At 41.8% G+C, this 285,321-nt stretch overlaps 16 protein-coding genes across 28 annotated transcripts in view; 11 read left to right on the top strand and 5 right to left on the bottom strand.

Moving 5' to 3' along the window:
• The first annotated feature begins 1,935 nt into the window (after positions 1-1,935).
• Positions 1,936-52,870, top strand: lingo3b (leucine rich repeat and Ig domain containing 3b). Of its 4 annotated transcripts, XM_082513948.1 has the most exons (5): positions 41,857-42,055; positions 42,576-42,735; positions 47,196-47,805; positions 48,562-49,305; positions 49,449-52,870. In XM_082513948.1, exons 3-5 carry the CDS (start codon positions 47,251-47,253, stop codon positions 50,016-50,018), a joined length of 1,869 nt encoding a protein of 622 aa, XP_082370074.1. In that variant the 5' UTR covers positions 41,857-42,055; positions 42,576-42,735; positions 47,196-47,250; the 3' UTR covers positions 50,019-52,870. The 4 variants fall into 4 exon arrangements, with proteins under 4 accessions (XP_082370073.1, XP_082370074.1, XP_082370072.1 ...); XM_082513947.1 differs by lacking the exons at positions 41,857-42,055; positions 42,576-42,735 and adding an exon at positions 1,936-2,393; XM_082513946.1 differs by lacking the exon at positions 42,576-42,735.
• Positions 52,871-63,190: 10,320 nt separating this feature from the next.
• LOC309694753 (uncharacterized protein) lies at positions 63,191-67,179 on the top strand (the record flags this gene model as incomplete). The annotated part of the gene is made up of 4 exons (XM_082514961.1): positions 63,191-63,403; positions 63,592-63,654; positions 64,006-65,037; positions 67,072-67,179. The coding sequence occupies exons 1-4, from the start codon at positions 63,302-63,304 to the stop codon at positions 67,177-67,179; spliced, it is 1,305 nt and encodes a 434-aa protein (XP_082371087.1). The 5' UTR covers positions 63,191-63,301.
• A 3,539-nt stretch (positions 67,180-70,718) lies between these two features.
• onecut3b (one cut homeobox 3b) lies at positions 70,719-82,863 on the bottom strand (the record flags this gene model as incomplete). The annotated part of the gene is made up of 2 exons (XM_082512459.1): positions 70,719-71,782; positions 81,792-82,863. 2 exons carry the CDS (start codon positions 82,861-82,863, stop codon positions 71,406-71,408), a joined length of 1,449 nt encoding a protein of 482 aa, XP_082368585.1. The 3' UTR covers positions 70,719-71,405.
• Positions 82,864-94,498: 11,635 nt separating this feature from the next.
• Positions 94,499-102,851, top strand: LOC309694261 (organic cation/carnitine transporter 2-like). 4 transcript variants are annotated; one of them, XM_082514187.1, is made up of 10 exons: positions 94,500-95,122; positions 95,317-95,420; positions 96,385-96,539; positions 97,311-97,482; positions 99,567-99,708; positions 99,891-99,985; positions 100,112-100,326; positions 100,426-100,608; positions 101,628-101,763; positions 102,074-102,851. In XM_082514187.1, the coding sequence occupies exons 1-10, from the start codon at positions 94,751-94,753 to the stop codon at positions 102,144-102,146; spliced, it is 1,647 nt and encodes a 548-aa protein (XP_082370313.1). In that variant the 5' UTR covers positions 94,500-94,750; the 3' UTR covers positions 102,147-102,851. The 4 variants fall into 4 exon arrangements, with proteins under 4 accessions (XP_082370312.1, XP_082370315.1, XP_082370313.1 ...); XM_082514188.1 differs by having other exon boundaries at positions 94,508-94,596; positions 94,918-95,122; positions 101,628-102,851; XM_082514186.1 differs by having other exon boundaries at positions 94,499-95,122; positions 101,628-102,851.
• Positions 102,852-103,977: 1,126 nt separating this feature from the next.
• On the top strand, positions 103,978-112,551 carry map2k2b (mitogen-activated protein kinase kinase 2b). The gene is made up of 11 exons (XM_082514850.1): positions 103,978-104,875; positions 104,953-105,163; positions 105,285-105,431; positions 106,101-106,178; positions 107,217-107,268; positions 110,000-110,124; positions 110,391-110,604; positions 110,861-110,913; positions 111,022-111,083; positions 111,230-111,275; positions 111,473-112,551. Exons 1-11 carry the CDS (start codon positions 104,787-104,789, stop codon positions 111,581-111,583), a joined length of 1,188 nt encoding a protein of 395 aa, XP_082370976.1. The 5' UTR covers positions 103,978-104,786; the 3' UTR covers positions 111,584-112,551.
• Positions 112,552-116,159: 3,608 nt separating this feature from the next.
• On the top strand, positions 116,160-141,290 carry tcf3a (transcription factor 3a). Of its 5 annotated transcripts, none has more exons than XM_082512877.1 (20): positions 116,161-116,728; positions 120,097-120,196; positions 120,602-120,674; positions 127,179-127,252; positions 127,773-127,848; positions 128,499-128,539; positions 128,660-128,795; positions 129,174-129,223; positions 130,560-130,659; positions 131,052-131,188; positions 131,311-131,461; positions 131,593-131,651; positions 131,778-131,856; positions 134,550-134,626; positions 134,732-134,902; positions 135,038-135,149; positions 135,293-135,422; positions 137,202-137,443; positions 137,873-138,019; positions 138,830-141,290. In XM_082512877.1, the coding sequence occupies exons 2-19, from the start codon at positions 120,143-120,145 to the stop codon at positions 138,010-138,012; spliced, it is 1,902 nt and encodes a 633-aa protein (XP_082369003.1). In that variant the 5' UTR covers positions 116,161-116,728; positions 120,097-120,142; the 3' UTR covers positions 138,013-138,019; positions 138,830-141,290. The 5 variants fall into 5 exon arrangements, with proteins under 5 accessions (XP_082369006.1, XP_082369003.1, XP_082369007.1 ...); XM_082512879.1 differs by lacking the exon at positions 137,202-137,443 and adding an exon at positions 135,638-135,876 and having other exon boundaries at positions 116,163-116,728; XM_082512878.1 differs by lacking the exon at positions 116,161-116,728 and adding an exon at positions 117,469-117,826.
• A 9,974-nt stretch (positions 141,291-151,264) lies between these two features.
• Positions 151,265-159,606, top strand: mbd3a (methyl-CpG binding domain protein 3a). Its single transcript, XM_082512903.1, has 7 exons — positions 151,265-151,462; positions 153,230-153,386; positions 155,183-155,320; positions 155,592-155,682; positions 155,777-155,954; positions 158,663-158,809; positions 158,925-159,606. The coding sequence occupies exons 1-6, from the start codon at positions 151,449-151,451 to the stop codon at positions 158,802-158,804; spliced, it is 720 nt and encodes a 239-aa protein (XP_082369029.1). The 5' UTR covers positions 151,265-151,448; the 3' UTR covers positions 158,805-158,809; positions 158,925-159,606.
• A 705-nt stretch (positions 159,607-160,311) lies between these two features.
• Positions 160,312-168,999, top strand: LOC309693551 (RNA-binding protein MEX3B). Its single transcript, XM_082512894.1, has 4 exons — positions 160,312-160,965; positions 161,495-162,062; positions 163,737-163,978; positions 164,080-168,999. Exons 2-4 carry the CDS (start codon positions 161,561-161,563, stop codon positions 165,295-165,297), a joined length of 1,962 nt encoding a protein of 653 aa, XP_082369020.1. The 5' UTR covers positions 160,312-160,965; positions 161,495-161,560; the 3' UTR covers positions 165,298-168,999.
• Positions 169,000-176,935: 7,936 nt separating this feature from the next.
• On the bottom strand, positions 176,936-210,081 carry LOC309694754 (protein unc-13 homolog A). Its single transcript, XM_082514962.1, has 42 exons — positions 207,149-210,081; positions 202,985-203,014; positions 202,683-202,782; positions 200,321-200,438; positions 200,107-200,230; positions 199,371-199,441; positions 199,146-199,200; positions 198,721-198,750; positions 197,229-197,442; positions 194,801-195,889; positions 194,544-194,646; positions 193,236-193,279; positions 192,178-192,256; positions 191,730-191,735; positions 191,558-191,632; positions 191,230-191,449; positions 190,337-190,564; positions 190,006-190,147; positions 189,626-189,795; positions 189,341-189,456; positions 188,653-188,816; positions 188,296-188,449; positions 187,080-187,148; positions 186,758-186,847; positions 186,275-186,409; positions 186,063-186,190; positions 185,343-185,428; positions 185,117-185,243; positions 184,924-185,020; positions 183,769-183,912; positions 183,611-183,688; positions 183,110-183,187; positions 182,938-183,026; positions 182,431-182,574; positions 181,845-181,968; positions 181,188-181,244; positions 181,009-181,089; positions 180,493-180,640; positions 179,980-180,036; positions 179,200-179,286; positions 177,720-177,876; positions 176,936-177,631 (listed from the first exon to the last, which is right to left on the bottom strand). Exons 1-42 carry the CDS (start codon positions 207,168-207,170, stop codon positions 177,343-177,345), a joined length of 5,619 nt encoding a protein of 1,872 aa, XP_082371088.1. The 5' UTR covers positions 207,171-210,081; the 3' UTR covers positions 176,936-177,342.
• A 717-nt stretch (positions 210,082-210,798) lies between these two features.
• On the top strand, positions 210,799-216,944 carry btbd2b (BTB (POZ) domain containing 2b). The gene is made up of 9 exons (XM_082512895.1): positions 210,799-211,404; positions 211,492-211,611; positions 212,829-212,985; positions 213,203-213,308; positions 213,404-213,601; positions 213,715-213,907; positions 214,382-214,469; positions 215,082-215,228; positions 215,871-216,944. The coding sequence occupies exons 1-9, from the start codon at positions 210,884-210,886 to the stop codon at positions 216,030-216,032; spliced, it is 1,692 nt and encodes a 563-aa protein (XP_082369021.1). The 5' UTR covers positions 210,799-210,883; the 3' UTR covers positions 216,033-216,944.
• A 2,960-nt stretch (positions 216,945-219,904) lies between these two features.
• LOC309693548 (elongation factor 2b) lies at positions 219,905-229,728 on the bottom strand. The gene is made up of 14 exons (XM_082512884.1): positions 229,547-229,728; positions 228,131-228,345; positions 225,868-226,049; positions 225,573-225,784; positions 225,308-225,486; positions 224,974-225,079; positions 224,493-224,745; positions 224,168-224,363; positions 223,919-224,042; positions 223,501-223,743; positions 222,012-222,365; positions 221,712-221,894; positions 221,438-221,570; positions 219,905-220,580 (listed from the first exon to the last, which is right to left on the bottom strand). Exons 1-14 carry the CDS (start codon positions 229,547-229,549, stop codon positions 220,387-220,389), a joined length of 2,577 nt encoding a protein of 858 aa, XP_082369010.1. The 5' UTR covers positions 229,550-229,728; the 3' UTR covers positions 219,905-220,386.
• A 6,483-nt stretch (positions 229,729-236,211) lies between these two features.
• Positions 236,212-250,887, top strand: LOC309693555 (cyclic AMP-responsive element-binding protein 3-like protein 3-B). The gene is made up of 10 exons (XM_082512899.1): positions 236,212-236,318; positions 236,561-236,659; positions 238,205-238,478; positions 244,803-244,933; positions 245,093-245,203; positions 245,549-245,655; positions 248,780-248,848; positions 250,062-250,146; positions 250,423-250,516; positions 250,628-250,887. Exons 1-10 carry the CDS (start codon positions 236,298-236,300, stop codon positions 250,834-250,836), a joined length of 1,200 nt encoding a protein of 399 aa, XP_082369025.1. The 5' UTR covers positions 236,212-236,297; the 3' UTR covers positions 250,837-250,887.
• Positions 250,888-255,560: 4,673 nt separating this feature from the next.
• On the top strand, positions 255,561-259,676 carry LOC309693553 (relaxin-3 receptor 1-like). Its single transcript, XM_082512896.1, has 3 exons — positions 255,561-256,074; positions 256,741-257,184; positions 257,279-259,676. Exons 1-3 carry the CDS (start codon positions 255,880-255,882, stop codon positions 257,888-257,890), a joined length of 1,251 nt encoding a protein of 416 aa, XP_082369022.1. The 5' UTR covers positions 255,561-255,879; the 3' UTR covers positions 257,891-259,676.
• A 5,873-nt stretch (positions 259,677-265,549) lies between these two features.
• sirt6 (sirtuin 6) lies at positions 265,550-274,512 on the bottom strand. Its single transcript, XM_082512900.1, has 8 exons — positions 274,301-274,512; positions 273,727-273,854; positions 271,149-271,331; positions 269,799-269,858; positions 268,936-269,031; positions 268,764-268,844; positions 266,731-266,854; positions 265,550-266,579 (listed from the first exon to the last, which is right to left on the bottom strand). The coding sequence occupies exons 1-8, from the start codon at positions 274,364-274,366 to the stop codon at positions 266,262-266,264; spliced, it is 1,056 nt and encodes a 351-aa protein (XP_082369026.1). The 5' UTR covers positions 274,367-274,512; the 3' UTR covers positions 265,550-266,261.
• A 1,494-nt stretch (positions 274,513-276,006) lies between these two features.
• LOC309693559 (ubiquitin-conjugating enzyme E2 R1-like) lies at positions 276,007-282,257 on the bottom strand. 3 transcript variants are annotated; one of them, XR_014272672.1, is made up of 6 exons: positions 281,440-282,257; positions 281,237-281,323; positions 280,660-280,757; positions 278,525-278,659; positions 277,563-277,975; positions 276,007-277,007 (listed from the first exon to the last, which is right to left on the bottom strand). XR_014272672.1 is itself a non-coding variant. In XM_082512905.1 (6 exons), the coding sequence occupies exons 2-6, from the start codon at positions 281,623-281,625 to the stop codon at positions 277,765-277,767; spliced, it is 717 nt and encodes a 238-aa protein (XP_082369031.1). In that variant the 5' UTR covers positions 281,626-281,744; positions 281,855-282,257; the 3' UTR covers positions 276,007-277,764. The 3 variants fall into 3 exon arrangements, 2 of the variants coding, with proteins under 2 accessions (XP_082369031.1, XP_082369030.1); XM_082512905.1 differs by having other exon boundaries at positions 276,007-277,975; positions 281,440-281,744; positions 281,855-282,257; XM_082512904.1 differs by having other exon boundaries at positions 276,007-277,975.
• A 401-nt stretch (positions 282,258-282,658) lies between these two features.
• cactin overlaps positions 282,659-285,321 on the top strand; it is an 11,248-nt gene continuing 8,585 nt past the window's right edge. The window contains exons 1-4 of the mRNA XM_082512885.1: positions 282,659-283,196; positions 284,345-284,945; positions 285,039-285,134; positions 285,309-285,321. The exon at positions 285,309-285,321 is cut by the window's right edge and continues 133 nt beyond it. Coding sequence (XP_082369011.1) covers positions 282,898-283,196; positions 284,345-284,945; positions 285,039-285,134; positions 285,309-285,321 — 1,009 coding nt within the window. The 5' untranslated portion in view covers positions 282,659-282,897. The remainder of the gene's footprint in view (positions 283,197-284,344; positions 284,946-285,038; positions 285,135-285,308) is intronic.

The raw sequence follows: 285,321 nt of genomic DNA on the forward strand, positions 1-285,321 counted from the left end.
ATTGCTTTGAACTCACAGTTTCTCCACCACTTGCCTAGTAGTTTATGAGTGTTTGCAGACAAGCTGGCCTCTTACATGCAGAGACCTATAATAATGAGGAACATTAAATAATTCAAGCTTTCAAGTCAGTGAAGACTCTTTCACAATTTTAGGACATCTTGTTAATTCAGAGAAAAGACTCATTTCTTGTCAAGTAAATGCAATACACTTGCATAGATATCATAATAGTATCAATTGACACTACAGCAAGTATTAGAATTACTGGAGAGTCTTTACATTACAGCTCCTTGAGGAAAGTGTTGCTAAGGAAGGAAGAAAAGAATCCATCCATCTATGCAGTCTAGACAGAAATGCCCAAAACTCCCTGTCCCCAGCTACCTCCTCCAGCTCACCTGGGGGACACTGAGGTGATCTCAAGCCCGCCAGCAGGGAAAATCTCTCCAGTGTGTCCTGGGTCCACCCCGGGGAGTCCTCCCAGTAAGACATATCCAAAACACCTCACCCAGAAGGCATTCTGGTTAAAGAAGAATTTTTTTTTTAGTTATCTATAATATCATCTATAATGTTTTTGGGGGTTCAGCAAAGGAAGAACACGTGATCTGATGTTTTAATGTATGTGTGTGGGCAGGCAGGTCAGATTGGCTGAGAGGTGGGAGTGGTAGGTGTTTGCTGGACTTGGCCTCCACCAGGCATCATGACTTGCCCAACCCCTGGCCTCGGGGTCGCAGGCCAGACTTCTCCTTTCCTGTGATGAGCTGTTAACTGACCTCAGGGGCAGTCAGGCTCGAAGAATGGGTTTCTGTGTGTGTGTGTGTGTGTGTGTGTGTTTCAACCTCAGTTCCCTGTGATCTGATCTACCCTGACAAGGCAACAGGACCGAACAATAAAAATGTCTATTTTCCTCCTCTCTCATTCGCTCCCTCTCTCTGCATGCTCCAGGCAAAATGGGGGAGGTGATTAAAAAGAACAAACTCACTGGAAGAATGACATTTCATCATAAATCCTCTTTTTGTATATTATACTCACCATTTGTCTTTAATCAGGAGCAGCTCGGTGCTATTTGGTATAGAGCTGCTGCAGCAGGATGCAACACCTTCATGCCTTTATTTTAAGATTTAAAGGTCACCTTTCACATTCCCACTGTTTAGCATGATGAATTGCAGTTGTTCCTAGGTCAATGCTAATAAGAAGAGGAGATTGGACCTCTGCACCGAGGGTACTTGAGGCTAGGTCTCAAAGAATTTGGAGTTGGACTTTTCACAAATGCAACTCTAGCCCAAAATGACATATACCTCACCATCTGATTCAGATGTAGCCACAGCAGTGAATGGCCCTTATCATTTGTTATCAAGCCCATGCACATTGTCAGTCGGCACTTTCCTCTACCTGCTGGCACCCTCGCAAGGCTGTTATCATTCAGTGCAATCAGTGATAAAAAGAGAGCAACCTAGATGATGTAGGAAACGACTACGAATCGTGTAAAGGAGTAAATTAAAATACTGGCAAATTGAGCTCGGTTAACTGTGATTTACATGTACAACCCATGTTTGCTGGATTATTAGAAAAGTCTTAGAATTACCTTTAATATTACTGTTTTCTAAATGACTGCAGTACTAGCAGTAGTAGTAGGAGCACTACTAATCCTCTTATCTATTCTTACAAATACATCTGCTGTTTTTCTGTCTTCTAATCTTTGCTGTCATTCTTTTTATTCTTTATCCAGCCCTGTTGTTTAGAGGCTCCCTCAGCCATACGCTCGGCAGCACACTGAATTGTGAATCCTAACAGCCTGAGCAGTAGCAGATAGAGAGTGACTGAGAAAAGTGAGGGAGGGAGGGGGTTGGGGAGAGATAAAGAGCGAGAGAGCAGCGAGAGAGAGGTGAGAGAGAGAGAGAGAGAGATGAAAAGCATGCTAAACGAGAGAGAGGCGCTCATACTGAAGGAGGCAGAGGCAACAGCAACAGCACGCTCCTTTCCCCATTCCTCCCTCTCTTTTCCTCATAATCCCACAGCCATACCGGAGGGAGATGAAGGCTACCCTGACCAGCTGATGAGGACCGGCTGAAAGAGAGAAAAGTCTCAGCGTGAGCCCCCCTTCTTATTTTGGGACGCTAATCAACAAGGAGTGAACGGAGGCGCGTACACACGAGCGTGCCTGCGGGAGGGAGGGAGGGAGAAGGAGAGAGAGAAGAGGGGGATGAGTGGTACGTTTGGTACAGCTGCTGATGCCAAGGTCTGAGAGTGAGACAGACTGAGGGAGACCTGAGGCTCGGAGGGCTCGCACGTGCGGAGCGGCGTCAGAAACTTGCGGCCAACGAGAACAGGAAAACAGATTCACATACGCACACAGCTGGACAGATGAGGAGGGATCAGGGACCACGCTTCAGCCCTGGGTATGTTAACTTGTGCAGAACACACGCGCACACACACATGGGCATTTACATCTTGTCCTCAACAGCCACTGTGATTTTTTCAAATAGAGCGCAGACACACTTGAAATGCAACAGTACACGTTTGCTGGGCTTAAGGGTTGACGACTACCCATCCTGACAAGGCTCCCTACTTGCCCTTAGATACTTGCAGGAAAGAAAAGAGAGTGAACAAGAGAGGTTATGTGTGTGTGTGTGTGTGTGTGTGTGTGTGTGTGTGTGTGTGTGTGATCATGCTTTCTTACTATCGCCTATCTGAATTGTGCACTCAGCTAGAGGTATTTAAAAAGGCTTCACAAGCTGACCAAGTGATGAATGTTAATAAACCTTCACTGATGGAATGCTGTCATGTTTCACATCGCCCGACTCTTCTAGTTATAACATCGCTCATTACATTACCTACATGAGTTATGCGCTCTGCTCACAGTCTGCAGTCTGTTTTTTTATCTGAAATGATAACCTGGCTGAAAAACAGCTGAAGTGAGGACTTGTTTGTTCACTCTGGTCTGAGACATGAATAGCTCTACTTTACCCATGCTGCAGGATGCCATGTGTGGTAACGTGTCATGCGTGGTCATGTGTTATGTCATGTTGTGGCAGGGGGCATATGGCAATGTGTGTGTGTGTGTGTGTGTGTGTTGTGGCAGGGGGCATATGGCAAGTATGTCTTAGGTGCTTTAGCTATCAGCCCCCCCCCCCCCCCCCTTTTTCTTTGAATCTAACACCCCCCGCCTCGTTCTCAGTCTCATTCCTTTTCCACCATCTTCCTCCTTTCTCCATTTCCAATTATAGACTGTCACCTCTCTCCCTTTCCTCCTGATCCTATCTCCTGTTTCATTCTCTTGCTAAGCAATTACCTTTACCTGAATCTTCCCCTCTGGACATCATGGCTGGCTGGTTTTTCTGTCTGTCTCCTCAACAATGAAAGTGAAGGATAGGTGGTCATTTCATGGCCATTTTTTAATGGTTGCCTGAACCATGAGCAAAGGAGCAGCAGTGAAGCATGAGCACACAAGCCACTTCATGTTAATACCACTCAGATAGATCTGGAACAGATACATAAATATGAAGCTCAATCTGGGAGGAGTGGGGTGTTCAGTGTACAGATGAATTATGCCTCTAATCATGGAATCAGCTCATTACTTCCTGCTCCTCATTAACTTGTTTGGGTTTCTAACTTTATCGCTGCTCGGTCTTGTCTTCCTGAAAACTAAACAGGAAAAAGAACTCACTCAGACACTGCTGGCAGGCAGATAGCTCCCAGCATACAGGCAAACTTGCTGTTTGTGTCTGAGAGTTTTTTCTGCACTCACGGACTCTTCAGCTACCTCTATTCCTGTTGCTTTACCCTCTTTCTATAATCGCCACTGGTAATGAGCCAGCCTTCACACACGTATACAAAGACATGCACTTATTCCCACCTTCCCACCATCAGTATGACCCTTTAAGTGCAGACGCTTGCCAACTACCTGAAGCATAATATCGCTGTCCTCTCTGCTGCCAAGTCTGCGTAGTGTGTGAAAAGACCAAGACTGGAAATGAGACACTGTTGAATCAATGAGAAGTTAGATAAGAGAAAGAGAATGTCACGAATAGAAGGATGAAGAAGGCAAGCGCGACATAAAATTAAACAGGAGGAGATTAAAGTGATGTAGTGAAAGGCTCGTCAGAGGGATATTTAGGACAGAAAGGGCCGAGAGTGTGACAGGAAAGTGGGAGAATGTGGGTGGAACTGTTTGGCCTCTGTGTTGACAGGTGCTTATTGCAGATGTGTTTTTCCAGTGAGTGGACATGCTGGCAACGTGATAGTTTTCAGCCACCCGTGGGGAAGAAGGTGATGAAAAAGAATGAAGAGGATGAGATCATTGCTGGAAACAAAATCTTTACAAAAGAAAATCGTTTTTTGTACAAGTTGTATTTTATTTTAACTTTTTTCCCCATTATTCCATGTTATAGTAGGTGGGCACAGAGCTTGTAAAGAAGACAACTGACTTTCCAAACACCTTTATTTAGTGGTAGAAGCGAGCTTATCTGAAATGTCTGTGATAAATCCACATTAAAGAAAAAGACTTATTCGCCCACATCTATGCCAATTACCATACTTTTCCGAGCAGACGTGCTTTTGCGAGTTTGACTGTTGTGTGGACATATGTCTGTCTGGAAGGGGAAACACTGAGCACTTGAGAACATTGTAAGGTTTACATGTAAAAACTAATATTGTATTTAAAAATTTACCACAAGCTTCTATGCTCATTACTTTTAAATATATTGCCTTTTTAAATTGGTTGCTTCTTTTTGAAACACCCTGTACTCTCAGAAAATAGAAGTTACTCCTCCACACATGTGAGACTTTTTAACTAAACCTAACATAGACCTGATAGAGCTGAGATCACAATGTTTAATGAACATGAATGCCTATTTTAAGCCTTACAACTCAGCATTATTATGTGTGGGCTGGGTACCTTTGACATTTAAACCAATACCGGAACCTGGACTTAAGTACCGCCATCCAAAAGTACCTTTTGTCGATTCGGTTAGCTGTTGTCTGCGCCTCCTTTATTACAATTTTGAAATGTTGTCAAACAAAATAAGTCAACATTCCACTATTGAAAGATTTGCTTATCTTTAACATTTTACACTCTACACCAGCTGCCTTGGTCGACAGTGTCTGTGTGTTAACATCACTGTCACATGCTTTGCAAACTACTATAGGAGTAGATGATTATTGGTTACGGTTACATGTTAGGTTACGTACTATCTCAGGAAGTAGAGTATGTTGTCTGCCAGCCAGTTGGAATGTCAGTGGTTCCATCCCTGTATCTGCATCTTCAAGTGTCCTTGTCTCATGTTCAACTATCTTATCGAACTCCAAGCTACCCCGGATGCATTTGTGGGAGTGTGTGTGCTTAGATGCAGTCCGTTGAATAGCAAATAGCATTTTGCGTTACAAACATTGCAAAGTAAAAGTGTAACCACATCTGAGTCGATTTTCAACTCGCCACGGCCTCATATGTTTTTTGTTCTTCAACACATCGTCTCACTTGCTTTCTTCTTCTTTGACTCCCTCTGTTATCGCAATTTGACACTGGCTGATTTTGTATGAATTTTTATTTTTTATTTTTTGTATTTATTTATTTATTTTTTTCAAATGACATCAGAAACAGCAGTATGCGACATTACGTGATGGCAGAGCTTCAGTTCATCCTTTGTCATTTTTTTTTTTTTTTTTTTTTAATAAATAGGACAGGGGGAATGAATGAGAGAAAGAGGGGGAGAGAAAGAAAGAAAACCAAAGGGGAGAAGAGACGGTGAGAAGGGGGGGAAAGAGAGAGAAAAAAAAAATGTATGTATGAATTTTTAGTCGTAGTACTGATGCAATTTGATTTATACCCTAAAAAGTACCAGGTTCCTCTACCCGGCCCCAATTTCTCATTCAGCTCATTTACATCAGCAGCACACTTTCCTTTCAATGAACAAGCTCTTTTTTTTTCTTTTTTTTTTTCTTTTTGCCTGTCAATGAACAAGCTCTAACGTGACCTTTAGCACTGGGCTAAAGATTTCCTGGAGATGGTAGAGACCAAAACTGGAGCTAAAAAGATGAATTTGTCAGATGGCTAGAAAGTGTGACTGTAAGTGAATGACTGTGTTTCTCTGACACTGAAGAATCTGTACAGTTGTTTTCCCTCCAGGGTGGTCAAGGTACTAGACTTTCAAACTCAATACCAATATCCAGGAAAATACTCAATGCTTGATACAGTTTTTGAAAATTTTGACCCCATCCTGCAAGAACAGAAGTAATTGCAAGCAAGTCTTATTTTGAAAAATTGAACCAGACGCTGCCTGTATTTTAAAACTGACCTCACAACTGGCTTTAAAAAAATACGAAACACATTTTGAAAAATTATTGCAAAAGTAGAAAAGTTTATCATCTTGTTCACATCTTCCCTGCAGTGTCTATCTCACCCACTGTTCTCACTGCTCCACCTCAGTCTACAGCTTTTCTCCTCAGCTCTTCAAGACTGAAGTTGTCTGATTCGGCTGCTGTGCTCCAGATTTCTCTCTTTATTTGCTTGGATTAGTTCTCCACACATTCATCTATGGTTTTCTTGCTGGTCTGCACAGTGAGAAACTTCTGACTGTGCCCATTCTCCACATGTCCGTAATCTGCTCTGTCACGGCTCAATATTCCACCCGTGATCTGTTCAGCCTACAGTAATTATTTATCTTTTATTTAACTAAAGTCAACTAGCTACCACGTTAAGGATAACAGGTGGCTAGTGTGGCTATTGGTTAACTGCTAATAGTTAGATGGCTAATATTGACATGTGCACTTCCATGCTGTTGAAACGGGACCTTTACAGACCTCTGATAGTGTTTCAGTGTTATGAATGTCCAGTATTTCACCTGTTATTGAGGGGAAGAGCTTTGTGTCTACTTGTTTGTGTGAAGTTGTTTACACTGTTTGTTGTAAATGAGTGACTCCGGTATTAATTTTAGCATTGATTAATATCTGAGTATCAATTTTTATTTGTCATGGTGAATTGGATTAAAGGACTCAGGTGCGAGACTCCTTGCAGAATGACAGTGGATTTATTTACAGTGAAAAGGTGAGTTAACAGTTCGAGTCTATAATCCAAAAAGGGCAGTGCAGTGATACGGCGACCTCTCCTCACGGTGACAGTGCAGTAATAATCCACAACAACTCCTGGTGCCGGCTCCTCCAATCCTTGAACCCTGGAGGCAGATGAGAAAAAACACACGCTCAATAACGAAAACGTCCTCTCCTTCACAAACCGGGTATGCTAATCATGACTACGCTACCCGGTTTAGTTCAACGTTCCAGCGTTGGTTGTGACTCAACCGCCCCGTTAAATAGGTCTGCGCTGGCAAGGTAATTCTGCACAGGTGCGATGATTCTAGCTTAGGACACTCCCCTCCGGTCAACTGCCGTTCCGTGCCACAGCTTCCGGAAGTACATGTTCCAGCAGAAAAACACATGCCCAGGATGGAGAGGAGAACACGACACAGTACACACAAACACCACAACAAATTGGCAAGACGATCAGTGAGGACCGTCTAGCCATGACAGTACCCCCCCATTAACGGGAGCCCCCCGGCGACCGACCAAATTTGTCAGGGTGCCGGCGGCGGAATTCCTTCACCATAGCATCATCCAGAATCGCAGACCGCGGCACCCAAGCACGCTCTTCCGGACCATACCCCTCCCAATCCACCAAAAACTGGAAGCCCCTACCACGACGCCTGGCATCCATAATCCGCGTGATGGCATAAGCAGGAGCGCCGGCAACAACCCGGGCGGGCGGCGGGGACCTGGAAGGCGGGCACAAAGGGCTGGTCCGGACCGGTTTCACCTGGGAAACATGAAACACATTATGAATCCTCATGTTGCGAGGAAGGGCCAAACGAACAGACACCGGATTCAACACAGCTTGGATCGAAAAGGGCCCAATTGTCACGGCGAGTGAGAAGAGCCGTGTAGAAAAGGAAAAGGAGGATCCACACGCAGGCAGTCGTGAAGGTGTAAAAGGTGATTTATTGGACACAAAAGGAGAGGCAAACGGCAACACGGAGAACTAAACTATACTGGGAAACAACTAAAACTACAAAGCACAAACCTGAATGAGAATGAGCAGAGGAGAATGATGATGGACAGCAGGGAGAACACACGGGTGAGACATGGTAGATACACAGACGGACCAGCAACTACAATAACGGAGGACATGACTTAAATACACCCAGAGAAACACAGGGGAATTACACACAGGTGGTGGACACAGCTGGGAATGATCAACAAGACGAGACAGAGGTAAAACTGAACACACTCACATGAGACCCAGACCTTCACAATAAAACAGGAAATGAGAACACCACACCAAGACGCAGACCTGACACTGAGAGACAGACAGAATGACACATGGAACCTGAACTAAACTAAACGTGAGATACAACAGAGAACAAATCCTTAAACATGAAACTCAAATAATAATCATAATCATCATCATAAACACCACAAGAGAACAAGAAAACAATCCCTGATGCAAACTAAAACCAAAACATAATAAACTCAAAATACTGGGTCCAACGGACCCAGAACCGTGACAGTACCCCCCCTCCAAGGGCTGGCTCCCGACAGCCCCAAACAGAAAACAGAACAAAACCGAGCACCAGACCAGGGCGGGCGGAGGGGGCCCAGGAAGGAGGGACAGAGACCAAACAAAAAAAAAAAACAAGGAGCACATGAGTCCAGAACCAAAACACGACTGTGCACTAGTCCATAACACAGTCAGGGGGCCGACCATGCACACAGCAACGGCGGCGACGGGCAAACAGTTCAGGAGGCCGACCGTGCACACGGCAACGGCGGCGACGGGCAAACAGTTCAGGAGGCCGACCGTGCACACGGCAACGGCGGCGACGGGCAAACAGTTCTGGAGGCCGACCGTGCACACGGCAACGGCGGAGCAGGTCCGGGGGCCGACCGTGCGGACGGCAACGGCGGCGCGAATGCAGTTCTGGAGGCCGGCAATGCGGAAGGCAGTGGCGGCGCGTAGGAGGTCGTCCACGCAGAAGGCGGGGGTGGCAACAGAAGTCCGGAGGGCGGCCACGATGCCAGCGGCGGCGACAAACCTTTTCCGGAGGCCGTCCCCGAAGGTCATGATGCCACCTAATAGGCCTGGAAAACGGCCGGCAGAGGCTAGGCGGAACAGGTCGAGCTGGCTCTGACGGCGGCGTGGCAACCACAGGACCAGGCGAGGCTGGACCAGGCGAGGCTGGACCAGGCGAGGCCGGACCAGGCGAGGCCGGACCAGGCGAGGCCGGACCAGGCGAGGCTGAAGTGAAGGCCGGACCAGACGAGGCTGAAGTGAAGGCCGGACCAGACGAGGCTGAAGCTGAAGCCGAAGCCGGAGCGGAGGCTGGACCAGACGACGGCGTGGGCGGAGCTGATGGAGCAGCAGGCAGCTGAATGGGCCCCTCGGACCCTCCAGCGGAGACGCGAGGCTGGACGGGCCCCTCGGACCCTCCAGCTGACGTGGCATGAGGCTGGTGCGGTTCTCCTGAACCCCCAGCTGACGTGGCATGAGGCTGGACGGGCTCCTCGGGCCCTCCAGCAGACGTGGCTTGAGGCTGGACGGGCTCCTCGGGCCCTCCAGCAGACGAGACTTGAGGCTGGCTGGGTTCTTCAGAACCCCCAGCAGACGAGACTTGAGGCTGGCTGGGTTCTCCAGAACCCCCAGCAGACGAGACTTGAGGCTGGCTGGGTCCTCCAGAACCCCCAGCAGACGAGACTTGAGGCTGGACGGGCTCCTCTGGCCCTTCAGTGGAAACAGACACTGAAGCAGCAGGTACGGAGATCTCCGCCAGTGTGGACACTGGCTGGGACTGAGCAGCACAGTGGCTAGACTCAGGCAGCAACAGTGGGATGCAGTCCTCAGAGGGCTGAAAGTGTTCCCTAATACACTCAGCAGAGGACGGAGGCGGACGGGTGAACTCACTTGAACTCTCAAGGGGTGCTGAGAGCTGAGACTGTTCTGGTGAGTTCTCCGGTGAGGCTGCTGGCGCTGGCGTCTTGACCTCTAGGGGTCCAGAGTTGGCTGGTGACTGACACCCAGCCTCTGGGGAGGCCCTAGAGGGAGCAACTGTCTCTGACATGGCCAGCTTAAGAGAACCAGCAGATATTGTGGTGAAGTGTGTTCCCTGCTTAGAACGAGACAGTGAGGATGGAGGCTGAATGAACGAGTGGGTAGGCTGCTGAACTGGTGGCAACTGAGCTACAGGTGGCGAAGTTGTAATAGGTGGTGGAGTGGCTGGCTGAACTGAGGGCAGCTGGGCTGCTGGCTGAACTGAGGGCAGCTGGGCTGCTGGCTGAACTGAGGGCAGCTGGGCTGCTGGCTGAACTGAGGGCAGCTGGGCTGCTGGCTGAACTGAGGGCAGCTGGGCTGCTGGCTGAACTGATAACTGTACTGCAGACCCAACGTTAAACTGTGGTGAAAGTGTGGATGGGAGAACATTATCAGGAAAAACACAGAGCGTGGGCATAGGAGAAACAGTCTTTGAAGCAGTGGCCATGGGTGAGACAGAAAAATCATTGTTATCCTCAGTAGATACGCAAAAAATAGTCCCAGAAACAACAGTCACAGAAGCAACAGAGTCAACAAAAGTGTCCCTTTCACTCACCACAGCCGGCTGCTCTGACATTCTGAACTCCGGCTGTGGGGTGCCGCGCCGGCGGCGCAAACGTCGCTTCCTCCGTGGAGACGGCTCCGATGGGCCGGGTAACTCCTCATCCGGCGGTACGGACGGCACGTCCTCCGTTGAAGCGAGCGGGCAAGCAATAGCGGCGGGGGGTTGGAGGTGTAGTTCGTGGAGGATGAAGTTTTGCACGAGCGGGTGCAGTGAGTCCAATAGCCAGGGATAATCAGAAATAAGCTGTTGCAGCCTGACTTCCAGAACGTAGAGAAACGCTTCTCCCTCATGCTCGAGCCACAGGTTGATTAGTTTTGACACTGAGTCCGTTATGAGCTTTCGAAGCTCTGTGGGTGGGGTGAATGCCGCTGGATCCATATCTGGCTGGTCCGTACTGTCACGGCGAGTGAGAAGAGCCGTGTAGAAAAGGAAAAGGAGGATCCACACGCAGGCAGTCGTGAAGGTGTAAAAGGTGATTTATTGGACACAAAAGGAGAGGCAAACGGCAACACGGAGAACTAAACTATACTGGGAAACAACTAAAACTACAAAGCACAAACCTGAATGAGAATGAGCAGAGGAGAATGATGATGGACAGCAGGGAGAACACACGGGTGAGACATGGTAGATACACAGACGGACCAGCAACTACAATAACGGAGGACATGACTTAAATACACCCAGAGAAACACAGGGGAATTACACACAGGTGGTGGACACAGCTGGGAATGATCAACAAGACGAGACAGAGGTAAAACTGAACACACTCACATGAGACCCAGACCTTCACAATAAAACAGGAAATGAGAACACCACACCAAGACGCAGACCTGACACTGAGAGACAGAAAGAATGACACATGGAACCTGAACTAAACTAAACGTGAGATACAACAGAGAACAAATCCTTAAACATGAAACTCAAATAATAATCATAATCATCATCATAAACACCACAAGAGAACAAGAAAACAATCCCTGATGCAAACTAAAACCAAAACATAATAAACTCAAAATACTGGGTCCAACGGACCCAGAACCGTGACACCAATAAAACGCGGGGCCAACTTCTTGGATTCAGTTCGTAAGGGAATATACCTGGAAGAGAGCCACACCTGCTGTCCAACACGATAGGCAGGGGCCGGAGTGCGGCGACGATCGGCCAACCTCTTATTCTGCGCCGTCGTCCTCAACAGAGCCGCCTTGGTGGCGCGCCACGCCCACCTGCAGCGTCTCATATGATGCTGAACAGAGGGAACGGCCAGCTCACCTTCAGTGATGGCAAGTAATGGTGGCTGGTACCCCAGCGACGCTTCAAACGGAGACACGCCAGTGGCTGCCGACGTGCTGGAATTGTGGGCGTACTCAATCCAAGCCAACTGGTCACTCCAGGTGGATTGGTTCGAGGAAACCACACAGCGTAACATGGTTTCCAACTCCTGATTCGCCCTCTCCGCCTGACCGTTCGTCTGAGGATGAAAACCTGAAGACAAACTCACACGGGCCCCTAGTCCTGAACAAAACGCCCTCCAGACCCGGGAAGTAAACTGGGGGCCCCGATCAGAAACAATGTCTTGTGGAATCCCATGTAACCGAAAAACATGCTCGGTAAGGAGCCGAGCCGTCTCTAAGGCAGTCGGGAGTTTGGGCAACGCCACAAAGTGCGCCGCCTTGGAAAAACGATCTACAACAGTTAGTATGGTCGTGTTACCTGATGACGACGGTAGACCAGTGACAAAATCCAAAGCAACATGCGACCAGGGGCGCTTGGGGACTGGCAGAGGGTGCAAGAGACCGGCCTGGGGGGCACTGGGGGTCTTATTGCGAGCGCAGGTAGGGCAGGCCGCAACGTAGCTCCCACGATGCAAGTGGCGGGCAGAATGGGTCTCTGCTTCTCTCCGTCATCCGTGTGTGGTGCAAATTGGCGTGAGAGAGCATCGGGTTTTGTGTTGCGTGATCCTGGTCTGTAGGTTATAGTGATATTGAAACGTGTAAAGAACAGGGCCCACCTGGCTTGACGTGCGTTAAGACGCTTAGCTGCCTGGATATACGCCAAGTTCTTATGGTCCGTCCAAACCACAACGGGGTGTTCACTTCCCTCCAACCAGTGCCTCCATTCCTCCAGGGCCAGCTTGATGGCGAGGAGCTCCCGATCGTCCATGTTGTAATTCTGTTCCGCTTGGGTCAGCCGTCGAGAGAAGTAGGCACATGGATGCAGCTTGCCACCCACCCGCTGGGAGAGAACGGCCCCCACCCCCGAATCCGATGCGTCCACTTCCACCACAAATGGTCGGGTGAGGTCAGCCTGGATCAAAATGGGAGCAGAGGAAAACAGTTGTTTCAAACGAGCAAATGCCTGCTGCGCGGAACTAGACCATAGAAAGGGCAGTTTGGGAGAAGTGAGTTGTGTGAGGGGAGAAACCACCTGGCTAAAGTTCCTGATGAACCTCCTGTAAAAGTTGGCGAACCCAATAAACCTTTGCAGTTCTCGACGCGTCTTGGGTTCGGGCCACTCCACCACTGCCTTCACCTTAGCAGGATCGGCTCGTAGCCGCCCCTCCTCCACAATAAACCCCAAAAACGGCACAGACTGAACATGAAACTGGCATTTCTCACCCTTGACGAAAAGTCGATTTTCCAGCAGACGCTGCAGCACCAGTCGCACCTGTTTCACATGTTCGGCTCGAGTCTTAGAGAAGATGAGAATGTCGTCTAAATAGACAAACACAAAATGATTAATAAAGTCACGCAGCACATCATTAACCATTGCTTGGAAGACAGCAGGGGCGTTGGTGAGTCCGAATGGCATGACCAGATATTCGAAGTGCCCCAAATGGGTGTTAAACGCCGTCTTCCATTCATCCTCCTCACGAACACGAACCAGGTGGTATGCATTACGGAGATCGAGTTTGGAGAAGATAGTCGCCCCTTGGAGTAGTTCAAACGCTGAGACAAGAAGAGGGAGGGGATATCTGTTCTTGACGGTGATCTTGTTCAGGCCCCGAAAATCAATACAGGGGCGGAGAGACCTGTCCTTCTTCTGTACAAAGAAGAATCCAGCCCCCAGAGGGGATGTAGATGGGCGAATCAAGCCGGCAGCGAGAGAGTCTGTAATGTAGCGCTCCATCGTCTCACGTTCAGGCTTTGAGATGCTGTAAAGCCGGCTGGTGGGTAATGGGGCGCCAGGGTGCAGATCTATCCCGCAATCATAAGGGCGATGAGGCGGGAGAGACACTGCTAGGTCTTTGCTGAATACTTGAGCCAGGTCGTGGTACTCTGGAGGGACGGCTGAGAGATCGGGTGCCTTCACCTGAGCCGCCGGATTTAGGGGCACTAAACTGGGCACCGCTGCACGTAAACAATGTTCATGGCACCACTCGCTCCAGCCTGTCACGCGTCCCTGAGCCCAGTCGATCTGCGGATTGTGCTGTTTGAGCCATGGGAACCCCAAGACCAATTGGGTGCCGGGGGCTTTAAACAGAAACAGGGAAACTCTCTCAACATGGTTACCAGAAAGAACTAAAGTCAGATCAACAGTGCGATGGGTTATTGCCGCTAACGGGCTGCCGTTAAGAGCTGAAACCTGAAGAGGCTCCCGGAGAGGAACCGCGGGGAAGCCCAACTGCCTAGCGAGCGATTCATCCAAAAAATTCTGTTCAGCTCCAGAGTCCACTAATGCACGGCACTGGTGAGTGTGAGATTGGAAAACCAACTTAGCAGAACAACTCAGATGGGGAGCAATGTTCATGGTCGCACCCGTCAGTACTCCCACAGCTACTGACGGGCCTGGTCATTTCCCCGAGAGGGGCATGCGTCAGCAAAATGTCCCTTCTTTCCACATGCAAAACACTCACCCGTCTGGCGTCTCTTCCTCCAATCTGTGGAGCTCAACCGTGCTCCGCCTAACTGCATCGGTTGCTCCTCCTCTTCCGCTGACCGCGGGTCCGTCCCCTTCCACTCCAGGGCCGGTAATCCAGTCCGCCACCCAGCGCCTCCCGGTGTCCGCTTGCTGAACTCCCGAAGGTGATCGTCCAACTTAATACATAAATTAATCAATGCACTCAAGGTTTTAGGCAATTCTTTGGAAGCCAACTCACGCTTCAGTCCCTCGTTCAGACTGTTCAAGAAAGCTCCCCGGAGCGCCGTCTCCTCCCAACCAGTCTCCTCAGCAAGAATCCAGAAATCCACCGAAAAGTCAGCGACACTCCTCCGGCCCTGTTTCAAAACAAACATCCTATGTGCCGCACTGTCAGGGTTAGTTCCTTTATCAAAAACACTTCGAAATTTGCTCAAAAAATCAGTGTAGGAAATCTGAGGCTGGGAGTTTAGGACCGCTTGTGCCCACTGCAAGGCTCGACCTGTCAACAGCTCCACCATCAGGGTGATTTTAGAACAATCAGTGGCGTAAGCCTGAGGCTGCTGCCTAAACGTGAGGGCACACTGCATTAAAAATCCCCTACTCTTGTCCAAATCTCCGGAAAATTTTTCTGGGACTGGCAACAAATGTTCACGCCGTGGCAGAGGAGGGGAGGGGGGCAGTGGGCAAGCAGCAGCGACGTTGATCGGAGGTGGCACTGGTAAAGGCCCCCCAGCAGCTCCAGGTGGAGATAGCAACATACCTTTTAGCTCTGTCACAACCTGGATTAGCGCTGATTGCTCCTTGGAGAAATGTTGTAACATGTTCTCATGGCGTTCTAGTAGCGCCGCCTGGAGCGACAGCTCGCGCCGCCAAGGTGCCGAGTCCGCTGAGTCCACTTGGCTGGAACGTTCTGTCATGGTGAATTGGATTAAAGGACTCAGGTGCGAGACTCCTTGCAGAATGACAGTGGATTTATTTACAGTGAAAAGGTGAGTTAACAGTTCGAGTCTATAATCCAAAAAGGGCAGTGCAGTGATACGGCGACCTCTCCTCACGGTGACAGTGCAGTAATAATCCACAACAACTCCTGGTGCCGGCTCCTCCTCCAATCCTTGAACCCTGGAGGCAGATGAGAAAAAACACACGCTCAATAACGAAAACGTCCTCTCCTTCACAAACCGGGTATGCTAATCATGACTACGCTACCCGGTTTAGTTCAACGTTCCAGCGTTGGTTGTGACTCAACCGCCCCGTTAAATAGGTCTGCGCTGGCAAGGTAATTCTGCACAGGTGCGATGATTCTAGCTTAGGACACTCCCTTCCGGTCAACTGCCGTTCCGTGCCACAGCTTCCGGAAGTACATGTTCCAGCAGAAAAACACATGCCCAGGATGGAGAGGAGAACATGACACAGTACACACAAACACCACAACAAATTGGCAAGACGATCAGTGAGGACCGGCTAGCCATGACATTATTTATTTATGTATTATTGACAACTCTACCCCTTAGTACCAAATATTTACCAAAAGAATGTGTTATCATCTGTAGGATAGTGCACTTATTGTGTTAACTATATGAGGCGCTCATACCCCAAAGTTGTTTTTACATCTTGATGTGCAGGTTGGTAAAAATCAACAGTTTTCTTTGTTTCAGAATTTTTTTCAGCTTCTTGCAGATCAGCCCTCAATTTTGTGAGCACTGTTGTATTCTCACCAATACCAATCATGGAGGAATAAGATATATGTGAAAGGATCAAGCTTCAGGGAGCAAAATTTGAGCATTATGTGTCCACCGGAGGAGACGCGTGAAAAGAGGAAAGATTCTTGTGCAATGAAAGGATTTGATTGAGACGATGACCGGGGGTATGTGGGCGTGCTGAAAGAGCTTTTGATGTCAGTGTGTGCACAAGTGTCTGCACGCGCTTTTGTGTGTATACGTGTGTGTGTGTGTGTGTGTGTGTGTGTGTGTGTGTGTGTGTGTGTGTGTGTGTGTGTGTGAGAGAGAGAGAGAGAGAGAGAGAGAGGACAATAGTCAACCTTGAGGTTAAGAATGAGGTCCAGCATGGCGGATTGTTTTTATTAGATTGCTCGATCGCGAATGAGGTGATTGCACGGACAAGGGCAGAGAGTCACATCCACACCGCCCACGTCTGCCCACACACACGCACATCCATGCTCAGCTACACACACAAACACACACACACAATAAAACACCAGTCCTTATTAAAGTCTTGAATTGCAGTACGGAGGCTCATGTTGCATTAGAGGTCGCTCAGAAACTGAAGTTAATGGTCTTACTTCCAGTATCATTCAGCGTGTGTTCTGTGAGGTTATTAGGCCTTTAAGGTGCTGGCCGCTGGTGAAGCCTCCCATGTACAGCATAAAGTAAAGGGCATGATTCCAGTCAATAATGAACAAGCAGGCGGCTGCTGCAGGCCAAATAACATGCAGGTGAAAAGTACAACACTTCTGCGGCCTCAGCCTCCTCCTTCTTTCACTTGCTGTTTCTCTTTCCTTCACTTTTTCCTTCGTGATGAATTATTCTTCCTCACACTTTTGCCCTGTTTTCTTCACGCTGCCCTTTCACTTTCCATTTCTCCTTCTTTAATTTACTTTCTCGGCTGCGTTTTCTCAGACGTGACCCCTGAGCGCTCCAGGTTCTGCTGTTCATTCACTATGCGCATGGTTTCTGTCTCTTTTGTCTCCCTGCTGCTTGGGTCCGATAGGAAAAGTTTTAAGGTCACCTGCTATCTCTTGCCTAGCTCTCATAATGAATTAGCATTTGGCTTTGCTTCATTATTCAGTCTGACACAACCATCCCTTGAGTTATTCTCAATGTCTTTACAATTAAACGCTCAAATTCAATTTAGCCATGATTAAGTAACTAAATCTCTCCTTTCTAATTACAAAACTCTCCCCTGCTGAGAGATACAAAGCCCTTAAAGGTGTGTCCATCCCATTTTCATGTTAAAGAGTTTAACACCAGCTTGATAGAGCCACGAAAGAGTCTCATTTTGCCGACATTAAGTGCTTGTCTTGTCTTTTAAAAGAAACCTTTCATTGTTGCATGTGTGTGGCGCTTTTGTCTTCCTTGACACCTCACTCTGAACACTCCTAATAAGGTTTCTTGCTCATCCACACAGAGCAGAAAAATAACTGTTGAAGACAAACAGCCTTTTGTGGCAGCATCGCATAACTGCATTTAATGTCACACTCTGCCAACAGCTATTACTATCACAGTTCTCATTCAAAACAGAGAAAAAGGAAGTCATGGAAATACAGAGACTTTGTGTTGACTATGAAAAATACACAGTTTGGCTCTTAGAGTTGTCACATTAAAGCTAGCAGTTAATGACCTTGAACAGGCAGCGCTGTGTTGACGCTTACTGTGATTCTCTATAATATCTGCAAATTTCATTTTATTTGTATTCAACCGGCATTTGAAATACATAAAAATGAACATAAAAATGAGAAGAGACTGTTTTGCACCAGCACATCCAGACTTATGTCATCAAACCAGTAGTTCACGGCAATCTCCACACCTCCACCTGTTTACACCATTGCATGACTTTTGATTCTAAATTTTCTCCAGAGTTTTATCATCTCTCAAAAACCAGACGTCTGGGTACTCATCACTAAGCAACAATGTCTTTGTTATTCAAATCAGCCTGCTGTTGTGCTCAATCAACGGCTGTTTCCACTGTCCAATTGGCCAATTAGAGCTGTACAGACGGGGTTAGTAGCAGCACAGAGCTAGCAGTTTAAGAACATCCATGAAAGGAGTTGCCACATTAAAAGAAAACAAGTGGTAAGACCTGCACCTTTGTAAATAATGAGCCAGCATCCCACATTAACTCATCAATACTACTCAGACCTCAAGAGAAAACCAGATAGCTTCTGGTATCCAAAAGAGAAATCTTTTCCCCCGCCTGCAGATATCTGTTTACACAGATTTGTGTACCAAATGTACCAAATCTAAAATTAAAGTGTTTATTTGATGAAGTGAAAAACATTAATCTCTCATGAGAAATCAGCACTGTGGCTTATGTTTCACATGAATTTTACACTGGCAATCATTACTGAGTGGTTTGGAGAAAAGCAACCAAACAAAAAACAGCTTGGATTCAGGAGAAAGACGGATGGCTGCCCCTCTCTGTGGCTGCCCCTCTCTGATCCTGATCTGGCAGAGGTTTCTTCCTGTTAAAAGGGAGTTTTTCCTCCCCACTGTCGCCAAGTTCTTGCTCATAGCAGGTCATCTTATCGATGGGGTTTTTTCTGCATTATTGTAGTGTCTTTACCTTACAACATAGAGTACCTTGAGGCGACTGTTGCTGTTAATTGGCGCTATATAAAAACATTTGAACAAAACTAAGACAAACTTAAAAGAAAAAACATACATATACTTTTTTGAGCAATGTAGAGAAGCCAACACATAAAGAGACCATGAAGACCATTGGTTCTCAAATAAATTAGTATGTCAGTAAAAAGCTCTGAAAGCTCTGTGTGGCCTTTAAGTTAGGAGTAATTTGTGATACAACATCTGTGTGGTTACCTTTTAAATGAGACTCCAACTACCTTCAACTACCTCACGGGTGTTCAGCTGAATCAGAAAGGCTGACACAAAAGCTGAGCTTGTTTTAAGTCTCACCACCTGTTGCTGTAAAAGGAACTGGTTCCAACAACTCAGTGTGTGTGTGTGTGTGTGTGTGTGTGTGCGTGTGTGTGTGTGTGTGTGCGTGTGTGCGTGTGTGCGTGTGTGTGTGTGTGTGTGTGTGTTTGTAGCAGTCCTCCCATTACTTCACCTGCATGAATAAAGGAATCGTGTTTCTCAGACTTCATTAAAAGTTGATGCAGGTCATGAAGTGTGCGGCTTTGCTAATGCAGGTCAAGGAGATAACGTTCATGCGTGCATATGTGTGTGTTTGTGAGAGCGTAGCCATCCCTGCCTTTTGTTAATTGAATGTTGAATGCAGGTTAAATTGTATAATCTTATCTTTTAATAATGCAGCTGAACTAAGGATAACACACAGGATATTGTGGCTCCACGTTCTACTCTCTGCTTCTCTGCTTCTCTGTACTCCGTCTATGTGTGCGAGATAAAGGAGGTGAAAGTGTTATTACGCAGTTGTGTGATAATAAATTTTTGAATTCATGTGACGCCCTGAAGTGACCTAGTTTGACATTTAAACATACTGATGTACAATATTCTCAAAACTGCTGATGCAAGTGATTGGCTTCCACTTCCACAGTGTGTGTGTGTGTGTGTGTGTGTGTGTGTGTGTGTGTGTGTGTGTGTGTGTGTGTGCATTGCCATGTAATGCCATCTGTAGGCCCAACCTTTTGGCAGGGGGGACGTTATTCATTAATTCTAACAGCATGATTTCGAGCCATGAACACTCTTCAAATGTTTCTGTGTGTATGTGTGTGTGTGTGTGTGTTCCTGTCTAGCTATCTTTGTGAGGACCAAAATCTGCATTCTACTATACTTGTGAGAACCAACAGTCACTTGTGAGGACACACTCACTGGTCCTCACAATTTTGAAGGCCTTTTTGAGGCTCAAAATGTGGTTTTAGTGTCAGGGTTACAATTAGGTTATGGTTGGGTTTAGGGGAAGGGTTAGGCATTCATTTTTAATGGTTAGGGTTAGGGGTTAGGGGCTAGGGAAACCATTATGTCAATGAAGGTCCTCACTAAGATAGCTGAACGGGCTTGCGTGTGTAGGTGTGTGTGTGTCTGCAGTGCACGCTCTTTACACACATAAGGCCAGTGAGTCTCACTCGTACGCTTCATTTTCCTCTTTCTCTCTCTGTCACTCTCTTTCTCTCTTTCATCTGTGATTCTCAGTAGATGAACGTCTCTCTGATCCATAAGAACTCTGTTAAGGAATGCCGTATTGCTATTGATTCCCTCTCTGATCCCTCAGTTTGTGCAGGCACAACACAAACGGTGCGGCGTTGAGAGGACGGCTCGGCTGATAGCTGTGATGGAGTGCTGTGCCCCAGTCCTGCAAATTGGATTTTAATGATTCAAGTATCATTTTGTGAACACTGCTCACTGCTCCCCACAGACATTAAAATGTGATTTCCTCCACAAAAGGCAGAGAGAGAAACGGCTGGAGAGGAAAATAAAATGTTTTGGAGAAGTTGAAACGCCTTTAAGGGCAATTTACATTTGTGTGACTGTGTTTTAGATTAAAGTCAAGCTAACTTACTAAGCAATCAATAAGCAGAACTAAAACTGACAAACTGAAACTTGCAATTACCAGAACACAATATTTTTTCTTTCACTGGGAGAACTAGCTTTCACTTGATGATTGAAATAATGGGACTTATGAAATCTAAACATTGTACAGATGAAACAGACAAAGTACGACACTATACATCATAGCTCAAGCATCTGCCTTGTTTTTCTTTTCACCCCTGCAGTCGATCACACCACATCCACCCACCAGGTGTTGTGTGGTTTTATACCTGCCATCTAGCCTTTGTTTTTCTGTCACATCATGGAAGGCTGCTTGCTCTTGTTGTTTCACTCTTGTTGTCTGCTTCCTTGTTGTCCCAGTTTTCCACCTGTAAGCTTCAATTTGCACTTTAATAACCCACTAAAACTGTTTCTGCCTGCCTGCTCATGTCTGCACTTGGGTCCTCCTTCTTCATCTTCATGTACAAACTGGGGCAGAGTGGGCTTGTTGAAAAGGGTAAGAACTTTATATAATCATGATTTATAAACTACAAAACTATGACAACGATTTGAACCATACATTTCCAGTTTGGGTTCATTACTCGATAAGACCTGGAGTTGCCACTTATTTTCAGTTTCTTGTGCAGCTTCTAATATTTCACTGTGGTTCTTCTTCTGATGAGATTTCAGTGAACAGTAGATGAATCAGCTAAAGGATACGATGTCTCTCTCAGGTCCTGTGCCAATTTCTGAAGAACATAACTTTCAGATGCTGTTCATCTGGTGTAGATAGTTTTTTAGTCTATCTACCCATTTATTCTTTTGTCTTCAACTTGTCAACTTAAGGACACAATGCACACCAAGACGCGATATGCCAAGGTTTTGTGCAACAGCTCTTTGGGAATCAGTTTGTTGTCTGATCTGTTAATAGATTCAGCTAAATACATGGGAACAAATGATGTGTTTTGTGACAAGCTGCTAGTAACAAACTGCTAAAGATAAAATGTTGAAATGGTAGTTACCTAAATTTTGTGTAAACACAAAACTAGCTCATCACTTGAGTTAGTCTGTATAATAAAGTCTATGTATAAAGAAATGAGAGGTGGCTCAAGACTTTTGCACAGTGTTGTACAACTTTTCTAGCTTGGGCCATGCTTGAGTACTGATGAGAAACACCAGAATCAGAAGAAATGTTTTCACAACAAATCCTCTTTTTTTTTGTTTTGTTTTTTTAATCGCTTCATGAAAAAAGTACTTCATAGCTGTGGTATCATGAGTGTTTCCTCAGGCACAGAGTGAAGAAAAATCCAGTTTTCTGTAAACTGTATCTGGCTTGAATTATTTTTTCTCACTCCTTTGGGAGTAATTAGTCTTGTTCAGTGTAGATGGACGGATTTTCTCTGCTGTCCTTCAGCGCTGACCCCCTATTCTGCACACACACATACGCACATACATTTCGCTCTGAGGGAACACAGATTCAGACATTACTTCTGCCTCACTGCTACACAAACAGGCTTGCAAAATGCCTCAGGACAGTTCACCATTGGCGTACACACATATATACACAGAGACCCACACATTCGTCCAGGGTCGCATGTTCGTCGTCACCCTTCCTGCAGAACTGGAGGCATGTGAAAGTCACTTGGGCATGCCAGCACATGCGTGTCGTTGTTGTCTTTTATGCATGTCACGTATAATGAAAGGGCCAACAGTTGAGTCACTGTGCAAATGTATTCAATATCTGTTAAAGTTCGTGTAGACCTGAAGGTTAGCTGCCTCTTCAAAGTGATTTGGTTGGCATCTCCTCTCGTTTATACAGCAAAACTGCCTCAAATCATTCACTCCATTGCGTGTTGCCTTTTAGCAAGGCAGTTGGGGCATTTTTGTTTTATTATTTGAAAGCAAAGTACAGACAATAGAGGCTGCAACCACAGAGATCGCTCTGTCTCCCTGAAAAGGTAAAACAAAGACAGCCTGAATTATTAATGTGCACATTTACATTCCCATTTATAAAGAGCAGCTCCTCATCAGCTCTTGCGTGACAGATTCTGTAGCGCCACGTGTCCCCTGACTCACTTTGTAACAACCGCTTGTTAAATTGAGGTTTGTTTAAAAAGGACACAAGCCTGTGGCAATTTGGCTCTTCTTCTGTAGATCATCTTTTTTTCGTAAATTACCAAATTGACAAAAGTTTTTCTAGGTGCTCTCTTCAGAAAAAAAAGTTAAAAGTTACACTATGCAGTGTTTTCAGTTCAGGATAGCAAAATCATCCAAAATCCTCTTTATCATGTACTCAGTTTTCTCTTATTGTTACTATTTGTCCTCATCAAGACTTCATCATGACTAAAGATGCCAGGACATAACTTTAACACTGACCTACACTTACAGTGCTGTGAGATATCTATCCCCTTCCCACCCCCATCGCCCCACCCCATATTTCTGACACTTAAATGTTTCACATGATTAAACAAATTTAATATTAGTCAAAGAATGAATACAAACACTGTTTTAAAATGATAACTTAATTTATTTTGGGGGGAAAAGCTAACAAAACCTACCTCTCATTATGTAAAAAAGAAATATCCATTGGTCTTGAAAAAAAGCCTCCAGGAATTCCAGGGAACCACAGTCAGAGCCTTTATACACAAAAGGAAGAAACTTGGAACAGTGGTGAACTTTCCAGGAGTGAAAATGACTCCAAGAGCGCACTGTCAACTCATCCAGGAGGTCACAAAAGAACTCAAAACAACATCCAAAGAACTGCAGGCCTCATTTGCCTCAGTTAAGGTCAAAGTTCATGATTCAACAATAAGAAAGAGACTGGGCAAAAATGGCATCCACGGGAGAGTTTTTGGCGATACCCACTGCTGAGCAAAAAGACCACAAAGGCTTATATCACATTTGCCAAAAAATATCTTGATGATCCCCAAGACTTTGGGAAAATTTTCTGTGGACTGACGAAACAAAAACTGAACATTTTTTTAAAGTTTGAGTCTGATTACATCTGGTGTAAAACACAGCATTTCATAAAAAGAACATCACACCAACAGTCAAACATGGTGGTGGTAATGTGATGCTCTGGGGCTGCTTTGCTGCTTTAGAGCGACTTGCTGTAACTGATGAAAACATGAATTCTGCTCTCTACCTGAAAATCCTGGAGCATGTCCAGGTTTGTGTCCTGAAGCTTAAGCACACTTGGTTTATGCAGCAAGACAATAAAAACACCACCAAGTTCACTTCTGAATAGCTGAAAAAAAATGAAAGTTTTGGAGTTATGTTCAGGTCTCTGAACATGACAGCCGCCCACCCCATATGTACAGATTCATGTCCGCATCCACTTTTAAAAGGCAAAAGATTTCACATCTGGATGTTGGAGGGGTCGGTGGTGGAGTGGATCATTTCACACCAGAGAGCCAAGTTCGAGTCACCTCACAGATTTTCAACTCATTTTGAAGTAAATAATTCTCTTGGTTATTTTTAGCCATTAAAAACTGCTTGGTTTAGAAAAAGATATTGGTTTGCGGTAAAATGCGACAGTTACCACATCTTTTAAGGTTTTGTTGCCATGGTGATGCCTCCTTGCTTTTCTCAGGACAAAATACATGTTTCTGAAATTAATATCATTCATATTAAATTCAAAACTTTGTACTCACTGATACAAAAAAGATGAAAAAAAACTTGAATTCATGAACATTAAAAAATGATTCTTTTGTTCGTCTGGGCTAAGAGGCTGAATGTTTTTCCTGCTTTTCTCCAGTTTCTCGCAGCATCAAAACAACATCCTAGGCTTTTGTTTCTTTCTGGGACACTGACAAAAATATCAACAGTTTTTCTTCATGGTAAAAAAAACAAAACAAATCCAATCTTTAATCTTTGTAACACATTGTGGCTATAAACAACCTGTAATGCAACACTCTTACACTGTGTTATCCTCAGAAAATACAGGCTGTCTTATTCAGCTAACATCCAGTCCTTTAATATTGATAAGCATTATGATCTGACTCAGCCATGACTAATAATAATGGGAGAGACACAACTTGAACCAAATTTTTAACAGTTTATTAACCAAACAAAGCAAAAAAAAAACCCAAACAAACAAAAAAAACGTAACAATATTTAATGTGTTAGTCAGTGTTAAAAGTGTGTCAGCAGCTGGATGAGTGATCAAACATGAAGCGTGTGTTGTTGTGTAGGGTAAACAGGCTAAAGCCAAACAAACAAATACAGTGGTGCTGGGTGAATGAAGAGAAAGATGAAAGCTGAGACACCCGGGTCTTATATGCTCCAGGGAAGCTGGCCGGGCGCTCTCAGTTCTACTAATTAACCCCACCTACCAGGAACCTGCCAGATAACACAGAGAGACTACAGGGAAAAACAGCTGGACCATCACAAACATGAGTTCACTTGGGGATGTTGTTCATGTAATCACACTCATTTAATATAGTTCTTTGGAACCATTCACCAACTACAAGTAGTTAGCATAAACAATATTAAGCTGCTCCACAACCGAAGTAATTAGCAGCAGTATGTTGACCAGAGACCACAGAGCGTGAATGACGTTTGGCGAGTTCAAGCAAGCAAGTGCGAACGAAATAGCTGCTGGTGACGCAAAGTGCACAGGACCCCAGATCAACTTTTTTCCAGGCAAGCGATTGCAGCAACTACCAATGAGAGCAAAGGATACTGTTGATTTACATGCAACCTGCTAGTAACTAGGGTTACCTAGGCAACCAGAGGATGGAATGTCAAACAGAGCCTGGTTCTTCCTGTGTGGACTTACATGTGGCCTTAGGTAGTCAGCTAAATATCAGTCATGTGACCAAGGTGTGGGTCTCTTGTTCAGTCATGACCAAGCAGTAGCCTGTCTGAGTTTCTCCTTCATCCACTCACTCACGATTCTCGGTCAGTCCTTCGGCGGTGGTGAGTCTCTAATTTGAGAGGACAAGAATCTGTGCAGTGAATAGTTTGGTGTGATGGCTAAGTTTACCTACAACACCCTTTGAATGTACCATGACTGGGCTTTTTAATCCCCATAGTGTGGTGTTCAGTTAGCATTTGATTCTCTCTCCTTTCAGTTTTCCTCGCCAGGTGTCAGCCTCCCTCTCAGCTGATTCTTGGTTGATGTGGCGTGTGCTATGGCTTCATGTTTTCGTGTGGGTTTTTACACAAAAGCTCCTTTTGAAATATTTATCTCCCAAACCTGTGCACCCTTTCCCCATTTGAGAGCCTTGTTCTCCCCCTGTCTCTGCCCCTTCCCGTTTCATCTTTGTTTCACACTTTTTCGCGCTCACCGCATATCCCGAGCCGCCGCCCCCAGCCCCCCCCCACCACCACCACCACTGTCTCCACTCCTCCTTCCACCCTCGCCTTTTTCTTTTTTCTTTTAAACATCTAGTCATGAATTTATTATGTGAATCAAAATAGAGCAATGAGTCTTTGTCCCCTTCGCTGCATGTCATTGGTCTAGAATGAATAATTCAGCCACTGTGGTTGAAATTAGGATCAGGGAGAAAAAGGGAATTATTTTGAAGCGGTGCTATTCAGGCTATTTTCGAACGGCGAGCTGTCAGCGCCTTTCCTGCAGCGCTCACTCTTTTTTCTCCTTCCCCACTTGCTCTCTCTTATTCCTCCCACCAGTTCACTCGCTCTACATGAAGATAGAGACAATTCTTCTATGTCTTCTGCGTCCTTGGGAAGGACTGCATGGTAAGCAGAGAGGATAGGATTGTCTCTGGATATAGTCAGCTGTGTTGTTTGGATGTGTTTTTTTGTCTGTTTTTACATGATGTTTGTGTATTGATAGGTTTGAACATTACCCTGTATGAATCTTTAAGTAAGTGTGAAAACATTATTATGAATGCTGTTTGCTTCTTCTTCTTTTCTTTTTTTTTTTGCAGATTTCTGTTGAACAGCTTTGATGGCAAAACATGTAGCTGACAGCTTATGTCAACAGCTTCCTCCCTTTCAGAGGCATCCATTGATCTCATTACAGAGCGCATGCCGTCTCACTGCTTGACACCAATTTAATGTTTGCTGTTTAAGATGACAGTTATCGAATGGCCTAAAATGAGTCCCACAAGCTCTCGGTTTCACTTTCATGATACTTCATGAAAAGGAAATAACAGGAGAGAGGATGAAATGCTCCTCACTTTGATTCAGATGGCCTTTTCGAGGTCCAAATGCTACACTGACTGCTGCCGGCAATGGATTTGATAACCCTGTGACAGAGGCCATCAAGCAATCTGCCTCCTACACATCCATACATGACGCCATCACTGCCATAAATGCAGACCCTTGGCGTTGTGCGCACATAAGGTCGATCATGCAGCTGAGTACACACACATAGACGCAGATGCACACTTGGATGATTATTCTCTGCCTCCTGGGGCATCATTGAAACTTTTCAGCCATGACCTCGCTAAGAGGGAGAGAGCGAGCGAGATGAGCATTAGAGGGAAAAAAATGAGGGATAAAGAGAGAGTCCTTGAATTTTAACTGGATGCTCCCTAGGGAGAACTCCAATCATCTCTGTGTGTCTTCGGTGCCAGAGTCCCACAGCTTCTTTTAGGAGCTCAAGGACCCTGACAGCTCTACTGTTCTCTCAGGGAGGCGGGTCTGTCATCATTGACTTGATAGCTGCTTTTTGGGAGAGAAATCATCTGACTAATCAGCTGTTAAGGGTTTCTCTTATCAGTTTTTAGTGCGGGGTACTGACATTCCTCCTGCGGTGGCCAAGTCTTCTAGAGAAAAGGATGTACCAGAGGATAAATGTCAAGATCGGTTATCACCCGTGTTTTAAAGGAATTTTCCTGCAATGTGGGGATTTTGCGTACATTTCTCTCACTTATGAGAGACAAATTAGCCAGATTATTTAAAAGGAAGAAAAGAAGTTAGATATAGAGACAAGAGGCAGGGTTTTTTAACAACCAGGTTGTAAAAATATTTAAGTCTTAAGATGGGAGATCTTAACCTTAATGCAAATACAGACTTACAAAGTCACCTTGTGGTTTAATATCAGTGGAAGCATCCCCGGCATACAAACTTCACATGTTACCAATTTGAATATTAATGTTAAAATCATGGTATGCGAAACAAACAATGTCATTATGAGAAGCTGGCCAAATGATTTTGATTCCGATTACATGAAAATATAGTTTTTTGCTGTTGAGGTGTGTGTGAGCAGACACGGACTGGCAAATAGAAACTGTCACAGTGCTGTCAAGATAGTCGGGTGTCAATCAGCAAACCAACCCTGACCTATCTGCAAACCTGACATCCTATTTAGTGGCCAGAGCTCGCTCCCCCCCCCCCCCCCCCCCTGTCTGGCTCGTCTTCCTTTATCCTCCGTTTCTTATCGCGCGTGTGCACGTGTGTGTGTTTTCATCATTTCACCTTTTCCTCACTTCTCCCGCAGCTCTTATTTGTTCAACAGCGGTTATGACCTTTCCAGGAAATTCCTCCCTTGTGGTCTTTCTCGTCTTCCTTCTCTTCTTCCTCACAATAATCTGTTTCCGTCTCTGAAGCGTTTGCAAAGCCTTCAAAGACATATGTGTGTATACAGACATGTGTGTCTGTGTTTGGAGTAAATATCCTCCTCTGGGATCTCTGGTGAGAAGAGGATCCGGAAAGTGTGATGATCACCTAATGTTCTGTGAAGCACCATCATTTTACACATACACAAAGCTGTTCAACACACAGACACACACACAGATACACATATGCTCTGTTGGTGTTGTACAACCGCAAGCCGAGCGGCTTTATCACTGCTTAGGGATTGTCGCCTTTGTTTCCTCAGTACAGAGGATTCGGCTCTCTCCTCCACATTTCCTGCTTTCTTTTATCCCTCATCTCCAACCTTGTCACTCTCCATTTCTCTCCCCTCCCCACACCATCCATACCCGTGGTTTTTTCCCCTAACCTTCACCTCTATTTCACCGTCCTTCTCTCTCCCCCCCTTCTTTCTCTTCCTTCATCCCCACATCTGAAACGGTGGCGGCGGCTCTTATTGGTTGTTCCGGCAGAATCAGAGAAATAGACAGCCAATAAGCTTTCAGGCTAACAGGGTCACCATTATCCATGAAGCAGTGCAATTACGCTGCTGTCTACATTCCTGCCATGTACACATATGCCGTGCTTATCCTCATACCTACTCTGCACGTTTCAGCTGTGCATGAGCATCCTTCTTGATGTGGAACAACACATTTATATGATGTCACGGTCTTCCTCTTTGCCTGTATTTTGCAATATGACCATTTTCCTTAAAAAAGAATAAGAAATTTAGAGAGCTTGAATGAAACTGAAGGTGCATTTGGGATCAGTTTATGCATTCAGGTCAAAGCTATGTACATATTCATCATAAATTCTCCCCATGCGAATCCAGCACCGTGCTGCTCTTCAAAGACTGCTGGAGGAAAAGCTGTTACACTGCTCCCCTCCCCCTTCTTTCTGCTTCCAACTTGTTCCTTTTCTTTGCTGTTTACTTGCCACACAGACAGTTATATATTTGTACCAGGCTCAGTCAGTCAGGCTCTGTTTTGTTCTTTGGGATGATGTGGCCTTTTAAATTGCCACTGCTGCCTTGTGATTAAAATAAATAAATAAATTAGGATGTTTAAAATGCTAAATTTCAACCCTCAGACAGTTTCACTGTGTGTTATTCAGCAACATCATGATTTCTGGGCCCCTCTTGTGGCATTTGACTGAGCGTCAGGCCTAATTTGCATCATTAGAATCTCTCAACTGTGGAATAGCTTTGACCTTCCTCCATCATTAGTGACAGAGTGAGACAGAGTGTCCCTCTTACCTCCCTCCCGTCTGCCTTTTTCCCCCTCTTCCATCCATCACACTCACTTCTTTACGGTCCTCCATGTCCATTATCTCTTCCCCTGATGCCCAAATCTATTCTTCACTCATATTGTGGTTATATTATGCAGCTTTACACTTATCTATTTCAATCCCCCGCGCCTCATCAGTTGGTTTTCATCACACTTCGTCCTGCACCCTACGTATTTGCGGTGGAATATCAAGGAAGTGTCGGCTATCTTGCTTTTTTATTCCCTGTCCAGCTTTCACCTATCTTAACGAGCCGGAGAATTGAATTAATTTCCTTGCTTCTGATACCACAGGGACGTAACAGCACACTCACACACTGAAAAACACACGCCCATACACACTGAGTTGTACAGGGTGAAAAAATGGGCTGTTGCCTCTCAGGTGAGATGTCTCCAGGGAAATGTTTTCCTTCACACGAGTCGCCTAGTTATCATCACAATCTGCAGCCGCACGGTTGGCGCTGACAAGAAGACGTGATTTCACTTCCCAATGACCAGCACTGGGGATTGCCGCACCATCTTGCTATCTGGAAAGTCATTAGCCTTTAGAAGGGAAATTACACCAGAAATGAACTCCCTTCATATCCCGTCTAGGGCCTGGTAATGAGAAATGCGATGACAGAGTCTCCTGTTTGCGCCAAGGAGAAGTTTGTCTATCGGTGTGAGATCTTGTTTTATCCCAGTGACCTACTAAATACTGCCCCATAAGTACCCTGAATGGGAAAAGAAAAACACAAATGGGAAAATACCATACTGCCACTACATAAAGCTGATGGCAGTGGCCAGTTTGTGTTTTTTTGTATTTGGGAAGCATGTGTGAGATAATTAATGAGTCATTTCAATCCACACCAGTAATAAGGCCACAGATCCCTAAAGGCTGAGACTAATTCAGGGCTGTTCAGTCACTTGTCATTGTGTCACTCAAAATGATTTCGCGTGTGCTTTCTTTTCAATAAAACAGGTCAACTTTGATTAAAAAAATTTCATCTCCCAGTTTTTTTCTTCCAAACTTGCAACATTGCTGTTAGTGTAATAATCTCTGCCCTTCATGGTTAATTACACCCGAGGTTAAACAATTGCCAAGCTAAATGCTTCTCGTCAGTACGCTCATAACATGTAAACACAGGCTTATTCCTGTGTGCACAGACACAATCTGTGCAGCTCTGTGTACCTTCAGCAGTGCAGGTACCAGACTTAATGACTTGTAAGTCAACACTCTGAATATGGCAGAGCGAGCTCTTCATTATTCCTGAAGAACCATGGTTCATATAAGGAGTGCAGTCCAATATCACAGCAGTGTCTCTCAGATCTGATATGAAAATTAAAGGTTGATTCCACACATCCTTCAGCATGGAGAGTGTGTCAGTATTGGCTCCAACCTGCTGAGTAATCAGGGCAACACTGAATGACAAGACCACTCATAGTGTCGTAACTGTTAAATGATGATGAATAAAAGGCAAATATGTGTGCAGGGAAAACCTCACACTTGACTCACAATCTTGTGATAGGCAGTAAAGTGAGTAGAGAGTTTAAGTTGCCTGCACGTAAGTTTGTACAGGTGACTTTTGTTAGGGTGTAAGCCAGTCTGCTCACTTTTTAGCCCTGGCATCCTACAACTGCTGCCGACTTAGTGGAAAAGGCCAGTGCACACACGATTTATGACCCCTGAACCCACAGATGAAATCGCATCATTAGGAGCTGATGTCACGCAGTGGACTGGGAGTCAACTAAAAAAATCTAAACAGGTTGAGCAGATGCACACTTGAGCACACCTTAGCAGAGACCATATGGTGGCAGGACAATCTAATAAGACACCCAGATTGCCCTCTGTTGCGCTGTTGTTACCACACATACTATACCTATATGTCTGCCTGTGTGTGTGTGTGTGTGTGTGTGTGTGTGTGTGAGAGAGAGAGAGAGAGAGAGAGAGAGAGAGAGAGAGAGCATGCTGTGTATGTTTTTCATGTGTCTGCGTTCTCAGTATGTGTAGCCATGTGCTCAGGTTTGAGCCAGAAAAAAGCAGGTCGAAACACCGCGGGGTGTGAGGATCATCAGAATAGCTACAGCTAATTAAATGTGCCATGCCTTTGAGCAAAACAAAAAGATCCATGTTCACTAAAAGTGAGCACTGCCTGAAATGCTTTTTGTTTTCAAAGCATTTCATTTTTGATGAGACAGAAGACCAGAAGAACATTTAACCTCTTCTGTCCCAGTAACCAGTTGATGGCTAATAATCATTCACTTACATTTTAAATTAGCTTCACTATTCCAGTGTTCTAATAATGTGAAATTAGAACTGAGTGTTCTAATCTCCAGATTTCCTATGACTACATATTTTAAACAAATTTTAAAAGTTTATATACATTATTACAATGGTCCAGCAGTAGACTGGGATGTGGGATTTGCTTATCTTTGCATGACATTATCACATGAATGAAAATGTCACACTGGATAATTTTTCTAGTTTTTAAATAACAATGAAGGTCAGATCCACTGAGGAATATCGTGTTTTAAGTTTTGCCTGTACCAAAAATATGTGATACTAGAATTTGTTTGCTTACAATTCTTCGGTGGATTTGTTGACAGCGAGCGTATAGATGTTAAATGCGGCTCATTCTGGGCAAAACAGGGAGATCCACAGCAAAATAAAAACTTTAACTCAAAGCTGAGCCAAAAACAAACAAATCTGTGGGTGTTTCCATAGGACATGTGGCACAAACAAAGGATAAGTGCAACGCAATTAAATGAAAACAAAGATGGATGCGTGAAAGACACCAGCTGTTCAGGTTGGCGGAGAGAGAGAAAGCAAGATAGAAAGAGAGACACCTTGGGAGGAAAACATTTTTAGACCCTTAAACAGATGAAGACATTCCTCTGTGATGACGAGGCATAGATAATTACCTGAAAGGAGGAAACAGAAGGCAGGCCAAACAAGGACCCCAGGCCATCACATAAAATATAACTGTATTATTACAAAAGTTATTAAAACTTATGAATGAATGTTTTTCACGTAGAGCACAAAGGGTTTCATCCCCAACCTGTTTTTCTTTTCTTTCTCTTGTTTTGACTTTAGACACATTGACTTCAGATGAACAACAACGCACGACATATTACGCAGTGTATGTATGGCTTCATCAGTTTTTCACATCATTCTGGAGGAATTTTGACCCACATTTATTAACAAGAATTCATTGAGGTTTGCAGCATTTATTTGTTCACAGGTCTCTTAAGGTCCCGCCACAGCATTTCAGTCTGTTAGGGTTCCTTGCCCCATCGCCTCTCGCTTTCTCACTCTTTCTCTCACCTCTCACTCTCTCACTCTGTCTCTCGCGCCTCGCTACTGTTCCTCGCTCTGTCTCACTCTGTTCACTGGGTTTTGTCAGTCTGTGTCTCAGTGTGTGTGTCCCCGTACTTCCTGCTTTACTTTGATAGTCTCCTGCGGGTGCGTGTCATGTTCAGTTTTGGGTCTTCCGGTCTCGTCTGTTAGATTGTTTCCAGCTGTGTTCCCCAGGTGTTTCCTCTCTGCCCTGATTCCCTCTCATGTATTTATTGTCCGTGCTTCCCTCCATCCAGTGCTGCGATCTCCCTCATTCGCCAACTGTGTGTTCTGTCCTTTTGCTTAGTTTACAGTTTATTCCAGTTGGATGTTATATTTCTTACAAAACAAGTCCAAATCATAACCCTGACACCACCGTGCTTAAAAGTTAGTTTAAGAGGTTTGTGCTGACACGATATGTGCGGCTATGTTTTTCTCCAAAATCTGGGTCCGTGTATTTTGGCCAGATATCTCCACTTTGATCAGATCTGTCTGAAGGACATTGTTCCAGAAGTTTTGTGGTTAGTTTTGTTGCAAATTTATAAAGCTAAGCACTTTCTCTGAACATTGTATGGTCTGACCGTTGGGTGAATTTGCTGGTACAGTGGGGCAAAAAAGTATTTAGTCAGCCACCGATTGTGCAAGTTCCCCCACCTAAAATGATGAGGTCAGTAATTTGCACCAGAGGTACACTTCCACTGTGAGAGACAGAATGTGAAAAAAAAATCCATGACTCCACATGGTAGGATTTGTAAAGAATTTATTCGTAAATCAGGGTGGAAAATAAGTATTTGGTCAATAACAAAAATACAACTCAATACTTTGTAACATAACCTTTGTTGGCAATAACAGAGGTCAAACGTTTACTATAGGTCTTTACCAGGTTTGCACACACAGTAGCTGGTATTTTGGCCCATTCCTCCATGCAGATCTTCTCGAGAGCAGCGATGTTTTGGGGCTGTCGCCGAGCAACACGGACTTTCAACTCCCGCCACAGATTTTCTATGGGGTTGAGGTCTGGAGACTGGCTAGGCCACTCCAGGACTTTCAAATGCTTCTTACGGAGCCACTCCTTTGTTGCCCGGGCGGTGTGTTTTGGATCATTGTCATGTTGGAAGACCCAGCCTCGTTTCATCTTCAAAGTTCTCACTGATGGAAGGAGGTTTTGGCTCAAAATCTCACGATACATGGCCCCATTCATTCTGTCCTTAACACGGATCAGTCGTCCTGTCCCCTTGGCAGAAAAACAGCCCCATAGCATGATGTTTCCACCCCCATGCTTCACAGTAGGTATGGTGTTCTTGGGATGCAACTCAGTATTCTTCTTCCTCCAAACACGACGAGTTGAGTTTATACCAAAAAGTTCTACTTTGGTTTCATCTGACCACATGACATTCTCCCAATCCTCTGCTGTATCATCCATGTGCTCTCTGGCAAACTTCAGACGGGCCTGGACATGCACTGGCTTCAGCAGCGGAACACGTCTGGCACTGCGGGATTTGATTCCCTGCCGTTGTAGTGTGTTACTGATGGTGACCTTTGTTACTTTGGTCCCAGCTCTCTGCAGGTCATTCACCAGGTCCCCCCGTGTGGTTCTGGGATCTTTGCTCACCGTTCTCATGATCATTTTGACCCCACGGGATGAGATCTTGCGTGGAGCCCCAGATCGAGGGAGATTATCAGTGGTCTTGTATGTCTTCCATTTTCTGATGATTGCTCCCACAGTTGATTTTTTCACACCAAGCTGCTTGCCTATTGTAGATTCACTCTTCCCAGTCTGGTGCAGGTCTACAATACTTTTCCTGGTGTCCTTCGAAAGCTCTTTGGTCTTGGCCATGGCGGAGTTTGGAGTCTGACTGTTTGAGGCTGTGGACAGGTGTCTTTTATACAGATGATGAGTTCAAACAGGTGCCATTCATACAGGTAACGAGTGGGGGACAGAAAAGCTTCTTACAGAAGATGTTACAGGTCTGTGAGAGCCAGAGATCTTCCTTGTTTGAGGTGACCAAATACTTATTTTCCACCCTGATTTACAAATAAATTCTTTACAAATCCTACCATGTGGATTCATGGATTTTCTTTTCACATTCTGTCTCTCACAGTTGAAGTGTACCTCTGGTGCAAATTACTGACCTCTGTCATCATTTTAAGTGGGGGAACTTGCACAATCGGTGGCTGACTAAATACTTTTTTGCCCCACTGTACATCCTCTCCTGGGAATATCTGAAACTATCTTGATGGTTAGCCACATCTGAATAAGCTTTCTCACTGTAGAATGATGAACTTCAAATTGTCTGGAAATGGCCTTATAAACCCTGCCAGATTGATGTATTTCCTCAGTGGGATCCTAGTAAGACAACTGAATCATCCAGACCTACAAATGTCTAAACCGTTTGCTTTTATTGACATTCTCACACTTGAAGTGGATTTTTACTTAGTTAGGTACTAGGTGGGTGCTTTTTCTTATTGCACATACTATACATACAGCTCTTAAGGGAACACACAAGCTATCAAAATGTTGATTTGTGACACCAGGACTCTTAAATTATTATTTTTCCCCTCAACAAATTACACAATGTATGTCAGTTAAGATTTTTAACTGGAATATTTCATTCATCAAGATTTAATGAAAGGCAACAGATGGGACACAACAGGTCTGCAGATGAATTCATAGACGTTTGTTCTACTTTAGCAGAGAACAAACAGCATCTGAAGTGATTCACAGGATGCTGCGGTGTTTTGTTTTTCCCTTTAATCCCAGCCTCCCTGTGTGTATATTTATCACAGTTGTCAAACAGGACTGTCTTCAGCTTTCAGATTACAGACAGAAAGCGAGAGAGGAAACAAAGGCAGAGGAAGAAAATGAGATGGAAACACTGTGTATGTGTGTGTGTGTGTTTGCAAGAAGGATTCCAGTTTAATCTATTTTAGGTGCATGAGGGATTTCACAGAATGGCTGCTGCGAAAGCCGAGATGCTGAGAAATATTTAGCGCTTGCTTTCGGCTATGAATACTTTCAACCAATTTTCATTCTTTACGATTTTCAGTTATTACTGTAATCTGACCGACTAGACTCGATCAGCTGCAACACAAGGAGTGTCATCTGTTTCAGAGGGTTGATTTATCATGAAGTACCTACAGAGTTTCAGGTCTCGTCTGCAGCCAGTGCACAGTAAATAATTACAGCAGAAAGAACTGATGCTCACATATAATCACTTCAGGGGATTGAAACCTGCCCAGACTCTCTCTTTGTCGCACACACTCACACACACGCACACTCACACACACACTTCATTGATGTTTATCATAGTCTGGTTGATCTGTACTGAGCAGTTCGCTTACTACAGCAAAAAGAAAAATAACAAAGCCAGCAATGAGTGGGAGCAAAGGGAACAAAGTATCATGAGACATCAAAGAGGTGGGTTTTCACAATATGCATGTTCACAGGGACACTTTACATACAGTAATTACTTGTTAAGTTGCAACAAGAACTGCAAAACAACTGCACTTCAGAAACTGACTTGACTGGAAAAAAATAAGCGAGATGTGCAGAGACCTGTGAAACCAATAAGAAAATTACCTCCTGATTCTCGTCCTTTACTCAGATCAGAAGGTGTCCTCTCTGAAATAGACGTATCCACTTAACATTTGAAGATTTCTTGATCGCTTATAGTCAAAAATACAGTAAAACACATTCGTTTGATCTGTATGTGAAGTGTTGTTTCTCTGGGATCAGATCAATAGAAGTTAATATTGAGAAATATTAATTTTCTCTTAATACTGAGTAATGTACACATACAACATATGCATATATTAAGGAGTGATTCAGATTAATTTCAGCTGTTTTCAGTGTATGATTTCTCCTGTCTGCTGATATCAACAGAATAGAAATAGACTTACAAAATCACTCAGTGTATTAATAAATCACATACATACTGTTTGCATACAGATCTAAGAGAACTGGAGCTCATGTTAATATTCAGGTCATGGTTATTTACTATTAAATCAATAAAACATGTGAATAGTAGGCTGGGTGTTTTGTTTTTCTACTGCTCAGTAGGTTGGTTGGTTGTTGAGTCGATCAGTCAGTCATTTGGTTGGTAGTCTGCTAGCCTTGGGTCTACTGTCAGCAATTACTAATAACTAGTCCATACCAGTACTACAGTAAAATTTTGTCTGTGACATTAGTGTTAGGTGGTTAGGCATTACAGTGTATCATGCATAATTACATTTTTGTGGATATAAATTACATGCTCTTGTTGTTTAATGAAAACTATACAATGCTTTTCTAACATGTTATATGTGCAGAAACTCTACAAATGAGTCATTTTAGCCTGTTGGTTTGTGGTTGCTAGGAAATGTAGAAATTGTAATGAAAATTGTATGCAAAAGTTTGAAAAAGAAGAGCTTTATCCATACATCTGTCTGCTTCCCAGGTGTTTGGTGGCTGATCCAAGCTTGCATGACTTCCACTTTTCAATACTAACAAGCTCATTGTGACATCACTAGTCTAGTCCAATCATCTTTCTGCCCACCTTCTTCATGCCAATCAACCTCCACTCTCTAAGCTTTAAATCTCACTGCGCATGTGTCAATCTCCCTGGCAGACACTTTTGTGCATCCCACCTACTCCCCATTTCCACCTCTCTCATGTTACTGAGGTTCCATCGAAGCTTACATCTTCATCTCCACCACCAGCGTCTAGACATACGGGTCCTGCACTAATCCCTGTCACAGCTGGGATTCCCTTCGGCTGTGATGGGCAATCGGAGTCTAATCAGCAAATACCTTAACTGAATTCTGTATATCAATAAATCATGTTCAGTTCCTTCTAATTCTCTCTCCTCATTGAAATGTCTGACATAGATTAAAACCTTCAGGGGCCTAAAGCTGTGTCAGCACTGGAAGCGATTGGCAGCAACATGATGACCAAAGACTGAAAGTCAGTGAGATTTGACGGCCAACCACAATAAACATGATGAGTGAATTGCTTCTGATGTACCTGTCTGCCAGTTGCAGAGCATAAATCTGGCAGAAATTAAAACTTTAAGATATCTTTATATAATACCTGGATGTGTAGCTGAAACCAGATCTGTACCAAAAGCTCACATTAAATAACTTCAAATCTGACATCTCCTAAAACCCGAAAACACCCCACCTCCAGTCGTGATGACTTTTTCTTTTTAAACCATTTTACTTAGTATTCAGGTGAAAGAAAGCCAAGCTACCATACCAAGGTACTTCTGTGGCTATTTGCTGACTAATTGACATTATGTCAGCATATTTTATGGATTAGCTGCATGTGACTAATCACTTTAAGCACCTCCTGTTGCAGCGAGTGAAACTGATACACACTAAAGCTATCACTGTCACAGCATTTGCCAGTCTGACTCCCTGCTGTGTGCGTCACCCCTCACTAAGGTCTCAGTGCTGCTCAAGTTCAAAGTGAAAGCATACACAGACACACACTCGTACTCACACAGATGAAACGACCTTTTGGGCTCATTCCCTTCTAATCCATTTAGCGTTACCTTCTGCCCACACACCAACACAGACAGCTCCTGTCTAAAATCAGGGACATTTATGGTGTTGGCATTTGGTGTGTGTGTGCACATATATGTGTGTGTGCACATATATGTGTGTGTAGTCTTTTTTTTAACAAACAGTTGTTGCAACATTTAGATTATTTCTGGCGTGATGAAAGTAATTTTTTTTTTGAAGACGCTGTTTGAGAGCTGGAAGAGATTCTCCTCTTAATAAACAAACAGCACATATATTTTTATTTGTTTATTTCTTGTCTTGTGGGGTTTTAGCTCAGCTTGTTTTAGCTTTGTTTGTTCTGTTGTTGTTGTTCCTCTGTGGCTGTCAGGCATTGTTCTCGATGCAGTGCGCTGGCTTTCTGTTTCTCTGTGATCGAGGCAGACTTTGATGCAGTTAAACAACTGAGGCAAAGGTTCAGCTTTCTTAGTTCATGACACTTTTTTTGCTAACTAACTAACTCTCAGCATCAGTTGCTGTCTCGCTTTGTAGTGCTTGTCAAGAAAGAAACAGAGGTGGAATCTGAGAGAAGTCACAGAGATCTGTGAAGTATTTTGGGGATCGCCTGGTTAGAGGGGAAACAATACAGTAGAATACTGTGAGTCAGAAAGCATCTTTCATTTCATGAAACATCATCCACAGTATGAGGAGACAGTCATCAGCACAGGGTGATGATACGCGGGGTGTGCTGTACACGTCTCACCGTGCTGCATTGTCAGGAGTATATGATAGGATTTAGACTGACAGTGCAGATATGTTACTTTGCATCCACAGCTCAACAGCATGAGCATGATGGTTAGTGCAACCACTGAGACTCAGGGCGAACAAGGGTTTTCAGAGGGGTTTTCAAAACAGGGCATTTCGATGCAGTGTAAAATAGAAATGTAAACAGAATGTAATCATTTGCAAATCATGTAAACCCCTAAATTCATTTAAAAAGAACCGTAGAAAATTGCATGCTAATTTTAAATGTGATCAAAGTAAAATGTTTTTAAAAAATGAGACAGGGCCATGTTTACCACCGTGTTGCGTCACTTTTTTTTCAGACCACCTCTCTGTAACGGCCTCAAAATTGAGGAGAATAATTCCTGGTAGTTAAAAACTGGAAAAAAAATATCTCTGAGCTGCATTTGGTGTCATGTGTTTCTAGTGGGTGGCAGGTCTGGACCGCACGCTGGTTTAAAGTGAAGCAATGATGTTGTAATGTGTGCAGAATGTGGTTTGATAGTGTCTTGGTGAAATAGGCAAGGCCCTCTCTGATAACTGCCTACATAGAAGAATATCCAAATTCATATTGCACTGGGACCTCAGGTCTAGCTAGCCTTACACTGGCCACCTTCATTAGCTGGAAGAGCGATGAGCTTATGCAATGGCGTCTCAACAATTCACAAGAATTGCTGCTCATCCCACAGTGTCAGTCTGATTTTTGTGAAACCTGCACAGAATGATCACCTAATGGGTCTCAATGGGTCTCTTTTCTCAAGGTCAAGCTTATATTTGCTGGTCAGATTTATCATAATTATGACTGTTTGTGAACCTCCTTGACTTTAATTCGAATTAGTTTGTAAAGTTCAGTCAACTTTTCACCTGCTTGCTGCACATCACACATTACAATAACCTGTAAATTGTGAAGGATCATGAAGCAGATGAGCTCCTACGTCATTGAGAATCTGGTTTTAGAGATTCATGGAAAGACTTTTTACCTTGAGCCATTTCAGTGTGTGATATTTGGTTGAGGACTACAACCTGTGATGGTATGATTGAGGGAAGTTGTTTAGCCCCTTTCTTGTTTTCATTGTGTCTTCCATATCTTGTACAGTCTTGATTCAAGATGCAGATGTAGCAACATTATTTCTGCCCGTAATTCAAACTTGTGCCTAGTAGATTCCTGAAAGTGAGCAAGTGAGTGCATCTCAGGCTGAATATGAGCTAGATCTTATATATAGCAATGTGTAGTCCATTTAAACATTACAGCTGCAGTCGAGTCAAAGGTTTTTGTCTTTGGCTCTAATCAGCTGAAGGTCAAAGCAGACTGCATGTCAGTCTCGATCAGTCCAAACTCGCAGACTCTGTGACTCAGAGTACTTCAAGAACGGCGATGATATGGTAGTGTGGCACAGAGCACCATCATGAGTATCATCTCTTTATGCAAACTCAAACAACTGCAGTGTCCTTCACGTTGCATTCTGCAGCTCAGTGAAGTGCAGCTTGGAAAATGTTCTGTTTTTACAGACGCTTTGGGAGCTTTGGTTTATGGTCACAGTGTTGCCGTCACTGGATGTTGCAGACAAATGACTGAAAACTTTGAAGATGTTGATCTAGTTACTACATTGTGTGTGTTCCTGTGTACTTCCTCTGTTTTACTTTTCTTCCGCTTCATATTTTATATGTGTGCATTCCCACTGCAGCTTTGTTCCTCTCATCACTGTGGGGATCCTGTACTGTGAGCCTCTTCCTCTGGCTTTTCCTCTTTGTTTTTTTCTTTACCCGCCCTAATTATATTTTGATTTCAGTTTTCCTTTGTGGTCATTTAGGATTTAAGTTTGGGTGTTGTTTTTGTTTTTTCTCTTTCTGCAATGCAGTCAGGGAGTTGTTGATCCTTCAGGAGCTCTAACTTTGATGACGAGCAGCACAAAAACACTTAATTTGACGTTTTAGGCTTACTTATATTGACTTGCATTAGTTAATATTCACTGTAGATCACAATAATGTGGCAAAACAGAGATTTGTCTGACTCTCATCTTCATTAAAATGCCCCCTTACTTTCCTTTCTTCTTTGGCACTGGGTGCAACCCCACAAGACCTGCTAAACTCTATTCCACACTTGACTTGGGCTTAAAATGGAGTGACTAAGCACAGATTTAATATTGGACTTATAGCTACTTAGCAATGGAAAGTACAAACTGTCAGCTTTCCTCTGATATATAAAAACTTGTCAAGTTAGCGACTCTGTTTGTTTGCAGGAATAAAATGTAAAAGCTTTCTCTAATAACATGCTGACTGCTTGACTGCACCTCCATCACGAAAGCTAAAGTGTGATTTTATTTTTGAGAGGTCTTTATTATGTGTGTGTGTGTGTGTGTGTGTGTGTGTGTGTGTGTGTGTGTGTGTGTGTGTGTGTGTGTGTGTGTGTGTGTGTGTGTGAGAGAGAGAGCGAGAGAGAGAGAGAGTGAAGGAGAGCGAGAAAGCTGAGGAAGAAGGGACACTAAAGAAGGGATATTGGGGAGAGGAGCTCTACGCTCTGCCGGCCAAATATAAAGGCTTGTAAAGGCTACCCGTCAACATGCATGACCTATTTACGGTCAGGCACACTGCCACACAAATACAAATGCACACCAAACCACAATGATGTTATTTTCCCTGCAGTTATTTGGGAAGAGTCATAGCTGGACTGGCCATTGGGCATACGGGCATTTGACCGGTGGGCCGATGGTGATTGTTCGTTTTTATGGGCCAATGATTTTTTTTTTTTTTTTTTTGGTAACGGTATAAACAATGAAAGGTGGTGGATTGGCCAGATGCTGGGAGACGTGTAAAAATAACTCAGTTGTTTGGTGGTGGCATCGCGGAGCTTCCACAGATTCAGTAACATTAGCAAGTGGTGGAGGCCAGCAGGTGGATGAGAGAAAGGGGAGGCAGGAAGAGGAGAGACCCGAGGCGGCCGCCGGTCCGAGTGCCAGGTGAACTGCTCTTCAGGTAAGAAGTTATGACCTGCAGTCTATCTGGGTCAGATATAAACCAAGTTTAGGTGCAGTTTATTTTCGTTGTGCTGACTTTTTACAGTCAGTTACAATAACTCCTACTGCTACTAGCTAGCATGACGGAGTTTCTATACAGCTGGGTGGGTGCTGTGATGTTACTGATAGTGAACTTTATTTTATTCATAAGGTTAGTTAGTAGAGTTTCCAATGGCTCCTTAAAAATGGCTTTTCCTATAATACCTGGGGGGCCTGTCTCTAGGCCGATTTTTTTGTCCCAGTCCAGCCCTGGGAAGAGTGTGTGGTGTTTATAATCAGACTAACCTGACTGTATAAAGCAGGTGAAACAACCGGTGTCTGAAACATCTGGCTGTGGTCATCAGTGTCTTGCCTGTGCAGTGGCTGAGAAAGAATGTTGCTCCAAAACATCTGCTCATTAGGTCAGCCATCAAATTTTAGTTATTTTTAGCTTCTGGGCTGTTTCTCCTTCCATTCTTCTTTTTTTTCTCCTTGGACAGCTGGCCTGTGACTCTATCTTCCTCGCTGGCTACAACTGTGGGATTTGCCCCTGTTGTTACCATAACATCTGGAAGATGATCATTTGCAGGTTGTATGGCAGCTTTAGGGACTCCTGTTGTGACTTCCGTGCAGGTCCACTGTCCAGGTGCAGGATAAGATGTAAGACTGAGCTTTTAAACTTTGAGGGACAGGCTGCTAATCTAAAAGAAAGCAACTAAAGCAACAACATATAAAAATGTTCTTTCAGTATGTGGCCTGGGAGTCAGAGTCAAGGTGTGTATTTATCACCTGCTCATGAGATGATGCGTAGAGCACTGGGCCCATGTGTCTGATAGAGAGTGTGTGTGTTAAGGAATCCAAGTCTGTCCTTGAGTCAAGCAGTAAGGACCTTGTCTGCCTTGACGATGTAAGCTCAGTGATTCATACTGTGACTCTGCCACTGACCCGTAGGATGACTCTCATGGGGGTGCGGAGACAGGCTGCATCCATCACAATGCCAAAGAGCTGGGCAAGATGTACACTAACACACACATGGAGACACTGGATACACTGAGTGAAGAGTTTATAGTCGTGCAGCGGGCTATGTATGGGAACAGCTGTGTGTAGAGCTGAATGTCTGCCCAGCAACCATGCCCATGCAGGCCCACAGTGGGTAGCTGTGAGGCTGTGTGGGCAACCTGCATCTATTCCACATGGGATCAAAATGGGCTCACGGCAGTTTTGCCCTATGGGGTGCTCTGTGTTTTTTTGTGTGCAAACCCTGTCCAAACCCAAACTCTATGTTCGTATTTTTGCCCTTTCTGCTCTCAAGAGGGAATTCTGTGGGTAGCCCACTATAGGCTGTCTATAGAAAACACATATAGGGCCTATATAGGATATCCCATGTGGGGTCTGTATGTTAGGAAACACAAGACAGGGAAATGTGACAACTGTGGAGAAATAGTGTCAGAATTATGAGGCTGAGATAAGACAGCTGATTCAAAACATCAGTAAATTCTGGTATCAGAGAATATTCAAATTTCTTAAACATACTAACATGTTATGCAGAGGATTTGAGTGGAGGGCTGGTTGGTTGGTTGGTTTTTAGTGAGATGATCTATAGTGTAGTAGTTTACATACTTGCCTAATAAGCAATAAATCCCATGGGAGAAAGCACAAATCTGCAGGGGGCTGCATCTAAAGGGCATCGGGTGTAAAACTCTGCTAAATGAACCATGCAGATATACCTGTTGTGGTGACCCCGTTTTTTTTAAATGAGCAGCTGATAGTTGTTTTCTTTTCTGTTTTAAAATACATTCTGGTCCACACTCCACACCAGTTGGTATCGCTAATATACCATGGCATTAGCTCTCCACTGTGGGGTCTAGGTGGGGCCCCAGTAGGGCAGTTGTGGGTACGCTCCCTATAATATGCCCCATTGTGGGCCTCTCTTTGCTTAGTGTGGGCAACCCACACTGTTGGATATCCCACTGGGACCTGTCTGGGCCCCATAGTGCAGAGCCCAGATGTGACCTATATTTCACGTTGGTACTGGGGCTCGTGTGTCTGCCCACAGTAGCCCCAAACACGCTCTCAGGGCACATCTTCGCTAGATGTGTCAGAATTTTAACTCAAAAGGTTTTTTTTACAGGCAAATGTTCAACATCTTAACAATAACGTGCCAAAATCTTAACATTTTTTAAATGAGCATTAAATCACAAGTACTGAACTATGTTCTGTGTAACCTTTTATAAACCTTCTCCCCTTTGGTTTTCTTTCTCTCCCTCTCTTTCTTTCATTCTTTCTCCCTGTCCTATCCCCCAGTCATGTCTGTCCCGTTTGTAGCAACTGAAAATAAAATAAATTCATAATTATAATAAAGGTCAATCAAATGGACCAATATGGCAAGGCCATGATGATCCACTTGGTAAAATAAATCCGCTTGGCATCTTTCTTGGCCTTAAGACAACAATTCTGATGGCTAAAGATCCAAACGGGACACACAAAAAAAAAAAAAAAAACTTTTATAGAACATCCTCGGGGGACCATGAATGCCAATTTACGTTTTCAAGATATTTTGATTTTAAAAAAGGAAACAAAGAATGTTGTCTTTCATCCTGACAGCAGTCAGACTGTATAATCCACACATACAATAGATACCTGCAAAAATGTACTTGTGTGTATTATCACTCCCACTACACCTTTTCCAAATATGAAAAATTCTCTGTGGGTGTATTTACTCTATATAGAGACAATTTGTGAATGGTAGAAATAACTCTTGTATAGTTTTTTGCCTTTTTTTTTATTTGTGCACTTTGTCCGTCTGTGTTGAGCTAACATGTGCTTCCTGTGTTTGTGTGGGTTCTCTCTGAGTCCACAGAGTCCAAAGACATGCAGTTAGTGAGGTCACATTGACTGGTAATTCTAAATTGCTCATAGGTGTGAATCTCAGTGTGAATGGTTGTCAGTCTCGCTGTGTTAGCCCTGTAACACACTGGCAACCTGTCCCGGGTGTACCCCACCTCTCGCCCTATGCTAGCTAGAATAGGCTCCAACATCCCAGCTGAAAAAATGGATGGATTTTTATTTTTTTATTTCTTGCTGACACTTGTGCTGTTGTAACAGTGTGGGATTAATAAAGTCTGTGTCCCTGCCCACCAGTCTCTAGGCCTGTGTGATTAAGGGTTAAAGATGTAAATTCTTTGACTTGCAGCAAAATAGTGACCAAAAGCACTACTTTTTAACTTCGTGGTTCCTTTAAAATTTCATGTTTCATTTCATGTTATTTGGATGATAGTTGATGGGATGCAATCTAAATCTTTAGCAGGGTAAAAGGTGCAAGAAGGAGAAAAATCATCAGTGTTTCCACAACAGTCACCATGAAGACACGAGGACACAGAACCTGATGTGCGATTTAATCTCATTATTTCAGGACTTTGATAGAATTTTGCTAGTTTTTCTGATCTCTCTGTTTTTCTCCTGGGCACTATTCCACCGAGTTTGCCGCTCTGTTGTTGTGGTCATGGTGAGTTGCTGATGGTTGACAGTGCGAGGCCGAGTTGCTGCTGAGAAGTGGGTCAGTCTGTTTCTGCACAGCAGCTTCTCTGTGTTTTGAGTTTTGTCTCCCAGCGAAAGGAGAGATTGTGCCAGATTTCTACCAGATTGTTCAGATATGGGATCTGTAAACACAGTGTTTTCCAGGCCTGTCAAAAATTGAAGGACTTATCCACCTTGAGGCTTAGTAGATGAGACAGAATCTCTGGAGGATTTTTTTTCCTACAGCTTGAGTTTGTGTGATTGTGTGTGAAAATACGAGTATGTGCATATGTGTGCATAGAATTTGTCAGCTGTCATTTATATTTAGCTTAAATCCCATTTCATCCCGTTTGATCCCATTGATGCCAATGCATCGAAACAGTCGGATATGATTAGGCGTTTTAGAGGCTGTTTTCCTGTAAGAAATTTGAAGCAACGGCCTCATCGACAAAAAGAGAGAGCCTACCAACTTTTGGCTCTTTTAACTGTTTGGCTGGCCCTCTGAAAACTGCCCATTACGCACAAACCAACCCATATATTATTAATCTGTTCAGCTCTGCCTTCCTCCTCTGCCAGCATCCGAGTGCATTTTAACATGAAACAGCATCAGAGTGCATTTTAACATGATACTCCCTGGTGGTGATGATATATTCTCTCTCATATCCATTGAATCTGAAAAATAAACAAACAGTTTAACATTTGGGGGTTTCTGGTCAGTAGTTGTTGTTTGAGAGAAGGAAAAAAAACTTTCTTCTAGCCAAACTTTCTTTTTAAATGGCATCTTCCTCAAGTATGAAACTTCTGCTAGCTGGATGGACACAGAGCCGTGTTCCAGATCCAATGCCAGGTGCTCTTTGACTGTCTTCATGTTGAAAACAGTGTGTGGGAGAGATGACCGGCTGCCTGAAGGAATGCTAAAGCACAAATGATTCATCTCTTTTTCCCTCAAAGCATTTTTAATTCATACCCAGCAAAATGTCAAACTTGCATCCAAGCGTACCTGTTCGAATGCATGCAATGGCTCAAACACCTATTCCTCGTCACAGCGTGCATGGTTTCCACACACACTGTGATTATTAAGGAGCTCCATCTTTGTTTATGCACGGTGATTATAATAAATTCATTGTGTTTGTCAAACTGGAGCAGACAGCCTCGTTGCTGGAAGGAGAACGGAGGAGATGCAAGATGCATGAATTCAGCTGAAGCAAGAAGCTCCCTCTCATGGCTCCAGGCGTCCCGGTTCTCCAGCTGAAACCACAGATGAATTAGTGAAAAGACAAATCTTCTAAACTATCTTAAAGCGCTCCTTGTTCCTGTGACGGGATCTCATCTGCGATGTTTAAGTGCTGTGTCACGAAATGCCCCAAATCTCCGCAGTAAATTCTCAACTCCTTTACTTAAACTGCTGGAGACATTGATAATTTACAACATTGTGGATTTAGGCCTGTCTTAATGAGGTTGGGAGCTGATAGGGTATATTATAGGCTCCATCTTCTTACATCCTCTTTCCCTTCTTCATCACATATTTATTCCGTCCTTGTTTTCTATTTCTCCCTTCACTTCTTTTCTGTAACTCCTGTTTTTCCCTTTGTCTCGTCTTGCAGGTGTCTGGCGCACTCACCCTGCCTGTAACAGGCGAGGAGTCAGAGGACCAGGGCCATGACTGGCTTTCCTGGCCATGGTGGGCGTGCCTTAGTGCCATGGCCGAAGCTGTGGCGATGGGTCCTGGCGACTTCACTGGTTACCATGATAACCTTGACACTGCCAGGAAACAGCCACGCCTGTCCGCCACGGTGCGAGTGTTCAGCCCAGCTAAGGTCAGTGTCGTGCCAGCGACGGCGGCTCACCAACATCCCGGAGGGCATTCCTACAGAGACGCGGCTCCTAGACCTCAGCAAGAACCGGCTCCGCTGGGTGCAGGCGGGAGACCTGGCACCGTACCCACGACTGGAGGAAGTGGACTTCAGTGAGAACCTCATCTCCACGTTAGAACCGAATGCCTTCTCCACCCTCCAGAGTCTTAAAGTGCTGAAGTTAAGGGGGAACCAGTTGAAGTTGGTGCCCATGGGAGCCTTTGCCAAGCTTGGCAATCTTACCAGCCTAGACCTTAGTGAGAACAAGATGGTGATTTTATTGGACTACACCTTCCAGGACCTGAAAAGTCTAAAACACTTGGAGGTCGGAGACAACGACCTGGTTTATATATCCCACAAGGTAAGCTCTTAAGCATCTGGCCAGTAGTGAATTGAGCTTATTGATGAAATGGGAAATGGATACAATAATTTGCACTTTATTTTTAAAAAATCCTGGTGTGACATTTTGGCAAAGTCTATTCGTTTTCCTGCATAGATAAAAACACTGATACCAGTTACACAGCATCCATGTAACACATTTCCAGCTTCCCCATGAATAAGTAAAAAAGCACTCAGCTCAGTGTTTGGTTTGTTACTTAGACTACACTTAGAAGAAACCAAACACATCTGAATATTGTTTTTCTGTGTCAAAAAATAAAATGATAAATTGAAATATTGTTTTACTGTTATACTGCAATACTTACAATAACAGCAGCACACATTCAAATGGAGTGTGTAAAAAATGATTCTGTTACTTTTATTTGAATTTATTGTTTCTAATTACGTATTAAGAGATTAAGGCACTATTAAAACACAAAGACCTCAGAGAAAACCAGAAAAATGTCTCAGCACTTTTAAAACTCGTCATAATCGGAGCTGGTTGCTATGGCCACAAATCTGATATTTTCCTTTGAGAATGATTATGAAATATTAAAAATTAAACGAGTCCTTTTCTTGGCATGTACCTCACATACAGTAGCAACAACAAAAATGTGTTCTGGTGAAATACTGAACCAAGTTTTGTCTGTTTGTCTTACTTAAACATAAATAAATATATATGTATATGTATAAGCAAACAGTGATTCCCAGATTCCCATTATGTTTTTCTTATTTCCAGGCATTCTCAGGTCTGCTGGGGTTGGAGGACCTCACAATAGAGCGCTGCAACCTGACATCCATCTCTGGTCAGACGCTGTCCTACCTCCGCAGCCTGGTCACTCTTCGCCTTCGCCACCTCAGCATCACTGCCCTGGAGGACCAGAACTTTCGCAAGCTGTCAAACTTGCGGGGTTTGGATATCGACCACTGGCCGTACCTGGAGTACATTTCCCCTCTCAGTTTTCAGGGCCTGGACCTCCACTGGCTCTCCATCACCAACACCAACATCACTTCTGTCCCCTCGTCCTCCTTTAAGAACCTTGCCCACCTCACCCACCTTAACCTGTCCTACAACCCCATCACCACATTAGAGCCTTGGGCCTTCAAAGACTTGCTGAGGCTGAAGGAGCTCATCATGGTAAGCACAGGTTTGATGACGGTGGAGCCCCATGCCCTCGGAGGCCTCCGACAGATCCGCGTGCTCAACTTCTCCTCAAACGACCTGCAGACACTGGAAGAGGGCTCCTTCCATTCTGTCAACAGTCTGGAGACCCTCAGAGTGGACGGGAACCCCCTGATGTGTGACTGCCGTCTGTTGTGGATCCTGCAAAGACGCAAGACCCTCAACTTTGACGGCAGAGTGCCGGTGTGTGCGGGGCCGGTGGAGGTGCAAGGCGTCAGCCTCAGCTCCTTCACCGATTCTGCACTCTTCGATCACTTCACATGCCAGAAGCCTAAGATACGCAACCGAAAACTGCAGCAGGTAATGAATGGTGATGAGTTTGTTAAACTTTCTACAACCATAAACAAGGTTGTTTTAAGCTTTTAAAATATTCCTACATATAGATATCTGCTGTGCTTTTTTAAACTTGTGCATTTATTCATCCACTCACTCTTTTTCTCCAGATGATCGCTCGTGAAGGCCAACCGGTGAGTTTTCTGTGTCGAGCCGAAGGAGACCCTCCCCCTTCTATTGTCTGGATTTCCCCACAGCGCAGGCGGATCACAACTAAGAGTTCAGGGCGCATTATAGTTCACCCAAGTGGCACCCTGGAGATCCGCTACGCCCAGCTCACTGACAGTGGGACATACATCTGCATAGCCAGTAACGCCGGAGGCAATGACACCTACTTTGCCACACTCACGGTGCGTGGCCAACCGCTGGATGCCGCCTCAGCCTTCTTTCTCAACCGCTCACTGTACAGCAGCGAGTTCTTCAACGACACAAATCTAAACAGCACACGCGTTTTCCTCAAGTTCACCTTTGACCTGACCACCATCTTGGTCTCCACGGCAATGGGCTGCATCACGTTCCTCGGGGTTGTCCTCTTCTGTTTCCTGCTGTTGTTCGTGTGGAGCCGGGGACGCGGACAACGCAGGAACAACTTCACAGTGGAGTACTCCTTCCGGAAATCTGAACCCGTCACTGGAAGCTCTTCAGGAGGGACCAGGAAGTTTAACATGAAAATGATATGAAACAACGCAGCCAGGGGTCCCTCAGGGGAGGCATGAGCACGTCCCATAAACGTGTTTGACGCACGCAAACGCACACAGCCTCTGACTCGCAAAGAAGCTTGACAGCACAAGCCCCTGTCCGTGGCTCCACTCATTCGAGCGCCCACATCAAAACCGGAGCCACTTCTCAATTTGGTCTGATTTGTGACCCTGATCTCTCAGCAGTTTTATTCAGCTTGTGGTCAAAATTTGCTTAAATTATACCTTAAGGAGTGCTAGCTACTTGTCATTTATGCTTAATAGGCACAGAAGAAAGAAAATATAGGTGATAAGATGTAAATTGGCACGATCACTGGCCTGTGGAACAGTGATAGTCCTGTTTCTCATTTATTTTAATGAGAAATGATAAGGTTTCCTTTTTAATTTCAATTTCTCTCTTTTTTGTAGAGTCAGGGATTTGAAAAGAAATTCAGTACAGAGAGCTTCTGTCCATTAATCACTCTCTCTAAAGCCTGCCGTGCTGCTAATCATGCATGTAGCTTTAAGCTGTAAGTTTGTACCACTCACAAAAACACAGCTTTGAAAGACAGTTAAATATGTTTTTCTATTTATTCAGACCACCGCTGAGGAGTAAGGATAACAAAGAGCAAAATGTTTTATGAATATTATCATATGGCCTTTGCTTTTATGCACAAAAGCTGAAAAATAATAAGATTTGCGTAAAGCAAGAAAAAAAATCTGGCTTTTTCTTCTTTGTGAGCTTTGTGAGGTTTTACAACATTAGCTGTGTGAGTTTGGGACGAGCGCACCGGCTGAGAGTTGCTGTAGCTGCCTGTGGCCCGGTGGGTTTGGTTTGAAAGTCGTGCCCACCGGTCACAGGCCACCACTGTAACCATGCCAACCAACACAGGAGGGACCGGGATGGTGGCCACAAGAGGGTTGCTGGGTAGAAGAGGCAGGTGACTTCTGCTCCCTCTGCCCTGCATCCCGTTCGTGCTCTTCTTCAACACGAGAGGGTCAACCTGCCCCTCGTCCCTGCTGTGTTGGTGGACACCCAACCCTACCAGCGCTGCCAGGGGGGAGCAGCCTGGCGAGTTGGTTCATACCTAGAGGCAGACAGAGGACACACGGGCCCACTAGGAGGTGTTCACATTAACACACATTAACACCCTCATCCTACGAGTGGAAGGCGGCACACGTACAGCCCCTTTTCTCAGGAAAAGTGAAATAACTAGCCTACAGAGTGAGAATGGTTATGCATATTTACTCTGATAAACTGTAAAACATTCCAGCAATACTTTATGTGGAGCCATAAAGCTAAAAGTCCATTCTCTGAGAGAGAAGTGATGTGAATTCGTGAGTGTATAAGCTAAGCCATAGTTGTGTAGGTTGTATTTTTATACAGTAGTGTGTGCATGATTCAGTTATATAATTATTGCCACTGCCATCCTACAAGCTGTCGCAATGATCACAAGACCATCTGCTGTCACCGGGCTTGCATAAAGTTTCACCTCATAACACGCACACACGCACGCACGTGCTCAGAGGAGATAGAACCACATTGAGGTGATTTTTTCTGATAGGAACAACACTCAGCGACACACGGACCAATAAAAATCCACAAATCACAAAGTGCAGCACTCGCTGCTCTCTGTCTGTCTCTCAGAGGGCCGGTGTGCGAATGTCTCTGCCCCCCTAGCCCAGTGCTTCCCCCCCTCCTCACCCAAATCCCCCACACACCCCCACTGGGTCCTCCTTTGGGAGGGGTCCCTGGCTGGAGACCGAGGATTTAAAATGTAAATGAAGTCGTGTAACCCTACCCACGCCATGTGCATCGTATAGTGGAGAGTAGTACTGTGGTTTTAAAAATGGAAAAAAAGACTAAAAAGACAAAAAAAAAAATTGTTTTTAAGTGTTCTGTTTGTCCTTCAATTCATTTTCTTTTTCTTTTTTTCAGTTGTTCTCTGTGACCTTTTGGCTGTTTAATGTTCTTCGTCCTCCATGTGGGATTGTCCTCTTCTCAACACCTCATGCAGTAGCACCCTTTCAGATCTCAAGGTGCACGTAAGCCTAAAGCAGGCAGAGCGTTAAGTTCATTCACAGCTGAGATTTGATCTAAAGCTGTTCTGTGGAGAAGAAAAAAATGTTTGCAAGTTAACAGATGAAACTGATAGTTGCTAGTTACTAAAAGCTGTGAAATTAAAACTTTACACACTAATTATGGATTTACCATAGACTGTAAAACACAGCCTGATTCACTCATCCTGATGACAGCTTTGGCTTATTGAATACTCGAATTTGACATTTTAGCTGCTGCCATTTTTTTTTAATGGACATGTCCATACATCACACTGTAATAATAAATGTGATGTTAACTTTAGTTACATGAAAACTGAGCAGCTCACACACTGCAGTGTCTTTTAATACAACCAAATCCTGAATGAGAACAAATTAGAGGTGTGCCGATCGATCAGCTGGGGACAGGAATCGACGGATTTTCAGCAGTGACCGGCCAATGAGCCTCATGTGTGTGCGTTTCAGTATGCACAACATGTGCACAGCAGCATAGGCAAATAAGCAAAGCTCACCAAAGTTAAACGCAGGGGAGGAACACCCCAAAAACTTTTGTAATGACAGACCTAATCAGATACTTAAATCACCAAGCTGAACATTAATATTTTAAAGAAACTAACAATGGAAAAGTGGATATAGCTAAAGCTATCCAGAGCCCAGAGAGCCTCGGTATGAGCAATGGATCGAAGCCACAAAAAAAGGAGGAAGAGAAATGGGCTGGTGTCCTGTTGTGTGGTGAAATCCTGTTAATATTTATATATATATATATATATATATATATATATATATATATATATATATATATAAAACACCCAGCACGCCCCTGCGGGCGGTTTATCCTCCAAGCTCGGGTCCTCTACCAGAGGCCTGGGAGCTTGAGGGTCCTGCGCAGTATCTTAGCTGTTCCCAGGACTGCGCTCTTCTGGACAGAGATCTCCGATGTTATTCCCGGGATCTGCTGGAGCCACTCGCCTAGCTTGGGAGTCACCGCACCTAGTGCTCCGATTACCACGGGGACCACCGTTACCTTCACCCTCCACATCCTCTCGAGCTCTTCTCTGAGCCCTTGGTATTTCTCCAGCTTCTCGTGTTCCTTCTTCCTGATATTGCTGTCATTCGGAACCGCTACATCGATCACTACGGCCGTCTTCTTCTGTTTGTCTACCACCACTATGTCCGGTTGGTTAGCCACCACCATTTTGTCCGTCTGTATCTGGAAGTCCCACAGGATCTTAGCTCGGTCATTCTCCACCACCCTTGGGGGCATCTCCCATTTTGACCTCGGGACTTCCAGGTTATACTCGGCACAGATGTTCCTGTACACTATGCCGGCCACTTGGTTATGGCGTTCCATGTATGCCTTGCCTGCTAGCATCTTGCACCCTGCTGTTATGTGCTGGATTGTCTCTGGGGCATCTTTACACAGCCTGCACCTGGGGTCTTGCCTGGTGTGATAGACCCCAGCCTCTATGGATCTTGTGCTTAGAGCTTGTTCTTGTGCTGCCATGATTAGTGCCTCTGTGCTGTCTTTCAGTCCAGCTTTGTCCAGCCACTGGTAGGATTTCTGGATATCAGCCACCTCCTCTATCTGCCGGTGGTACATACCGTGCAGGGGCCTGTCCTTCCATGATGGTTCCTCGTCTCCATCCTCTTTCTTGGGTTTCTGCTGCCTGAGGTATTCACTGAGCACTCGGTCAGTTGGGGCCATCTTCCCAATGTATTCTTGTTCCTTGTCTCATCCTGGACTGTGGTGCTGACACTCACCAGTCCCCGGCCCCCTTCCTTCCGCTTAGCGTACAGCCTCAGGGTGCTGGACTTGGGGTGAAACCCTCCATGCATGGTAGGGAGCTTATATATATATATATATATATATATATATATATATATATATATATATATATATATATATATATATATATATATATATATATATATAATGATGATTAAAAATAATAATAATAAAATAACTAAAAAGAACAAAACATTTTTTTTCCTGTGGTGAGGTAAATATGTCTATTTACATATAGCTATCACTGCTAATGTCCCTGCCTCTGAAGAGAACCTTAAAGTAATGGAAAATATGTTAAAGCTAAATGTTGTTTCATAGAATTTAAAAAGAAAACAAAGAAATAAAACCATGGTAGACTATAGATAAGCGGAAGAGGATGGAAGAATGGATATAGCAATAACAAAAGGCCAAAAGATTAGTTAGATTAGAAAAATAGCTGCTATTTACACATGTCAGGGGTAGCAGAGGGTCTAACGGTGCTTTATATAGCAACTTAATGGTTTGAAAATCATTTCCCCCAGGTAAGAGACACCCTCAGACTCCTTTGCGAGTTAAATCTTGCAAACTCCATTTTTGTCGCTTGTAACGAATGATGAAACCACAGCCTCTCTGTCAGAATGAATAACTGAACAGCTCTTAAAGATTCATGAGGCCGAACAAGAATAGATGAACAAATTAGCCTGTTTTTTTTTTAACAGTGTCTTTGACAGGGTCTGCAGCCATTTTGGCTCTGGTGGTGTTGAGAACAGGATGTTGCCTTCGTGGATATCTCTTCTCCCTCAGCCCTTCCTTCTGTGTTTCCATCCCCCGGTACTTCTCAGTGCAAACTTAGGTTTAGATGACAGTGAGAATGTGCGTAGCGATTGTGGATGGTGTTATTGTGTAAACATCGATTTCAAATTGTAAGCGTAGATGAAGCTGTGTTTTCATTTTTTGACCTTCTTCTCCTTCTTCCCTCTTTACCGTCCTCGTGGCCCCCTCTCCCGTCCCCCGCCCCCGTCTTCTTTCTTCATCTCCTCGTTGTCCCTGTTCACAGTATTAGGCTGGAATATGGTTGTGCGGTAGTAGACACGTGTTCACTGTGACTGGTGAGTAAGTGTTGTTGTCTTATGATGTGTTGCTCCTCGTGATACCATCAAACACGGAGCAGTGATTAGATCATTGGAGACAAAAGATGAAAGGAAGGGGTGACCCAGGTTCCCTGAAAATCAAAACAAACAAACAAAATAACAAAAAAAAAACACTGGTTCTCATTTTTCACACACCCATTCCTTAAAATAAAAATGTCTGGAACTTTTCCCTCTCTGCACAGTGCCACTCTGGGATCTTTCTCTGCGTGTGAAACTCTGTGAACTGTACTGTACGTACTTTCTCTTGATGATATCTTGACACAATTTAACTTGCAAATGCAGAAAAGAGGTTGGGTTGTTGCAGAGCCGTGACTAAACGCCTATACGCTCGCTTTCTGCCTACTGAGGTACACTGAGTCATCTTGACAAGGAGGTAGTCCATTCATTAAAAACCTGACACCTCCAGCTGATCGGGGTTGGAACGAAGCACTTGTGTCTATTCAAGTTCCAAAAGCTTGCTTCAAGCTAGATGCTGTTAAAAAAAATGTCCTGCATCTTAAATTTCCTAGCAGAGGTTTGCTTTCAAAGGTTTTATTGGTATGCTAAACTGATTAAAAAAAAGACACTTCTCCAAAAAAAAAAATCCTCAGCAGCTCTCCTCAAAAAGGCTGCAGCACACAACACAGCTTTGCAGCTGAGCCGCTGCCTGCCTGACTCTGACTGACAGACTCTCTGTGTTTGTAGATACCAGTGGAGGCGAGCTTGATTCATCTCCTCTGCCACGATTCTTGAGAAAGTAGGCTGAGATATCCCCCGCTCCCTCCGCTGGTTTGTCCTTGCCTGCGGTTGGTACACCGTAGTCTAGACGTCCCATTTACAGCAGGAGCAGAACCAACCTCACCGTTAGCGTACCTTGGAAACTGAGGAAACTCTTCAAAGACCCACAACAAAACAAGACGAAAAAAACCCTTTGGACACACACCACAGTCGTGGCGTCAAGCCTGAATTATTCATATTTGGGTTTTTTGGTGTGTGTCCCATTGTTTCCATTCCATTAGCACACTGAGGGAAGCTTTCCTTTAAACGCTTTAAGCGGTTTTCTTACAATTTTGGCCACAACAACATCAAAAGAACCATATTAGTCGTATCTTCAGGACTACATTTCTACATTTTTGTCTCCTGTCATTTCTGATTCCATGTTAGCTCTAAATAAATCCATCTCTTGCTCCGCGTCCTACAGCTGCTGGTTTTGATTGGATTAGACTTGAGATTTATCAGAGCTGAGACGAGCAGTAATAGGATGACAGAGGAGCGAGCCTGGCTTGATTGGGTGATTACTTGGCTTATTAGTCCCATTTCCATAACGGGCCTCTCAGACAGAGTGTCATGCAAATAGACTTTTAGCTGTTTAACAGCATCAGTGTCAGACAGAGATATGACCTGTGATGAGTTTCTCAGGCAAAGAGGCGGTGATGCAAACAATCGCTGTCGCCTGATATAAGTGAGCATGCTGCAGAGCTTTGCTGAAACACTTTAGAGCACCTCAGACAGACAAATGCTTCATCTTAACCTTGACCAGACCCCCACCCACCCCCCAACAGACACACACACACACAAACAAAATCACCTCCATTTCCTTCTGTGTGACAATACTGACCCCCAGTGGTCACTGTGAGTATAGGAAACAAATCCTGATGACTGTTGTACCAAAGCAACAGCTCGGGGTCTCAAGCAGGTAAGCGAGAAAATTGACTGTTAGCTTCATAAGTCAGTGCTTCACTGATTTCCTTATAGCCATAGCGTGACCCCTGTCTTGGCACTGGGTGTGTTTCTGCCTGCAGTGGGAGCAGGAGAGGCCTCCATCTCATCAAAAAGCAAACTGCTCTAAGTCTGGAGATTACACACTTAAACCCCCACCACCAGTCTCACCAAACCCTCCCCCCAGAAAACTTCACAGCATTATTCTTTCTCTGTATATGATTAAGTGCTGCTCAGCAAATGATCGGCTACTCTCTAGAGAAGAAAAAAAAAACAAGTTTCTTTCTTGTGGTCTTAGCAGATTAAATCTATGCATGCCTTTTATATACAGTGATTGGTCTTGCCAAACTCTCACCTACACTTGTACAGATAGCCATGGGTGCCATCGTTGCTGGCCATGGGACTGGCTGAAACGACTAACGTGTGTTTTAATCTGGTACAAGTTAAAGCCAGGGGGCAAAGAGTCACCGGCATTCACGAATATATATATAAAGAAGCATTTGTTTACTTGGGATGATTGTACTTTTACACATATCTATCTTCAAACAGATGATCTGCTCTGATGTGTAAGCTGTTGATAAAGCTATTGATATTCCAAGCAGGGTGGTGGGACTGATCAATCATGCTGTGTGGGGACAGGATTGTTAATGGCATACTTTCATTGATCTATCTTGAATCTTGTCACTCTCTCAAAGTCTCTCTGGAGTAGGAGGAGGCATACAGAGCTCTCATAGACCTGGTTGGCACTCATTCCTAGGTTTCTACACCTCTTTTTTGTTGTTGTAATGATTTCCTCTTAAAACGAGATGGTGCCAGCTTTTATGCTTTTTTTTTTTCCAGGTCTGGGGTAATAAAACGCTCTGTTGCCTCTCCCACTCTTTAGAGGAAGCTTTCATTTGGTATAGCTCTGCATTTCTTGGTGCGCTCTGATTCAATACAAACAGGTAAAATAATACTGATACTTAAGGTATCTATCTATCTATCTATCTATCTATCTATCTATCTATCTATCTATCAGCCTGGCACTGACCTCGTTGAGTATCTCAGAACATTTTCCATCCATCACTCTTTGATATTTGTTCCTCTTTCGCGTGATTGTCGCTGACCGCTGAAACCTAGGAATGGGTGCCGAGAGCTCCAACTAAATGCAGAGCCAACGTAAAAACAGCAGCTTATCAGGTCGAATGGCGTTAAAACGATCAATCATTAATGTCAAAGAGACTGTTATACAATCAATACCAAACCTGGACTCTGATCCTCTCCGGCTTCTTGAGCGTCTGAGTGTACGTGAATATTTCTAGCATGTAAATTTTGTGCCATAGCAAGTGGATCCTTGGAGAAGAAGAACAGGAACTGTACATATTAGATCTATTAGCCATATCATGTCATCCAATCTGTAGACCTCCTTGCCATGTCTGACAGAGGAAAATGACTGTTGAACTGTAAATAGTGTAGGTATAGTAAAATAGGATTTATCGGCTGTTTCTTCTCTCCGGGGATCGCCCATGTTTTGCTCAGTCCCATGGCTGCTTGGTCTCAAAGGGAAGGATAAGACAATAATGTATTTGTCTATAGAACACATATGACTTCTTTTTTAATTTAAATGTATGTTTTATATACCGTCTGTCTTGTAAATGAGCTCCTTTTTCGTCATAAAAGCATGATGTGACTCGACTGAATCCTGTGTGCCTCCCTGTTTTGTGTGTGTCACATTAGAGTCTGAGGCTGGTCAGAGTGATTCTATAGCGAGGGTTAGAATTCATATCAGCCAAAAATGTGAAGAAAACAGTGTTATTTTTACTAAGCAAGCAAGTTATCTCCAAAACACACCCGAGTAGTGTTCAAAATCCTTTAACTGTCAAGCTGAAGCTCTGACAATTTTTGAAATATTTAAATAAAATGAACATTTAATATCTGGTTACAGAGAATCTTAGTCGTAGAAGACGTGAATGACGCATTCATTTTGGAGGTTTTGAAAATATGAAGTTTGGGCTTGATGATGGATTTCTGAGAGCTGATATCAACTGAATTTAGAGGGTTTTATAACATTATATACTATTCCCCCCTCTAGAAATCTACCTTATCAATTTTATTGCCGTTTAGCCAACAGTTATAAGATTGATCACACAAAAATCACAGGTTGTTTTAGGAGAAAAATTAAAGAATAAAGACGTTTTCATTTTCTGTGTTTCTATAAACACGGAGCATGAATGTAATGATTTAAAGGAGCACTTTGCAGTTGTGGATCAGATTGTGCAAATGTCAGCAGGAAGCCACCTCATTAAACCACTGAATCATATCAAAATGAGCCATGTTTCATGAAATAATTGCTTTGTTGATATATTGCTGAAGATAATACAGATGGAACACAAATGCTCCTTTAATCAGGTAGTGAAGTTTACTGTAATTATTCACTCAGTGTAATATAAATGCTGTACCTAGACTATGAACTACAGTTTAGATCAGCTACATTAATCCTTTCTAAAAGTATCCAGTGAATTACTATGAAATTATAATTTTTAAAGGTTTTATAATAGGTGATGTATTATTTTTAATGAAAAACACTAAATGTAGGAATAAAGTATGACAACAGTCATACTATTCCCTGATAACCTGTCAGCTGTGTTCCAGGTAACATGGTTGGCATTTCTTTCATTTTGATCCCTTGTGCTAATTCCTATGTGCTAATGGTCTTAATCAACTCACATTTAAATAAAAAGTCTCTACATTTCTGTCAAACTAACATCTAAAGCAAGTACACAACATGTTGGTGTCACAGTTGATGAGCAGTGAACCCTCTCTCTCTGTGGATGCAGTCACACTGAAGAAATGTCAAAGAAGAGAAGAAGAAACTCAACACACTGTATTTTAAATTTGCTCCACATAAGGGGCTGAAATCATTTGATGCTTATGTGACTTTGAGGCAAACTATTGCTGAGTAATAGACATTACAGAAATTTCTTGGTCACGAAGAAAGTGAATAATCCACATTTTCATTGTTCATATACAATGACAGTAAAAGGCTATTCTATTCTATTCTATTCTATTCTAAAACAATGTTTTCATGTTTTAATGGTTATTTTTGAACAAATAATAATGAAAATAATACACAAAAAACATGCATCTGAATAATAATTATGAGTAGTAAAACATGACATTTAGCAAATTGAACCACGCAAAAAAGCTAATACTAATTCGAGTGTAGTGTATTGTAATGATGGAACCCTTTTTTATTTTTATTTATTTAATTTTTTTATTAAAAGTTGATCATAGCTTGAAATTGATATTTCAAAAAGATATATTGTGGACTCTAATTATAGAATGGCCCAGTAATACACAAGCTTATGTCACCACGTTGAACCAAACATTACACACGTTTGTAGATCTTCAGAACTACAATTAAGTCCATATGTTTTTGAACAGTCATTGTTATTTTTACTCTGTACACCACCAGAGAGGATTTCAATTGAAACCAAGATGTGATTGAAGTGCAGACTTTTAGCTTTAATTTAAGAGCTTTACCTAAAGTACCGTAGTAAATGAGTTACAGCCATTTCTATTTTCAGTTCCCAATTTTCAGAAGTTCAAAATTATCTTGACAATTGATGATAGTTAGGCCTGTTATCCTATTATTTCATGATTAATTAAGGCTTTCAAACATCTGGTTTAAAGGGCTCAAAGAGACGTCTGTACAAGTGAAGAAGGCCATCATCAGACTATCAAACCAAAAACCTTTTGGAGAGAAAGCAAAACCTTTAGAAGCAGCCAAATCAACAATGTGATTCATTCTTTAAAAGAAAGAACGCACTGACCAGCTTGGCTCAGAGGATAACTAACATGTATGACGGCATGGTTAAAATCAACTTCACAATATCTAACCAAGTAAAGAGCTCTCTGGAGAAGGTAGTAGTATCTATAGTTAGTCTACAATTAAGAGACACCTTCACAAAAATTTAGAGCGAGGTCCAAACCACTGGTTACACACAAGAACGAGAAGGAGGAAACACAACATCTGGTAATGTCCATAGTTTCAGGACTTCAGTCATTGTAAAAATGTTCATTGGTTTGTCCGGCTACTTTTGAGCAGCTGAAAATAGGAGACTAAACATGAATAGAAATTCCTATAGTTTAATAATAACAATTATAAGTCGTGAAAGCAAAGTTTTGTTAAAGCCTTCGAGTTAAAGCTGAAACTGTGCACTTCAGTCACATCTCGACTGTTTAATTTAAAAACCACTGTATGACACATGGAGGTAAAATTACAAAGCATGTCTGATTGTGCAGTTGTACGTTAGGTTTGTGAGCATTCATGTGACACTCTGACAGCCATCCCGCTTCTCCAAAGGCTTCTCTCAAGATTTAGCACCACAGCTCCAGGAACACTCAAACATAAGGTGTTATTAATTCTGGAGACCTAATGTGTTTTAGATTGAACAAATAAATTACACACACTTAAAAAAGCAATTATGTAAATACCCACAACCAATGAGTAAAATAATAACTTTCCAAAATTAACCAGGTTCATTCTCAGAAATTAAACAATTATCCAGGAGACCTTTTTTTTTTTTTAGAAAAAAAGTGTTTATGTTGTACTTTTTTTTAAAGTCTTTGTTGATAAAAGACCGCAGAGCTACTTATTATAATTAGTCTGTACTTACCCTTGTTAACAAAGATCAGTGTTGGGCAAGTTACTTTGAAAAAGTAATTAATTATAGTTACTAGTTACTTCTTCAAAAAAGTAACTGAGTTAGTAACTGAGTTACAAGATTCTAAAAGTAATTAATAACTTGAAAAGTAACTATTGCTTTACTTTAAAAAAAAAAGAAAAGAAAGAAAGAAAGGTTCAACCCTCTGGGGTCCAGGGTATAATTGGCCATTTTTGACTACTTTTGATGTTTCCTCTACATTTCACCTTTAAAAACTATTTACTTTGTTTGGTATCATTCTTTTCAGCACAACCTCACGTGTCAGCTGTTCTGCATTCAATAAGATGCCACACAAATTATTTGTGCCACTCCAAAAAAATTATTTCTATCCACTATAAAGGAGAACATCACAGCCTGATACCTGCAGGTCTGACAGCAGCAGGTGTATCACTCCTGTTTCTACCTGGAGACAGCAGTCGCCTCATTGTTCTGACACAGAACACAAAACTATCCACAACACTACACACTACACTAACTACATAAGACAACACATTCACTACACACCCCAAACACGCTAAACGTCACAAATATCTCACATCTCAAAACTCGCTCTCTCTCTTTCTGCTGTCTTTATCTCTCTCTCTCTCTCTCTCTCTCTCTCTCTCTCTCTCTCTCTCTCTTTCTCTCGCTGTCACTCCTAAAACTTCCTCCACTTCCTAAACAACCAAATATCATGTTGCCATATCATTTTTTGATTGGTCAACATGGTGCATTTTTCTACCAAAACGAACAGGCTGTTTTTTGTTTTGTTTCGTTTGTTTTTAATTTTTTGGTCATAAGCAGAGAGCGTTTGCTAGCGCTGTCCTTAGACAGCAAACATGAGGAAACTATTGAGGAAAAACACAATTTAAAAACTGGTATATCTCACCCTTTTGCTTTGTCATCTTAAAGTGGTCGTGTGATTGGCTAACGACGACTACTTTATTCTTCCTCAGTCAAACAGCAGCACTCATGCGATTGCTTTGCCCCCTAGTTCCAGGTGTTGTGCTAAAAAGTGATCTTCAGGCAGAAAGTGATTGCCGTCCGCAGGCGTGAGCAGCTGCTTAAAGCTGTAGCGCCCAGATTACGGTAAACTGAAGACAGCTTCAACCGTCTGTTTGTTAAAAAATAGTAACGCGACCACTATGGGCGCCGTTTGTAAACTGAAACATGCCGAAATTAACAGCAACATTTTTCCACATTTAGCTCTAAATCTTACAAAAACATGTTTTTTCGAGTCATTTTTTACAACATTTAGTATAATATTTGTAACTTTTCATATTTAAAACAGGATTTTAAATGTTAAATCTAAATGCTAAATGTTAAATGTAAATATTATATTTAAATGTAAATGTTAAATGTTAAATGTAAATATTATATTTAAATGTAAATGTTAAATGTTAAATGTAAATATTATATATAAATCTAAATGTTAAATGTTAAATCTAAATGTTATATATAAATCTAAATGTTAAATGTTAAATCTAAATGCTATATATAAATCTAAATGTTAAATGTTAAATCTAAATATTATATATAAATCTAAATGTTAAATGTTAAATCTAAATATTATATATAAATCTAAATGTTAAATGTTAAATCTAAATGTTATATATAAATCTAAATATTATATATAAATCTAAATGTTAAATGTTAAATCTAAATATTATATATAAATCTAAATGTTAAATGTTAAATCTAAATGTTATATATAAATCTAAATGTTAAATGTTAAATCTAAATGTTACGGGAAACTAAATATTTAGCTAATATGCAAATTTATTGTACGGGTCAACGGAAATGCCAAAATAAAAGCTTCAAGAAAACCTCCCGCGCTAAAGTGTGCCGGTCGCGGTCAGGTTCTGTGTTTGCGCTCCTCTTACGGTCACTTTTGACTGCCATGAGCTGCTTCGACTATTCCCTACCAGCATGTCCAGCGATTTAGCTGAAAACATTGGAAGAGCCGTTTTGTCGGCCATCCAACGATTCAGCGGTAATGCACCCTCGACCTCACAAACGCCGCAGCACTTGGTAAGTTTATTGTATAGCATTTTGGACGGGTTGATAGCAGTGTTAGCAAAACTAGCAAAGCTAAATTACTTAGCTAGTCCTCAATTATTTCATTTGGTAGGCAGCAGACAGAGATCGAACATCATACAACTCTATTTATTTATTTGGTAGGTAGGTAACAGTCGTTCTTGATGTAAATGTTTCCTTAGGAATCCAGCAATGCACCTGGACCAAGTAGACCTGCCGTCTCCACTGGGATACCATACTGCTCGGTAGGCCTTCTTACACATATCATTTAGCTGACTAATTTTTGTTTTTTCTTTGGTGTAATATGTCACCTTAAATTAAATCCTGTCAAAGTAATGATTCTGATTCTACATACATTTCATCTTCTTAGGGGTCCATCACTAGCAGTGTCACATCACCACCAACAACATTCACAAGTTTTACGTCATATTTTATTACTGTTTTTGCTGTGAAGTGTCTTTTGATTGCTCACTTTCATATTTTAAAACTATTGATAAAATATTACTCTAGCTAATCTGTCACAGTACAATTGCCTCAAATTACCCATCTTTTGTTATAGAATTGTGCTCATTGAGATTTTCTGTGCCGTGTTCTAGGATGATTACCAAGGAAGGCTTCAGATTTCCAAAGAGGAATTGGAAAATGTTCTTTCCCTGAAAACATCTTTTACTGAAGCTGCATCTATCCTTTCCATCTCCAGGCCCACTCTGTATAAGTTACTGCAAGACTATAATATCTCAGAGTCAAAATTCAATGTAATCAGTGACCATGAGTTAGATCAGATAGTGTCCCAAATAAAAACTGAACATCCAAATGTTGGAGAAGTGATGCTGATGGGTCATCTGCGTTCCAAAAACATAGTGGTTCAAAGATGGCGCGTAAGAAAGTCACTGCGGAGGGTGGACTCGGCTGGTGTTCTATCCAGGAGAAGAACTGCAGTTGCTCGGCGAGTATATTCTGTGCCTCATCCAAATTTCATATGGCACATAGATGGAAATCACAAACTGATTCGTTGGAAGTTTGTTGTTCATGGTGCAATAGATGGATACAGCAGGATGTTGATGTTTCTTCAGTGCTCCAGCAATAATCGAGCTGAGACTGTGAAAGCCCTCTTTACTGCAGCTGTTGGACAATTTGGCAGACCCCTGCATATCAGGACTGATCACGGAGAGAATGCTCAGATTTGGGAGGACATGCGAGCAAGCAGGGGTGAAAGCTCTGTCTTAATGGGAAGTTCTGTGCACAACCAGAGGATTGAGCGTTTCAACCGAGACTTAAACAACAACTGTAGCCGCATTTATGCACCTATATTTTATGAATTGGAATCACTTGGTATCCTAGACTTAGAAAATGCAACAGACCTATTTTGCCTTCATTATGTGTTTCTACCACGAATCAACCGCACTTTGAAGGAATTCAAAGCTGGATATAACAATCACTCTGTTTCCACTGAAGGTAATAGAACTCCCATCCAGCTTTTTGCCTGCGGAACTCATGTGTCTCATCGTCACAACCCAGAACTTTCTACAGCAGAGGTCTCCATACCCTCCTTGTCAAACTCTGAAAGTAGGTTTGTCCCATTAAATGACAGCGATTTACAAGAGCTATATACAAGCATGGACATGCTGGTAGGGAATAGTCGAAGCAGCTCATGGCAGTCAAAAGTGACCGTAAGAGGAGCGCAAACACAGAACCTGACCGCGACCGGCACACTTTAGCGCGGGAGGTTTTCTTGAAGCTTTTATTTTGGTATTTCCGTTGACCCGTACAATAAATTTGCATATTAGCTAAATATTTAGTTTCCCGTAACATTTAGATTTAACATTTAACATTTAGATTTATATATAACATTTAGATTTAACATTTAACATTTAGATTTATATATAACATTTAGATTTAACATTAACATTTAGATTTAACATTTAACATTTAGATTTATATATAATATTTAGATTTAACATTTAGATTTATATATAATATTTAGATTTAACATTTACATTTATATATAACATTTAGATTTAACATTTAGATTTATATATAATATTTACATTTAACATTTAACATTTACATTTAAATATAATATTTACATTTAACATTTAACATTTACATTTAAATATAATATTTACATTTAACATTTAGCATTTAGATTTAACATTTAACATTTAGATTTAACATTTAGCATTTAGATTTAACATTTAAAATCCTGTTTTAAATATGAAAAGTTACAAATATTTTACTAAATGTTGTAAAAAATGACTCGAAAAAACATGTTTTTGTAAGATTTAGAGCTAAATGTGGAAAAATGTTGCTGTTAATTTCGGCATGTTTCAGTTTACAAACGGCGCCCCATAGACCACACCGCATTTTCTTGTTAGTAACGCCGTTGTAACGATAGGAATAGTAATTAGTTAGATTACTCGTTACTGAAAAAAGTAACGCCATTAGTAACTTGTAACTCAGTTACTTGTAAGGCCGTTATTCCCATCATTGACAAAGATTCAGAAAAACATCACCTTCTGTTTTTTGTTTTTTTTTTATTTATGTACATTTACTTATTTGGATGGGCTCAGTCTAGATTTTCCACAAGAAAAACTCAATTTTGAATCATGTGCAGTGAAGCAAATCTTAGCTTTGATGTGATATCATCATCGGGTAGTTTATTTTAAGGATGGATAACTCAACTTCTGGAGACCTGAAACTGAGCACGGATGGAAACAAACCCTTATTCTATATATGCACTGTTAGCTTTAATTTTTTTTAAATATTTATCTTATAATATTTATCTTGGACTTTATACAAGTTTAAATATTTTAGATGTCAGCATGTTTAAATTAATTTAGAAAATCAATACAACAAAGTCAGGGAGTTCTTCCTCTTCTTCCTCCAGCTGCTGCCTTTAGGGGTCGCCAGAGACAATCATCTTCCTCTAATGTCCTTTTTCACTACATCCATGGACTTCCTCTGAGGTCTTCCTCTTGTCCTCCTGCCTAGCAGCTCCACACTGAACATCCTTTGTCCAGTATATCCACTATCCTTCTTCTGCACATGTTCAAACCATCTCAGCCTTGCCTCTAATTTTGTCCCCAAACCTTCTGATATACTCATTTCTAATCTTCTCCATCGCTCCCAACGGCTTTAACTCTGCCATCTCCAGCTCCATCTCCAGTTTTTGTGGGCACTTTTTAAACTTACCTGTTTACATTTAAATCCTTATTTACTATAAGTGTAAAAAATAAATAAACAAAGGGGGTGATGGTTGAACTCTGGAGAATAAGAATTTAGAGATATTTGACCTGAGTAGAGAGAAGCTGTAAATTGAGGACCCTCCTGGTTTCTGATCAAACATTTTCTAACAAACACGACCATTCTTGAGCCACCAGGTGGCAGCAGAGTACCACAGTAGATAGTAAAAAGCATCACACAAAAGTAGAAAATCAGTCATCCAATTGCTTCGTTCTTTATTTGTTTTCGTCAAAACACACAATTTACCAACACTGGTTTTCACCTTGTGTATTATTTGCTCGAGTTATTACTTGATTCTTCCTCCAAAAACTGAAGGCAGACCCACATGACTGACACCACCCTTACTGTATCACTGAGATCAGGATCAGAGGAAAGGCTCTCTGCTTGATGGTCGCATGCATCTGTGCACATGTGTGCAGGCATTTGATCAACATCTTCGATTAGATGTCCACTTAACAAGTCAGATCCCCACCACTAGCTCCCTCATTGCCGGGGGAGGGTCCAAGGTGCCTCGACCCCCACCGTAAAGGTCACTCTGCAGAGGTTAAAGGTGATCATGCACACACACACACACACACAAGGAATGAAAGTATCACTCCCCCTCTGCTCCCATCTCTCTTGTGCAGTCAGTTTCTCTGCCCTCCTCCATCGCTCTCTTTCTCTCTCCCTTCATCTTTCCTCTTTTTTTTGTCTCCGTTCTATTTGAAATTGATTGTCTCTACCATCACAAAGACACTTGGCTCTGATTGATTGATTGGTAAGGGAAGAGGGAGAGAACATCGACACTGGGGCTTCAAGATCTCTAAGGTCTGACTGAAGGAAAAAGCAAATGACGCCATTTTAAAACACTGGAAGGAAGCGTATTTCAGCTGCCTGGCTGTCCGTTTGTTTCAGCTTCGACTGTTTCCTAAAGCAGACAAACAGCCAGGGTGATCAAATTTAGATTAAATGCAGAAAAATAAAGCAGAGAAACTCCACACTCACACTCGCGGCTGTGGTATGAAACGAAGATATATAGAGATGGAAGTGCAGGGACTACTGGACACAAAGGGAAAGGTTACAACAACAGGGGGAAACACACAGTAATGAATCTCAAAGACATACAAATATACATATTTTATACAAATACACAAACAGCACATAAAACACACAAGGGTAAAAGAATGTACTTGAAAACCAAAACCCAGCTTTTTTTGTTTGTTTGTCTTTCGTTTGTTTCCCCCCCCAGTTTCTCCCCCTTACCTCCACCTGTGGAGGAACAGATCATCCCGCAGGTTATATACACTAATATAGGATCCATGCATAAAAAGAATCGCTCGTCCCACTCCTAAATGACAGAGGTGCTTTGGTTCGTTCTTTTTGTTTTAATATGTGAATCACTTCAACACACATAGGAAACAATTTTCAAACACAAACGAACAAAAAGAAAATGATGCAAAACAGAAATCATTCTGTCTTTGATGTGTTGTTATTTGTTGATTTCTTCTTTTCTTTTGCTGCATGTGTATTGTGTCATTGCCTCTTTATTTATCCCTTATGCACTTTTCTACACCCATGTCATGCCCCTTCTTTCAGTCTAAAAAAAGGACTCGGTTCAAATCTGCACACAATTTAAAAGAAACAAATAAAAAACTGGAAAGCTGTCAAACCAAAAACCAGTTTAAGCTCCACACTTTGTTTCATAGAAATTATAAATAAAACCCCCCAAACAATCATTTTGTTGTGACTTTAATGTCACGCTCATTGCTAAACATTGTCCTTATTGTTTCACTACATTAAATTTTACAGTCAAGATTTGAGGTATATCAAGATGAACTGTCTACACATGCCTGCCTTGTTGTAATGCTACCCTGGAAAGAGGGACCAGCGAAGAGGGGGGAGCGGGGGAGGATCACCAATGTGCATCATGTGTCGACAGCAGATGGAAGGTTTCTTTTATATATATTTTTTTGGTTTCTGTTTTTTTTTTTTCTGTTTTCAGACCAGTTAAATTGAAATGGTGGCCATCGAGAGACAGGAAAGAGCAGGAGTGAAGGGCTTTGTAAACAGCTAAATACACACACACACACACACACACACGCCGACTCTCGGATTACAAATGACACAAAAATATCTCTGGGAGGAGTGTGTGTGCGTGTGTGTATCGTGAAAAGAGGACTTGGTGAGATGATACGATCTCGTCGGTGTGTAAAAAAAAAACGGAATGGCAAGCGATGGTTTCCCCTCACCGTGTGAAAAGAAGTGCCGAGAGTCCGAAAAAGTGGCCCTTTAAGATCACAAGGACCCCTCCAGTGCTGCACCCCCTTCACCCAGTGTGTCCCCCCTACTCCCCCTCATTTAAACATGTGTGTGCATATTTGTGTGTGATCAGAGCAGTCCATCCCCTGGTTGAAGGAAAAAGGCACTCAACTCTTCCCACATAACAAACAGGCTGTGTTTGCTATGCAGCACGACTGCTCCGTGGAAGTGCGTGCATCCAAATCTGCATCTGTCTGCAACTCTGCATGTGTGTGTGTGTGTGTGTGTGTGTGTGTGTGTGTGTGTGTGTGTGTGTGTGTGTGTGTACATCCCAGGTCCAGTGTGAACACAGCAGGTGTGGATTATCTTTGGTATTTACGGCTGGGTCACTGTCTGGTTATTTTCTGTGAGGTAGCCACACACACACACATATTTCCCTCACTAACACTCTGCTTTGGGTTTTAACTTTTTTTTAAAAAAAATGCAGTTTTCCTCCGTCTAGACTCTAAAGTCATTCCCAAATAACAACAACCTGTTTCCGTGCACTACACCTCCCAGTTTATGGGTTTATGGAGGAATGTCCCTTGCTACCGTCCAGTCTCATGACGGGCCTCTGATGCTCCCGCCTCCCCTGCTTCACCCTTCCTCCTCCTGTCTGTGTCTCCTCCCTTATATGATTATCTCCCGCTAGAAGATGCTACACAACAAGTGGCTTTGCCCACACACACACACATACACACACAGAAAAAAATGTTATAAAAAGACACAAAAAAATCTGGCAATTCATATGGTGACAAAAGAAAACAATCAGCAGAGGAATGCCGTGACTGTCCATTTCAAAGAGGTCAAAGTTTAAAGATCAAGGAAGAGGTCCTTCACATCCACGCAGTCCGTTTGTTCCATCAAACAGGTATTCACAAATATGCACAGTTTGTCTCTGTTTGGTATCCCTTCCTCGTCTGTGCATAGGATCAGTCCATGACATGATGATTTGTCTGTTTTGATTCTGTTTCTTTTTTTTTTTTTAAGTTCTTACATTTTGTCAACAAGGTGCTTCTTTATATATTGTTTCAGCACGACATAGCACAATAGTCACGAGAAAGAAACCATGTGTCTATGGTACTATTATTACCCGCATCAATTAGTTGGGGAGGGGGAAAAGAAAATGAAAGAAAGACACATATCAAGAGAGTAGATCAATTGAGAATAGATAAGACAGAGAGAACGAGAGATGAAATTAAAGATTATTTACAGACATTTCCATTGTGTTTCATGTGGATCACATCAATGTTTTTCTTTTCTTGTCTTTTTTTAATTTTTTTTCTGAGGTATGAAATAGGCAAACATGCCGTATAGTGCTCACAATTTGTAGGTGTGTAATGACACAGACCAGACACTGCAGGGCACACTGGGGGTGGGGGAGGGGGGACTAAGTGGGCTGCGTCTGTTCTCTGATTATCATAAAGAGGCAAACATCATTGGCACTCAGGATCCTATATTGTGACATTTGACCTCTGTGTTTGGCCGCTAGAACAGAATGCACCCACCTTCCCTCACTCCCTTCACTCGAGAACAACAGCTTTTTTTTTATGTGTGGCATGTCATCCCTGTTTGATTGTTCTTCTTTTTGTAACCTGAAAATAACCTTTCAAGTGACTATGCAGTCTGTGGCCGTGCAGCCACTCAGTGTATATAAAGAAGCAAACATTCAGCATGTGTGTCATTGGATGTTTGGATGAGTGTGTTTGAACCATTTCTCCTCCTGTTTGGTTCTCTGGGTGTTCAATCTGCAGCTGTGTGAGGAGCAACGCCAGCGCGCTGAGAACAGGTTGGCGTGTGGTTAGACTGGGCAGCAGATGGCGCTGTTACTCCGACGTGCAGCGGGCTGAGTGGCTGCAGAGGAATAGTCATAATAATAATCATAATAATAATAATACACCCCCACTGTGGGCGATGTGAACGTTACGCACAGGTAGCGGACGACCTGCGGAGATCGTTTCACATATACGTCACACATAAACGCATCTCTCAATCAGTCTCAGCGTGGCACTGAAACGCGGGTGTAGCTGATCGCAGGCCTACAGATACACCTGCTGCATGATTATTTGTGAAGACCTCTCCAGGCCGGCTGTCTTTAAAGCTACTTGTTTCCTGACGCAAAACCCTCTCTCTCTTTCTCTCTTTTCCATGTTTCCACGCACACCCACAGCGCGGTTAGTATAAATGGATGCTCTTTGGTTTTTCAGGATGATTTTTTTTTCCTGACGGCTACATGTGGTTGTTGGATCTTTGGTTTCAAGAGTCACATTTTGAAAATGCATGTTAGCCCCTAAGAGTGGCATTCGGGTCAAAAGATAACACCGAGAAGGTCTGATCCATCTGCACAGAGTCCTCGGTACTCTGAACAAATGGATCAGTTGAGTGGTCTGAAGCCACAGCGCTCGGTAGCTCTGCAGTGACGGAGAGTCTTAGCGGAAAGGAACCCTCCATTCTCTCTACATCCGTCCTGCAGACGTCAGGCCTTGGAGAAGGAAACAGCAGAGGAGGTACCGGGTTGGATTGGTGAGGCGCCGTTATTGTTGTTGTTGTTGTTGTTGTTGCTGCTGCTGTTTCCGTGGGATGTGTGCACGTGGCCGTGCGCCCCGAGACTGTGATCCTCTGCGTCCCAGCGCTCTGGACATCGGCGGCGTGAGTTCATGAAGAAGTTGGAGACGGTGGAGAGCTCCAGGCCCAGCTGCTGGGAGATGGTGAGCTGCATCTCCTTGGAGGGCCGGCGGTTCTCTCTGAAGATGGCTACCAAGGTGCGACGCTGCAGGTCGGTGAAGACCAGTCGCTGCTTCTTTGGCACCTGGTTCCGCTCCCGTCCTCGGTCCTCCTCCTTGCGTTTACATGCTGGAGAGAAGAAGGAGACGGATAAAGGGAGGAAGGGAGAGAAGAATAACATGTTATATATGTGTCACATATAGTGGAGCACAAAATACATATGATACAGATAATTTATACATTTAACATAATACTCAGGGAACAAAAATTTCCAAAAAAAATAGCAACAAAAAGCAGAGTGTAGAACCAAAAAGTTTAAAAGTGGTTATTTATGATCATGTTTCAGTGTGATGATGAAGTCCTGATGCTTAAGCGGAATGTGTTTAGGCCTGTATCACGATCCCTAATTGGCTATTTGAAAAGGGCACATTATGGGAACAGATTACTCTGTGTGTGTGAAACAGGAGCATGCGCAAGCTACAAAAGAAAGAATGAGAAGCAGGAAGACATAAGGAGAGGAGCAGATCGAATTTAAATGTTTAAAATGTGATTGAGTCTATACTACGGGCTGCCTTCTGAGTGAGAAGATATTAAACTATATTAAAATAATATCTAAACCTCACATGTTTCTGTTTCAGGTGGGGTTATCCTGATATCAATGACAGAGTTTTTGTAGATTTCCAAACTAATGTTCCGCATTTAAAATCCAATATTATTGCTATTTAGGTTGCCAAACACGCTCTAAGTGTTGAGATTGATTTCCGAACAGGTCTAGTTTTGTCCATTTAAATCACAAATTTAGCCAGGGTGAAACTTGTTAACAGCGGCCTTATCTTTAAGCTGTGCCGTGTTTTTCCCTGTTCAAGTCAAATTTGAGACTTGGTTAATTAAGCGGGGTTTTTCTTGCACCATTTATATTAATAACAGGACTGAAAATGAGCACTCAGATCTCTTACTGTTCCTGAATGCTACACTACATATTCTCGTTGGTTACTACCTGCTGCTGCAGCAGAACATAACATGAACAGTAAGACTCAGAGGAGTAAACATCTTGCTCATTGAAGTATCTCTAGACGTTTATTTCAAATGTGTGGTGACATGAGATAAACCGTCAGGCTCCGAGGAGAGGAGGAGAGGAAATATGTCTAAAACCTGTGCAGGCCTGAGTTATAACTCACCTGCATGCGGATTTGAAGTATTTATGTATGTAAACAATTTGGCTTGATTTGTGACTAATCGAGAAATAACGCGGTTATGGTGAATAGAGTAGTGTGATCGTGGATGTGTGTGTGCCTTGCTGAAACTGGTGGAGATGTGAAATGCTGACAAAGAAGCGGTCTGCCGTGCCTGGATGCACCGTCAGTAGGCTCGGCTCTGGCTGTGGAGACTGGAGGGAGTCTGTTCTGTTCTGCTGCCCTAAAAAGCTGCAATGATCGATTTTCCGCGGTTTTCTCCCGAACACGTGGTCCAGTAATCAGGGCTCCCTTCCCCACCCGATCGATCCCTATCGATCCGCGAGAACTCGGTGGTGTGTATGTGCGCACGCGCGTGTGTGTGTGTGTATTGGGGGGACGCGCGCTCGGGCTGGGGATTGTAGCTCGCGAACGCGCCTTGTGACAGACAGATGAGAAGAAATTGTTAATCTTTGGAAGAACAAAGAAAATGTGGCAGTCATCCAGTCTGGGTGCTTTTGAATTGGGGGGGGGGGGTCTCAGATAGGTCACTGATTACATAGTTTTTAGGCCATATAAAGTGTGTGCGAGATTGAGTTTGGGGATGTACCTTAAAAAGCGCCAAGGAATGATCACTGATATCTACACCAGTGCCAGTGCTGGATGATTGTCAGTGTGTGTGTGTGTGTGTGTGTGTGTGTGTGTGTGTGTGTGTGTGTGTGTGTGTGTGTGTGTGTGTGCAGGGAAAGAATGAGAAGAAGGAAAGGTGGGGGTGGGGGCAGAAGATAAATAAGACTGGCTGCAGTGTGGAGGTGGTGGTGTATGCAAATGATTGATGACTTTACAGCAGGTTTAGACAACAGCAGTAAACAGATTTGACTGTGAGGTGGGGATCAATATAAATGTGCACATGTGTATGCATGCATGCGCGCGTGCACGTGTGCGAATGGTCATTGTTCACGCTTTGTTACTGCAAGCAAAGCACAATTACCAAGATATTTTTCCTCAGCTGAATGTAGGTTATGTGCTCGTCCCTGCATTGTATCCTCCATCCCTCCTCTCGACTTCCTCAACTCTTTTCCTCTTGTTGTTTTTCTCAATTGTTTTAATTTGCCCCCGGATTGATAGCCCCCATATTGATTGATCCGCACTTCAGAACCATTTCATGGAACGTTTATTCAATTGGTTCAGGCCCAGCCATGCCAGAATCTCCTGAAGGCTCTCTAAGTGCTGTCTCAAACCAAACTCAATACTCCCTAATGTAATGACTGAATGCTAGTGCTAATATAGTGATAATTTAATATGTAATGCCTGTTTTCGAACAACTTGTGCTACCGGCCATTTTACAATGCCAACACCACTCTGGGTCTCCTCCATCAGCTCAGATGCTGCTCTGCAGCACAGAGGCCTGTGTGCAGTGCCTGCAAAACACATCTGCCGAGGAGTTAGCACTAGGCCTGGGCCCGCAATGGTCAGTGCATATCTCAGATAATCAATCAATTTCAAATGAGACTCCTTGAACGTCCCTCGCCGAGGTAAGAAACACAGGACCACAGGGAAGGAAAAGTGGGGGCTACTCATTAAAGCGACCTCTCTTGAGACAAGAACCAAACTGTTATTGGTTATCTTTAGTGTGTCTCATTACTAAATGGGCTTTTCTGAAGAGACAAGCAGTCTCAAGTGGCAGTTGCGCATGTCATCTCTTTCATATGTCCCTGGTGTCAGCGGTGCCAAAGGTATCAGGGCAACCGCCACTTTGTTTAATCTCAACCGCTTACTGATCCAGAGATGAACTCGCTGGCCGTTCGGTGTGTTAAGCTGCACTTGTGCCTCGTTTAAGAGCACCTCGGCTTTATGACTGTGGCTGCCGGTAGCTGCTGTCTCTGCTTTCCCTTTCAGTGTGTGTGAATGTGCGCAAGTGGGCAGTAAGTGTGCACACATGCGCGAACCTACACGTTTCAACACTCTGCTTAGAATAACATAAATAAATCGCCAATTATCCGATTAAAATTGATTGGACTGATATACACTCATTCTGTTTTGTTTCTAAACTTTAACTGCTTGACTTTAGAGGTCCCACACCTGTCACGCACACCACTCGTGACTGGCTCCCGTAGTTCCTGATCCTGTGTTAAAATGAGATTTAAGGCATGCATCTGGAAACTTTTTTTGCCAAAAACTCTGCACAGTAAAGGTCAATTGGAAACAACAAGAGGTAAAACACATTTTAGGTAGTCGTGTGTGAAAGCAGTCGATTAGAGATATTTGGTGTTGTTTTGTTTTGTTTGTTTGTTTGTTTGTTTGTTTGTTTGTTTGTTTGTTTATACCAGGAAACGAATAGAGTTTTCGTGTGAAGACTCTCTAGCTGGTGTGCATTGAAATGTTTAGTGTACAGGAGGAAACATGAGATCCTTCGATCTCATCAGCTTTATGTCCTCAAGCCTCGAGAGATGAAAGCCAATAAGTGGACGTGAGTTACAATTAAAAGATCATCTCTGGCCTGTGTTTCCTTTGATTTGGGAAAATGAAAATGCACAAGGCAACTCGTTTAATGTTACAGGAGAGTATTATGTGTCTTACCTCTGTGTGTGTGTGTGTGTGTGTGTGTGTGTGTGTGTGTGTGTGTGTGTGTGTGTGTGTGTGTGTGTGTGTGCAGGTGGGGCGTGAGGGGCAGACGGTGAACTAACCGCACCGTGCTGCTGCTAGTCGACGCCTGGACGGACGGATGAGATCGGGCTTTGTGTGCGGTGAGACGGGCCCTCTCCCGCCCTGGACGGACTACTGCAGGCGAGAAACAGTTTGGTGTCAATCACTCTCTGTCACACCTCCTCAGATGTACGGTTATTGATTATATTGATCAACCTATAGGCCTATTCATTGCATTGCAGGGAAGTAAAGCGCCCGAATGACCCCTGCTCCCACCACAACACTGCGCAAGGCTGAAACCAAACCGCCTCTTCGTCCTTTAAAACGGGCTACCCTCGATTGATTAGGATTGGCTTATTTGAAAGCTGTCGTTTATTTCTCAACTAAAGCCCGTGTTGTCCTGTTGAGACTAGTGATCGGCAGCTTTACAGAGTATTAGATCCTGTCTCGTAGTCCATAAAAGTCATGTAAGCCCTGTAAACCAAGTTTTGCGCCTCTTCGTTTTTCTAAGATTTGTGTTTTTATTTTAAAAACGTAAAAACTAAACGCAGCATTCTCTCCACGGAGCACAAGCCTCAATCAAATATTTCGACAGTTTTTTGAGACCCTGAACACGGCGAATAAAGGAGAACAAAACGAATAAATCTTTGTAAACTAAGCTACAAAGAAGCCGCTGGGAAATGTTCCCGAAACACTTAGAAAGACTTACAATCAAGCCGTTGTTTAATCTAGTAGAACTTTATTTCTTCGATGATGACTGATTCATTTGTAAACTTTATATTCAAGCTTTAAATATTGGGCCTTCAAAGTGATCTCTCTGTTTCTTTTTTCCTGTGTGTGTTTTTTTTAAGTTATTATCGCGAAAGTTTAATATAATCTCAGCCTTTGATGTAATAAAAACAAAGAAAAAAAACTGCACAACGTGCCTCTGATTTAGTAAGCAGTGTCCCGTCTGTAACAAACATGCAATAATATCGAACACAAACACACAAACACAAACTAACCAAAAAATATTTTTCAAGCACTTAAAAATACCTCGTGTACTGTAACTTATGAATGATATTATTATCTGGTCCCTATAAACAAGGACTATTTCTCTTCCCGGCCGTTTGGCTTAATGAACAAATTTTCTGCTCAAATTAAAGGGAAATTCTAGATAACGATAAAATGAGTTCTGGCTTACACATATCTCCGAGACAAACGCTCTCTGACACACAGAACATCTGCAGGGACTCTAAAGTCAAGTCAGTTTAATTTGTGATAACTTTTAAGAAAGAGCTTAAAAAGATTAAAAGGTCGGAGCTGAAAAGCTGTAATTCAGTCCTGACTAATGCAGTTTTATTGGTTGGGTGTTTGCACCTTTAACACCGAAATGCTGCTGTGAGGGATTAGAAGGAGCTGTCCTTTCAGCACCACCAGGCCTTTTACAAACTGCCATGAGCAACATAAGATTTAACAAAACAAGGTGCTGCAAATGGATAATTAAGAAACTACTAACAGATGTTTATTTATGTGTTTATTATTTAACACAAGTCCTGATTTCTACTCTAAAGAAGGTAAATTTGATATATTTCAACCACATATCCTCCTTATGGGCATCAGTTCTTAAACAAAATGCATCACCTTCTTATTACCACACATCTTTTTTCTATGTATTCTGCAACCAGCTCATTTTTATTACTTGTATGCGAATTAAAATATTTGGCTAGAGGTTGTTTTAAATGTTTATGAAGCTATATAGAGCTTCTTTTTGTGTTGTACTGTATTGCCAATCTAAGTCGCAGCACATTAAGCTGCAGTCATACAGTGTGTCAAAATATTTGACACCACTGTGCCAGGAATGGCTATTCAAAATGAGTTCTGTCTGTTACAGAGAGAGCAGGGATGAATTAAGGCTGGGAGGCAAAGACTCTGCTCTGCTCTGCTGGTACAGAGCCAGAAGAGAAGGAAGGGGGGAGGCATAGAGGGAAGGAGAGAGAGAGAGAGAGAATATGAGAGAGCCGAAGAGAGCAGAAGAGAGGAAATCAATACCGATTCAGAGCGAGTCAGATAAACCTGAACAATGTATAGTGCAGACGCACTCTATAACCCAGTCTTACACACACACACGTGTGCATGTGGAAGCATTTGCACAGACATACGCGCATGCATGTGTGCACACGCACTCAATGAAATGTGCTTGCAGGCCTTCCATAAAGATGCATTACAAACCCCATAAAGCATAGCAACCTTTAAAATCAAATGACATCACAACCTTGGATTGCTTTGAGGATTCGCTGACTTAAACAGAAAGCACTTACTCTGTCTCGGCAGGCAGCTGGATGCTCTGGTGCCCTTTGTCTACTGTAAGACCCTCCTAGGCTGTGATCTCTTTGTGTTTGTCTTTAGATATCAGCCTTCAAGCCCTGATTTCACTTGTTACAAATCTACAGTCGTGTTTCTTTTCTAGCTTCATAAATATCTGATTCGAGTTCTCAGCAGTGGGAGTCTACAGCATCCTTGTTGGTGTCAGAACTGTGCTATTGATGTTTCACAGGATGTTTAGGGTGTAAACAGCATTTTTGAAAACCACTTACACACCCTGTGCTGTGGGGTTTAGGCAGGAAGACTGCTGTGTGGTCCTCAGCTGTTAACCACAGATTTGACTTTGCTTACCTAGAAGATGCTGTTACAAGTGCTAACACAACCGCTGTCTGCCTCTCTCTTTCTTCCCCATCTCGCCTCCGTCTCTCTTAAACTTATCAATTATTAAGGTCGGTATTGATCCTTTCACTACCCTGCCTCTATCTGGCTGTTCACACAAAGCCCAAACCTGCCTGCCCTTACTCAATCAATGGCATCTCCCAGCTCCTGCAGCCCTTTTTTCCACATGTCAGTTTTGCTTTTCTTGCTTCTGCACTTAAACCAAGTTGACTGAAGTTTTGTCCATTCCAGTTTTTCCCATTTGGATTCCTCAGAAAATATGAGAAACAGAATACCGACATTAATCTCTCATGGCACGAGTAAGTTTGATGGGCATTAAGAGATGGCTCTGGTAAGAGGTAAGATGATAGAAAATGGCTCAGTGCATTGTTTGACTAGCTCTCATTTATCCTTTCCTCCACTGAGCGTTTTGTTTTTTGTTTTGTTTTGTTCTGTGGCGCCGAGCTCCTCGAGCCAAACAACCTGCCCGTCTGCCTGTTGCCAGGTTAACCACTGAAAGATTAGTGATATTATTGTCATGTGCTGCAGAGAAGAAGAGAGGAGAGAGAGAAACACAGAAGGAGAGCACCAGGGAGTGGGAGAGAAGGGGGTTGGGAAGGGGAAACGGCCTTATTGATCTCCTATGTGCAAAGCCAGGCAAACACTGAAAGGACAGAGCAACACTATTAATGACACTCAAAGCCTCAGCTTCTAATCCTCATCTATCTATCTATCTATCTATCTATCTATCTATCTATCTATCTATCTATCTATCTATCTATCTATCTATCTATCTATCTATCTATCTATCTATCTATCTATCTATCTATCTATCTATCTATCTATCTATCTATCTATCTATCTATCTATCTATTGTGCCCATTTTTCCTTATTGGATTGCATTATCTTGGCATTTCACTGATACAGTGAAATCTTATTGGTTTGGACAGCTATTCCTTTCAGTAGCACCATCTCATAACAAATATGTCATTTTAAAGGGGGGAAAGGGAAACATTTCCTATTTGTTTTGTTAGTTTTTGTGGCTTTCAGCTTCACAAACTCTATATTCTCTACATTTTCTTGTTTGTACTTGTCCACGTTATCAATCCCCGCCCCAGTTTACAATCAATATTTCATCAGAACAGTTTGTGCAGCTCAAGGTTGCTTTGAAATAGATCTGGTGATCACATCTATGGGCTGCAGTAGTATTTTTCACATATTTCATTTTTTAAAATAAATATTTAGGTCTACATGTTTAATTTTCTGAATGGACACCGGGTTGGAGTGTTAGTGATTCAAAGTTTGAAGTTTTAAAACACTGAAAATCACAGTTTCATTTTGCTGTCCTGAGTTAAATTTTTTTTAAAAGCGAACCCTGTATCATACCTGCCCCTGTTCTAAATGTAAAGCTCGTGCTACATGGCACTAAATGAAAAGCGGGAGAGATCTTGCGGTCATTGCGTCTTTCAGCTCCGATACGGGCATCGATCGGTGTGCCACATTTAAAAGGGAGAGTGGGAACTGGCGTATTGATCAGGCAGCCTGGGGTCACCCCGCTATTCTCGCGCGCAACTGGTTGGCCCCACCGAAGCGCGCGCGCGTGCGCACGCACAAACACAAGCTCGTAAAACAGGCGTCTTGGGAGGACAACTATTTCGAGGTTTTATTGTGAATCAATTGCGATTTGCTGTGTGTAGATCAAAAACTACAGGCCTGCAAATTTAGTTTACAACAGCAAGTGTGGTGGACGCAAATGTGCTCCAAGTAGTCGCTATCAGGCGATATAGTGGGATGCAAAGGTTTGGGTAACCTTGTTAATAGTCATTATTTTCCTGTATAAATCGTTGGTTGTTACAATAAAAAATGTCAGTTAAAAATATCATATAGGAGACACACACAGTGATATTTGAGAAGTGAAATGAAGTTTATTGGATTTACAGAAAGTGTGCAATAATTGTTTAAACAAAATCAGGCAGGTGCATAAATTTGGGCACTGTTGTCATTTTATTGATTCCAAAACCTTTAGAACTAATTATTGGAACTCAAATTGGCTCGGTAAGCTCAGTGACCCCTGACCTACATACACAGGTGAATCCAATAATGAGAAAGAGTATTTAAGGGGGTCAATTGTAAGTTTCCCTCCTCTTTTAAATTTCTCTGAAGAGTAGCAACATGGGGGTCTCAAAACAACTCTCAAATGACCTGAAGTCAAAGATTGTTCACAATCATTGTTTAGGGGAAGGATACAGAAAGCTGTCTCAGAGATTTAAGCTGTCTGTTTCCACAGTTAGGAACATATTGAGAAAATGGAAGACCACAGGCTCAGTTCAAGTTAAGGCTCGAAGTGGCAGACGAACAAAAATCTCAGACAGACAGAAGCGACGAATGGTGAGAAGAGTCAGAGTCAACCCACAGACCAGCACCAAAGACCTACAACATCATCTTGCAGCAGATGGAGTCACTGTTCAACCATTCGGTGCACTTTACACAAGGAGATGCTGTATGCGAGAGTGATGCAGAGGAAGCCTTTTCTCCGCCCACAGCACAAACAGAGCTGCTTGAGGTTTGCTAAAACACATTTGGACAAGCCAGCTTCATTCTGGAATAAGGTGCTGTGGACTGATGAAACTAAAATTGAGTTATTTGGGCATAACAAGGGGCGTTATGCATGGAGGAAAAAGAACACAGCATTCCAAGAAAAACACCTGCTACCTACAGTAAAATATGGTGGTTCCATCATGCTGTGGGGCTGTGTGGCCAGTGCAGGGACTGGGAATCTTGTCAAAGTTGAGGGACACATGGATTCCACTCAATGTCCAGGAATCAGTGACAAAGCTGAAGCTGCGCCGTGCTGGATCTTTCAACAAGACAACGGCCCGAAACACTGCTCAAAATCCACTAAGGCATTCATGCAGAGGAACAAGTACAACGTTCTGGAATGACCATCTCAGTCCCCAGACCTGAATATTATTGAAATCTGTGGTGTGAGTTAAAGAGAGCTGTCCATGCTCGGAAGCCATCAAACCTGAATGAACTAGAGATGTTTTGTAAAGAGGAATGGTCCAAAATACCTTCAACCACAATCCAGACTCTCATTGGAACCTACAGGAAGCGTTTAGAGGCTGTAATTTCTGCAAAAGGCGGATCTACTAAATATTGATTTCATTTCTTTTTTTGTGGTGCCCAAATTTATGCACTTGCCTGATTTTATTTAAACAATTATTGCACACTTTCTGTAAATCCAATAAACTTCATTTCACTTCTCAAATAACACTGTGTGTGTCTCCTATATGATATTTTTAACTGACATTTTTTATTGTAACAACCAACGATTTATACAGGAAAATAACGGCGATTAACAAGGTTGCCCAAACTTTTGCATCCCACTGTAACTATTCCTAGAGATCCGAGGGAAACACAAATAGATTTGTTCGCTGTCTTTACACAAATCATATTCGCTTCCGGTTGAAGGAATTGCGGGTATGGCTAATTACGTTGATGAAGCTGCTGTGCCTCTGCGCACCTTTGCTGGCTGAACTGTCCGTGGTGCTGAATCCTTCTATTTTATTTGAGAGGCGACGGTGGAAGACTGAACGCTTTTTATGTGAAGCAATAATGCTGAAGGGATTGTATATTACCTGCTAGCCTGAGAGCAGACATCCGCTGAAACTCGGGCTCCTGCAGCCACTTCCACATCCTTCTGAAGGTCTCCCGTCCTGACTTGAGCTTACTCCAAGGTTTGGGGTTCCGTAGCAGGTCTGAGAGGGTGCCCTGCGACCGGCTTAAGATCCTCTGGGCGAATATGGCCTGCGGGATGGAGTAGCGCTTCAACTCTGCTGTTATTCTCTGTGCCACCTCCTTAGTGTTGATCTCCTCGGCCTGAATGCCTGACCCTGATACTCCTTGGCTGGGTCCATGGCCGTGTCTCTCCCGGTCCCCCAGCATTACTGCACCGTTTGCTTGCGAGTGAAGGTGACCGTGCGGGTGATGATGCATGCCGCTGATGTTGGAGATCATGCCGTGGCCATGTCCCCCTAAACTCCTGGCCAGATGCTCTTGGTCACTTCGGGACAGCATGGATGCGTGGGTCTCGAAGCCTGACACCGGAGAAAGCATCTTGGGGTCGGCGGGGAGGTGCGCGCTGGGCCCGTAGGCTGAGAGCGGCTGCTGGGAGTTGTGCAGAGAGCCCAGCCCGCTGGAAAGCGGGGACAGCGAGCCGTGGCCCATACCGGACACGGACATTTCTTTAGAGTAGTGACTGTACAGATTGCCCATGGAGGTAAGACCACGGTGGTCGTCCCGCATCAGTGTGAAGCTCCCACTCACGTTCCCGGCCGAGAGTCGTTGGTGGGCGGCAGCATGGTGGTGTGAATGCGGGTGGTGAAACTTGTCCGCCACTGTGGATATCGGAGGTAGATGCTGCAGGGGGGTTAGAGTTGTGTATGTGTTGCTAAGGCTCATCCCGGTTTCGCACATGCTGATGGACGGGTGCAGGTGTCCGGACAACGCGGACGGGTCTGTCCGGTAGTCTCCCCCAGACCCCTCCAGAAGCGAGGGCATGCCGGAGACCATGGCCGACCGCGCGTGCGAGACCAGATTCCGGGGAGTAGAGCTGGGGGACGGCGATGGCCGAGCATGCGGAGAGTTCATGAGGTCTCCCGCCTGGGAGTGTGACGAGACGCTGTGAAGGTTCTCCATGGTGAGCTCCATGGCTGAAAGCATATATGTTCCCTTGTCCCACCCTCCCACCGTCTCCCCCTGTCTCTCCCTCTCACCGCTCTCTCACTCTCACTCAAACACACGCACGCTTTCTTACCCTCTAGCCCTACCGGAGCAATAAAAATACCAACCCGTTAGAATGCCAATCCATTGATAACAATTATCCGACCAGTCCGGTGAGGCGAGGACGAGTTCTGTTCTGTCTGAAGCAGACACGGGACCGAGCGCCTCAGCGGCGTCGTGGCGTTCATGTGGCTAGGAGCTCTCCAGGGCTGTATCTCATCTCTGGTCCAACAGCGCTTCCACTAAGAGCAGGCTGAGCCTCGTACCAGAGAGCTGGGAGCGCGCATCTGTGTATTTCAAATATTGGGCGGACACGAGCAGAGTCCTCCTCGCGGTCTACCTGTCCGAGTTTAAAACACAACGAGTCTAAATACAAAAAAATTTGAAAACAAAAAAACAAAATATCCGAGTTTTATCTGAGTCTGCATGATTATAGTTTGCAGAAGATTTAAAAATCCCCCATAGAGCAGAACAACCTTTGTCATTTGATAGCGCGTGCATGTGCGCCTTCACCTGTGTGCGCGTGGCAGACAGTCAGGACAGGTGAGGTCCAGTGACACGAAATTTGTGTAAAATACAGTTGGTATCTGTTTATGGACGCGGGAGTTCCTAACAGATAAACTTTGTTTTCCCACGGACTGTATGGTTTTGCATTTATGCGCTTAGTGATAAACCTGATCGAAGTATTGATTGACAGAGATTAATGACGTGGCACAGGCCGGTTAGGGTGGTGGAGGGGGCGAGTGAAGGAGGTCACAAAGTTAGGATCGCAACGTTGCAGACCAATAAGAGAAGAGCTTGCTCGTTTGTTCACCAAAGTTCAGCAAATTGGGATTTTCACCTCAGTGACGGATGCGCAAAATGACGAGATTATTTTTATTCCCAAATCGTTCGTCAAGATTTTACAAATTAAAAATTAAATAAATAAATGACAGTTTAGGTAAATGACGGGAACATTTTAACAGGTAAATAAATTTACAGAACCGATCAGAGCACAGCTTCTTGACTTTTGATCGCGTCTTAATTTTATATGAAATTAGTGATTTGAAGCAATTGAAAGTGAAGCTGTAATGTCTTTATTGAACATAATAATAAGAATAAGAACAAGAACAAGAAGGAGAAGGAGAAGAAGAATTGTACACTCATCTTTGCAGACATATATTTATTATTATTTGTCCCTAATTGGACACTCGGACAGTTTCTCGGTGCCGGTGACTGATGTTTATACCATCCGCTTCATTCAGCTCCGACCGATATGCAGATGCTGCCCGTCTGTGTGTGTGTGTGTGTGTGTGTGTGTGTGTGTGTGTGTGTGTGTGTGTGTGTGTGTGTGTGTGTGTGTGTGTGTGTGTGTAGGATGTTGTAGCTGTATATTCCTGGATTTTTCAGCCAGGTATATTGTATTCAGTGCAGTTTTGATAAACGCAGTGTGGATCTGAGAAAAGTCGCGGTTCCTGTTACATATACAGGGAACCCATTATAACAGAGCAGTAATAAATGTAGCACAACACAGGAAATGATTAGAACCAAATTAAATGTTTCATATGTAGCTTCTGGATGAAAAGAATCTGCTTTCTACAGTTCATCAGCAGAAAAAAATACATGGTTATAATAATACACAGTGCAGATATTTATCAAAGAAAGACTGACTAGCAAAACCAAAAATTTCAGTTTTAATCTTGTGCCAGATTTTTGTTTATTTATTTATTTATTTATTCATTTATAGTTTTTCGAGGCCAACGTGTTTGTATTATAATATTTTATGTATTTGTTTTGTTTTATTTTAGACAGAGAGAAGTGAAGAAACCACAAACCCACGAAAGAAAGACGTGAGAAAGACATCAGCAGTTTTAGGCCTCATCCATCTGTACTGCGGTTAATTTATTACAGAACATAAAATAGATTTTTTTTAAAGGTAGTGTGAATGAAGTCAGCCAAAGTACCAAATTAGGCAAGATACAGAATTTTAAAAATAAATAAATATTATTATTATTATTATTTTACCTTATAACCATTTCTGAAGACATTTATGATGAAAATTTATATTTTTTGTGACTGCATGCTGAACTTTGCTTGTTTTTCGATTATTTTTTATTCAACGTGGAGCTTTATTTACAGGCCTAAAAATAGGAATTGTGGGCTATATTGTAAATATTTCACACCTTGGAACTGTTCGAAAGTAAAATACTTATATGTGATAAGAAAAGCGGACACACACACACACACACACACTTGTTTTATTAGCAGAGGTGTGCTTTGCCCTCTGTGGCTAAGCTGTTTTTTTGTTTTGTTTTGTTTGTTTTTTTTGTTTGTTTTTTTTATTTATATTTGCAGATGTATTTTTATCAATCAATAATACTGATTGCTATTGGCAAATAATACTTTTTTAGATATAACTATAATATAGAAGGACTTTTTTTAATTAAAATTAAATCTTCCATTCCAACGAGTCTTTCTGGATTCCATAAAGCTCCGTGGTTAAGGCCCCCCCCCCCCCCAAGATGATATTGATCTCATCGCTCTATATATCGATCATCGATCATTTCAGCCTCCATCGGTGCTGTTTCCTAAACACTGAGGCATTTGTTTGAGATCGTTTCAGCGGTGACCTGTAGCGTGTGAATGTTTGACAACAGAAAAATGCTGAAAAATAAATGTCAGCTGTTTGTTTTCTGTTCAAGACAACAGCAAAAAAAAAAAAAAACATAAAACATAAATTCAGCGCGGTTAATAATAATATCCGCCTTGGCCTTTAATTTGGATTCTTGCATTGACGAGGTCCACAAGCAAGAGTTTTTATTCCGTTTTTATTGTTTCATTCGTTGTCGGTATGTGGTACCAAGCCGGAGCTAAACGATCGCAACACATTACACCACACTTTTACGCGCGCGTGTGTGATTGCCAGTGTTGGATGATTGTCAGTGTGTGTGTGTGTGTGTGTGTGTGTGTGTGTGTGTGTGTGTGTGTGTGTGTGTGTGTGTAGGATGTTGTAGCTGTATATTCCTGGATTTTTCAGCCAGGTATATTGTATTCAGTGCAGTTTTGATAAACGCAGTGTGGATCTGAGAAAAGTCGCGGTTCCTGTTACATATACAGGGAACCCATTATAACAGAGCAGTAATAAATGTAGCACAACACAGGAAATGATTAGAACCAAATTAAATGTTTCATATGTAGCTTCTGGATGAAAAGAATCTGCTTTCTACAGTTCATCAGCAGAAAAAAAATACATGGTTATAATAATACACAGTGCAGATATTTATCAAAGAAAGACTGACTAGCAAAACCAAAAATGTCCTCAGGCGCATCATTGGTTACCCCGCAGCCTATTTATTGGCAAACACAATAATGGCTTCAGAAACTTTGCTGTATGGTTATCAAAACATGTTAAATTAACTGCATTCTGTGCAAATCTATACTTATTGATTGTAATTTTGTTTCTGTGAGATATGCAATCCACAGCCAAAAATCTAAGCCGTCCACGTGAGGCAGAAACACGAAAGTTTACAAAAAAATATACAAATTTGAAACGAGGTTTTCAGCGTTTTTTAGCTGGTGTGTTGTCAGGAACTGGTGAACGTGCAGCATCCTGTTGGATAAATCCAGCACAGACATTTCACACTCACAGTTGGGGAGCAATAAAGTAAAAGAGTGCATGAAAGAGTGTATATAACGAAGGATTAAATGATATATATAAACATTTAAATTTATCATTTAATTCTTTGTTACTTTTTAAGTAAATGCGTTTTAATTTTCAAATATTGAGTCAGTCAGTGTCACAGTATATCTTTTTAAAATTCACATAATGAGAAATGCTTTGATAAATTTTTTTAACTTTCTTTGCTATCAGAAGAAACCTCTCTCAGTTTTTCTTACAACATGTGAGACATTGTGAAATTAGCATGATGTTGAAAACCTTGTTTGGAGTGAGGAAAATAAATGTAATCTCCAGTGTTCTGGTTTAAACCTGATATGAAACACTTTATAGATTCATTAAGCGGCGTCTGGGTTTTGCCTGTAACAGTTATATTGCTGTAGTCTGCATATTTTCTAAAGCCTGCTTCTGTCTATAGATAAATTAATTTAATTCGTCTTTGGGTGAGGGAACAATAAAGCCTAAAGACTGAAACTCTGTAGCCTCACTATAGAAATATGTTGGCCTTTTTTTAAATGCAATACGACAGAGAAAAAAATGGAATCATTTAAATATAAGATCCTCATACTTCTGTAGTGTTTGTAAAACAATTAAAAAAACAAACAAACATAAGACTTAAAGTGCATGTTTGCTTTTGCATGTTTTGGTGCTGTTAAGGACTGTGAAGGATCTTAATGGTTAAAGAAAATTAATTTTAATACTGAAATACAGAATACATATTTTAACTCTATATTTTAAATCAAGGATAAACTCCCTGCTTGAGATCCTGAGACCCCACTTTCTCTTTTATTTCTAACTCTCTTTTTTTCAGAATTTCCCAACACAGTAATGGCGACATTTTCATCAATCACATTTCTTTATCAAGTGAAAATGCACAGGAGTACAACTTCTCTAGCATCCATATCCTCACAGGCACCGGTTGCTAAGTAACAGAAGGAGAGATGTATTGAGATTGAGATAGAATAGTCAATCAATTCTCCTGTGAGGGCTGTGTGTGTGTGTGTGTGTGTGTGTGTGTGTGTGTGTGTGTGTGTGTGTGTGTGTGTGTGTGTGAGAACGCCTGCTGCTGCAGTTTGTTGCAGCCTTTAAGAAAAACACTGAGAACAAATGTGTGTTTTCACAGCTCAGAAGTGATGCAAAAGTATTTGAAATGTCTCTTTATTGTAAATAATGTAATCTTCCTAATGGATCACAAATGCTAGGAGAGACCACACTTGTCATTTTTAATCCACGAATATAATGAGAGCGACATCTTCAACCGCTTTATATCCAGAGGTCAAAGGTCACCTCAGCTCTCCTCCAGGGATTTGATCAGTTTTTCATCTGCCATTAGAGGCTTTTGGGGAAAAGTCTTATCTTCACCACACAGAAGTGAAGCAACAGCTTGTTAGGCAAACGTGCCACTGGAAAAACCTTGTGGCGCCCAAAAGGGGCGGATTGGACCTCATTTGTTTCTCCCAAATCAAAGAGCTCCACCAAGAAGAGAAATAAATAAAACATTCCTGACCTCGGCAGACTTTGTTTGTCCTGAAACCAATGAAACAGAACAAGACGCAACACATGACATGGAAATCAGGTGTTTGTGTTTTTTTAATTGTGTGTTTGTGGAGCTTTCTACGGATTAGGTGTGCTGATTTTAATACATGGTGAAACAAATAAGGGACTTGATGCTTAGAAAGGAAAATACTTTAAAGGTTCTGCAATCTCTGCAGCCAGAACCTAGTGAGTGCGGTCTGTGCCTGGGAAGATGACATGGAAAATGCACACGATTTTTTTGCCAAAGGCACCAAAAGGATTAACCCAAGAACTTCCTGTTTTATAAATTTGGGCTATAACCAAAACAACAGGAAAGTGAGGATGTAAACCTCTTTTGTGAGCCACCTTCATGCCTGCTTCCCTCAGGTCTCCTCCAGCAGGAGGCGAAGAAATATGCCGGTTTCATACACTCCATCGATTTTCCCCTCGAACAAAGACAGACAGGGAGAAAGAGAGAGAGCGATGGAAGCGGAGAGCAGAGTGAAAGAAATGAAAGATAGATGAAGAGCGTTTACCTCGATGGTAAATTTTCTTGTTTCGTCTGCCCGGTGGAATATATCTGGCAATTACTGGCAACTAGAGAAGGAGATGCGAGGATGTAGCTCTATTATTGGGCTAAATTCAAGGTTCTGTGTGCGTACTTCTGATGGGAACATACTCATCAAGCCGATGTCGAGCTCCAAACGTTGAAAAAGCACAGTTTAATGTGAGAGTGAGTGTGACACAGGGCAACACAAACACAGAGCAACAGGAAAGACGGCGAAGAGAAGTTGGGGGGTTGGGGGGGGGAGTTGGGCTGGTGTTAAGGTGATTAGTCTGGTGGGTTGGCGATAGAGAGAGTTGATCAATAACCTATCGATCGCCCATTGCAAGTGTCAGGGGGGTAGTGGGAAAGAGAGGGAGGGTGAGAGAAAGGATAGGGAGGGAGTCAGCCCTGGCTTGACTTTTAAAAATCCTTTACTCCGCTGATGACAAATAACCCATTAGACTGCAGGAGAGCTGGAAAATGTGAAAATCCCCCCCTGCTGCACATACACACACACATACATACACACACACACACGTGCACCTGCTTTGCCCCAATGTTGCAAATATTTCTCGGTTTCAAATAAGCGTGCTACAGACCGTTTTTCAACAAAGCCTGCGTGGAAAGGAAAAATCATTTCTGTAAGTAGTGTGGAGGAACTATTGAGCTCAGTGCAGAAAAGTTACTTAGCAGACCATTACTTCAAAGAATTCCTCAAGGCTGAAATATTCACTGGAGCACGGAGCACTCGATACCCACCCTAAAACCTTTTCAAATGTTCTGCAATAAGTCTGTTAGAAATGGGTGACAAATTTGAATGCGACCGAAAGCAGTGCAGAAACAGAGTGGGCTGTTTGCGCTCAGATTTTTCTTTAAAGTGAGCAGTGAGTTTTGAGTTGCAAAATTATGTAAAAATGAATGTGTGTTTTATCGGTGTGTGTCTTGTTTGTAGCTTTGGGGAGATAAATGAAATGAGGTCTTGTTAAAATAATGAGAGGTGCTGAGAAACGGTCTCTTGGGCGTCCCCTTTGAGCCAAGAACAGCGTTAATTAGTCTTAAAAAATGAACACAGAGAGAAATTTATTTTTCAAAAACTATTAGGACCGGGCTAATGAACCCATTTGACAGTGAAGGATGATACTGCATCCCTGTTTTTTACGCTCAAGTAAATGGACTGGTTCTTCTATATCTTATTTTCTACTCTTTTTAGGCAAAACATGATTTATTCCCTTCCCTCAATTAGATCTAACATTCACATCACTTGGGGTTCAGTATCTTGCCCAAGGATACTTTGGCATGCAGACTGGAGCAGCCAGGGATCGAACCACCAACTACCTCCTGAGCTACAGCCACCGTGTATGTGTCATGTATCATGTATGTGTGTCACCAAGAAAGGGGTCACGGTGTTACAAGGTTTGTTGCTCCCTGGTGTGGTCCAGCCCTACAGGATGGGGTCAGAGGTGAAGAGTCTCTGAGTACTTGGAAAAATCAGAGTATAAAGGACGGCAGCGGAGGACTGAATGGTTATTGAATAAGCCATTATTTTTTATTATCCACCGGAAGTCTTTCATGATGGGTTAAAGGGTCCGAGATTGTTGTCAGGATTTGGTGTGTGTGCATGACGTGTGTGCACGGAAAGAAAAAAACAACAGCTCTTTTCTCATCATGGCTCTCAGTTGTAAAACACTTTCTCTTTGCAGAGGCTTGGAGTTCTGATGGCAGACAGACAATAATGGATTCTCCTCGCGCTAGGCCTCAGTTCTCAAACAGCCATTATCATTACGGACCCTGCTGACTGCAGGGCTCATTTGGACAAACGGAGGGGGCTGTTGATATTTGAGGGAAGCCACGTGTAAGAGTGATGAGGAATACATAGCCTCTTTGCCCAGTTCCCTCTTTCTCATGCACACTCTTCTCTCTCTCATCCTTTTTCCAGCTTCCATTTGCCCTATTTTTTCCCGTTTTACTTCCCCTGCCTCTCTTTCTCTCGCTCTCTCCTTCCTGTGTCCTTGTCTCCTCTGTGTACCCCCCCCCCCCCCCCCCACACACACACACACACACACACACACACACACACACACACAAACGTGTACGCTGCCCTCTAAGACTGCCCTGCCCCCACACAGTGTCTCTCTCAAATTAATGTGAAGATATTGACAAGTGATGGGCTTAGAAGGTATAGATCATCAGGAGGGAGAGGAAAAGAGAGACGAGACCAAGCTGAACTGCTCCTTACTAAATGAGGGCTTTCCCTGTTGCTACCCAGCAGCTTAAGTCTGTAAGTGGTGGCTGCAGAAGTGCAGCAGTTAATCAGGTGTTTCTCATACTCGGTCTTCAAGAAAGCGTGATGGGTGGAGGCGAGAGGTAAAACAATGACTTTTTCAGGCTTACATACACAAAGTATAAAATAAAAGCCAGGCACATAAATATGTGTCACACTTGCACACTACTCTGTGCAAACTGGATAAAGCTGCTAACAATAAGCAGAGGACCACTTGGTCAATATGCCAGTTACCCAGATGAAGGTAAGGAAAGGGCAAATCATAGCCAATCAGTGAAGAGCTTTCACTGTCCTCTAGCAAGAGCTGACCCCCTGACCCTATTTGATGACCCTCAGGCCAAAGGTCAACACTCCAGGGGTCAGAGGGCATCGCCATAGACTGGCCAGAGAGGCACTGTCATGGCAACAGCACTGCCTAAAGAATGGTAAGGTGTGGCCAGCATGTGGATTGGAAGATGGGGATGTGATGGTACCTGATTTGTTACTAACTTAAATTTGAGGGGTTTTCCGTTTTATTGTTGTGTACATAAAATACATTTTATACCTCTGCTCTGGTACCTATGGAAATTTGTTAACCTGGGTTCTTTTCTGATGTCACGGCTCTCATGTCTTTGATTTGTCAGCGGTTTAACCGCTTCACTCATTTCCCTCATTCAAATGTGTGTTTGAAACTCAAGGGGAGTAAATAGACAAATTAATCAAATGTGTACACAAGAACTTCTTTCTTCCCCAATAAGTCATCTAAGTCATCCAAAGTCTGGTAAGATTAACGTTGCGACCCTTTACAAGGAGCCTGAACTTTAGCTTTAGAACAAGTGAATTGCCCCTTGTTACTAAACCCTAAGTAATAAGTGAGGTCAGTTTTTTCAATGCTTAAATCCTTCATATTTTAAATAAATTATTCCAGTTTACATAACTGGTATTTTGTATTGGACACAGCATTTACATACGCAAAAAAAGATTCTTTCCTCATGAAGTAAAAATTTTGAATAAAATGTAACTGGACTATATAGAAATCAATAGGGAAGGAAATATATAAATTAATACAATTCAAGGAAATATTCATGGTGTACCAATCGCATCATTTTCATTATACTAAAATCCATTAAATTCAAATACATTGTTCTTCTGTAACAAAATCACATAGAAAATGTTATATGTAATTAAATTACTATAAGTCAACAATATATATTTTAAGTGCATTTTTGGACTTCTGTGTTTCATATAAAGCCTGTTCTGGATGTTTATTTCATTCTGTTGCTTCTGTTAATCACCTGTTTTAAGAGCCGGTGTACCTTTTGTACCGGAATCCATGCTGGGTTGCACCATCTTGTGGTGGTTGTGCGCACAGCTCCTGTGGTATTGCTGCTTCTATTAAACTTAGCTGCTAGTATATCAAGTACAATTGTGTTAGTCCATTAATTCACTTATGGACTTTTAAGTTGGTTGCCAACATAGAGATGTACTTGTCTGGTTCCAGTGTAATATTAAATGAGCAAATGGTAAACTTATCATTACTCAATAGTCCACGTTTTTGTCTGGGTTCAACCTCACCTCATGGTACAAACAGCATGAAATAGAAAAACTGAGGGGTAAAGTTTTTCTATTGACCTTTCCTGCTCAGCAATACTCAGTTGAGTAAGCCTATTTGTAGGCTGTGTAACTCTGTAGAGGTGTAACATGTGGACTAAAGTGAAAGTAAATTAAAGTGAACAAAGGATATTCAAAAGTCCTGTCCCTAATTGTACACTGTAGCGCTGTCAAAGTAACTGCTGTTTACTGCTAACAGGCATGTTTCCAGTAGCGCAGAGGCATTGAAAAGAGAGAGGTTGGTATGAGAATTTGCCCTGAGAGCACAAGAGCTACAAAACTTTCAAAGAGAAATTGGGCAATGCTATTAGCAGTTACAGGCCTGCTGCAGCCGATCCCTCATCTCCCTACTTGAACCTTCACTCAGGTTATTCAGGTACAGTCAAGAAGGACAGCACATCACGTTGCTCTTTCTTTCCATGTGTGTGTAGGAATATACATTACTGTGTGTACAGCTACATAGGTAATGCATATTCAGTTCAATTAAGTTCTGTTTTATTTATATAGAACCAAATCACAACAAAAGTTGCCTCAAGGTGCTATACACTGTAAGCTACACACCCAACAATAATACAAAGAAAACAGAGAAAAACACGATGACCAAGCCCTTAGGCGACAGTGGGAACGAAAAAGTCAGTTTTAGCAGAAAGAAACGTGCCACTTGTAATTTCATTGTACCTGTGACAACGACAATAATGACATTCTGATTCTGATTCCAGCAGAACCAGGCTCAGGGAGGGGCGGCCATCTGCTACCACCGGATGGGGGTGAGTAGGATAAAGGAGCCTCTGTGGAAGAGAGCCAGAGATTAATAATAACAAATAATTAAGCAGCCTACTCCTATTGCAGCATAACTAAGGGAGGATTCAGGGTCACCTGATCCAGCCCTAACTATATGCTTTAGAAAAAAAGAAAGTTTTAAACCTAATCTTGAAAGTAGAGATAATGTCTGTCTCCTGAATCCAAAGCTGGTTCCACAGAAGGGGCCAATAAAGAGAAGTTAATATACAAGAAATAAGCTCTCTTTTTCTAGTATCTGTCAATATTCTCGCTGCAGCATTTTAGATGAATTCAATTTTCAGGGAGTTTTCAGAACATCTTGATAATAACGAATTACAGTCCAGCCTAGAGGTATTAAATGCATGAACTAGTTTTTTAGCGTGACTCTGAGATAGGATTTTTCTAATTTTACAGATATTGCGCAAATGGTAGTCCTATTTGTTCAATATGTGCATTAAAGGACATATCCTGGTCAAAAATAACTCCAAGATTCCTATCAGTGTTTCTGGAGGCCAGATTAATGCCATCCAGAATGGACATCTGTCTAGAAACCGCATTTCTAAGATTTTTAGGTCTTTATGTCTTTAAGACATTCCTGCAGTTTAACTAACTTGTGTGTGTTATCTGGCTTGATCCACAGATAGTCATATGAACAACAACAATAACATAAAATGTACATTTAAAAAAAGTTAAATTAACATAAAATAATTTGATTTTTTTTTTAAATAAAAGTTATGGCGCTGTTTATAAAAATTAGTAATTATGTAATTAAATAAAAGGCAGTGACAAACAAAAATAAACAAACAAAAAAAACGTGTTTAGTCTGGATTTATACGAACTGAGATTTGGAGAGCTGGTGTTTGATGCACGGAGCAGGAAAACTGAGAACAGAGTGTTTCTCTGCGTTCACAGTCAGTGTTTATGGTTTCTAACCCTGCGGCAGCATGTGGGAAGAGAAGTTCCTGGCAATCATACATTTTATTCCGACGTTGATGTGAACGCTTGTTATGACTAACTAGGCTTGGTATTAACATTGACAACTAACAGATTCGTTTATAAGACAGCTGTCCGAAATCCCGATTGATCATCGAGCATTCAGCGAGCAGGGAGTTATCAGTATGTGTAAGGGAAAGAAGTAGTCTAGTGGCAGATGGTATCCTTACATAAGCCAAATACGCTTGTGCAAGCGTTAAAAGCTGCCCTTGCAGTTTTACCAGGAAGGAAAAGTGTGCTTTGTGGGATGAAAGGTTCAAAAGCAATTCAATGACTGAAGAGTACAGTTACAGTCTGCAGGTGTCTGCTTTTCTTTTTTCTTTTTCTTTCTTTCTTTCTTTTTAATTTCTAACACGTCTATGCACGGCGTGTCTGGTTTGACATGTTGCATAAGGTATCTTAAAGCAACTCTCTAGAAACAGTTCGCTTGCGCTCCTCCAGGTTTTTTGCGAGCATGTCAAATGGAAATATCAGAGACTTTGACGAAATCACGTCTTTTCTGGGCGACTACGGGCTCTTTCAAATTCTCGTTATGGTTCTGCTCAGTGTAAGTACAATGCCCGCAGGATACATGGGTGTAATTGTGGTTTTTGTTTCGGATACACCCGAACATTATTGCAGAAGCCCAAACAGCTCCTCGCGCAACGGCACAGAGTGGGAACAGGAGAATGGTTTCCATGACAGCTGGATGGGACCGGGCAGCTGCTCTCGATACAAGCTCAATGAAAACTGGACAGAAAAAGCAGCCGGCTTCAATGACACAGAACAGTGTTTGGACGGCTGGGTTTTCAGCACTGACAAATACACCACCACCATCGTTTCTGAGGTTCAGTACTGCCTAAATGATCACTGACAGTCAGCCTGTAGTACACGAATTGTTTCGTATGGCTGTGACATTAAAAGACTTCGAGAGCTAAAACATGTAAAAATTGCTTCATGTATTCGAAATAAACTCACTTTATTCTATTATTTTTGTCTGAACGTAACCCGAATAACCATATTCTCTCCTTTTAACTGAAGTGGGATCTTGTGTGCGACAATGCATGGAAAGTCCCTTTCTCCACCTCTTTCTTCTTTGTGGGGGCACTTATTGGATCTTTTATTAGTGGACATCTATCAGACCGGTAAGTCTGTCATATAAAAATATGTAATCAGCCTTTGTTTAAAAAACGTTAAGATAAGGAGGCTGAAAGATATCGTGGCTTTAACAAGTAGCCTTTGTCTTCTTTTTTTTCACGAGGAAAGGTTAAAAAAGTTTTTTTTTTCTTACCTGGGTGAATTGAAAAAAAAAAAATCATAAAAAGCTTTTGATATATGATTGCTAAAGTGACCTACAAATAAAACTAGTTGCTTTAAAGTTTTAGGAGGAGAGTTAAATTGTTTTCAGAACAGATAAGTCATGTAAAAATATTTAATACTGCAGTCTGAAAGATGGAGGAGTGTGGCTCAAAGAGGCTCCTAAATTTAGGTCTGTGTATTAAATGTGCATGTTCTTTTGTGTGAGTATGTATTTCCTGGCTGAAAACTATCAAAAGTGTATTTAGAACTCTGCAGGTTTGAGGTTGAAGCCTGCAGAGCTGTTTTCATGTCATCTGAGGCTTGTGTTTGTTTCCAGTTTGGATTCTATGATCCGCTTGTCTCAGCAAGTTGTTTGGTAAACGGATCAAAGATCTGGAAGCAGATATTCAGTCTAAATATCCAGGTAGTGGGCAACAGAGCAACATAGTGTACGCACTACTGTGGTAGAAGGGAATCTTTTTCTTAGTTCATAACAAGCAGGCAAAGCTACAAGTAAAGATTGTCTCTTTCACTTTTAGTTATTGGTATTTGGGTTGTTTTTTTAATTTTAAATTTTTTTTTATATATATATATATTTACATATGTATTATTTGATGAGCTGAAACCAAACAATTTTTAGCAGTGGTGCTGACAGAAAACAATTAAAACCCATACCATCTGAGAGAATCAAAAAAATAGAGAGAAGTAAAACTGATAACCAGCCCAAACTCACTATGATACTGTTATGTTTTCATGACATTACATCTTTACATCTCTGTATTCCCTATTTCTGCATAACTTTTCTTACAGATTTGGTAGAAAGCCAGTATTTTTTTTCACTATGATCCTACAAACAGTCACCGCCTTGATCCAGGTCACCTCCGTCAGCTGGGTCATGTTCACTATCCTCAACTGTCTAAGAGGACTTGGCCAAATTTCCAATTTCATTGCATCACTCGTACTCGGTAAGGCAGCCCATTTGCTCCTATCACACTTCAAGAAGTCTCGGCATGTATTCTCCAGGGCTGAAACAAAGTGTAGCACAGAGCCATGCTTCTGTTCCTCAGCGTGGCGGTGGTTCAAAACCCATTGAAAGGTTGTGCTGTACCAATTCATTTTGGGTCTTAAAAACCTGGTTGTATTGTGTTGAGGCAGTTTAAAGAAGCATTAATCACTATTTCTTGTCTTTTTGTTAAACATATCACATTTACCTAACACAGAGGAGACACACGTTTCTAGTAGGGTTACATCATCCAGCGTAAAAAAAAAAATTGTGCCAAACACGTTGATCCTTCCGCTGTGGTGACATTTTATAAATAAAAGGTCAGCCAATAGAAGCTTTCATGTGAACGAGCAGAATTAAAGTCTACATAAAAGTTTCTTTAACCCCGAGAGGTCTAATCAGCATCTGTGGTGATCCTAACCATAATTTATTATATTATTTAATTTCTTCTGACTATGATTGCCGACTCCTGTTTGTCTGAACAAAGCTGTATTTTTCAGCTCCAGAGGTATCTCCATGAAATCAGATAAAGTGCCTCAAGCATTGAAGGAGCATCCTTTTGATCTAAGGCTGTGCTCCTTGAAAGAAAGGCGTTTTGGCTTTTTGTAGCTTACTTTTCATCTCCAAGGCTCTAGGCTAAAGTAAAATACTCCTTTAAGCCATTGTCTCAGAAAACCAATCCTCTCATGTTTCCTTTCATTAAAGCCCAATCCTTCATCTTTGTCTTGTCCAGGTTCTGAAATGCTGAGTAAGTCTGCCAGGGTGACCTACATTCTGCTGGGACACAGTCTTGGGTTTGGCTTTGGTTATGCCTTATTGCCCCTCTTTGCTTACTTCATACGTGGCTGGAGGATGCTGCTGGTTGCTGCTGCCCTCCCAGGCTTCCTATTTATTCCAACGTGGTGGTAAATCTAATGGATGATGATTCATGTAACCAGTGCACAGAGAATTTTATTAGGACTTTGTGCACCCCTGCATTTCAGTGCATTAATCCGATATTAGCAATGCAATTTTAGAGAAACATGTCAGTATTCGGGTTTTAGCATTCAGTTAAAGGTTACGTAAAAAATCTGAATGGGGAAAGATTTTACCATGATATTATTGTAAGTGCTATTGGCTGTTTAAAAAAAAAAAAAAAAAAAAAACATAACATAAGAGTCTCTTGGGTTAACTCTAATAAAACATATATAATATTGTGGTCTGATGAAAATGACCAGAGCAGCTGGAGCTGATACAATGACATAGCTAACTCACATAACTGCTGTTTATATTTGTGGTGTTCACGACATGCCCAGCCTTGTCAATAAGTAGCTATAGGTTCCTGTTAAACAAAACTGGAAAACTGAGTCCACAGTTACTTGTTAAACTCAATTTCCATGTGATGCTGCATGTGGATGTCTCATAACAGCAACTTTGCTTCTTGTTATGAAAAGTATAAAACATATTCACATACATTATAGAAATATTTGATCAGCGAGTGGAGACCAACAGACGTGTTACAGCAGGCAACATCAAAATTTGTGCATGTACTATTTGGTTTCACTGTGAAAGTAACTCTGGAACGTTTGATGAATGCAGAGTTAGAACAGAAGTTAGTCAATGCCTGCAAGATAATGTTTTTGTTTAGTCAGATACATTACATGTACATATTCTGTCACTCAGCGTAAGGAATTAGAATATTTTTTATTTATCCTTCAATCTAACCAGCCAAGCTAAACGAATCTATTTTTTTTTTGGTTTTATTTGTCTTTGTGTTAATATATAACATAAAAAACTGTTCAAGGGCAAGTTGCATCAAAGCAAACCAGAAGATTTCTGAAATAATGCCCTTTAGGCAGGCAAGGCCAAATTAGGGAAATTTGAAAATAACCTATCAGCACAAACATGTCACGCCAACTGTCAGGCACGGTGGTGGAGGGTGGTGATTTGAGTTTGTTTTGCAGCCACAGGATTTGGGCACCTTGCAATCACTAGGCCGACCATGAACACCTCTGTATACCAAAGTATTGTTAAGTCAGATGTGAGGCCAGCTGTCGGACAAATAAAGCTTCATCCAAATTGTGTCATGTAACAGGACAATGATTGAAGCCACAGCAGCAAATCTGCGACAGAATGGCTGAAAAACAAAAGAATCAAGGTGTTGCCATGGCCCAGTCAAAGTCCAGATCTCACCCTGACTGAAATGCTGTGGCAAAACCTTAAAAGAGCAAATAAACGAATGCCCACAAACTGCAATGAACTGAAGCAACATTGTAAAAAAGAGTGGGTCAAAGTTCCTTCACAGCGATATGAGAGACCCATAAAGTCATGCAGAAAACTTTTACTTCAAGTTATTGCTGCTAAAGGTGGTTCTACAAGCTACTGAATCACAGGTTGTACGTAGTTTTCCAAAGGACTGCTTAGAGTCAAAACCAGTGAAAAATATCTTTTTGACAGGAGTGTATATATACTGGAGGAGTGTCCACCACACAGACAGAGAGAGAGAAAACAACAACGGACCCAACCCAGTACAGGATCTAAATAAACAGGAATAATGAAATAAAACAGATTAATGAACTTAATTAATGAACCTCAAAATTGTTCCTCATATATACTCTGACATGTAGATTTAGTTACATCTGGTATCACACAGTATATCAAATCCGTACATTACTGAACTGGCGTTACTGAAAACTGTTATGCTGTCAAATCCACTGAGGGTTTTGCTGAGTGATGCAATAAGTCTTTCGTTTTCTTTTAGAAACCAGAATGGCACACACATAAAACAAAGTCCAGCCTCACTATCCTTTTTACGAGCGCATGAAACTAATTTCTCAAAAGCAAAGTTCACTCACGATCAGTTCAGACAAGATAACACTGTTGTCAGTCAGCCTGGACGACATTTGGGTGACAGTTGTGATAGATAACACGTGTTTTCACTGAATCTGGAAAAATCTTGCTTTGAGGTGCATGTTTTGCTACACGCTTTTCACTGCTCTTGTGTGTGCAGCTTGATTCCTGAGTCGCCTCGTTGGCTTTTGCAGAAAGGTCGAGTGGAGGAGGCTGAGCTTGTCATACGTAAGGCTGCCCAGTGGAACAGAGTCCCCGCCCCTGAGGTCATATTCAGAGCTGGGGATTGCTTGGAGCTCATGGTACCATTTTTTTTTTTTATTTCCTTGAGCTATGAAAGCCATTGTGCTCCAGTATAAAATATAACTTAAATTGTAGAAATCACACAATACTTTTCCACCATGCAATCTGAAATTATTATATATTCAGTGTGGACAGACGACTTTGCTCTATAATGTTCTGTTTCTTTCTGTGTCTAATTCAGCAAAATAAAGATGAAGAAGAGCAGACATACACTTACATGGACTTGATGCGCACCCATAACATAAGGAACATAACAATTTTAGGTGTTTTCATATGGTAATGGGCTTTCCGGAAACATACAGTAATGCCAGATATTGTGTTGCATGTTTTAGTAGCAATAATTATGCTGTCTAATGTAAAACAAACTTGTATTGCTGAGTCTTGATTATGCTTTTTTTGCAGGATGTCTGTGGCCATGGTCTACTATGGGCTCTCTCTCAATAGCAGCAACCTGCATGGAAACATCTACCTCAACTGCTTCATTTCTGCAGCCATTGACATTGTTGTGTATGTAGCCACCTGGCTTCTGATTGATAGGGCTCCACGGCCCACTTTACTCTTCACCACGCTGATGTTCTGCGGTATCATGCTTCTGGTTATAAAGCTGGTTCCTGAAGGTATGTGTACAATATTAGCAGTGCCAGGAATTAACTAGAACACTCGGTAGATTAGCACTTTGTTTAAACTTTTTCTAATCACTGCCTTTTTCTTTCCAGACATGCCCATCATGGTCCAGGTGTTGGCTTTGGTGGGAAAGACTGGTGTATCTGCTGCTTACTGCTTTATCTACGTGTTTTTCACTGAGCTGATGCCCACTGTGGTCAGAAACATGGGCTTGGGGATCTGCGCCACAGCTGCACGAATAGGAGCTATCATATGTCCTTATTTACTTTACATGGGTAAGTGTGCTTTCTTTTTGTTTTTCGGTCAGAGAGCTTAGGGGAGGTGCATGGGCATCAAAGCTGAAGCAACAATATCCATGTTCGGGGCTAATCTGGCATTTTAGTATTTCAGTTAGTGTTTCACTTTGATAACAGGGGCAGTGGTTAGCATTGCTGGCTCACAGCGAGAAGAGTTATATCCATGTTAGGGCATTTCTGTGTGGAGTCGGTACATTTTCCTCATGTGTGGGTAGTCTGGCTCCTTCGTACAGTCTATAGACATGTGTGGGGTTAGGCTAACTAGATGTGAAGCATCTATGGTTGTCTGTCTCACCCTATGATAATTAAGTCTCCCAGCAACCCTAAAACGGATAAGCAGAAGAAACTGGATGGATGGACTTTGATTGGACAGCCTAACATTGCATCCTGGTTTGATCATGATTTCTGTAATAGGTTTGCAGTTCATGAGCCTGAGTGAAGGAAGCCGTGACAACAGAATTGACCTTAATGTGTAAAATCAACAGAGGCCACTTTCAAATGACAAAGTCCACTTTAGGATTGACGGTTTAATAAATAACACTATACATGCAGTTATTATCAGAGGCCTCATCCTCATTTCTACTGTGACCTAGAGTTGTCATGTGTGATTTAAGTGGTTTGATTAAGGAAGTCTGTTTTCCACCTCTCTTGAAATTATTTTTAGTTGGTTACAATTTTGTATATTCATTTCCCCAATGGTTTTCTCATCTTCTCTGGACTCTGTATATCTTTTTATTTCTGAAATACATCTTGGTAACCTGACCTCCTTCCATTATTGTGTACAAGAGAATGTGCTAACACCATTTTTCCCTTTTTCCGTTTTGTTTTTTTGTTGCCAGTATATTGCGTTATTGATCTGGTTTTAAATGTATTTGTAAATGTTGTAATATAATTCTTAATGCTTGTGTATTGTGCACATCTTCATGATGTGGAAATCCTTTTAACAGTGAAAAGATCTCTCATCGTTCCATTTTAAATGCCTTTTATTTTTCTTGCAGGTCTATACAGCAAGATCCTTCCCTACATCATTTTTGGCACAGCCAGTATTATGGCTGCTGCCGTTAGCATGTTGTTGCCAGACACCAGAAACAGCAAACTCCCTGACCTTCTCATCCAGACCAAACACATCAGACGGTATGCTGTTGATGGACGTACCGAGTTCAGATTTCCCTTTTATTTTAATGGCGTAATGTTTGTGGATGGGAGTACACTATAACCATGACCTGAAATTAAAGGATCCGGCTTTTGATAATAAGTCTGTTACTAATGTATTTGTATTATGCAGTATATATAAACACACTGGCTCGCATCAGAAAAATCTTAATTAAAAGGAGCAAAAATTCTTCAGAGCCAACTGAATCGCAGCATTTTTTTTGTGTGTGTGTATTTTAGCCATTCTTATTTATCTGTTCATTCTGCCTTCGTTTCTCTTTATATCTTTAAGCTTCTCCTGCTGTTCAAAGGAAGCTCTTTCAACCCGACCTGATGCAACTGAAGGCTTCAAAGAAGTGAACTAGAGTGCCATCTACTGAAAGGAAATCACACAGCAAGTGTGGAAGGACCACATGCATTTGAAGATGAACTACATGTATCGTTAGCTTTAAGATGTGTCTGTAGGACTGTGAGAGGTTAATCTGAAGAAAGTTAACTGAGCTTCTTTGTTCTTGTCATGCAGAATTAGTGATATACTTAAATTCCTGGGTTTACACTTTCTCCATCCAGAGTCTTAAATGGTGCTTTTGTTTTTGGCCTACTTGATTGTTCGTCTGTTTGTTTTTCAGAATGTATTTTTATGCACTCTTGTATTTACAACATTTATTAAAATAAACTGCATCTCACAATGATGTAGACAAAAAATAAATTGTGTAGATGGTTTTGAAATAGATTTTCCTAATTTGATAAGTCTTCATGTCTGTCCAGTTTTTGCTGATTTAGAAAAACACCCCTCATTTCATTATATTGTGCTAGGAAAATCAGATTTATTGAAACGTGTGTAAAAATACATTCGGAATACAAAAATAGTTTGCACAATTCTAAAGAGCCTGAAAGTGGTACCACCCTTATTTTTCAGTATGTCCTGAACTCTTTTAAGCTTTCTTAGGAATAGTTCTCCAGGGTTCTTGAACAATATTCAAGCTCTTCTTTTTTGTTTGTTGGCTGTATTTTGTTCTGTTCCCAGTGCTGTGGTCCAGATTCTGATGAGGAAAATCCATCACTTCCAGTGTTCCACTAAAGACATGATTTTCAGATTGTGTTCATTTGTTTCTTCAATTGTTTTTCTCTGAAGAACACACTGCACACCATGCTGACATGCTGTGTTTGAGCTAATAGCTCTTACAATGTGTAGACACTACACTGGTTTCAAAGTGCTTTTTTTTGCTTCCATAATTCATAGGTCAGTGTTAAATGGCTTAATACCATAAAACAGATACATAGTCTTCTGAAAATGGTCAGGTACAACAACTTGGCCAAACCTGTGTGAAAAATCAACCAATGTCCAAAGAAAAAACAGAGGGTCTTTCGAAAGTCTGGAGAATTATTGCCCATGATAACTTAAAAAAATAACAAAAAATAAATAAATACAAGAAAGGCTGGCAGCTTGGAAGGATGAAATAAAGAAATGAAGGCTGGCTTGAGACCTTCGCACGGTAATGTACATTGGTAATCCGAGAAAGAAGCGCAGTCACAATAGAAAGTCTCAGGCCTCCGTTTTGTGCTTCAGGTGAATGGATGAATTGTTAGCCAATCAAACAGGCAGCTTGGAAGGCTATAGATCCGAAAGACTTTCAAGCAGTACCATCAGCTTCACGATTATTTATTTATATAAATAAATATTTGAAAACCCTGCATTCCGGATAGTGTTCTAAAGAAATAAGTGTTATTAGTGCCTTCAAAGATAGATCCATATGTCTTTGAAGGCAGGTTAACAAATAGAATGAACTTTAAATCTTTTGTTTTTTTATTATTTTACAATATTTTTTACAACTTTGTTATTTCCCATTTTACAAAACAAAAGGCCCTCACAGCATGTATTCGCTAAAGTCCTTTGTACAAAAGGTTGCACGTTTTAAAAAATGTAATGTAAATACACAAGTAGAGCGATAAAATAAAATACGTTTTTTAAAAATCGAATTAAATTTAAATGATCAAATAACGAGACTAATTTACGGGTTTTGTTTAATTATTTTTATTTTTCCTTTTTTACTAAAGAGTTTCATTTCATTCGGCCATCTGTTTACGTATGCTTTGGTATCTGTTGGAAGCATTAAGTATCTATATAAGTCAGCGTTCATACCGTCGATGGTTCATACTGCTGCTCGCGCAGCTGTCTAAAATATCGCGAGATTGCTACTCTGGACTACTTAAGGCTCAGTCTTGACTGCACCGCGCCCCCGTGATCGTCCCTGCTGAAGACACTAGACCCCGGTGTCTACAGCAATAACACACCTACCCCGCTGAAAGAAGATATTGGGATAAAACAGCCAGTTAAGCTAATGTTTCTAACTTAAACAAAGGGGGAAGTCACCGGAAGAAAAGTGAACAAACATCCGCTTGCTTTCGACTCGCGTGAAATGTGCGGCTGTCACGCAACAGCTAGCAGATGAAGTTAGTTAGATAGCTAGCTAACGTGTATGTGCTGATAGTTATGGCTTTAGCTTTGAAAATCTTTTTTTTGCCTTTACGTTGTAGCTAGTTAATCCTCGATTAATTGGACATTTACATTTTGGTGCAAGTGCGGTGACCATTATGCTAGTTGTCGTGCTACGTCTACTCATCTAACACTAACCTAGCTAGCTAAGACTGGTGTTATATTACCGTATTTGTATTCATAATTTGATGTGTCGCTCTTGTAGTAAATTAGATTTAAGCTGAGTCACAGGTTAAGCCGGCGTTGATTTGAAGACACAAATTAAGTAAGTTTAGCCAGGTTAACTGTCCTACCTGGTAACAGCTAAACAGAAAACGTCAAGTAGATAGCATCTAGTCTACAAGACAGTGTTTGTCTATTATCTAACCTCCCAAAGTTGCACGTGGTAATCACAGGCCCCTTACCTTGTCAGCAATTTCTAAATCATATAGATTACAGGATCTTATCATCTGTAGCTGTAGAGGAAAGTGTCACTCAGTCCAAGTTCATATTTTACCCTCAAATAAACATGGCTCCTAAAAAGAGACCAGTGCCCTTAAACATTGCTCCTGCTAGTGATGGATTATCCACCTCCATGAATACAGAGATTACATCTGAGTAAGTTGACCTGCTGAGTTAAAATTTTGCAGTTGTTTGAAAATATGTTATTCTAAACTGTCTCTTAATTTTATCAGGGCCAATTTAGAAGCGCTGAAGAAAATACTGGAGGAGCTGGACCTGGATGAACAACAAAAGAAAAGATTAGAAGCTTTCCTTACCCAGAAGGCCAAGGTTGGCGAGCTGAAAGATGATGACTTCCATCGTATCTGTGAGCTGGGTGCAGGCAACGGAGGAGTGGTCAACAAGGAGTGCCACAAACCTTCAGGCATAATCATGGCCAGAAAAGTGAGCTTTTGCAATTATAAAACAAAAAGCTGCTGGGTCTTTTATACTTGAGTTGATCTTTCTGGTATTAGTGTTCACCCTTTGATACCCATTTAATATAACACCTTTCTTCTGTGTTTAGCTCATACATTTAGAAATAAAACCTGCAATAAGAAACCAGATCATCAGAGAGCTTCAGGTACTACACGAGTGTAATTCTCCCTACATTGTGGGTTTCTATGGAGCTTTTTACAGCGATGGAGAAATCAGCATCTGCATGGAACACATGGTAAGAATTAAAAAAAATTGTATTCCAGTAGTGTTTTGATCCCAACAAAGATATCATCTTTTCTCTTATCTGTTGCTGAAGATTTATAGAGAGGACAACTGGATTAAAAAGTGTTTTTTACCCAAACAATCAAATGATGTTGTCTAAAATCCCTATCCATTTTGCCCAATGTCTTTGTAATTGAATTAATCTGGTGGGTGTGGGTGTGTGTATATGCGTGTATGCATATGCAGCAGTAATTTGTTGGAAGTGGGTTAATGAGGTACACAAACTGTGTTAATTCTTTACAGTATTCACAAAAAGGATAGAATAATCTAGCCAGTCACTGGCTACATTAGTCGCCTTGAGTTCTTCTTTGCACCTGACAGTGCCTTCTTCCTTGTCCCAAGATATACACTCTCCATCTGATATACTTGTTCCTAATCCTGCCAATTCTTGCCAGTCTCAATGTACATCTCAGTTCAATCTTCAATTGAATTCCACCTCATTTTCATCATCAGCCCCTTATAGACGCAGGTCTGTTATTACTTTTGCGTAACTGTTTTTAAGAATCAATCTGTTGGCATTTTCATTTACTTTCTGAATAGGGTCTTTCTGAATAAGGTCTTCAGGCTGCCTTCTGTTATTTTAGCACTCGTATCATAAGTTGCTGTAATCTCTCTGGTGTAGGATGGTGGCTCTCTGGACCAGGTGATGAAAGAAGCAAAGCGGATTCCTGAAGAGATTCTGGGCAAAGTCAGCATTGCTGTAAGTATATTATTTTTTGCTGTCATGTTCTAATGTGGTAGTAAGTGGTAGACATTAATGAAACAATGTAGTGTTTTAATTTAATTAATTGAGGTGTTTAAAAACAAACAAACAACCAAACAATCACATTCTGTCATAGTTATGTTATGATTTGTATTGAGATTAGGATCAAAATAACCATACTTGCTTTGCACAAGTGCATCTAAACACTTGTCACTCTTAGGCTACGTTCACACTGCAGGCGAAAGTGCATCAAATCCAATTTTTTTTGACCCTATGCGACCCATATCCGATCATGGTATGACAGTGTGAACGGCGCAAATCCGATATTTTCAAATCCGATCTGGGTCACTTTCGTATGTGGTACTGAATCCGATACATATCTGATGTTTTAGAAAGTGACTGCTGTTTGAACGGTCAAGTCGCATTAACTCCGCCTTTTACGTCACCGACACAAGACTGAAGCCAATTATCAGCGCCAGAGAAGACATCGCGAACGCTTCCTGGCCATCCAGTGTAGATGTCAGTGAAACTGTTGGGAAGACAACGTAAACATTTTATTTGTACTGTATAATCTGCAGATTCTGACAGAAATCTGCAACTATCCTTTGAAGCACCGCTCCTCTCTTAAACAGCAATAAGGATCATTATTAGGTTATTTACATTATTATGTAAATAACAAAATAACTTAAAGCAAAAATTGGGAAACGTGAAGTCCGAAGTCTTTATATTAAGGGCCATCAGTCAAACAATACTGTTGCTCTGGGTCTAAACAGAGCGCGTTGTGTGTGACATCTTCTTTTGCGCATGCGGGCCGCTTTGAGCGTTCACAGTAGAGCGCGTTTGCTGTCGCATTTTATTTGTAGCGTGAACGAGCAGACAAAAAAATTGGATTTGATCAAAAAATCGGAATTGAGCATTAAGACCTGCAGTGTGAACGTAGCCTTAGTTCAGGATGAGTTCTGTCATATTGTTTTCTGTAGCATCAAGCCTGTTTAGCGTCATTGACTTCCTTAATTTTTCTCCGCTTTGAAACAGGTTTTGAGAGGCCTTGCCTACCTAAGAGAAAAACATCAAATCATGCATAGAGGTATCAGCATTTTCATTAAGTTTATGATTGTATCTTGAATAAATGAGTTTCATCTGCAAGTAGGATGTGGAGCAGTTTCTATTTACAGCCTAGTTTGATCTCAAGTGGGCCAGATTAGTAAAAGAACTGCATAATAACATCTTACTATAACGATCATTGTGTGCGTGTATGTTTGTTCCCAACTCCTTCTAGACCCCGTTCATTATTAAAATAAATTAAACTTGCTATATACATTTTTTGGAACTAAACTATAGGGTTTTACTCTTTTTGACTGAAACAAGTTGTTGGGATAGTAATATTTTCCATACAGATTCATTTGGGTATTAAAACTTTCATCATTTTTCCCAGAAAAGCAGTGTGGCTTGTTGAAAAAAAATGAGGATATTTATGATTTTACTACAACTTTGACACTTTGCAAAGCCATCCAGAGAAGGGCTGGACCATATCATACCATTCACGGTAATACCGGTGTAATGTTGGGCAACGATAAGAAAATGAAATATCGTGATAGAATATGGGTAAAACGCGCATGCGCAGTGCCTTTGTTTTCATACGCACATGGCGGCGATGGAGAATGAGAAGGGCGAAAGCCAATCGTTGAATGAAACGGATGAACCAGAATTGGTTTGTAAAAATGCTGCAACTTCAGTGGTGGAACTGGTTTGGCTTTCGTCCGTCAGATACAGAACAAAACACTATTTTCGGTAGAGCATGCTAGCTTTCCGTCGTTATTACCGTGTTTTTTGGAAAATACGGCACACTTAAAATCAATCCTTTGATTTTTCTGAAAATCGACAGATCCCCTTATAATCCCGTGTGCCTTATGTATGAATTCTGGTTGTTTTTACTGACCTCGAAACGATTTTATGTGGTACACGGCGCTCGAAAATCTATCAAATGTTTTAGTACGACTTTGCTAAGCCACGAACCCGCACCGCTTGATGGATTGTCGGACCATTACGGCTATCGTAGGCAGGCGCCTCGCAGAGTGATACGTACTGTGCTTCAACATAATAGAGATTGACAGACCACGTGACTTTCGCGCATTGCATGCCGGGAACTCGTGGCAAAACAATCCAAGTACCTGCATCAAATGCAAGCATTTGCAGCACCGCAAAACGTTCATTCTTCGGTTCCAATAAATTCTTGCTTTTTCTTTGCCCCCCAAAAAGGTATGTACAAAACGAAGGAGAACAATGCCGGTCCGTACAAAGACAGACTTGATGAAAAGTCAAAGAAAAGATACGAGGAAAAAAATCAAACCAGTGAAAGGGTCAGACCCTTACGAGCACACAGAGGGACAAAATACGTTAGCGTGCTGCCCAACTTTCACCACGCTCATATTTATAATCATACGGTTCTTGGAGTGAGTGCATGCACTCATGAAGTTTAGTAACTTCAGGTCACTGCAACAAGCCCAGGTACAGTTTACCGACGGATGGGTACAGGACCTTGAACTGCACCGTGTAGAACGAAAGACCATCGTACGTATCATAAGTTTACCAGTCTCACAAATCGTCTTCATAAATACACATTCGTTAACCGTTTATTAATAGGACCTTTGAGCTCAATGGTAATTAATTAGTAGTGGAAATAATTTCTGGCAGCATTACAGAAATGTAGCAGTGACAATAATATTGTATGCTGTAATCGTACTGGGCAATTAGTGATACAAAACTGTTTTACCCTGTGAATAAAAGTATATGTTTTTGTCAGTGTACCATAATAACAGAAGCGAAACGCAATATTGTGTCAGGACAATTTACTATTTATGCACAATAAACAAAGGAGCATAGCGCGACCATTTCTGTTCAACGCCAGACTTGCTTGTAACCTATATCACCAATTATGTTAAGAAAAATGACGCATTAACTACAACAGCAGACTGACCTTTGTGGAAATGCTTGGAGCAGACTAACCTGTGAGCTGGAGGGTTCTGGGACGTTATATTTTGTCTTTGAATGGCTGCAATCCAGTCGCCTCTTTGTTACTTCGGAAACATGGCTCGAACAATTTCTCTTCAACGACGTAATCTGATAACAACCGATCTCTTTACCCGTCGGCTTCCCGTGGCTGTCATGCGACCGGCTATTGCAGTTAATAACACAACAGCTTCTTGCCATTTTTTGTGTTTCTTTTTATTGCTGTATAACTGATTTCAATTGAAAGCCTGCGTGTGCTAGTACCTCTTGCCACGAGTTCCCAGAATTCTTTGCGATTTTACCCCTGAGTGACGTCACATTTTCAATCTCTATATTACCGTATTGTTTGTGTATAACTTCTTTTTAAGTTTTGTGGATATTATACATGGTTATGCTGAGGACATGTCGGCCAATTCCCACTGGAAATGCCTTTTGGTTAAACTGTCAGCAAGGAATTTGCATTTGCACTGTAAAATTTTTATATAACTTTAATGCACTTAAAAAACAGCTGCTTGTTGAAGTGAAAATACATTGATGAGCTTTTTATGCACTAATAAAGTTGTGGAGTTGTAAAGTATTTTGTCTAGTGTCAAATATATCGTGAGTTATATCGTTATCGCAAATTTTCAAATGTATATCATGATGAATATTTTCGGTCATATCGCCCTGCTCTAATCCAGAGGATCTTAGTGCATCCTTTGGTGGGCTGATTCTGGGCCTCAGGCTGTTTGACATCCATAGTATAGAGATTCAGTTGGATAACATTTTCATGTAATTTTATAAGTAATAAAATGTCCTTTTTATCTCAGATGTGAAACCCTCAAACATCCTGGTAAACTCACGCGGGGAGATCAAGCTGTGTGACTTTGGTGTGAGCGGGCAGCTCATAGACTCAATGGCCAATTCCTTTGTTGGAACAAGATCCTACATGTCGGTATGTTTGGGTCTGTTTATGAAACCTGTGGACAAGTTTGTTTCGCATCAATGTTCATGTAATGTGAGAATCTTTTTAACTCATTTTAGGTCGGTAACTTGAATAACAGGATTCTTTTGTGCTAATTTTGATGAAGAGATTTATCCACTGATACATATTTAACTTGAGATTAATGCTTCAGCTGTTTGAACAGTGTTCAACAGTTCCATATTACTATAATAAAGAACTGATGATTGTTTTGTGTGTTGTTTATGTTTGATGTCTAGCCTGAGAGATTGCAGGGGACTCATTACTCTGTGCAGTCTGATGTGTGGAGTATGGGCTTGTCCCTTGTAGAGCTGTCAGTTGGACGCTTTCCCATCCCCCCTCCAGATGCTAAGGAGCTGGAGGCCATATTTGGACGACCGATCTTGGATGATACACAGGGACAGACCCACAGCACATCCCCTAGACCCAAACCTCCGGGTAGACCTGTTAGTGGTAAGCTACACAATCATCTGTGTGTGTTTCAGGTGGCTGGCTGAAAGTGCAGTAGGCAAACCTTGCATGCAGACTGCTCCAAGTTTCCACATGAGAAATCACGTAACTTGCTGATATCAGTGAATTAGACACTCTGATTTATGAACCTGTCAGCTCCGTGATTGCTCGATGCCCCAAAGGAATGTTTGCCATGTTTTTAATTGAAGGTTTTTTTCTGATTGAGTTCTCACTTGTTTTGTTAAACTGACTTCCCCAGGCCACGGTCCGGTAATGGCTATCTTTGAACTACTAGACTACATTGTCAATGAGGTAAGATTATAAGAAGTTATCCAAAGCAGCATTTATTGTCAACCACGTAAAATCACGAATGAGTCACTTTCTGCTGTTTATACTACAACATTTTCTTTTAACTTTCAGCCACCGCCTAAACTACCCCATGGAGTATTCACCCCTGATTTTCAGGATTTTGTGACCAAGTGGTAGGACATTTTAAAACTCAACATATTGCTCACCTTTCCTCACTTACACATGTTAAGCGTCAAGTAGCATGACAAGTAATAGTGACATAACATTGGATTACATGTTTACTAACTTGATGGATTATCTTGATCTTCTTTGTGTCCAGTCTCATCAAAAATCCAGCAGACAGGGCTGACTTAAAAATGTTAATGGTAAGTGTCAGTTTGACTTTAAGTTCCCTATTTTTTTTAAACAGATTATCACAAAGTGAAATATGTGACAGGCCTAAATCACTGTCATTTTTATAGTAAAAAACTTCTCAACTAAACCGGCAGTGCTGTTTAACTTGATAGCAACTATATATTTAGTCAGCTGAGTTAGTGTGTTGTTAATATTTGTGCTTTTTCAGAACCACACGTTTATCAAGCGGTCTGAAGCAGAGGAGGTGGATTTCGCTGGGTGGCTTTGTAAAACAATGGGACTGAACCAACCCAGCACTCCCACACGCACTGCAGATTGAGCTATGTATATTCACTCAGACATTATGTAAAAACATGAAGACACTGCTGCCTAAAACTGTACATTCAGATATACTGTATACACCTTGTGTGACACATCCTCCCTCAGGTGGATCCGTAAAAGCTTCATCTTCAAATCAGCTCTATGATATTTTATCACATAATTCACATCCCAGGATAGATATTTAAAAAAAACACACACAAATGATTGTTGGAAGTGTTGACAGCATAGAGTATTAGAGATTTATTCGGTTCAGGATTTTGACTCATTAAGCCACATATCTGGGCCACTGATGCACTATTATTTTTTTTTTTTTTTTTTTTGCCCCCAGTAGCTTTTTGACATACAGCAGATCGTACATATACTGTATAGAATTGTAAAAGACTTGCTTGAAAAGGTTCATAAAACAGAACAAAAGAAATAACCAATATTTGTAATTTCATCCCCAGCCCCCCTAAATCCAATGCAGTTTTCCAGCTTTCTTGTCTGAAATTTTCTGAAGTGCTCTGAGGCTTACGCTGTTTTCACACATGCACTGGAAAATGTTGAAAGAATCCAGTGTGGATACTCACCCAGTTACTCTGTATGGTCTCCCTTGCATGCGGCTCCACTGGGTAATGTCCAATTAAGGGCTGCAGTGCATGTTTGAAAACGGCATTACAGTACAAGTATGCCAATCCCAGTTATTACAATCATGGCTAGGCTTTGTGTGTCTACAGAAAAATATACTTATGAGTTTCTTTATATGTCTGTTATGCAAATACACTGAGAAATGTAAGGATTAGCTTATTTTACTGAACAGGTTGCGCGCATCTGAGATGTTTCTGAAGTTTCTTGCTTTTCTTAACATGGGAGATTTCTACTAATTTTGAGATGTCTTGAGGTGAAGCACAATGTTTCATGCTTTACAGCATGACCCTCATGTCAAAGCCAAAAATAATAAAAAAGTGTTTTTACAAACGTTAAAAATAGTCTGTTCTCTGTTGCCTCTCCGTTATAGGGTTATGTTTTGTTTTTAAAGTTAAACATCTCTGAATTTTCCTTCTGCAGGTTTCGTATGTTTAGTAAAAGACTTCCTTTGCAAATCCTGGAAATTCAGCCCTGGGCAGATTCTACTTTTAAGAAGGCTGCTTTTATCCCTTGAATGAACTCCATCATGGCTCAATGGGCATTGTCAGCTTAAACAAATTATCATTTTTTTTGTATACCCTCTAATGTAAACAACAGGATGTGGATTGGCCATGTGCATCCTGCGTTAGGGCATTTTGACTTTGTGTCCTGTCACCACCAGTTTAAAAACATAGTTTGGGGTAAATTCTTCAGAAACTTGATAAATCACAATGCTTTGGAGATGAATAAATGGTATGCACTGTGACTTCCAAGCATGATGGCTTCATTTACTGAAATATCACATCTGTCTTACACTTGTTTTACCAGAAGGGGGAAGCATATTGGGTGCATAGAACTGAGGACCTCCTGAACAAATACTAAAAAATAAAGTATAAGATATAGTAGTCTTCATATCTAAATATATCTGGGCTGAGAGATGCATTGTGAGGGCACTTCTGCTACCAAGTTAACGTTTGCATAATTGAATAAAGCTTAAGCTTGATATTGACCTGAGCCACTACCAGGTGAAGAAGGAAAAAAAATCCCCCCTTCCTTCCCTCTTATTTTGCACGGACAATGAAAACCTATCTAGTGTTGATTAAGCGCCTTCTCTTAATTGGGTGTCAACTTGCAGGATTAAAATGTAAGACACTGAGGTGTGAGAACGATACAGTGTTGCAGTATGCGGGGTGGCTAAGTGTTGACGGGAGGGGGACTAATGCAGCATAAAAACAGCAAAGTCTGCAGTCATTAATATGCAAATATGCAAATGAGAGGGTAATTAAGCTTGGGCGTTTGTCAGTGGCTCTTTGATTGCTAATGAATTCCAATCTGCAAGAAAGGGGGAGGGGATGATGAGCTAAAAATTAGGAAAAAGAACAGGATGACATTGTGCTCCTCTCTCTTTCTTACAAAAATAAGGAAACGAGTGCAGCATGAAGGCTTACCAAACATTGCAGTGTTTTTTTAGCTTGCGTCAGATACTAAAAAGGCCGTTGCAGTTGAAAACATGAAAGATACCTCTCACTAGAAATGCTGGCGCTAAAAATCAGTTTCAGCACGAGCAAACATCTCAGAAAAATGGGGAGGGGAGCGTGTGCCAACGACAATTAACCATTCACGCCGTCGGTGAGCAGTCAGCATGGCAGGCTTGAGCCACCGCAGGAAGGTAGAATGATTTCTGCTCATTAAGAGTGATGGGGCTGACCCCTGTTGAGAGATGCTCAGGTATCTTGGTGGGAGATGTGCACTGCCAGCATGGTGTGTGTCACAAACAGTGTTATTTTGGCAAATGGGGACCTGCAGTGCACACACACATTCACACACACTGCTGTTATTGCTGTTTCAGTGGTCCCCTGACATTTGTACGTCTTCCTCTCTGTGGCATGTGAAATGAGAGGACGTATACGTGAAATAAAAACAAATTAGAAGAGAATAATAGTGTAAGACAGCTGCTCAAAAGGTGTAATTCTTCATCAAAATACTACCACTTTATATATTTCAGTTGGCTACAGCTATGATGCTGTGTCACACAAAAAAATCCCACTAAAAATCTGGATGAATCTTCTGTCAGTGAATCTAATCAGCAGTGTGATGTTCGGTTTTTGTTTTTGTTTTTTTGTGTGTGTGTCTTACTAAATACTTTCCCAAATTCTTGAAACAGGATTACAAGTACAAGAGCTCAAACTAATCTATTTGAAATGGTGTGTTAGCAGCTGATCAGAGTTTTGCTCTGTTTGCTGCATGAAAGACTGTGTTTGTGTGTGTGTTAGGAGAGGGGGGGCTGTATTTTTTACAGGAAACAGGAAACCAGAAGTCATAACAGGATGCCCCAGGTTTTGATACTGTACCTGATGCGTGGGTGGCTGCATGGGGGTAACCCATTTACAAAGCCTTTAGAGCCTGTGACTAGAAGAAGAAGAAAGGGCCCAGGAAAGAGTAGGTGGTAAGGAGGGTATACGCTTTGGGGTTAGGAAAATGGAGTTCCACTCTAAATATAGCCCTTTTTTTCTTTCTTGCACCATACCGTACAACTTTAACGTCGCATTTCCTCAATTCCCTTTGTCCTACTTCTAAAAAGGCAACAGACCAAAGAACGTTTGATGTTTGGCACAGAGCAGCGATACGATCACTTCCATGCGAATACGTGCACCAACTTTCCCCAGGTGTATTGTAGGAGCTTTGCACTGAATCTGTGACATAAAACTGGTTTTGTCACAATGAGGTTGATGTGCTCACACTGACTGAGCGCTCACGCTGCAAAAAAAGCTAGAACTGGGTTTATGCCCTTTCTGCATTTACCCATCTAAGTGCATGTGTCTTTAACAAAGCAGTTCTGAGCGTGGATGGTCATTTCCTTTGGGCAAGTAAACAATTTGGTTGTAATTTTTGGGGGATTTTTTGCAACACTGAAAAGAAATATTAGGTCTACTGAAAACCTCATGTTGCCTTGACTGTGTATTTAAAAGACAGCAACATAACCAGTCCCATGGATAATCACATACAGGTGTGTGCTTGAGTTGCATGCGTGCAGGGCATGGTGTGTGTGTGTGTGTGTGTGTGTGTGTGTGTGTGTGTGTGTGTGTGTGTGTGTGTGTGTGAGAGAGAGAGAGAGAGACCACAAAGTGGATGGATGAGTTTTCTCGTAAAGGCCAGCACAGATGTTTCTTGGGGTTTTTTTTTTTTTATTTCCCCCTCAAACCGGTTGAGGTTTTCTCTAGAAAGTCGCAAAACAAGTTGTGTTTACATACCCACCAAGGTACAACTGATGAAAAACACCAGCCAGGCTATTTTAGTGAGTTAGACACTGGCCCATGCTATCAACTTGTAATTTCTGTTTGACAAAAGGAAGTAGCCATGTCATTCCTTTTCCCCTGCAACTTCTGAACTCGACATGCAGGAACATTTTAGTTAGTTTGTTTTTTTTATATATCACTGAAAATTAAGTAAAACTATCGTACCTTAAAAAAATTTCAATATTCTCATAGGTATCATAAGGTAATCTGTATACAGATTACTGTACATATGCACGTGCTTTTTCTCACTTCCTGCGCTATAACACCTTTACCCAAACTGACGTTGACAATGCTATTTTATATTTAATATTTTCACACATATGTGATAAGTGCAATTAATTAATGGAAAGGTCACCCCGCAGTTTAGCGTCTTAGGCCACGAATTCAAACAGCATGGCCAATTAAGACAAACTTTATTATATTCTCACCCATGTTTACCTTTAGAGAGGATGGACTCCCTCAACTGTTTGACACTTGGGATCATTTTTCGTAGCTCGGGCGCTATTTGAGAACAAAATTAAAATGCAGGGAAGCCCGTAGGCAAAATGAGACAGCCCCTGAAGTCGATATTGAAACATATTTGGACGGCCCACATGCCAATCAAAATTTCCTCGCATCCTATTGGTCCTCCCCCCGATATTATCGTTCCATCTTCTGCTCGTCTAGTCTGTTAGGCTTTCCGCTGTCCCCATCCGCCAGTACACATAGACCCCCTCCAAATTGGTACTCAGATCCTTTTCTGTTTCGTTCGCAGCTACGAAAAGGTGACATTTTGCGGTGTGTACAACCAACGCTGCATCAGTACACAACAACGCTACTGAAGCGTGCTTGGCTCGATTTTTTTTCCCTTTTTAGCTGAAATCGGACACCGCTGATGTTATAGCGTCAGTGTCCTCCCGCAGGCTGCGCTGCGGAGTGATATTCCATTGGAACCGACAATGTGGAGGGTGTTAAAATGTCTACTTGGAAAATGAAATGGTTACAGTTTCTTTAACACTGAAGAAACCGAGTAACACAAGAGTTATGGTTCGTGGGACACACTTGTGTTCAGCTTCGTGACAAAAAAGACAGCGAGTCGAGGCGACAGAGGAGCGCTTCATATTCTCTTTCCTCATCTTCATCAAGCCACAGTCCGGACCACGGGGAAAGGATCCTATCCCTAACTTTGTTTTTTTTTTCCTCCTCTTTTTGTACTCCAGCCGCTAATTTCTCTGTGTTGGATGTCACATTGTTAAATTCAGGTAAATGCGTGCTAATATACATTCATAACAAGCAAATGCATTTCAAACAGAAGTGGTTCCTCACGTTGTTAGCGGAGTAATAACCAAGTTTTTAGCGCATCGTTGAAGTTGTGCTGTGAGTGCCACAGCCGGGAAAAGCGGGGTCCTTGTTTTTTTCGGCCCGAGCGAACTTGCACTGTTATTAGTAAGTGCCAGGGGCTTGTGTGGGCTGAAAAAGACTTCTTTGTTCACTTCAAAGAGCTATAACGTTAACGCACATTAGCATATGACCAGACTGAGTGAGCTCCTCCGGGATTTTGTTGTCTGTACTGGTAGTGTGAGGTGTTTATGGACGCGAACATTCGCCGTGAAGCGTTAACGCAGACAGGCGGTGTTGGCTGCTTTTCTCTACTTGTGGGAAATGCTAAACATTTCCAGCGCTTAGTGAAATGAATTTTATACATTTATTTTAAGTTTTATTAATTTATCCAGGGGCACGTTTATAAACCACAAAATTACGTATGTAAAAATACCCCAGTAAAAAAAAAAAAGTATTACTTGGGTATTATTCATCCCCCCTTCAGCCTCTCAACCGTTAACCACAGCAAAGAAGCAGCGATAAGGTCGCCAAACGCTTTAGTTTCTCTTCCCCACTTATTTTTTAACCCCCCGATATTATTTTATAGCGTTTTTACATTACTTATTGTTTTATTTAAGTTTCTACCATTCATCTGAAACTTTATGAAAGAGGGGGGGGGGGGGGGCGAGTCTTTGTGTGCATCAGTGTCTCATTCTGCTGCTCGACGTCAGGGCAGGCAACAGGTTTTTAAGTCCTTTTAAACGGCCCGCAGGATTTTTAACCGAGCGATGAGCCGCCGATGGCTCTCTTGTGAAGCCAGGTTTCACCACTTGCATTGCTATTTCTGCCGTAAAACTTTTTTTCTTGACACCTAAATGGGCAGGCCAAAGGTGGGGGTGCTCAAGACAAGCGTATGCAACTTCCATTTGTTAGGAGGGGCTGAGCACTTATCCCCCATTTTGACCTCAGCTCACTGAGAGAAAATGCTAGATTATATACTGTCAACGCATTGTTCCTGCACCAACAGTTTCTCCCTACTGGTAAGTCATAATGCTGTTGTGTCAGTATTTATCCGGCCTTTCACCATTGTTAGATTTAGTGTGCGCGTCTTGACTTCGGGGTAAAGTAGGTTTTATTGGCTTTATTGTTAATATCTATTGTTGACAAAGTACTAGGGTAACTCGCAGTATTTCCAAGTCTGCTGTAATGGATATGACAGTGGTATTCAAATTACTGATATTTTAATGGGTTGGGCAGTGCAGTTGTAGTTGCCATGCATAACTAAAATTAACTGGCTTTCCCCCTTTCTGGTGTATAGTGTTTAGAATAAAAGCCAATCTTCAGTCGTGGCATTGAAATGTTTTTGTTGGGTTTTTTTTTGAAAAAAGATCAATCATAATGAAAAATATATTACAAATTATATTAAAGGCCGGCAAGTGTACATCCCACCCTAGCCTTATTGTTGTTGTTGTTGTTGTTTTTTGTTGCTAATTTTAGTATTTACTTATCCTGTTGCTGTCTTCACTCAGTGCACTATGAAAATAACCAAAACATACAGGTTTATTGCTAAATAAAAGAAACGAAAAACATTTTGAGGCACACCAAGGAGGTCTGGGCATCTCTCTGAAGGAAAATCATCAGTACTGTGATTAAAATATAGATATGTATTTTTAATTTTAATAACTTAAAAAAAATTAGGTTTATTTTTTATAATCCAGGGGAAGGAAAAACAACAGAAAAATGCACTTTCTGTTAAGTAAGGTGGTATCAACTTTAGATGAACACCATTGGCGATTATGTGCCTAGTCACCCCCCACGGCCCATTTTAAACCAGGAAAAACCCTGACATGTAACACTCCCAGTAGATTGTAGACATAAGGACAGCCTCCCAGTGGTTGTCATTTGAAAATTCCTGAAGTTTATTCAATATTACACTGTGCAGATATTTCAGTGTTCTGTTTGCAGTATGTACTTTTCACATAACCTGTTATTAGTGTTGGCAAATAAGGACCCAAAATTCTACTGTTGCTGGGTCTAATAAATTAATTACCTGCTCTTTTAATTTTACAAAATATCTTCAGGTTGCTTTTAGGTACAAATGGGTACGTTGGTACAAAATATTTTAAAGTGGCAAGTTTTAAAACTTGAAAATGTCTTTATGTCAGTCATATTGCCGCCAATCGTTTTTAAAGATTGCTAAAGGCTGGTTATTTGTGTTTGTTGTAGCCATACTTTACTTTTGCTTACCGCTAATGATCTCTGAGTCGACTCTGAATTTAATCGACATCTCTGACGCAAAATCAAGATGTGATTTCCTCCAGGTGGCATTTCTTCTTCTTCTATTTTTCTTTCTTCTTTTTGTTTGTGACTTTGTCCACAGTGTGTAGAAATGATTCTTCTCAAGGTGTTTTCCCCACTCAGACTGCATTTGCTTTGATATAGGCTGGTACTGTTTAGGACTCCAAAACAGTGTGTTACCACTTTGTAAATTTTAGTGAAAACAAAACTTAAAACATGTTGGGTTTTGAGGTTGGAGGGAGGAGTTTGAGTTTAGTGCCTGACTGACAACAAGTGCAGTGTGGCCTGTGGCCAACCATGGTCACTCATGTTAGATGTGGCCTACCAAGTTAAGATTTTCATAACTTGGTCAGTATCTCGCCTGCTTTATGGCATTTGAATGGTAAAAATATAGAGCAGAGGAATTTGCAGCTTATGTATATCTACCGTTGCACTATGCTGTTTAATTGACTTCCCTCAGTGCTTTTACGATGCCTGCATTACTACAGTGTGAGAATTCTATTTCATATGGACATTGTAGTGCAGATCCATATATCTGAATTTTTGTAATGTTACTTTATTTTTTTAGAGAGAGAAAAAGAGGTTTTGATCAGCCTCAGCCATTTTTACACACACACACACACACACACACACATCATTTCTGCTGATTGAGATTACATTTTATTTAAAATCCTAACATTTTTTTTTGTGTCTGTATGTCTCAGCTTTTTAATTGGGGAATAACATGTCATCCTTACCATTAGGAGTGATGAATGGCACGGTGAAAATGACACCGTATTTATACAGGTGAACGAGCTAAATGATCAAATTTCCTGGAAATCTGAGCTGAGTGTAATAAGCAGTAAATATGTTTGTCTGGTTACTATATTCATATAAGTAACGTTTTTATAATTTGACCATTTCGCCTCCATTTTTGGATTAGATATATTGCAGAAGGCACCAGTTGTCAGAACAGTTAACCATCTAACAAAGAGGCAAAATAAACTTACACGCTCCTTACCTTTGCTTGTAGTCGCTTGCTGAGACTGAAAAGCCCAAGTGAAGAGCAGCAGCAGAGAATGGCTGCAGTGGAAACAGACAAGGAGCTCAGCGACTTGCTGGATTTTACCGCGGTAAGATTTCTCCAGAGATTGCTTGAACTTGTTGAGTGAGCATCTCATACAATTCATCATATTCTCACAGATGGCAGATTTTAACTTTCATAACAGATTTTGAACACTTGTCAAGTAGATTGAAGTATGTATGGCATTCATGTTTGAGCAGGAATTGAAGGACTGCAGCGGGTACATGAGAAGGTTTTATATGAGACTCTTGTTGTCTGTTTAATTTGTGGTGTTAGTCAGGCAAAGCTGCATTGTGGAGATTGCTTTATGCCTGTCATACCTGCTGGTTAAACAGGATAAGATAAAGGATAGGGTAGTATAAATTATTATCTAACTATCCTTCCCACAAATGAGGAGGGAAAGTCTTACACTGAAATCCAGTGGTTTGTTTACAGTGTCGTTCCTCTCTTTCAGATGTTTGAGCTTCCAGTTTCAAATGGCAAAAACCGGCCAACAACTCTCAACAGCCCTAAATTTGGAGGTTCAGGTAAGAAAGAAATCTTTTAGACATTTGTTTTATCTCTGAGCCTTATGTTTCAGGTCAAATTTCCTTTAAAGACATAATGATATAAATGCCAATACTGAACAACCGATACCCTTCTCATCTTTTCTCTCAGCTAAAGGTAGTGAGAAATATTGGGGTTTTTTTTGTTATTATCTGAACCAGTGAGGGGCTTTTTCCAGTTTCAGTATCCGACCTTCGCACACTCTGTGTTTTGAATTAAAATAGAATAGGAGACAGTTCCTTCTCACCTTTGCTTCTTATAAACGGTTTTTCGATCAGACTTTTTGAGAGAACTTCAGGAACAATTGTCATCTTATTTTACATTATGCAGAACAAGCACCATCTTCCTTACACTTCCTCATCCTCACCTTCTCAGCTGTTGCCATTCAATCACGTAAGGGCAAAGGCAGAGGGTGGGGGTGGTGGAAGCAGCCCAATTAATCTCCTGTGCTTACTCTGTGAAAAAGTGTATTCCCTTGTCCTACAATCTTGCACCCTACTTTTTTTCTCCACATTTTCACTTAGATCTATTATCTGTCCCAGTCAGCAACCCCACCAGGCGGACACTTGCAGTCAACATTAAGGCGCATGTGTTGCTTGCAGTGTAAAAAAAGAGCCTCAGAGATGCCTATGACATTGCTTTGAACATTTATCTGTATGTGTATTTCCTACAGTAGGCCTGCCTGGGTTATACTTCATCAAGTTGATTGATAAGGAACAGCAGTTGTCATTCAGTATGAGTGGGCAAACAATCAGTGTCATAGATGGAGCTAAGGCAGTTGTTAACTTGTGGGCCAGAACTAAAGAGGAGATATAACTGGATTCATTTTCATTACACCCTGACATTAGTTTGTTTTTACTTTTGCTTTGCTTCACTCTTAAAAGCCTAGCAAAACCAGCGTATCTACAAGGTTGCACATCAGTGTTGGCTTAAAAGCAGATACAGCAAGGTGACAAACTTTAGCAATTTAAAGACAAGATTTCAAGTTGATCATAGTGATTCTTGGCATGACAAACAGGGTTAACTCAATATCCTTTGCTTACACTGGTTGAACTTGTGAGACGCTATCAAAGGGTTACTGATGTATATTTGGGGCACAGTGTTATGTTCTTTCTGCTGTTAAATCATGTATGATCTATACTGTTCTTTGAATTAGAAAATGTTAGGTAGTTAGCTTAGTGTGGCATCAAATTTAGAAGAAAGAGGGAAACATTGTTCCAAAGTTTAAAAGTACACCTTTGAAAGCTTAAAAATTTGATCAAATCTTGTCAGTCTAAGAGAGTGTGACTTCTGGAGAAGGTGTGTGTGTGTGTGTGTGTGTGTGTGTGTGTGTGTGTGTGTGTGTGTGTGTGTGTGTGTGTGTGTGTGTGTGTTTTATTATTTTTTTTTCTTCTTCTTTGTACGAGGAAATGACTTCCTGAAGTCGTGTCATGTCAGTGATGTTACGAGGTCTGCCACCATCAGCCTAGCCACAGAGACCTATACTAAACCGACCATGTTTCTGCAACAGGCCAAAATACTGTTGCGCAGATTGATTGTTTTCTCTAATCAGGAAATGAGACACATTCTTTGTTGTTGTTTGTGTATCTCAGTGTGTTAAAAGATCCTTGCATTTCATTTTTAGAATGAAAGCTTTGTTTCCTACATTGTTTTCTTTCTTTTTTTTAATGTAGTACTAAATTGTACTGTTTTCTGACTTTTGGGGATTAGGGATGGGTACCGAAACCTAGTAGTAAACAGGCAGCAGTGCTAAACAATTAAGACCTTAATACTGACAAATGTCAGTTTTCTTTTCTGTACTGGAGAAATCATGTCATATGCTATTCCTAATTCAGAAGAAAGCTGTTCTGCGCAAAGAGCAGTGGCAGCACTGGGTACCAAACACACAAGTTCAGCAAGTACCACGTTCAGTGGGGGACATGAACAGTCTATGGAAACATGGTCTAAATGCATCACATGAGGAATGCATGGTTTTCATCTGCCTGGCTCTTTGTTCATCTCTCAGTGACCCATGCATGTAGTGTTTGGTTTCATGGTTTAATGATTAACAGCAGGCAGCTGATTGGGTGTTTCTGAATTCGGTCTGATATAATCATGTCATCACTTGTCATTCTGATAGTCACGGTTTCGTTTTCAGAGCACTTAGAGCTTAAGCAGATTCAGTGATAAGATCCATGATTTGTACAGTTGAGATAAGAAAATAAAACTCCAAAACAAAAAAGGTACTGTTAAAACACTCGGCCAATAAGCAGTATCATTAGTAGTAGTGCTGTTTAAAACCTAACAGTACAACTAAATATGATTTCTTTTGCAACCCAGCTTACCTTTCACTCGTTTTTTTTCTCAGTGTACTTTCATTTTTTTGGTTGCTGGAAACTGAGAATCCTAAAATATATTTTTAAACTTTGGAGAGAAATGCAGAAGAGAAGGAGGTAAAAAAAATTTGCATGAAATGTTTCATTTTTCAAACGTGTTCGTGATTCTCAGATACTGAAAGTCACAAGTTAAATCCATCCATCTGCCAGTACATTTTCTTACCCACTTAACCAACTTGGAGGCTGTTCCAGGTGCCACAGGGTGGGAAGCAGATTTGATCTTTAACATTTTAATCCCTGGCACATATTGCTGTTAAAATTGTTTAAAAAAAACCCCAAAACATCACCTGGTTTCAGGTCCTGGTTTAATGTAAAGTTTTAATGTAAAAGCACTATATGGTAGTAGGATAGGGTGGATTGTGTTGTGTTTGAGAGGTTGTCGGTAACTCACAGCTTAAAAACAGTCAGAGCTTTGCTATTGTACATTGTTCAGTATTTCATTAACAGTGTTCACTCTCTTGAGATTTATCTGACATCATGCTTTGTGTCTGTGTGACTCACTTTGCAGAGGGAAGGAAGAAGTTGTGTAGACAAATGGCGCACTCAGTTATAGGTGCCTGGGGCAGTGTTCCTGTAAAAACGAAGACATGTCTGCAAGTTTGGTCAATGTATGTGCCTGGGTTTTGCTCATGAAGCCTATGACTCAGGCTGGCTGTCTGTTTCCAGTGTCTTTCTTCCTGTGTAATTATAGACTAGCCATGCTTAAAGGGGCGTTGCATGCTGGGAGGAGAAGTGCATTGGGGTTCTCCAGAGACTTTGTCTGATGTTACTCACCCTTCTCTTCGTTTTCTCTTTCCAGTTGTGGTAATTTGTCTGAATAGCGCGCTACTCATTATTTTCTCACGAGTGTAGCACTTCAAATGGCGTTAGCGGAAATGTGGTCTGTAGAGAGCTATATAATTTTGTCCTTTTTTTTTTTATTTAATTCGTAGCCACACAATTGCTCAAAATCCTGTGGATGTTTATGTATGATGAGGTTTCTTGCAGTGTTGGCAGTTGGCAGTTTGTTAAAGCACTCTAAATTTTCCTATAGAGCTGGATGAGCATAATTTCCGAAAAGGAGGATGTAGATGAGTAACACATTACAAAAAATGATTTGTCAGAAACATGAAGGCCCTGTTGGAGGTAGTGAGGAGGAGAATAGAAATACATCCAGTATGTGCTTTTGTCAGAGAGAGGGTCACATTCTGTGGTTTTGACAGATTTAAACAGGGTTATGACTGTTGAATTCCTTTAAATATAGAGTAAGTACACATATTTATCTGTCCATATGAAATGACACAAGAATCCTGCATGAAAACAAGATGATATACTTTTGAGAAAATGACCAGACATCACAGTTTTTCTGAATCAGATTAATTTCATTCATTTTTATTGCATTGATAGTAAGATTCTTTTGAAATGGTAGTAGTTCAGAAAGGGTAGGTTCTGTTATAACGATCTAATAAGTAATGTCACTATTTTAATTACTTCATCAAAGCAGTGCAACAGATTTGATTACTTTTTAAATAACTTTTCTAAAATGTTTAATTGGGGGACTGATTCTGGTTTTTAGTAAGTTATATTAACTTACATAATTAAATTATGTAATGCCCTGTAAATATCAGGTCACAAACCTTTTACTTACTATATAGTGGCAAAAATCAGGACAGGTGTGTGTTTTGCATAATATGCTGAGGTTGGAGAAAACCATTGGGAAGCAGCAGCGTAGCAAGAACAAAAATCAAGCTGTTTTGAAAAGGTAACATTTCTTCTTCTTCTTTTCTTTTCTAATAAAAAAGGTGCATTTATATAAGTTTTAATTTATTAATTGATTTTTTTCATTGATTTTTTTTTTTTTTTTTTTACTTTTGACTCTTGCTGTTAAATTTGCTTTTACCATCAATTACAACATGAGTTAATCCCAGTAAGTGCCTTGAAGAAGGACAGCTACCTTATACAGGTCTTCTAAAATGACAGGATTTCTAGATGTTTCTGCAAATCAGACCCCATGAGAGGTTTTAGTTTTCTTGCTAGAAGGTCTTCTAGCACAGTCTAAATCACAGGTTCTCCACATGGATTTTGTTGAACATATGGTCACATGATCCTAAATGTTTGTGGGGTTTTGTTTTGTTTTTGCTGCAGAGATGTGTAGAAATATTAGTATGTACGTTACATAGAGAGAGTGTGAAATGAGCGTTGCCTCCTGTTTAGTTGCAGCATTTATGGACAAACATGGCAACAGTGACAGTGTAAATGAATACTTTCAAAAGCACAGCACTAATTAACCTCACCCGTCACAACGCGGTGGGGTTGATTAGAGCCTTAACAATAACAAAAACATGAAATATACATCGAGTTAAATTGGATATCAAAGTTTGATGAAAGTGTAAACAAATTAAAAAGAACATAACGATATGAGAGAGTTCATTACAGCAGCTAAAAGTTAAACACAACTTATAACCATGTAGCTTAATTAAAACACAGTTATATATAGTTGATGAAATACAATTTGACAAAGCAAATGTAAAATGTCAACTTGCACAAATAGCTGAATAAGTGGCTGAGTATATTCACAGTCCAGGAAATCTGTTTTCAAAATCAGTTCGCAGCTGTTCTTTGTCTGCCAAGCAGTTTTTGGGTTAACAAAATAAGCTGAACCTCTGAGTTACACAGTGGGTCCAGTGAATTTTATTTAAATTGTGTCACTATCAATCACTCTTTTGCCTAAATTAGTAAGAGTAGGAAAGCATGGACAACACATTAAAGTAGTTTTGTTTTTTGTTAAAGCAATGCGGCGGTGTGGAAAAACAGACCACTTGGTAAATAATACCATCGATTTAAAAAAAAAAAAAAAAAAAAAAAAAAGATTGTAGATTTACCATTACAAATCAGGTTTCTCTATCTTCTACGTTGCTATTTCTATTCCTGTCGAAGAAGAGAAGGTGCCACATATTAATGTCCTGCTAATTAGCGAGATAGTTGTGTTATGGTGCGTGATTCTGAATGTGCAGTATTCATGTCGATCGGTCAAATAAAGCAGCTGAAATACTCCACTGCTCTGTAAACCCACATTTCATTCTAATATGCTAAATCCGTGAAGTGGAAATTTGATTCTTTAAATAGTTGGTGTATTTATTTCATTTTTTAAAAATATTTTCAGAAATGCACTTGTTATCCATAACAGTGTAAAATAGAAAACACTGAATTGAAGCCTTTTCTTCTCTCTATTGTGGGCACTGATGATTTACAGCAATAGTAATTCTTTTACACATTTTCTTTATCATCTTTGATTGACATGAAGAGTGACAGCCAGCCATAGAGAGGGGACAAGACATTTTCTCCTTCATCTCCTATTCTGCTGCTGCTGTTTGTATAGATCACAGTTGTCACAGCAATCTAGCAGCTCTCGGCAAAGTGGACCCATCACTCTGCCGTACTGCTGATCCTGTCATGATTCTAGCCCCCCTCTCCCCCCCTCCACTTTTTAATTAGACAACAAAACAAAAATATGAATATTCATAGACCTGTGCTTCATTAATATGCACAATTATGCAAATCAGTACGCAATTAAGCTTCAGCTTCCCCCCCAGAGATGCCGTGTTGCGGTACGAGAGGAGATTGAGAGCAAGGGGACAGGCAGGAATTTCTGCTTCACCAATCCTTAAAATCACCCCTTTCAAACACATTCACCTCTTTGAACGCTGAGGCGCTCCGGCCAGGGATGACTTGTGCAATTTGTGCGAGATTGAGACCTTGAGTCTGTGTTAAGACGAAGGTGTAGGCCAAGTGTGTGAGAATAGATGAGCTATGAATGACTGTTGCCATGGAAAATGTAAAAGAGTGGAGTGGGAGAATGAAGAATGTTGAGGATGATTCTGGGAGCCTCACACTGGGTGTTAATTATTCAAACTTCCTACAGCTCATATCCACGCTATGTGACAGCACTGTCACTATGCTGTCTCTGTGTGAGCTGCGAAGTGAAGCTCCTCGGTGGAGGTTACTTCGAGCTGCCTGAAAAACTTGTATCAAAGCAAGTTCGCCAAGTTAGACATTTCTTTGCAAAGTGACACTGTAAACCTGTGACAAGAATTTAGTGGCTAATGGCTAACCCAGTGCTTTGTCTTGCAGGTATAGATGAGAGGAATGGGTCCAGTCCCTGGGGAACAGGGGAACAAAACAGTCCATCTTTCAACCAGGGAAGGGTATGGCTCATTTTCACTTATTGCATTAAGAAAAAAAAATAAACCCTTAATGTTACAGCCCAGGTTCCTGCCATTCTCAATAATGTGAACAGCCTAAATTAATTTAATTTAAACGATGTCAGAACTGATCTGTAAAGTCCAGCATGGTGTTGCATATTAATTCTGAAGCTTTTTATGACTTTTTTTCACACCTTATAAAAGGTCAGTACAACAGTACTGGAGTGCTCTACAGTGCTGTAGAACTGTATTCAGGGTTTCTAGCATTGAAGTTGTTAAGCTTGAGGGTAGCAGTAGACTCATAAGCTGCATCAGCTTTTATCTGAGATTGAAAAAATAAACAAAAATTCTCAAATCTTTAGGCCCAGCAAGGGGTCTTTCTTAGGCCCATGAGCTGGGAGCTTGAAATACTTTCGCAGAATACTCTACTTTTATCTGCAGGAGTTTATTTTCTTACATGGTAGCTTTGGTCTTTATTTATTTGTGTTTCTATTCCTAATACCTTTTGTTTTCTTTCCCTCAGGGTTATGGAGAAGAAGGCCTTTACAGTGAACAAGAGGCCATGGCTTCTGCTCCCATATTTGAATCAGGGATCGTTGGTAAGGACTTGTTAACTAAACTGAATAAGGCACATTGTCCATTTTACAAACCAAAGAGAGTCGGGGAAGTGTGAGGCAAATGTTGATGAAGATTATAATCGTACTTAATTATGGAAGAACACTGACTGAAAAACACAAGTCTATATGAATGGGTAGTGTGACTGAATCAGAACGAGGAGTTGTTTGGGGGACAGAGCAGCTATTCTTAGGTTGGACACTAACATATCAGTTTAAGGCAAAAGGTTTTTAATGGATGAAGTGTGAGTAGGGTAGTGGGGAGGATGTGGAGGAAGGGTTTGTTTGTGTGCAGTTTGTGTGTTCAGTGTGGGAGGGGTGCGGAGTGTAAAGGGCACCCATGCACAAACAAGGCTGTCCCTTGGGATTACATTGGCCTATAGCTCCCCTCTGTTAACTGGCAAAGGAGGGGGGTGTTTGTGAGCACAATTGCCCCAGAAGCATTTATAATGGGCCAATTTGTCTTTTTTCTTTTTGCTGTCCGCGGCCATAAATACCGCAAGTCTTCATATATACTCACATAATGGGAGGTACCCAAATAGAGAAAAGGGGATAGACAGTTTGTAATTTAACATAAAAATACCCTCTACATTTTTAGAACCTTAACCTGATTTCATGTAATTTCCCCTCAACAGGGAAGGCAGAACAAGGACCATACTCGTCACTTGGAATGCAGGTAAATAAATTTGAATGGTGCTTCATCCCCATTCGCTGAAGCTTCTTTTCACAAATTTTGACTCTTGGTCAGTTTTCTTACTTTCTTTTTAATTTACGTCTCATATTTTGCACTCTGTAGCCGGGCTTCATGACCAGTGAGATACCCATACCCAGTCCTGATGCCCTCTCTCCATCTGGCACAAAGCCAAACTCTCAGTTTTATCCCTCCTATACAGGGAGCAACCCTCGCAGGAGACCCTCACAGGACCCCATAGGTAAGGGTGCAAATTATTATTTCAGGCAGGGTGTTGAACACTTAGAAACCGAATCTTCTGTCACATTTATCGTCTTGTTCTGATCTATTTTAAGGTTGTGTGTACAATCACTTCTCCTGTTGAGGTTTTTAAAAAGTGTCTGAAAAATCTCACTTCTTCTTAGTGAGAGAAAATGAAAATCCTGAGCTCCCAGGGAAGAAAATTGGTCAATAACATCACCTTCATTATCTTTAGATTAGACATTAATGAGCAGTAACAAATGCAGATTGATGGATCAATTCGGCAGGAAGAATCTTTGATTGTATAGTTACTGGTACAATAAGGTCTTTTTGTGTAAGCTGGCTGATATGATTTCCCCTCCTGTCTGCCTCCCCACAGAATCGCAGGCAAAAAAGATCAGGAAGGTGCCCCCTGGCCTGCCCTCCTCTGTGAGTACTTCATCCATACTTCAGCCCCATACTGTATCTTGCATTCACTCCATGCGAGCCCAGGTTTTAATGCTTTACGCCCTTTTTCACATTCCATTTGGCATCTGAAGCCGCTCCTTGGCTTGCAGAGCAGTGTAAAAGCTGCAGTACAGGACTTCCAGCTCTTACAGCTGCGCATCTGCACCACCAAGTAAAAAAGGAATCGGGAAAAAGCCACTCATTCACCCAGTCCCTCATTTGCAGTATGTATTTATAGTGTGTTGTATTTGTAGGCCCTTTACTTTATGACCACATTTCTTTCCCGCTGCCAAGTATACTCGTTAGATCACAGAAGAGAATTCATACTGGGGTTTGATGCTTCTTACTCATTTTTTTCCCTCCCACTCTCCCTCTCTGGGCACCCTATTTCCTCATTTTCTCTACCCTCCACCCCACCCCACGCCAGCTCTCTCTCTCCTTCCCCCTCCACCGCCATCACCCGCAAACAACAGCCCTCCCCTTTCTTTCTCCCTCCCTCCCCCTTCCCTCTATCCCAGCTGCCAGAGAAGTTGGCCGCCATCCAGGATACGGCAGATGGTTCAGTAATTAGGAGTGCATCTCTCCGTTCCCTCTTCTCCTCTCCCCACTTTTTTCTCTCCCTTTTCTCTGTGTAATCAAATTATAGAAGAAAACTTCAGTCCATTTGGATTTGAGACTTTCAGACACAGTTTGATACTTGAATTTACAAAGAATGGCCTTGATTGAGAAAGTTTAGGTGCCATCATAAACGTACCAAATCCAGCTAAAGCTTCCATTATATGGTCACATCGTCCCATCCTGTCTGTAAACTATTCTCAGCATGTTTCTGTTTAACAGGTTAATATGTAAAAATGGTGGACAGGGCCCATAAAAGTGCTGGCATGATTCATTCAGTACACACTACCGCTCTGTGCTCATGCCTGTAAAAATGTTGTAATCCTCTGTTTATTCAATTTAAGTAGTAAAACCAGATAGAAAATAATAGATTCTAACCTTGGATTGAACCCATACTTTTAAGGGCTGTAATCAGGTACCTACTGCATATGTTATTTTAGTTTTGATGTTTCAAATACCCCAGAAGCAGTTATTTTTAAGAACATAGTTTTGCTTATCTACAGAATTATGTTCAGAGAATTTTCCAGATGAAGTTTGAGCAAACCCACTTGTGTGTTTTAAGTGTTTTAAGACAAATGTAAATTAAGTTACTGCATGCCATGCTTGCAACAAGTCATCATATAATTTAGCAGTTACTTAGCTTTATCACACTGAGCATTCAAGGACTGAGCTGTTTTTGTTTTGTTTTTGTTTTTTTTGGTAGGTTTATACATCAGCCTCAGGGGAGGATTTTAACAGAGACAATGCTTGCTACACAGGCTCCAAGACAGGAAACGTCTACCCACCACCATTCTTCATGCAAGGTCAGTTGAAACAACATGTTTTGAAATCCCCCCCCCCCCCCCTTTTTTTTTCTTTGTGTTGAGTTGAAAAGTTCAGCCTGACTTAAACACTTTCATAAGGTTTTTGTGAACTGAGAGGTGAATCGCTCACCTATGTAGAAAACAAATATCCTTTATTTTCCTTCATAGCTTTTACAGCAGAAATTAGTTGTCTGTAGATGCTGTCACTGTATGCCAGTAAACACGCTGTGGTGCCGGGGTGTTGAATGGTGCATCACGGTTGAATGAAGTGATCACAGTAATGTGACATGTCTCATATGTAGCCTTCATTGTCCTTTTATCTCTTGTGGCTGGTTTTCTCTCGGCCTTCTTGCTTCCCCCCCCCCCCCACTCTGCTGGATGTCCCCTGACAGAAGGCCTCCACCCGCCCTCCGACCCATGGGGCTCTGCCGGGTCGATGGTTCAGCCTGGTTATTCTGCCATGCTGGGCAACTCCCCCCATCTGAGCCAGCATGGTCCCTTTACTGCCATCAACCCCCAAGACAGACTGGTAAGCTCTGCAGTCACACTTAGGTTTGTTGATGAGGTCAACAACACACATTAAGACAAATGCATCATTAGGAGCTTCTGTCTGCTTTTCTTTTTAAATGGTTTTGTGTGTTTGCTTTCAAGAAACGGCAGCCACTGCCCCTCTCTCCTCAAAATTACCCCCTGCATGCCAGTGAAGTGAGCGGGGCTCATCCTTCTGGCTTCCACTCTGGCTCCAGCAGCTTTGGAGTCCCCAGCCACACCCCCCCCATCACTGGCAGCGAAACCATTATGGGTAAATCCTTTAATGTGTGCTCCTTTATTTTATTTTATTTTTGAAAAATGCTGGTGTTGTCCTAATTTAAATTATCTGCTATCCTAATTGATGATTATTACTCCGCCCCCCCCCCCCCCCCCCCCATTTAGCAAATCGGGGTGCGATACCCAGAAGTTCAGGTGATGAGATTGGAAAAGCTTTGGCATCTGTAAGTAACAATATATTATAATCACATAGTTTTAAATATTAAACATGATTGCTCTGTTTCATAATACATATAAATTGTTATATTGCATTTCATTAAATAAAAAAAAAACCAAAATTCTGTGTCCAGATCTATCCTTCAGACCCAAACAGCAACGCTTTCCCTCAGTCCCCTTCAACCCCCTCTGGCTCTCCTCAGGCTTTATCAGGTAAGTCAGTGACTGTAGTCCTTTAATCCTGAGGCCTCAAGGTCAGCTGGGCCTCAGCTGGCTGTTTTGTAGCTTTGTTTGTTCAAACCATGTATTTGTTCTTTCCTGTGCTACTCCGCAAGGCCATGATACATACTTTGAAAAACCTGTTGTTTTCACTATGGCGATGCATGAACAGTTTAAAGTGACAGTGCAGCTCCATCTGTTGGGTTAACATGGAAGTAATGCATGTTGTTCAAGCCTTTAATTTTGTGTAAAAAGGGATGTTAACTTTCTTATGTTAAGTTAAGCCATGAACTGTTTCAGTGCCATCAATAGATTCCAATACTTCTCATTTCTTACATTACATGGAAAACTAAAAAGCTACCTTGGATATATCTTGTGACCTGCTGGACTTTTTTAATGTGGAGTACTGTTGATTACCAGTTCAAGTTAGAAACATAGATGGGAGTAATCTTAGTTCATGAACTTTTGCCATGTGTCATTGAGTTCATGAAGGCCTTTTTCTTGCATTGGCACTGTACAAACATAGAACTGAGATAAGTTTGGCATCCAAGATTATCTTGACATTTAGGTCATCAGATTTGGCTGCACGTTGGTAGTAAGGAATGGTTCAGTTATTCACCAAGCACTTAACACTACTTTTTTCATATTTTATTAAACCCTTGCTGTAAATGCAGGTGTTTCTGCCACAAACAGGGATATTTTCTCTAGACGTACTGTAACTGGGGTGATATAACTACCCCATTCACAGCTTAACCTTCACTTGATCTTTCTCACACACATACACCAGCCAAATATAGCTTATGAGAGAGGAAGGGAAAATACCGTAAAAATAAAAAGAGGGTGGGTCGCTTCCTTATTTGTATATGCGTTCAGTCCATGCATGAGCTCATCACCACCTAATTCATCAACACTTCTGTTGAATTAAGAAACAAAGTAATAAAAGTGATGCGTATTAGATTATATTGGACAGAGAAATTTCTTTGAAAATTTTAATAAGTTTATACTCAATATCATTCCATATCTATTGTATCTATATCTTCACATTTACTTGATGTCTCTTTCACATTACAGCAGTTTCACGTGTTGAGTTTCAGAAAATTACAGCCCGGTTTTTCTCAGTTTCTCAGCAGTTGATGGTTGGCCACACATGACAATGAACATGATTGGTCCACTTACAGTGAAGGCAGTGAGTCTGTGTTACCTTATTCACTAGAAATGTCTGCATTTCTTTTTGAATTTTGGCCATTTAAACATACATTGCACTTAAATGACTAATAATAACCATGGTGAACTGCGATCTGTTAATGGCCATTACACTTAAGAGACGATATTACACATGAGCCATGTTGTTAAAATTAACAACTGTTTGAACAGTGAGTTCAGATCGTGCTTGTTGTTTGTTCAGCAGTCTGACGTTATGGAGGCGGAAAAAGGTGGGGATGGTGGCTTTTGCATTCCTAGTGGGTAGCAGTTCATGTTATGGATCAATGTTTTAGCTAATAGTGCTTTTTGGGACTAGTTGTCAAATTAAACTATGTAACTTGCAAATTGGTTCTACAGTATAGATGTGAGTATAATGCAATAAAATGTAAACATCAAATGAGTTACAATTGCATTTACATTAGACAAGTAAAAAATTTCCTCTTGGGAATAACCCAAAACAACTTTAGTGGGCAAAAATGAAAAATCTAACAACAAAAGTAGTTTAAGTGGCACACAACCTAACATATGAAATGCAATCTTAAGTATGCATGTTATTTCCACTTGGCCACTGTCACATGACAGTGACGTTAACAGAACTTCAATTTTGGACCTATGGGTCTGTTCCTTTCTGCATGTCTGCGTCAAGGCTCGTTGTGGAGAACAAATACTAGAATATTTAAAAGCCTGATTAACGACATTCACCGTGATGATAAACACAGTTGGAGAAGGTAAAGAAGATGCTAAACAAGTTGACTTTGATAATTTAGCTTTGAGTCACTAAACACGTGCTAAACAAAATCAAACGTATGTATTGTGCAAAAATCTCTTTGTATATGATGCTTTGCATCTAGGTTGTTGAAGCATCTTGCGAACTTGCCACAGTTATACTGCAGATTTAAGCTGCGTCTTCAGTCGCATACTGGCTCAGTGGTGTTGAAATCGGGGCTGTGTAGGGGCGTATCAGGACTTCCTGTTCTTGTAGTTGAAGGTGGTATTTTTTATTTTTTTTATTTTTTATTTTTTTACTCTCATTCAACGTTGTTGCGCATTGAACTCGGGAAAGATCAGCGTTAACCTTCGACTGAAAGGCCAAAGCTACAAGGAATGTGTTCAATGCGTCACTGCTTTTTTCTCTTTTCTTTTTTTTTGTCCTGTTTTCAGGAGTATACGAACATATTTCCTAATGTTAACAGAAAAGAGAACATAACCATCTAAGACAGGATAAAACTTTAGCATGACGACACGACTGTTTGCACAGTGATGCAAAATGTTTTCTCTACATATGAATATCTCTAAAGGTAAACCTAATAGGCCTTTATGCAAGACAAGCATAACATGTAGCTAAACATTGTATGGAGGCTGTTACTCGTTACTCACTTTAAAGTACCCCAGGTGCATCAATAATAAGAGAGAAAACTTCCCGCTGACAACTACAAATTGTAGGGCTTTTTTTTCTGAATAAACTTGTGATCTTTGTTTCTCAGGCTCTGCATCCCAGTGGACTCGATCTTCTGGTCAGGCCACACCTTCACCTAACTTTGATGGGGGAATTCAGTCTATGGTGAGTAGGTTTTTCACTCTTGATTTTTATTAGAGATTAGAGTTGTACAACCCTTTATGCCTCGTCTTGCCTCATCATTCCACTGTTCTTCTTTCTCTGTTGCAGAGTAAAATGGGGGACCACCTGGATGAAGCCATCAATGTTCTTCAGCGTCACGCCAGCGGGCCAGGGCTTGCTGAAATTCATGGCCTGCTGCAGTCGGGCTTAGGGTTACCGCCAGGCTTGTTGGTTACCGCTGGCAGTGCAGCTGGACTTCCCAGTCGCCTGCAGGGAATGGTGAGATTCATGAATAGTGTGAAAGAAAAGCTGAAGAAATTTAATATTTTAGTTTAATTCCAAAGTACATAGCGAAAGTGGTATGCCCATTTTTGCTACTGTTATGCCAGTATTAAGATTAATTTCTGTTTCAAGGTGTCTGGTCACCACGAGGACTCTGCTAGTCTGCCATCTAGTGGGGGACTTTTGCATGGGCACCATGGCTCTGCATCTGTGCCACCACTCTCTCAGCATGAAGGCTTTACAGGTGCGACTTTCTTTTCATGGTGTCTTCCTGTTTTGTACAGCATGTCTTCTAATACTACACCTCTTTTTGACTGTGTATTGTTTCTTTCATTGTTTTATAAAAATATTGTTCCTTAGTAACCTTTGTTTCTGGACTGTGTGTAGGGCTACCTGGTAACATAAATCGCCCCACTGCTGGTATCAAACAAGAGCTGAAGGACGACGATGAGAACTGCTCCATGACAGACAAGTCGGAAGATGAGAAAAAAGAAATGAAGAACCGCTCTCGAACAAGGTGCACAGAGTCTTAAACCTTATTTTATTAATGCATGTAATCCCGTTTGTTAAATCTTAGTCTGTATTGTAAATTTGACAGGGACTCAGTCTAGTTGTTACTTACTGGTAAAGCTTTTTAGCTTTAGCGATGGTGTCTTATATCAGATGTACAACAAGTGAACTGTACCCATACTGTTGTTTCCTACCTCCTCCTCTACCATGACTCCTCACTAGTCTGGATGAGGAGGATGACGATGAAGATCTACCAGTGGAGATTAAGGCTGAGCGGGAGAAAGTGCGGAGGTTGGCAAACAACGCCCGCGAACGGCTACGTGTGCGGGACATCAACGAGGCTTTTAAGGAGCTGGGCCGCATGTGTCAGCTCCATCTGAACAATGAGAAACCACAAACCAAACTGATCATACTGCAACAGGCTGTTAACATTATACTCAACCTGGAGCAGCAAGTTCGAGGTCAGTGGGTGTCCAAGGAGGAAGGAAGTGGAGGGGAAGGGCATCTTTACAAAATAAAACATCCATATGGCTTCACTTTCCAGCTTCATGTCCTACTATTCTAATATTAAAGCCATCTTGTTGGGATGGTTGTTACTCCATCCACAGTCTTAAACATACCGACTGGTTTTAAACGTTAGTCTTTATGAACCATTTCCTAAAATAGCCAATAAGAAAGGACATGTGAGTAGTAAGTCAAGCTGTCTGGTTGTTTTTAAGACAAGCCCATTCTCCAATAAATCGTAAAAGTTTAATTTTCCTGTAATACACACAGGACTGCTGTGTGTTCTGCAAAGCCTCAAAGCTAGTTGCTTGTTTCAGCGAAAGTGCTTACATGTCTGTCTGCTTCATTTTTGGACAACATTAACAACTTTTGTCTGCTCTTTTTTTGTTTTTGTTTTTTTGCTATTGTCTCATTATGCTTTTATTCACCTATTAAGTTATTTCAGCATTTTAATGTCTTTAATCTCACACAGTGTCCTTTATAGCATGCAAGCAGGGCTCTGTGCTGTGTATTAACCCGCCTTTGTATGCGTGTGTTGCTCTTTCAAGCATTTGAGTCTCTAGCTTTGCTTTACTGTTTAAAATAAAAAGGAATCGTTTCGCCAGTCATTCTCCCATCCCCTTTTATTTTCTTTACAGATGCCAACCGCGACCTATTCTTCCTCTCATTCCGATAAATACATCTCCAGCTGCTGATGTATTTAACATGACACCTTCAGTGTATCTCATTGTGTGTTTCTTCTGTGTCTTTCTGCGTAATGCATTTTGGCACAGGGTGTTGCTTCCTCTCTCTCCTTTTCTGTCTCACTTGCCATAACTTCTCTCATTCTGCTGGACAGTCACAATAATCCCCTCAACTTCCACCCTGGACCCAAATGACCGAAAGCTTTTTTTGGTGATTAGGTACCCTAAAAACACCCTAAAAACTAATGATGCTGGTCAGCTGTAGCATTTTGATCCAGTTCGGGCTTGAAGCCCCTGAGTGTTGAGTCTTCAACCTAAAAACTTAAGTGATTTTAACTCAAGCAGATTTATGTGCCCATGCGCACACACTCCTGCAGTACAGCTCCGCTGAGATCTTCATTGGACGTTTAATTGGTCTCTTTGTGGGAGTTTGCAGTCAGTGCGAAGGTCAATTTTTTCCTGGTAACAGGAAATTAGCTTTAATTTTTTTTAAAAGCAGTCTAACTGGAATTTTAGTGAGACCACCTTGCCTAGGTTCAGTGAGGGTTGTGATTTGGGTTTGTTAACCAGCCCTTCCAACCCCCCACCTGTCCTCCCAGCTGCAGCCTTGTCTCGGTGACCGATGAGAACCTGACTGCTGAGGAGAAGGACCAGAGGGAGCGTGAGCGCCGCCTTGCTAACAACGCTAGGGAGAGAGTGCGTGTTCGTGACATAAACGAAGCCTTCAGAGAGCTGGGCAGGATGTGTCAGGTCCACCTGCAGAGCGACAAGGCCCAGACCAAGTTGGTCATCCTGCAACAGGCTGTCCAGGTCATACTGGGTCTGGAGAAGCAGGTGCGAGGTAGGTCAGCCAATTCAGAACAATCTGATTCCAACAGGCAGCCAGCCATCTCTCAAACATAGCTGGACATCAGTCGCTAGGTAGTCACCCAAAAGACATTCTCTTCTGTTCCTGCTGAAAGTGTAAATTGCAGTTTTCTCTTTGCCTTTATCGCATGCGTGTTGTTTTTTTGTTTTTGTTTTAAAGTGGGGGGGGAGAAAGGGAGAGCATCTGAGGAAGTAAATCCCTGCTTTTCTGCCAGACACCTGCAGCTTCTGCCATACTTTCCATTCTCACGTCTTGCTTTTCTCTTTTATATCCCTCTTCTGTAATAAACCATTTGTATGTTCATAACTCTGCTGTGTATGATCTGTAAGGATTTCTCTAAGCTTAACAAGTCCAGTTTTGTGTGTTTTTAATGAATACATCTTTTTTAAATTTTTGTTCAAGAGCGTAATTTGAACCCAAAGGCTGCCTGCCTCAAGAGGAGGGAGGAGGAGAAAGTGTCCTGTGTGGACCCCCAGATGCAGCTTAGTGGGGGTCACCCAGCTGTAGGAGGAGATGGACACAACTCTGTGAGCCATATGTAACTCTTAGGTGAGTTTGCAGACTACGTGGATGTCAAACTCATTTTACACTGTGGCCCACATACAGCTGACTTATTTGATGTGGACTGGACCGACAAAACTCCACTTTCTGTTAGTGGAAAGAAGTTTAACTACACATTCAATCCCTGAGATGTCTTAACATAAGAATAATCTGTCAGCATGACTGTTTGGGCATAAATTATAAGAGGGACATGTGTAGAAATGTGTGGCTCACTTGCTTAACGTGTCCTATAATTATAATACAGAATCTCCAAAAGTTGAATCTGTTCATCTGGACGTAGCGTTTTGTGGGAGAAACGTTTGGTCGCTCATCCAAGTGACTTCTTCAGGAGACTGAAGAAGAAAACGCTACGTCCAGATGAACAGATTCAACTTTTGGAGATTTACTTTCCTGGATGATTGAGAATGCATCAAGACATATAAAGCAGAATCTTTGTAAATTCACAGAATTGGGGAAAAAAGGAACTTCTTTGTTATTTAGTTGTGTATCTGTTACTTAATTACTTTGATATGGTATGAATGGCCATGGTGGAGGTCTTTATCCACAGGAAAAGATGTAAAACTTGTAAAAATACATTTTTAAGTCCAAACATCTATGGCTTTCTTTATAAATATCCAAAGCCATCCAGTGGGCCAGTTTGGAGTCTTTACCAGGCTCATTTTGTCCCCCAAACCTTATGTTTGACACCCCTGACCTACAGTGAGAACATCTTGTTCTTCCGTCTTATGTGTTGTTTGTTTTCGGTGCTTATTTCAATTTGTAGAAGAAGCAATTTTTTTTTCTTCTTTTTCCTTCTAGTTCCTGTCGATTGTACAGCCCTAAGAACAAGAAGCCTTAATATTTCATAGTCATGGATCTCAGCGTGTTAATCGACTGTTGGAAAACACACGCACACACCTCATTACTGACGAAGCAGGTGGCCACATTCCTGACGATGAATCCAAGAATAACAAGCACACTGATACAAAAAGCGAAGAAGAAAGATTTATTGATCTCCACACAGAAACGCGTTGAACTGAGGGCACTGGTTTAAAGAGAGTGGAAACTGGACATAAGGACATTCTTATGATCATCGTAGTTTTGTAAGACATTTAAAAAATTTCTTTATGCTTTGGGAGCAAAACTTGTTTGGATCAAATGAAGCGTTTGGATCAATTGCTCATGAGAGCAAAGTTAGGATTTGTATTGATGGATCATTATCGCCATTCCCATCAGAAAAAAGGAGGTCTTACATTCTTCACAAGAAAAAAGGGTGGATTTATCTGTTTAATTACACCAGAAGTGGGCTTTATGCATAGTGTTGATGAAAATAATAAATATTCTCTTGACTGAATTGAAGAGGCAGCTTACACCTGCCAGTGGAAGCTGACTGCTCTTTTTGCCATGCTGGTAATCCGGGCTGTATTTCCTACATTTATTAAAGCGGCTGAGAAGGCGTCGCACACTCGCACTGGGTTCATGTTTGCTCTTTAAGTGTGGAGCCGACCTGAAAGTCCTACACATCTGTTACTGTCACTGCCATGCAAGTGGAATGGAAAGACGAGAAGAGACAAACACATGACTGTGCAGAACCCACAGTGCTGTTGAATCAAACATGCACACCGACACGCCAACCCCTGTCCGCCCGTGAGGACTTGAGCATCCTTCTCAGTTTCAGCCGCATCAGCCTGCCAGCATCCAATCGTATATAAAGATGCTGTTACAGCACGTAAACCTTACTTAACACAAGTCTCAGAACAGTTTGTGTTGTGGTATATTACATTTTGCTAGAAGACAGAAATAACTGAGTATTTAAAGGGATCATGAGTGTTACTGCCACCTTTTGGAGAATTTATTGCCACTGACTGACTTGTTTTGGTTGCTCGGTGTTTGGTGTTTTGTTTTTTCCCCCTCTCCTTCTGAACAATTGCAGAGCCTGTTATAAGGATCTTCCTTTTGTAGAACTGATTTGTCATTGTTGTTTTTTTACTCTGTATGATAGTTGTAAGAGTTTTGTTTGTATCATTTAAAATGTTTTTGTTTGTTTAAATTGTTTTGAGTGTAAGATGACCCCGTTTAGATTCCAGGAACAAAGTGAGGTGTTTGCTTTAGTGCCAGATGTGGGGGGTAAAAAAAATATTAGAAATGGCTGCAACATCACATGTTGTGACTCTAATTTTTTATTTATTTATTTTTTTTAACTCTTTGAACACAAAAACCTGTCAGGCCGTTTGTAGTTTGATTGTTCTGCTGTTTGACAGTTTCTCTTAAAATGAAATTTAATGGGTTTTTTCTTTAGCTTACCCCCTTCTTCTGCTTCCCCTGATGTCAGACTCTTTGATGAGCCTGTTGATTAGTTTCTGAGGAAGGTGCAGAAGCGGAGGTCTGCACAATCTGCAACAAAATTTGCTGTTTCATATTAATATGAAGCATAAAAAAATAAAAAAGGGTGGCCCTGGTCATTTTCCTTACCATGGGAGTTTTGATATTGGTTTCTCACCAGTGCCTGAATATGTCTCTGCTACACGGTGGATAATGTTGCATTTAAGGATTTGTAGGTTATACCTTTTTTCCCCCCCTTAAATAATAGAGATGTATAAAAGCATATGCACTTCAGCAAAACCGGTCAGTGTCTCAAACACCTAAATGAAGAGTCACTCTCTGTGACCAGCTTCTGTGTGTGTGTGTGTGTGTATGTCTCATGAGATGTAAGATGACTTATGTGGTCTACAACTTTGATGCTGAAAACTGTACTTCTTGTCTTTTGTGTTCAGAATTTTACTTATGATTTTGTTCTGAACTGGCATGTGCATTGATACATATGTACAGCTGTATGATATGTCCTTATCAGCTTTATCATTGCAAGCTGATACTGATTTGTAACAGTATTTGTCATTATTTCACAAAGTTGGCCTGTGGAGAAGCCCCCAAATATCATTTTCTTTGCCACTCACTCTGGTCTTTTTCCCTCCACAATAACGTGTGTGTGTGTGTGTGTGTGTGTGTTTGTGATGTGGTTTATTGCTACTGAACACTTTGATTTCTTTACATGAAAGATGCAGTAAATCTGTATCAAACACATGCACCTGACCCTTTCTGCCCACCACAACAGCTGACCTGCTATAGATCTGTCTTCACTCATGTTTGAGGACAACATCTATGTAGGCTATGTCCTCAAAGTGCCTCCAGTTTCCTATTTTTTATATATAAAGTAGATATTGAGAACTGTTGTGTATATAACAGTAATGTAGCAATAAATGTGCCATTTTTATTAACAAAACCTTCCCCTTTTTAGTGTCTTGGTTTTTGAATATACTGCATTACCTGGGTGAATCAGGATCTGTTTGATCTACTCAAATGTTTTCCAGCCATGTTTAAAGATGTAAAAAAAAAATTATCTGCTGCATTTTTATACATCTTTATAAAAATCTGTTATGTCAGCTATCATTTCTGCACTTTAACATTCAGTTTATCTGCTCACACAGTTTTAAAATCAGCACATTTTCTGTCATTACAAATCCTGAATCTGTGACTGCCTGAGACGTCCACACGAACCTTCATTCTTAATGTCTCTGCAGTGCAGGCGTGTATGTGTACAGTTGGGTCCAGAATTTGTTGGATAAAGAAAATTTTTTGCAGTTTTGCTTCTGTGCACCAAAATATTTAATATAATATTTAATTTTAAATGCAATGATAGCTCAAGTCCTGATTTTCAGCTGGGCTGAAGGGCTTTAATAAAACATTTGCATTAATTGTTTAGGAGTTGGAGTGCCCAATTTTAAGAGCCTCCATATTAACTGGACAACACAAAACTCATAATGTAAGTTGTCAGGTTTTTAATGCTTGGAGTTAGTGAATATCTGCCTGAAGTCGAGTACAAATAGGCTTCACCAAATGCTGTTTCCTCCATTCCTCCAGACACTGTTAGTACTTGTTTGTTGGACTCTGACTTCTGTTTAGTCCTCAGTAACTGAAACGGATGCACTGTTGGGTTGAGGTCAAGTGACTGACTTGGCCATTGCTTTTGTAGTTTCCTTTTGGGTCATTATCTGTTTGCACTGCCCAATTAGTTTTGCAGCAATCTTTACAGTGAGTACACTTTATAATTCATCCTGCTGCTTCTATCAGCAGTCACATCATCAGTAAACACCAGTGACCCAGTATCACTGGCAACCATAGATGCCATGATGGTGCCTCCACCATTTGGGACAGATCGTGTGGTACACGTTAAACTTGGTTTCATCTTCAGTTGTCTTCTGTGGTCTTGCAGGGTTTTTTTAGTGTTGCTGAACTGACCCAGTGCATTTCTTCTTTTAAAGAACCTAATTGCTGATTTTACATCTCCTGTTAGATTTATTTTGTTCTTTCAGTCTAATGATGGCCTCCTTCACTTCCACTGACATGTCTGTGGCCCTCGTGTTTAAAACGACAGTGAAAATCTATTGAATGCAAATTTAAATAATGCAGATTATGCAAATTTAACACTTAGAATCGGTTTCAGATATCACATCTGCATCGTTTGTTGTGAAATAAGGGAACAGGCCTCACCCACCCATGAAACTGCTCATCAGCCAATTTCCCCATTACTTTTTAACCTCTGTAAATGGGGACTTTGTATACAAATGGCTGTAATTCTTAAACTTTATATTGATTTATTGATTATTATATTGATTTTTTTTTTATTTAAAATATACTGTGGTGACAAAAAAAATTGTCTGTTCAACAAAGTATGGCCCTAACTGAATACAGCGTACATTTTATTTTTGAACTGGAAAAATCAAACCAGTCTGAGAACCAGATCTGAGCACACACGTTTTGTTTTCTTTGGCCCCCACACAGAGCCAGGTAAGTCTCCATATGTGCTTCACATTTGCAAGTAATACCCCCATACTTCACTAAAAACCTTACACCTTAAACTAATGAATTCAAAAAAATCTTATATACACACGCTTCTCATCTGTGAAATTTGAAAACATTTTTTTTTTTTTTTTTTTTTTTTTTTGGCCTGTCCCGTTTGGCTCTTTTTGCCATCAGAATTGTTGTCTAAAGGCAAAGAAAGATGCCCAACGGATTTACTTTACCAAATTGACCATCCCAGCCTTGCCGTAATGGTCCATTTGATTCACCTTTTATTGTTTATTTTATTTTCACTTGCTGAATACGGGACAGACTTGACTGGGGGAAAGAAGGGGAGAAAGAAAGAGGGAAAGAGAAACAGCTGAGAAGAGGGACGGGGGAGAAGGGCAAAAGACAAAAACCAACAGAATGAGCAGAGAGAAAAAAATGCATAGGCCTATATCAATCACCTGGATCACCTGCTGAGAAAGGAAAAAAGAAAACAAGCAGAAGAGAACAAGAGTAATAGAATAAACAACATCACAATGATATATGGGAATATGACAGTAAATACTAAATATTAAACATTATTGTGCAGCACATAAGATCAACAGAACACAGTGTGCTTTGAGGTAGGAGCCAAAAAGGATGTAGTTTGTGGGTGTGATCACCCGTGTGTACACCTGTGAGCATGGACGCGCTTGTTTTTTTCAAAAGGTTCCTTCCAGTGGCGTGTCCAGCAGGGTGGCCTGGGGGGGGGGGGCACAGGCCACCCCCCCAACCAGACTGGCCACCCCAGGTGCCACCCCAAAGGCAAAACAATAAAATTCAATCAAATATCCGATTATGTTTTCACGGTGAAGCTCAGATATCCGAGTGTAAGTGAATGCAGCATCGGCTTCTGCGCTATGTGCATCACGTTAGCAAAGGTAGGAGAGCCAAGCACGAAAGACAGCACTGCAGGAAACAATTTTTCGGTGAAAGAAAATGAGGAGAGAATAAATGTCCCGGTAAGTAATATTAAGTTTGTTGAGTTTAGTAAACTTCGGTGAAATTAGAATACCAAAGAAAAAATAACACTTAAAGAATTATTGCAGCCGTGGAATATTTCAGACAGTATGCTACTGAGGGGAGCTAACATAAGAGTTATGAGTTATAAGATATAATCTAAGTCGTAACATTGCTGTATGGAGCTGCAGATTTGGTTGCAGGTTAACATAGCTGGACTGGCCATCGGGCATATGCCCGGTGACTTATTTATTTATTTTTTTGCAATGGCATGAGGTGGTGGATTGGCCAGATGCAGGTCGATGTGTAAAAATAACTCAGTTGTTTGGTGGTGGCTATGGTGGGGCTTCCACAGAGGCCAGCAGGTGGATGAGGGAAGGGGAGGCAGGAGCAGAGACCCGAGGCAGCCGCCAGTCCGAGAGTCAGGTGAACTGAACTTCATGTAAGAAGTTATGACCTGCAGTCTATCTGGGTCAGATATAAACCAAGTTTAGGTGCAGTTTATTTTCGTTGTGCTGACTTTTTACCCTCAGTTGCAATAACTCGTACTGCGTTCTAGCCAGCTTGACAGAGTTTTTATACAGCTGGGTGGGTGCTATGATGTTACTGATCCATCCATTCGCTTCCGCTTATCCTTTTCAGGGGCGCGGGAGCCTATCCCAGCTGTCATAGGGCGAAAGGCGGGGTACACCCTGGACAGGTCGCCAGTCTGTCACAGAGCCAACACATAGGGACAGACAACCATTCACACTCACATTCACACCTAGTGACAATTTGGATTATTCAATTAACCTATCCCCACAAGTTGCATGTCTTTGGACGGTGGGAGGAAGCCGGAGTACCCGAGAGAACCCACGCAAACACGGGGAGAACATGCAAACTCCACACAGAAAGACCCCGGCCTGATGGTGGAATTGAACTCAGGACCTTCTTGCTGCGCGGCAACAGTGCTAACCACTGTGCCACCGTGCTGATGTTACAGATAGTGAACTTTATTTTATTCATAAGGTTAGTAGAGTTGCCAACGGCTCCTTAAAAAATGGAATGGTCCCTCATTCAGAGAAAATATTACGCGTTTCGTATTGAGCTGAGAAGAGACGCAGTTTGTCCCGTACTTTCGCTATAATGAAAAAAAGACACAAAGCTGGAGTTATTCTATCGTTACGCTGCACAGCTGCCTCTTCTTCTCTCATTCTCTCCCCTGCCTCTCCTGTTGCTACTTCAATCATGAAACTGATCAATGATCAGCTGATCGGCTTTTCTCTCTTGTTTATTTATCGCCCACTTTGCGCCAGAAAGAGGAAACCAGCAGATGTCGCGCTAAACAACAGCAGCACGTTTAAGCTTGATCAGCTGTTCTTAGAATTTATTTAATATTAATTTCTACTATCAGCTGATGTTTGCTGGAGCCACAGCTGTAAAGCTGCTGGTCATGATGTCGGTTTGGATATGTGGTGAGAGGGAAACATGAAGATGAAACCAGGAGATGTCCTTACTGAATCATCAGAGCTGTGATGGAGAAACAGGTTTACCTTTTAGTTCACATGAACGAGTTGAAGGGAAGTTATGAGCTGTTTCTGAGAGACAAATAACACCAGGAGCCTTTTTTATGTAGCTGACAGCTGGTAACTGTGCAGGGGCGGGTCTAGGAAAGTTTTACCAGGGGGCCAGGTAGGGCATTAACAGGGAGAGGGGGGCACAAAGAAATACTTTTCTTTCTTACTCTCATTTAAAATATCTAGCTTTTATTAAATAATTATCTAAATCTTACAACCAAAGTTTTTATCTGATGTAAAATGTATAGAAATCATACATATACCAACAAGACTGTACATCACTGTCACAACAGCATTTGTTTTCATTCAGTCTTTATGGCTTTAATACCTGGTGGGCCGGTCTCTAGTCAAAATGCCCGATTTTCTGTCCCAGTCCAGCCCTGCAGCTTAATACTGGTAGTGTCACCATGCCAGCTGACTGGATTTCATCATCAGCCAGTGTTGTTCTTGATCAATATTACCAAAGTTTACCATAAGGCAGCATAGCAAGTATTTACTTGCTTTCAGGTTTTATTCAAATGTTAGTCTTTTCAGTTGTTTCCCCACTTTTTTCCTGTTTCAAAATCACCAGTTTGTGAGAAGATTATCTTCTTTTTTTAATAGGCACAAAGTTTTGCATTGGCATTGGCTAAATTTCAATTGTTTGTTACAAATGTTCGTATTTTAATATTCAAAAATGTTTTTGCCCAAAACATATGTGTCAGTAAAAATACTGACATATCTCCTTGAATGCTGAGTAAACACTGACAAAGCACTGATTGTATCTCTTGTACTTTATCAACGCAGTATCTAAAAACTTTGCACCATAGTGGTTAAAATCTCATTCTAATAAGAGTTAAAAGCGCATTCAGTTATTAGGTTTACAGGGTTATTGAATTATGGTTAACGGTTGGTAGAAATTTTTTTTAAACATTATCTGCCAATTACATCAGCCACCCTTCTCCAAATCTGTGCCCCTACCTGGCCCCCCCAACAAAAATTTTCTAGACACGCCACTGGTTCCTTCATGTAATGATCTGCTAGAGGGTGTGGGGGGGTCACAGCCCCCGTCCTCCAGGGCATGAAGCAGGTATGGAGGAGATCAAAACTCCAGACATCCAGAGGCCCCCAGAACACAGGAGACCAAGGAAGACCAACAGAGGGGCAGCCGCGCCACTGTCCTAGAAAGAACTGAGGAGAGTCCCAGATGAGGGCTCACTCAGCAGCCGCGGAGCAGAAGCCAGGGGGAGTTGCAGTGACGCGCCCGTGAGCTCCGCCGGCAGCCAGCTGTGCCTGAGTGACCGAGCCCCAGGCCGAGAGGCCGGGGGCACCCCACCTCCGAAGTGGCCCGAGCGAGCCCCAGGCTCCAGGCCCCGATAAGCGGCCGCCAAGGAGTTTGAAAATTTGAAAACATTTAAAAGCACAGTAACACCTGAAACCAGATGCAGTACTTTTTTCTCAGTCCACTACGGTGCAGACATGCGCTGTCAGCTGTGTCCATAAAATCCGCCACTGTCCTCTCAAAAATTACACGGCAACTTGTGACAGAAGTCAAGAAAAACAATACAGGTGCTATGCTGGATTGCTGCCTTGCCCCTGATTTTTTCTGTGCAACTTGGTACAATGCACGATTTAAAAAAACAAAAACAAATAAAAAACAACACTTTTCGTTGCAAGCGCCATATAAAAAAGTCAAAAATGATTTTGTAATCGAAACGGGACTCATTTCATGAAACATTACGATGTTTTATAGATTTGCCACATAAAATCGTTACTATTTTTTTAGGTGCTTTACAAGCGCGTCAAAAAATGTCTGTCTTTAATTATTAAAGGCTTTTATTTCTTAAGTAAGCGGAAGTACCTCTTGCGCTTGCGCACTAGGCTGCCGAGAAACTGGGAAGTGCTTCCAATCTTTTAAAGTGGCACGTCCTGCGTAAGGATCACAAAATTCAGCCAAAATGATCGGTAAAGTAATCGGTCAGAAATATGTGGCCATTGCCAAGTCATGGTAAGAAGTTTTTACGTCGCGCCTGTGAGAAAAAGCGGAAAGAAATCGGACCTGTGCTTAAAAGAACCTCGATGTGTCCTTAGCTAGCATTAGCCGTTAACACAACTGAGGTCATAGTCGTAGGGACATACTGACTTTAGACTGTCTGTTGAAGATGTTATGATTTTTATGTATTAAAGCGAGTGTGAGCTATCTTTTCGTTATTAACTCTGCCTGTTCACAGAGGAGATTGGGAATCGCTTTTTTAAATACATCGAGCTAACAAATTAAACCATGTGATCTCGGGCGAAGGTTTTTAATGTTCTTAATAAATCTGCCGCAAAGGCTGCATTAAACTTTATCCCAACTGGATTAAGGTACAGGATCCCCTCTCCTAAACAGATAAAAGTAAAATGCTCTGGCATATTTTACCAAACAGAAGCAGGTGCAACAGATTTATTTGGGGGGGGGGGGGGGGGGTTAGTTACTTACATCATTTTCCAGCATGTTTATAGCTTCAGCAGATAAAAAGGCATCAACCCTTTTGTCTTCTTCTAATAACCGAAACCACTAAAATGAATATTTGGTTTTACCCAATAAAAATGTATTTCTCTCTTCGGTTTCATCAATCGATGCTGAAATTAATAGAAACACAACGGACAAATTTTCACTGTCTTCTCTCCACAGGCTCCCAACTATGGCAGTATGGGGAACAACTGGAGGTGTAGCCCTAGTGTACGTCACAGACTGGCGTTTGGTTTTGGATTATGTCCCCTATATCAACGGCAAATTCAAGAACGATGACTAACATGTGTCAGGTTAGTCCAAAGAATGGCAGCGTGAAACAGTCATTCGGGAGATTATCATGCACCGTTGAATAATAAATAATCATTTAAAAAGCAGGAACCTCATCCTAAGTTGGACTGACAGTGCTTAACAGAATAACAGGTGGCGTAAAGGTAGATCTAGGCTTGAGACTTCAGTGAGGACCAGGCATCCCCCGAGTCAGTGATGATAGTTCCAAAGACTTTACAAATTGTAGTGAATATATAATTGGTTTGTTAGCGATGACCAGCGGCCCATAAACCAACGGGGAGTCCTTTATGTGAAGTTGACATAGCTGCATGAAAATGAGAACAAACAGCTTATCATGAAGCATATAAAGTGATAGAACATAAAGGGTGTGGGTGTGTGGGGGGGGTTGACCCACTCCTGAAATTCAGAGAAGTTCTGTCTAATTCTGCAACGTAATATGCAGCTTGTTGCAAAAATAACTGATCAGGCTACTCAGTACCAGTTTTACTTTTATGTTGACTTTAAACTTGTTTGAACAGGCAAGAATCACATTTCTCATGTGTGGCATTGTGTAACACTAAATGTTTTCAGCTATCTCTAACAGCACATGTGCGTGATGCTCAAAACAAACACATTCAGAAATATTTTGTTTTTTAATAATTATTCTTAACATCTTTTGGGATAATTCAAACTGCTCAAGTCTAGCTTTGGTTTTCAGTAAATTTTCTTGACATTGTGGATGTCCAGTCTACAGAGGGATGTATGTGACTTTAAAGAAAACAAGTCACAGTACCACAGTCACGGGTTTGTTGGGGCCAAAAGTCGAGTCTTTCAGCATACTTAGGTCTTCAAGCGAACAATTTTGAGTCAAGTGAAACACAGACTCATTTCTTCCAATGCATACAGACCAATCATGAGTACTCACTCCCCAAAATCAAATTGTGAGCCAAGAAAAACCTACAATATTACATGTTTGTTGGGCATAGATATATATGTTTTTCCTGTTTACTGACCCAGCACACAGGCTGTCTATATAATGGTAACAGTCATGCCTCAATCCAGAGGTAAAAGCATCACTGGGTGGAGTATTAGCCCCCCGTTTCCCAAATAGATTCTTTATTAAGTATTGCCTGAACCGCATGACTCAACCGAACAGGATGGGACACTACATTAATATCAAAAACAAACAAGCAGACATACTGTGATTTCCGAAACAAATGTCCGGAGTCGGAGCTGAGATTGAAAAGTCTTCAACTGATGGGAAGGAAACAATGAAGCGGTTTGTCATGATGAGCTCTGTAAGTGCTTGTCGTAATAATGTGAAGATTGAAAATGTGATTACTAAATGTGAGATGTCATCTGACACAAAGCTGCCAGGCGATCTTTTGGTTTAATTTATTTCTCAGTTACAAAGCAGACATTCAGAAAGGCAATGAACAAATTCAGGAGCTCATTATGGTCAGTCACTGGAAAACCCTAGTCATAAAAAGACTTTCTGGTCTGATCAAATTAAAGGGCTTTAGCATGAATTGTGCCCTGGAAAAACAGGGGCACATTTCATCAGCTTGCTAAAAGAAAGTATTGACAATTGTGGCGACATACTCATTGATATATTTTATTTTTCTTTCCAGTTTGTTTTTGTATGTGATTTTTGTTTTTGTCATATTGTATCTTGTTGTCCTTAAAGGTTTGGTTGCTTTAACATAGTAATCTGCAGATGTTTGGGATAAATAAATTAATAACTTAAATGAAACTGGACAGTTCAGAGAGGACACAAGACCAGAATTAAGGAAAGTGGCCTGTTTGAGACTGTATTAGGCAGCTTCTAATGAAAAGACTGTGACCACTGGAAATTTAAAACTCATAGGCATTAACTTTGAATTGGTTCATTCAGTTGATGTTGATTCAATTTTGAATGATGGTTTCAAACGAGAAAAAAATTACAGTTAATAAACAAAAATGCTTTAATATTCCATTAAGTTTTTCTTTTCCGCTTGCCCTCAGCATCCAGCTTTGATAATTTCTTGAACACATTATAACACATGTACCTTCCTCCTCCTCAGGTCAGCGCTGTTTTTTCTTTTTACACAAGGACCTACAGAGAGACCACACACTGCTGCAGCCAGGACCTTCCACTGCATGGCAGGCCACCAGAGACCATCATTCTCACCCTCCAGCTCATTCAGCATTGAACTGTTGACTACCAACGTCCAATGAAATGATCCTTGGGTTTGGCTTTTCAGCGTTCTTCTGCCAGTAAAAATATGAACAGACGAAGAGGAAAACAGTAACGATTTAAACGTGCATTTGGTTTCTTTCCCTGTTCAGATTAAGGACGTGTATTTATTGTAATCATCTGTGGTCTGTGGGTCAAATTTGATTCTTGATTTTTGTGAGAAGTAAAGTATCTGTGATTTCTCCTATATTATGGCTGTTTATGGATTTATTTAATTTGCTTGTGTTCCTGCTGAAGGTAAATGTGCATGAAGCAAATTTAAAAACAGCCTCTCTTACTCATCCTCATAACTGGTCACAATGAAAAGTACTGACAGTTTCACTCTTTTGTTAAAAAGCTATAAAATATCAAGGCACTTAATATTTTTTATTAACAGCTGGGTAATTTTTTAGAAAGCTTTTTTTTTAAAACTTTTTCCATCTCCTTTTACAAAACGTGGTGTAGTAGAAAATACTGGTCCTACACATTAATACATTTTCAATTCTATACAAAGTGAATAGAAAACGTATTAATGTGTAGGTAACAGTTTAACAATTAAACAAAATAAATAAAGTCCGTTAAACTTGGATTTTAATCTAGCTGGCCTACCTGTTACAGCATCAAACTAGTGCAATTGCATTATTGTATTGTGTCATTAGACTTTAAATACAGACCGTTTATCCAGAAATATCCAGTTCACAATAACTAAAAACAAATATCATTTTACAATTAAGTAACATATTTTCCCATAAATGCAGTTTTGAGTACAATTATGAACACGATGAAAACGTTACAGTGTCAAAACTCTGTCATAGTTACTTTCCGCCTATGACACAGCCCACGTGAGACCTGCGCGAGCTTTACTTTCGGACTACTTTACAGCGTGTGACGCATAAGTTACTAATACGGCGGAGTGATCTGTACTCGAGATCTGCAAGATCTCGAGCTGAGACGGACAGCTAGCAGACAAAATTCATGCCTGTGGTAATATTAATAAGGTAGTGAAGTTTTTGTCGTTTATTAGCAAAAATTAGGGGCAGAAATATTGAGACAGCCGGGACCATGGAAAGAAAAAGGTAGGACTTTGTCATGTTTAACCGAGTGAGTTATTGTAATAACGAGGAAATGCACGCACGCCTGCATACATCCGTGGGGCACTTTAGAAACGCTCATCAGTAAATGAATCGATCTGGGGAGGTTTAATTAATTTATTTGCAGCATTACTTTTGTAGCTAAAAGTTGGCTTTAAAGCGGGTGGAGTTCGTTTGGTTTAAAATACTGCAGCTTCAAGCAACAATTGACACGCTATTTGCTACGACTTTGACGTCCCGGTGCTGCTAGCTTGATTAGCTAGCTAAGTTTCATTGTTTACACACGCTTGACTTGCAGTGCGCAGGCCCGTCACAGCTACAGCAGCACGAGCGCTCCAAACTTCACGTGGGGCTCACCATGAGTACGCTTCAGACACGCTTCAGTTAGAGACGGTCAAACAAAAACAACCACGTGGATATTATCAGCTACTGCTGGTCAGACCGCTTTTAACCACAGGGTGGGCTACAGAGGTGCCTGAATGACGTCTCTCGACTTGTTGTCAGCACACCTGTTGGGGTCCCGTGCTCGACAAGTTATTTTATAATATTTCTTTGAAAATATCTTTTTATGTCATTGTGTATTTGGAGTTATAGGCTATATGAGTCTACGTTATTGTGCCTACTCAGTGTTTACTTAATTTAAATTGCAACACATCTGTTTTGTTAGATGTGTTGCAATTTCTGATTCCCTTTTGATTCCCTTTTGGCCAGGCCTCTTGAGAAGGTTGTACAAAACCCTTAAGTACTTTCTGGATCAAAATGGCTCGATGTCATTCATGAGAGATTTCATGAGGAATTTAGAACAGTTTAAATATCAGTAGTCAATTTTTGACAGATGGTCACTAATATCTGACAAATCGTTTCACTTTCTTTTAGTGTAAAGGAGTGTAAATACACATTTAACAAATCATTCATTTGTACTCCGGTCATGATTACACAGTTGTCTTCAGAAAAATAAGTGCAAGTTTAACAGTGCCAATGTAGTAAGTCAAATGAAGCTAAATGCACAGCTGCGTTTATGCCCACCTTCACAATTTTCATGCTAACAAAAAAACAAAACACATCTACTGGGGTGGCCCCAGATACCATTTCGAAGCGTGGCTCTGTCAAAAAGTTTATTCAAAAAAGTAACTGAGAGTGTCTGTGGAGTACTAAACTCTTGGACATCCCAGTTAAAAATAGTGGAATGAACCCAATGACCCGCCTGAGTTAAATGCAATTTTTTGTTCTAACTTTGTTTCTACACAGTGTTCAAATGTGATTATAAAAACAGCTGTGTTGATGCAGAAGAACTGTGTATTCAGACTTTTTTTCCTTTGATCAGGAATCAGTTAGTAATGGGCAAGCGCCTGTTTTTATTCTTGTATATAATGAAGTCTTTATTGTATTATGGATACAGTAGAATTCATTGAGTGTTTTTTATCTGACTTATTAATATTATTTCCTATTTAATTGAGCTGCTTTTGTGGTTTTATTTTTTTATTTTTTTACACCGACTTTAATTTTGACATGTTTTATTTATCTAACTATTTTACTTTATTTAAGCTGTTTTGTTATATGTTGGGTTATATGTTGGGTTTAATGTTTGGGCTGCTCTCACACAGGACTTTCTGAGCTTGTGGGATAAATATTCAAGTACTTGTTGTTTTATCTTAAAGAATTGTACCTGCTATAAGCAGAACTGATGTATCTGAAATACTGTTGATCCCTGGTGGATGCTTGTTTTGATGGTTTTTCTGTTTTTCTTTCTAGTCTACCTGTTAAGCGTATTCTCAACAAGCCGCAGATATTCCGCGGCAGCCCTCACACTGATGTGAATGCTGGCCACTCCCGGGGCGAACAGTCACTCCTGATCAAGGGGCAGCGCAGCAGGCACAACCATCTCTATGACATCAGCCATCAAATAAGGGTAAGACAGTTTGGTCTCTGGTGTTTATGAGGCTTAAAAATGTATACCTGTAAGTTTAAGTTGTGCTTCTTCATATTTAGTTTAACTGCATACATCTGTCCAAAAAACAGAACAACAACTAAACCCTTTGATTCTATTTGCATATGCCATATAAAAATGTCATTTTTTGGAAGAAAAAGTTTTCTTAAATGCAAAAATATTATAAATGATCTCAAGTACAGTCAAATAAAATAAGATGCGTATGCAGCACATCAGTTTCATGCTGTTGGAATCATGTTAAACTGCATTGTCCCTTTTTAAATAAATAAATAAGAAAAAAATATATTAAGCTAAACTAAATAAAAATTTACTATTACTCTGTCTTCCTTGAAGGCTTTCTGACGTTAATAGGAGGCTGTAAGGCATCAGCAAGTTGTATAGTTTAACCAGTTTGGTATCAGTTCAGCTGCATATTTTAATAAAACTTCTGGAGGCTTACTGCAGATTTTTTGCTGTATATAATAACGGTGGAGGATGGAGCAGCTACAAACTTCGCTTTTCTTCACATCAAGTTTGTTGATCAGGTTCTTTGATGAAGGACTCCCGCTAGCTTTTTCCCACTAAAGGTTTAATGGTGATTACAGGAACAGCGCTCCTCTTTTGAACGCTGGAAACATGTTTTCTTTCAGTCAACCTGAGCTCACCGTCTCCGTAACAGCTTGGCTTCTTCGCTCTCCACGTTGTTTAAACAGACTCCGACTCCTCGTTAAAGTGTGCCAGCATCATCATCACTGCTGCTGTTGTTTTATCAGTGCTTACGTTTAAAAACTGGGGTCGGTGTCTAATGTTGTCAAACTTTTTATTCATACGCTGCTGCTGAGTACGTTTCTATTGCAGGACTGTTTAGTCGCAAATGTGGGTGAAACGCTCATGTTTCCATAGTGACATAGTCATGCATTAAAAGAAGTATCGAAGTAACAAATTTGTGTTGAGAATTTTTTATAATCAAAGCTAGAATTTTTATTCTTTGTGGCTAAAATAAGAGTAATTTCAGTCCTGAATTATTAGCTCCAAGTCTGATTTTTGCCACTTCATTTGAGTGTTTGTCATAAACATCATAACCAAAAGCACAGCTCATCAGGCTGTACACTGATCACACTGTCTGCCTGAGGCCTTTTAGCAAACTGTGGTTAAAATTTCATGACCGTCACAGGAACCTCTCTGTCATGAAGCCATCACAGATGAATTGCAGTAAAAACAGACTTGAGTCTGACGTGCTCACTTGTTCGCTTTAACCTACGTAAGGAAGTTTTTCTCTCGTGAATTCCTAACCTGAAATATCCAATTTGCACATGATTTTTGGATGGTAGATTATTACCTCTTGACATTTGAAACCTGTCGTTATTTCATAGTTGCTATAGAGTGCATTGTGTCCTTCACCAGTAAACCTCCCCCAGAGATGAGGTTTTATGATTGACCGTTGACCCTACAAGTGGTAAATGTTGTAAAATTAACATCATTACAGCCTTTTATGTCTGCTGTTAAGCTGAAGGATAGGTGTTTTCCTTGTAGCTATTTACTGCATTTTTGTTTTCATGCCACATTGTGTCATAGTAGTCATTCCATTGCCTTGTAATGTTTTTATAGCCTCTTCACAATTAAATACGGGATGCAGCAGCCACTGCTATACAAGACTGACAGCAGTAAAAATAAAGCAGTAGGATAACTGTTGGCTTTAAAAGTGGCTCTTTTTAAGTGTCATTAAAAAACAAATCTGTTCATATAGTAGAAAACTAACTTACAGTTCTCTCTTAAAGGCTAAGCCTGATTTAAACACAACGCTGCCAGTTCGACAGACAGCTTCCATCTTCAAACAGCCAGTGACCAAAGTAACAAATCACCCCAACAACAAGGTGAAGACGGACCCCCAGAAGGCTGTGGAACAACCAAAACAAGTAAGTCAGAAGCAGAAAAGGTGTGTCAAGTGTTTGTTTGTTTTCTAATGGTAATTTAATTTTGTGTGTTTGTGTGTGTGTGTGTGTGTGTGTGTGTGTGTGTGTGTGTGTGTGTGTGTGTGTGTGTGTGTGTGTGTGTGTGTGTGTGTGTGTGTGTGTGTGTGTGTGAGTGACTGACTGACTGACTGACTGACTGACTGAGATGTTCAGTTTTGGAAACACTGTGCCTAAAATACACAAAAGGTATCTTCCTTTTTGCTTCACTCTTTAGCTGTTCTGGGAGAGGAAGTTGAGCGGATTAAATGCATTCGATATAGCAGAAGAGCTGGTCAAAACGATGGATCTCCCCAAAGGCTTGCAGGGTGAGGTTAACCTTTAAAACTTATCCGTCACATATAATTCAAACAGAAATAATTCTACCAGGTTGACCCATACCACCTGATTTTCTCTTCTTAGGGGTGGGGCCTGCATGTTCAGACAAAACGCTGCTCTCTGCGATCGCCAGCGCCCTGCACACCAGCCCGGCGCCCATCACGGGACAGCTCACTGCTGCGGTGGAGAAAAATCCAGGAGTCTGGCTCAACACTGCGCAGCCTCTCTGCAAAGCCTTTGTAGTGACTGATGATGATATTAGGTGAGATACTTTCATATTTAACACAAAGGAGCTCTGATTTTCTAACTGTAATACTAAGTGATATTATTCATGCATAGGAAACTGATGAAGGCTTGAGTCTGCTGCTGGTGGCTTCTTCTGTGAAGGGTGTCAAATGTAAATCAAGTGCACTCTAAAAGTGCATTTCAACATGTTCCACCACTACCAAGCAGTGAGGTGGTGTTTCTTTTTTCTTGTTGGGCACATGCTGCTGTTTTCAACAATCAATGGCTTGACTGTCAGTGACTGTTTTCTGTTCTCATGTAGCGTACGCCACCACAGTGACAGGTTCTCACAAAACTCTACATGATGAGCTTCAGTTTTGGAATCATTTGGATTTTTCTTTTAAAGGAAAAACTCCTAATGCTAAGGCTCCGGTTGCCCAGGTAACCCTCTAATGTTGGGGTTGCTGAGGCACTCTGTTTAGGGTAAAATCATGTAATCAATTTATTCTTGGAGCGGTCTAGAAACCAAAACTGACCACCATGTATTGACAAATGCACAGTACTCTTCACACTCATAGGTTGTTGCATCCATCACTCACCTCGAAATTTAGAGAAGTTTATCCTGCAACCCGCCCAGTTTGCGTCACTACAGGGGGTTTCTTTTGTTTGTCATCTTTTTTGACTACTGCTTGTAGTTGTTTGCTGAATGTCCCAGACTTTCTGTGGTCGTTACAAATCACTTCCTGTGTGGAGATGGCTTTAAGGTGTATATTGTCAAAAGGCAAAGGCTTGTGACCAGTTTAAAGTAAGAAATAAAATGAAAAAGGGCCTTAAAGCCTCAGACAACATTATCATTATTATTATTTAATCAGGAAGTGAAACTTCAGATTAAGAATCTCTTGTTTCTGTGAAGAACGCATCATTAACCCGGGGAGCTGAGCTCTTGGAGGGAAAAACTCCATACAAGGGGCCCTTGCTGGGTTCACACACTGGACTCCAATAGTAAAACCATTAAATAGGCTTTAAAATTGCATAGTAATGTCACTGAGGACATCAATATCTTGTCTGAAAAAGCTTTGTCAGAGCTGTCAACGGACAAATGCAACTGGTCTTGGTATTCACATTTAGTATAAGCTGGTAGCCGGTCACTTGACCTGTGAGCGCAGACGTTTTCTATTCCAGTGACACAAGAATACAGCTTTAAATTCAGGCTCAACATATAGTGAATCAGCACTTTGTACCTATTTACTGAAGCTCCAGCTAGTATGCTATAGCTGATGATAAAAAACTTGTGCACTGCCAAAACCAGCGCACTTTATTTTTATTGCAGGAAAGTAGATGTTTGACTCTCGGAGCGTTCTGAACCAAGGACATTTCATACTGAGAAACAAGTGTTACACACTGAAAACTTGGGACAGTTGTATCACAAGTCACCATTATTATTTTGCTATTTGACCTTCAGTTCAGGCACATTATTATATAAATGTTAGAAAAACAAACTAAATTCACTGTGTTCAAAAGTTCAATCTTGAGATTTACTTTGTGTTCTGCTTCTCTTTTATGGCTTTGTAATGAGTCATACTTTGCATTTATACTCTTATACCAAATTGAACTATGGTGTCTTTTTATGGGTCACTGGTGAGAACAGCAAATCAGCCTCAGTCCATTTAGCGAAAAGCAAGATAAAATGCAGATATGTGGTTTTTCTTTTTCTTTTTTTTTTTCTTTTTTTTTGGAAACGTGACCACTAACCATGTGACGTTAACTTATCTATCATTTTGGAAGTGTGACAATCATGGTCACAATGTATGATCAAGTGACTAAGGACCCAGTCACACAGGCCTTGAGACCAGTCTGTGACCACCTGGCAACCACTTGTCACTAGGAGAAAATGTGTGTTACTCAGCCAGCAGGCAGAAAGCTCCCTGTCCTTGGTCTCGAGTGATGTGTGTATGACCTCAGGTGAGAAACAAGAATAGAGAACAGGGCTATTTCTTTGTATATTTAATGGGAACCTGTTATTCTGACTTTTATTCTTGGACTCTGCTAAAATAGATTTGCATAACTTGAGTGCATGAGTCAGCTGTTTTACCTCTTCTTCCCTGAAGGCCATCCTCACTTTATGCCACCTGTCTGCTGATTGGCTGCCCCTCAATCGCATACGGTTTGAAGAGCACGGCTCTGAAGCTGCTGTGTTCAGACATAAATGTGTTTCTGAGATCGTATCAAAGATTTGCCCTGTTATTGAGTGTGCATACATACATACATACAATCCTCCTTCACCAGTGACATTAATTTCCCAAAACATGTTAGCATTTTTAGTTATTGTAATGATGTGCAAAGTTTTCTAGACTGAAGTGCTCATATTAAAATTTAGAGCACACGTTTCCATGTATAAGTCATAAAAACAGACTCAATCTCCACAGAGGAGATGCACATTTCTTCTGTGTTCATGTGTTGGATGTATCATCTACAGTTATCAAGCTTCATGTCTCTGGGAATTGAATGTATTTATTTTTTTATTGCTTATTTTGGGTCTGAAAATGAAATGATTTTCTGGAGTGAGCAAAAATAAATAAATAAAAATCAGCCTCCCTCTAAGGTCACGTGGTGGGCTGAGGTGTAGTGTGCGGCTCTTTGGTGGACATCAAATGATTTGCACTTTTCCTTCCCTGAAACTTTTTTCAAGTCGTGAAAGACGTTATGTCATTAATGTAATTATGTGTTCTTGTCTGTGCCCCTCAGGAAGCAGGAGGACCTGGTGCAGAATGTGAGGAGGCGGCTCGAAGAAGCCCTTATGGCTGATATGCTGGCTCATATAAAAGACACCGCTGCAGATGTAGAAGCAGAGGTGAAGGGTGAGCAGGTGGAGAAGGAGGAGTTATAGCCAAGGTACACAGAAAGGCAGTAATCACTACAGTATGGCTGAATTTCTCATGGTTAATTGCATTTAATATGACCTACAGTATATTCCTAAACAAGTAACTCTCCTCTATCTCTCCCACAGACTTGTTTGAGACATTTGCTGGTAAAGTCTTTTCAATGCTCGAATTAACGGCTCCATGAAGGTTTGTATGCAGTTAAACTGAAGCAGACTTTATATGCAGACATTCTGCAGATTTTTTTCCTAACCTAAACAAAGACTGTGGTCTTTAATTTTTTTGTTTTTTAAACATATGACCTTATAATCCTGTAAGGGTGCTCTGAGTTTTCATTTTTACCTCTACTAAAGTCCGGCAGCTGGTTATGGTGCTCTACACAATGCAGTGTTATGTTTAGTTAACAGCTGTTTAAGCTCAGTGTTGAAAACGCAAACCTTTATGTACACGACTGATCTGTGTGTGTGTTACATTTTAATTGGTTTTAAGAAGTGTTTTTATTTCCTGCTATTGCTTTTTATGTTTTACTGACACTGTAAGTTAGCATGTCATGTTTGAAAGCATAGAAATGCAGCAGTATTTTTACATGCCTCTGGATGGTGATGATTACAGTTTCACGGTTCAAACTTCTTCTTTTTTTTGGTCACAATAATTTGAGTTTACATAGCTTTGAACATGAAGCCATGGTATTTGTATTTTCACTATTCTTTGAACAACTACTATTGCATTTCAGTAAAAGGTGCGTTCCCTCGGATCATACAAACACACTGCTGATGTACTGTTTTCTGTCAAATAAAGGCATTTTTCTTATGTGTCCTTTTGTATGTTTGTTTGTAATTAGTGTCTGTTAAAGTGATACCTACAAAAAACGAACTTTAATGTCCCCACAGGACAAATTTTATTAAACCGTATCCATCCAGGTCATAGGAGAGCAGTGTAAGCAAAGACACCCACACCACCCATCCCCAGCCACCTCCTCCAGCTCTTCAGAGGGGATAGCAAGCCATCCAGGGGATACAATCCCTCTAGCATATATCCTTCTCCCACCTCACCTAGGAGGCATGCTGGTCAAATGCTAACCACCTCAGCTGGCTCTACTCTGAGTCCTTCCTGTATAACCTTTCAGATAGACCATGAACCAAAAGACAGCCTAACATTCGGAAATAGTTTCTTTATATCGATGAAGAAAGGGAGGGGGGTAATAAATTAGTATATTCCTTTTGTCTGTGTTGGCAGTGGAGGGATCTCTACACCCATGTAACCCTTCATTCTTAAATAAGATAAATCAGTCAGCATTAGTAATAAATTTCATCTTTGTGCCTCTGACTAAAGGTATACAAGGAAGCATGCCGATGTGGGTTTTTTTTAAACATGTATGCGCTTATATAAAAATAACTTCAATCGAAACCCCTAGAACAACCCTGTGGCGCGTTTATGAGTTTGGTTATTTTTTTAAACAAATATCTTAGAAAGTAACTACTAGTGCATGAGCATCGCTCAGTGATGCTGTTGGACCACCCCAAACACCTCATTGGTAGCCATGATGAACACACCCAACCGTGGTCACATTTTTCTAAACGTATATCAGTGCCTTAATAGTTACGCTACAAAAACCTCCACGGAAGAGGAGAGTGAAATAGTGCTCTGACAGACCCGGCGGGGGTGACAGTAGCCCAGACTGCTGTGCGTTGATGCTCTCCCCTTGCTTCATGTGGCCTTTGAACTCATTGTTGTGTCGCGGGTGACGTCAGTGCCGTGTGCGGGAGACGGAGCGGCGTGCGCCTGCGAGACAAAGGCGGCGGACCGACCGGGGTCAGGCAGGCAAGAGCAGCAACAGAAAGCCGAGAATCACTGTTTTTTTTTTTTAACTAAAAGATAACCGCTAACCTTGGACTTCAGTTGAGCTCTCCCTGACGCTGGGAGAAATGAAGAGGCAGTGACACTCCTGTGGAAATCTCCTGGAGGAGGAAAAACAACAGTGCCCTCTTTTCGGTTTTAAACGTTTTTTTTCTTCTTCTCAAACGCCCCCCTTTCGGTTTGCTAGTTAGCCGAACCGCTAGCTCCTAGCGCTGCACAGCACAGGTCTCCTCCTTCAGTCTGCTCCACGTCTTTCCCTAAAGAACTGGGCTACGAGTGAAGAGAGGACTTCATCGACAAAACGTAGATAAGGTAAGTTCTCGTGGTTTCCGCACGTATTTAATTTTAAAAAATAACACGGCAGTCTGTGAATGTGAACACAAGTTCGACTGTCAGAACAGAGCTAAAGCAGCTAACCGCGGCGCTCTCAAACAAAGAGGTCGACAACGTGACTGAGTGCCGACTGTGTGGAGCTAGCCTGCTAGCTTTTGATTCTTGGAGCTAACAACAGCTCATTTATCTGTTTATTGTTTTTAAATTTACGTTTAAATTCGGACAGCACACACCGGACCGGCTGGAGTCGGCACCGAAAAGGCTCGGGAATATACTGTGTGTGGTTGTGAGGACGGGCAAAACAGTCAACCTCCTGGATGAGCTCAGTTGTCAGACAAACAGCAACAACAGACAAAGCAAAGGCGCTCAAATCAATACTGTTAATGCGCGTTGTTATTGTTGGGTGATCTGAGGCTCCACGGTGCTCTGTTACACTCGTATTTTGTGTGTTTTAATAGAAGACATGGAAAAACCTTTTATTTTTATTGTTGTTTTCTTTGAATTTCAGTAGAGGGTGAGCGGACTCCCAACAAAACAGGCATCCGTGATCTGATGTGAGATCCACGGAGAGACTATGCCTAGCCCTTTATTTCACCCCGAGATTATGGACCACGACGTGGTGATCAGCAGCCAACACAACGGGGTCGGTCTGTCCAGGGAGACGGATCAGGAGTCCCGGGAGGAGGACCACCAAGAGGCGCTCCGCTTCGCCCTGGACCAGCTGTCACTGATGGCCATGGAGAAGGTGGACTGTGGGGGCGGCGGAAGCAGCGGGCTTGTGGACAGCCTGGATGGGACCCAGGGTCCGGGACCCGAGAATTGCAACGGTGTGAGTGGAGGGGGGTTCGTGGATCTACAAATGCTGGACCATCCCAGCGGGTCTCGGGACTCTCCGACGTCCTGCTCTCCATCCCCGGAGTACTATGGCTCAGGGGGGTACCACATGGCCGGCTCCCATGCCATGCTCCACGGGGAACCAAACTCCGTCCTCTGCAGCAGGAAAAGAAGTGTCAACATGACCGAGTGTGTTCCCGTCCCCAGCTCCGAGCATGTGGCTGAGATAGTGGGCAGACAAGGTAAGGCTGTGCCGTTGAGCAGCTTGTTCTTTGTTTGGGTGACTGCCTGGTGAGCTGGGTCTGTGAACTTCAGCTGTCTGAGCTTGATGTTGTGGTCGGGCTGCACTTCCCTCTCCTGCTCTTCAGTGGCAGCATAATGCGGATACTCCACTGAAATGAAATGCCGCTGTAGTATTTGTGATTTTTGTTTGTTTTGTTTTTTTAAATCAGCAATTAGACAATGCTCTGACAGAGGGTGAGGGAGTGAGCGTGGCTGAGTGGGAAGGGAGGGGGAGGGGAGGGAGAGGGTCAGACAAAGCGGCAGATTGTCGGGAGTCTGGACATGTCTAGCAGCCTGCACCAAACAAAGGAAATATCGCGAAATGTGTAGATTTTCTTCGTACCGCAGATCACAGGCGGCACTGAACTCACACCTTCACCTCATACATGCGTTTGTTATATTTGCTCCTCAGAGCAGATGTGAGGCTGAAACGGGGCAGCAGCAGACGCACAAACACGGGACTGGGCGGTGTTACGCCCTGCACCCAGCTCAGTCTGCCGCTGCTGCTGCTTGCCGCTACGTTTATACTCGAGATGATTTCTTTAATTATGATTTCTATTCGGATGTGTCCTACACTTTAAATTTAGTCAAGCCGTGGGTTTGTTTTTCCCGTTGCGCTCGCGCTAACGTTACAGCATTGTTCTCTTTGTTTGAAAAAGCCATGCTTTCTGCTTCCCAGAATGACATCACGCTCAGTGCGTCCTATTGGCCGCCGAGAATGAAGCGTCCGCATTTAAAGACACAGAGCGCAGTGTGGATGCTGCTGCTGGGAGGAGGCATGCAGTGCAGCACTGATTTAATGTGGAGAGCTTCATGAAGACCTGCTGGCTTTACTGCCTGTTTCATAAAATGATCAGCACTACCTCAGTTTGAGCTGATGATAAAGGAATGGCTGATTATTTTTCATTTATGCTGTAGTTGTCGGTAAATTAGGTGCACTTTGTGTAGTTTGGTGGCTCTCTGACTGTGGAGCATACACCACTGTTGTGGGGTGTGGATTATGTCAGGAAAATGCTTCTCATTTTTACTGAAGTGTGTTTTTTGGCTTCTGATGCCAGAGTAAGTCTGAATTTATACTAATATAATCATGTTGTAGAAATGCTACTTTCAGCTCCTTCCTTTTTCACAAAGGGTCACCACAGCGGGCAGATATGCATATTTGATGTGGTAGACCTTTACACAGTTTACCCTTCCTGACACAACTTCAAAAGGATTTGTGTCTCCTCCTGGGACCGAACAGAGGAAATTACTTTATTTATCCTTGCGACAGACTGGCAATCTGTCCAGGTTGTACCCTGCCTCTCACCCTGTGGTAGCTGGGACAAGCTCCAGTCCCTCCACGACCCAATAAGAATAAGCGGAAAAGAATGGATAGATGGATATTTTATGGCAAATGTGTAAATTACTACACCAAAGTGCCAGGCGTATGTTACAAAAATATTTTTGATGTCAGGCTTTGAAATTTAGGCTAAAATTTGTGCTCTGCCTAATATAGCCCATTCATATTAGTGAGAGCAACTGAATTTTTGAAACTTTACAAAGTGAAGCATTCATAATTGTCAGCAAAATCAGATCAACTAATAAAACAAACAAAAAAAACATTGCAGTTGATTGTGTGCTTCTGAATCATCCAGGTTGTAAGATCAAGGCCCTGCGTGCCAAAACAAACACCTACATAAAGACTCCGGTGCGAGGCGAGGACCCTGTGTTCATCGTGACGGGACGCAGGGAGGATGTGGAGATGGCCAAGCGTGAAATTGTGTCTGCAGCAGAGCACTTCTCTATGATCAGGGCGTCCCGCTGCAAAGCTGGAGGGGGTGGAGGAGGCGGCTCCCTTCCCGGACCACCAAACCTACCTGGACAGACCACTATACAGGTGCAGTAGCCCTGCTGTGGTGCTGGGGTCATGTTTTTGCTTTTTGTCTTGTTTTGCTTGAAAATCAGCTAAAATATCCTTTTATTTTATCCCTGATCCAGGTTAGAGTGCCGTACAGAGTAGTCGGTTTAGTTGTTGGACCAAAAGGGGCAACAATCAAGCGCATCCAGCAGCAGACTCACACCTACATCGTGACACCGAGTCGAGAAAAAGACCCCGTGTTCGAGGTGACTGGGATGCCAGAGAACGTGGACAGAGCGAGAGAGGAGATCGAGACTCACATCACCCTGAGAACTGGAACCTTTGTAGACCTCCAGGGAGACAATGACTTCCACACTAATGGCACTGATGTCAGTCTTGAAGGCCTTGGTTCCCTGAGTGGGGGACTGGGAGCGACTTTGTGGTCCAGGGCAACTAGCCACCATTCTGCCCCCCCTCCTCCTCCAACATCCCCACCTTCTGCTCTTTCCATGTCCGTACACCACTCGTCCGGCAGGAAGATGTCCTCATCGGTTCCCTATCACACGCACAATGGCGGGATGAGCGCAGACAGCTTCAGCACCGCCCGGAAGGCCACTGAGGGAGGCAGTCCCACTAGCCCTTTTAGCACAGGCTCCAGCAGCGCTGGGGGATTCACTTTTGGGGGCGATTCCACCCCAGGACTGCCTTCGTCAGACGAGCTGGGCTTCGAGTTCAGTGCTTCCAACATCTGGGCGCCTTTCGTCAACAGCGGATCGGGCAATAAGACGGGCAGCTCCTCTCAGCAGCAGCCTCTGCGTCGCAATAGCAGCGGCGTCAGCGCCGGCGCCATCACTCCACGATTGTCCCCGACTCTGCCTCAGGACACAGGCGTGGTCCCCCCTCTGGATCACCCACTTGCCCGTCGTGCTCAAAGCGACCCCCTCAGCACTCTCTCCTGGCTGCAGTCTGGCAACGCAGGCGGCGGCTCCTTCTCCGGAGCATCGAGCTCCAGCTCCGGCGGCTCATCGACCGGTTACTCCTCCTGCTCGGCCTCCTCCCTCCCCGGTGGGTCGCCTACCGACTCAGAGGGAGGCGGCAGCGGCGTGGGTCTCACCTCTGGGATTTTGAGCCGACTGAAAGGCAGCTCTGGCTCTGGGGTTGCGGCTCTGGTTGGAGTCAGCCCCGGGGTCAACAGGGACTGCTTCGTGTGTTTCGAGAGCGAGGTGACTGCAGCCCTGGTGCCCTGCGGCCACAACTTGTTCTGCATGGAGTGCGCTGGGCAGATCTGCCAATCAACAGAGCCAGAATGCCCCGTCTGTCACACTCCTACCACACAGTGCATCCGCATCTTCTCGTAATGTCCCGGGCAAAGGGAGGGGTGGTGGGGTAAAATGTGGGATGGGAGGGGAACGGTCCCAAGTGGGGCACCAGCTGCGGCAGAGACAATGGAAGGAGTCACAATAATAACCTTCACACACATGATGGACCATAATAAATGCATTAATAGAGATGACGATACTATAAGGATGCTGATTTATTGCTGGTAACTGTCGATAAATGATGATGATAATAATTAATAGTGACTTATTTTCAGAGTGAAGTTAATTGAAACTGGTCTGTAGACAGTTGGAGCTCAGCCAGTCTCTTGGTGTTGAACTTAACGGAAGGAAACTAGTGTCTTATCTCTCTTCAGGCCTTCTTTTTGACCCAGAGCGGCCCTTGCGGCTGCCTGCTGGTCTGTCTCAACATTTCTTCATTCTGGCTTCTTCTTCAGATCTCTGCCTGCTCTCTCTCTCTCGCTCTCTATCTGTCTCACAGCCTTTCTTTTTGACACTTTTATACTTAACAGATATTTTTCAATGAAGCTGTCGACGAGGCCTGCACTTTTCTACTCCCTAATTTTACTGTTCTCAACAGGGCACCGCCCGTTTCCAACAAATCCCTTTGTCCTTTGCTCTCACTCATGCTGTTGTGGCACGAAGTGACAAGGTTCCTCTTTTTTTTCTGTAAGTTTGGGACTTTTCTCTCTGTTTTTATTTTAAAGATCGCTGTGTTGTCAGGCACCTAGAAGAACAATAAACCCAAGGGACCTCTTAAGGATCAATTCCAGTTTCTCTTTGCCACAAAAGAATAGCCATCAGTAAGTAAGCCAAATGAATGTTATTAATAGACATCTCTTGAGTGAATTCATGTTGGATGAGTCTGCCCCACATTTCAAATGTGGCTGTCGCATTGATTCACATTAATTTTCCTTTAATAGGTGAGAAACGTACCATACGTGAAGTAATGTGTTTGAGGTCAGGTCTCTGTGTTTGGGCAGCCTGACAATCCCTTTACACCCCTCTGTCTCTGCGATATGCGAGTATGAGTGTGTGTGCGAGAGAACAACGCCCACTCATGCTGTTCGTCGCACCGCCGAGAGTAGGTCTGCTCCCTGTCCCGTTCTTCTTTGCTGCACACTCGGTCTTGAAGGAAAGCGACGCTGTGATCCATCCACACTACTGTAGTTGTCCTCCCACATCTGTTACGCCCAGAGCCGCCGGTTTCTGGTGTTTTCTACTAGTTTTTGACTCTTGACTGTCAAGTGTGTGGCTGACAGACAATATTTTGAACACTAGGATAAGATGGGGCTTTTCTGATGTCACACAAGAATGTGTTGTCCAGTTAAGGTTAAGGAGAGAGGCCTCCTGCTGCTCCTCCTACACTAAACAATTACAAGGGGCCTCCATTGAACCTTTTCTTCATGCACTGTAAGGCCCGGCCCCTCTAAACTAAAAGCGAAAAAGAAACAGCTCTTACTGTTTTTGTTAGGTCTTCCACCTGTCTCTCACAGCGAAGCTGTACGGCACTCTCTGACGTCACTGTTGTCCCCATACAGCGCTGTACTCCTGGCAAAATGTAGTGCACTATGTGGCTGGTTGATTGGGGTCTGTCATGTGTTTCATAGCATTACTGAGTAACTCCAGTGAGGCGGGTACATCCTGTTTTTAAGTTGGGTTTTTTTTTTCTGTTAGTGTTTTGATTTCATTGAGTTTGCAGTAACTGCCTCCTGTAGTCTTTATACTATGTGTATGATTTTTTTTTTTTTTTTTTTTTTTTTTCCAACGTCTGTGTGACGTTACACGGTTGCAGGTTTTTTGTTTTGTTTTTCCCTCTCTCTTCTCCCTGACACGTGTGGATTCAGCTCGTAGAACGAGACAAAGCCATGACAGCTGAATTTTAAAGAAAAGAAGAAAAAGACGTACCTAATTTACAAGGGCTTCCTCTGAACGCACAGACACACGATCACATTTTCAGGCTCACACGGTAGGAAGAATCAACTTATCCTTTATGGCAGCTAGTAGCTAGGTCATCCAGGGCTTCCAGACACTCGTCGTGTTCAAATCCCAGCAGCTGCAGAATGTTGTGCTTCTTTTTAGTTATTCTGTTTGTTGCTTTTTTCTTTCTTTCTTTCTTTTTTTGGGAGGGGGGGGGTCTTTTGTGTGTCGGGGTGTGTGTGTGTAATTGCCCTACACAGTCATCACATGCAGATCCTGTTGGTGTGTATGGCGCTGCATCAGGGTGTCTCACAGATCAGGACGAGTTGCAGGGTTTAAATGTCAAGGAACTAAAGGTAACTCTTGAGTAAATATGTGGGCTGATTTTGCTGTGCTTTGGTGCTGTAGCCTGGATGATGATGATGATGATGTTTAACTTATTTTTGTCTGTTTCCTACGCGCGTGACGAGGCTGTCCTGGTTGAGCAGCAGCAGCGCACCAATTGGTGCGCAGATGAGCTCGTGGTGCTTCTAGTGCAACTCCCTGCACAAACGCAGGAGAAATAAGTGGGTAAAGGGAGGCCGTTTTGTTCTCAGATCAACTTCTCCAATGCACTGTAGACCCAATGACCCTGTTCTCATTCTCGCCCTCACCCCTCCCCCTCTAAATGCCCACCCGGCCCCGTGGGGCTGGAGCGTGTTCCTCAGAGCAAACACGGGGCTGCGAGCGCGTCTATATGAGCCATTCTGTGATGACTGATGCGAGTCTGAGGCCCAACTTAAAGCTCTTACTTTCAACTGTCTGAGGTGACGCGTTAAACAATAAAATGTGTTGTGATTTCCAGATGGGTTCAGCGTAGATCCTGCTGTTGCACCAGGATGTTTGTGGCCGTCGAGAGAATGTTAGGGTTGATGTACAGTAGTTTAATTGTTAAAAGGTACTTTTTTTTTTCTTTTTTTTTTTTCTTAACAAGACGTCTCCCCCTTCCCCCACTTCCTTCCTAAAGGTTTGAAAACAGGGTTTCCTGAGGCATGCTAGCCAGTGACCTCTGACCTTTTTTGTGATTAGAGGTGGGGGGAATGCAAAGAGAGCCACGCCAGTACGGGGTGCCAGACTCCCCTCGAACCTCTGCTCTCCTCTATTTTTGCTTTAATTCTTTTTGTATGCAGAACCAAAATGTAAAACGTCAGCAAACTAGGTTTCAGGCCTAACCTGTGTGTATGTATATACCCTGGATACAATCATCGGGATCTTGTTTTTCAAAGCAAAACAACTTAATTGAAGATGAACGTAGTTTCTAAAAAAACATGTGTTATTATTTGTAAGTTAACCATCTGCATGTCTTCGAGCCTTCTGGCATTAGCTAATAATTTTTAAGATACAAAAAAAACAAAAATACAAAAAAACAAAAAACTTTTTACACATTTTATTTTTTACAATTTATTTGCTTACCTAAATATCCCAGACAATAATGTGACCCTTTTATTACTTCAAATTTATTTTTGTTTTCCATTTTGTTTTCTTTTTTTTTTTTCATTTTCCTTATTTCCTGTGTACTACATATAGGCGATTTATAACAAAATGAGAAAATTATTGAAGAAATTTTAAAATTGAAATATATTTTATTTGAAAGTTTATGGACCTTTTAACCGTGAGCCGGGAAAAATTGTATAATCGTATAATTTGAGCTGACTTGACGGTTATGAGAAATGTATCAAGAGTTTTATTTTTTATGCTTCTTTAATAAAGTCTTGTTTTGTTTTTGTTTTATTTTTGTTTCATTTTTTTACTGGAAAATAAGAACTTGTCTGTGTGCTGTGTCTTTATTGTCAGTGGAAATGTGCACAAGATTGCAGCAGCCGCATCTTCCGACCACATGGTGGCAGTAGAGATGCACCTGCAGAGGAGTAAACCATAATGACGTGAAAAGTGTAGCTCGGGAGTGTTTGCTTGTAAATGTGACAACAAGACGAAGTTATTCATTTAGGAACAGGTTTTTCCAGCATGTACTGTGAACTTGAAGATTGTGTGTCAACAGTATGAATCCAAACTGCTCAACTTTAAATACAGTCCCACTGTTTTCACTCAAACGTTACTCTTAAGTTGCAGCATTTAATGTACTTTAGGCTCAGTCTGAGCGTTAAGAGATATCAAGGACTTATACAGCTGTTGGGAGGAGTGAGTAGGATAAGAGGAGGCAGTTTGCTTTTTTTTGCTGCTTAAGTTTTATGTCAAAATGTACAACTCTGAGAAAAACGTGATTCGATGGAAGCTAGACGTCTCAAGAAGAAGTTGGGAACTAAAAAGCGACAGCTGAAGAAACATTTAATGAACATTTAATTACAGCAGGGCGGTAAAATGGCTGAGTATAAAAACGGCGGCAGAGTTTTAAAAATGTGGAATAATTTTAAAGTAATGTTCTTGAAAGTAGAATTGTGAATACTTCTGTCATCATCTGCAGTACAAAAGATTCAGAGAATCTCTGTGCGCTCGCCTGAAAATTGATACTGGATGTCCGTGATCTTCCGGTCCTGACGCGTCACTGCATTAAAAACAGGCGTGATTCCGTCATGGACGTCAATGCACCTTGGGGGGCGAGGGGGTGGGTACAGGAACACTTCCATCCACCAGAAACGCTGCTGTTTTCTCTGAGCCAAAAATAACCAGAGAAAAAGTGAGAAACTGCTCTGTGGTCAGATCATTCAAAGTTCCTGCAGGATAAAGAGGAGAGAGACCATCCACTTGGTTTACAAGTCTGCATCTATGATGGTAATAAGGTGCATCGGTGCCTGTGGAGTTGCACATTTGGAAAGGCTGAACGGTGTATATATAAGTAATAGAAGAGCATATGCTTCGTCCAGATGATGTCTTTCCGGCTCTTGAATCTTTCACTGAGACGATGCTAACATGCGTGCTTCACAGCAGAAGCGTTCACATGATGAACTGACCCGCACCAGCCCAGACTGTTCACCAACATTTGGCACATGAAATGAAAAATAAGACAAAGAAGACTCGGGACTTGTTTTTTAATGCTCCTCTCACCCGAATTCCATCAAAACCATTTTTACTTCTGTCAGTCACAACTGAAGAGTGATGATCACTCACTTTCCTGAATACTGTCCAGCACTGCATCAGTGTTTTCAATCAAATTACCTTTTTCAAATATGTATGAAGGAGCAAATAGAAAAATACACTGTCAGATTTACTTGCAAAAAACAGAAGTACATACTTTCCGTCTTGTGTCACAACTGCTCATCCAAGGATGCCCTGCTGCTCTGAGATTTGGTGAATGTGGAGGACATCTGTGTGCAGTCTGTGCAAAATGTAGCTGCAGTTACTTGTTTTTAGCTTACAGGAGTGGCCACCACTGTGGTCTTTTGCTGCCATAATCTGCTTTCAGAAATGCTCTTCTGCATACCTTGGTTATTTGAGTCACTGCTGCCGTCATATCAGCTCAGAGTAGTCTGACCATTCTCCTCTGACATCATCAAGGTATTTTCACCCAGAGAACCAGAGAATTTTGTCATTTCAGACCATTCCCTGTAAACCCTGGAGATGGCTGTGTGGGAAAATCCCAGGAGATCAGCAGTTTGTGAAATACTCAGACCAACAACCATGCAGCTTTCACTCACCTTTCTTCCTGATGCTCAGTTTGAACTTCAGCGTGCACATCTGCATGCCTCAATGCTTTGAATTACTGACCTGTGACTGTTTGAGTGGATAGTTGCATTAAAGAGCAGTTGAACAGGCGTACATAATAGAGTGGCCTCTGAATGTATGTAGGCTGACATGTGATATAAATGCTGTTTCAGGACCAAAAAGCGTGCACTTCACCGAAAGGGAAACCCATGCATTTAAATCTGAAGCCTGAACATGCGCAGACTCTTCAAATGGTTTTGTTTTGAACTGATCACATAAGTGTTTATTTGATGCTTTGCAAGACACAGGCTGATAACAGCTGTGCGGGGTTGTTGTGGTGGAGGTAAACAGAAGAGAGGGCACGGTTTTGAGTGCCGGCTTTCATTTTTCAGAAGATGTTTGTTTTTAAAGGTGCGGTTTTAATTCCCTTCAGTTTGTGTTTAGATTTCTGAGACGCTGTTTCTGGAAATCTGTTTAAACATTTGGCAAAATTGTAACAGGAAGTGTTGAGGCTGTTTAACAAAAAGGCAGCCTTGGACATTAAATATCTGAATTATAGACTCAGAAAACCAATAACAGCAGTATGGCATCAAGTCACATGAACACTTTTATATTTAACAGAAGGTTAAATTGCAAATATCCTAATGTATGACAACTAAACCTTCCAGATTCTCAGATATGGAAACTTGTCTCACACTGGGGTCAATGGACTGTTAAAGCACACATTTTATAGAGCAAATATCTTATTATTTGATATCATCCTTGTTAAATATAACATAAATGAAAATACTCATCTGTTACAACCCTTGTTAACTTTGGGATAAAACACCACAGTTATTTCTTCCTGACCACTTATCTGGTTTAGGGCTGACAGATGATCAGTGGAAACAGGAAGCACCTTATGTTTTTGTTTTGATTTTTAATAAATTTGCAATTATTTCAAGCTAGCGTTTTGTTTTTGTTTTGTTTTGAAATTTGTCATTGTGGAGTATTATGTGCAGAATTTTGAGGTGAAAATAAACCTAATCCATACTGGAATAAAGCTGCAATGCAACGAAATGTGGAACAAATGAAGTGCTGTGAATACCTCTCTGCTGAATCACACTTGTTATTAATCTCTCTCTCTTCCACAGCATGTCTTTATCCTGTCTTCCTTCTCTCACCCCAACCGGTCGCAGCAGATGGCCCCGCCCCTCCCTGAGCCTTGTTCTGCCGGAGGTTTCTTCCTGGGAGAAAAGGGAGTTTTTCCTTCCCACTGTTGCTGAAGTGTTTGCTCATAGGGGGTCATATGATTGTTGGGTTTTTTCCTCTATATGCATTATTGTAGGGTCTACCTTACAATATAAAGCGCCTTGAGGCAACTGTTGTTGTGATTTGGCGCTGTATAAATAAAATAAAATTGAATTGAATTTTCTGGTTGGCCAACTTAAATCACCAGTCACTCTAAACATGCATGTCCTTGGACTGTGGGAGGAAGAGGAGTAGCCGTGCAGACACAAGAAGAACATGCAAACTCTTGGACCTTGTCGCTATGAGGTGACAGTGCTAACAACTGTGCTGCCCACAATATACTAATCTCTGGGCTTAGAGTACAACATGTATAAAGCCTAAGACTGAAATGATCACCTGTCTTTCCTCACTCTTCACAGCGGAGAGGCAGCTGAAACTTGATCCCCTCTTTTGCTCCATATAGAGGTCAGAGGTCACACACAGAACAGAGAAGCCAGTTGATGTGTTCAAAGACTCACACTAGAAACTTGGATTAGGTCTCACTTGCATCCCAAAGTAAGAATAAAAATGACTGTTTCTGCTTCGACTCAGAGGCAGTGATGCGATTCTCAGAGAGACGGTTGGGTTGTGACACAAATGTCCTTTTAATAGGAAGCAGATCACAATCAGGCTGCATTCCAGTTCCACTTCATCCTCATTAAAGAACAATCGATAATGATAAGAAACAAATTAGAAACATCCTCGGTAGAAAATAATTCTCTCATGCGAGTTCTGTGTTCACTACATTCGTATTGGTTACAGATGACGTATTCACAAGCCTTTTGGAAACAACAGATAACACAGATGAGCTGTCGTTACATAGCTTTGAAAGTAAAAACAGGGAAGGAGGAGAAAAAACCCCCAAAACAAAACAGCAAGTAACATCAAAGAGACACGTGCTGGCACAATAAAGTTTCCCATCATGCAACTGGAGTTGATTCTATTCACAGGGCGCCATTGTTGGTCTCCGCGGAGGTGTGTCAGCGTGCATGCATGCATGTGTGTCATCTTACATGTGCCCTTTTGTGCTTGAGCAGAGGTCTGTGTGTGTGTGTGTGTGTCATCAGTGCATATGTGTGGTGGTGTCTGTATACGTGTACACACATACAGACGTGAACCAGGCAGCCAATGAGCCTCGGGCCGGGTCATCACTTATTTATTGTTGCTTTTTTTTTCAGCTACAACCTGACATGTCAAGTTTTTGTCTTGAGCTCTGGGGTTACCAACGGCAACCCCCCAAAAAAGTTTAACTGTGTTTAAAGGAGCACTCCGCTGATTTGTGTGCAGGTAAAAACAAACAAAAGAGAGGGGAAAAAGGTAGTGCTTGGAGATGTTGTCCATATATTCTTCTTCCTCGGGGACTGCATTACCCACAATCCAGTCTGGGTTAGTTATTTGTTTTTCAGTTATCTCCCCCCTCTGCAGAGCTTTAAGCCACAAGCAGACAGGACTAAGCAGGACTGACTCTCCCACCCCTCCCTCTTTTTAAATAAGCAAACGCTCAAATCCTGTGCAACAGTAAAAATCAGTGGAGTTCCCCTTTTAATGTTGGGCAACAACAGCAAAATCAAGCACGATCAAGTGCAATTTAATGGCCTAAATCAGAGGCATGATTTGGTCTCCCCAAGAAAGACGTGCTTTTAGGGTTGAACTATCCCGACGATCGGAGAAAGAAGGCTCTGCTGAGAGTGAATAACATTCAGACGATTAGTTTTTGGTAGCTTTTGAACAGTTAAGCGAAGACAACATGTGACAGGGCCAGCAGTGACGCCCGGGTTAAAACAGAAACCTACCCGGCGTCACTGACATCACTCAGTTTTACACAGAGACTACAAGACGAGCCGGATGGCGACCGCGAACGCTTGCTCACCTTTTCACATGACTAAAAGTGACACTTGTACACCATAAATGCTTGGCGGTGACTCTGATGGCTTCATTCTTTGAATAAAAAAAAAAGAAAAACATGAGCTCTGCTTCGTGCAAATTTGGTCCTACTGAAGGCAAAGCAGTAATTCAAAAGCAAAACACGTTCCTTCTTTCTTATCCAAAACGTGTGAGAAAGAGATTACACACTTCCAACAGGAATGGGAACTTTATGAGTCCACAAATAAAATATTTCAGTGAGTTACAAAAACCACGTGATCATAACTTTCCCATTCCTTTCATGCAGAGTGTGCAGTTGGTGCTTCTGTTAGTTATTGACAGCGCATACGTTTTGGGTGTGTAGGTACAATGTATTGCTCACAATCTCACAGCCCATTTTGCAGGTGTGACTATCAGCCCACACAGGCACACACACACACACACACACACACACACACACTCTCACAAACACACACCCCTTCACGCATACATTAACAAAAAGCGTATTCACCAGCTTTGTTGGTGAAACAAACCACTATTGCCTTGAACAGATGTGTTCAGATGCGTGTGCAGGCGATCGGGAGGAAAGTGTTCCACCGAGCGGTTGTTCGGCACCACGTGTCCTTTTTATTTGTTTCGAGTTCCTCCACGGTGACACTTCAAGGTTTAAATGGCAGAACAAGCAGGCGGGCAACAGAAGCACGGACAGCATGAGTTAGTGCATGAAGTGACATCCCAGTCCACCCATCCTGTAGCCCTTTTTTTTTTAAATTAATGTGCACTCTTCAGGGGGGAGGGGAAGGTAAGACGTCGGGGCATTGCTCCGTTTTGTCGTGACGTGAAGCAACAAGAAACATTTTAAAAACTGCACATTGTGTGTGGCCGCGGCTTTTGCCCCTAACGGCACGTCACACGTCACGGCACGTCATGGATCCACTGGTGGTGTGTCTTCATGTCACATTTTATAAAAACCTTACTGTACCGGGGTTAAATGCACCATGCTCACACAGACAACATATCGGAGGCACCCATCTTTAACACGGGAGTGGGAACGGTATAATCACAGTGTTCCTGGGGGTCAACATGCAGGAGATTACATTACAGGACTAGCAGTGATGTTGACCTTGGATGTCAGATGATCCAGGGTCAGTGTTGTGTTTTTTGTTTGTTTGTTTGTCTGTTTTTGAGGGGAAGGAGGGCTGATCTTAGATCTGTGTCTGAACTCCAAATTACACAATATGTTACATCGTGGGAAGCCTACAAAGAGCAAAACAACGAGGGTCGGGGAGACGGACTGGAAGAACGACACACAGTCAGGCAGGCAAGCAGACGGACGGACAGGCTGACGGAGCATACAGCGGGGAAAATAAGTATTTGACACATCAGCATTTTTATCAGTAAGGGGATTTCCAAGTGGACTATTGACACAACATTTCCACCAGATGTTGCCATCAAGCCAAATATTGAAGTCATACAATCAAATCAGAACATATAAGTATACAAGTTAAACCATAATAAATAAAGTGAAATGACACAGGGAATAAGTATTGAACACACTTTATTCAATACTTTGTAGAAAAGCCTTTGTTGGTGATTACAGCTTCTAGACGCCTCTTGTATGGATAGACCAGTCGTCTGCATTGCTCAGGAGTGATTCTGGCCCATTCTTCCACACAAACGGTCTTTAAATCTTGAAGGTTCCTTGGGCCTCTTTTATGAACTTTAATCTTCAGTTCTCTCCATAGATTTTCTATGGGATTTAGGTCAGGTGATTGACTGGGCCATTCAAGCAACTTGATTTTCTTTCTTTGAAACCACTTCATTGTTTCCTTGGCCTTGTGTTTGGGATCATTGTCTTGCTGAAATGTCCACCCTCTTTTCATTTTTAGCTTCCTGGTAGATGGCAGCAGATTTTTATCCAGAATGTCCCGGTACATCTCTCCATTCATCCTGCCTTCAATAATATGAAGTCTGCCAGTACCCCTTGCTGAAAAGCAGCCCCAAACCATGATGCTTCCACCCCCAAACTTGACTGTTGGTATGGTGTTCTTGGGGTGGTGAGCAGTGCCATTTCTTCTCCAAACATGGTGTGTAGAATGACTGCCAAAAAGTTCAATTTTGCTTTCATCTGACCATACTATAGTCGTCCAATAATCCACAGGCTTCTCCAAATGCTGTTGCGCAAATTTTAACCGAGCCTTGACATGCTTTTTGTTCAGCAATGGAGTCTTGCGTGGTGAGCGTGCATGGATGCCATGGCGGTTCAGTGCATTGCTTATAGTTTTCTTTGAAACAACAGTACCTGCTGATGCAAGGTCTTCCTGAAGTTCTGTCCGAGTGGTTCTTGGCTCTTGGAGAACCCTCCTGATTATTCTTTGGACTCCTCGGACAGGGATCTTGCGTGGAGCACCTGATCGTGGCAGGTTTATGGTGAACTGATGCACTTTCCATTTCCGGATAATGGCCCCCACAGTGCTCACAGGAACATTCAGCATTCTGGAAATGCACCTATAACCATTCCCATCAAAATGCTTTTCAACGATAAGATTACGAAGATCTTGAGAGAGTTCTTTGCTTTTACCCATCATGGAGTCTTTCCTGTGTGCCTTCTGGGTAATGAGGAGCCTTTATAGGCCATCAATTAGGACTAAAGCAGCTGATATCAATTAGTACTGATAGGGGACAGGATTTCTCTATCAATACTGACAGATTTCAGGTGATCTCCTGGCTTTCTATGTCATTTTGCCCCTTGTTATCTCCATGTATTCAATACTTATTCCCTGTGTCATTTCACTTTATTTATTGTGGTTTAACTTGTATACTTATATGTTCTGATTTGTTTGTATGACGTCAATATTTGGCTTGATGGCAACATCTGGTGGAAATGTTGTGTCAATGGTCCACTTGGAAATCCCCTTACTGATAAAAATGCTGATGTGTCAAATACTTATTTTCCCCGCTGTAGCTATGGCGAGGAGCAAAGTGCAAAGTGGTCATTCTCAACCTATTCACATGGACTTGTTGTGGATGCAGTGAGCGTTATCTCACATCTAAATGCGCGGCGTATAAAAGGCGTAGTGTGGCAGGAACGAGTGAGTGAGGGATGGGGATGTGAGGCTTCAGTGGAGAGTTTTTGGGGGAAATGACTAATGAGATTCATATAAACATATTCCTGCTTGTTTGCATTGATAACATTGCGATGTAAATGTTGCATAATGTAAGCGAGATATGTACAACTGAGCATTTTTATGTGTGTGCTTGTGTATTGCACGTGGTTGTCTAACTATGCAGGTGTGAGTAGTATGTGTGCGTAACACTTTGCCGGTCAGGTACGTCTCTGTGCACACGTGCTCTCTCGCTCTCCTCTCCCTCCCCTCAGCTGCGGCCCTCTTCGGCCGAACGCTGGTCTGACTTGAGTTTGACGAATTCTTTCGCCACGTCGTCGTTGTTGCGCTGAGAGAGGATGCGCAACACCGTCAGGCCCGTCTCGTCCATGTGGACGCGTCTGCCCAGCGGCATCCAGCAGGTGACGCTGCCCTTGTTGGCTATGTCCTTCACCTGCAGCACAGCCATGCCCACGGTGCGGTCCTCCCTGGCGAAGCAGTAGTCCTTCACGCACACTTGCAGCTCGTAGCTCTCCGGCCCGACCTCAGTGCCCAGTGAGCTGGAATGAGACAGAAAACACACGATAAAGGTCAGCTTGTCTCTTCTGGATCAGCTGGTGCTGCAAATCAGACTGAGTGGACACTCACTACTGGAAGCTCTCATTGAACTTTGGCGACCAGCTGTTGTTCTTGGACTTGGTGGCAAATTTCCTCTTCTTGTCACTCAGGTGAGGGCCGATGATGTAGACTTCGACGAAAGGCCTGAAGCCCTGTGCTTTCCATTTCAGGTCATTAGCAGCGATCACTGGACACAGAAAGCCAGGGTAGGTAACATGAGTAATAAATCCATAACAAACTTTCAGCATGATTAAATTGGTCTGAGAGGAATTTAAGGCTCCTGTGGGTCTGCTTTCAGACTTTATAAAATACAGAAGACCAGATCAGCAGTGGAAAATACAACCAAAGAGTCCAGTGACTTTAGTCCTTTCTAAGGACCTCTCCTCGTGCACCTCTGGACTGCTTATAGAGCAGCCATTATTCTCATATTGCTATTATACAAATTCTGTTTACACTCTGTTTGCTGTGGACCTCAGTGAGAGGAAACATCAGCTTCTGTGTCAATGATCATCACAGTGATGAGAGCCGATTCTCTGGCTAGGACCCTGGGACCAAACAGCAGACTTCAAAGTCCACTCTGTCTAAATCTGAAGGCGACACGTCAGGAGCATGCTTGTTTTTTTTTTTTGCTTTGTTTGTTTGTTTTTTAACTCATCGGCTTTTGCACTGAGAATTCGTCCCATAGGGTCAGACTGTTGACTGTAATGTGCATTCTGTGGAAGTGGTGAGAGCATGAGAGGCGAGACTGAGTAGAATAAAATCACATTTGGCTTTTGCTTTGTTTTGTATACAGCAGTGCATTTTACGCTGTGGGCCACATACAGGCCACTTTGATGGTAAATGGGCCGGTTCCCCTTTGTGTTAGTGTAAACAAGTTTAACCACACAGCCCTGAGACATCTTGATTTAAGAAAAAGAAGTACAGTTTCAAGAGTTCTATGTGTTTCTTTTTTCTACATGACACAGAAATGTTGCTGTAATGAATGAAAGCATGCATCTATCAGCATGACTCTTCAGGCTAAATTTGTAAAAAACAGATGTGTAAAACTGCCCAATTAAGCAGAAAGATTTGCCCTTTATTTTCAAACACTTACTGTCTGTAGCAGGTAGTAAAAAAAACCAGGTACTTTTAAGCCATTTAATTGTTTATCTATTACTTATTTACTTTACTTGATCAGTACCCAAATCTGTACAAATTGTGAAAATACAGTTAAAAGTTCCAAATGTATGGCCTCCATATTTTCCAAAGCTATCCAGTGAGTCACACTGGAGTCTTTGCCTGGCCGATTCTGGCCCCTAGACCTTATGTTTGACACCCTTCTTTGAGCAGCTTCCACCTGAAAGAGCAGGGTTTGAATTCTGCCATGATGCGGATGGCTGTACTAGTCTGGTGGGAGGGGCTGTTTGTTTTTCGGCCTTCTTCACATTTCTGCCGACTGAACAGCTTTAAGTGAAAAAATAAAAGAAGGTGACAGAAGACACAACCGCAAAAGCTGCTCTGCTATTTTTACCTTTCACACTGATCTTGTGTTCTCCATTAGGCTGGGGTAAAATGTCCACATTCATGACCCCCTCACCGACTGCATCCACTCCAGACGCTGCAAAGACACGCTCTGTTAGTGGATGACAGGCAACTGTGCCCCTACTTTATCTTTCCATGGCTGTGAACTTGTGTTTTCTGCAGACCCTGATGTAGCACAGTTGAGATGTATGACTTCAAGAATTGTAATGTATCAGCAGACTGTGAACTATATTTAAACATGCAGATGTTACACACAAACGTGCGCATGCAGGCAGGAGTTCTCTGAGATAATCTGGTGGCCGGGTAAAGCGGCTTTTGTGCGAGCTGTAATGCAAAGAAAATGGCAAACTCTAATGCAGTGAGAAATCTTAATTTGTTAAAGAGACTACAAACTCTGAACTGAAAAGAAAAAAGTAGATTAATATGAAAGGAAACTAAAACAGACTGGACAAACACTGCTTTTAGTTAACTACCACTGCTGTCTTAAATATCATGTTTCTGTGTCTCATGCAGCAGGCAGGGTATGCATACTGTTATGTAGCAGGCTACATCTTTCATAACTGGGCATGTACTTTAATCAATTAAAGAGCAAAAAAAAAGAAGAGGGAGCAGAGTGAGATCTGAGCTGTGCCCAAAGCGAACACTGCTCGCAGTCAGGTTATCTTGGGTTCCTGACAGTTTGATCACAAATGTATCTGAGCAGAAGCTTGAGTGCTGCAGGTTTGCCCTGGGGGACATGCAGACGTTACATAACACTGCAGACTTGTACCTTTTTCTGGTGGTGTGTCTTCGTTCGCTGTGTACCTGATCCCTTTTCCTCCATGGACTGAGGGGAAATGAAAGGAAGTTAGTATTAAAAGAACAAGCTCACACTAGTACATGAATATCATTTTCCAACCCAACAGTTTATAGAAGTGGTTCTGGCTGATGTGTCTGACACCTAAAGGATTAGGTATCCCTCAGCAAGGTGTCCAGAAACATGTCTCTGACCTACAAACCATCTTCAGGCTTTTAAACTTATATACTTTGTATCTAAAACAAGCAAAGGCAAAGAGTATTTTGCAGTTTTCCTACCATAACTCACTCAACCAGTGAATTAAGCATTTTCTGTACTGTAAGCAAGTCATTCTTTTTAATCCCATAATCCTGTTTAATTCCATAAACCACAGTAACAAAGAATAAGCAGCTGAGCGCTTTGAGAACATCTGAAAGCTTATTTGTGTGAAATTGTTTGAAGCTACCTTGTGACCGTGTGTGTGTGTGACTCAGATTGAAGTCGTACCCTGAGCGTTCTGCGAGAGGACAAACTTCCTGATGAGTTTATCTGTGGCCTGCGTGTACAGAGACAGGGCGTAGCGCAGAGACTGCAGATCCGGACTCTTTTCCAGAAACGTTTTCTTCAGGCCCACACCGCCGGCGTGGAAGTATTGCTGTGTAACAGATGTGACATGACACGCTTATTGAGGATAACCGAATGGCAGATAGACGGCAGACACAGCGAGCTCTAAGCAGAGCGTGTAATGTGAGCGAGTGCGACTAAACTGCCTTGTAGCGTGCATCAGGGTTGTCAGTATGCAAGCAATGAAGAAGTAATTTAAAGATCTCTAAATGTGCGCCAAACCTGGCAGATGCAACAGTGATTAAGAGTCACATTTAAGGTGGGTTGATTAAGAATGGAGAATACTTCTTTTTTCTATTGATTTAAAGCGAAGTCTCATGTATGATCACAGTGTCCATAGTAAGTAGGGAGATTCTATAATATGTGCTGCCTAAAAAACATGTGATCACCTCCTCATACCTTAATGGTGTCCAGCGCTAGCTCTATTACTGCACACTGCTTAGGAGTCAGAGCCTTGGCCTCCTCTCGGCCCATGTGTTCCTGCAGGACAGGGAGAGAGGAGTCATTCTGTACTGCTGACATTCAATAAACGCAATTTTTTAGACATGTTCTTGTTCCACTCATCTATTTTTAATCACCTTCAGCTTTGAAAGCTGTCCCAACTCCTTTGCAGCATTGAAGATCATCTGAGTTCCCTGTCGAGGAGAGACACAAAGACCAGGTGGCGCAGAGTGAGTGGATAAAAGAAACAAGTGGAGTTTTCTGAGATGTGCCAGTGAGGAAGATTTGCAAGGTGACAGGTGAGCAAACTCCAAGTTTTATGCTGGTTTATGCACTTTAGTAACGTTGATTTGAGTGAAAATTACCTTCTAAACAAACAAAGCAAAAAGGTTACGTCTTTGGAAAGTTCTCAACAGCAAGGAGGATTATAGTTTAAGTGCTTAAGTGTGCAGTCAGCAGTACTGCAGGGACTCATTGTCACGTAACGCTGCCTCTGGTGCACTGTGCTGCCATCTGAACTGAGTTTTTGAACTGATGCACTGTATCCACATAGAAAAAAGTGACAAAGGCTATGAAGAGTGAAGTTAAGATCCCTGTTTAAAAAACAAGAGTGTTTCTTCATGCTTAAAAAGGCTGCACATATACTTACAATCACCTATGAAAGGATGAACAAGAAAAATGGCAGGATAGATGTGTTAATGTACAAATCCAGGGTAACGCAGCAAACCAAAACACTAAAGAGGAAAAGGGTGAAAATATCCGGGGGGCGGCTGTCTTGTTTTTTAAACACGTACCGTCTGGTCAGTAAGGGTCGGAAGCACGATTGTTTTTTCCATCGTGTTCATCACCAGCTTCCACAGCTCCTTTAGCACTCTCTTCAGGACCGTTTTCTCACAGATCTTAGCAAACAGTGATAAGCTAAAACACAAAGAACACAGAATCTCTTAACACACACTATAACAGCTTAAAACATGATTTCAGTCATGGGTGTAATTTTTTTTATTCATTTTGATCATCAGATACAGCCACAGGGAAAAAATAGACATGACCCTTGTTTGAGGCTTTTGGCTAGGGCTTTTCAAAATAAAAGTATCTATTTGGTTTTTTTGTTAGCGGTGGCATTGTTGGACTGGGAGCAAAACTTTATTTGGTTTCATGGCAATCCTTTTTTTTCTATAAAATGCTTATTGTGCAAAATATTTCATAGCAAAAGCAGCAACTGAAAATGTGGCCATTTAAAAAAAAAAAAATCAATAAAAAGCATTTTTTTTCCCGTTTTTCTAGGTAAGGTCAAGAAATCTCAACATTTGATCCCAACTCTTGAGACAAATTTAAGTTGTTTTTTTAAACTTTATTGATGGTCCATGGAGAGACACTTACTTGCTGTCCAGGAAGTCCATGATGGGTTGCAGGACATTGTCAGCTTCCTGCACTACACTGCCGTTTGCTGGGACAGTCTGACCTTTGACCTGGGCTAGGATGTCCCCCATTTGCCTCACGTTATCCTCGATCTGCGGCTGGAAACTATATCATCGTGTGGAAATATTCAAATGAAATGGACTCAAAAAATTATTCTTTGCCCCCACGAACATGATAGAATAATTTTGAATAAAATCTAACTGAAAAAAAGAAAATCAAAAGATTATTTATTCAGATTATTAATCATTAAGGAAAATATACTTGGTATAAACCGAGTGTATACCAGCCAAGTACAGTTGATTTGACTATTTTCCATAAAATTTAACATTTTGTACTTATGTAACAAGATTACATGAAAGATTTAAATGTAATTGAATTACTTAAAATCAGCTTTTTTGGGCCACAAATATTTTTCTAAGTGTGTGTTAAAGCTACTGTGGTTTCAGGGTGACAAACAGACGCACACACCTGACAGCAAAGATGCGGCTGAGGTCATCCATGACGCTATTCAGTTTGTTCTGCAGCTCCTTCAGGAAGTCGCTGGCCTCCACATTGAGCTGGAAGAAGACAGATGTGTTGAGTGCAACAGCCGGGTCACATGAGAACAACCAAAATGAAAACAGCCCGTTTGGAAACTCACATCTTTGCCTCCCATGGCCTCAAACATCTTCTCCAGCTGAACTCTGAGCTGCTGGATGTTATTGATTATGATACATGGCTGACGGGAGAAGGAGAAAAATCATTACACACACTTTTGTCTCTTTCACCCCCCTCTCTCCATCCCCATCCTCTGTCTGCTCCTGGCTTTTTATTGTGATCAATCAAGGTTAGGCCTCAACCTTTTTATTGCCTTGTCTGTGAAAGCACTCTTTTGATGCAGGGTAGCAGAAGCAAGAGTTTTCAGTAATTAGTGCACCTCCGGGGCCTCCTAGTCTCTCTGGGAGTGCAGCCCACGTTTCCCCAACCTTATATCACATTCAGCTAATTACACAGTTCTAATTCACTTTGAGAGCTGCAACCTGGGCACAGCTATTACACTGAGGAACAGTTTATTATGTTCAAATTAATCAACTTGACCATTTACACCAATCAGTGTAGAACATAAAATGCAGTTCGAGCTCCACAGTTTTTCCACGCTTACCACTTTCTCTTTCTTGACATGATTTGGAAAGTCCTTTGCTATGATGTCAGCATAAGACAGCAGGACATTGCCAATCGTCTAAAAAATAAAATAGTAATAGTTAGACATATATGACAGCGGGGAAACACTCTGTGAGAGATTTAGTCGGTGAAAGTCACCTTGGCAAATCTCTTCATGTAGTTTCCAACGATCTGAGGGTCAGGACACTCCAGTTTACGGATGATTTCAAAGCTCTGATTGAGCTGAGAGAACACGTCCACCACTGAGCAGGAGAACAGAGCGTGCTCTGACGTTACCTGGAACTGTTGATCAACAAGAAAGAGCAGGAGAAGTATTAGAAGCAAGCGGTACATCACATTGACCTGAGCACTGACATTAACACAGACAGGGCTCGAATCCCCTGATGGCCACCAACGGGAGAAATTCACATCTGGAACAATGGAGCTGACCCTGAGGTCAGCTTCCTGTGACGGCATTTTAAAAAAGTTCTTCTAAAATCTTTTGGATCAGGGTGATCAAGGCGATCAGAGGGCCATGATGGGAAACAAGTCCCTCATTAACAGCCCGGCCATTAGCCAAGAAGTGAATAATGTTATGGTAAGCGCCGGAGCCTGGGGATCGTTTTTTTTGCTGACACAGGAAAGCAGAAGCCGCCTCTGGTGACAGTAATTGGACCCAAAAGATCCCCGACATATGAGCTGGGAGACTCTTCAGCTGCTTTGTATCGACTTTTTGGTGTGAGCCAGACTGAGAGTGTGAGATGCTTCATGGTACTTGTGTGTGTGTGTGTGTGTGTGTGTGTGTGTGTGTGTGTGTGTGTGTGTATGTGTGTACTAACTGGTGCAGTGAGGCATTTTTTCACTTTGGTATTGAGTCAGTATCGAGCCATTATTGACTCCCTTGAGGCATTCAACCCTTTCGTCTTAGTTTGGGATGCACTGAGTCGGAGAGATGATGAGAAATTCCAGAATTTGCATGAAAATTGCATGAATACATTTTTCGGGGGAATTTGCCTTCAGGTGATGGGCCTCATTTAAGTTTTCACTATGTATTCAGCTGCTGTCTCAACAGAATGTGATTGTTCAACATTTTCCTCCATAATTTTGTAGTTCCAAAAAAGTTTAACTATTCCTTAAAATGCGAAATAAGGCAAGCATAAAACTGCATCTCATAATGTTTGACATTGTGGGTGTAATCTTATGAAGTTTTATGCATATGTCAGTATTTAAAACAGATACATATGAGGATTTAACAACAGCAACACCTGAAAATCTGATAATACATAACCTAAGATCATGTCTGAAAACAGTTACCCCATCTTTTTTGTCCCTCTCGAGGGCCCCGTGGAGAAAATCTCTGGACACTTCCTCATTCTCGTCCAACCACATGATGACAAATGGCTCAAACCAGCTGCACAACACAGAATGACAAAGGGCAACATAAATCTTTATGCCACGGTGGTAAATGTTTCAGGAAAAGCATGCGGTGCTATAGAAAAATACTCACGCTGGATATTCAGGTACGTGCTTCTGGAAAGTGGTAAGTTCTTTGCAGTACTCATTATAGAGCCACTTCACCTTGAAGTGCAAATTCATATAATCTGCACTTTTGCACAGGCGTTGCTTCTCATGCTCTGAATATCAAAGTGGAAGAACAGGTGAGGAAAATTACACGCAAAAATTCCAAAATAAAAAAAGCCCATCACTCCCATCTCATCACCCTGAACACTTACCCTCCATAGCGTACTTCATATCTTGTGCAAACATGTTCCACATGACTTCAGCGCTGATCTTGCCCACATTGAGTTCCTGGGGAAACCTGAAGGAGACATCACAGTGCTCAGGACTAAATCCAGCTCCATATTCAGTAATGGTGCTGTATTATTTAACAAGACAGCCCAGGCTCTTTCTTGTGTAACTCCATCAGTGCTTTCACAGCATGTTTTCAGCTGCCAGCAGAGAGAAATCCACCACAGAGAGAATATGAAATTATCAAGATACTATTATTCTCAGTTTTCTTCCTCCAAAAAAAGCTATGAGTTTATTTAAATTTGTACTAAAATATTAAAAATACACAACCAGCAAAGCTGCAGGAGTTATTTTATGAACATAAACTAAGGGACTGCTGCAAGCACAGTTACATAATACAGTTGATACTGTTTGATTTCCTAGACATTGTGCCCTCTTTGGATTTTGTGCTGAAAGGATGCTATTTGTGTCTCATAACAACTTCTGTTTCCCTTTTTGTTCCTTTTTTTGTTCCATCACACCCACCACCCATTAAATAATAAAGCCTTTCATAGACTAGTCAGTCCTTACAAGAATCTTCGGACTCAGACGAAAAGAATTATGCATCGTGTAGACTGCCTTTCATAGACTAGCCTTGATATTTCAGCATTGCCTGTGTATAATAACTACGTAGAGTCAGACAAATCTTATAAGCACACACTCACTGATTAAGGCAAGGAGTGTACGAGTTTTTGTCCTCCTCTATGATGGACACAATAAGGGTGATGAGTTTCGACCAGAAGTCCAGGTTCTTGACGCTGGGACCCTGCTCATCTGGAGGGACAGCTTTTGACTGAAATGAGAAAGGTTTCTTTCACTGTAAAGGTCCTAAAACTGCAACAGCAGCATCTGTACACAAAAACAGAGGCACACTCACAGGGTCTGTCTGATATTCCCTGTTGTAGAGGTCATGGCAGTTGTTGAAAATGTATTCGTAGGTGGAGTTGAGACAGGCTTTTACACAATCCTTAACCACCTGACTTGCCCTTGGGGGACTCTGCAGCTCCTGGACCTGAAAACAAATATTAAAGAGCATATTGCTGAACTGAAAAGACCTCAAAGCATTTACCAGGCACACACAGCGTCATCAGGAGGGTTTTCTCACTGGGAATTTAACCGTAAACTCACTGAGCTGCATAAATGGCACCCGTGTATAGTAGCAGCCACACAAAAATGATCACACGCACACATATTACAGTGCTTCATGCTAATAGCTTAAGTTGGGTTATGTAGGGTTATGCTGATGAGGCTGATTCTCAGTTTGTGCCACAGGCTGCTTCTAGAAAGTACTGACATTTTTCTAATGTGTTTAGAAGGAAAAAAAGAGAAAAGAAGAAAGAAAAGAAAAGAAAATTCTTACCTTCATCCTAAAAAAAGTGATACTAGTCAAAAGGTCAACAGTAGACTTGAGGTCTTGCAGTCTTTCGGGACTGCTGGCAGGGAAGTTATTCTGAAAACGCAAACAGAACTAATTAAAAAATATAACTTATATAATGTTATATATAATATTATGTCGAAGTAGCTTAAAAGCATGCTATTTCTTATTTAAACGATGCATGCACTCAGAAAATCAGGAGCAAGAGACTGACAAACAGGGACACTTGTGATACTATGTAAGCTGCGTGTAATTAAGAATGAAATTGTTTAGCACATTTTCTAAAAGAAATAAGAGAAGTAATTACCCGATACATGGACAAGTCAATTCTCAGGGAGTTGTGCAGCTGATCCAGCAGTTTGACAAACCTCTCCTTCTACAAAGGAAAAGATGCAGAAAAAAAATGAAAGAACGTAACACGACTGGAGGATTATTTGCAACCATTTGACTAAACAAAGTTAAGATGGATCTGATGACATTCAGCTCATTACAAGTTTAACAAAGTAGGCAGCGACACATTTAACGTCCTTTTTTAGGGTGTTTATTTCTCATAGGATTTTAAAATTATCATATAATTCCTCTTACACTCTACACTCACTGGCCACTTTGTTAGGTACACCTGTTCAATTGCCTGTTAACCCAAATATCTAATCAGCCAATACTACTGGGATTTTCCCACACAACCATCTCCAGGGTGTACAGAGAATGGTATAAAAGCAGTTTTCCGGATGAAAACACCTTACTGATCCCAGAAGTTGGAGGGGAATGAGCAGCCCGCTTTGAGTTGATAGGAAGGCCACAGTGACTCAAATAAACAAATGTTCCACAGAAAAGCATGTCTGAAAACACAACATGTTGAGCCTCGAAGCAGATGGGCTGCGGCAGCAGAAGATCACATCGGGTGGCTCTCCTGTCAGCTACGAACAGGAAACTGAAACTACAGTTCACACAAACTCACCAAAATTGGACAATCAGAGGCTGAAAAAACACTGTCTGGTCTGATGAGACCTTATTTCTGCTGCAACATTCAGATGGTAGTGTCAGAATTTGGTGTAAACAACATGAAAGCATGGATCCAACCTGCCTTTATCAACGGTTCGGGCTGTTGGTGGAGGTGTAATGGTGTGGGTGACATTCTCTTGGTACACTCTGGCGTCCTCCTGCCAACTGAATTTCATTTAAACACCACAGCCTATCCAAGTACTGTTGCTCAGCATAACTATCCTTTTCTAACTGCGCACCGTGTCGCAAAGCTCAGATCATCTCAAACTGGTTTCTTAACATGATAATGAGTTCTCTGCACTCAGATGGCTTCCACAGTCAACAGATAGCATCATTATTATGTATGGACCAAAATCTCTGAGGAATGTTGCCAGTACACTGCTGAATTTGTGCCATGACAAATTAAAGCAGTACCGAAGGCAGAACGATATCAAAACTGGTGCTAGCAAGGTGTACCTAATAAATTGTCCCATGTGCGTATAGTCACATATAAGAAAGGACAAACTCTTTCAGGGACTCACTCCAAAGTTTGATGCAGCAAATCTGTCTGAGGCTGAAACATTGTTGGAGGACTGGGTAGTGTGGGCGTAGTAAGCATTGATGTTGGCAAGTAGTGTGCTCATCACGGCTGGCACTCCTGGGCACATGTACTTCGATGACAAGCAGGCAAAGTGGCTGTGGGGTGGATGTGGCAAAAAGGCAAAGATTTAGTACATTTACTTCTCATCTCATATTCCTGCATTGCACGGTAAGAAAATACACTGTGTGGTCAAGATTTAGATGCACTGTGTGCTTCATGAAACCATTTATTAGCACGTCAGCACTTCACGTTTCAAACATTTACATTTGGCTCTCGTGGATCTGTTTGGGATACTAACGTCATGGCCTGGTAGATGGACTCCACTCCGTATCTCATGGCAAACTCATCAACGATCTCCTGAGCCGTTTCATCAAAGTACACCTTCCAGGCATCATCTCCTTTGGCGTCAGGAATCTTTACCACACCGCCGTTTTGCTCCTCAGTTGTGTACTGGAACAAATGCTGAACACATACAAAGAGGAAGTAAGGGCGATTTAATCTACTAAGCTATAAAAATGTTTACATTATCACTGGCAGTTAAATAGCAATTAGCAGGATAAAATGATAGTATTAGACCTAAATGTGCCCATTTATGTCTGTGTAAACTGACTGGATCTGATATAATAAATAATTAAAATATTCCAAAAAGACCTCCTAAGACCTGAACTCTTCCACGGCATGCATTTTTAATTTCTCTTTGATATTTGGTCATATTGGGGCCCAATGAATGTAAAAACAAAGAATTACCAGATTTTTTTTTTAACCTTATTTTTGTTTTTAAGAAAAATAAGAGCCACATATGAGGATATTCGTTTAAAATTTTGATAGAACAGTAGCAGTATAATGTCCTCGTAAGTGGATATCAGGCCCTTGTAGAGCAAAATTGAGTATTTTGGTCTAAATAACCCAAAATGTGATGTCTGCATATGTGGACGCCAGGTCCTAGGAGGTTAAAGGATTTCCACCACATGTTTGTGCAGACTGACCTCATGCAGACAGGTGTACTGGACATGGTAAGGAGCCACCGTCTCCTCTCCTTTGATCTCCACACTTATGTGCATCCGAATTGCTCCAGACACAGCAGACTTATCTGTTCTCTTGTCTGTCACGAGAAAGCAAGAAATGTCCCCTTAGTTGGCTAAAATTTCTCCTATCTACAACAGACAAGCACTTCAATTATCTGTTATTTCTTACTGACTTGTTGATCTTCTCATTCATCTCTAACACACTATCCCCTTTTCAGCCTCTTCTCCTGTCCCACAAAAACTCACCTAGGTTGTACCAGACGTCCATCTCCCCGCTCAGAGTGCGGACTTCGATGATGGTTTGACCCAGGAAGTCATCGCTCTCACGTTTGAACCTCTGTTTCACACGAGACTTGATGTCATCGTCTTCATCCCACACACGGACCTTGATGCGGTCAGATGAGTTGTGGCATTCACTGGATGAAGAAGGGGGACAAACGGGTGGAAAACATAAAAAGTTGACAACTGTAATACAGAAAGGGTGGGGGAAATTAGTCCAAATAAACTACAACTACTGCGTGGGCCTTAGACATAAAAACAAACCATAAAAATTTAATTTTCAACAACTTTTAATAAGATATCATTTGCATTTGAAACTTTTATGATAGGCTTTCTAGTGAACTCACAAGTGGAAGCTCTCTTCCCACACAGGGTTGAGGTTACCATAGATGGTCTTTGTCCTCTTCTTGGTTTTTCCAACTTGAACAGTTACATAAGGGTCGCTGGAGCCTGTTTTGTCTTTAGCCTGAAGGCCCTGGGCACACGCCACTGAGCAAGAGGCGAGAGACAAAGGTAAATGTATAAAAACATCTTTTCAACTCTCTTACAAAAGAAAGAAAAAGAGAAAACAGCTTCTGAAAATAAAAATCAAACTTGCATCTATGGGCTTTACATTTCCAAACATGTATCCTTCAACAATTATTTCAGGTAAATATATAAATGTATATTCAATTGTACCTGTGATGCTGATTTTAGCTGACCATTTGGAGGTCCCATCAAGCACACTTTGCTTGATCTGTTTCATTTGCATGCCATGCGTTGCTTTGTCGAGGGCAAACACTTCCTGGATTAGCTCAAAGATCTCTGGCTTATTCCTCTCTCTGATCTTCATGCGATCCTTTAGGACCATGATGATGTTCTGGGTCCGGTCCTCTGCGCCATGCTTGGAGCTCTTCTCTGCAGCTCCTGAATAGACAGGAAAAAAAATGAATGAAGGGATGCACAACGAATAGCTGATAGTGGGAATATGTTGGGAAGGGAATATATCTGAGTCACTGCAATATATTTCCTTAAAACTGGGCACCAAGTTAAGATAGCATCAGATCAATTTAGAAAGACATTTCTTGGCCAGGAGTCAAACCCCTAAATTCCCTCAAACAATGACAGAGACTGACTCCACTTAACCATTGATCTACTCGGGAAAAACAAGATAGTCAAGTAACTGTAAAAAGATCAACAAATGTTTCCAGGATCAAGATCTTATAAGAATCTTTGGACTCAGAAGAAATGAATTATGCATCGCCTAGACTGACTCTAAGATGAGGATGGGAACTGGATAAGTCACTCTTTGTGAAACTAAATTAGACAAAGCAGTATGGATGCAAAGCCTATGGGGAGAAGGGAGAGCGAAAAAGGGCAGGGGTATGACAGCACATTACTCAGGAGATAAATTGGAAAGGAAGAGGGAGGAGAATGTGAGAGTGGACAGAGGACAAGAATAATGGGATGTCAATCGGGCAGAAGGATACACAGGAGGAGCTAAAACAGTTTGGGTGTGTGCAGATGCGCAATAGAAAGATGTGTATGTTTTATGCCTGTCCGCACGAGTGCCAAAATCTGTGTGGCCTTACTCTGCAGACAGTCGGCATTCAGCAGATCCTGGCACTTTTCGTGGCATTTGACACCGCACTCTGAGCAGCGCATGCCTTGACGTGCGATGCCCCAGAGTAGTCCCTCACATTCATAGCAATAGGTGGGAGTGGTGGCTGTCCACACCTCAAAGTTGTGTGGTGTAGTGGAGGAGATGGGGTAGATCAGAGCCTGCAGGGTCTTTTTATAAACATGAATCTTCTGCAAGTGCCACACAGAAAAGAAACATATGTTTAAGTCCAGCTATTTATTAAATTCTGAAGGTCCTGAAAAAAAAACTGACAAAGAAACATGTGGAGGAAAACCCACCAGCTCCTCATTGCCGAGAGTAGTGGAGGCCATGGCTGAGGTGATTCCAGCTTTACGTGAATTCTGCACCAGAGACTGAGGAGGAGACGGCAAACAAAAAAAATGTTTTCAAGTGTGGAGCAACTGCATAGATCCTAATATTTGATTTCTTTGATGAATAAAATACACTTACCATCGCCTAAAGATATCAGGCAATGATTAAACACAGGAGCAGAGTGGAAGGAGACAAAAACAGATGTGAGCAAAGTTAGGGATATTAAAACAGTGAGCTATCAGAATCTAAATGATCTGTGTGTGTACAAGTATGTTTCCTGAACTCTTATTTACTGCTATGCAGCATTTATCAGCAAACAAAGCACAGCAATCAAACTGGCTACAGGTGGAGTAAATTTACTTTTGATTATAAAAACAGGTGAACTAGAAAAGTAGAAGTTCAATCATGCATAAGGTAAGAGGAAGAAAAACTAACTACAACGCAAAATAAAAGACAGTAAATCAATGACAGAGGAAAGATCGTAGACAGAAATCAATTGTGTCTACACAAAAAGGATTCTTAGTGTGGGGTTTATTACATGTGTGTGTCCGCGTGTTTGTGCACGTGTGTGTGTTAATGTTCTCACCAGATCTCTGACTAGAGGAATGGCTTTTCTCTTGCGAAGGTCGGGCATGCTGTCAATACTGTATAGTGCACCTCCCATTCTGTAAGTTGAACAATAAACAGTAAAATATTTATGCATATACTCATCAGTATTTATATTTTTATAATCAAAATGCTTTACTATAAACTTGAGATTTGGAACAAAGAGGGTGATGGATTTATCTCAGTCCTTTTTAATGCTCAGTCAAGGACTTCTCAAGGACTTGATTGGGGAGTTTAATTACAGCGGCTGCTTTGTATAAAATAGTGGGCATGACACTCCACACACCTAGCATTAACTGCTGGGTTTCTATTTGGCTAACGTAGCATTTCTTCAGCATGAAGCTTCAGTTGAGCTCTGACGTCTCCCTCATCTACAAACGACCTGCCAGCCAAGTCGGGGCACCCCAGAGCTGTTCAGTGCTGACTGGCTTAATGCCACAAGCTGAACGAGCCTCGATAAAACAGAACGAAACATTTCTGGGCTAAAAAAAAAGGATTGTCAAGCTAAAACACTAAAGGATTCTTTCACCAATGAACTGAGGATAACTTTAATTGTACTTGAGGTGCATACTTCCCAAGTAATTAAATGGAATTTTAATGTACTTTACTTGAAATGACAAAATAATTACCTACAAATACTTAAAGGGTAAATTTACTAGAATAACAGGGCTAACACATCAGGAAACAAAGAAACAATTATATTGTGAGTACATTTAAGTAGTGTGTAAGAAAATTTACAGGAAAAGAGATAAATTATTCTGTTAGTAATTTTTATTACTGCATAAATTTTTGGTAATTTTGTGGAAAAATAAACAATATTTGCCAATGTACTGTACATTTCAGGGTTCAGACAGTGTTAATGTTATGGAGTGGCTTCACTTTAATGTCTAGGTATTTCAAAGGAAACAGTTATTACCTGTAAAAAGTTATATAATATTTCAAATTTCTCATGTACTTTGTAAAATTGCTGATATATTATTTGACCTAACTGAAACACTGTCTGATGTAATGTCATGTAAGAGAACATAAACGACTCACCCTCCTTTACCAAACCACAGCGAGTTGGACGTCTCTCCTCGAGCCTGAGAGAGAAAGAGGAGGAATGTCAAAGAAGAAAAAAGACATCTGAAGTTTGTCCCTACAGGGTTTTCTTTTCCTTTAATATGCTGCATGAATACAGCTGCATCACCATAATGAAAGTTATCTGATTATGAAAGTGCTCAATTAAACTCTTCACATTTAAACCCCATCCCATTTTGAATTATTGTATCACTGTTTGAAGGAGGGCGGGTCAGAGAAATTACAGAGTTAGTGTGCTCTTTGTACAGCTGTGAAACAAAGATAATGGCGTTTACAAAGGCATTTACTCTATAGGCAGCAGAATTTAGAACCAAAAGAACCACTTAGTCAGTAAATTACTATGGATTATGGAGCTATGCAAAGTACTCTTATTTATGTAAACGTTCAATTCAAAGGTGTTTCTGGAAAGCCAATTAATTTATGTCACATATGCAAACTGCTCAGCTCTTGAAAGATACAACTAAAAAAGGTCAAATTGTTGTGAAAAATGAATGAACGAAGCGAAGGTGTCTGTTTATATAGATATGCAGCAGGACGCATTTCCTTCTGTCTTTCAAGCAACACGTTCAGGCTGTACCTACCTGTCAGCATGCTCCAATGATGGCCGAGCAAAGTGCATGTGAGTGTCACTATGGCAATGACATGAAACTGGAAAGAAAACAAAGCGGGTTGGCACAAACAAACAAAAAAAATCAAAATAAAGAGAGGGGAAGGAAGCCAAATGTACAAAAACATAATGCAACACACATCAAAATAAACATTGAAGCAAGTGATTGTTTCTCTGCACAACTGAATTCAAACGCAATGAACAGCAACATAATATATAAATAAAATATGCAAGTGAAAACCGACCAAGCAAAACTTAATGTATCTGGCTAGGCCATGCAGTTCTTGTCAAGCAGTGGTGTGGAGCTGCACCCAGGCTAAAATATGAAGTTTGCTCCCTGCCAAGTATTTTTATTTTTAAGGAAGCCAAAAAGGTATCAATTATAGAATATGAAACACATTAAGTCTGCATAAAACACTATCAAAACAGAACTCAAGAAGTTAGTGTATGTACCCTGCCTCTGCACATAAATAATGGATAGCGCATACATATTTCAGAGACCTGGTAGACACTTTAGAGTCCCTGGAACTGAGGTGTATTTTTGATATCACTGGGTGGAGCTGAATCAGGCACACAGCTCAGTTGAGTGGACTGTTGCAGTGAGGCTGGAAGGGTGTGGCTCGGTCAGAGCTGAGACTGGGAGTAAATGGTGCACTTACCTCCCGGAGTTGTTCTAAGACCTTGTTGTAGAGTCTGTGCCAGTTCTCTTTGGCTCTAACTGCTGGATCAACTGGCTCTTTGGGCTCCTCTGTTACTGGAGGACTAAAAGAAAAAACAACAACATTTTTTGACTTTTTTCAGCTGAAGAAAAGTTGTTTTCAGCTGAAAAGATCTTTGTGAAAACAACTTTTCAGCTCTGATTTTTTTTTGTTGATTCAGTGAATTGATCTTATTTCCATTCAACCTTCAATCCTACCTCTCAGGTGGCATCTCTTTTTCCTCATCTGGGGTCACGGGTCTGCTTTCTTCAAAATTCTCCTCTTTCTGCTCAATGGGAATCATCTCTTCATTCTGTGCGGGAGGGGTTCTGGCCTCCTTCTCCAGCATTGTTTCCTGCTCTAGCCATGGTTCCTCCTCAACCATGGGAGCCTGGTCTTCAAATGACATTGACTGGGTCGCCAGATCATTGAGATTAGATGGGGTTTGCTCAGATGAAGGGCCCATTGCTTTGGAAGGGGGCTGGGATGCAGCAGGGGCTGAGTTAGCCAAAGTGGCTGGGTGAGATGGAGGGACAGAGTTAGCTGCAGCAGAATGGTTTTGCTGAGATACAGCTGAAGGTGAAGGGTGAGACTGAGCTGGCTGGGCTGTGGGGACAGAAGACAGGAAACTGGAAGCCAATCCTGTGACAGCAGCTGTTAGAGGTTTGGCCATGGAGAAGAAGGACGTGGCAGAAGGAGCTGGCTGCGGCTGGGGTTGTGTTTGGGTCTGGGGTTGTTTGGGCGGTTGGGCTGTTTGTTGACCAGAAGGGGACTGTGTTGTTGGTGCCATACCAGCAGAATGAGCCTGGTTGGACTGGTTAGAGGGTTGAGCAGGAGGCTGCTGTTGGTGCAGGGAGTTTTGCTTCTCTAGAGGGGGCCTGGAGTTGGGTACATCAAGTGCTGGAGGGGCAGTTGAGGTTGGAGTGGGAGTGAAGGGAGGTTCCATGTCCTCACTGAGGGTCCCATCCAAATTGTACAAATCCTCATCATCATACATCATCTCCTCATCCTCATAGAGGCCTTCCTCTTCTCCTTCATATAACAGTCCTCCGTCATCCTCCTCATACAGAGCAGCCTCTTCTCCTCCATCTTTGCTGTAGCCACCTTCATCGCTGTACGCCCCCTGAGTCTCATCAGGGTCCCAGTCTGGAGAGCCTTTACTATAGCTAACGGAGGAGTGACAGGAATGGTAGGAGTCATTCTCATCGTAAAGGTCCCTCTCCCCGTACTCACCACCGTAGTCTTCCTCGCTCAGCTGACTGCTGCACCGGCTGAGCTCTGCAGATGATGCATAGCTCCCAGTGGGACTGGAGGGAGGAGAAGAGAAGAGAAGAGAAGAGAAGAGAAGAGAAGAGAAGAGAAGAGAAGAGAAGAGAAGAGAAGAGAAGAGAAGAGAAGAGAAGAGAAGAGAAGAGAAGAGAAGAGAAGAGAAGAGAAAAATATAAAAATGCAAGACAGCATTGCCTGGAGAGTACCCAAGGTACTAAGAAAAGGTTGACAGTTTTATAATAAACATACATACACTATAATTTATGCTATTATTACATGTATATTAGTGAGTATCTAGGCATATGTAGAATAAATGGTTTACCATCCCTCTATGAACTATTATCTTAAAAATGCTTATAGAGCACTATATTAGAGCCCTTTATGGCTGATACACTGCTAGACAGCTCAACAAAATACCTTTTCTACATGTCTTGAGGCCGCCTGAAATAATGCTGATGGCTAATCAATGAAAAGCACCAGGGATACAAGAGTACCAGACAAGTAGCAAGAAATAGAGCAGAACAGAAAGGTATGAGGCCCCGAGAAAGCTGACCAAGGAAAAATGAAAAAAGCATCAAGAAATGCAACAAATGGGGAAAACTTATTCATGCTATTTGATGAATGGGGTTATTAAAAACAAAATAGAGGCACAGAGAAGAAAAAGGATGAATGAGGGAGAGGCAGACGGTGAAGAGAGGAGGGATGGTGAGCACGGTGACAAAACAAAAGTGCAGAGAGGGAGCGAGTGCAGAGAGCTGAGAGGAAGAGATGAAGAAGGATGTGCGGGGATGTGAGGAGGTTGCCCTGTCCAATACACTCACAGAGACAGCTAATCTTATGTGCAGTATTGACCATGAGATTGCCACCTGAATAATTCATAAAGCAGAGTGTGGATGAATGTATATTTTCATTCTAACTCTGTGGAAGATATGTAAATGTTGAGAGGTCTAACAGTGTTGTAAACAACTCTGAAACAGATGCAGCTTTTTGTCTGAAAAAACCAATGAAAGGCTTGCATGTGCACCAAAGACACTGAACATTTTCATTAACTGTACTGAGTCATTAACAGGACTTTCTGACTTGTCACAGCAGGAAAAACACAGGCGCACATGAATTAATGAATGATTCATGAATGATTCATGGCTGATTTCCACTTAGGTGCCAGGTATTGTTCATGCAGGCCATTATCATATTGTCGTGGCTTATTGAGGCACCTGGAAAAATACTTTTTTTTTTAATATCCCCTGTGTCTTTTCTTACTATAGAAGATCAAAACGTCTGCGACAAAATTGGTTATAGCTGAACTAAACATCACATCTAATCTGCTAGCCATGGTACTGTTGGGACAGACACGCCTACACCAAAGCAGAAACACACCTGACAGTCCTCTGATGGTGGTAGTCGAGGTCATGGCTGTTGCCAGAGCGAGGGTAAGAGAAGCTTCTGGAGTTGCGGTGCTGGTGGCTGATAGGATACTGGTGGACAGAGGCGTTGGGTTGGGATGTGCTGTAGTAGGGAGGGGGGATGCTGTTACTGGTTTCACTGCGGTAGTCGCTGTCTCTGTCGTCCACAGCACTATCTGGGTCTTCATCTACAGAGGAGCACACACATTCATAGCAAGAAAAAAAAAAACTTCACAATTTGCTATAGCCGGAAGAAGAAATTCAGAATAATTTACCATGAAAATAATGAAACCGTCATGTGGTATAGAGATAAGAGGCTCTAATCAGCACTAAACCAATTTTTTACACTATGGTAATTACAGATAATAAAGATGAGCCGCTGAACCCCAGCTACACCCATAAACTGCAGGCCATTCAAAGTGAAGTGAAAAATGAAGCACACGACGAATATCAGCATGTTCCCTCTCACCCTCCCGTCATAGCCGAATGTAAATCTATGCCGCTTGCTGAGGGGACGCTTTACTTTTCTGTGGTGTCCATAGATTGGATTAGATTAAAAATCCCAGAGGGAAGTGATGACCGACTTGAACAGTGCTGAAGCAGTCGAAAGAGAAACCAGCTATCTATTAATCATTCATCATTATCCATCATCTTTTGCACTCTGAAAGCCACTGATGGAGGCAGCCGCTGCACCGCTCGCACCTTCATCTTCATCCGCCTGGGCATGTAAAAACACTAATTAAAGGCATCAAACTTCATGTCCCCCACGTGTGCCCCCCGTCTCTCTCTCTCTTTGCCTGTTTCTCCCCTCTCCATCAGCTCAGCATCCATCATCACACCCCACTCCCTGCTTTTTCCTTTTTTTAAAATCTGAGTGAAGAGAGATGAATCGCTGCAGTTGTGTGGGTGAGTCTGAAAGGCACTTATATAACACCATCTGCTAATCACAGTGAGAGAGAAAGCGATAGTCAGGAAGGAAGCGAGACAAAGGAGACTTTTTGTGTAGATTTGAATGTCCGGACAATGAGATGCTGATTTTTTTTTTCTTTCAATCACTGTATAAAATAAATAAATAAAACAGTAACTAATGTTAAAAGTTTAGTTCATCGAAATTACTTGAAATAATATGTAAACTTTGTCATTGAAGTCATTTTTGTTTACCAGCATGGCCGTAAACAAAGGTCTGTTTATTACCTGCAGTAACAAGTAACACTGCTACTGGAAGTAGATATTTGTTTGTACTGCTGTGACTACCACATATGGAATTTAATATAGCCTCACAGCTTTCAGAGGTGGCTGAAATCACAATCACTCCAACACAGTTCACCCGATATACAACTACACGAAAACGACCTCAAATTGAAGCTCAAAGTCAGCGCTCCATTGATCATATTGCTTGATTTCAAATCTAATGATGGATTGCAGAGTCAAAGCAATTTAGAAAGTGTGAGTGTATGTACACTTACTTTGTTGGTCTCCCCACAGACTCCAGTTACCTGGAGGGAAACAGGAGGATGTCAGTATTGATTATGAATTATACCGGTGTTAAAACGTAAACATGATTCCGTGCCATTAAACACTTCAAATTTCCAAGATGGAGGTGGTGAATGGAAAGCCTTTCCAGACAGCTGGCTCAGCAAGCCTTGCAGACGGAGTTAATGGTCGAAACACAGAGGATTCTGGAGGAGCTCGCCTCTGGATATCTAACGCTATCGATCTCTTTACAGTGCAGATATCCGGGCCCTTTTCCCCATCTTATGCTCAACAACCCTCGTGTGGTTATATGCACCATGCACATGCTGATCTTAAACTAATTACATCTCTGAAGCTAGACACATAATTCTCCTGTTAAGCACAAACTGATTTGTAAAAACAGCGACGGGTTACTTACAGCACTGGGTTCCTGGCACACGCAGAGGGCGTTCCTGTTCCTCCTGGTATGAATACTGGAGCCGAGACCGTGAGGATAATTGAAAAATAATGAAACAGAAGTGGAGAAAATGTTGGATTTCATCTCGTAAACTGAAAAATATTCCCCCAATTAATCATGTTGGCTTGTTCCTAAAAAGTACGGATGTGCCGTAGGGATATTAAATCAAACTGGGTAACAGCTTACATCTTGGTCCCTCATGGCATTGAGCTGCTCCAGTTTTTTGGCCCAGTACCGTGCTTCATCCTCTGGGATATCTGCAAACAACCAGTGAGAAAGGCTCACTTACAAACACAGCAAAAACAGAGCTTCTCCTAAATAAGCACTTAAAATAGTTTTTCACAGGACTGTCTGCATAAGAACTGTTTTGTTCTATGTCACAAATGAAAGGCGACCCAAATGAAGACAAAGTATTGTATAACAAGCCATCCGTAAATATTATTGAGATTGGAAACTTTGGTCTAACTAGGATACAGTGACATTGAAAATTGCCCTCCTCCACTTACAGGTCTAAAGCCAAGTACCTATAAATAGGTCAGGTCCACAAACTGTGGAGTCAGGTGTGCAATATTGACTACAGGAAGGGGAAACAGCATGAAAATGACACCTAATCAATGCTAAGTGGAACACAGCTTGATCACCGAGAAAAGAAGAGCACAAACACTGCCCTCCATGACACACATCTGCACACGACGTCCTCTCAAACATAGAATTGAAAAGTAGGTCAGCTTAATTAATCAGTCAGAAATTATTGGTCCTCATTTATCACTGTTTGCTGTGAAAATGTACCAACAGACATAATTTATTTGCTCCATATCCCCCCGGTTGCCAACAGGATTGATGACTTCCTGTAATTTCAAATTCTCATTTTTTTCCCACCAACTGACAGTTTCTGGTTTTGATGTGAATATTGATTTCTCACCTAGAGGCAGTTCGAAGCGCGTATCGAGTAAAACCAGGTGGAGGGTGGGATCTTTGGTGCCACAGATCTCATTATCAGCCATGATGACCTGAGAGTCCAGCGTGAGCCACTCCCCTGGACCTTCCTGCATTACACAAACATAAAACTGAGTGAAGAGTCCTCAACCACCACTTGACAGCTATTTCTAAAGTTGTGATCGTGGTTAGTGTCAAACCTCATTGGACTGCCGGATGCTGTGAAGTGGAATCCACACAGTGCCAACCATGGTGTCCCAGATTAATCCTTTGTTCCACACCTCTACTGTCAGACCCAGGTCTAGGCGGTTAATTTCACTGTGAAGACAAAGAAAATTCAAGTCCAAAATCCAGACAAAGAGTTTGACTATTGCATGCGTCTATAGACTTTAAGAGTATTAAAGAGACTAATGCTGTACTATTTCATTAGGAACATATGATTAGCTTATAAAATGCAAAACATTGTAACAGATTAAAAAAAAACCTGTGTTAGTAGATTAAATGGCACAGTTGTGTAACTATAAATTAGGACACTTTCACATTGTTTCACATATCAGTGTCAAATAAAATATTTTTCCTGCGTAACCACTTTTTTAAAGGTATGCCTGATATACTTGAGCATCACACAGATGCTGCTGATTTGCCAGCTGCACACAGATTATGTAAATCTCCTGTTCCACCATATCCCAAAGGTGAAGAGAGACCTAGTGACTGTGCAGGTCACTGAAGGACAGTGAACTCACTGTCATGTTCAAGAAACCAGTTTGAGATGATTTGAGTTTTACAACATTGTGTGTTATCCTGCTGGAAGCAGCCATCAGAGGATGGGTATACAATGCTCAGTTGGTACTAACGGACCCAAAACTGTGCTAATAAAATATGCCCCACACCATTGCGCTACTATCATGAGCCTAAACTGAAATTGAGACTATTACAGCACAAGGCAACATTTTTCCAATTTTCTGTTGTCGGGTTTTGACGAGCTTGTGTGAATCAGCTTTTTTCTTTTTAGGATCATTCTCTGCAAACCCTATAGATGCTTGTGTGGGAAAATCCCAGTAGATCAGCAGTTTGTGAAATAGTCACACCAGCCCTTCTGACACCAACAGACCACTTTCATGCCACTTTCACACTTTCAAAGTCTCTTAAGTCACCTTTCTCACCCATTCTCGTGCTCAGTTTGAACATCAGCAGGTCATATTGATCATGTCTACATGCCTCAGTGTATTGAGTTACTGCCATGTGATGGGCTGATTCAATATTTGTGTCAATAAGCAGTTCAGCAGGTGTACTGAATAAAGCAGCCAGTGAGTGTAGGTCTACAATTTATACTTACTATAAGTCTATTTTGCCATGAACACTTAAGAATTTTTAAATTCTAGTGTACTGGATGACTTTTGCTTTGTTTTACATGTAGTTTTACTTAAGTAATGAATCTGAATACTTTCCCCACATTAAACAAACACAAGTAATTACTTTTGGGCTCCGCTATGACAAATTTAAAACATGTTCCTTTGGGATGTGAGCATGAACCATAAAACATTTACAAGACAGCAGGACAGAAAAAAAGAGTGAGAGTGAGGCATAAAAAGGGGGAGGGAGGGTAAGAATGTGATGAAGGCAGTGGAGGAGGTGATTGTATCGCATGCCTGGAGGGAGAAATCGGGAACTTTAATTAAGAAATGGAGGGAGTGGATTTCCCATCTCGGTGGTGACTCCTTTTAAGAAAAGTGCCTGTTTGATTCATGGTGGTGACTGAGGGGGCACAGTCATTTAAAGACGGTTTGAGTGGGGGCATGAGGCGCTCTCTGCAGCCCAAACATTACATAACGCAGCTTCACTGATGCAACCCCAGCACACCACTCAACGCCTCCGACCATCATACAGATGCACAGGACGCCGCAGTAATCCTGCCTGCTGCATCCCACATGCTAAGTGATTCTCACCATTTATCACCCATATGCTGCCACTCTGTCAGTACCACACTGGATCACTCTATATGAAAAATACTCAGTGTTGTGTAATATTTTATTGGCTGAAACCACCAATTACATCCTAAGTAAAATAAGACAAAACAAACTAATTTTAAAGTGAATAAAGATTGTTAAAGCAAGCTGTGAATATGAGGGGTGCTGGGGTGACTATAAGATACAGAGAGGATGAGGAGGAGAGGCTGAAAAAATGAATAACAAGGATTTGTGTTTAGAGGAAATGACAGAGAAGAGGAGAGGAGAGAGGGGCTGGGAAGGAGCCAAGGTTGAGAATAAGGATGAGATGGGCAGAAGTATCGAGGGAGAGCAGATGAAAAAGAGCATGAGGCAGTTGTAGGCAGAGAGGAAGAGATATTTGAAACAATACAGGGATAAAGGGCACTTGGGATGGACTGAAAAACTGGAGAGGGCCGGAGAAAAGCTGAGATTAAAAAAGAAAAACATCATGAAAGCACTCAAGTAGCTGGAGTTGAGAGTGTGATGGGAGGATGGAAAGAGAATGCAGTTAGAGAGAGGAGAGTACAGAAGGAGAAAGAGAGGAAGCTTTGTCAGAAGATGACAAAGGACTCACAACATGAAGTCTTGCTCCCAGCTGGGCAGGTTGCCCCTGACAGCGATGGTTGTGCTCTTCACATTTTGTACTTTTAGAGTCACGTAAGTGTTGAACTTCTCTGTTGAGGAGAAAGGGAAGAAGAAATAGGTGTTTTAAAATGGAAAACAATAAGGTAGTCTCCCTCTCTTCAACTGTATTCCTACACAATAACAGATTTCCTGTCCCTCTATTCTTTGACTTTACAATGTGTGCTCAGTCTTTTTAAAGACTTATATCTCTGCCCCTGCACCTCATGTTACTTCCAGGATCCCAGGTCTTACCTTGGGGTCCATCCAGCTTGGCTTTCTTCACTGTGAAAACACAGAGAGGGACACAGTGACACACAGGAACACCATCTGTTGCCATGCTAATGTGTCTTCTGTTTTTAGCTTTTGCACTGAAATCGGACAACACGGGGATGCTTGCGATGCACAAGAAATGACAGTGTGAGTTTTAGTAAAACACACATAACATGAAATCACAACAAATTACTGCATAAATTAATCGCATTATTAGATTAAGAAAAAAATAGCCTCGCATACTGACGACTGCACAGCAAACATCCACATTTTACACAAATAGCTCAAGTCTTGACTCAGGGAAGCTAAATTTTAATGATCCAGACTTGAACTCGGTGCTTATAAGTTCCAGCCGAGTTGGCAATGAAAAACACGGGTGTCCTGCTGAGTTTCATCAGTGTGGGATACAGAAACGGCAAATACAACGCATCTACATGCTAATACACGGACGGGATAGAGCTCAGATGTCAGTCTCATTTTAGTTCATGGGTTAGAGCAGTAACACTACAGCATATTAACCCATAAAATGCATCCTATTAATTTCAGTTCCTTTTAGTCTGAAAAAGAACACATGCAGAAAACACTTAATGAGCTTTCCAATTACACAACAATGAGCAGCCTCAGACAAATGATATTCTATCAATTTTTTTAAATACATTTAGTAAGTCATTTTTAATTCCTTTCCCATTTAGTTTTACTTTGTTGTTTTTATTTTCACTACTTTTCTGCTCTAAGAATTTTACTTCAGCCTAAAAGGCAGTGCTTTTGTTGCTGAGCTGCAACTCTACAGAATCTGATGCGACAGAAATCAAGCACGACGGTGTTGCTTCTGAGTCATCACGCACCAAGTTAAATCAGTAAGGTGTATTCACTAAAAACACTGTGTTGCCCAATGATAGCTGTGGCTCAGGAGACAGAGCGGGTCGTCTACTAATCAGAAGGATGGTGGTTCTATGCCCAGCTTCTCTAGTCTGCACGTCCAAATACCCTTGGGCAAAATACTGAACCACAAGCTACCCCTGGTGCATCAATCGGAGTGTGAGTGTTAGGTAAAATGGGCTTGTATATGGTCCTGATACAGGGACTTGCAGGGTGGAAAGGGTTAAACTGAAACCCAAACTAGAATTTTATTAATTGTGTTTATTCAATTTTATTAATTCCCCAGTAGCAGACACAGTGCACATATAAAGCAAGTGATTTAATTATGAAGTCCTTAACATAATGCAGGAGCTCAGTTATATGGCTTGATTGTGGTTTATTGTACGAGCTTTCAAAGGGAACATTTCCACCTTCACCACGTGTGATTTTTCAGTATACAGTTAAAGCCCAGGCTCTCCTCTCTCTCTCTCTCTCTCTCTCTGCAGCACCTTTTTACCAGCCCTGACGTAACGCCCATACATTTTTAATGCTCCACTACCCACTCGCTCTCCTCCATGCAGATCCCCACACTACATGTGTGTGCACATGTTAATAAAACGCCTCGCTAGATTATGCAACCAGATCTTTAAAACAAAAACTATTTTAACACCAATTCACAAATTACTTCACAATACTCTCCACAGGCTTGTCCACACAGAAACCAACCACCATAAAATAAAAACTGCTCTGAGTCAGCAGAGCACTTTCATTTATTTATTTTTTTTGTATGTTTCTATTTCTCGCTTCTTTCGTGCCGCACACAAAAACTCAAGTGGCACGCTGTTACATCAGCAGGTGTGTACGCTTGCTCGCACACACCTGCAGCAATGAGAGTAATGTTAAGATCCACCACCATTCTTATTGCTAAACACAAATAAATATCCAAACAATGGGTTATCATATTTGCAATAACATTGATTTTTTTTTTTGTTTTGCCCTGACACTCTGCTTCCTTTTGATGTCTGTAAAAGACAACCGAAAATGAAATTTTTGATTCAATGTTACATCTTCACATTGTTTGGGAAGACCCCATCAGAGCCTGCCTCCTGCTGTGTTTTAATGTCAACACTAACACGGCCCTGGAAAAGCAGCAGTATGTAAAAGAAGGATCAATAAAAAGTGAATTGGATTTTCAGTGGCAGAAAGCTAAAGCTTAATGATAGCATGCAATCATAAATCTCTCTGACAGTGAGCGTTATGATGAGAAATACTCTGCAAACAACATTTCATCACAGCTGCACGCCAACTCAGCTGTCACCACAATAAATACATTTTTTATTTATTTATTTATTTATTTTTTGGTATGTATCTCTGATATGCCAGCAGTTTTCATCATGTGAGCTGAGTTCAGCCATCCAGTGACAGAAACGAGGGATGACATGACTCAGACAGACAGTGCTTTATACTGAAGCATCACATATACATGAGATCTGCAGCAGCCCCTGCAGTTGCTGATAGTGTCAGTCCCTGATTTAGTGTCCAAATCGAGAGGACAGGGAGAATAAGTGGACTTCAGAGTACAGTATGTGGGCTATCTGCTGGAAAAGAAGCCAAGTTTTTCAGAGTTAATCTGTATCAGTGTCTGAATTCTGCTTGGTCGGCAGATGCGCCAAAGAAATGCTGCCTATTTGAGAGGCATGAAGTACTGTGGAGGCCAGAAATAGCTCCAGTCAGGTAAGCATGAATGATGTAAGCGGAATAGAAAAAGGGCCCGCTGCCAAGTCTCGTAGACTACAACACTGACAGCCGCAGCCAGTGTTTATGAATGAATAACGCTCAGCGTCTTAATGACACTTGGGACTGACTCAGAGCAGGAACACTCAGTGGGTGGACCCGGTGGGACAAGATGTGGTGGGCTGGCATCCATAATGGGCCTGCCATATCAAAGGTGACTTCACGAACCACTTAACTTCTCTTTTGTCTTTATGCTGCCACTAACACACATTTGACAGCTGCCTAGAGCTCACCTACACTGTATGTCTACACTACAGCCCAACCCTTGATCTGTTTTAGAGGCTGTATTAGTCACAGCTTTAGAGAATTGATATAAAAGTCAATAGTCAAGTAAAAATTACAAATATTCAGTAGTGCACTTGTGCATGTAGGCTCATCTAGGCTTTCTTTAAACGTCACCTTTAAGTTATGTAAAAAGGAGAAAGCAGGTACCCATTAAATTATTATGGAATGACTTTAAACTGAAAGCTTCAGTTTCATTTCATGTTTCATGGCATCTTAAAGACCAGAGCAATGTAGATGAATAATTACAAGACACTGAGAGCCCTGGCTGGAACTTTCTTAGAGGACAACTTGCTATTCAACACCAATTTTGCTTAAATTCCATCTATTGACTACAGTTTTTAAACAGTTTTGGGTTTTTTGAGGTGGCAAGTTTTTGCTGATTCAGCCCCAATCTATCATCAAATTATGCCAAAAACGCACTTGAGAACAACCGCGTGTCTCGCTGTAAAATCTCCCCCCGCCTCTCTCATCCTCTCCTCGTGTGCGTTCACCGCGCCCTGGATGTGAAGCTGGAGGTTCCAGCTTATGAGCAATCACAGCAGATGCTTATTCATCGCGCGGAGAGGCAACAGTATCAGCATCAGGTGCTTTCGGGGAGTCTGGTGGGAGGAGGTGACGCATCGCTTGAGGGAAAACGCGCAGAAGTGACGCGCACCTCCAGACTACAGCCAGTATTCCCTCACGGTGAACGGAGGAGGAGGAGGCGAGGGGTGCGGCAGCGGCAGGGGCTTTTCCTCGTCCTCCTCCTCCTCCTCCTCTTTGGACTGCCCACGCATGAATGAATGAAGTGGATGACACACACGGAGGCTTACACCGGGCAACCGCAACAGTGCGAGCCGGGAGAAGATGCAGCGGTTCTCCCCGGGCTTACAGAAAGTCAAAGAGCCCGTTCATGCTTTCTACTACAAACAGTCACAACTGCTCTTTTTTCATGTCAGACACACGTGAGCACAGACAGCGCTGAACAAACACACACGGTGCTGCTGAAAGTATCCCAGTGGTGTTCCCCACGCAATAAACGGGCTGTTTCTGCTCTGAGATTTAATGACTATTCAGCACAATAGCTCGGGACACACACACGCATACACATACACACTTTTGCTGGGAGCTGATAGCCCGCAGGCTCTGTCAGACAGCTGGTGCAGTTAGTGATACTTCAATAACATGAAACAGGCAGGCTTTCACGGCCTCTTTCATTTCCCCTCTTACCTCCCACACACAGCAGGGACATCTCTGGTAGCGGTGTTGAGCGTCCCCGGCTGTCCTCTACTCAGACTCCGTGATTTGTTTGGTCAGTCCGTCCGTTTAAAAAAAATAAAAATAAAAAAGCCCCGTTAAAAACCGTCACCGTAAAAGGTAACGGAAACAAATCAGCACCATCTCGGAAGCGTGTCGTCTCCTCCTCTGCGGGGCTGTTGCTCTTTTGGCAGGACAAGAAAGACACACAGAAGTAAATTCCTCGCCCCCCCCCCTCCTCTGCATTGCCTCAGCTCTCCTCCGCCGCCGCTGCTCCTCCTGCGCGCACAGCCATCTTGTTTCAGCAGCAGCACCCTCCGCGCGAGGACAGCTCCCCCGCGCCGTGCCGCCCTGACGTCACGGGTGATGAGTAGCAGCCAGAAGGGGAGGCGGGAAGGTGGGGTAATTAATAATATCGTTTTGGCTGATGTAATGTACTCAATGAACAATATGGCGACCAGGAATTTCCATTCACTGCTTCAGAGAGAAAGTTGTCCAGTATTTTTCTCAGTTCACATCCAAGGCTGGATCAGGTGGTAACATCAACATCAGGTGGCGCTTTCATTTAGCAAGTTAGCATCCGTGGTCTTTTTTTCTTCTTCTTCTTTTTAAGTCATGCATATGGAAAATACACCCAGTGATGAAGTAAATAATCTAATCCCATCCAATAGCACTTAACCCTTTAACTTAGCCCTCTTTTCGGTGTGTTGATAGGGGTTTCACAGCAGATCCACTATCATGTTCAGAAATCAGTCTGAAAATAGAGTTTTACTGTATAACTGTCAGTTAGTGCAGCCCCCAAAAAGCATCACTCCAGTATCCGCTGAAAATATTCAGGAGGTCATCCACTTGTCCACAGAACTTCGTACCCTCATGGTAAAAAAAGAAAGTGCACCCTATCCAACCTAAGCTTTTACACATCAGGAAGTACTAAAAAATTATCTAGTCTGTAAGTTAGCTAAATACTACCTGAGATGATCAACAATAACATCAATATTTAAAGAAAGAAGAAGCAGGTTGTGAGAATCTATGCACACTGAAAATATCAACACTACACCGAGTTCTTTTGATTCCTCAGAGGCATCCGATGGAAGACAAAACACTGCTCAGTAGACCATTTAACACTTTATTACTCTTTCACATTACTTCTAGAAGGGAGATGCGTCCTGCATGACACGCTGCCGTGGATCTCAAAATGCTGGTGTGCCCCTAACAGTTTTATTACAGAAGCTACTACTATTATACTACCATTCTAGTCTAAACAACAGTGTCTCAGTAACTTTCCACTAGAGATGGTCCCCTCTTATCTACATTTTCCAAGGCAAGCGTGAGTGAGAGTCTGCAGCTTTCTACTCCCCAAGGACACATGGTCTCATGCCTTTATTTTTCAGGGCTGCGTCCACTTAATACTACACTATATAACTTTATAACACTTATTATTAATAAAAAGCATACCATTATTGAGGCACAGCAAATTATTTAATTCCAACAACATAGAAGCCTCATAGAAGCCTTTTAGAAGCAATAACTTGGAGTAATCATTGTCTGTATGACTCTATCAGTCTCTCCCATCCTTGTGGAGGAAACTTGGCCCACTCTTCTTTACGGCGTTGTTGCGGTTCGTTGACGTTTGCAGGAATTTGATAGTGCTCTTAACATCCCACTGCAGGTTTTCAGTCAGGTTGAGGTCTGGATTTTGACTGAGCCATTACAAAATGTTTTTTATTTTCAGCCATTCTATTGTAGATTTGCTGCTGTGCCTCCCTGGGATCACATTCCTGGTCCAGTTTAAGCCAAGCTTTCGCTGTCAGACAGATGGCCTAACATTTGACTCTAGAATACTTTGGTGTACAGAGGAGTTCACGGTCAACTCAATGACTACAAGGTGCCCAGGTCCTGTTGATGCAAGACAAGACTAAATCATCAACCCTCCGCCACTGTCAAAGAGCCCAACACCAAACCAGTACATGGTTCCTGTGGTCCTGTGGTTTGTTCAGATGCAACTCTTTCAAAAGCGTTTTGTTATTACTGCAAGCATAGGTCAACATCCAAAGCATCTGGTCTAACATTCCCACGAAGTCTTTCTACAGTTTCAGGACTATTCAGGTACAGTGTCGTACTCTTTGACTAGAGTTTCATTAGTCCACCCCTGTGCATCCATGAGAACAAGCCCAGCACACATTCAAGCACATTCAAATTTGTAAATGTGTGTTATAGGTGGATAAAGCACTACAACATTGGCTATAATCTCTTTTTTTGTTTTGTTTTTTGCCAGACCGACAAAGAAAGTGTCACAATGGAGATGGAGACAGAAAAAAGGGCTTTGCTGTGGAATAGGCGCTATCAAACATGCATCTCAGGGGTTTGTCAAAGGATGACAAGCAAGGCAGATGGTAAAAGTGGTGAAATGCAAAGACTGCAAAACATAGACTCAGTTGAGTCACACTAAGAAACAGTAAGATGAAATATAGACAGTGCCAAGTGACAGCTAATGTGTGCAAGAGTATATACATGAAATAGTTAAAGGTGATAAAAAATGTTGTGGTCTGAACAGCTGCTCATGAAGCAAATATCCAAAAAAGCGATTATCATCATTATTTTGAGTCTTGTGAAAATTAATTATTATTGGTGCACATGCATGTGATATAAAATCTGTCAGGTTAAAAAGACATATAAGTGGATCCATATTACAAAATATAAACTCTGGCTGCCTTTTGTTCCTTTCTCTTTCATCATGATCCCACACTGCTTCAATAGTGTTGACGTCTGACTCTGGGGAGGCCAGTCAATGACTGATAGTGTTCTATTGTGTGTTTTTCTTTATCCAGGTATGCGCTCACTGTGTTGTCGGTGTGTTTGAGATCACTTTCATACGAGCTTGAAGGATAAACCGCCCGCAGGGGCGTGCTGGGTGTTAAGTTTTATATATATATATATATATATATATATATATATATATATATATATATATAAATTGTTTTTAAGCCTGCCACGTCTTCTTTTGTCTTTTCTCCTCCACTTGCCCTATATCTTCAGTTTTTTTAAGGACACACTGTACACCGTGCTCAGATATGCCAAGGTTTCAGCTAATAGCTCTTTTGGAATTACCTAATCACTGCAAAAATTCTATTTTATGCCTGTCAAACTGTGTTATCTTTTGCCTTGTTTGCAGATTCATTCAACATTCAGCATTCTTTTGAAAATGGCCAGGTATAAGAAAGTCTGGCCGCTTGGAAGCAAAATATAAAGAAATAAGGTGTGGCTCAAGGATTTTGCACACTACTGTCTGTTGGCTTGTTTAGAAATAAATTGCTTGGGCAGCTACGATATTAACTTACAAAATATTCCACATTCTTCTCACAAGTATAGTATAATATTGTTTTCTCTCAGATCATTTTCTGTACTACTTTTAGTTGCATGGTTGTGCACTGTTTTGTTTCTTGTATCACGCTTGAGTGTAAAAAGCCTTTAACGCCTTTTCCCATTGTTCTCCACTGCTGATTACTGAATAAATAGCTTTTAATCAAGTGTGGGGTGGGGGTTTAAAGAGGTATTACGCAAACAATAAAAATACCCACTGGTGCAGATTATAGCTTGCAATACTTGTGATAAACGCTAGGGGGTAGCAAAAAGCAGATGTGACTGTTGAGCCTGCTAGAAATAAATAAACAGAGGAAGTGTGTTGTTTACGCCTACTCTGGGTTCAAGATGGCTACTGGAGACAACAGCGGCAGGCCTCCTTGCCTCAGTTTCTCTGGTCCGGGTCCTTTGGGAAACAGCCAACCCAGCAACAGTGTTTTCTCCATGCCCGCATCCAACGGCGGAGGGGTCGGTGCAGCTGGGGGGCCGCAGGGAGCCGCGAGGCGGCCCAACCCGCAGCTTGGGCCTGGAGGGGGAGACGGCAACGGTGTTTCGACCGGAACTCAACCGACTGCGCAGAACTCCCTGCAGCAGCCCGTTGCGGCAGGTGCTGCGGCAGCCGGAGCAATGGCCTCTCCGGCGTCCAACATGGTAAGCACCGCGGCGTCAAACGCCTCTCCGGCGGCGGCACCGACGGCCACTCCGGCGGCCGCCTCCGTGCTGGTGTACCGAGAGCCAGTGTACAACTGGCAGGCAACGAAGAGCACCGTGAAAGAGAGGTTCGCTTTCCTCTTCAACAACGAGGTGCTCAGTGACGTTCATTTTTTAGTGGGCAAGGGGATGGGAGTTCAAAGGATACCGGCACACAGGTAAGAGGATTAAGTGGGGGGGGGAAGAGGCTCTGCAAGCAGCTCTGCAAGCGACTTTATCCCTGCCTCTGTCTCTGCTGCTGTCAGGTTCGTTCTGGCTGTGGGCAGCGCAGTGTTTGATGCCATGTTCAACGGGGGAATGGCGACCACGTCAACGGAGATCGAGCTCCCAGATGTGGAACCAGCTGCCTTTCTGGCCTTGCTAAAGTAAGGAGCCGAGCGTCTTTAACACGACGCTCACCTTAAAGTGGGCGTGGTTTTATACCGATCAGTCACAACATTAAAACCCATGACAGGGATGTGCACCTGACAATGGGACCTGTGAGGTATTGGGATATGTTAGGCTATGGGGGACGGTCAGCACCTGATTGTGGCTTCTTGGAAAGAACAGAAAGTAAGGACATTTGTGTTTGTTTGATTTCTTTCTTTGTCTTATACCGTTGGGGAGCCTTCTTATTTCCCTTTAAGTGGTGCCACGATTGTAAGTTGTGAAAATGCATTTGTGGATTGCAGTGATGGAAAACTTGCCAAATCTGGTCTGGGGCTGAACTCTATCCTCCAAGATGACCGCACTTGCTCCCACAGAGTGGGGTTTATCAGAGACTGCCTCCAGAATTTGGAAGTAAAGAGGATTGAATGGCCGGCCTGCAGCCCTGATCTCAACCCCACTGAACCCTTGTGGGATCAGCCTGGACATGCTGTTCATGCCAGAGTGACCAGCACAACTGCACTGGCTGATATTCACACTCTCACCTCTGCTGCTCAACCCACAAAAGCATCTTCCTTACAAATGTGGAAATAAACAGGCTTTTTTGTGTTTAGTTGATAACTTTGTGTTTAGTTGATAACTTAATTGTTGTAACAATGGTATAAGGATTTTGCCAAGAAGCATTGTTACAACAATTAAGTTATCAACTAAACACAAATTTCCTTACTTTTTTTGCTAAGTTTAGAAAAGTGGGTCGGAGCATCTCCAGCAGGCCTTGGCAGAACTGGGAACCCATAAGATTAAGCAGTGAGTTAGTGACAGGGTCATGAATAACCAAAGGCTCAAGGGGGAGCAAAAACACATAAATCTAAAAATTGCTGTAGTTGCTGGTTATGATAGATTGGTTCATTGCAGCTCATTGAATACTGGTCATAGTGGCCGTGCAGACTCCTGCCCACTGACAATAGCTTAAAGCAGGCATCAGAACTGCATCAGTGGAGGAATGTGACCTCAGTCAATAAACGTGTTGAGGTTAGAAGAAGGTAAGCTGGCAGGTGCAGTGAGCCAGAGCTGTTTGGTGGCAAGATATTGGCCAGGTGCTGTTAATGTTGTGTCTGATCTGCTGCTATTCATAATCGTAATTGAATATTAGGGCATATACACATGCACAGTAACTGTAATGCAATAACATGTGTAATCTGCCATCTTCCTGCAGGTTTCTCTACTCTGATGAAGTCCAGATCGGGCCTGAGACGGTGATGACCACACTCTATACGGCAAAGAAGTATGCAGTTCCAGCCCTGGAGGCTCACTGTGTGGAGTTCCTGAAGAAGAACCTCAGAGCAGACAATGCTTTCATGCTGCTGACACAGGTATGCCTTTGAAAAATGGCTCCACCTTTTGGCTTTTGAGTGCGATACTGTATTTTCAGCATTCCTGTGCAGAGCATGTGTTAACGATTTAGTCCATCTTATTGAACTTCAAGTTACACATGTCTAAGCATAAACTACGCTACAACCCTTTGCAGATTGCAGCTGTCATCTTAAACCTTTAACTTATCTGTGTATTCAAAATAATTTGTAATTTCAGGCACGGTTGTTTGATGAGCCACAGCTTGCAAGCCTCTGCTTGGAAAATATTGACAAGAACACTGGAGACGCGCTTGCCGCTGAAGGCTTCACAGACATAGATCTGGGTAATTTGTCTTTGTTATTGTGAGCGCCATTGTGTCCAAGTTTTGTATTTCAGAGTAACAGTGTAATATTTTTTTGTCATCCTTTTCTTCTCTAGACACACTGGTGGCAGTTTTGGAGAGAGATACTCTGGGAGTGAGGGAGGTGCGTTTGTTTAGTGCTGCAGTTCGTTGGGCCGAGGCCGAGGCGCACAGGCAGCAGTTGCAGCCAACGCCCGAAAACAAGCGTAAAGTCCTGGGAAAAGCTCTCACACTCATCCGGTTCCCTCTCATGACCATCGAAGAGTTTGCTGCAGGTGGATGGGAACATTTTTAATCAGTTTTTTAAGAAGCATTTCCCTCTCCTATAAACACACACTGTGATTTAGTCTTTGATGTGTGTCCTCGGGTTGCATCCCTTTCCCTCCAGGTCCAGCACAGTCCAGTATCCTGACTGACCGGGAGGTGGTGAGTCTCTTCCTGCACTTCACAGTCAACCCGAAGCCACACGTAGATTTCATTGACCGCCCTCGCTGCTGCCTCCGCGGAAAGGAGTGCAGCATCACACGTTTTGGTCAGGTGGAGAGCCGCTGGGGCTACAGCGGCACAAGTGACCGCATACGGTGAGTCAGGAGCGTTTTAAAACCATAACTATAGATTCTGTCTTTTTACGAAAAACGTAAAATATGAAAATATGGCATCGTGTATAAATATGACAAGTAATTCAATAAAAGGTTAATAAGGTGAATGAGTGAAAGTATTAAAAATACTATTAAAGTATTTTTCAAAATACAAAATCAGTCAAGACTACATAATTTTAAAAAAAAGACTTTTTAAAAAATTACTTTTTCCATCCACTGCCATTAACTCAACATCCTCATTGACAGTATAATCAAATTCACCATGTTCTTTGAAAAAAATGATAAGAAGTTTATTGAAATGAGGCCTGGATGTAACTAATAATACTAACAGTGGTCGTACGGCCTCAGTTTGATGAGCTTTTTCTATAATCACATGCAGTACTGGCTAGAAAACTAAAGAAGGAACATGTTTATATTCTATATATTTGTTTTGTTTTGTTTTTTTGTTATTCACAGGTTCTCTGTAAACAGAAGGATATTCGTGGTTGGTTTTGGGCTATATGGCTCAATACACGGACCCACAGATTATCAAGTCAACATACAGGTATGGTCTTTAAAACCTTTCTCTCTAAACATATTCTTGTTGGTTTTCCTCCTTAGTGTGAATATGATAATCGCAGTTGCGTATGGCCCAAAAAATCTGCACCCTTTAGAGACCCTTTGGAAAAAGAGGAACCCTTGAACTGGTTCAAAAGGAACCCCAGGGTAGTTTTTGGTGGTGATAATGTGATCAAACCTCAATCCAACCCAACTACCTGGTGTACCCTGCAAGTTCAGCTAGATGCCTTCTTGTAGCCTGGGATGCTTTATATTCTGGGATGCAGCACAGTGCACAAACTGTAGCAGCTAGCCAGAGAATGAACTGAGGCCTCACTTGGAGTTGGAGACTTTTATCCATTGGTTCAGAGCACATCATCTTCTTCCCATGTTTATTTTTGTTAATTGCATCTCAGGCAATAAGTAGACCGAACAGTCTCACGTGGTTTGTAATGATGCATTTTGGTCCGCTTGGAGTTTTCTCTTCGGGAAAAGAAATCACACCATTTGGTAAAAACTGCAAAGTCCTCATCAACTGATTCATAGCACAGTAAACAAGCAGTTATTGTGAAAAGCTTTTCTGTCTGGTTGTAATGGAGGTGGTATATGCATTTTCCAGATCATTCACACAGACAGTAACACAGTGCTGGGGCAGAACGACACAGGCTTCAGCTGTGATGGCTCAGCAAACACCTTCAGAGTCATGTTCAAAGAGCCAGTGGAGATCCTACCCAATGTCAACTACACTGCCTGTGCCACACTCAAGGTATGTAATGTCAAAAACATTTAATACTTGAAGCAGGAAAGCATAAGTACTGCACTGTTCAGCATATTTTTCTAATTTGTTTAATTTTTTACATTTTGACCAGGACATGTCCTTCACTGTACGTATATAACAAATATGTAGGACTGCTTTCCTGCATTTGCTCAGTATGGCATTTATTACTTTTAGGCTGGACAACTGCAATTCATTACTATCAGGCTGTCCTAGAAACTCCTTGAAAAGTCTTCAGTGGTTGATCCAAAATGCTGCAACCAGACTGCTGACACGGACTAGAAAGAGAAAGCGTATTTTTCCCATACAATCTTCTATTCATTGGCTCTTCACACCATATAATTAGGGCTGACCCTGAATCATTTAATCATTAGTTATTATCAATGTCTGGCTCTCTCTCTCCTTTGGTGTTTTTTCCTCTCTTTCCCTCCCATCACCCCCAACCAGTCATGGCAGATGGCTGCCCCTCCCTGAGCCTGGTTTCTTCCTGTTAAAGGGGAGTTTTTTCCTTCCCGTTGTTGCCAGGTGCTTGCTCATAGGGAGTTGTTTGATTGTTGGGCTTTTCTTTATTCCCTGTTGTTGTGATTTGGCACTATATGTGAATAAAACTGAGTTTAATTTTCTGTCTTACAGGGTCCAGACTCTCATTATGGCACTAAGGGAATGCGAAAGGTAACTCACGAGTCGTCATCCACTGGCACAAAGACATGTTTCACCTTCTGCTACGCAGCAGGCAACAACAATGGAACCTCCGTAGAGGACGGACAGATTCCCGAGGTCATCTTCTACACATAGTCACCTCAGACATTGCAACAATCTTCCATCAAATGTGACAACCGTGACACCAGCGAGCGCAGGGCCGCACCTCAGCAGCTGTACTGGGGACTAATCTGTCAGACTTCATACTGCTCCCTCCATATCGCGCACAACTGTTGGCAACATGGGAAGGCAAACAACCTGGAAGCGTTGTAGGTCACTACATGGGTCAAAGCTTGTCATTTGAGATGTCTTTCTCCTTCTCAGTGGCTTTCCTTTATCCCATTGTGTTATATTGACACCAGCCTCTGAAATTGACTGGAACCGACTCCACTTAGAAACAAGAGGGAAGGAGAAGCCTCTCAGATTATTCACAGTATCAGTGTCACTGCTGTGGATTGATAAAGGCTTAAACTGTATGATTCCTCTTTCTGTGCTCCACAGCATTAACACAGAGGAGAGTCTCAACTGTATGAATGTACAGTTTATCAGATTTGCCAAGAAAAGATCCTCATCACTGTTTAGTACAGACTAGAATCCCACATTAGCTGTAACTTCCACATACTGACAGACCTCATAGGCTTTATGAAATCTTGGTAAATTTGAACCAAACTTCATGTTAATCTTAACAATATGGTTAGGGGTAAGAATGATTACTTTTTGGGTTTCTACATACAGTACAATCTGTGATTTCTTGTGTCCTTGCTTGGTAGTTGCCTATATCCAAGATAACCTTGCACTTCTTGGCCTTGCATATGTTAATTTGGTTGTTGTATGGATGCACACTAACTCTTCAGATATGTTTCTTTTATGCTTTGTTTTAAAAAGTGTGGGTGGAACAGCTTTCCCGTCTCTGTATGGAAGTGAGAGGGTTGTATATTAAAGTGGCATTTATTAACATTATATATGTAACTTGAATTGCGCATTGATTAAAGAGTGAAGAAAAAACAATTATCGTCCTTGTATTTTGTCTGCAAAATGGAGAGAACTGGAGAAAATCTTCACCCACAGTGTAAAATATTTGACTCCCCTAGTCTGAAGGAAATAATGTTCACCTGCAACCACAGACAGAACATATATCATCCTCTTAACTACCAGACCTCACTGAAGTCAAATTCAAAGTAAGCAGAGAAAGGAGAAAAAAAAAGTTAGGGGTAAAAAGAAAAAAGTTTTGCTCACTATCTGATAATCATCTGAGTTTTATTAGATCATTGTTTTTGTCAAATTTACATTTAAGACCAAATACATTTTGTTTTCTGGTTTAATCCTAAAGAAATGTTTATATATATATATATATATATATATATATATATAAATAAAAATAAATAAATAAACCAGCTGTTCTCCACAGAACCAGCAAAGGTGTACTCTCAGTGGCAAGGGAACAATAAGAGAACAGCACCACCAAGGCTGGAGACGGAGCAATACTGGAAGAGCATATGGGAGAAGGATGCAACCCATAACGGCAATGCTCAGTGGCTAGAGGATCTGAGGGCAGACCACAGCGACCTCCCTGAACAGGGTCCAGTAACCATCACAGTGGCAGATATCCAAGAAAGGGTCTCCAGTATGAAGAGTTGGACAGCACCAGGGCCCGACATGGTTCACGCCTACTGGCTGAAGAAGCTGACTGCACTCCATGAGCGTCTGGCAGCACAAATGAACCAGCTGCTAGTTAACGAGAGACACCCGGAATGGCTAACTGAAGGCCGGACGGTCCTGATCCCCAAGGACCCCAAGAAGGGACTGGTCCCCTCCAACTACCGACCAATAACCTGCCTCAGTACTACATGGAAGCTCCTGTCAGGCATCATATCGGCTAAGATGAACAGGCACATGGGTCAATACATGAGCGGGACACAGAAAGGAATTGGCAAGAATACCAGAGGCGCAAAACACCAGCTACTGGTAGACAGAACAATCAGCCGAGACTGCAAGACCAGACTGACCAACCTGTGCACTGCCTGGATTGATTACAAGAAGGCCTATGACTCAATGCCCCACAGCTGGATACTGGAATGCCTAGAATTGTACAAGATCAATGGGACCCTAAGAGCCTTCATCAGGAACTCAATGGGGATGTGGCGTACAACACTAGAGGCCAACTCCAAGCCCATAGCACAAGTCACCATCAAGTGCGGGATCTACCAAGGAGATGCTCTGTCCCCACTGCTGTTCTGCATAGGCCTGAACCCCCTCAGTGAGATCATTAACAAGACTGGCCACGGATACCGACTACGGAACGGAGCAGTTGTCAGCCACCTCCTGTACATGGATGACATCAAGCTGTATGCCAAGAGTGAACGAGACATCGATTCACTGATCCACACTACCAGGCTATACAGCAATGACATTGGAATGTCGTTCGGACTGGAGAAGTGTAGTCGGATGGTAACAAAGAGAGGGAAGGTAGTCAGAACTGAGGGGATTGAACTACCAGAAGGCAACATTGCAGACATAGAGGACAGTTACAAGTACCTGGGGATCCCGCAGGCAAATGGGAACCATGAAGAGGCCGCTAGAAAGGCTGCAACCACCAAGTACCTGCAGAGGGTCAGGCAAGTCCTGAGGAGTCAGCTGAATGGTAAGAACAAGATCCGGGCCATCAACACGTACGCCCTGCCCGTGATCAGGTACCCTGCTGGGGTAATAGGCTGGCCAAAGGAGGAGATAGAAGCCACTGACATAAAGACAAGAAAGCTCCTTACCATGCATGGAGGGTTTCACCCCAAGTCCAGCACCCTGAGGCTGTACGCTAAGCGGAAGGAAGGGGGCCGGGGACTGGTGAGTGTCAGCACCACAGTCCAGGATGAGACAACGAACATCCAAGAATACATTAGGAAGATGGCCCCAACTGACCGAGTGCTCAGTGAATACCTCAGGCAGCAGAAACCCAAGAAAGAGGAGGGAGACGAGGAACCATCATGGAAGGACAGGCCCCTGCACGGTATGTACCACCGGCAGATAGAGGAGGTGGCTGATATCCAGAAATCCTACCAGTGGCTGGACAAAGCTGGACTGAAAGACAGCACAGAGGCACTAATCATGGCAGCACAAGAACAAGCTCTGAGTACAAGATCCATAGAGGCTGGGGTCCATCACACCAGGCAAGACCCCAGGTGCAGGCTGTGTAAAGATGCCCCAGAGACAATCCAGCACATAACAGCAGGGTGCAAGATGCTAGCAGGCAAGGCATACATGGAACGCCATAACCAAGTGGCCGGCATAGTGTACAGGAACATCTGTGCCGAGTATAACCTGGAAGTCCCGAGGTCAAAATGGGAGATGCCCCCAAGGGTGGTGGAGAATGACCGAGCTAAGATCCTGTGGGACTTCCAGATACAGACGGACAAAATGGTGGTGGCTAACCAACCGGACATAGTGGTGGTAGACAAACAGAAGAAGACGGCCGTAGTGATCGATGTAGCGGTTCCGAATGACAGCAATATCAGGAAGAAGGAACACGAGAAGCTGGAGAAATACCAAGGGCTCAGAGAAGAGCTCGAGAGGATGTGGAGGGTGAAGGTAACGGTGGTCCCCGTGGTAATCGGAGCACTAGGTGCGGTGACTCCCAAGCTAGGCGAGTGGCTCCAGCAGATCCCGGGAACAACATCGGAGATCTCTGTCCAGAAGAGCGCAGTCCTGGGAACAGCTAAGATACTGCGCAGGACCCTCAAGCTCCCAGGCCTCTGGTAGAGGACCCGAGCTTGAAGGATAAACCGCCCGCAGGGGCGTGCTGGGTGTTTTTATATATATATATATATATATATATATATATATATATATATATATATATATATATATATATATATATATAAATAAATAAATAAATAAAAGCAGGAAATAGAGAGAAAATCTGAGAAGCAGCAGAAAAAACCCTCTAGAGCAAAAACAACATTTTAGGAGTCACATTTTCATCATGAGTTGTTTTTATTCATTACATCCACTGAACAAACGTCCATTCCAGTGCGTTTCACTTCTATAACACTTTTATTGTGATTGCCACGCTTTAATCTGGCCATGATCCATATAAATATGCATTATTGCAGCAGTATCACAGTGCACTGTACAGGCCCAACCCGGCAGATACGTAGAAGGAGAAGGGGGACGATGTGAAGGAATAGAAGAAACAAGGAATTGATAATACAGCTGCTTTGATCCAATTGCTCCCCCAAACCCTTGCCCTAGGCACTTGGTGTACTGTAGCTGTGAAATGAAAAAAAGCATCGCTGCTTCCACTAGCCTACAATGGAAGCTTAAGCTTTGTTTCTGCTCCGCGCTCAAAGATGAAACAATTGGTGCGATGTACCTTTAAGCCTGTGCAAAGATTTGAAAGTGCCCACGGGGTAGGGTTTAGAGAATGATTTGGTATTTTCTAATCCGGGGTGAGTGGTTACAATTTGTCCAAGTAGTTGTCGAGGGCAGGTATGCCCTCTTTCAGACCTTTGCGTTTCCTAATTTCAGCGACAACTTGGCAGGGCCTGCTGGCAGGGTCGCTGGGGTCTCCCTGGAGAATCTGCCAGTGATCAAATACGCACTGGGGGAAGGCCTGGCCTCCAGTGTTACTGCGCAGGTCAGCTGTGAACCCTGGAGGTCAGAAAAACAGATAAAAGCATTATTTCAAATAGAATAGCTTCATATACAAAGACAGCAACTCTGTCAGCTGAAACTAAGTTGCTGGATATGCCCTTTACATTTGTCTTAAACATGTTTGTTGAGACATTTACCAAGTTTACCAAGCATGTTTAAGATACCAGACTGAGATGATTTGAAGATGGGTGAGGTGGCCGTAAAGGGATGGACATGGTCAGCAACAATACTCAGGAAGGCTGCGGTGTTTAAATAATACTAAGTTGGTACTAAGGCATCCAAGGTGTGCCAAGAAAATATTCCTCACACCATTACACTATCATCACCACCTCTTCTGCTACTGTAGCCCAGCTGATGTGTTGTGCATTCAGAGATGCTTTTCTGCATATCTTGGCTGTAATGAGTGGTTATTTAAGTTGCCTAACTGGATGTTTTATCTTTTTCACACCATTCTCTGTAAACTCTACAAACGCTTATGCAGGAAAATCCCAGTAGATCAGCAGCTTGTGGTTCCATCTGGACCGAACAACCATGCCACAGTCAAAATCACCTAAATCACCTTTCTTCCTTATTCTGATGCTCAGTTCGAACTTCAGCAGGTTTCTTGACCATGTCTACAAGCCTGAGGATAAGACGCTGCCATGCAACTGATCAGTTGATTCGACAGTTGTGTTGATAAGCTGTTAAACGGTGAGCCCGATAAAAAGGCACGTGAGTGTATATCTTCACAAACATTTCAGAGATCCACTTTAGCTTTTAGACCTCTCCAGTCCCTCTTTTACCTAAGCCCTCCTTTCCAGCTGAGAGTTAAAACCCACCACAAAAGACTGCAAGCAGTATCGACTGAAACTCACCAAAGGATTCGTTGACTGGCAGGTAGGCTTTCACCACAAACATGGGCGTGCCCATCACTTGGGATTCCTCAAAGACATGACCTCGTTTCCTGTTCAACACGCCATAGATCCCACCGACAACCTGCTCTGGGCACTGCATGGACAAGAGGCACGGCCACAGATAGTTACTAAAGTTACTAAAATGTTTTTCCTTTCAGAATATAGAAGAGCTCCAAAAAATTACAAGCCTGTGTTCAAGCAATGTCCAGGCGCCCACTCTAGTCCAAACACCAACCTGAATCTCCACAAGATAAACCGGCTCCATGAGCCGAGGCTGAGCAGTGAGCTGGCAGGCGTACAGGACCCTGCGAGCTGTGGGAATAATTTGTCCTCCCCCGCGATGAATGGCGTCTGCGTGCAGTGTCACATCATGAATGTCAAAGCGAATTGCGCGCATGTTCTCCTCACACAGTGCACCCTGCAGGGCGAGGACAGAGACAGGAGTGTGTGAACGCAAGGTTATAAATAGCTAGCTGTTTTACAGTCTAATAAGAATTTAAAATGCAACACGAGTATGAATTAATTAGCTGCCCACCTCCTTAGTTGCCCACTGGAAACCAGCCACTACGCTGTCCTTGATCTCATTGAGGTATTGAACCCCTTTTGTCATGTCTATCAGCAGGTTGGGCCCGGTTCCATCTGGACCGAAGCACCAGATCTTCCTGGCTTCTGTCACCTCCCACTCATACTTGTCAGCAAGGTAACGTGCACGGGCTTTGAGCTCCTGCCGAGCAGTGACATCCCCTTTCTCGATATCTTCAGCCAGGCCGTCGGGGAACGGACGGGACTTCATGAAGAGACGATTGTGCTTGTTGGGGGACTTGGACAGACACAGCTGGTCGGATTCTTCCGTCACCGTCTCTCTGTAAGACACCACTGGGTCGGATTTCTACAAAGAGGTAAAGAATTGGTCAGGATTGATGGTATGAGCAATACTTCAAAAATATGGGAATAAAATGTATATATATTTTTTATTTTATCTAATTCTAGCCCCACATAATCAGTAAGGCTATGTAAAGCTCTTATGTTTAACATTTGAAAGCTACTTGTCCTAATTGAGTGGTTGTCAAACTGTGCACAAGCAGAGGAAAAATATTAAATGAAATTAGCAAATAAATATGATTGATGTCTGCAATCACAAGTTTTATTGTGATTAAAAGTGAACCTGGATTATATGTAGTCTCAAGAATGAGAGAGAACGAAAAGGCAAAATTAAATCAGTCCTAAGGGGTTGAAAAACAAAGCTCGTGCAGAAGTAGCAAAAACTGCAGTTCCTCTAGTCACCACTTGAGGCTGGCTCCAACATCTAGCCAATCCCCTTAGACCAGGGGTAGGCAACTCCAGGCCTTGAGTGCCGGTGCCGAGGAGGTTTTAGATGTGTCCATGATCCATCACAGCTGATTTAAAGGGCTAAATGACTCCTCAGCATTTCTTGAAGTTCTCCAGAGGCCTGGTAATGAACTAATCATTTGATTCAGGTGTGTTAACTGAGGGTGCGATCTAAAACCTGCAGGACACCGGCACTCAAGGCCTGGAGTTGCCTACCCCTGCCTTAGACTAACATGTTAAAATGGTCAACTTTACTGCATTAAAAAGCACATTTATAGCCTGGTTCAAAAAACGGTTCTGGCCTTTATGAAGAGTTACCCCACTTATAACAACTCTGAGTGGGGTGATTATTTTTCTTTAATAACTCATCTACCCTAATAATTGATTTGATAGGGAGCTGGAGCCAGTCAGAGTCCACTAGGCCTCATCCACTACTTCAAGTCATTAAAGTGGACCTCTTCTTTTTAATGGGTTACCTGATTAATATTATTGCTTGCTGTGTGGTACAGACCACCCATCTATTTAAACACAACAGTTTAAATTGTATTCAGGTTTATAGTTCGGATTGTCTGTCGTGAGGCTGCTTTTCATATATGTGACGTAAACAAATCAGTACTTGTAATAGCTATTAATATTAACCTTGCATCAGTGACCTGTCTTGCACCTTGCCAGTAAACCTCTACTCCTTTGCTCACCTTCAGTGGAATGCAGGCGTGGTCCTCCTCCAAGTCCTTCAGGCAGATCTCCAGGTGAAGCTCTCCTGCTCCAGCGATGATGTGCTCCCCGGACTCTTCGATGATGCACTGCACCATGGGGTCTGACTTAGCCAGACGCTTCAAGCCCTCCACTAGCTTGGGCAAGTCAGCAGGATTCTTGGCCTCCACGGCCACTCGGACAACAGGGCTCACGCTGAACTTCATCACTCTCATGTTGTGGGCCTGAAGATGGAATCGATGAGTGATAAGACTAGATTCTTTTAAGGTTTGTTTTATCAGGAAGCCACACCAAATAATGACTCCGTGTTAATAGCTATTGATTCATTTGTCATGCCTCGGTTTTTAAACTAGAGCACACTCTGTGTAGATACAGAACAAAGGGAAAGTGACACGCTACCTGTTCAAAGGTGGTAATAGTTCCAGTCTTAACCAGGAACTGGTCTACTCCAACAAGACCCACGATGTTGCCACAGGGAACATCTTCAATAGGCTCCACATAGCGACCCATCATCAAAATAGTCCTAGATTGACGTGGTGATAAAATAAGAAGGATATAAAAAAAAGAAGAAAGGGGAGTCACACATTCTGAGCTTTTCCTACTATCTTGGACCTGTACTGTGTACAGTTTGTAGATAAACATGCCCACCTCTGGATGGGTTTGATGTAGAGGTCTTCCTTCTTGCCAGGGGTGAAGTTTGGCCCCATGATGCGCACCTTCAGCCCTGTGGACACGCAGCCAGAAAACACACGGCCGAAGGCATAGAAACGACCCTTGTCACTGGTTGGGACCATCTTGGAAATATACATCATCAGTGGGGCCTTAGGATCACAGTTCTTAATACCTGAGAAGAGAGTTTCGAAGTTGTGAATTTACCACAGTCAAAATAAACAGTGATAATTCTTCTAAAGCTACTTAATAATAATACAAATACTTTTAATTGAATTGAGTCACGTGAAGGTGTTCTACTGACCCATGGCAGCCTCGTCATCTCCGGGCCCTTCGTAGAGCAGCTCACAGCGGTATTTCTGCGAAGTGACGGGGGAGGGCAGGTGGATGGTAATCATCTGGAGCAGGGCCTCTCCGGCAGGGAGCCAGCGTCGCATTACAGCCTTCAGCAGGGGCTTCCCCTCCTTCTCTTTGTCCTCTGAGTCAAGTTTGACATCCAGCTTTTCAATTAGCTTGGCTGTCTCTTCTTTTTTGAAATTCATGATGGCATCAAACACCTAAGAGGTCAATGAGAAAAAGGACAAAAAAAAAAAAAAAAATTAGGGCATTAATCAAAGGCAGTGACTTTTCAGACTCTACTTAAAGTCTAATCATCTTAGTTTGGATCCAGTCACAGTCTGGATCTGAAATGTCTGAAATTTAAGAGCTTTAAATCCCCTTTTAACAATGTTAGAAACATAAAAAATACACAATTTGCTGAAATAAAGCATCTTTAGTACATTCACCTTAAAGATGGGATCCAAAACAAGCTGGCAGAAAGTTCGAGGTAATTTCTGACCATCGGGGCCGGTGGCGGTCTTACTGAATTTTCCAGCACTTGGATCGAAATATCTGGAAAATGCAATGAAATTATTATATAAAAATATGTTGCCTGAATATCACTTGCTGCCCACTGTCTTGTATTAATGCTTAAATTTTAAAGAACCACTAAACACCACCTGAACATTGACACAGAAAAAGGGGTGTGGTCCATGTACAAGCATCCTTCTTAACACATGCAGCACCTCTGATGTACCACACTGTAACCAGAGAGGGCACTGTACGTGCACTCGTGTTCACCTTTCTCCCCACAGTTTCTTCATCATGTCCTCCACTTTCTTGCACCTCTCTGCTGGTCCCAGCTGTGCAACTCCTTTAGCAGCAAACTTAGCCACATACATCTCAGCGAACTGCTTCAAGGTGAAAGCCCATCCGTGGAGGCCCGAGCCAAAGCCAACTGTTCCAATAACAGGGTCAATCTGAGGAATAAATGATAGCATTCATTGTAACTACCCATATATTGAAAGTTTTAGAAGGTATTTTACCAGCGTAAGTATGTATTCACCATAATGTTCCCCATGGGTCCACCCTCATCCTCTCCATAGGTGGAGATAATGACGTTAACGTTCTCCACAATACGCTGGAAGGTCTGATAGAGCTCATCTGGCTCCAGCTGCAGCTCAAGCAGGGCCCGGTCCATCTTGTTCATCATGAGAACCGGCTTTATGCGCTCAGCGATGGCCTGACGCAGTACGGTCTCGGTTTGCACGCACACACCTGTCAGTGGAAACAAACAGGTAAGCCTCAGTGCGTACGAGTGTGTATGTGAGTGACAGGACGAGTGTTTTATGTCTAATTACCTGAGACACAGTCCACCACAACCAGGGCTCCATCAGTTACTCTAAGGGCAGCGGTGACCTCAGAAGAGAAATCAACGTGACCCGGGGAATCGATCAGGTTGATGAGGAAGCCGTTTCCGTCTTTGCTCTGCTTGATAAACGCCAAGTCGTTCTCTCCAAGCTCATAATACATGGAGATGGCCCTGAAAGAGAGTGAGAGAACATAGAAAAACCTTGAGATGTGTTAACTCTGCACTGATAAATTTAACGATTTATGTAAATAAATCTCAAAAACTGCACTCACACGGATGAGTCAGACCATCCTCTAATAAAAGAGACTGTTAGATTTGTTTGTTTGTGGGATGCAGTTTGCCATGAGATGAGATCAATGAGGAATGGGATAACTGCTAATACATTTGTTAAACTGTGTACCTTTTCAGTAATTTAGGGTGATTTGACATATGCTGAGTATAAAAAGGTTTGCATTGAAACTGTCAGACATGAGGTATTCATACCTGGGAACTTTTCAAGCATAAAGGTCAAAAAGGGGGGAAATGTTAGATTTGTATTGTTGATTGTTATTTATGCTTAGAAATATTTACTTATATATGCTTAGAGTTTTGTAATTAGTTGTAGATTGGTAGAGGTTTTGATCCTTGATAGTCTGCAAACTTTGTGTGTATTAGACAGCACTTTGGGAGCATGAGAGGTCATACCGTGTCTTATTGTTTTATGGTAGGATTAACGTAGCTACGTCTGTTCTAGTCTAAGTGCTTTTCTGTTTAGATGAACTGCTGGACTTCCTCACCGGGGGGGGGGTCTAGTCTACCCTCTTCCTGACCAAGGATGTTTGACCCTTTGCTCAGCAGTCCACACACACACACACACACACACACACACACACACAGGCAAGGTACTCTTTGTTTGTATGTAGACGTCATATGTTAATGAACTTATGCATATTCATGTAACCTCAATAAAAGAACAGTGGTACGGGAGAACGGACGAGAGCTACTGGGGTCAAGCGAAGGAACGGCGTTTGTCTGGTTCTCTCCCGTGCACGAGTAACATGAAGAAGTTTGCCTACTTGCGTCTTGCTTGCAGTGTAATTATATTGTCTTAACGTTCCAGCGAATAGGTTTATGCTACAAACCTATCAGAGACAGCAAAGACTTTCTGCTGCTACTAAGTGTCCTGACTGCATAGATTTGAATTAATATTTGGTGATCTCTGCTGGTGCATTTATTATATACAAACATCCATGTGTAAATCTCTAAAACAGTGTTTTTTAACACCTCTCTAAATTTGGAACAGAGAAACAATTCTGCAAGTCAAATATGGTACTTAACGTGTGTCGATAAAGTATAACACCACGAGCAACTTACAAATAAAACAAGTGCTGTGATTATGAACCAATCAAGTATGAGATGCATGTTCCAATTAAATACACAGCACAGCCCGCCGCCTTTAGAAACGATGTGTACCTTGAGGTTAAAATACATAACACAATTTCATAACAATAATGAACTCAGTATGGCACAAATATTTCTTATTTTGGTAATGTACTTACTATAGCCCTTCTTTTTATCGGACATATATGCCCTACAAACACAACCAAACAGGGAGATCTGACAGCTGAAGGCCAAGTACGTCTTCTTTTTGAGTCAAGGTCTTAGTATGATTGATGAGTTATTATGTGTACCCAATATTTCCTGCCAAAGATAGAACAGTATTGATCGCTTCCAATCAGTATATTTGTCTATGACACAGACTATATATAAGGGATGGCCACACTTGCCAGTCGCAACCTGAAATACTCTTTACGTGCTTTATTATTTATTATCCTCAAAGTCAGATAATAATTTTAAAAAAGGAAGATCAAACTGTATAAAATAAGACTTGTGTTTAGAGAACGAGGCCACAAAGTCATCAGGTAAATGTTTCCTGAAGCAGCATTGTCATTTTCTTTTACACTTCTTCACAATCAAACATCTTTTGGAACCAAAGAAGTCGCCCCCTGCTGGCCATTAGAAAGAATGCTGAATTTTAGCTTCACATTTGAGAACCCTAAGCAACACCCATGTCTCTCCTCTGCATTTTTACTCATTGATTAAAGTTTGAGTGTGATGTCAGCGTATAGAAATATCAAAATCAAACCCACACAGATCTGATCAGGCAGATGACGAGAATTTGGGAGGTTGAACGCGTAATAAAAATATTTAAATTAACCAGTACTGTTAGGATAAATTATGAATAGTTCCTGCTACAAACACAAAGCACATACGTAGATTTGATGGTGATGCAGCGCTCCTGCTCGTCTTTGCGTGTGTCTGTGAAGCGGGTTTCTCCGGCACGGGACGATGCAATGATCCCCGCTTTGGATACCAGCGAGTCGGTCAGCGTGGACTTCCCATGATCCACGTGTGCGATCACGGACATGTTTCTGATGTTGGACTTTTTGTCCATGATGGCACGGATCTGATCCACCGTGAAGTTCACCTGGAGGGAGGGTTGGAGATTTAGAAGGGGAGAGGAGCAGGGTGGCTACAGTCATCCATTTCCAACTAGCACAGGCTCATTTTATTCATCATATGCATCTATTTCTGTCCACTACCAGCTCTCCCCAGCCGCTCCGAGAAGAGTTATAAAAAGAAAGACATGTTTGAAACTGAACCCAGGAAGAAGGAGAGTGGACACCGCTTAAAGACTTTACCTCCTGATTTCCAGAATTACTGAGTCACCATTCACCATGTGGCAACTGAGTGGGGGTGAACGCAATGTACCACAATTGCAAGAAAACACGGTCTCTTGATTTTAGACCTTAAACTAAATCTACAGAAAGAGTGTTAACCACTAAGTTTGCTATTTAATGTGTAATATATGAAGAGGGCAGTCCTCTAAGATGACAAGATGACAGTTTGTCTAGCAGTGGGTTGTTAAGACTATATAAAACCATCCCCATAATCCTCTGTAAATAAAAAATATGAAGAAAACAAGGTCCAGTGTCCCTCAAAGCTTTCCTAGCAGAACAAATGTATTCATCAATTCAGAAATATCACACTGGATATATAAATGAACACAACCAAAGACTCTTTTGGTGAAATAATTCATTTTTACATCACCCACTGCTGCAAAACACTCAGATGAAATGCGGTGCAGCTCTCTGAGTGTGACGTAGTGCAGCCTGCCTATATGTAATAACACGTTTCCATCGCTTCTTAAATAAAAAGCAATGACGCAATCTCTTCTAATCAAATGAAAATCTACATTTCCCCCCCACACACAAACAGAGCTGATGACATTTACATTAGACATGCCATGGCCATGTGCGTTCCCTCTGTGGGCAGCTGTATTAACGTGATATTTCTGCGGTCATGCCAGAGCAGCGTGATATTAAAGGCTTTGCAGTGGACGTCACAGTGAGAGCTGAGCGGCCCGTGCACTGGAGGCCACAGCCCTGCGTTATCGGCCGGCTGTTGCGCATGTTATAACGGCGAACAAACAGAGCCCTTATCCGATCACATAACACCACCGGGCATCGGCATCCATTTCACGGACCTGACGGGATCCGGTGCGGCTGCAGTCGGAGCCTACAACTCATAACGGTTGTTGGGTGCAGCATTTGACAGCGTGTTTTCCCTCGCTGCTACAAATACATTAAAGGCATCATCTATACATTTAAGGCTCTAGTTTCACTCACCATGTTGTCTGCAGGTCGTGGGTCTTTATGTGCGACGGGTTATTGCCGTAGTCGCTGCCTCTGAGGACAGGCAGTCCCGGTGGTGACAGGAGAGGCGCTGCTGCTGCTGCTGCTGATGCGGCTGCCGTGTAGCGGTGTCCGGTCAGTGACTGCAGCTGCAGGGGGCGCTGCAGCTCAGCAGCCCGTCACATATCACATGTCCGTGGCGCTTTGCCATGTTATCCTAATACGTCCATGCTGAGTGCGTGTGCGCGTGTGAGTGCCCGGCTGTGTTTGTGAGTGCGTGAGAGTAAGAAGGGCGCACTTCTGTTGACTTAACCATGTATGTTTGTGCCTCCAGCTGCCACAAAAGATCCAAAACTTAAGAACAAGTACTTTTGTACAGTTGATATTTACATTGTTAGAAAGTAACATAATCGAACCAAAATGCACTAAAGTCAAAAGATAAAGTGGTTTGGCAACAGAGATGACCACTTTCTAAAGGAGGTAATACCAACTGAAGCTTTATTCAGTGATTAGTTTCTATGGCTTCAGCTATACAGACAGACAAACCTTTATTGTAATCCAGTCTATACACAAACAGTGTATAGACGCGAAGACACGTTTCCTGTGCAAACGGTGCGGTAAGGTCCATATAAAGGATACAGAATTAATTAAACATAAATATGGATATCAGTATAAATATATACTGCACATTAGATTTCTTTGCGTTAAAGCTTTAACTCAACATTAAAAAAGAGCTTCATTCGAATCACGCATTTCTGTGGTATAGCATTTGATAACATAAATCCAGATTTTATAGAATTTGTATTGCTATTTGCTGTGTTTTGAGTAAATACTAAATATTTTGTGTATGGTTTTGGAATATCGTTGACACATTGATTGCATTTGAGACTTACCACACTACCACACCTATATATTGTTTTTGGACTTAAAAACTTTTATTTATTTGTTAATTTATGTATGTATTTATTAACAAAAAATACATTTATTTCTTTGTACACACACAAAAAACAAAATTCAATTCAATTCAATTTGTTACAGTGTGTACTGGCCTAATTGTAATCGTAAACATATGAAAATTCCGCAGGATTTCACTGTCAGTGCATCTGTTTAACCACACCGTCTGGTTCACTTCTCTTTAGCCCACCTAAGGAGCCAACGATGCATTAGAAAGCATGTATTACTGTTGGTTGTTTGCTTGTATTTCTCCGTATCTTAGCGTGCAGCTGCTTCTGGGCGTGTCAGTGAATGACGTTTAGCAGCACTTGGAGAGTGCGATGCATGCTAGAGCCAATTTCACAGGAAAGCCTTATCCGCAGCAAAAACTGAATGTTTCCTTCCTTTTTTTCCCATGCTCCGCCTCTTCCCCCCCAAACATTTTGATGTACACCTCCGCCTCTGAAATATCGATCCCCGTGGAATAAAGCAGGCCACTGCTAGACAGGGCGCCGTAGCAGTCCTCCACCAGCTGAGGGCAGAGCAGGACAAAACATGTTTGGGAGGTGCCAAGATATGTGGAATGGGACACTGAAATGAAAACTGAGTAATGTAAAGAACACATTTAATCAATCTGGTGCAATAATAAGTAGCTCTGCCACTGAAACAATCCCTCCCCCTGTGATAACAATTGTTGGGGAGGGGGTATCTTTCTTATTAAACCAGTGGACTGTGCTCTACATGTCCAGAAAGGAAATAACTGAAAAATACATTATTCGTGGGTTTCCCATAATAAGCACATAATGGGCTCTCATGAGAGCAGATGATTATTATCTCTAAAGAAAGCTTTACTCATGAATTTCAGATGAAGATAAAACCACAAAGCAAACGATGCTGCAAGACGATTTCTTTTTTCAATGTTTATTTTTAGTTTTGAGCTTGCATTTATAATTTCTGCTCATAGTCTCTAAATGTAGAAAATCTTTTGTTAAAACTCCATAAAATACATATCATTAGAAAGTTCTACTTTTTGTCTTCAGAGCACTATAAGAAGCAAAACAAATTTAAATTTAGTGAGCAACAATAAAAGATCTACACAGCTCCAAAGATTATTCATTGTATAATGCCCTTTTTAACACAAGGGAGTCCAGATATTAAAGTTTGTGGTGACTAAACAAGAACCAGTGGTTTCCATGGTCAGTGCAGCTGATAAAGCTGATATTACTGCAATATCACTGCGCAGTGTGTCACGTTTCCTCCAGCAGGGCTGACCTACTAAAACAGCAACGTTCACAGCAGAAAGAGCGTGTTGTCTGCAGTCGCATAGGCAGTGGTGTGCAGATTACTTCATCTGAAAAACGGTGTCTTTCATCTAATCATCAGATTTATGCAAAAGCTACAGAGGTAGTTTTCATAAACTCAGTGAAGTAGTCTTAAAATTGCAAAACAGTGGAGGACGATATCTTGATTGGCCTTTTAGCAGGAGTCTCTCTGAAGCTTTCGGTGTAGGACGCTGACTGCCACAGTGCAGCTTAAAGTGGAGCATGTCTGGCTTTTTTTTTTCTTTCTTTTTTTTGTCAAACTCCAAACGGTGGGAAATATATTCCCTTTACTAGTCACAGGAGGATTTTACACATTAAGGGAACTGATTTCCAAACTTGGCAGTAGAAAAATGAATAGATAACATTAAATTTAAGAAATAACAAAAACTATCGATGTTATGATATCATATTTTTAAATGTAATAATAAACTTATAAACTGATAGAATCCACATGATGTGCCTGCGGATACTGAATTTAGATTTAAAATGAACATTTGGGGTTGTTACCTGAAGATCTTTAGGGAAATCAGAAAGCCAACGAAAAAAAATCTTACATGATTGAAAACAATTCCCAGTTGCATGTGGGCATTCGCTGCAAGCGTAGCGCTGAAGAAGCCAATTACATGACACTTGTAGCTGTGAGAGTGAGGAGAAAGCTGTGGATTATCTCATACTAGTGGCACACATGATGGGAAATTTCAAAAAGCAGACGCTGAGCTGGTACTCCGTTGTAGCTGTAGCTGAAGGCTGTGTTTAATCTTTGTCTCCTAATTGCAGAGTTTATGATTTTACCAATAACGTACAGTCAGCTCCACTAGAGACAGCGGACAAGCGTGTTTCTCCTGTTTGCACACACTAACAATTTCCCAGCTGTAGATATAGAATGATTTTGCTCACATTAGAGCAATTACTGAGCTTCAGATAAGAGCTAATGAAAATGCACTTTGTGGCTGGTTAAATGACCTTGATGTAAGCTTCAAACATGTTTTCAGCCCGTGACTTCACACCCATGGACCTGAAGAAGGCATTTCTTTGATCACTGCAGTAGCTGTGTATTTTTTATATGATTCTTTTGCTCTCCACACATCTTATTGAACACTTTCTTGCCAGGGAATAGGGTGAGCTGACCATTTCTGTGGAGCTGCAGTCATTGGTACCTGTGCAGGTCATTTCACTGGAAGAGAACTGACCGCATAAAAGTGATTTCATGGTATATTTCATTTTAAAACACCCTAAGGTGTCCAATAGATGTTCTTTTCCTTCACCCTAACCAACCTGCTCTCACATGGAGATATCTGAATATGCATTCACATTGTGATCTAATATGCAATAACAGTTATGTGTACTGAGCAGCAACTTATTCCTGGTATCTAGAGATGTGCTCAAAATGCCCCGGTTAGATAATCACTGCACTCAAAGTACTTTGATACTCTCTAATCTCCAGTTAGAACAACAATAAAGATAGCAGCGCTCTGCTGCCATTTAATTAGGCGTATTCATGAATATGTTGATTTTAAAGCAACTAATATACTTAAGAAGCAAGTCTTTGAAAAACTAAAGTATAGCGGTCATAATGGATTTGTACGGTGGCTTCACTGTGAGCGTTATTTTCTTAAGTAAGAAAGAGTCTAACACAGCAGAATATGCTAATACACCATCCATTTCCATTAGTCTCACCAGAGTGTATTTAAATAACCTTTTTTGGCCTTATACAACAGGGGCTTTTTGACATTTGAATTGTATTTTAGGTCTGGAAATCCAACCTAGCCTGTAAAACAAGCGTCTCCACCAAGCCTGGGAATCAGACACCTCAGAGAATTTGATTTATTCACATTATGCATGCCTGACAAACAAAAGATAAGAAAGATTTGCGTCCTTTCTGCCGTGCCACAGTTTCACTTTCGTTCTTCCCTTAAAGTCCCTCTTCACTCTGACTTTTGAACAGCTTAGTAAAGGTAACAAAAAAACATAAATTCAGAACCCAAAGAAAATATCTGGCATCTCTGTCTGCTTCGAGCCATCTGATGAAGGCAAAAATGTCATATAAAATTATGTGAAGAGAAAGGAAAATGGCTTTGAATCATTTGAGCTACCAGGCTGTGTTCCCTCAAAGGTGTAGCGATGCTTTGAAGTTGATATGGCAATAGGAGGATTGAGCTGATGGTGTTCATTCTTAAAAGAATGCTGACTATTGATTGTGCTTATTCTGCTTTTAGACGGGTGTAATACTAAGTAGCTCTGCCACTGAAACAATCCCTTCCCCTGTGATAACAATGAGATAATCTCTGCCAATGTGCATGTTCCCCTTGTGTAATTGCTGGAAGAACACATTATGTAATATCTTTTGCTTCATGGGGCGTGCTAGCATGAAACAGATGCTGTTAATTATGACAGCAAAGATAAGGAACGGATAACGTTGTTTTGCATTAGGAAAGCAAAAAAAAAAAGTCATTGATCAGCTTTCTAAAGAGCTGTAACTTGAGGAGCAAGTGTCTATTTGAAAGACACAAAGAAAATAAATATTTCATTTAGAAGGATGCATGTTTTTTTCTCATGTCGATCCACCTTGATTGATCCATCCCTTCACAGTAGCTTCAGCTGAACTCTTTGTTGTTGTAAACAGTTTGCTGACAAAAAACCCCAAAACATTAAGGTAATTATCAGTTTGTTTGCTGCCAGCGACTGAAAGAAACTGTCCAGAACAATCGCATTCTCTTTCTTGATGCTTTGACAACAAGCTTCACTGAAAGGTCTTTGCAGCTGTTTGCTGAAATGTTATTTTTCTCAAACCACTGAAAAACTGTAATTGTTGAGCCACTTTTTAAAAAAGAGTAGCTTGGACACATCTGCTGTTATAGATTAAAATAACCTTTGTAGATAGCAATTATATTTAATCTCAGTTTGGTTTTTGGTTTTTTAACCGTCCCACTTAAAGTTCGGTTTGGGGTGGGGGGCCGGTCATAATGGAAAAAACCAAGCACGGTGGTGGAGGGGTGATGATTTGGGCTTGTTTTAAAGCCACGGCATCTGGGCACCTTGCGGTCAATGAATCAACTGCAAACTCCTCTGTGTACCAAAATATTCTAGACTCAAATGTGAAGCCATCTGTCTCAGATAAATCTTGGCAAGCACAGCAGCAAATTTACAACAATCTACAATGAAAACAATGAAGTATTACTATGGCCCAGTCAAAGTCCAGACCCTAACCTGACTGAAACACTACACTTAAGATAGTTGTGCATAAACAGGTGCCCATAAAGTCCGCCACAGTGATGTGAGAGACTGATAAAGTCATAAAAAAAGTTATTGCTTCTACAAGTAGATCTACAAGCTACTGAATCATTGGATCATGTGAAACGTTTATTTTTCATGATACTGTATCTTCTGGAAACTTGTTTCTGTAATTTTGGATCTAAGTGGACCAACAAGAATTTGGGGGTTCCCTGCTGCTCACTCATTGTTCTCTTCTATTTGCACATTGAGCCCTTCACTGGGCTTCATTATGTGAAATATTACCAAGACTATCATTAGTAACTCTTGGACTGTCTTAAAATCATTTTAGATGTGCCAGAACTGTCTCCAGCTAAACGACAGCTAACTGAAAGATAGTTCTCATCTCAGTTTCTGGCTTTGATGACCAAAGACCAAGCACAAAATCTCAGTGTAATCCTGACTTTTATTGACTTTTACCTTTTAATTAAATTAGTTCAAGTCCTTATTCAACCTTAAAGCCATAAGAAGAATCAGGAAGAAGTCCCATAGAAGGGGAGCATTTTTTCTTTTCCTTCGATTTCCATCCAGAAACCTCCCAGACAGCTTCAGCTCTGCTTCAAATCAGATCTCTGCGCTGGCTTTCAGTGTCAGTGAATAGAGTTTGAAGTACAGCTGCCCTTTTTGTTAATCCCTCAGTGGCTTAGAAGCACATCCTGACTTTCTTTTACTAACTCTCTCTAATTTTCAAATAATCAAATAGACAGTTTCTAACCCTTGAATTCAGATTAAACCCTTTCGTGTGTGTTTCCACTGCCTTGTGGATTCCTTAGTGATGAGCAGAGAGAGGAGTATTGAACTTTTGTTGGGCTTAGTCCAAACTGGTGCAAATTAAAAGTCAGTCTTTCCACTTTCTGTGTTTGAAAGCAATAAATTGGGCTTTAAATTTAGCTTGTCCAATTTAAAAAAAAAATAAAAAAAGAATTTGACAGCATACACCAACTGCTGATTTATGACCTCAAAGGTCACACTTATTAACAATTAAGTAATCTCCCTTCTTGTCTCTGCTGGCTGACTAACAGTGGATTGGACAGTGATCAGCTGGGTTGGGGAATGCTGTTGTGTGATATGGCATTTCAACTTTGTCCCTGAAGGCTGACTCAGACGCTTCTCCTTCACGCTAAAGGCACAAGGAACGTACCAATCTGGCTGTGTGCTGCATTTGTATGCCTGAAGGAGACTTTCGCTGAAATTCCACCAGCTGCTTTAATGTCAGAATTATGACACTGACTACAGACAAGGTAAGATCACTGGGTGCAGTTGATGCTTTTTGTGTAAGAGAGTGATTCAGCATGAGTGCGTGTCAAGAAAGCGTCGCTTTAAAAAAGGCGAACGTGAATGCAAGTTTGTCAGAGACAAGTGAAGTGTGAGATTGAGCGAGTTTTTGACACCCAGGTGAAATTGGGTAATACTGTGAAAAACGTTTTATCTTTTGAAAAACTGAGAAACACTTCAATTTCAGAACCATCACTGTTTGTTTCAGGTGTACGATGGGATGGACATCATTGACCTTCTGCTCAAAAACACAGGTGAATCCACCAGTTGCCACAGCAACCAAACGTGGACCAGCTCAACTAATGATGTAAGTGTGCTGCTCATTATGCACAGTTTGTCAAGTCAAGTCAAGTCAAGTTTATTTATAGAGCACATTTAAAAACAACCAAGGCTGACCAAAGTGCTGTACAGTAAATACAGATAAAAATACAATAGAACACAATTTCGTAATAACACCTCGCTGATAAAAATAAAATAAAAATATATAAAACAAATAAATTAAACCTTTCTAAAAGCCAATGAAAAGAGGTGAGTTTTAAGAGCGGTTTTAAAAGTTTCTAGGCTTTTGGAGAGTCTGACGTGAGGAGGTAAACTGTTCCACAGTCTGGGTGCAGCCACAGCAAACGCCCTCTCTCCCTTTGTCTTTAATTTATACCTGGGAACATCTAAAAGCATCAGGTCGGCTGACCTCAAAGATCTCCTGGGGCGATAAGTACTAAGGAGTTCTGACAGGTAAGAAGGTGCAGTGCCATTTAAAACCTTAAAAGCCAGCAATAAGATTTTAAAATCAATCCTAAAGGCAACTGGGAGCCAGTGGAGAGAGCAGAGAACCGGAGTGATGTGTTCTCTTTTTTTTGAACCGGTCAACAGGCGAGCGGCAGCGTTCTGCACCAGTTGAAGGCGATGTAGACAGGAACGATCTAGGCCAGCATAGAGGGAATTGCAGTAGTCTAGCCGTGAAGTAATAAAAGCTAGGGTTACTAAGACAGCAGCACAACCAGAGTCAACAGTTAAAAGCAAATCATTAAAAACTCTCAGAAGGGCGGTTTCTGTGCTATGCCGAGCTCTAAAACCAGACTGGAACTTCTCATAGAGATTGTTATTGTCAAGAAATAGCTGGAGCTGCGTGAGGGCGGCTCGTTCCAGTACTTTAGACAGAAAAGGGAGGTTGGAAATGGGCCTATAGTTAGAGAGTAGGGATGGATCTAGATTAGGCTTTTTAAGGAGAGGTTGAACAACAGCGTGCTTGAAGGGTGTTGGAAAACAACCAGAACTGAGGCAGGCATTGATCAGGACCAGAAGGAAAGGTCCGACTGAGTCCAGAACCTGCTTCAGAAGCCGAGAGGGGATAGCATCGGTGGAACAGTTGGTAGTCTTAACCTTGCAGACTATTTCATGCAGCTGAGAGAGAGAGAGATTGGTTCGAACTGATTAAAGGCAGAATGGCACAAAGACAAAACACAGGGATTGGAAGGTGAAGATGGAATGACAGACTGCAGGGAGGAAATCTTGTTTACAAAGAACTTTAGAAAGTCATTACAGAGGGTGGCAGAAGGTGTGAGTTTGCTCCTAAACCGAATCACTCAGGGGAAAACATAATCACGGCCACAAATTCATCTCATCATGAGAACCTGAGTGCTGAGTTTAAACTGTATTCTGGGGTGTGCCTGATTGTATTGCGGCAAGTGTTGCAAATAGCAGGAACCAAAGGAAACAGAGAGAGAGAGCGAATTGAAAGCCTGGTGTGTTTACGCTTCTGTGTCTGCTTGTATGTGTGATTACTATTATCTATGATCTAGATTCATTCTGCCAATCAAGCCATAATGTAATTATGTATGCATACTCTCTTCAGACACTGAGCACTAAGCAAAGTGATCCTGATGATTTCTTGGAGTTCCTGCTGCATGGGAGCGACTCCTCCTCTGTGCCAGCATCACCCCTGTGGTCTCCCTGCACCAGTGACAGTGGCATCACCGAGGACCCCCTGACAGATCCCACAAACAGCCCTCACACAGCCTCCTGCACAGCCTCCACTCCCTGTGATATTCAGGCTTTCACGCAGTCTTCGTGTCTCGTGAATCAGACAGTGGCAAATGAAAAAAAGCCAGATGTTGTTATCGATCTCGGTAAGACAACATTTAAATAGCAAAGGGTTAACCGGCTTGCTTTTTTATACAGGCCAGAAACATGTACTGAATTGGAACCTGTAAAGCAGTAGTTTGTTTTAACAGTGAGCGCAAATGTGAGGTTGAGACGCGTAAAGAACAAAGTAACCAGGGCACAGGACTACCAGATGAAAAAGGGGAAGCTTTTGACATTGTGAGATCTCTCATTTTGTGCTTTCTGTAGTGGGATAATGGGGGCTTTTGACTGAGCCTCTGATGGCGGACCTTTCAAAGAGCCACTTGTTTGTTTTTTCCCATTTTTGAACATCTTTAAAGATAAACGGTTGTGATTGTTGCCATGCATAAACTGTTTTGTGAGGGCAGCTATTTTGAAGATTGGTTCATTTCACTGTGCAGTTTTTTGACCCACCACTAGTGCCAGAAATATCTGAAAATACATTTCATTTAAAAAAAACCACATACATCACCTTCTAATTACAACAAAAGGTTTTAAAACACAAGCAAATACATCCACAAGGTCATAATTATGAGGAAAGGAAAGTAATCTTTTCGGGCTGTAATTTCTTTAACTCTTTACATACCTGCTTAATTACTCATCAGCATCACAATTACAGTGGACAGCTGTTTTATTTGTCTGTACTGGACTTCATCAGTGAATGAGTGAATAAATTCATCATTTACTTGGATTTATATAGTATATATTGTCTGTTAGGTTAAAGGTCAGTGTTCTTTTAATTCATTACAGGGAACAATTGTTGTAACACTGGTCTTGTGCTTGTAAGACTATATTACAAAGTCCCTTTCAGCAGCTGCTCGAAGCTTTGTAACAGCTATTACCGTGAAGGTTAAATCCATTGTGCATTTGAAAGGTAGCGACAACTACACAAACCGCCATAAACTGCAGCCTTTAACTCGCCACAGAACCAGTGTGGGTGTAATTCAAATGTGTGAATTTATATCCACGAGGGAAGCGTTACTGGTTTAAATGCTCCTGCCAGAAAAGATCAGCAGATAAGACCAGAGGGTTCCTGATGATTCGAAATGGCTGTGGAGTGTTGACATATCAATATTAATGCAACCCACACAATTTAACATTAGTGTTTCCCAGTGTTTACAGTTTTCCACATTTGCTTTGACACATTTCTTGAAACCTTTCACACACATTATTTCTTTTTTCCAAGCTGTTAACACAAAACCTAGACACAATACTCAAAGTCAAACTACTATTCATAAAACCTCTGACTCTTGTAAACAATCGTATCGAAATAGTTTCGACTGTGCTTTCAGGTCACACTCAAATCCCGCAACAATAAGAGCACTAACGAGCCTTCATTGAGCAACACATCAAAAAAATGGAAAACACAACATCAGGGTGTGGACTTTAAAAATAGTTTGAATAATCAGAATAAAATAGAACAGAAAATCAAAATGCAAAAAACTGAACGAAATAGAGTACAAGAAAACAGATCATTACAAAAATAATTACTGTTAATAAGAATCTTAATGGAAAACAGGCACAGTCTGTGATTTTCTGAGGTTATTTAATAGGAAAAACTGTACTGTGCTGATGCTGTACTCATAGTATCTACCTAATAATACACAGGAGCAGGTCTGCAATTTATAATCCTATGATCTATGTATGATCTATCTATGTATCAAAGAGGCGTAGGCTTTCGAGTGCCATGGAGGGACATTTAACTTTGTGCCTGCACCTTCAGTCTGAAGATATTAAAGATCATACCTATATTTTATCATTGGAGAAGGTGCCCCCCTCAACAATTAGCGAAAACATCTGGATAAAATGTCATCCTTTCCTTCTTATCTCAAGCCTTACCTCCTGAACTGAAGTCACATGAAAACATATGCACAAATTTATTTATTCCTGATATTGTCGCAATTACAGTCAGTAGATTAGACATGTGACCCTCCAGTCTGGGACGGCTGACAGAAAACAACAAAAACTGTTTGTAAATTAACATTATGGCAGCTAATTTCTTAAAATTCAAACCTTCACTCTGATAAACAGCTTGATTACATTCTCACATTGTATGTGAGTTTATTCACTAAGCATCCAAGTCCAACAATGTTACATCAACTTTAAAGAAAGTTTCACTCATGCTGGCAAACACCAGCTAACAGCAGCAAAAACAACAGGCTAAGGCTTAAGCATATCCTCAGCAACTCACCTCATCTCATATCATCCATCAGAACTGACCTTCACTAACTCATCAACTTATATCGAACTCTCACAAACGTCCACAGCCCACTTCAAAGTAAATAGATGTGGACGCCTCTCACCCGTCATTGGCAGCTGAGGTAAACAGTGGGCTGACAGCCTTCACACGAATAAAGAAATTGAGCAGACAATAGTAGATACACACTGGCTGGCTGTGGCGATTATGGAGTACAGTCTAAATTTAATGTCTTTGATCTCTCTTAGCTGGCTAAAACATTTTTCTCATATTGCAGCAACTGTAGCTCGGATTATGCATTTGAATCGAGATGGGAAGAAAACAAAACTCAGTTGACTGAAATTTACTGACATCTAAAGGTGAAAATGTTTATTTACTGTAACTTTAAATTAAAACAGAAACAAGCAAAACAATCCTTTTTAAAGGAGCCCACAGAGAGCTAAACAAAGCTGGAGTGGGAGAATATTCCATATTCTAGGTGCCACAGACTGAAATGCTCTGTCAGTCCTGAGTCTTGTACAAGGAACAACCATTATATTCAGAGCCTACAACTACGATTAGGAGTGTGTTTACAGTTTTTTCTGAATGCTTAAACCCTAACTGTGATTCCTGTAGCACAATCTCTAAAACTATTCAGACTTATAGCAAAACCACTCACTGAGTTTGCAAAACTAAAAGCACAAAAACTGCTTTGCACTCAGTTTGCAATTTTGTAACACACACTTTGCAAAACTGTAGGCACAATTCACTGCACAACACTCAATTACCAAATTTCCAACACACTCCTAGCAAAAGTATACACATGTATGGCTATCATTAACACTAATTTGCCAACTGTCTGACACACTTTCACATGTGAAAACTTTTTTAGATAATTCGTTCACTTTGCAATCTGCCTAAGCACTATAATACAGGTAGAAGTGAAGGTGAAGGTGAAGAAGTAGGATGAAGAGGACGACAAGGACAAGGAGGAGCAAGAGGAAAATGAGGAGGGGGGAGAGGAAAATGAGGAGGGGGGAGAGGAAGGGTAGGAAGAGTAAGAAATAGAATTACTGATGACATCAGAGCTACAATAGTGGACCATGTAATCAACCGTGGAATGACCCTGAGGGTAGCTGGCCAACGGGTCCAGCCTAACTCGAGCCGCTACACTGTAGCAAGTACCATAGGGACATCTTGAAATGAGAATCGGTTAGTACAGTCACTTCGCACAAAGACTTGTAGCACTGCCATATGCCAATGAGAAACACACCAATACCATTGATGTAAAAATACTGAAATTGTTACTTTACAGAATTGCTAGATGACCAGATGCTGGGGGCAGAGGAAGCATGTTCACTGCAGACCAAGTAACCCATATAGTCATTATGGCGATTGCAAATAATCCTATACTTGGAAATGAACACTTGTGTTTGTTTTGATGTGTTTGAATAAACACCAGTACTTGAAGTTTGGATCCCTCTATGCTTATGGATCTATGACAGAAGTATGAGCTCAAACTGACATAGCCTACCTTGTGCACAGAGAAAGCAAAAGCCAGATGTGTTTTGTACTCATACCATCAGTGTGCAGTTGGCGCATTGTGTGCTTAGTAGATGATGGCTTGTGTGTACTGTTTGATACGGAAACACCACTTTTACGAAGGTGTGAAGAGTTAGTCTAGCTGTGTTCGCTTTTGCAAGAGAACTACAATGTTTTGATGATTGGGTGACAGGTTTTCTTATTTGTGTGAAGAGTTTTGCAAAATTAGCCAATAGTTACAAAAAATGTGCTTAAGCAATCAGAAAAAACTGTAATAAGAAGCAGACATAAATTATCTAGAGCCTGTCCATTCAGTACTCTATTAGTAACTTTAAGAATATAAAAACATCATAGAATCTACTGAATTTACTATGTAAAGCACATATATCTGTAATACTTTAATACATGTAAACATTTACTTTCGGAAAAAATGGAAAGTTCTGATGCTATTTTCTATTTTTGTTTTTCAAATTGACTTTCTGTGAACAAGAACATGGCCTATCGCAATCATCTGAAATTGCTGTTTTCCTCTTCCCTGCTGTTTTCCTCTTCTTACAAATGCTTGTACACTTTTGTGCACTATGAACTGGCATCTGTGTGTTAACAAGAGCGAACAATTTCAAGTTGTATTTAGGAAACGAAACACAATGCGCTGTAGTTGTGCTTTCCAAATGAGCACTAAGAGCAATTTATGTATAACTAGCTGGAAATTAAGAGAGTGAGTCTTTCAGTAAATGGAGTTGGGACACTGTGTATTTGTTTTAAAAGTGGCATATCAGGTTTGATTAATTGTGAAAAGCTGACAATATAGAAATCACACGTTCTTCAGCCTATAGGTTAACTGGCTACCTTAAAACTTTCTCACAATTTTTTTATATAATTACAAGACAATGTCCTGATGTCACTAATATTACAGTTTTTTCTGATTGCTTAAGCACATTTTTTGTAACTATTGGCTAATTTTGCAAAACTCTTCACACAAATAAGAAAACCTGTCACCCAATCATCAAAACATTGTAGTTCTCTTGCAAAAGCAAACACAGCTAGATTAACTCTTCACACCTTCGTAAAAATGGTGTTTCCGTATCAAACAGTACACACAAGCCATCATCTACTAAGCACACAATGCGCCAACTGCACACTGATGGTATGAATACAAAACACATCTGGCTTTTGCTTTCTCTGTGCACAAGGTAGGCTATGTCAGTTTGAGCTCATACTTCTGTCATAGATCCATAAGCATAGAGGGATCCAAACTTCAAGTACTGGTGTTTATTCAAACACATCAAAACAAACACAAGTGTTTATTTCCAAGTATAGGATTATTTGCAATCGCCATAATGACTATATGGGTTACTTGGTCTGCAGTGAACATGCTTCCTCTGCCCCCAGCATCTGGTCATCTAGCAATTCTGTAAAGTAACAATTTCAGTATTTTTACATCAATGGTATTGGTGTGTTTCTCATTGGCATATGGCAGTGCTACAAATCTTTGTGCGAAGTGACTGTACTAACCGATTCTCATTTCAAGATGTCCTTATGGTACTTGCTACAGTGTAGCGGCTCGAGTTAGGCTGGACCCGTTGGCCAGCTACCCTCAGGGTCATTCCACGGTTGATTACATGGTCCACTATTGTAGCTCTGATGTCATCAGCAATTCTATTTCTTACTCTTCCTACCCTTCCTCTCCCCCCTCCTCAACTTCCTCTCCCCCCTCCTCGTCTTCCTCTTGCTCCTCCTTGTCCTTGTCGTCCTCTTCATCCTACTTCTTCACCTCCACGTCCTCTTCCTCGGCCTCCTCTACTTCTCACTCTTTCTGCTCCCTCCATTGTACTCCGCACACACAGCTTACCTGTATTGTAGTGCTTAGGCTGATTGCAAAGTGAACTAATTATCTAAAAAAGTTTTCACATGTGAAAGTGTGCCAGACAGTTGGCAAATTAGTGTTAATGATAGCCATACATGTGTATACTTTTGCTAGGAGTGTGTTGGAAATTTGGTAATTGAGTGTTGTGCAGTGAATTGTGCCTACAGTTTTGCAAAGTGTGTGTTACAAAATTGCAAACTGAGTGCAAAGCAGTTTTTGTGCTTTTAGTTTTGCAAACTCAGTGAGTGGTTTTGCTATAAGTCTGAATAGTTTTAGAGATTGTGCTACAGGAATCACAGTTAGGGTTTAAGCATTCAGAAAAAACTGTAAAGTAATGATACATACTCCAAATCAAGCCAATATTTTGTGTGACCAAGTTTTCAAGGTACTTGGCTGGTTGCTTGCTTCAGGTGGCTTTTGTAGATTTTGGCTATCTCGACATCTTTAGTCTCTCCCAGACTGACTCCATGAGACAAGAGCTTGATGGGGACTGTGCCATCTGATGCATAATTGGTGCAGGCATGATCAGTCTCCTCCCTGGTGGTGCCACAGGATGGACAGGAATCCAAGTGTCTAAAATGCCTAAAAACCTGTGCAGCATTGTGTGTTTGCAAAGTGTTTTTAAAGCACAGAAAGATGCTGCAATGACTGACGTTTTGTGGTGGGTTTTGTTTGAACTCCAAATACAAGCAATTTTGTAAACCATGACATGTGGTGTACTGTTTTTTCTGCTTTAATATGCAGGCTGTGAGTCTGGCAGCATAGAGGAGGATATCGGAATTTCATACTACCTCACCACAAACCAAAATCCTTTGCAACCACCCAGCCATTCTCTCACCGTGAAGGACCTGCTGTTATCCAACCTGGGAGACAAAGTAAGAAGGGTTTCATAATTGTGTTGAAACTTAAAATATGTGTGGTGTCCTGTCCAACTCTGACTGAAAGAGAATTTTACTATCTGCCTGTGCCTTCTTGGGGAAAGCTGCAAATAGAGTAACTTTAAGTGAAATGAATTCTGTCCATCTGGTTCACAGGCGCAGCGAATCCCCCAGCATTCCTTGCGGGAGCTTGTACTTAATGAGGATGAGAAGAAGCTTCTGGCTAAAGAAGGGGTAAACTTGCCCAGCAGACTGCCTCTATCCAAGGTACATGAGCAATATACACATGTATGTAGGGCAAATGTCTCTGCACAAGCATGCTCCAAACACATCCACAAACACACACTCGTGATCTAAATCTGTATCCCCAATTTATGTATAAATCTGTATCCCCAGTTACACAAAGTCAGCCAGATATGATGCCCCCCCTACCCCACCCACCCTTCCCCACCACCCACCCACCCACACACACACACACACACACACACACACACACACACACACACACACACTCTCTCTCTCTCTCTCTCTCTCAACCTAGTTTCATCTCACATACCTTTTTCTTTATTCTCTCTTGTCCTGGTCTCCCATGTGTTTCATCTCCCTGACAAGTTTGAAGAGAGAGTTTTGAAAAAGATCCGGCGGAAAATCCGCAACAAGCGCTCAGCTCAGGAAAGTCGGAAGAAGAAAAGGGAATATGTCGATAGCCTGGAAGAAAGGTATGACATTATCTCTGCACCGACTTAGGAAACATTCTTTTAATCATCTGCTTTGGATTTTTTTTATGTTTTTCAGTGATTCAGTGAGTGTTTTGTTGTTCATTAAGTAAAGCACACTTCATGTTTCCTGGTATTTGTCAAATAGTTCCCTGAAAAAAAAAAATCCTCACAGGAAGCTCAAAAAAAACAATTGTATAACAACCTCAAACAACACTAGTGAGGTGTTTTGAATTAAAAAGAAGAAGAAGGAGAGCTGTGCAGCAGTAGTTGTCATTGCCTCCAGCAAAACCAATTAATTACAGAAACTTATTCAAGAGAAAAAATTATATAGTGCCAAAATTGATAAAAGAAATACAACCCATTAAAATTCAGTTCCAGTGAAGCAGCCCAAAATGAAAGACATAAACCTTGTTATTTTTTTTTATTTATTCACTAATAAAGATCTGGATACACAAAGAAATACCATTTTCAAGAGATTGCTGCAAAAGAGAATTTCTTTTTCATTGGAGGAATATTTAGATAAAAACAAAAAACAATTACTATCTATAATGCCAACGGCACTTCAGTAAGAACAAACACACGAAAAGATGATGTTTTAATAATGCAGAGAATAATATATATTCATACTCCTGCTGTGGAAAAAAAAGAAAGTGAGCCTTCTCTCAGTTCTAAGGTTATATATCAGGGTATAATAAAAAAATATGATCTAGTCTTTACGTGGTCTTAAATTTAGGTAAATTTAATCTGAGAAGGACAACAACATTCTCACATTAAACTGTGTTGTGACAAAAAACTAAACCAAGATCCAGAAACAGTCCTGTGAGAAACTAAGCACACCCAGTGATTCAGTAGCTTGTAGAAATACCTTTAGCAGCAATACCATCAAGTAACTGTTTCCTGTATGACTTCATTAGTCTCTGCCATCATTGTGAAGGAACTTTACCCCACTCTTCTTTACAGTGTTGCTTCTTAAATTCATCCACAGATCTTTTAAGGTCTCACCACAACATTTCAACAGGTCAAGGTCTGGACTTTGACTGGACCATTGCAGCACCTTGATTCTTTTCCTCCCTTCTTTTTGGGATCATAGTCCTGTTGTTGGACCCAGTTTTGCCCAAGCTTTAGCTGTCAGATAGATGGCTTCACATTTGACTCAAGAATACTTTGGGATACAGAGAAGTTCATGGTTACCTCAATGACTACAAGGTGCCCAGGACCCGTGGCTGTAAAACAAGCCCAAATCATCACCCCCACCACCGTGCTTGACAGTTGGTGGGGGTTGTTTGTGCTGATACGCTGTGTTTGGCTTTCTCCAAACTTGGCACCGTCCATTATGACCAAAACACCTCAATTTTTGTCTAATCTTTCTAAAGGACATTGTTCCAGAAGTTTTGTAGGGTTTTTTTTTTTTAGATGAAACCCTTCTAAACAAGCCACACTTGTTCAGCCTTTTTCTAATTGTACTGTCATGAGTTTTAACATTTAACATGCTCACTGAAGGCTGTAGAGTCTGAAATGTAGCGCTTAGATTTTTTAAAAAGTTTTTGTAAGGATTGGATGGTCTGACTGAGGTGAATTTTCTGGGATGTCCATTCCTGGGGAGATTGGCATCTGTTGCTTTCCACTTGTGAATAATCTTTTTCACTGTAGAATGAAAACATTTTCTGAGTGGCCTGATAACCCCAATTGCTTTTCTAAGATCGTTGCTGATATCTTTCCTGCTTGGATTTGTGATAATGCTCCAGACCTGCAAACTAGCAAAACGTCTTGACGACCTGTTAATCAAGTGCATTTCATTAGCAGCGGCTAATTTTTAATGCTCTTTGCACTTTGACTTAGTTTTTATTGACATAGTGTAATATGTCACGGTTTGCAGTTTATCTGAGGTTGTATATACTCATTTTAAGACTTCTTAGAGATCTTAATATTGTTTATGAGAAAAAAAATCGGTGTTCAGTAAGGTCAAAGACCTGAAAGTTTCTACATTCATTGAACATTGTAAAGAAACTCAGAATACCCACCATACTGTGATAACTGCTCCACTGTGGGGCACCAAAACACTTACGGTCGATCTGGACCACTTTCTCATTGTGCATACACGCAAATTCACAGATGTAGTCAGGAGAGAGAGTGGATTATTCCTAAACATGATGCCACAACCCAGAACAGCAAGCAGGTTTTTGCGTCAGTCTTCCTCCTCCTCTACCTCGAGGCTGCTCGGAATCAGCCTCACCACACAGCCAGCAAGCCTTTGTCACCAAATTTATTAATCCCACCTGCCTCCCACATGCTGGCGCTTCAACCACATCACACCTCCACAAACAGCGCTGCGTGGTCGAGCATGTAATTTGACTCGCCTCAAAGAAACGCAATGCAGCAATATTCCCCAAATTCCTTTGTTTGTCAAATCCCCCTAGGTTTATCATTCCTCAGCTTCTCTTGGGGGTATTTTTAGAACTTGTTTCACTCTGATGTGGTTCTTAAGACTGACTCCCTTGCACTGCTGGACTCTTTTAAAACCTGCCATTACTGATCTGTGTCAGAATAAAAGAGTCGATTGAGAGTGAATGGAGGTGTTTTGGACCACGGGTGTAGCGGGTGGGATAAAGCCAATACACAGTTTGAGCTTTAAAAATGGCCAAACACAAATGTACTGTCACTTTAGTAAATATTTGAAATGTGAAAATTGTCTGCGTGTTTTGCGTACTAATGAAAATGTCTTACTGATGTAACACAGGAGGTTTATATATCTAATTACATGCTATCAACATCTCAATCAAGCTTGAGCTCTGCTGCCTCCTGATAACAAAAGTTTCATGGCAGAGTGAGATTGTCTCTCCCAGAGTCAGCATTCGTTGATAATTAAACCAGATTCAAGCAGAGCGTATCAACAGGGTGTCATTATCAGTCGAAGGCATAATGGACTCACAGTGACTGAACCAAACAAGAGAGACACCAGAAGAAGAAAGGGGGTGGAGTCCCTGGATGACAGAATGGGGTTTGCGATAACAGTCAGCAGGCTGATATTGGCAGAGAGAGAAATGGAGGGCAGGCGAGGCAACATCATAAAACGATATTTTTTTAATACGATTCTGCCCTCATTCTCCTCCTCCTCTTTCTGTAGGATGTCTGCATGTGGTGCTCACAACCTCGAGTTGCAGAGAAAGATCCAGCAGCTGGAGGAGACCAACAAGTGAGTCCTTAAGTGAGGCAACAAAAGTTTAACCTGATGATTATTGGCATTAGATGCCTGGACGACTCAGTGTTTTGTATAATGATGGAGAGCTTAAAGTCCAGAAAATACAGTAAAGAACATAACACACCTGATTAGCTTTACCTGTGACAACATCCAGGACTTGCTTTTGAAAGTTGCAATGAAAAGCAAAGAGTTACCATGACTACAGCCCAGTGCACTACATTTCAGCATATGGTCTGGAAAGGTCCAAGTCTCTGAAGCTTTGGAAGCTATATCCTGGCTCAGGCACAGTCAGGGCACAGCTTCAGAGCTCTGGCATGATCGAATGGTCACTGTTAGATTTTAGAGAATGGCTATTTTAGCTCTGCAGCAATTGCTCCTGTAAAAATAGCACCACAGATGTCTCGGTTTTTCAATTTATTTCCCTGTTTCAGTTATTTAGCTACTGTGTTTTCATTAGTGGGATTATGTCTGGTAGTATTTAGTATTTTGTTGATAGCCTAAACCACTTCATCTCAAGACTATGACACCACAAGGCCTGTTTCATGGAGCCTAAATCCAGAAATATAGGATGACAGAAAAAATTAAGATTGACCATATATAGTCAGAACATCCGGGTGTCGTACATTTAACAATGGCCAGGCTGAGGAGGTGCAGCCATATGAAAACACGGCATAATTGCAAACCCTCACATTTGTTTCCCATCAAAGTCCCTACCGGTTGAACAGATAAGGCAGCAGGATTAATCAAACCTGGACGCGGGGCTTTTACAGAGCTAGCTGCACAAAATAAATCTCCACGACATCTTTTGTGACACCGCTTTCATGAAACCGAGTCACGGCTGAAAATGGCCAAACCGTTCTGCCTGTTAAAGATTCAGGACTGAAGAGCCTGAGAGTAAAATTACCAGCATACAAAGTGCATACCATTCCAAATCTTCACACAGCTTTTCCAACTTTTCTTTTCACTCGGCAATTTCACTGTCCTGATTTTTTTATTCTTTTTTCCCTGACGCTGGCAGACTGCTGCTTGTAAAAACAAAATGTGTGAAGGCTCCACACACACACACACTCTTCCTTCAATTTGTCCTTCTCTCTCTCTCTCTCTCTCTTTTTTGCGAGAGTGATCACAGATGCTGGAAATGATGAGACCCCTTATGTGAAACTTTTGCACAGCCTCTTTCATCTTTCTGTCTGGATTTGTGTTGCAGTGCTCTGCTGAAGCAGCTAAGCCGGCTACGGGCTCTCCTTCCTAATGGCCCCAGCAAAACAAGACAGAAAGCAACCTGCATCCTGGTGAGATAGAGCATTATGTAATTTTTGAGGCAGTCATAATTGTAACAAAGAAATACAGTAAACATTAAAAGTTCATAAGCACATCAAGGCGTGCGACTGTTTGTACCGGCAGGACTGCGGCTGTGAATGCTTTGAATATTTAAATGAGTCAGAGAAGCACCGGTTGTGCAAAATGTTATGTAGTTGTGTGCGTAATAACCTACTCAGTTTCTTCTTTCTGATCTGTGTTTTCTATGCTTGACCTCTTTTTGTCCATCTGTCTGTATTTACATCCAGGTCTTGCTCCTCTCCTTCTCTCTGCTGATTTCTTCAAATCTTCGACCAGACCCTTACAGCCGGCTCAGTCAGGCAGACTATGCAGAGACCAAAGGTCCGTAGCCATCATGCATGGCCAATCTTGCTTTCTTTTTTTCTTTTTCGTCCATGCACACTCACTCATGCACACACACTCACTCTTCTCAACCGCATCTCTGTCTCTCAGTGCCGTCCCGCTCCCTGCAGTCGATGGATGATGCCCGAGACATCCCTCCTCCTCCACCTCCTTCTCTTCCTCTTCCTCTCCTCTGCGTTACCAGGGGCTTTGAAGCCCTGCGCAATCTGACAGAGAAGATTAGGCCCTGGACAGATCTCCCCAAAGCAGACGTCCCCTTCTCTCGCCATCAAGATCACAGGCACAAGGACCTTCACTGATTTATTCTAACAAGAAAGACGTGGCGCAGGGGTGCGAGTTTGGATGCGAGTGCAGCCCCCAACAGGGTAGTTTAAAAGCTTCTCTGCATCTGCTTTTCACTACAGAGGCTGGGTGAGAGGCTGCTCCAGCACATAAACATCCATTTGAAAGGTGTTTCAGGAATGCACTTTCACAAAGGCCAGTAAAGAGGTCATTGACGTGGATGTAATCATTTTTCATTTTGCTCTGAATAAAAAGCCTTTAAGCACCTGCTGGATCATGTATGCTGGATCATACCTGTGCAGCTGATGCCTGTTAAACACAAACACATTAAATACACATGCACGCTCACTACTGTGATTTATTATTTTCTTTGAATATATACCATGATCTGTGGTGCATTCAGTAGGAGCTCTGCGCAGTAATTTAATGATGCATTTGCATTTTTCACTGTGTGTATGTGTATATGTGTGTGTATGTGTGTGTGTGTGTGTGTGTGTGTGTGTGTGTGTGCTGAGGCTTAGACATTTAAATCTTTGAGACAGGTTGCTACTGGCAGGATCAGCCAGGTGTGAATTCACATTTTCTCCAGTGAATTTTGGACCCGTCTGAAAGTTTTGTTGTTGTTTTGTTTCCTTCCTCCAGCGATACCATGTGTCCTGTGTCGAGGAAAACCGATTTGCAAAAATAATGAGACAATATTTTGAAAACAAAAATGACAAATATGACTCAATGAGCAAATAAAAGCTTCAGGTTCACAGCCAGCTGTCAAAACACCAGAGGAAGGTGGGTTTCAGTTTCATATCATTATTTTTGAGAAAGAAAAATATCGCTTACTGTAATTGTGGAAATGTAACTAAAGACTGTTTACAGATCGACGTTAAGTGCCTTTTTCTGGTGAGATAAAATGAGATAAGCAGCTTAAATGTTCTACAGCTGCAAACCTGGAACAATTTAATCTGAAAATACAATAGTAGTAGATTTTAAGTCAGGAGTAACAACTGGCTGTTGGAAAGGAAAAGAGAAACAAATTGAACTGTGATTATTTTTAAATGATGAGTATGTTATGGATTATGTTCACATAAAGAAGGCACAGAGGACTCTGTAAGTGTTGTTGATGTAAAAGTTTCTAACAGAAGGATCTGAGAGCAACTTGAGGTGGGATACCTTGGCTACCTGATCTACCCCATTGTACTGTAGTACTTACACAGCATTGTTCAGTACTGTGTGGGGGATGAGCTGTTTTATAGCCTGGGCCATAGTGCAGTACCTCTATCAGAAGGTTTTGTTGTTTTTTTTTGTTCTTAACTATGAAATCTGTCTCTGTAGGTGAGCATGAAACATCTTGACAAATTTGTAATTAATTATACAATAAATGCAATTTTGAAGCAGAAAAACAACCCCCCCCCCAAAAAGCATCAATGAAAAATAGTACAATGTACCATTTTACAATAAATTATTTTTCCGTATTCATTTTTATGGATGTTTTTTTTCCATATTTTTTAACCAGTCATTGAATTTTACCAATTACAGTTTAGCAATATATCCATAAACTTCCATTTAAAAAAAGAACATATACAAAAAACATATATAATATCACTATAATTTCTCCACAGCACTTTATACTTTCAATCAAATATCTGCAAAATTGATGCCCATCACACTCAGCTGCAGTTTTCTGCCTCATATACTTACACAATACTTTTAAAAGAAACACTGTTGGCATTTCCGTCAAAGCACAGCTGTGCATTCAAATCTGCTTTCAACTCTATAATTTGAATACTTCTTTTTGGTTTATATTTTTACACAGTTGATATTTTTTTTTGTCTTTGTCGGTGGAGCTGCGTCGTGGAAATGTGGCTTTATCATCTCACTGTTTTTTTTAATCTCCTGGCAGCCGTGCATCGAGCCTTTCTCCCTGAGAGCTCTCGCTGAGCAGAGAATGTGGAATAACCGAAATAAATAAATAAATATTTCTGCAAACCAAGCTCAAAACTACGGGCTCACTATACGCACACAGCGGCTAGGAGTCGGAAATGAATAATTGATGAGGCAGGTTAGGCAGTGTGTTGTAATGATAGAGTTAAAGATGTAGGTGGAAATTCAATCAGGATCTCAGAGCTGAGCAGAGGTGCTGCTACCCGAGGGAGAAAAGAGGTTGCAGGAGGAGAAGATTGCTCAGATAATTTTAGAAGGTTAGGCTGTCCGGATGGGGCTTCATGAACATCTGAGCATAGCTGCAGAATAATTAACCTGCACTCACAAACATGAGCACATAATTCTGACTTAATGATGACAAACATGAAAGCAGATGAGGCTGATTTTGCTCAGCAGCCTGAGCTCCTTCACCCTTTTCAGTGAGTTTGTTCAGTGTCTTTTCTTTAATTCTTATCTCTGCACAACCTTACATACATTTACTGTTTAAACATTAACCGGCTAAATTCTTGGGGCATTTAATATATATTTGATTTTTCTCTCCTTTGAACTAAATTTAATTTAAATTTATTAGCATTTCTTCCACTGCCATCATATTCTTTGCATTGCAGCAGCTCTGAGGACGGCATTTAGAGCGTGAATTCAAATCATCTTCTCCACCAAAGAATGACATTGACGAAACGCCCTCGATCAGGCCAAGAATTTGTATTTGAATAACTGCATGTATTACTAAAGAAGAGCTCATTTTTATAACCGTGTCTGGGCACAAATTTACATTGTAATACAGTCAGTGTAAAGTATTTTCACCTTCATCAGACAGAAATATTCACCCTTACACATTATCCCTACCAGTGTTGGTCAAGTTACTTGAAAAAAGTAATCAGTAACTAATTACTGATTACTTCCCCCAAAAAGTAATCCCGTTACTTTACTGATTACTTATTTTCAAAAGTAATTAATTACTTAGTTACTTTTAAAAAACACGATTTACAACCTGAATAGGTGATAAAGCGATAGATCGTTCAGCCCAATTCTACTTTTTCTGCATAATCCATCATACAAAATGTAATCAAATGGAAAAGTCTCTTTTTTTTAACTTGTTTTATTAGTTTTAATCTTTTAACTTCATGCATCAAGCAAAAATTAAATTATATGCAACATTCTCTGACTGGAAGAAATTTGTTTAATATTTAAACCTATTTTCTGCACATTCCAGCACATAATTATTTTTTTGTGTGTGTCTCACTCTTTCAAATAGATGCAAGTAAAACACAGCAGAAAATAAATAACATCAAAGACTCAGCGGTCCTTTTGCTCTATTTTCACCTGTAAAGCAGGAGTAGGGTAGACGGAGGTGTGCTCTGGTGCAGGTGTGCCGCAGCGGTCAGTGGAAGGATACGGCAGCTTCTCTGTGAATTTCCCATTACATGGTAGCACACTCGGTGCTTGTTTAGGGGTTTTTTTTTTCGCTGTAAAAAGAAGTTTTCTTCCCACACACAACGGACACCAATGTTTTTGTCACTTTTTATGGAATCAAACTCAAAGTAAGGTCAGTGCTTCCACGCTTTAAACGCTGCACACTCATACTCTCTCCCACAATCGATATATGATCCACTGTTGATCTGCACACAGCTGTTGTCATGAACGTCACACTCACTTACGTCACTGTCATGAGACATTCTTGCAAAAAAATCACGGTTTTAGTAACGCAGTAACGCAGCATTCCTACAGGAAAGTAACAATAATCTAATTACCGTTTTTGCAATAGTAATCCCTTACTTTACTTGTTACTTGAAAAAAGTAATCAGATTACAGTCTGCCCATCTCTGATCCCTACACACACAAACCAAAGTTTGCCTCAGCTTTACTTGCACTTATTTGGACTATAGTCGAAAACACAAAAGCCCAACAGAGTCAGAATCTCCCCATCCATTTATTTTTAAATGAAAGCTGAATTTTTAAGCATCTTCGAAAGCCTCAGCAGAATGACAACAAGCGGCTTCACGAGGGAGATTTGGTGGGTCAGACTTCAACCACATCTGCATTTCTTTCCATGTCAGCACTGTGTACAAAATATGATTTATTAACATCTGAATTTGTGATTAACTGCTTGTGAAAACAGGAAAAGAAACCAAAAGGAAAGGATACACTTTCTTCCAAATGTCCCAGCTGCTCTTATATTTGCCCCCTTTTACTAAGTTTTAGGAACAAGGATCAATTATTTAATACCACTTGGAGCAAACTGGTTGAGGTTAAGATGTTGAGATCTCTTCTTTTTAAAGTTACAGACTGTTTTAATATGAAGGTGCTGGAGAAAATGTTTGCTGCACTATGTCTTTTCAAACGCACTCAGTTTAGATCCCAGCGACACACTGTGCGAATACCAACAGTGACCTATAAGACATGCAAATCGCAAGTGCACACACACACACATGCACGCACACAGCTCTTCCACTAACAGCATCAAAAAGACTGAAAGCTTTCTGATTTTCTAATGTTGAAATGAACACTGAAAAACCCTTGAAGGCAAGAAAATCTATAAAAATATGATCAATTTATCTTTAAAAATTAAAGTTAAATCTGGATTACATCAAAAAAGGGTGGGTGCGGGGGTATATGAATGAAGCTCAGCCAAGAGTACTGACATCTGAAACTTGGTTAGTGGGGCATCTGCTTTAATAACGACAATAATATATCAACACTGGGGAGTCCGTGTGTGCACCGACAGAGCGCCATCATGCGGTGAAACGAGAAGCTGGGCGAGTATAAAAGCCTCCAGTGCGAGGATGCTGACAGAAGAGGCAACTGCTTCATGTCAGACTTCGACCTGAACGCGCCAAAGTAGGTGGATGCGGATTAATCAGCTCTTTCTTTTGTTTTTTCAATATCTCAGACATTTCCGACTGGAAACCACAAACAAACAAAAGATTCAAGCAAAAGAAGAAGAAGAAGAAACGCGCATTTTGGAGCTCTGATCTCTTTTAATACTGAATGCATGAGGAGAAAGAGATGGGGATTTTTGAAGCCGCACCTGCGCACCTGCGATCTCGAAGTTATCCCGGTGGAAGAAGTGGATAGTTTTGCGAAGTAGCTCGCCCTCTTTTCCCTTCCCCGCCTGCAGCCGAGTCATGCAGGTCGACAACAGCAGCTCCTCTGGAGCTCTGACAGGGCTGTGCGGAGGGGAAGAGGATGAGCGCAAAATCTCCGAACTGGTCAGCCCTACGGGTGCAGCCTCCTCTTTTAACCTCTCATTAAACTGCTGGCTTCACATACTCTCTCAGGAGTCCTCGTTGGATCTGCACGGAGACAGCGCCAATCTGGCAGTAGGTTTGCTTACCTTCTTGTTTGTTTGTTTTTTGTTTTTTTTCTACAAGTCCAGTTGGATCAGATTAATAAAAAATGAAACGGTAATTGTGCATGAATCTTGGAGATAATGTTGTTTCTTTATTCTGACATTAAAGGTTATACCATTTTTTTAAACAAGTCCCACATCTTCAGAATATGTTTCAGCTTAAAATATCTTACCATTTATTATTGCAGCACTCTGTAGCATAACCTGTATATAAAAGATGACACTGCCACCATGCCACTCATTGGTTTGGTAAGTCTGGAGCCCAATGTTTTCACAAAGTGTCATCTGAGCTTTTTGAAAGGACACCCACCCTAAAGAATAATCTGCTTTGTCATCTTTTTGGACTTGAAATAATTATAAAATAAATATTATTTGCATATAGTGATCTTAAAACTAGCATTTGAGACAAAAAATAGACTCAATAGAAAAGCTTTGCCGAGGGTGTGACTTTCCCCCCATAGACCAGGCATTAGAACATTAGAAAGAATGCAGGTTGAATACACTTCCACGTTTTTTACTCCCAGAAGCTTTAAATTATCAGGTTGGAAAAGTCTCAGATTTTTGTTTTCAGTTATGTTTACTGAAAACACCCTTCAAGCACAAAACATGTATGTGTGTGTGTGTGTGTGTGTGACAGGTACGAGTTGTCATTGCCCTGGTTTATCTGGTTGTATGTGTTCTGGGGCTCGTGGGTAACCTCCTGGCACTCTTCTTGCTTCACTCCCGTCGCCGTGGATACCACCACTCCTCCATTGACTGCTTTGTGATGAGCTTGGCTCTCACAGACCTCCAGTTCGTCCTCACCTTGCCCTTCTGGGCCGTGGACACGCTGCTGGACTTCCGCTGGCCCTTTGGGCAGGTCATGTGCAAGATCGTGAGCTCGGTCACCACCATGAACATGTACGCCAGTGTCTTCTTTCTCACCGCCATGAGCGTGACACGCTACCGCTCCCTGGTTACTGCTCTGAAGATGGAGAGCCCAAGGAGCGCCACCGCTCGGGCCAAGTGGGCCAGCTCAGCCATTTGGGTGGTGTCTCTGGTGGCCACACTGCCTCATGCTTTCTACTCCACCACTGTCCAGGTTTGTTGAATCAGTACTCAACAACTAGTCTGCCTACAGTGCATGCTCTGTGTTTTGGATAAGGATCCTCTGATCTCCCTATTTATGTTTCCAGGTTTCTGCAGATGACGAGCTCTGCTTGGTTCGCTTCTCTGACTCCGACTCCGGTCACTGGGACCCCCAAGTCCTGCTGGGACTCTATCAAACACAGAAGGTCCTTCTGGGTTTTGTGGTTCCCCTTATTATCATCTCTGTGTGCTACCTCCTCCTGCTGAGGTTTATCCTGAGCCGGCGCATTGTGTGCAGCATGGTAACCGGGAGTGCCACCGAGAAATCTGAGTGTGAGAGAGGCCGCCACCGCCGCCGATCCAAAGTGACCCGCTCCGTCACTATCGTAGTTCTCTCCTTTTTCATCTGCTGGCTGCCCAACCAGGCCCTCACCTTGTGGGGGGTGCTGATCAAATTTGACTTGGTGCCCTTCAGCAAAGCCTTCTACAACACCCAGGCCTATGCGTTCCCCCTGACTGTGTGCCTGGCTCATGCTAACAGCTGTCTGAACCCAGTGCTTTACTGCCTGATCAGAAAAGAGTACAGAACTGGCCTAAAGGAGCTTCTCCTGAGAATTTCTCATGCAGTGCAGCATGTTTTCTCTCTGTCCCTGAGGGGAAGGAGAGTGGAGGAAGCACCGCCCAGCATGGTTATGATACATAAAGACATTAATATGTGATTTATTCAGAGCAAGAGAATAGCCTGACATTTTTGCAAACACAGTTAAATGTATTTTGATTGTGTGTGCTTCAGGGGTGCTGGAAGTTGAATTTGGTCACTTTCTGTGCTAAACCAGTCTAGCTGTTTCCATCTCTCCCCAGTCTTTGTGCTAAGCTAGGCTAAATGGCCGCTGATTGTAGCCTCATAAATAGAACGCACATCATCTAAATGTTAGCAAGAAAGCCACTACGAATATTCTGCCAAATGTTGAATGTTTGCTTTGTAATTCAACTCTGTATGCCATATTTCTTTGGTGTCATGCGTGACATATTAAAAGAAGAAATAAAGTGTTTAAGTAAGGCATAAGGCCACTCTGTTCAAGCAGGAGCTTTGTCATTGATTCTCAAAGTCTCTGGAACATAATCATGAGTACCAACTAATAAATCAGTCTAAAATCTGACTCAAACAGAGACTTGTTAAGCAAATCTTGCAGCAAATTCTGCAACAGCAAAGATTGTAGAAGTATCATTTTTACGGGAAAAAAGGTCTTTAAAACTTTTATGAGCCAAAGTTAGTAAGCCTTTTAACCATTTTAAATAGGTTTCATACTGGTAATTCTATATATGTAGTTCCTGTGCACTGGTAACCATTCAAATTTGAGTTAATTAACTTAGGCTTTAAAAATTATTTCATAATCTTTCTTTGGAGTTGTCTGCTTGAGTCCTTGAACCTGACCATTTTCAGAGGAGTGTTTTTTTGTTTTCTTTAAGCCACTTAACACTGACCTGTGAATCACTCGAGTTTAAAACACATCTAACTCAAGGAATAAATCAATGTTGTGTCTACACCTAACAGACAATTAGCAAAGAACTAGTTTAAATTGTATCTTTAGCACTTTGTTACTAGCATCCTGTTGCAAAAACACATCATGTGTTCCCATTTCTTCAGCTGAAGCAAATAAGATATTCTTAAGAAAGGAAAGCAGCGAGGGAAGGCTGAGGTATGCCAAATTACACAACAAGTGCAACAGGTCTTATGGGGTGATGAATTAATTAATTTAGCCTGTGCTTTCTAATAACTCCCCCCGAAGTGTGTCCAGAGGTGCTTCAAGGTTACAGAGTAGTTAGGCTTGCTTCTCTGAGAGCTTTGGTTGAAATCTAGTGACTGGAAAATTCACAGTGCATGACTCACATCATTTTCATATTCATCTGCAATTTTGGTGGGGCCCTGTCAACCTTGAAGATAGCATAACCTTGTTTAACAAAAGAATAAAGGTGTATAATCCTTACTGGCTGCAAGTGGGAGCAGTGGGCCAAATTGCCCCCCATAGCATCACAGAGCCAACCAGTTCCTTTTACTGCAGGAGTGAAGGGCTCATGTCTTTCCTCTAATGCAGCACCCGTGTGTATGTTTTATTTTTGTTATGCACTTCTGTGAAAAAAACTATTTGCAAAAATACTACAAGAGACTTTGGGCGTTATGTCCATTGTTAAACTGTTCAATCAGCCTGTGGCCTGTTTCTTTTTCACTGCTGTTTGATGTTTGAATAGATGATCTGCAAAATGATTTGTTTGTAATTTGCGTCTTAATTCCCCACAGAGACCATTATGAGGACTTGTTACAGTTTCATCAGGATTAACGTGTGAAATATTTTCTTGTGCTATTGCTGCTAATTAATCCACCGCGCAGGAATCTGCCGGAGAAACTCGTCTCCAGGACATTTTGGCATTCACATTCAATGTTTGATGCTCGCCTCTGTGTCTGATTTCCTGTCCTGCTGTGAATTGTTTTGTGAATACACGTGTGTGCTGTGACATTAAATAAAACAGGAGAACAAGAGTTTGGTGACATCTCGGGAAAGTTAATCTCTCCTGCGGCATCACGAAGACAAGGTAAATGAGTCAGCCACACAAAGGCTCTTGCACGTTTTTGCCCTTTAGCAACCTTTAAATTTTGAACGGAAAACTATCTTCAGCCACTCGCAGACAGTTCCTGACATACAAATACCACACACACACACATACACATGAGCTCCACCACACCGTTTTCATTGTGCGCCACTGTGGTTGTAATTATTTCCCAGCCCTGCTTCTTACATCAATAATTACTTGCCTGATTCATTCAGCAGGCTCTCTGTGAGCTATGATGTTGCTGTCGGGTCACCAAGGGAGCCTGCATCTTCCAGCTGAGAACAGCAACAATCACAAGTGCTATCTACTCGAGATCCTTACTCAGACTATGCACTGTTATTAAGCACAAAAAAGTCTTCTGTTATTTGAAAGGCTCCTTTAGAAGAACTCACTTCACAACTCACCGAGAGCAAAACAACAGCCACAGCAGCTACAGTTCATCCACTCAGACCCTGGTGGGATTTTCTATTTCAGAGCCAGTTCACAGAAAAACATCTAAAACAACAGGGTACAAAGCACGCGTGCTCGGCTATTCATCTTCAAGTGCTGTACGGAGGGGAATTTCACAGTCCTGCTGATGAAAACCACTCGAGGAAGTGTCATCCGTAAGTGTCCACATATGGCCTTCTTGGATTACTGATTTATAACAAGTGACAAGTTTATTTCCCAGGTGGACACAAACATTAACACAGCTTATGTGCTGCAGAAGAAAGCTACAAGGATCGTAACACCATCAGATATGAAGCGAGCAGCATGCTTAAAAAAAAAGAGGATTTAGATAATGTCAAAAGAATAATGTGAAAAGTAGAAAATAATGGACTCCATAGCTGGATTCAGTGGTTGTTTGAAATCACAGAGACACAGTTTGAGCTCAGAGGAACCATAATGCTTAAAAATGCAAACGTAAGGACAAATATTAATCATAGATTTATATGTGTTGCATGGGAAACAGATTTCACCATCAATTTTTCAGAAATCTAAGCTGATGTTAACTTAACCTGAAAATGTGTTCATCAACTTTTTATCATCATCATGATGAAGAATCTGATCCTGCTGAACGCTCCAGTTTCAAGGTCAAGTGCAGTACAGTGTAAAAGTCTTGAGCCACCTGATTTCTTTGTACTTCCAGACTTACTTAATTCTTTAAAGTGGTCTTGAGTAATAATTCTCCAAACTTTCCGAAGAGCTTTCAAAGCTGTTCCCATTTCTTTTCTCTGACGGGCATAAAATAATATTTTTGCGCCAACAAGGTGACTCCCAAAGACCATGGCACCATGGTGTGCACCGTATCCTTAAAACATTGGAGGAAATTGGACAAGACGAGGACAAAAGAAGAACTTGAAGATAGACTTCATCTACAGCAGATGATCAGTATCTGAAAGTCACCTCCTTAACAAATAGGGGGGGAAATCCAGCAAAGACCTGACACAGCACTGGAGAGACTCATCTGATGGAGATCTTGTCAAAATTAATGTAATTATGAATGCAGAAAAGCCTCCTCAGATTTTCATCAGTCTTGTAATACCATCTGGAAAGCTATGACTGGCAACAGCTTCAAAACACACACACAAAAGTGCAACATCAGTAATGGATTGGCTTCCCCAGATCCCGGAACATTAGAACTGTGCAAACTGTGTGGCTACTGTGCGTATATTCAAATAAATTGCTGCACATACTTCTCATGGGTGGCCCAAGACTTTTGCACAGTACCGTATATCTCACACAGTCAACCTCAGGGGACACGCAGTGGCCTTCTAGAGCTTTCAACCTCATGTCACAGGTATCACCATGTTTGAAAGTCCAGCTTCTAATCATGGTCCTCATCATGGAGAGATTTCATCACTGAAAGCTTTTGAAACACCATTAAGTGGAAACATTTCTTAAGTATCAGTTGTGGAGCTTGTTTACCTGTAAAAATTCTTAATTAATAACGTTATCTGATACATTATATCTACATGACCTTCAAAATCCTTCAACTAGAACATTTTATTCGTATCCAGGAATGATTCTCAAAAGAAATGGTGACTAACTGCCCAACAGAAGGCCACAAACATGGTTGGTTTACATGTTTTTCTCTTTTTCATGTCAATTCACCATCTGTTTATTTAACTCGTGCAGATTTTTTTGAAACTGATTTCACTAAATTCTGATCAGCCTCACTGTAAAAAAAAAGAAGAAGTACGTTTTTAATTTGTTACAGTTTGCTGGACAAAGACACATCTGTACATCACCACAATCACCTGATTTTAAATCCGACAAATGAATATATAACCTTTCAACTTTAACTCAAGGAGTTTTACAAAGAAAATTGCGTTAACATTTTAGAAATTACAGTTATTTTTATACAGAGCTCTCCATTTTCAGAGGCTTAAAAACAGTTGGAGAATTGGCTGATGAGCAGTTTCATGACCCGGTGAAGCCATGACAAAGAATTTGTATAGTTTTTCACTGTAATTCTAAATGTGAGGACCAAAGAGATGACAGTGCAAGTGAAGTTCATCATTAGGTTGAAAAACCCCAATAACATTTTCAGACAAACAGCAGAAACTTTTTGAATGACCAAATCAACAGTGTGGTTCATCCTGAAAAAGGAGAAATGCACTGGTCAGCTGATCAGACAGAGCTTCACCGTGCAAAAGTATAATGACCAAAAACAAACTGCAAAAGCAATCAAAGAGTTTCTCAAAGCAATGGGATATTTCTCAATGGCCAAGCCGAGATCTCAGTCCAACAGAGTGACGTTTTCAGTTCCTGAAGAGGCAGAGAGAGACTCACAAACAAGCAAACTGAAAGTCTGGCAGGCAGAGAATCTCAAGGGAGGAAACAGAGCATTTGGTGACTTCCATGGATTTTAAATTTCAGAAAGTCATTGACTGCAAATTATTTTTCATCTAAGTATTAAAAACAATCCTTACGTTTAAAATTATCTTAGTTTATCTAGTTAATGCTAAGCCTCTGAAAATGGAGAACTGCAAATAAAAATGTCTGTAATTCCTGAACATTCAATTCCAAATTTGTGTTAAGCTCCTTGAATTAAAGATGAAAGTCTGCACTTCAATCACATCTTGATTGTTTGATGTAAACCCCACTGCAGTGGTGCACACAGGCAAAACTTCACAAACAGCTCGGGATTATGTTTGCACTGATTATTTAGCAATCTAATCTTCAGTGTTATTCTCTGTCTGCGAAAGCATCATCTGTAATAGCACTTTTAAGACCATAGTTATCTCCACCAATGTGCCGCTTTATGGGCCATGACGGTAAATTAAATTTGCAGTTATCTTTGATATTATGCGAGGAACACTGTGTTCCAGCGTAAGCAGGAAAAAACAAGAACAGCCCTCTCAGGGGAGTGATCCTCCAGGAGCCGTAATAACGAATCCGTATGCAGCAGTGAGAGACGTGACTCAATTATTTTATAATTAAAAGGCGACTTCCTAAAATGGTTTTCAACAAAGTCCTTTTCCTCTGTCTCCCACACAAGTGTCTGAAATTGTTTATGAAATAATGACATCAAATAAATCCAATGTGAGGATAAAAGGGTCATCAAGCCTTTAATTGGTGCCAACTGCAACTTCAATCAGGACACAGAACAAAAAAAAAAATCTCCACTGATGGACTGAAACATCAATTTAGTGCCTTATAAAATTCCCTATCCTTTTTCAGTTTGGCATAAGATAAATGTTTTTGTGAATTCATGGATAAATGCCTCCAACTGAGAAAAAGTTGATTAATTTCTTCATCGGAGAGGATGCCATGATGCAGAAAGAGGGAAGCTGGGCCTGAAAATGGATAAAAGGAAGCTTTATGACGCATGACGGTACGTTATCAGGCTTTGTCAACAGATAAAGCTTCTGATAAACTCGTGACTGTTGAGGCTCTGATGAAATAACATATTTGCAGTAGTGAAACCTGTCTAAGCACATCCTGCTCAAAGTCAGCGGTACTTCAGGCTTTAAAGAATTTCCAGTGTCTCAATCACATTTAGTTTCTGTCTTTCTTGATGTCATTCTCAGTAACAATGGTTACAGCTTCTCCGTTCTTCCTCTGAGACTCACCTGAGCTCGGTTATACTGAACGTGGAGCTTCTCTAAAGCAGCTGCAGACTCTGGTTCCACGATTTGCTCGCCTGCTTTTGTGTGACAAGCACAAGAGAGCATGAACTCCCTGACTGTATATATATTTTTGAAAGTCTGTAGCAGGGTTTTCTGACTTTTGCTGTCATTATTGGTTGCTCTCACTTTCCTTAAAAGCACTTTCCCAGTAACTACCAGTGAAATGCTTCCTCACAGCATGAAGCTACCACCCCTGATGGTGTGCCTGCTCTCTTCTAAATGAAGCACTTTGAATTACAATGGAAAAGTGTTCTTCAGACTTCATTATATCAACATTTTTAATGTGGTATTTTGCTGCCTTTGCCCTGGGTACAAATCGTCACATCAGGGCTCCGATTCTCTGACCAGCATCCCTGTCGCTGAAATCAAGAGGATGAAAAGCTGCTGCTGAAAAAAAAAACAACTTTCCACTTCCTACCAAACACCAAGGAAACTCTTCACAAGTTTTTTCCTGTTTTGAAGATAACTTCCTGTGTCCCTTCTGTCAGGTCTAACACACCTTCGAAAAGAGGTATCATCATGAAGTTCTGGGAATCCATAAATCAGACTCCACCTAGCTGAGCTCATCTAAGCAAGATCTGTTATTCCTGGTTTAGAAACGCAGGTTTTATTGAACATTAGACCACTTCAACTTGAGTGAAACCAAACTGTCAAGCAAGGTGTGGCTACAAGGTGGATTTGGGTAAATTTAAGTTTTATTGGATTGTATTACTGCCTCTCAGAATATTCCTATGCAAACCAGTGAAGTTCCTGACAAACTAAAAAACGTGTGATTAAATTCAGTCCCTTCATGGTTTCAACGTTTTGATTTTTAAGTGGAATCCTGGACCTTTTTGAATGCTTCTCGTTTGCTTTGGTTAAAAAGCTTTTTTTAATGTATTTTTTTGCCCTTTGAACTATAAAAATTAAATTTCACTTTCACAGCAAAAAAGGATATTGATTTCATGACACAGGTTACACATGCTCACTAAATTGGACAATGAAAAATTGGAGAAATGTTGCCTGTTGCACTGGTCTCTTAAACATGAGTGAGTTTACTATACCTTGTTGAATCTAAGCCACAGGCAGTTCTGAAGGTAAAAAGAGGTCATGTGGACTTCTCTCGAGTAGACATGATTAAAACACATTTAAATAGAGGTAGACAGTGTCTAATGATCCGTTCACATTCAGGCAGTTTAAGTGTATGCCATTGTGTCTGCAGCTGTTGTGTTTTTAGCTTTAACATTTGTTGCTTCTGTGTGTGTCAGATCAAGTGCCTTAATGGACTGAAACAGCCAAGCAGCCACGCGTCTGCCGCAGTAATTATCTACCTTTGCAAACACCTGTGACCCATTACACAAAATGGATATTCTGGCTTCATAAAATAGAGAAGGTAAGTGCAATCCAGATGCAGCACCAATTTGACTTAGGTGGGGGTGGGAAAAAAAAACAGATGTTCTCCTTTCGTCACTGAGGTCATTTCTGCCATAGACCTTATAACAGCATTCATTCATAAAGCAGCGATACACAATTAGAGAGAATCTGAACATTACTAAAGTGTTGAAATGTTGACCTCAGAGGTGTAAAATCACAGCAAACACAATTAGTCACACACTATCCGAGCACAGCACAGCTTAGTCCAGGTTCTCTCAAATGCTGATCTCCACTAAGCAACACTGTATACAGATTGTTCCACAGATTTTTTGGTGTTTATTGTCAAAACATATACAAACTGTATGAAACAAACAAACAAACTGAGAGCACAGTACTTTTATCCTGAGTTATAAATATTTTCCTAAAAATATACAGCATGATTATGAATCAAAACTGAAATTTCCCTCAACTCAAAGTAGATACTTGTTATTCATATTTTCTAAATGCTTGCTTGCTTTCTCCTTTTCATTATCTACTGAACTAAAGAGTCTTTAGAGACAAGGTCTCCAGGGATGAGATCTGGAGCACATGGCTATGAATAAAGCTTTAATATGGTGCAGCTATCTTACAAACCTGATTAAAACTATATTTGTCATGAAGTGTTTCAGATCTCATCTCATTATCCCACCTGCAACAGCCCTGCTCTCCAACTAAAGCAAAACACCTTGTTGCCCGAGATGCCCCATACTGTGGCAGGAGGAACTTTTACATCCTCTCTGTAACTCAAGAGTTCGTTCAGGCTCGAGCTGCATCAGTTTCACATCGCCGCTTAACATGACAGCAAGGGGAGTGTCAGAAATCTCTGATTAAAAAACCCACTACAGCACTAGAAAAGTCTTTGTTCCAGATGAGAAGAAGCTCTGACCTCCGTGAAACAGCTCAAATCACCTTCGGCTGTGAGGTTCTGTTGTGGACGGGTTTGTGGCGTGCTTTTCAGAAAGAGCACCTGAGGCTATTTCTCTTCATTTATCTCCACTGGGAGGTCCGCTCTCTCCCTCTTTACTGAAACTGTCTCCTCCTTAACGCTTCCATCGTCCGTTAGCTGTGAAGCTTCTCTTTTCCTCTCCTCCTTAACAAAGTTCTTTTCCACCTTTTCCTTCGCAGTAACTCCACGCGGTGGTTTGACATCGGCGGTGGTCTCAGTGGTAGCTGTGGAGCTCTCGCAGACAGTTGGTCCATCCCACTTTGGGATTTCCAGTCCCAGCAGCTCCATCAGCTGTTTCATGACGTCGTCCACATAACCATGGATACGCAGGTGTGCATGCTTGTCCTGCACTCACAGAAAATTGCAGCCATTGAGGTAATGGTTGATAATAATCAGTGTTTTTTCCAGCATTTACACAAATCACTCAACACTTCAAAGGTAAATAATTACACGTGCATGCGTTTGTATGTGTTGGTGTTGCATACATGACACTCACGTGTTTGGTCGGCTGCAGGTTGACAATAACCAGTTTGCCACCCTTGCGCTTGGTGAGGAGTGGGAGGTCTCCACTGGGTTTGATCTGCAGGGACGTGCCCAGAGTCAGAGCCAGGTCCGCTCGTCTAAAGAGGACGACGCCACACACAAACCAGTTCTTCATCATTCGTACATAATTGATGCAATCTATATATCCAATAGATTATCTTACAGTGTTAAATTGCATTATTCATTTATTTAGGTGTCATTTCTTGCAGTGGCACCACCTGACTTTTACTTTATGCTCTCCCTGTGCCGGGGCTAATTCTCTCCAACTACTCCAGATTCCTCCCACAGTCCACAGACATGCAAGTTAGTGGGGTTAGGTTACTGGTGATTCTAAATGGGCCATAAGTGTGAATACGAGTGTGAATAGTTGTCTGTATCTCCGTGTCAGCCTTGCAAACTGTCCAGGGTGTACCCCAGCTCGCAGCTGGGATAGGCTCCAGTTGTCCCGCAACCCCGAATTGGATAACCAGAAGAAGACGGATGGCTGAAAACCGCTCCACAGTTTTTTACTTTAAATTTATTATCATTTGAACAGCATTTTTAGTCGTCCAAATCTGTTCATTCAACAGGCAGCTAAGGCACCTGACATTGTTAAAGAATATATATTTGAATGCAATGAAAATCTATTCAATTAAAAATAAGTTTTATAGAATAAACTCCACAATGTCATAAAATGAATGAACAGAAACTATACACCTCGATAAAATGTCACGTCTTTGGCCCGTGTATATATACGTTTGTATCTGTCAGTAAAAAGGCAGTTAAAGCTCATTTATCCTGGCTGAAACTGAATGAATGGCAAGGTCAGCTTCAAGGCACTTTCTATGTCAGCCAGTCAAGGTACAGCGCGTGAGTTACTCTTCAGACTACAGCTTTTGCAATTTGATTCTATAACATACTTGTGCTGTTTGTTGTTATAAATAGCAAATTAGCTTCTGCGTTATGGTACGAAAAATGTCTTCTTTTTTTTTTTTAAAGCCACACTGAGCGTTTCCAGTGAGCGTTCACTATGAATTCTAATCAGTTTGTTCTAACTTTGAAGAAATCCGCTCAAGGCTGTCAAGAGATATTGTGTTCATATGTGAGAAGCAGTCCAAACCAAACACACAGTCCCTCCCTCTGGCCTCGGCTGTTACAGTCACAAAGGCAAAAATGGCAAACAAATAAATAAAACAGATACTAAAACAGATACTTAGTGTATGCAGCTCCAATCCTAAACCACAAATAAAATAAACACAACTAAAGCCAGAAATCAAATTTCAGTATATACAGTCTGATCACACGCAACACTTCCAGCTGTGCAATGAACACATGCTGAACTCCTGCACTGTGCTGTCCCCTGCTCGCTTGAGCTCAGACAAATTTGGTCGTTTTCATCTTCAAACCGGTGCAACGGACGGATTCCCAGGTCTGCGCCCGGACAAATCCACTGCATGAACTGCAGCTAAACCTCACATTGATTACAGCTCGGTAATTTTTCACCTTTTTCCGCTGCCATGAACACATAATTCAGAGTTCAATGGTCAGAGCTCCAAATCTCCCCTTTGTACTTTAGTTAGTAATAATACATCCATTACAAACGGCGCATCAAGGTGACACATAAGCAATAAGAGGGTTTTTTTGTTGCAGAGGGAAAGAATGCAAATGTTCACACTCCAGAGGAAAATGGGGACATCAAAGCGCACTGCAATGCATATATAATCCCTAAAAAGGTTTTCAAATAAGGTCTTCTTTGCATGTCAGGATCAATAGCAGAGCCACAGAAGGCTAAAGCAAATCAAACAGTTTCCACATTTTTCAGTTCACAGGATGTGTTTGAACTACTGCTTTCGCTTTATATTGAGAAAAAAAACCCAGACATGTCAGAGGAACTCTGACAGAAAAGAGCATACATTTTCTGTTTCCGCCTTATCAAAGCAGATGGTTAAACAAAGAACATCTACAATATAAAGTAAAAAAAGGAGTTCAAACTACTGCACCTCTCACCTGCTTGCGTCATCTGCTTTGTTCAGGTCTCTGTCAGGAAGAGCATCCTCCCAGTCAAGTATAGTGCTGATCAGCTTCCCTCTTTAGTATTAAGGAAACACAAAGGAAATAATAAATCAACAATGACTCACTTTTCGAGTCTTTAAAATGCACAAGCCTACGCATGTGTCACCTGCACGCTCTGAGCCCCCTGGATCGTACCACCTCACAGTAGCGTCCTGTCGGTTTCAGGCCCATCACACCGATCACCTTTTCTCGGACGTACTGCCTGGAAAACCAACAAGAATTCCATTTAATTCTCAGTGCGTCCACAGCAGCTTTACATGAATTACAAGAAAGAAGATCAAGCTGCTCCCAAGGCATCAAAGCAAGGTCTAATTTTACACAAAGCCTGACACTCAGTGGCTACTTCAAACCACACGTCTTTTAGACCTAAACGGTGGACTTTCCAAAAAGGTTCTCTAAAGATTTCAGAGCATTTGGAGATAGTGAGTGTGGATTAAGCTGCTGCGGTCCTGCTCTTTCCAGATTCATTTCACATTAGGATCCCTTACGTGTGCAGGGGGAACCACTCCTTACATTTACGTCTTTGAGTGTTGCCAGTTTTTGTTTTTACCTGCTGGAAGTGGAAACCAGCATGGGGTTTCTACTGCTGCGGGGCATCTGCTTCAGGGCTCTTCTGAGCAACTATCTGTGTACTTATGGAACTCCTCTGAATACATAAAGAGGAATACTACCACGGCATGTTTTGATCAACACATTACCCATGTAGATTGTGTGCAAATTCCAGGAGGGAGATGGTAGAAAGTCCATTGTGACCGTAGGAAATGTAAGGTGCAGGACTCCTTGGATACGTGCATTCTTAAGCAGTAAACATAAACAGATCCTCTTATTTGCATGCTTTACGCACTATGTGGCAGCCTTGTGCTTTGCTGCTGGTACTGCCAAACAAGCGCCTAATGAAATGTGAATTCAATGTAAGACAAGCTGTTTTTATCAAAATGTAACTTTTTGTGTTTGTGTGCATGCACATACCTGCCACACTTCTCACACTCCTCCACAAACATGTTCCCATGAAGCTCTGATAACAAATCCCTGACAGAGAGAGGCAGATGGTATTCGTGTTATTCACCGTCGCCAACGCAGATATAACTTTTTGGTGCCAGAACTGAAACTAAATAACCACCAATGTTATAAAATACTTTTTAAAGTAGATTCGTTAACTGAGGTTTCACTGCCTCTACACCCATATGAACCTGAGCGACATCCTGGCTTCAACTCTTCCGGGAAGGCTTTCCACGAGGTTTAAGAGTGCTTATGGAAATTTTTTGGCATTTTTCCTAAAGTGCATTTGTGAGGTCAGACACTGATGTTGGAAGAGAAGGCCTGGCTTGCAGTCTCCGCTCTAATTCATCCAAGGGTGTCCTATTGGTTTGACGTCAGGACTCTGTGTAGGTGGGTCAAATTTTTCCACACCAAACTCGCTCATGTGGGCCCCCCCCACACCATGATGCATGCTGGGTGCTGTTTTTTTATACACCTGTGGCAATGGATTAAATGATTTGAATGGCTGAGTAAATGCTTCTGCCAATATAGTGTAATAAAAACCTGTGAATATTTCAGCCAAATACCACCGATTCATGGCCTGTTACCGTACATAACATCCAACAAAGGCTATTTCGACCCAGGAAAAACCCTGTAATGTGAGGACACTACAGCTCAACTTTTTCTCTATCCTTCTTTTCAACTTGGACTCTTATAAATATTCTGAGCACTCATATTAGTTTCTGAGCATCACCTGGCACCTGTGCCGATTAGGCCCAACTGGTTTCCTTCGCCAGCTTAATTATTTCCTCAGAGAAGCACCGCTACGCTTCCTGGTCTCATTTAAAAAACCTGACCGAGGGTGGAGGAAGGCTTAGAAAAAACCCCCGAAAAAACCCCCCCGGCTTCCAGGGAAAGCAAGCCTTCCAATATGCATAAAGGCTGGATGTATGTGCTGAATTAAAAATAGGACTCCTGGCCTTGGGTTAGTCCAACATGGCTGTGTAACCCAGACTCAGACCAAACATTTTCCATTGCACTGAAAATTATTTCAAGCTATTCACCGCAGCTGTTATCACACAGCAGCAGCTTCAAAATTTACACAATGAGTCACATGTGGGAATGAATTGATATGATTGGGGGAAAACAACAGTAATGTGGTTGCTGCATGCATTTCATAAACAAGTCAGGCTGAAAGCTAAAGAGCTACTTTACACCTCCTCCATTCATTCTGCTTCAGCTCCAAAGCATTCATCGTGAAAGTTAGTGATATTCTTAAGATCTGACATATACTGTATAGTCGCATATAGAGAATAGCAATGTCTCTACGATTTAAATTACCTGGGGAAGCCTGATCGCACATGCAGGCCATCCACATTCTGGCTGATGAGATATTTGAGGTACCCTGCCCTCTGCAGTCCCAGGAGAGCCATGTGAGTGAAGCTTGGGCGAGCATCTTCAAATGTAGTATCAAAATGAGGTGACTCACCCTTTTCTTCAAGAGTCCACACACCCTTGGGACCCCTGAAAGAAAATAAAGATTAGAGAGGAAAACTTTTGTTGACTATGTGGATGATGTTCAATGTGAAATTGTTCCGTTTCTGCTCCTGTGATTATCTGTCAGTTGTGGATGTCTGAATGGTTGGATGAACACAGTGGTACACTCGCTGCTGGAGCTGTCTAACACCGTGACAGTTGCCAAGTTACTCTGAGGGCATGCAACTTATCATTAAGCATCAGACGATAGAGCGCATCCTACAAATCCAAAAAGACAACCACATGTCTCATCTTTTGCTCTCAGCTTGGACTTTAAAAACCCCGTCTTTCAGCCGACCGGCTCAAAGCCTCATCGGCAGTGAGGGAGTGATGCGTGCATCGCATACAACACCCTAATCACCCCGTGAACGATGCTGCGCGACATTAGTCTGTGAAGCTGTTACATTTACGTATTAAGGTGTCAGTAACAGTAACTTAATGAGCTGAATTTCTTCTGATCTGGAGTACGTGTGTTTATGTGTGTCTGAGCAGCAGAGGGAACACAGTTTGCATTTGTGAGCTTTATGTGTATGTTTTAATCTTGGCTCTAATGATAAACCCTCCAAGGTCAACTCCACCTGGCTGACAGGCGAAGCAATGAAATATTAATTTGCCTTCACATCCGAGTATTTATGCGTTTGTGTGAATTCACATAATCTATAGTACAACTGAATGACTACAATGAAGACCTCTATCCGCTCCACATCTCTGCATTCGGGAGGCAAACATTTGCCACAGTACCAAAGACAATCTAAGTAGACAATAGAAGTATTTTCCATTATATTTTCAGTGCGTGTTACACAGTGCTAGACCTTATGTGAAGTAAGCAAGCACCACCCTCCTCTGCTCAAATCACGGTACTACAAGAGAAACAGGAGAATAAGCCGAGAGGTGCTTGTTACATCTCCCAAAATACCAAAAAGATATCAGAAATGCTCAGCTCACAGTGAATAGATTGATTCTTATATAGCGCTTTCTATTCTCCCAACATGCCTCATTTACACAAGCACTTTTTTCCCCTTATGCTTAAGCGCTTACTTACATTGGAGACCAATTTGGGGTTAGGATCTTGCCAAAGAATATTTGGCATGCAGACTGGAGCGGCCAGGGATCGAACCACCAACCTACTAATTGGTAGATGACCTTCTCTATCTCCTGACCTCTCCGACTTTCAAGAACAAGGTTCAAAGACAATCAAATATTGTCGTAGTCCTGACTTAATTGGACTCAACACAGGAAACCTCACCCGGCCCAGACATGGAAGGGATTGACAGCTTGATAGCTATTTCTGGATCCTGTGGGTGGTGGTGCATGGCTGTTCTTAGTTGGTGGAGCTCATGACTGCACAACACAGCTTTTCTGCACACAGTAACAATTTCTGTAGCTATGATATTTGATGATGCTAATATGTGCTAATCATAAGAGAACAATTAAACAAATTAAAAACAAACAAACAATCAGAATCATTCATTTGTGCTGCCTATTAAATTTCATGACTTCACTCTTTAAGGTCAATTAAAGCATAAAATTTCCATCTGAAAAATATTCAGTGACAAAACCGTGAAGCAACACTGGCCAACTTCGGGCTCAAAGGATAAAACACACTTGGAAGATTTTATCATTAAGCAACAGTGAGGTTTTACTGCCAGTTTTAATCACTGCTGATCAAAACTCTAAATTAACAGCATTATAATAATCGGAATGAATCGGTAACACTGACTTTTTTTAAACTGATAAAATTTCTTAACTGCAACTCAGATTTCATAAAATCAAAACAATCAGATGCTACATATATTTTAATTAACAACTAGGCGGCATCTTCTGTGGATACTGCATCTATCACAATGGCATAGATTCACAGTAGAAGAGTCTTGGTGGAAAAACATCTGGTGCATCATTAAAATCAAAGCATGTGACTGCAAATTTTTTGATTTGCTCTGCTGCCATTAAATTCAAAATTAGCTAATATTTTACGCGAAGTAGTAAAATGTCTGAATTTAAACACTTTAACTGTTTCCTTTTCTGTTGTGAAAAAAATGTGGGTTTATGAGATTTGCAAATAATTAGACTGTGTTTTTAATTCACATTTTACTCAGTGTCCCAACTGTATCATCTGCCAAGGTGGTGATGGTGATGATTTTGACCTGCTGTAAGAAAAGAACTTCCCAAATCTGAGATAAATTAAGTATGTCTTGTGTTTTCTTTTCTTAAGATTTGGGCTCCAGAAAACAAAACATAATATTTGTTTTTGTTGGAACTGTATTTCCTTCTTTGCACTTCTAAAAGAAAATGTAACTTGGCCTAGAGGTGCACAATCTATGCAAAAAACTGCACGTCAACATAAAAAAACAACAACAAAAAAACACTTTTGTTCTTGTCTCACCTGAAGTCGGGGATACCTGCCGAGGTGCTGATCCCAGCTCCCGAGTGGACAACCAAGTACTGAGATTCTTTAATCAGCTGAGCTAGAGTTTCCACCTTGGCCTTCAGCTCCTCAGGATTATCAAAGTGCTGCAGCAGAAGAGAAAAACGCGACTTCAAGAGCTGACCGAGAGCCACATTCAAATCAAATTACAATGAATAAGTCTGTTTGACAAAAGGTACAAGCACACAGCTGTAACACAGTTTATTACAGCTCAGCACTGATTTAAAAGAAACACTGACAGTTTTGAAGTACTGGTATTTGTGACTCCTCTAACCCCCTCCCCTTGTAGCTTTCAGACCTATACGTGTGTGCTGAAGATAGTATCAGTATACGATCTGTGCACTTCCTAATAAAATACGTATAACTAATGTGATATTACTCGTGGATTATTATCCGATGCTTGGAGACAAACAGAAGCTCTTCGTGTTACTTTCGGATGTTGCCGTTTTTAAAGACCAAGCTCTCCAAACGTACTATGCGACAAACGTCCGCGGCTAACCTGCTAGCTACCTGCTCTTAAAGCTTCAATTACCTCAGGAAGTCCGCAGACACCTTTGTTTGCGTACGGCGTGAGTCCAGCTGCATAATTCACAGACATGGCTGCAGACGGTAGTGTACTTTTGTTTTTTTTCTTTAATAAAATTAGTCGTGTTTTGTCCGGGCGGCGAAAATTTACCAAGCGATAGTTACGATGACGACATCAAAAAGCGACTGGGTGATGCTGCATTCAAGGACTTTGGGAAATTAAGACTTCACCTCTGTGTTCAGAAGACGTTCCACATTGAACCTCCAAGTTGTTACATATATACCAACGGATGCTAAAGGTCTCTTAATAAATTAAAGTTAATAAACAAAATGATGGATATCTTAAGAAATAAACAAATTTTTTGTAATAAATTATCTTGAGTTAACATTATTATTTGAAAATCATTTTAATAGCACTACATTGTGAATGAAGACTGTTTTATAGATACAATTCCCCGTCACTTTATTAGGCGCGCCACAGAGCTCCTTAATGGAAAGATCTAAGCAGCCAATTATATGGCAGTAGCTCAGTCCATTTATTTGTGCAGACATGGTCAAGACAACCTCCTGAAGTTCATACTGAGGATCAGAATGAGAAAGAAAAGTGATTTAGGGACTCTGAACGTAACAGTTGTTGGTTCTAGATGAGCTGGTCCTGGGATTTTACCCCACAACCATCTCTACAGTTTATAGAGTATAGTCAGAAAAAGAGAAAATATCAAGTGAGGCAACAGTAACTAACTTTAAAAAAAAAAAAAAAAAAAAGCAATGTGAATGCAGAAAATGTGAAGATTTTGCCTGAAATGCTTAAAAATATTTGAAATATTCAAAGCAGTTTCTGATTGGTGTCAGCTTGTGTGCCTGCTTGTTTCTATACCACTCAGTCTGCTTATATCACTGTGTTTTACAGTCATGTCTAAATCTGCTGAGTTTGATTCCCACCAATCAGGCGAATAGATGAAAGTTACAAAAAAGAAAAGCATAAGCATACGTCTCCAGAAAAAGTTTTGGTACTATAACTGTTTCTGTAGCACAAAGTACGCAGAAGTGCACAAAATAAGAATAACATAATAAACTAGAAATAAATAAAAATATATCTTCACATTGAGAGCTGCTGCACACAGCTTGTGAAGCAAACGGTGCAGTTTATTGTGAAATCAGTGGATAATAATGGAAATAACATGACAGTCAGACCCACATGCTCCAACATGAAACCTGTAAATGGTAAATGGCCTGTATTTGTATAGCGCTTTACTAGTCCCTAAGGACCCCAAAGTGCTTTACACGTTCAGTAATCCACCCATTCACACACATTCACACACTGGTGATGGCAAGCTACATTGTAGCCACAGCCACCCTGGGGCGCACTGACAGAGGAGAGGTTGCCGGACACTGGCGCCACTGGGCCCTCTGACCACCACCAAGAGTCTTGCCCAAGGACACAACAACCGAGACTGTCCAAGCCGGGGCTCGAACCAGCAACCTTCTGATTACAAGGTGAACTCCCAACTCTTGAGCCACAATCGCCCCAATTATGTATTAAGGAATCAAGAAGAAAAAGCAGCCTTTACCTTATAGTAACCTTTTTTACAAATAGCTATGCAGCTTTGCTAATAATAAAACCAAAATATCAAAAATTCTTAAAATACAAAAAGTAACCCGCTTAAATGCAGGCATACAAATCAAGTGAAACAGAAGAAAAAGCTCTGTGGGTCTTTTTTTCTTCCAAATAAATCTTTATTTTTTCAGTTTTTAAATAGCTGAAAAATAAAAAAAAATACACAGGTGAATAAAACAACATAGTAATCATTCATACAGCTATATGTGCATATCTGTCACGGTTCCTGTTAAAGATGCAAACCAACACTGAAGACCACCGAAAGAGGAAAATAGTTACTTTTTCTCAATTGTTGTGTCACATGTAATTCATTATCCTGAGAAATTCAGTATGACTTCCCAATTTAATTAAAACAATCAATATTGCTGATGAAAAGGTTCACACAGAGCACACCCACACACACACACAGAAGAAAAAGAAAAAAGTCCAATCTCAACTAAGACAGAATAGCAATGGAAGAATAAAACATGATGGTCTTGTTCACTTCCGAGGACTGGCAGGAGAAAAAAAAGAAAAGAAAAGAAAAGAAAAGAAAGAACCTTGTTGAGAAGTGTGGGATCATAGACAATACCTACAATTGTTTCTGTCAATCAAACCTAATAATCTCGTCATCACATAACTCATTCTCAAGCAAAAAACAAAAAAAACAAAACACAGGCATAACATCTATCTGAAGAAAACAGTAAAATGAAAACAAGCTTGCAAGAGAGAACACAAAGAGCAAACAGAGTGCGACAAACAGTTACCAAATGTTTTGGGCTTTCTTTAAAACACACTTCTTTTGGTCTTTGGGTCAAGTGGGGCCCATCAGCGAGTGACCTCCCCCGAGGAGAAATGCAATTCTGATCAATAATTAGCTCCGCCCCAACAACTCCCTGGTGATCATCCTACACAACTCTTAATCTGAACTACTTCAAATAACACAACCCTACACTTAAAATGACAGGAGAAATACATCCAACAGTAACCAGAAGAAAACACGGCAAAGATCAACTTCATGTTAGGAAAAAAAACAGAAAAAAAAAGTTCACGTGAGGATTTGACCTTCCGATTGAGCCAGCCGGTCCTCCGGGCAGAGAGTCCTTGTTGTTGAAGTCTTTGTCATCACACGGATCATGACGTAGATAAACGGTCCACCAGTAAAAGAGACAAAAAGCTTTGAAAAGAAGTTCCGGCATGCACAGGAACTTTGAAAACATCGTCATGTGACAATTAAGGTCTTGTCCTATCAAAGCGGATCAGACTGTGACACTTGGAGAGGGGAGAAAAAAGACAAACAAACCCAAAAACAAAACAAAAAACAGAATATTTGCAGCACAGCAAACGTGCTGTTTGAAGTCCTCAATCTTCTGTTCATCACTGTGACCAACTAGCAGTGAGCAATAACCAGTTACAATTAGGGAAAGAAAGATATGCAAAAGACAGGCTGAGAAATGTTTGGAAGTGTTTGCACCAGTGCAAATGTTGCTATTGTTGACAGTTGGGTTTTTTGTTTGTTTTTTTAACCCCACAACACCTTACACTATACATGGGACTGAGAAACTTGGCAGGGTATGTGAGAGTTATGTTTTTTTATTTTCTTTAAAGTAAGGATTTAGGTGATGATAAAAACTGAAGAAACTGGTGACTTTTGTGCTGGTGCAAATCTTACCAGGTCAGAGCCTTCCTCAGCAAGGCATCAATTTCAACCTCCAAGACGCATTCAGAGGCGAGAGGAAAAAAGCTCTGTGTTGGTTTAGAGGAGGGAAGCTTCCAATCTTTCTTGGTTGTAAACCTAGAATATCTGGCAACCCGGGCAGAGAGAGGAAGGGTAGCACACGTCAGCTAAGATCGGGGTGCCGGAAAAAAGCGTGTCAGGACTCCTCATTGCCTGAGTCGTCTTCGTCATAGCAACAGTCGCCATCCTCGCCTTCCACGTCGTCTTCGTCGTAGCAATAGTCATAGAAGAGGTCGGAGCCTTCGTCGGGGGCTGGGGCGCGTGTGCGGACGCAGTACTCCGCCAGCGTAGTGGGCACTTTCACGCCATCGCGCTCAGCTTCAGCCTTGGTAGCCAACACTTGTTTTCTGAGGGGAGATCGAGTGGCGTCATTACAAACAGCTGGAGATTTACTATCATTTTCTGTCTTTCCATAAAAGATCAAAGAAATCTGAAGAAAAGTTCCCACCTTATCCGCCAACAGTCAGCTGATCTTTTGCTACATGAATGAAGCTGTGCAAAATTTTACCTTTATGCTATCAATATTTTACAAGTACAGAGTCCACACACCCACAACAGTCATCTGGTTAGGTCGCCTCCGAGGTACTTCCCTCTGGAGGTTTTTTTTTGGAGTGAACTCCAGCTTTGAACATTCAAGATTTTTATTTTCTGAACACATTTATTCCCAGAAGAATGGCGGTTCACCAAGTTTTAATAATGCACTGGACAGTTTTAGCTGTTTCAACAATCACTACATCTGTATTTCTCTGCTTGATGCAAGGCATTAGTTTGACCCTCTGAATCAGTAAAATCTTCTCTACAACTACAGGATACATCTGACATGAAATGACTTTTGTTTTGCACAGCGAGTGAGTTTACACCATTTCTTTTAACTGTGAATCATGCAAACTGTTTACCTGATGATCTCCACATACTCCCGGTCTTTGCCTTTGCTGTCTCTCCATTTGCGGTACATGACAGACGCGTCCACATTGGCAGGAGAAAAGGTGTTGGGTTCATTCAGCAGTGAGATCACACTCAGCAGAATGGTCCTGGAAGCAAACACAAAGGTGGCAGTCAGCGTGGCATCTACTGCAGGACACGAACACACAAGTTATGGGAATTAAAACAAAAAGAAAAAAAAAAAGGAACTAATTTCTACTTTCTCCCTTATGTTAATTTTTTAAAACACATTTTATTTTAGAATTGGGTGAATTTAGAAATTTGGATAAAGAGTCTCCAATTATGGATATAATGCTAATTATTCTGGCAGATAGATTATTTTAAACTTTTCAAAAATGCTGTAAATGACAGTGAGGTAACTTGCACTGGATAAAACAATGAGCAACTAGAACACTGGACTGTTTTGATTAAAACAGACCTCTCTACGCCTTTGTAAATCTTATTAAAACAAGGTTGAGGAGGATTGTTGTCCTAAGACAGGGATCAGCAATCTTTAACACCAAAAGAGCCATTTGGACCCGGTTTCCACGCAAAAGAAAACACTGGGAGCCACAAATACTTTTTGACATCTAAAATGAAGATAACACTGTATATATTGTTTTTTACCTTTATACTTTGTGTGAACAACTAAGGTGTGTTGCTTATGAAATCCATGAAGTGCTACAGCAAAAACTAAATTTTATTTATGTAATTAACACATTTTGAACTCTTAAAGAAATATAACAAAAGGAAAGACACCCAGCTGAACTAAAATGATCCATGTAGCAAACAAAAACTGTAAGCCGCCACCCTTATATCGCCTTTGGGTTTTTTGAGCCTTGACCTGACTTTTAAAAAAAAATTATTGGGAAAAAAAGCACTATGTTGCTAAAAAAAAGAAAGAAATAGATATTTACAATATTCTGCCTAAATATGTATTTTACCTGGTTAATGTGTGTGGCGGGGCGTGGTCTGCAGCGCCGCTGCAGGGGAGGCGGACGCACCTGAGCGGCACCCGCAATCACGCCTCGCCGATTTAACGTCTGTGCTCTCTATGCTGTTGTTGGTGTGTGTCGAACTGTGAGCTGAAAAGCTGCAGCCATCTGTGTGCGTACAGCAACCATGTGTGAAAAGTGGTCAATAAAGAGATGCTGAAAAGCATGTTCATGCAAACATCGTCAGGTCTGTCGTGGTATGTTTACAATGGGACTTCTGCTCCTGAACCTCTGCGCACAGCGTCTGCAAATCGGGGCTGTACGAAGTCACTTTCATCTTTACGCAAGACTGTAAGCTGTCATCTGTGAGGCGTGAGCGGAGTTTGTTTTAACATAGTTCACGGTGGAGAATAGCTGCTGACATAATGTGGATCCGAAGATCCATAATTGGCCTATCTGGGGTTGAAAGTCTCGATAAATGCACGGCGTTTCTGCGGGTATACCGGCTTCCGCGAGTGTGACGCTTATTTTGAGCGATGAAGAAATAATAGAATATAATTTTATTTTTATATTTCAATATCACAATAATCTAACAATTTAGAACTACACGTTAAAAAAAAACAAAAAAAAAACTAACATAAATAAAATACACTTCAGCCAAATACTTCAAATTTATTTTCCCAAACCACGCAGTGCCGCACTATAAGGACTAAAGAACCGCATGTGGCTCCGGAGCCGCAGGTTGCCGACCCCTGTCCGAAGACAACAACGTAAAACAACACTAAGATTGTCACTGAATGTTCAGCATGTTCAGAAATGGTGACTTTTGTATTTTTGTGTAATAACTTGTGCTCTGAAAGCAATGCATGATAATGTACTTCTACTATAATAAAACAGTATAAAGGAGGATATCTTCCTCTTCCTACTGAATGATAATGCCTCCATACTGCAAAAAACAACAGGCGACTCAAACTGCTTTAACTAGCAAGGTGTATAATACATTGAATGCCCACATATGGATTCAGTTTCTAGATACAAGTAAAAAGAAGCCAATGAAGATGAATGTCATGTGATAAGACTCTGACTCAGGTAAATTATTGAAGTGGCTGACACAGAACAAAGACGGGAGGTACCCAAGAAAGGAGAGACATGAGAGATAATGAGGGAGTGCTAACCGGACGTTCTGGGTGGGATTCCATCTCTCTGAAGGCAGCTCTCCGCTCTGTGGGTCGTCCACTGGAGGGTGCAGTATAGAAATACACACATCTCCATTCTAAAAGACACAGAGGGGAAAGAAAGCTCCTTCAAATGTGATTAAGTCAAGTTTTAGTTATAGAGCACTTTTTAAAAAAACAAGAATCTGATAAAGTCCTGTATAAAAATACTAAACACACCACACAAAATATAAATAATTAAAAAAAAAAAAAAAAAAAAAAAAAAGCCAATCCCCCGCTACGGAGAGATTATGGAGATTGACTACCTGATGTTTTCAGCTGGGTTGAACACCTTAAGGTTGCTGGCAGTCAATTAACTGCCAGCAACCTTAAGGGAACATGTGTCAGCAGCTCAGATATGTATGGTGGCGCTGATCCATTAAAGGCTTCAAAAACAAACAAACACATTTTTTTAATGGGTCTAATGGGCCCCATGATGCAAGTGGTATTTGATCATATGAATCATGAGGCAAGCCTAGGACAGCTGCTCCCATCACAAACAGCAGTGGGAGGGCATTCAAGTATGTCAAGTTGTTACCTCATAGATGTTGGGGTGCCACATCTTGGTGAGGAAGCGGAAAGCCGGAGGGGAGTAAGGGTAGTCTAGAGGAAACTTGATTCGAGCCTAGGACAAAAAGAGACCTTTGGGGCTTGAATTGTGTGGCAATCTTTATTCATTCAGTAAAGCCTGTGTATTGTATTACATTAAGTGAAGTAATCACACCACTTTGGCTTTCTTACCTTAAAATATCCCCCTTCATAGTGAGTGTTTGGTGGTCCAAAAATGGCCACTTCCCAGTTGTATAAATCAGCCTCGTCCACCAGTGTTATTTTGAATCCCTCCACGGGCTCCTCCTGAAGGCTCTTCAGTTCCAGCATGAGTGCTTTCTGTGAACTGGCTACATGAGGGGCGTCGGGTTGCGCCATAATGTTGTTGGTGGTGGTGGTCTGGGTGGCTGTCGGGATATTCTGGAGTGAACAGCGGACAGTTTCCTTCTGTTCACGCGAACACGGCAAAGTTAGCCTAATAAGCCAAGCAGCCTACCCTGAAAACAACAACAGTACCGAGACAATAAAACAGGCCAAACGTGTCAGGCTGTGCTCGAGCCAAACAAAGGTGGCGTTGATCTGTCCCCGAAACAGAGAAATTATTTACCAATGTCAACACTCAGAGAAATCTGCAACTGACCAACCATTGTGTCAGACCCGCGCCTCCAGCTTTAGCTGATCTACCTGGCAGAACAGCCGCGGATATAAGCCGTAAATCTACTGATAGCTGTAGGCTAATGGGAGCTAGCTAACAAGCCCTACCTCACCAACCAGATCGAACCGATCCTAGCACGGCGCGAATACTTCCTAACCGCATACAAGAGCCAGGCTAGGACAGAAAACACACCTATATACCCAAACCCATGAATTCTTTACGGCAACAGCCGGAAAATATAGCTCATACGGCCATAAGAGAAGACAGGATAGAGAAGAATGTTGCTGAAAGGAGTCCCCTTTCCTCTACAAACAGGCAATGGCGCCCTGTGATATGCGGGATTTGTAGTCCAATTTCCACCTGTCAACATTATTTTTCCCCTTTAGAGCAGCAAAGAAGGCGTGCCGTGACGCATTCAACTGTCTTATTACATAAGTTTATATAAAATTAAATTTACCCAGAAAAAATAATAGCTTTTAGAGCAATAATTCTTTAACATTTTATTTGAGAGGGAATTTAGGGAACTGCATTTGCCACTTTCTGACGTCACAAAAACGCCAAATATTGTTCGTGCTTCTGAGCTGTTTTCACCCTGAAATTATTTCAACACACTGACGGTTCTCAGTTGTATTCAGATGGTACTCCGAGGAGGGGTGCGGATTTCATAAATCAACAGTTAATAAACAGCGGGCCATTTGTTTCTAGTTTATTTTTCTCAAGGTTCTCGTGACGTAAATAATACGCGCCATTTCACAGAAAGCCCCTTCGAGGGGGGCTTTTTGCTGCCCCGTTAACTAGTTAAATATGTAACGGTTTTATTTTATTTTATTTTTAATATGACCTAAAAATGTGAAATATTGACATTATTTGCTTTTTAATCGTTCCAGTGCCGTTTAACCAGGTACGAACAGAATATGTCTTAAAAAGGCCCATTTGTTACATCTTATTTATGCGACAAACTGGTGTTGGGACCCCCTATTGAGAGAAAGTTCGCAATGAGTTCCAAGTCTCGACGTCGGGCTCGCTCCAAGTCCAGAAGTCGGAGCCGAGATCGGCCGAACAAGTCTAGAGGAAACAAGTCTAGATCCCCAGATGAGAGGAGAGACCACAGTCGGTCTGCCGACGGGAAAACGGCCGCTCGTGGTAGGGGAAGATCCTGCAGTCAGGACTCCAGCGATGGCTCTACGGCCCGACGTCGGCCTCAGCACAGGGGCCGCTCTGGTTCCAGCAGCGGCTCGGAGAGCGACCGGAGGCGAGAGAGTCAGAGGAACAGGTCGAAGGGTCGGTCATCAAGGTAATCGCTTTGCGAAGCGGAGTTGGCTGCTTACTTGGGATTTTATATATTATGATGGTAGTAGCAGGCCTCATTTGAACACATCGAGTGACTCCGTAAACGTAACGTTTTTCTGTCCGAATTGCGACAGCGAAAGGACATCAACAAAAACTATTCTTTTTGGGGGGAATTCCAGGAATCAGCATGCATCTATGCTTTTGCTTAGGCGCTAAATATAATTTGATGTTGACTTGCAGAACTGAGCAAGGCCTTACATTTAAAAAAGGAAGAAAAAAGATGTGTCTGTTGTTTTATTATTTGAAGAACTCATACCACCAGTGCGTGTGGCGCAGTATTGCTTACTGCAACATGCCTGTGAGACCTTCGTAGATATTCTGTCTATCCATCAATCAATCATCCGAAGGTTGTAGTGGCAGCAGGCTAAGCAGGGTATTCCAGACACCCATCTCCCAAGCAACACTTTCCAGTCCTTGCTGGGAGATACTGAGGCATTTCCAGGCAAAGTGAGATGTATAATCTCTTCAGTGGGTTCTGGGTCTAGCTCGGGGTCCCCTCCCCAAGGAGAAGGCATCTTATTACCGTAGATCACCAGGGTTTTTTCCCCCCAATATCAGCTTTTTAAAAATGTATTGCCGGAATTAAATTTAAATTAACCCTTCTTTTTTGAAAAGCAAATTGCATTTCTGAATTGAATCTTTTGTTGTTCTGTATGGTTTTTAATTGGATGTAGGTAGGGTTTAAATCATTGTACAGCATAAGGTTTGTTGTCACTGCATAAAATATACATAAAAGAGATGTGTGCACAGTATATTGCTGTATCGATGTTTGTCCCATCCTTGGTTGAGTGCCAGGCTGCTGCACAGTAATCCAATCAACTGATAGCAATGCTGATGTTCAGTGACGTTAGTGTTAGTCTTTATGTGAATGAAAAGACCTTCTGTAGATATAATCCCTATATCAACTTGTTATGGTAACTCCATTGCATGTAGTAATAATAATAATAATAATAATAATAATAATAATATAATAATAAAAAATATGTTTTTAACTGTATTCAACGGGACCTCAGAGTTTCCTGTTATGTGGTTTTTCTGTAGTTAATATTGTATTCCTGCATTTACTGTATTAAATCACACTTTCTGTCTCAGTCCTGATTCAGATAATACAAAAATGAGGAGGAGAAAGGAACAGGAGAGTCATAGAACAACATCCCGAGAGAGGAGAAAGGGAAGATCCCAGTCCAGTTCTGACTCCCATGATGGAAGCGGCGACAGAGAAAGGAGAAGAAGAAGGAGTCCTGAGAGAGGGAGTCCACCGAGAGACAGACAGAGGAGGGAGTGGGACAGAGAGAAAGAGAGGTACAAGAACAGTGGCAGAGACAGCGACAAAAGTCGAGAGCGAAGGAAGAAAAGTGAAGACAGGGAGCGCGGGAGGAGTAACAGAAGCCAAGAGAAGTCTGACCGGGGCAGAGGCAAGCAGCGCTTCAGTTCGAGTGAGTCATCTGAGAGCTCAGAGTCTGATTGCGAGAGAGGCGCACTCAAGGAAAAGGAGGAGAGGAACAAACAGAAGGAGATGATGAAAGCTCTTGAGACACCAGAGGAGAAGAGGGCCAGAAGGTTGGCAAAGAAGGAAGCAAAGGAGAAGAAAAGGAGAGAGAAGATGGGCTGGAGTGAGGAGTACCTGGGATACACCAATGCAGACAATCCTTTTGGGGACAACAACTTATTGGGGACATTTAAATGGCAAAAGGTGAGTTCCTGACTGCAAAAGTTTGGATATTTGCCTGTCATAACCTGCTTTTGAGACCTTGTATCCCATCCACGGTTCTTTTTGCTTCCTCAGGCGTTGGATAAGAAAGGTATCGGTCATCTCGGAGAGAAAGAGCTCAAAGAAAGGAACAAGTGTATTCAGGAGGAGAACCGTAGAGAGCTGCAGAAGGTAAGAACTGTGGGATAAAAATCTTCCACATTAGTGCTCACACAGTGCCTGACTTTTTATACAAATGCTTAAAAAAAGGATGGAATTTCACTTCCCAGGCAAAACATGGAGGATCAGTTTTAAGTTTAGAGATTGGGAGCGACATATTTATACACCAACTTTATGTTGATGTAGGTGAAGCAGCTGC

The sequence above is a fragment of the Aulonocara stuartgranti genome (assembly GCF_965226115.1).
Source record: "Aulonocara stuartgranti genome assembly, chromosome: 18".
NCBI classification, from domain to species: Eukaryota; Metazoa; Chordata; class Actinopteri; order Cichliformes; family Cichlidae; genus Aulonocara; species Aulonocara stuartgranti.

Coding starts and splice junctions, on each gene's coding strand:
- LOC309693559 (XM_082512905.1), bottom strand. CDS start 281,625: ATGGCGCAACCCGACGCCCCTCATGTAGCCAGTTCACAGAAAGCACTC. Junction 281,324..281,439: donor ATGAAGGGGGATATTTTAAG/GTAAGAAAGCCA, acceptor TTTTTGTCCTAG/GCTCGAATCAAGTTTCCTCT. Junction 277,976..278,524: donor GAGTATGTGGAGATCATCAG/GTAAACAGTTTG, acceptor ATCTCCCCTCAG/AAAACAAGTGTTGGCTACCA.
- tcf3a (XM_082512877.1), top strand. CDS start 120,143: ATGGCTGCAGTGGAAACAGACAAGGAGCTCAGCGACTTGCTGGATTTT. Junction 120,197..120,601: donor ACTTGCTGGATTTTACCGCG/GTAAGATTTCTC, acceptor CCTCTCTTTCAG/ATGTTTGAGCTTCCAGTTTC. Junction 128,796..129,173: donor ACCCTCACAGGACCCCATAG/GTAAGGGTGCAA, acceptor GCCTCCCCACAG/AATCGCAGGCAAAAAAGATC.
- LOC309694261 (XM_082514186.1), top strand. CDS start 94,751: ATGTCAAATGGAAATATCAGAGACTTTGACGAAATCACGTCTTTTCTG. Junction 95,421..96,384: donor AGTGGACATCTATCAGACCG/GTAAGTCTGTCA, acceptor CTTTTCTTACAG/ATTTGGTAGAAAGCCAGTAT. Junction 100,327..100,425: donor TATAAAGCTGGTTCCTGAAG/GTATGTGTACAA, acceptor TTTTCTTTCCAG/ACATGCCCATCATGGTCCAG.
- lingo3b (XM_082513947.1), top strand. CDS start 47,251: ATGACTGGCTTTCCTGGCCATGGTGGGCGTGCCTTAGTGCCATGGCCG. Junction 47,806..48,561: donor TGGTTTATATATCCCACAAG/GTAAGCTCTTAA, acceptor TCTTATTTCCAG/GCATTCTCAGGTCTGCTGGG. Junction 49,306..49,448: donor GCAACCGAAAACTGCAGCAG/GTAATGAATGGT, acceptor CTTTTTCTCCAG/ATGATCGCTCGTGAAGGCCA.
- sirt6 (XM_082512900.1), bottom strand. CDS start 274,366: ATGTCTGTGAATTATGCAGCTGGACTCACGCCGTACGCAAACAAAGGT. Junction 268,845..268,935: donor AGGGGGCTCAGAGCGTGCAG/GTGACACATGCG, acceptor TTAATACTAAAG/AGGGAAGCTGATCAGCACTA. Junction 266,580..266,730: donor ACCTGCAGCCGACCAAACAC/GTGAGTGTCATG, acceptor CTGTGAGTGCAG/GACAAGCATGCACACCTGCG.
- btbd2b (XM_082512895.1), top strand. CDS start 210,884: ATGGCTACTGGAGACAACAGCGGCAGGCCTCCTTGCCTCAGTTTCTCT. Junction 211,612..212,828: donor GCCTTTCTGGCCTTGCTAAA/GTAAGGAGCCGA, acceptor ATCTTCCTGCAG/GTTTCTCTACTCTGATGAAG. Junction 213,602..213,714: donor CATCGAAGAGTTTGCTGCAG/GTGGATGGGAAC, acceptor CTTTCCCTCCAG/GTCCAGCACAGTCCAGTATC.
- map2k2b (XM_082514850.1), top strand. CDS start 104,787: ATGGCTCCTAAAAAGAGACCAGTGCCCTTAAACATTGCTCCTGCTAGT. Junction 107,269..109,999: donor ACATCAAATCATGCATAGAG/GTATCAGCATTT, acceptor TTTTTATCTCAG/ATGTGAAACCCTCAAACATC. Junction 110,605..110,860: donor TCCGGGTAGACCTGTTAGTG/GTAAGCTACACA, acceptor TGACTTCCCCAG/GCCACGGTCCGGTAATGGCT.
- LOC309693551 (XM_082512894.1), top strand. CDS start 161,561: ATGCCTAGCCCTTTATTTCACCCCGAGATTATGGACCACGACGTGGTG. Junction 162,063..163,736: donor TGAGATAGTGGGCAGACAAG/GTAAGGCTGTGC, acceptor TGAATCATCCAG/GTTGTAAGATCAAGGCCCTG. Junction 163,979..164,079: donor CTGGACAGACCACTATACAG/GTGCAGTAGCCC, acceptor TCCCTGATCCAG/GTTAGAGTGCCGTACAGAGT.
- LOC309693555 (XM_082512899.1), top strand. CDS start 236,298: ATGACACTGACTACAGACAAG. Junction 236,660..238,204: donor GGACCAGCTCAACTAATGAT/GTAAGTGTGCTG, acceptor TACTCTCTTCAG/ACACTGAGCACTAAGCAAAG. Junction 245,204..245,548: donor GCAGACTGCCTCTATCCAAG/GTACATGAGCAA, acceptor CTCCCTGACAAG/TTTGAAGAGAGAGTTTTGAA.
- LOC309693548 (XM_082512884.1), bottom strand. Junction 225,080..225,307: donor AAGAAACTGTGGGGAGAAAG/GTGAACACGAGT, acceptor TGCATTTTCCAG/ATATTTCGATCCAAGTGCTG. Junction 221,571..221,711: donor TTTATCTTGTGGAGATTCAG/GTTGGTGTTTGG, acceptor TTGTCCATGCAG/TGCCCAGAGCAGGTTGTCGG.
- LOC309694754 (XM_082514962.1), bottom strand. CDS start 207,170: ATGTCCCTGCTGTGTGTGGGAG. Junction 181,090..181,187: donor GACAGCTTTCAAAGCTGAAG/GTGATTAAAAAT, acceptor CCTGTCCTGCAG/GAACACATGGGCCGAGAGGA. Junction 177,877..179,199: donor ACACAAGATCAGTGTGAAAG/GTAAAAATAGCA, acceptor TTCTGTGTCCAG/TGATCGCTGCTAATGACCTG.
- mbd3a (XM_082512903.1), top strand. Junction 155,683..155,776: donor TCTCCCCAAAGGCTTGCAGG/GTGAGGTTAACC, acceptor TTCTCTTCTTAG/GGGTGGGGCCTGCATGTTCA. Junction 155,955..158,662: donor GTGACTGATGATGATATTAG/GTGAGATACTTT, acceptor TGTGCCCCTCAG/GAAGCAGGAGGACCTGGTGC.
- LOC309693553 (XM_082512896.1), top strand. CDS start 255,880: ATGCAGGTCGACAACAGCAGCTCCTCTGGAGCTCTGACAGGGCTGTGC. Junction 256,075..256,740: donor GAGACAGCGCCAATCTGGCA/GTAGGTTTGCTT, acceptor TGTGTGTGACAG/GTACGAGTTGTCATTGCCCT. Junction 257,185..257,278: donor TCTACTCCACCACTGTCCAG/GTTTGTTGAATC, acceptor TTATGTTTCCAG/GTTTCTGCAGATGACGAGCT.